This window comes from Mya arenaria, chromosome 6 (genome assembly GCF_026914265.1).
Source record: "Mya arenaria isolate MELC-2E11 chromosome 6, ASM2691426v1".
Taxonomy (NCBI): domain Eukaryota; kingdom Metazoa; phylum Mollusca; class Bivalvia; order Myida; family Myidae; genus Mya; species Mya arenaria.
The window spans coordinates 72,181,849-72,468,726 of NC_069127.1; the positions used below are offsets into that span (position 1 = coordinate 72,181,849).

Here is a 286,878-nt window from a genome sequence, read left to right on the forward strand (position 1 = left end):
GCATAAGTGCTTCCAGAGGCAAGATGACGCAAAGTCAATGCAAGCTTCAGACCGGTTTTAGGGAAGGCCTGTACCTAGTATAATGTTTGGACCCACCCTTTGTAGCAGCTCATCATACATCTCAGGGGGCATACGCAAGAAGTTTTTGAACGATATCTGGTCCTCATTTCTGAGTTCAACCATAAGCTGGTCATACAGGCCAAACTGACGTCGTCGTCCAATCCATGGTCTCAACCAGATTTGGCGTCTTATTCCCCTCCTCCTTCTTCCTTGTCTTCTATATCGTTGAGTATAATAAATTGTTAAATTTATAAGTTCGTAATGGTGTTGTAGAAGAGCTACCTCCATAGTCTCTCTGTCGATCTACATTTGACGAAGATGAGAAAGTGGAACCCTATATATATTTACAGCTCAACTGACCACTTTCATGCCATCGTATGAGATGCGTACTTGACATATGAGTAACGTACCTTAAGCGTCACTCTAGCGTATCAAGCTTATGTCTAGCGAATGATGAGCATATGCGTAACGTATATGCTATACGCTCGCATACGCTGAAAGTTTTTGAACATGTTCAAACAAAAAATTGGCCTCTGCGTTTAAGAACGCACACTGACGTATGTCAGCGTGCTTGTAGCGTTACCAACTTATGCCTAACATACCCCTAACGTATATCAGCGTGCTTGGAGCGTTACCAACTTATACCTAACATACCCCTAACGTATATCAGCGTGCTTGGAGCGTTACCAACCTATGCCTAACATACCCCTAACGTATATCAGCGTGCTTGGAGCGTTACCAACCTATGCCTAACATACCCCTAACGTATATCAGCGTGCTTGGAGCGTTACCAACTTATGCCTAACATACCCCTAACGTATATCAGCGTGCTTGGGGCGTTACCAACTTATGCCTAACATACCCCTAACGTATATCAGCGTGCTTGGGGCGATACCAACTTATGCCTAACATACCCCTAACGTATATCAGCGTGCTTGGAGCGTTACCAACTTATGCCTAACATACCCCTAACGTATATCAGCGTGCTTGGAGCGTTACCAACTTATGCCTAACATACCCCTAACGTATATCAGCGTGCTTGGAGCGTTACCAACCTATGCCTAACATACCCCTAACGTATATCAGCGTGCTTGGAACGTTACCAACTTATGCCTAACATACCCCTAACGTATATCAGCGTGCTTGGGGCGTTACCAACTTATGCCTAACATACCCCTAACGTATATCAGCGTGCTTGGGGCGTTACCAACTTATGCCTAACATACCCCTAACGTATATCAGCGTGCTTGGGGCGTTACCAACTTATGCCTAACATACCCCTAACGTATATCAGCGTGCTTGGAGCGTTACCAACTTATGCCTAACATACCCCTAACGTATATCAGCGTGCTTGGAGCGTTACCAACTTATACCTAACATACCCCTAACGTATATCAGCGTGCTTGGAGCGTTACCAACCTATGCCTAACATACCCCTAACGTATATCAGCGTGCTTGGAGCGTTACCAACCTATGCCTAACATACCCCTAACGTATATCAGCGTGCTTGGAGCGTTACCAACTTATGCCTAACATACCCCTAACGTATATCAGCGTGCTTGGAGCGTTACCAACTTATGCCTAACATACCCCTAACGTATATCAGCGTGCTTGGGGCGATACCAACTTATGCCTTACATACCCCTTACGTATATCAGCGTGCTTGGGGCGATACCAACTTATGCCTAACATACCCCTAACGTATGTCAGCGTGCTTGGAGCGATACCAACTTATGCCTAACATACCCCTAACGTATGTCAGCGTGCTTGGGGCGTTACCAACTTATGCCTAACATACCCCTAACGTATGTCAGCGTGCTTGGGGCGATACCAACTTATGCCTAACATACCCCTAACGTATGTCAGCGTGCTTGGAGCGATACCAACTTATGCCTAACATACCCCTAACGTATGTCAGCGTGCTTGGAGCGATACCAACTTATGCCTAACATACCCCTAACGTATATCAGCGTGCTTGGAGCGTTACCAACTTATGCCTAACATACCCCTAACGTATATCAGCGTGCTTGGAGCGTTACCAACTTATGCCTAACATACCCCTAACGTATATCAGCGTGCTTGGAGCGTTACCAACTTATGCCTAACATACCCCTAACGTATATCAGCGTGCTTGGAGCGTTACCAACCTATGCCTAACATACCCCTAACGTATATCAGCGTGCTTGGAGCGTTACCAACCTATGCCTAACATACCCCTCACGTATATCAGCGTGCTTGGAGCGTTACCAACCTATGCCTAACATACCCCTAACGTATATCAGCGTGCTTGGAGCGTTACCAACCTATGCCTAACATACCCCTAACGTATATCAGCGTGCTTGGGGCGATACCAACTTATGCCTAACATACCCTTAACGTATATCAGCGTGCTTGGGGCGATACCAACTTATGCCTAACATACCCCTAACGTATGTCAGCGTGCTTGGAGCGATACCAACTTATGCCTAACATACCCCTAACGTATGTCAGCGTGCTTGGAGCGATACCAACTTATGCCTAACATACCCCTAACGTATGTCAGCGTGCTTGGGGCGATACCAACTTATGCCTAACATACCCCTAACGTATATCAGCGTGCTTGGAGCGATACCAACTTATGCCTAACATACCCCTAACGTATATCAGCGTGCTTGGAGCGTTACCAACTTATGCCTAACATACCCCTAACGTATATCAGCGTGCTTGGAGCGTTACCAACTTATGCCTAACATACCCCTAACGTATATCAGCGTCTTTGGAGCGTTACCAACCTATGCCTAACATACCCCTAACGTATATCAGCGTCTTTGGAGCGTTACCAACTTATGCCTAACATACCCCTAACGTATATCAGCGTGCTTGGAACGTTACCAACTTATGCCTAACATACCCCTAACGTATATCAGCGTGCTTGGAGCGTTACCAACTTATGCCTAACATACCCCTAACGTATATCAGCGTGCTTGGAGCGTTACCAACTTATGCCTAACATACCCCTAACGTATATCAGCGTGCTTGGAGCGTTACCAACTTATGCCTAACATACCCCTAACGTATATCAGCGTGCTTGGAGCGTTACCAACCTATGCCTAACATACCCCTAACGTATATCAGCGTGCTTGGAGCGTTACCAACCTATGCCTAACATACCCCTAACGTATATCAGCGTGCTTGGAGCGTTACCAACCTATGCCTAACATACCCCTAACGTATATCAGCGTGCTTGGAGCGTTACCAACTTATGCCTAACATACCCCTAACGTATATCAGCGTGCTTGGAGCGTTACCAACTTATGCCTAACATACCCCTAACGTATATCAGCGTGCTTGGAGCGTTACCAACTTATGCCTAACATACCCCTAACGTATATCAGCGTGCTTGGAGCGTTACCAACTTATGCCTAACATACCCCTAACGTATATCAGCGTGCTTGGGGCGTTACCAACTTATGCCTAACATACCCCTAACGTATATCAGCGTGCTTGGGGCGTTACCAACTTATGCCTAACATACCCCTAACGTATATCAGCGTGCTTAGGGCGTTACCAACTTATGCCTAACATACCCCTAACGTATATCAGCGTGCTTGGAGCGTTACCAACTTATGCCTAACATACCCCTAACGTATATCAGCGTGCTTGGAGCGTTACCAACTTATGCCTAACATACCCCTAACGTATATCAGCGTGCTTGGGGCGATACCAACTTATGCCTAACATACCCCTAACGTATATCAGCGTGCTTGGAGCGTTAACAACTTATGCCTAACATACCCCTAACGTATATCAGCGTGCTTGGAGCGTTACCAACTTATGCCTAACATACCCCTAACGTATATCAGCGTGCTTGGAGCGTTACCAACTTATGCCTAACATACCCCTAACGTATATCAGCGTATGCGAGCGTATGAGCAATTGTTATCGTACGCTCACATACTTTAATGCCATACGCTATAGTGTGACTGCACCCTAAGTTTAAAATGACCAAAACATGCTTGTTAGACGTAAACAAATATTTATCCCGACCGACCCTAATTTGTTCCTTCCGACCCTACATTCATTGCAGTGTGGATTGTGTTCCACACTTTCCTAAAACATGTGCATTTTTTAGTAAACTAGTTAAAATTTGACCATTTTATACTTACCTTTTTACAATAGTGATACACCCTAATATAGATCGGTATGGTACAGAATCCCTGTTCTCAAAATAAAAAAGTAACGCCTACTAAATCACACTGTATACTTTTGTTTATTATTTTACAGTAAGAAATACTTAATTGTTTTGATAAGCACACTAACAAAATAGCATTTACATTCTCTGTTATGTTTTAAAAGAGCTGAGCTTATTCAATCAAAGAGGCTTATTCATTCAGTGTATATATATATAATTGCTCTCAACAATTATTTTCTCTCCATAATTGAATGACAAGTCATGGAAATAAATGCTTTAATAGTCATATATTTTAAGTTTTTAAAACAAAGGTTTGCATACTGAGCATTCAATACCAGCCAGAGAGGATGATCTGTTTATTCATTTATATTATAAATAAAATAAAATCTTCGTATTCACATGATTATCAATAAAATCAAACATCTGTGACTGACTTTTCTATTTATGCTTAGACCATTACGATTAAAAAAGTAGGGCATTTCATCCAAATAATTGAAGATTAGACATATAGATTAGATTATATACGAGTCCCTGACCGATTTTTAGCGATAATACTGTTTATAAACTATATATAGTGAAACCTATAACCTTTCGTAGTCTAGAGTATCACAGATGATATGAAGAAACGATAACGTTTAATTAAGTTTTTAGTATACTTAATTTATATGTTTAAACGGACGGGTACTAAAGAGATGACATCATCTAAGATAGGTTATCTTGGATAAAGTTTGTTGATGCAGGTGTAATTGATATTGTATATGTGTTATCAGCATTAGCATACACGCATTCTTCAGCGTTATTAATTAGCAATAGAAATACATTGGCGTAGTCAAGTTAATTCTGCCGGGGTTGATGGTGGGGTATAGTGGGTAAATGTCGGAGCGAGTTGAATGGAGGGGTGCGGGGGTGGTGGGGGTCATGACTTCACTTATTTGTAATGTCACACACCAATGCCCCCGACGTAAGACTGTTAAAATGACTGACACGAATGAGTTTGTAACGATAATGCACCAAATACTTGTTACTCAAAATATACTGATACATTCTCCTAAAAAGTAACTTTAAAATGCAAGCCCTAGTTATATCAGCTGAAAAGATCAGCTTAAAGCAGTTCAAATTGGCAGTTTTAGAATAGCATAAATTAATTGGTTTTCGCGTATAATAATTCATAATGAAACATGCATACTTTAGTTCCATATGAACTGTGTGCTCAAGCGAATCTGTAATTTATCGAAGAATAATAGTTTTTTGGACTCGATTTATTCTTTATCAGCAACAAACTATTTGGATATTTTTGGTGTATTGTCAAAAATAAAAAATACACCGTGGCTGATGTGTATATATACGCCTTTCCGATGCAAAAACATCCACTTGGCGGGGCGGGGCGAAAATGTGCCAACTATTCCATATGGTGTGGATAAAAAGCGCCAAGTGGTGGTAAATATTTCTATTTGAAAGTGACACGGCGAAGATGCATCAAGTGACACGGCTAAGATGCGTCAAGTGACACAGCGAAGATGCATCGAGTGACACGGCGAAGATGCATCAAGTGACACGGCGAAGATGCATCAAGTGACGCGGCGAAGATTCATCAAGTGACATGGCATAGATGCTTCAAGTGACACGGCGAAGATTCATAAAGTGACACGGCGAAGATGCATCAAGTGACACTGCGAAGATGCATCAAGTGACACGGCGGAGATGCGTCAAGTGACACGGCATATATGCATCAAGTGACACGGCGAAGATGCATCAAATGACACGGCGAAGATGCATCAAGTGACACAGCGAAGATGCATCAAGTGACACGGCGAAGATGCATCAAGTGACACGGCAAAGATGCATCAAATGACACGGCGAAGATGCATCAAGTGACACAGCGAAGATGCATCAAGTGACACGGAGAAGATGCATCAAGTGACACGGCAAAGATGCATCAAATGACACGGCGAAGATACATCACGTGACACGGCGAAGATGCATCAAGTTACACGGCAAAGATGCATCAAATGACGCGGCGAAGATGAATCACGTGACACGGCGAAGATGCATCAAATGACGCGGCGAAAATGCATCAAGTGACACGGCGAAGATGCGCAAAGTGACAAGTCATAGATGCATTAAGTGACACGGCGAAGATGCATCAAGTGACACGGCGAAGATGCATCAAATGACATGGCGAAGATGCATCAAGTGACACTGCGAAGATGCGTCAAGTGACACGGCATAGATGCATCAAGTGACACGCCGCAAAAGCGAAATTGGTCCCTTTAGCGTGGATGAAATATGACACGCCGCAAAGGCGAAATTGGTCCCTTTGACGTGGATGAAATGTGACACGCCGCAAAGCGAAATTGGTCCCTTTGGCTAGGATGAAATGTGACACGCCGCAAAAGCGAAATTGGTCCCTTTTGGCGTGGATGAAATGCGCCAAGAGGTGGGGGTATTTTTGGCATGTTCGACCCCACACTTGTACGACAAGGCGAAAGTACAAAATGGCAGAAATCACAACCCATCAAATGGGGATAAAATATTAAGAACTAAAATCGTATGCAAAACCAGATGTCAAATTACTCCTTTTGAACATAAAGAGGAAGGGGTATACAAGTTAAACGGGATGAAATATACAGTCTTCCAAGCCTATATTGTTTGATCTCATAACGGCAATTTTTGGGTTGGTCATTTGAAGAATACTATAGGGCGTTTTTGTTGATACCAAACCAGTTTCAGTTTTGGTTTCAATAGTTTCAGCAGCTACGAAACCGGTTTTGATAGTTTTGCTTGAAGTAACAAATGCATGGTTTTGTGTACATTTTCAACAACATAGCGGAGCTACTGTAGCTACTGAACGACACACTTACTAATGTAACCCTTTTCGTTTAGCTCATTTGCCCATTGTTAGGCATTGTTATAAAAAAAATGAGTTTAAACAAACGAGGTTGATCACAATCCGCCATGTTGTTTTCGAAGTAAACTAGTTTTTGGATGGAACAAACCGATGAAACCGCCTCCGGTAGGGGTTTCGGAAGTTTCAAAAACCGGTTTCGGTTTTCGTTAAAAAACGAATGAAACTGGTTTTGTTTTTGTTTGAAACTGTTACAACAAATACACAGTTCGTGAAACCGGTATAAAACCGAAACCAGTTTATTACCAACTAAAACGCTCCTAGAATAAGAAAAAAAAACAAAATGAACAGTCACTTTGAGAAGATGTTCTACCATGTACGGGTTTATATTCATGTCAGAAGTAGATGGATATGGACTACCGGAGTGACAAAAAGAGATGCAAAACTTATCCACAGATATATAATCATTTTTCGTAAACACGCAAATCCCTTTTCTAAAGCAACCCCGTCTTTACGTTCAAAAACAATATTGATAGTTTGGATCAAACATGTTTGTTTAATTGATTATTGAAACATTTTTTAAAAGGTAAGCCTCAATCAATCATATTGAATCATGAGGTACAAAATTCATAAGCGGTGCAAATATAGACTGTCCGCTTTTGGTGAGGCCAGAGTCTGCTCTTTCTGACCACGCAAAGTGATAGGATAGTAATAACATCGATAATTGAAATGTGTCATTGTTCAGGGCTGCCCTCTCCTCATCCCAAGTTTTCAGGTTTTCGGCGTCTTTACTCCCGAAGCTAGACATTAAACAATGTATTATTATATAATAACATTTGTTATCCACGCATTTCGGAGATAACATAAATGAACGACGAGGCCCGCGTGGATAGGCCAATGGAAAGGTGTCTGCCACATTGATTGGATCCATGGCCATACTTCACTATCCAATCCTTTGGTCCAGTGGCGTTTAAAATAAACTCACAGTTGTGCATCATCATCTCAACAGCCAACATAGTACACTCTCATAATCACTGTTAGTCTGTTTGATTGTGACAATTGAAAATTTATCGGCGATATTTTAATTGAATGAGTTCATAGTGAAGATATCTACAAAGTCCGCCGATGTTATGTAAACATTTAGTGGATCAACAATTTGAGTTCTCTCCAATTAAGCCAAACGCATGGATACAGGTACTTCTTTTCAATTTATTCTTCTTATAATGAACACATATTGAGTTTCTGTAAAAGTGAGTGGACGCTTTTTTTATGAGACAGATTTTTTTTACCATTGGCTAATGTTCTACTTGTTTTGTTTTTATAATTTCATATTAATGATAACTGGATATTATTATGAAGGGCGGTCCCATTGGCGATTTAAATCAACCATCCTTTGTATCTATTTTCAGTCCTACGAAAATGCCGATCCATGGTTTTCAAATCAGACGATACGAGAGCTACGTCGGAAGATGGTCTTACAGAACTAAACACGTCAACGGGACGCCAAAGAAGGACGTCACTCTCTGGCGAAACGACGTCCGAAGTCAACAACGTTACACGAATTCCGATAACGTCGCTTCTACGAACTCGTCGACGGACGAGGTCGGAAAAAAACGTTGAGGAGGAGGGACAGTGCTACAGCCGTCAACGTCGCGTTACGTTTGCGGACATAGATGAGCTGCACTCCAAGTTTGGTTCCCCGCTTACCTCCGTTGAAAACGGTATTGTTTTAGTGTGTAAATGTTGCTTATAAAACCGGCTTGAGGAAATTTTACCTTCGGACATATTAAAACGTCACATGAAAAATATACAATATGGTTATACGGTCCGGGATTTAGTTATAACCGTTGTAAAATAATTAATGTAAACACTTTGTTTACCCTGGTCAAGGTTATGTGTGCCAGTCCCGTCTGTGCCTCACGGGCTCCAGAACTGGTTCCTCTACATAGGAAACGGACAATATATTTAAAGGGGCCGTCACGGTCGAGTTAAAACGTTTGGCTGTGCTTATCAGTCATTGGAGTATGAAACAATATTTGCAATTAACAAAAATGATTCATTTGTAACAAATATAAATTTAAGCGTGCAGATGTTACTTTAATACTACTAACTATCTAAATTATTCATGAACATACTCTATCACTACAAATTGCGAGTACAAGATGCTTTGTTTTTCTTTCAGGGGGTAAGCCTGACTCTGGAATAAAACGTAACTGTGCTGAGATAATTCCAACCAATATCCGGGGACAAAACGTCGACGAGAACCAGAATGAAACAAGCCAAGAAGACAGCTTTTTGTGCCATGTAAATATCGTGCACAAACAAGATTGCGCCACAAAGCCCAGCGTAATTACAACATGCGAAACCGTCGGAATGACGTTTGGTAGAAAGGGTAAAGGCGTCGGTGAATTTCAGGACGCTACGGGATTGACGTTCGTCTCCGATGGGTGTGTACTGGTTACGGATATGGTGAACGGCCGGATACAGCGGTGTATGCGTGACGGCAAAACGGCCGTCATTTACGGCGGACTTGAGATCCGGGAACCGTGGTCCACGTGTATAACGCGTGACGGCGACATCGCGTTAACGTGCAGACGACGTCGAATTGTCCTGGTGATTTCTCAGGACGGCGAAATTAAATGGTCGTTCGGTGCTGGACTATTTCAGGCTCCTTCCGGGATATGTTCAGACGACGAGGGCAACTTTATTGTAACGGACGCGTTCTCAAACCGAGTGTCATTACATACAAAGGAAGGTCAGTTTGTGAAATACATCGGTAACCATAGTATTAAAGAGCAGCAATTCGCCTCACCAAGATACGTGTGTATTTCACGAAAGGGCGAAATTTTAGTGTCAGATTCAGGTCATCATTGTGTCAAGATATTTGACAAACAAGGGCACTACATTCGTTCAATCGGTAAATTCGGAAAACGTGACGGGGAATTGAAAACGCCGTACGGTGTATGCACGGACGATTTTGGTCACGTGATTGTAGCTGATCACTATAACAACCGCGTGTCAATGTTCACGCACGAGGGCGTGTTCGTATGCCACGTGGCGGATGAAGGTCATGGGGTCCTGCATCCCAAGGGGCTAGACCTTAGCCCGGACCTGACCCTTTTTGTGTCATCTGGTCATCTCAAGGCATGCGAGGTCAAGGTGTTTAAACTTAAACCGCACCGGATATCTATAGTCGCGCACGTGTGATACCTCTCCATTTTAGAAAACTGCATATGAATAAGCTCTATTATTCATATTACTGTATAAGTTGTCTTCATATTTGAGTTGTCAAGCATAGTGCACACTATCTTGAACTCATAAAAGGTGGGTCATGACTCAGATAGTATTGTGTTAAGTACCAAGTAAATATCCAATAATGAACTATGCCATTGATCAGAGATACTTTGTTAAGCTACGATGTAATAATAAATTAATTATAAGCTTCAAAATTGTGTTCATCGAATAAATGTCATTTTTTTGGACGTTCAAATTACGTACTTTGTCCAACGTGTAGGAATTCATCCTGCTTCGTCCGAAATATAGCCATTTATAGTACGTCACCCCACTGAGTAGTTTTTCATCGTACTTCACCCGCTGTGTAGTCATTCATCGTACTTCACCAACTGTGTAGTCATTCATCGTACTTCACCCACTGTGTAGTCATTCATCGTACTTCACCCAAAGTGTAGTCATTCATCGTACTTCACCCACTGTGTAGTCATTCATCGTACTTCATCCAAAGTGTAGTCATTCATCGTACTTTATCCACAGCATAGTCATTCATCGTACTTCACCCACTGTGTAGTCATTCATCGTACTTCACCCACTGTGTAGTCATTCATCGTACTTCACCCACTGTGTAGTCATTCATCGTACTTCATCCAAAGTGTAGTCATTCATCGAACTTCATCCAAAGTGTAGTCATTCATCGTACTTCACCCACTGTGTAGTCATTCATCGTACTTCACACACTGTGTAGTCATTCATCGTACTTCACCCAAAGTGAAGTCATTCATCGTACTTCACCCACTGTGTAGTCATTCATCGTACTTCACCCACTGTGTAGTCATTCATCGTACTTCACCCACTGTGTAGTCATTCATCGTACTTCACCCACTGTGTAGTCATTCATCGTACTTCACCCACAGTTTAGTCATTCATCGTACTTCACCCACTGTGTAGTCATTCATCGTACTTCACCCACTGTGTAGTCATTCATCGTACTTCACCCACTGAGTAGTCATTCATCGTACTTCACCCACTGTGTAGTCATTCATCGTACTTCACCCACTGAGTGGTCATTCATCGTACTTCATCCACTGTGTAGTCATTCATCGTACTTCACCCACTGTGTAGTCATTCATCGTACTTCATCCACTGTGTAGTCATTCATCGTACTTCATCCACTGTGTAGTCATTCATCGTACTTCATCCACTGTGTAGTCATTCATCGTACTTTATCCACTGTGTAGTCATTCATCGTACTTCATCCACTGTGTAGTCATTCATCGTTCTTCATCCAATGTGTAGTCATTCATCGTACTTCACCCACTGTGTAGTCATTCATCGTACTTCATCCACTGTGTAGTCATTCATCGTACTTCACACACTGTGTAGTCATTTATCGTACTTCATCCACTGTGTAGTCATTCATCGTACTTCACCCACTGTGTAGTCATTCATCGTACTTCACCCACTGTGTAGTCATTCATCGTACTTCATCCAAAGTGTAGTCATTCATCGTACTTCATCCAAAGTGTAGTCATTTATCGTACTTCACCCACTGTGTAGTCATTCATCGTACTTCACCCACTGTGTAGTCATTCATCGTACTTCACCCACTGTGTAGTCATTCATCGTACTTCACCCACTGTGTAGTCATTCATCATACTTCATCCAAAGTGTAGTCATTTATCGTACTTCATCCACTCTGTAGTCATTCATCGTACTTCACCCACTGTGTAGTCATTCATCGTACTTCACCCACTGTGTAGTCATTCATCGTACTTCACCCACTGTGTAGTCATTCATCGTACTTCACCCACTGTGTAGTCATTCATCGTACTTCACCCACTGTGTAGTCATTCATCGTACTTCACCCACTGTGTAGTCATTCATCGTACTTCACCCACTGTGTAGTCATTCATCGTACTTCATCCACTGTGTAGTCATTCATCGTACTTCACCCACTGAGTAGTCATTCATCGTACTTCATCTACTGTGTAGTCATTCATCGTACTTCACCCACTGTGTAGTCATTCATCGTACTTCATCCACTGTGTAGTCATTCATCGTACTTCGCCCACTGTGTAGTCATTCATCGTTCTTCGCCCACTGAGTAGTCATTTATCGTACTTCATCCACTGTGTAGTCATTCATCGTACTTCACCCACTGTGTAGTCATTCATCGTACTTCACCCACTGTGTAGTCATTTATCGTACTTCATCCACTGTGTAGTCATTCATCGTACTTCACCCACTGTGTAGTCGTTCATCGTACTTCACCCACTGTGTAGTCGTTCATCGTACTTCATCCAAAGTGCAGTCATCCATCGTACTTCATCCAAAGTGTAGTCATTTATCGTACTTTACCCACTGTGTAGTCATTCATCGTACTTCACCCACTGTGTAGTCATTTATCGTACTTCACCCACTGTGTAGTCATTCATCGTACTTCACCCACTGTGTAGTCATTCATCGTACTTCACCCAAAGTGTAGTCATTTATCGTACTTCACCCACTGTGTAGTCATTAATCGTACTTCACCCACTGTGTAGTCATTCATCGTACTTCACCCACTGTGTAGTCATTCATCGTACTTCACCCACTGTGTAGTCATTCATCGTACTTCATCCAAAGTGTAGTCATTTATCCTACTTCACCCACTGTGTAGTCATTTATCGTACTTCACCCACTGTGTAGTCATTTATCGTACTTCATCAAAAGTGTAGTCATTCATCGTACTTCATCCACTGTGTAGTCATTCATCGTACTTCATCCAAAGTGTAGTCATTCATCGTACTTCACCCACTGTGTAGTCATTCATCGCACTTAATCAACAGTGTAGTCATTCATCGTACTTCCTCAATAGTGAAGTCATTCATCATAATTCATCCACTGTGAAGTCATTCATCGTATCTCATCCAATGTGAAGTCATTCATCATATCTCATCCACTGTGAAGACATTCATCTTACTTCATCCAAAGTGTGGTCATTCATCGTACCTCATCCATAGTGAAGTCATTCATCGTACTTCATCCAAAGTTTAGTCATTCATCGTACTTCATCAAAAGTGTAGTCATTCATCGTACTTTATCCACAGCATAGTCATTCATCGTACTTCATCTACTGTGAAGTCATTCATCATACTTCATCCACTGTGAAGTCATTCATCGTATCTCATCCACTGTGAAGACATTCATCGTACTTCATACAAAGTGTGGTCATTCATCGTACCTCATCCATAGTGAAGTCATTCATCGTACTTCATCCAAAGTGTAGTCATTCATCGTACTTCATCAAAAGTGTAGTCATTCATCGTACTTTATCCACAGCGTAGTCATTCATCGTACTTCATCCACAGCGTAGTCATTCATCGTACCTCATACATAGTGAAGTCATTCATCGTACTTCATCCAAAGTGTAGTCATTCATCGTACTTCATCAATAGTGTAGTCATTCATCGTACTTAATCCAGTTTAGTGGGTTTTTTTTCGTACTTAATCCACAGTGTAGTGTTTGTTTTCGTACTTAATCCACAGTGTAGAGTTTCTTCGTACTTAATCCACAGTGTAGTGTGTTTTTTTTTCGTACTTAATCCACAGTGTAGTGTTTATTCGTACTTAATCCACATTTAAGTCATTTAAAGTACTTCGTCCTCTGAGGAATTCACTCTTTAGCACATCGGGTTCATTCATTTTTGTCATTTCACCATCTACTTTAACCAGTGTTAGAGGTAAAAATTAGGCGTGCCATTTCACCATCTACTTTAAACCAGTACCGAAGGTACAATTAAAGCGTGTCATTTCATCATCTACTATAAACCAGTACTGAAGGTACAATTCAAGCGTGTCATTTCATCATCTACTTTAAACCAGTGCTGACTGCTGGAGGTACAAAAAAAGCGTGTCATTTCACCATCTACTATAAACCAGTGCTGGCGGTACAGTTCAAGCATGTCGTTTCATCATCTACTTTAAACCAGTGCTGGGGGTACAGTTTAAGCGTGTCGTTTCATCATCTACTTTAAACCAGTGCTGGAGGTACAAATCAAGCGTGTCATTTCACCATCTACTTTAAACCAGTGCTGGAGGTACAAATTAGGCGTGTCATTTCACCATCTACAAATTAGGCGAATCATTTCACCATCTACTATAAACCAGTGCTGGAGGTACAATTCAAGCGTATCATTTCACAATCTACTTTCAACCAGTGCTGGATGTACAAATCAAGGGTGTCATTTCATCATCTACTTTAAACAAGTGCTGGAGGTACAAATTAGGCGTGTCATTTCACCATCTACAAATTAGGCGTGTCATTTCACCATCTACTATAAACCAGCGCTGGAGGTACAATTCAAGCATATCATTTCACAATCTACTTTAAACCAGTGCTGGAGGTACAAATCAAGCATGTCATTTCACCATCTACTTTAAACCAGTGCTGGAGGTACAAATCAAGCGTGTCATTTCACCATCTACTTTAAACCAGTGCTGGAGGTACAAATCAAGCGTGTCATTTCATCATCCTATTTAACCAGTCTTTGAGGTGTTGACAGTGTCCCATTTAATTGGGTTTGGTCAACGAATGAATCGAAACCTTGGTTGTAGTTTGTGCTTCCCAAACGTTGACCTTTCAGAATTTTTCATATACACACACTATAACCCAGTAATCTTTTGTCATAAAAATAAAACACACACAACTCCAGATGCATAATGTCAATTTATTGCAGGGAGCTCATGATAACATAGGAAATCTTAATGAAATGAACAAATGCATTTGAGACATAACATAGAGTATATATACGTATATTAAAAAAATCAAAATGGTTGAAACTTAGCTTATTTCAAACAACAAAAAAACAAACATGGTTTGTTAACATAATGGCACAACGTTGTTGGTGTATTCCTAATCTAGTCGATAGTTTTGTTACTGGTTAATATATAATAGTATACTAACACCAGTTGGAACTCATGATACGGAATGCACATGTCTCCTACATTGAAGACATACTGCATAAGGTTCAAATCACAATTATAATTCCACAATGACAAACTGACAGAAACATTTTGTGGAAACTCATCAACATAATAACCGAGTAGTATCTATAATCTATGAAGTAATATATAGGTCATACTATTTCATGAACTGGGCATGGCCTATATATAAGATCTGTGTAAACTGGATGAAAATGAAATTTGTTTCCTATGTTATCACAAATAATTCATTTTTGGCCCATAACCTATGAAAAATGTTCACCTAGTCAGGAGCAAACAATGTATATCTGTGTGATGGAAAAAGATTTTCAGAAAAAAATAATATAAGTTTTGATTTTGTGTGTAATAATTAAAGTTGCTAATTAACAAATAAGGTAATTAGCATGCATTTAAAAAAAAATCGCAACAGTACATGTATTAATAGTAAAAAATAATATTGCCTATAACAGAGATGATAAGTGCATATGGGTGAATATACTATGGTGAACGTTTTTCTTTCTGCAATAAAAATAAGCATAGGGTATAAATTCTCTCTGGTGCATTGACAATAAATATATAATTCCTAGATTCCTCTTGTGTAAAAGTAGCTTTATGGCCCTACATCAACCAAACAAGGGCATAGCATTTAGAGTGTTCTCAGCCTGGTAATTAAAAAAACCTAATAGGCAAAACCATTGCAATACAGTCTCTGAGGGCTATTCTATTCAAATCACCCCAGGATGAATTAGTGAACACCACATCTGTGAATGCCTTCAAGGCAGGTCTTGATAAACTTTGGAAAAACAAACGGTTTGATACTTCTGAAGTATATTAAGTCATACCGAAGGCGGAGAACTTACAGACGAAGCAGTTTAAAGGGATTTACTAGCCTTTTAGGGCTAAAGAAGTTCCCTAGACGACAAAAGGTAGACAAAAGGTAAGACAAAATGAAGAAATTTCCTTTTCGTTTTTTTTTGCTACAACAAGTGTAAACACTAACGAGGATTGGATCAATTTGAAAATGCTTTCAAGGGGTGGACTGTGTATTAAATCAGAAGTAGCTTTAAAACTGCTATTATTCTGAAATTATACACAAATATAATTTGTTCAATTACCCTCCGGTATAGGAATGGTCAAAGCCTTTTAACCTAAAACAAGGAATGCATTAATTGTACTTGTGTTACATTGATACGCTTGTAGTTTTGAAAAGAACATAAAATGTACACTGTAAGTTGTCTATATTAACCTTTGGTGTAATTTGCAAAACAAAAGACAACTCAATGTAAAACATGGTTTCAATAACCATATGACACAATTAACAATTCAATTTTGGCAACAAAGCACACATTCTTAGTCAGCTTTCTCATGGTAAATGTTTATAAAAAGGCAATTATGCCAAAATATTTGGTGATCAATAAATATACCTTATCAAAAATTAACAAGCTGATTGTACATATTTTGCTGACAATCCTTTGCCCAATTGCTCAAGCTTTTTGACAATCCTATGCCCGATTGTAGAGTTGATGTTGGCCCATTGCCCGTTCCACTTGTGTTGACATATTGAGGTGTACGTTAGCGCTTGTAACCAAATTCTTTGGCATCATCTTCCCGGAAATCACCATAGCGCCACAGGTTCACCTGAAATACAAGATACATCAAATGTACTGATAATATATTTATCATTCAAATTATTGTTGCAAACTGTCTGACACATAGTGATAGGGGTCTAGTGTTAAAGGTTTCCACCTCTCAGCCAAGACGTAATGGTTTTGTGCTCCACAAAGGTGATGTTAAAAACTGTATCATGAATTTTGAACCATTCTGTAGTCATGCAATTTTGAAACTATTTAAAGAAAAAAAGCAAGTTGGGAGACCTTATTAGAATGACCGCATGAACTAACAAATCAAAATCCATCGCAATCATAATCTAGGCTCAAATTGCAACGAAAAAAAGAGTTTAATAACTCCAAACACTGTTACAAAAACTAGAATTCAATGAATAGATGTGTTTCTTGTTGAAAGACCTCATCATCTATTGACAATGACAAATGTGAACAACAAGTCTGAAGACTCTACAATTAGTCAGTCAAAAGTTATTGATAAGAAACAAAATGTGATGCTGTTGAGGAAGACAGCCCCAGACAAAGTTATCTCTGCCATGCTTCGCAAGCACCAAAAATAGTTGTATAAAATCAAACAAAGATTTTTTCAGAATGAAAGGCCTGACAAATAAATTAATAAAGTGTTAAGGAATAACTTACCCTGTTTGCCTTGGCAGCGTCTTGAGCCTTGATGTACTCGGAAATGACCTTGGCAAACCGTTTCTCTTTCCTCTGCTCCACAAGAACAAGCCCCGCGTCAATAAGAATCTTGGCGACGTCTTCTTTTGTTTCTGGGTCAGAGAGGGAGACGAATTCTCCGCCCCCAATACGGTGTTCCACATTCATCTGTAGCTGTCGGTTCATCACATCATTGTAGAATGCATCCTGGGCGTCCATTTTGGCATCCTCCTAGAAGGGTTAACAAGTTTAGGGTAGAAAACAATTGATAATACCAGATGGAGAGAAGATCTTGGACATTTGCTAGGTTTGCCTTGTTTTGGAAGTTACATATCAAAAGCCTGCTGTGAAAACAAGTTAAGTGATTGTCATGTTTTATTTGTAGATCGAAGATGATCAAGCTTTAGGGTTGATAACATAACATATGCACACATTTTGAAAGAAAAAGGTTTAGTTAAAATGGTAAAATCATTCTATTGGTTTGTTACTTACTTTTTGCCTATTCTAAAAAATCTTGATGCTTTTGGAGATCATGTTATGTATAGAATACTTAAACATTGAAATAACAGAAAATATAGAACTTACATCACTAGGAAGTTGTACAAAGGCGAGTGTATATTCATTGGCTTGTGGTGATAGTAACGTGAAGTTGGAGGAAAGCTGTGCTAGCTGGCTTATATCTGTGGTCTCTCTCTGAAAACAAGAAAAAAGATATGGTCAAAAGACAGGATGTCTTAGATAGATACATAGCACTTGCAAAGCTCTGTGTAGAATATGTTGACACTGACATATGAGGATCAGATTTTTAGTCTTAAATATGCTGGTTAACATTTCTATAGTCATTAAAGAATGACAAATTTCTACTCCACTGACCAAGACCATCATGCGTACCAAGTTTGAGGATTTTACAGGAGATAATTAAAAAGTAATTGATCTGGAACAAGTTTTACAACGACGCCTATGGACAAAGTAAACCATATGAGTCAGCCATGCTTCCAGGTGACACAAAGGCAGACTCATGCACAGGTTTGGAAAGTTGAATTTACTTTGCAATTAAAAAGTGAACATTTATTTTCACCCTCATAACATCAACATGGATATATCTGTACATGGAACATGGATATATCTGTACATGGAACCTGGATATATCTGTACATGGAACATGGATATATCTGTACATGGAACCTGGATATATCTGTACATGGAACATGGATATATCTGTACATGGAACCTGGATATATCTGTACATAGAACATGGATATATCTGTACATGGAACATGGATATATCTGTACATGGAACATGGATATATCTGTACATGGAACATGTATATATCTGTACATGGAACATGGATATATCTGTACATGGAACATGGGTATATCTGTACATGGAACATGGATATATCTGTACATGGAACATGGATATATCTGTACATGGAACATGGATATATCTGTACATAGAACATGGATATATCTGTACATGGAACATTGATATATCTGTACATGGAACATGGATATATCTGTACATGGAACATGGATATATCTGTACATGGAACATGGATATATCTGTACATAGAACATGGATATATCTGTACATGGAACATTGATATATCTGTAGATGGAACATGGATATATCTGTACATGGAACATGGATATATCTGTAGATGGAACATGGATATATCTGTAGATGGAACATGGATATATCTGTACATGGAACATGGATATATCTGTACATGGAACATTGATATATCTGTAGATGGAACATGGATATATCTGTACATATAACATGGATATATCTGTACATGGAACATGGATATATCTGTACATGGAACATTGATATATCTGTAGATGGAACATGGATATATCTGTACATGGAACATGGATATATCTGTAGATGGAACATGGATATATCTGTACATGGAACATGGATATATCTGTAGATGGAACATGGATATATCTGTACATGGAACATTGATATATCTGTAGATGGAACATGGATATATCTGTACATGGAACATGGATATATCTGTACATGGAACATGGATATATCTGTACATGGAACATTGATATATCTGTAGATGGAACATGGATATATCTGTACATGGAACATGGATATATCTGTACATGGAACATGGATATATCTGTACATGGAACCTTTCAACAACTTATGTTTACACATCTTTGCCGTGTGATGGATGTGTAACATGTATTGATATTTAATGATTAAATCTAATAGCAGATATAGAGACACTTCTATTGAGTAAATGTACATACATTTCCGTAATCTACAAAGAGAACTGTCACTTTTGATCCTGCAATTTTTTCCACTTTGGCTCTGTACCTAAAAAAGAAGATAAACATATTTAATATATATATAAACTTATCATTAAGTGTTGCCTGATCTGAATGACCCCTTATATAAAACCTTGAACTTCAAGATAGCAGATTTAATCTAAAACATCCTCACAACGATGTGAATATTCATGAAAAGGTTTTCGAATAAACAACCTATGCCAGAACAAAGTCTGGAAAAAAGAGCCACTATTAATTAATAGTTTTTTTGGCATAATTTCCTGACCAACTCACAAATTAATAGTTTGTTTGGCATTTTCCTACCGACTCACAAAAAATGTGATGTGACTTGAAAGCGTGTTAACCTCTCTAATGGTGATTTTTTTGTTCATGTTCCATTACGGAATTATGGGTAGGGAAAACGTTAACCAAATCTTTTATTAACTGTGGCTTAACATGTGAGACCAATACATTCACACATATTCCAGCCAACATGAGAAAATAATCCCTCTCTGTCTGCCATGCTTCCCAGGAATAACCTACAAATAACTTGTACGTACCACTGTTTATCCTCGGAGAAGCGTGCTGCACATAAGTCTCCCTTCTTGGGTGTGTAGGCACCGGGGAGGGGCGGGTTGGCATCCATGTCCACTCTCAACTCCTCCATCAGTTGTTCTAGGCGTGGACCTGCATTCACAGGGAGGTAAGTAAAGCAGTCTGTATCATTGGAACGGTTTCAAATATTGGTTTCATTCATTTCATTTCATTTTAAGGGTCGCACAATATAGGTTGATTATTTTTTTATTTTTTTATTTTAATGCACTTACGGATATACATTATTATGTTTAACTCATATAACTTTAATGATCAAAACAAAAAGAACAGCTATGATTTAGATACAGATAAACAAATTAGCCTTTATGTTGTTGTTTTTTTAATTAATAGCCACTTGGCCATACATATCACAGTTAAAAAAGCGCAAAAATAATGCTTATTTTTTTTGTTTCGATCATTAAAGTCAAATGAGTTAATCAAAATAAATTAAATTTTGCCTTTGCATCAATATATATTGTGCATCTTTAAAAGATAAAACAATGTTTCAAATAAATATGTATATAGTGCACATACCATTGTCAACAACCTGTGCGTTAAACTTGAGGTCCTGTCCGACCTCTGTGACAACAACGGTCGTAAATGTGACCTTGCGCTCCTGAGGCTCTTCAACCTCCGTTACCACCTCTGGTTCCTTGTATTCCGCCCAAATCTGTAATATTCAAAGACCCTTACAATAATTGTTTTGACTTGATAACAAAACAACAATCATTACCACATCAATGTAAACTTTATGTCATTATAATGAACTACATGGAAAAGTTACTCTGCCCCATCCCCAAATTTTTAACATGCGTTAAATTATTTTCAATTTGCATGAATTCCCTATTCAAATTTTTAAAAAAAACCTTCTAGATACTGTTTACCAGCCATCAATTCTTATCACTTTAAAACCTTAATGTTTTCATGCTAAATTAAACCAAAATGGAAGGCTAGAAAATTTCCGCTTTTTGTAAACTAGTAATACAAATGGTGCATATAAAACTTTCAAGGCTTATCAGTGAAAAACAACTTCCATTTTACTTACATTAAGTTTTTTGGCCTTGGCAGCTTCCTCAGCCTTGAGCATCTGGTTATAAAAGGGGCTGCGCTCTGCCGTAAAGTGAACCTTTGCCAGTCCCTGCTCCACAAGGGCCAATGAGAGGTTAACTCCGTCCACAAAACACCATCCAATAAAGTTACCTCCCTTGTCTGTCGTCTCTACCTTTATGTCAACCTGTAAGGTAAAAACGATGTTGACTTCTCATATTACCTTTGGCTCATTGACAATACAAAATAATTTAATAAGATGGAAATTTTAACTCTACTTCATGTAAAATATTTATATTTAATATAAAGTATCAAGCCTATATTATTCACTTAATTTAAGCATTGTTAGCAAGGGCAGTAACTCTCACCTCTCTCTGTAGGCAGAGTTCCTTTGTAAACATAGTTGCCTCCTCCCCGAACGGTTCCCCAGGCATAGTTACTCCCCCTGCCCCTGGCCTCGGTCCACGGGGGCACTCGATTCCTGCAAAACATATGGTAGATGGTACTAGCATAGTTCAACATTGATAAATGAAGATTAAATAGAAATATAGCCATCAATAAGTTAATTATCAATCATCAAAAAAGATAATAAACATTCCTCCTTGTCTTGCAATTGTCAGCTTCACCCAATGAACAAGGCCTCACTGAGCCTATTGTAAATTGAGGAGTACTGTTGTCTATTTGAGTCTATATATTGTAGACTTAAACTCATGAGTACAGCCTAATAAATCATGAGATTGCATACATCATCTACTAACCACAACCTACTGGTACTTGAGACTTGCAATGTTATACTCGAACTGATAAGCACAGCCTACCTGAGACAAGGAATGTGATGAGGCATGTTTCCTTTGGCAGGAAGAGACGTAGACGCGACCCACTCGTCACATAGTCACACAGGGCCTCCAGTCGGTCGGCCTTTATCAAGAATGGCAGGAACTGACGTGCTTTCGTCACATCCTAAAAGAAAGAGTTGCATTATTGAACTTATGACAATTGACAAATAAATAAATTGGAGAGTGGTAACATACTCCGCACATTTTCAGAGCTTTCAATCAGTCTGCTTTGATCACTTTTGGGTGGAGCTTCGTTACATCCTTAAAAAGGGGCATTACAAAAAAGTGGCATTATAAAAGTAACAATACAAAGAAACAGTCTGAAACAGACCTTGGTCATATCCTGCAGGAAAATAGGGTAAAGGGTAATTTATCACAATGTGAAGAAACTGTTTCCATCCGTTTCAGATATTGAAAATTAATGCATATACTTTTATATAAGGTTTGTCTCCGTTTATGACCTACAGTGCTTGTCTTATACACTTATATCAGATTAGACCACTATTATGTCTTAACAATCAAGCTTATACAAGATTGCCACTCCACTCACCCCAGACACATCGGCAACCCTGTGTAGTGGAGAGTCCTTCTTCGAGTGCACTCCCACCCCCTTCTTCTTTGCGCGCTCCTCTCCAGCCAGCAGCATGTCATACTTGGATGAGCGCTGGTCGTCGTCCTGACGATATCTGATCACTGTTGCCAGACCTTTGCTGATAAGTGCTTCGGCTACATTGCTGAAAATCGAGGAATTTTCCTGTCAGATTCTGTTGATTTTTCCAAATATGTGTCAGGGAACTGGTACAGAATGAACACTATCTAGAATTTGATTTTCTATAAATCCTTCCCTTTAAGACCACATATGTAACACCATGTATGGAAACAAAGCATGCATACCTGTACCTACATTCCTTCATAAACTGATCCTACGGAATCAGATTGTTTAAAGGCTTGAGTTTCACACAAATCATTTCTTACTTTCAAAATGTGTTTTGAATTCAAATAGTTTTTTTTTATCATAAAGCACACTTACATTCCCCCAATGGTGACTGTACAGCAGGTTTTCTCTGGGAAGCCAGCGTTAGGTGGCTGGATGTAGTCCACCTCCACACTCACCTGCACACGGGATAACAGACAGGAAATAATAACTTGATTTCAATGTAACACTGTAAATATTTCACTGATTAGGACTCCTTTTTATAATTAATAATTATTATTTCATTTAAATGGAATTTTATTGACTATACTTGCCCCAAACCTGTAATTTCATCATGTCAAGGCAAAATGGATTTGGTTCCTTGTTTTCAATATAATTGTAAATGTGACATAGTGAATGGAATTGATTCAATACTGAATATCATTTTGATCATATTTAAATTAAATACCATGTATACAATTCAAATGGAATACTTTTCGGATTTATAACTGAATAGCTATGATAGCCTGCTAATCAGGCACAACACTGCTGGCACACTTATTTCGACACAGAAGCTTATTTTCACTGATGATTTCACATTTACCTTGCAGCAGCTGCCAAGATTCATACAGATTTAGATAAATATACTGAAAATGGTTGTACCAAATACTATAAGGTTTTGGGAATATTTAGTGCCCATCATTTTATCCATGACGCAATTAAGAAATATAATCTGACAATAATGTCCCATTTTACGATTTCTAGCCATTATTTTCAGCTCACCTTCTTGCCAATGAGTTTTTTTCTGAGAAACTCCCGAGCCTCAAACATGTAAGGGATGTCATAGAGTGGGCGTGTCACACGGACACTGGGTTTGCCTGTGTCTGCCTCTGCTACTGGTGGTCTGTGAAATTATCCAAGTTAAATTAATAAGTCTACACAGTAATTGTATAAAACCTAAGAATTTGTAAAAATGATTTAAGTATAACAAAGGAAAGCAAAACAATGGCTTGCACATCTGATAAACACCATTTTAACAATTGGTTTCTTCGAGTAACATTAATATTCTCAAGTTTTGAATATACAATAGAGTGTAACTGCAAACTACATGTATAATTAAGGACTTAACCCTTCTTCTCTTTAATCCCATTTTTTTTATCTTTTACAAGAGACATACATGAATGTCTGTTCCTGTTTTTTCCCCAGTTTAATCATACAGTAAATAAACTTTACAAATAGCCAGAGTGATGGGCTTTGCTATGATTGAGCGTAGTTTGTTGGTTCCATACCTGGGAGGTTTGATGCTGGCTAGGAAACATTTGCGGTACTTGCCATCAGCTGTCTTCACCACCAAGGCATCTCCATTTACACATTCTACCACCTAAATAGGAAACATGGTTATACTTCAATGAGTGTACGCACTATGCAAAGGCAGGTATCTATGTTCCTTTTAAATTTAAAGACTTTTAAGAACGTAATCAAATTTTTATAGATTATTATTATGTGGAGAAACAAGGCCACAAATAACATGAATTGGTTAATGGTGATTTACCAAAATAAAATAAGTCAAAAGCCCAATTCACCAAAAAGTCTCACTCTCTTATATAATCATAAATACAAATGTAAAATTTGTACAGCAAGGGTAATTTCAAATGAAGAACAAAAGATAAGTCAAAGTTTTAAAGGCATTATATATTACCTTTGTTTGGTCAATTCACTCAAGATCTTCTTAAACATGTCCTATTGCTATATATGCTTACATCATTTAAAGACTTTTAACCCTAAAGCCAGAATATATAAACATAACAAACCCCAATTAGACTTATCCCGTCTTGATTGGGGATGACTTATCCCGCCTTAATTGGAGATGACTTATCCGGCCTTGACTGGGGATGACTTATCCTGCCTTGATTGGGGATGACTTATCCTGCCTTGACTGTGGATGACTTATCCCGCCTTGACTGGGGATGACTTATCCCTCCTTGACTGGGGATGACTTATCCTGCCTTAATTGGGGATGACTTATCCCGCCTTAATTGGGGATGACTTATCCCGCCTTGACTGGGGATGACTTATCCCGCCTTAATTGGGGATGACCTATCCCATCTTGATTGGGAATGACTTATCCCATCTTGATTGGGGATGACTTATCCTGCCTTGATTGGGGATGACTCATCCCGCCTTAATTGGGGATGACTTATCCCATCTTATTTGGGGATGACTTATCCCGCCTTGATTGGGGATGACTTATCCCGCCTTGATTGGGATGACTTATCCCATCTTATTTGGGGATGACTTATCCCGCCTTGATTGGGGATGACTTATCCCGCCTTGATTGGGGATGACTTATCCCATCTTGATTAGGGATGACTTATCCCACCTTGATTGGGGATGACTTATCCCATCTTGATTGGGGATAGTGTTTTTTTGTGAATTTTGAGCACTAAGAACAAATAACCATGCCTACCTTTCCCTGAAAGGACTTGTCCTTGATGTCGATGGTGGGGCCAGATGATGGAGAATAGTCCTTCCAGATACGCTTCTTAGACTCCTTCGCTGTCCTGAAAACATGAATTGAACACTCAATATTGAGCTAAGTATAATTACATGAATGCAATCTTAACTGGATTGTGAAAATGGTTAATGGATCTGTTCACACTGTACCTGTTAATTATGACCAAACTTATATAAATAATAAAAGTAACAATCTAGACTTAAGAACTCACTTCTCAGCAGCTCGGAGGTTTTCTATTCCCTGAGTGACCACACCCATGCTCCAGTCAACACAGCGGGCAAACCCCTCCTTCAGTAGCAGCTCAGCAATGTTCCCGTTCTGTTACACATTTACAACAGTCAACATACAGTGATATAAAATTATCAAATCATAAGCACTTACTGATATCTCCATTAAGGTGACATATTGTGCTTACCATACATTTAGTCCTTCCATCCTACTCCAAACAATGCACAACATCAAAATAATTTCACAACATTTTACAATTCAGTGGTCGAAATTAGCACAAGTGCACAAGCCCTGCATTTGTAAAATGCTTTCATGGCTTGCTCAAAATCTGCATATTGTATAGCAGGGCTTGTTAAAAAAATGTAACCAAGCACTAGTGTAAGCATTCAGGCTTGGTAATCCAATAGTCGAATTTCGACGACTGTTATAATTTTATCTTTAATCATCATTATTCATAATGAAACAAAACTACATCTAAATGACATGAAAAAAGCCCAAAAGCCAATAGTTACATACTGGGTGGATAACTGAGCCGAGGATGTTCTGGTTGGACACGCCCTCCATCACAATTTTCACCTCACGCTGCAGGAGACGAGACTCTGTGTAAAACCGAGCCTCCTCCGCAAATGGCTCCACCTCCTGTACGCCGTTAGTGGTCTTGAACATTGGGCACTGAAAGTGGATGATAACATAACTTTACTAATTGAACACCAACTGTTTAAACCTTTATTATAAAACAGAACATATAATGCATGTGTTCAATAAGAAATGGAACAGCAAGTTATGTTTCATACCTTGATGCCTGACAGCATGATGGTGACATAGGCAAAGTCTGGCAACAGGAAGGCTCTCACTGTACATCCATCCCTTACATGCTCTATCACAGCTGAAATACAAAACATATTTATGAAGAGAACAACAACAACAAAAACCCTGAGCAAAACAAACCACTCAAATCAAACAGTTACTCTATCAGTGATACTTATTGCTATGACACTAACCATCAATTGGTTTTTGGTGGTACGAGTCGACAAACTGTCGTGGGTTGTCAATGGTCCATTTGATGTTTCTCAGGTACTTCTCGGGCTCTGTCACCACCTCCGGAGCCCATTTTCCCTTCCCTGCAGACTTTGCGGAATCCTCAAGGGCGATCAAACGTTGGGCTGTCTCACTGCAAGTTACAGGGGCTGCCTTTTAATAAACATCGCAAACAACACCGCACTGCATTAACGCATGATAAAAATGCAGAGGGCTTATACATCCCTTATCTACTCCTGAAAGATCAACCTGAATAACACTTTGTCCCATATTCATAAGTTGTTATTATAAAGTAAAAAAACTTTATAGCAAGGATTTCATTCAATGTTTATTCCCAGAAAAAGGTGTGTTATAATTCTCAAAAATATAACAGTCAGACATCAAGCAACAGGATCATGTCAGCCTGCTTGGAGGCAACCCCCAGGTCAGACCTTCTGAACCTTTCCCGACAGCATATTTCTTTCAAATATGCTGAGTTAGTTGGTCATGGAAATTTCATTCATAAAATATGGCAACGATGGGACATGACTTACTCTTCTGACCTCAGTCCCATACGTCTCAGTTCTACCAACCCTTCTGACACCAGGAGTTCTGTCATGCTCTCTTTGGCATCACCTGCAAAATACAAAGTTGAATTTGAGATTTTGTATATTTAAATGTATGTAATAAAATCTTAAAATTTGTTTTTCACCACAATTTGTTATAGACTTTACCAGAAGATTTTTTGATATTAGCATGATGTATGAATTCTTGAGAAACAGTAAAGCTATTCAATACATTGTGTGTTGGTCTTGCAATAAGAAATATGCGTTTAAATGTAGATTGCATTCAACTTAATTTTAACCATTTTTCAACAACATTTGTTTTTTAAGCAGTTTTTATTTATTAAACAAGCCTCAAAAATAGTATGCTGACATTCAGACTAAAGGTTCAACAATGTCTCACCTTTCTGAAGGTAGACACAGCCATATTCTCTGTTAGCTGCTGGTGTCTTGTACTCCACAGTAAAGATCACCTCTTTACCAATGATCTTGCTCCTCACAAACTCCCTGGCTTGCCAGGCACAGGCCTGAAATGGAAGACAAACATTCCCTTCATAAACACAAACACAAAATTATACAACACTCAGTTAAAAAATGTAGAAATAAGATGTCAATTATCAACAGAAATTCATGAATTTTCAATATTATTCTTGTTACAATTTTTTTTAACATGAAACATGAAATCCTTGTTATTATAAATTTTCATAATTTAAGTCTGTTACGATAACTGGTTGAGTTTTAATTTGTGTACAGAAGTGTTTACTTTTATAAAAATAAAAAATAAGATCAACAATTAACAGCAATTCATGAATTATCAGTAACATTCTTTTTACAAATATTTAAACATGAAATCTTGTTATTATAATAATGATAAATTATCATATTTTTAGTCTGTTACAGTAAAACTAAATGGTTGAGTTTTAACTAATGTACAGAAGTGTTTAATTTCAAATCAACATTGTGAGTTTTACAACTTGTAAAAGTTAAAAGAAATCATAAAAGACAAGCCGACCTCATCCTTAGTTTCGACAGATCCCTCAACATTGGGGTTGGCTCTTCTTGCGAGGCGAGGTGCGGTGATGTTGGAAAAACACAGTGTTCTTTCTGGTGGGGGACCTCCCCGGGGCTGGCCTCTAATTACTACTGCATCTCCAGACAGCACCTAATAGACAAGAAAATAATTTTATGCAAGTTAAAAGTTAACTGACTCTAAAATGGTCTATTCAGCAATTTGCAGATTAAAATGATGGACCCATGTTTAGCTTTGTATATAAAATTTATTATTCAAATCTACACCTGTGATTAAAAAACCTATCCGGATTAATGAGCCATAATAAACCACATTTAAATAATCAGGGCATTCATTTCTCACAGATGATATAAGAAATTTGCATGATAACCGAATTTTGAATAAACATATATAAATTTTGCTGAAACTTTCCAAATAAAATTTACTGTAAGTGAATGATTGTGTCATAATGACAATCATATGAACATTTTAAGCAATAACTAAATTTCCAGTGACAATTGTACACAAAAAATAATTATCTTTTGATGAAAAAAATCTTTCAAACAAGACAACCAAAATTTGGCAAAAATGTATACTATTTAAGGGGGACTTTGGGATGCATTTTAATTCATTTTCATGTATCTGGGGGTGTATTATCTAATTATTTGAACAGCTTTGAAGAATAACAACCAGTTCTTTAATAGAACATGAACTAAAATAATTATTATTTAGGACCTGTGCATATCCTTTTTCACTACTAAACATATGACAAATTTATGCTGTTGTCTGGTGCAAAAGAGTCTAATGAAATTTAAAAACCCATTCAGTGTGTGGGTGATGTTAGGAATGTATTTTTGGTTCACTTGGACACAAATACATAAAAATTATGCACAGGTACACAGAAAACAGTTCATATCTGTCAAACATAATGCTGCCAAAGAACTTCATACATATATCCCGGAACAACCTATTTTCGACCACAACCCCCCCCCCCCCCGAAAATAGGTTAAACACCTATATTTTGTGTCACTTCCGGTAAAAATAAGCTCCTTTTTATTAACCATTACAGTAGAACTGCCATGAAACTTCATTTGAATAAGAATGAGATTGATAGTGTTAAAAAAAACTTCAATTTTACTTGAAACAAGACCAATTGGTCATTTATACTTAATGCCAAATTAAAACCTTTATTTATAATGATTTCACTTGTAAATTACTTCTTTAAAATCGTGTTGTTTTTGTTTGCCAGATTTTACATATCTACCAGAGCCTAAAACCTATTCCTTATCGTTTTCTAAGTATACTACACAACATTAAAAGCACATCAAAATATGGTATATTGCTTACCGGTATTCTAAAATTAATAAAATTTATCTACAGGTAACTATCTTGAATTATAATTTGGCTCTCAGTTATCATAAAATTATACATATTGCAGCCTGGGCAGGTCATATGAGGCTCATTCAGAGTTTGGCCAGTGGTACCAGGGTTCATGATGGGTGCATTTATTATTTTATACCCATGTGAAAGCCATTGGAAGGGATGATGCATTCCTTTGCCCCTCTAATGGTGATAAGTAACTAAAAGTGACTGTATGGCAAATATGTAAACATTTAATTCCTTTTTAAAAAAATAAAATACTTTAAATAGTTAAAACAAGTTATAACTTATACAAATAACAATGAAAAATATTGTGCACAAACTTTTGATGTGAAGTACAGTTAAAGGTCATGGTCAAAAATAGTTTGTATTTAGGTAAAATACAACATAAGACAGCCGCCATTTGGATGCAAAATGTTAACAACAGACGAATGAAACAGATTTCATTTTTTTTTCAAAGATGAATGATTGCTTTAAATGGTACACACAAACATTTATCTTTTATTATCACTTATTTATAATTGAAATGTAAATAATCCTTAGGCGGTCGAAAACAGGTTGTTCCGGGATATATGAGCCACATCATGCGATTTTGGGCCTTCGGGTATAATTATTATAAATGAAATAATCATGAATAAAAAGTGCCATATATTGTGATTTTTTCTATGTTTATCAATTTCTTCCAAACTTCTTTCTTTTAAAGATTTGTCATTGGTGCATCATTTTCTCGACGATTTATGACCATTGGCTTACTCATGTTTCCTTAGCAACCATGTATTTCGTCCCAACATATTTTGACTGCATTAATATTTTGTGTTTAAAACGGCCAAATGTATTAAAAATACAATAATGATTTAGCATTTTTATCTTAATGTATGTTCCTAAAAGATTCTGTCTTAAGAAAATCATTTAAATTATAAGGTAGTAGTAATATTGATACGTTAATTTTGCACGCCATTTGAATAATGTGCTTTCGTAAGACGTCATGTGCATGACGTCAAATTTAGTATTCAAAATGCGCAATACATGGTCTCACTTATAAACAGGTATCTTACGCAATTTAAATGATATCATCATGAAATTTTCAGAATTTCTTCCTGAAATATCATTTAATTGAAATACCTTAAAACATAATAATAGCAAATATATGTCCGAAGGCCCAAAATCGTGCGATGCGGCTCATGTGTAAGAACATTTCATTCTGCTTGTTTTTTTCATGTGTGAGTAAATAATAAGTACAGGCTATAAACAGGTCACTTACCAGTAAAGATGGATTTGCACCATATCTCATTCAATTATAAACCATATCCAATAACCAATATTTAAAATATTTAATTTTAATGTGACCCATTGTTGAGAAACATATGGTTAACTTTTTTACGACTTCTAATTTTCTTAACTTTATGCTATATAGCCAGTACTTTGAATGAAACAATGAAATGATAAATTCAAAAAATATTGCTTAAACAACATAATGCTATAAGATTTAGAAACAATACCTGTTTTACAACCCCTTTATGATAAACCGGCGGAGTAGTCATCTTGTGTGTGTTCTCAGTTCATGTGGCAGTCAAAAAGGAAGTGAAGACGATAGCGTCACGTGACCTGTCAACGTGGACGTAAACAATGACTTGTATCTACAGTTAGCGGCAAAATTGACAGTGCTCCTTTACAGATAATAGAGATGATACTATAGATAATACATATAAGTCATAAAAACATCAATAGCATACTTATTGCGGCCGAAATATGAAGCCGAAAAAGTTGTTTACGTTTTGGCAGCCGGTAGAAGTAAGAGGTGAATAGCATTCGGAACTCCTCGGCCATTTTTATCGAAAACGTTGTTTTTGAAAAAAATGGCCGAGAAGCTCCGAATGGGGGAATAGCTGGAGAGACGCTTAACGGTATATACAGTATCGGCATCCGGTATCAGGCTAACGAACACATCCTTTTGCTGCTGTGCCGTTGCTGTTAATGATTATTATGATGCAGGCTGTGGATCACCAGAATGGTCACTTTCATCATTATATCGTTATTATTTTTAGTAGTGCTAGTAGTAGTAGTACTAGTATCAATAATAATGAGTGGTAGTGGTAGTGGAGGTGCTGATAGTGGTGGTGGTGGTGGTGGTGGAAGTGATGGTGGTAGGCAGTACTTAGCGGTTGCAGCACTGGCAGTAGTAGTTTTTGATATATTTCATTTTCTTTTGATATTTTCATGAATTCATGCATCTTTTAAACTTTTATGTTTAATAACAAATTTCATAACAACTTCCATGAAAATAGAATTTGAACAGTTCTTTTGTTTTTTTAATATATATAAATATAACATTCAAAATATAAACTAAAATAAAATCTCTGTTAAAAATCAGTAAGGGACAGAAAAATCTCGAGTCAATATTTTTAAGGCCCGAAATTGTAGGGCCGAAATGTATCAGGGGCTGATTTGGTAGTAGGCCGATTTGATTAGGTAGCGATTTGTATCGCTCCCATTTCATTGCTTGGGCTACCAGACAAATCGGCCCCTTAGTTAATCGGCCCCTATTTGAAACGGTAACATCTTCGACCCCTTACCAAATCGGCTCCACACGGTAGACATTTCGGCCCCTGATTACTAGTAGTCGTGCATTATGTAAATAACAGTACATTTTACATCAATATAAGATATATCACATATTGTATTTGCATGATATTTAGAGTCCTAATAAGTTATATCACAGAAAGTTTAACATGAAATACATAATACTAGATCTACTAAAACCAGAATTACTTCTGGTGTAAATGATAAAGCTATCTAATTTATTACCAAATAAAGTTTTAACATAATAAATGACATTGCACAGGATAACCCGTACAGATTTGCACAAGTACAAAAGCTTATTTCCAACGGGGTCCATGTCTAAGGTATTAAAGTTGGCATTAAATGATTTTGTGAACAGTATTATATAATATTATATCATATACTCAGATGAATTAAATTAATATATGACATTCATCACAAATAAACTACTATCAGTATCACATAATTGTATAATATACCACACAATTATACAAATAGTTAAGGAATATTGAAAAATTACCAAAGCAACTATATAAAAATTGTGCGTATTTGTAGAAAGCGCACTTATATTTATTTAATACATAAACATTATGAATACAAAAAGACAGACTTTTCAGACTTCTCCATCTCCTTTAAGAGGTGAGTTTTGACTAATTTCTTAAAAACATACTTTGACTCTGTGTCTTTGATGTTATTTGGAAGCATGTTCCAATCCCGTATACCATTATAATAAAAGGAAGCTGCTGTAAAACCACCATTATGTGGGACATAAAATTTTAAGTTGGATCTACTGCCATATGAGTGAACTTCGTTACATTTACGGAGACGTTTCGGCCCTTATTTTTTTATTTTTTTTAAATATTTAACGTTATATCAATATGTATTTTGTTAAGAATATTAATTAGATATCAATAAATTAATAATATTTTCTTTGTCCACGCAAACTGTTGGTGTTGTGGATGTGAACAAGACCTTCAAAGACGTGTGAATGAATTAGAATCTTAATTTTCTTAATAGGTTTTACAATTAATTAAAGGAAATTTATATATTTTTTTTCCATTGAAAGATCAGAATATAAACGTTTTGTTGTCCATTAATAAAAATTAATAAAACTCATCGTGTATATTTGCACTTTGGAAATTCTGTGTTAATAAATGCATAAAATGTTTCATGCCGAAATATTAGGAAAAAAACCCGATTCGCTGAGGACTATATAAAAACTTGTAGTGCATAATGAAAGTATATGTTTCAATCTGATGTCTAGCTTATTTGATATTGTTAAGACGTTTACCTGTTGAAAACTGATTTGTAAATATATTGCCAAAAATGTAAAACAGTTTTTTGCAAAGGCTTTGATATTAATGGTTTACTATTGATCCAAATATGGTCATTAATAATATGTTTGTAATGCTAATGTTCGGTATGGAAATGATTAATTTAAGTTCAACTCTGTGTTTTTAGAATTTAAAAATGAGAAATAATTTATATATTGTGTAAACTGTTCTATTATATTTCTCATTATATAGATGGTGTGATTTTCTTCGCGACGAACAGTCTTATCTATGGTGAATTGTCACATTCCAAAAAAAAAAAATGTCAGGCGTTGGAATTTGTGACACTTAAGACGTTTGCTACTTTCCTGACATGGTATTATCAACGGGCCGATTTGTTTCGCTCCCGACCGATTTGATTCGCTCTCATTGCTTTGAGGTACCGGCTCATCGGAAGCTGGGAAATACACGTATTAACATTGTGTACACACCGGTCTCAAAAATAGACAGTAAGACCGGTGTGTACACAATGCACGTATTAACGTATTAAAAAGGGAGCGAGATAAATCGGCCCCTTACCAAATTGGCCTACTACCAAATCGGCCCCTAAGATGTTTCGGCCCTGCCATTTCAGCCCCTTAATTAAGTTGACTCGAGACGTTTCGGCCCCTTACTGATTTTCAACAGAGACATTTCGGCCCCTTAATTTTATTTTATTTTTTTATCTTGAGTATAAAGGAAAACATTGTAATTTGTCTTACAATATATAAATGAGATATGTAAATAAGTTGTAAATTCACAAATAGACATGAAATAGTTCATGAAAAACATTGATATGATTGAAGTAAAAAAAAATAATTAAAATCTAAATAACTTTAAACCCTTATTTCTAATATAAAATGTTAGAAAATTTAAGAACGTTTGTTTGTTATTGGACCTTATAAACACGTTGTGCTATTTTATTGTATTGTTTATTGGAATTTTGTTAAAAATTGTTATGTCTGATTCGGATTTGTGTATTGAGTGTGATAAGGTTGTGAGGCCGCTGTAACATGCCATCACCTGCGATGTATGTGACCGATGGCAGCACCGAGTCTGCAATACAGATAGGTACTAGCAATATATGAACGTACAGAAATGTATAACACTTTCTAGGTATGACTATGTATGTAACACGGAGTATTCCCATAACTAATGTTATTTGGATTAAAATGCATGTGATGTCAAAGATATATCAAAGCTGTTGTCATTGACACTGGACTGGTTTTTATTTTGCTATCAAACCTGATTACACGCGTGTCTGACTTGTGATTATCAAAATTGAAAGACCCATATAGCGCTGTACATAGCTCGATTTTTATCAAGGTTGAATTACCCTTATCTCAAACTTTTAGATGCACTTGCTACACACGCATGCACGCACGCACGCACGCACGCACGCACGCACACACACACACACACACGCACGCACACACGCACTATATATATATATATATATATATATTGGTAGTGAGATATTCGGAACATGAGTGCAAGGATTTTCAATATGCCTTTACGTTTCAACCATCAATTCATTATGTACTTATTTGTGGTATACAATTGCCGTCTGTCTAAAAACACCTTTTAAGCCAGTATGGTTTTGCATACGTATTCAATAATAATATATTAAATGAAACGTACTTTTACGCTCTGAGTATTAGAAGATCATATAAGATTAATAATAGTTTTTTTTCATCCTCACCTGTTTTGAATATACATTATTGAATATATGATGTTTGATAGCTGCAGGTGTTGCAGAAACTGATCGAGATACTGGACGAGGCGCCCAAAGTCGAAAGATTTGTGATGGATTTTGAAGCAGGTAAGGATATAGCAGAATGACACAATAAAAATGCATCATGGTAAAATTAAATATCAGATGAAAGAGCTATTCACATACGTTGAGGACCAGTGGATGGAGAGCACCATCTGGAGCACCTCTGAGTGGTCCGTCTACCGACAGACGATAAGAACCAACAATGACACCGAAGGTAAATACGAAACTGTTGTAAATATTTATTTATTCTATTCCCCATATCATTTTCGGTTATTAGTATATCATTCACTAGCATTCTTCATGTATTTTTTTCGAACTTTAAATCATTCTTTTGCATGTTTTAGTTTAAATTGTTTTATGACTATGTAATTTCAGGCTGGCATCGCCGTTTGAACTATTCCACCGGTCGGTCAACGCTCCAGTTCTACGTATTGCTGAGAGAATCGAAGATGGTGAAGTTAACTCATCAACTTGTGTCGGGGGTAGCCCTTGGCCGTCAGCGTAAAAAACGTTACGCAGACATTGACGCCAGGATTATGGCTGAGTGGGACTCATATGACTCGCATGAGGTCACGTGCAAGGAGTTTTTGAGAAATGTTGATGCCATCTACGGCGGGCGACAGGTGCTTGAAACAGTTTTAGATAGTGGACTTGATATAAAACACATAATATTGATGGGAATGGGAATATGACCATTCTGGCCCAAAAATGACATTTTGAGATATTGTAACCTTTATGATGCCAAGTATTTCTAGAACAAAAATCCAAAGTTTCATGTCAAAATTCACAAAACCTAAAAATATATAGTACTTTTCGTAACAAGGGTGTAGAAATTGAAATGAACAAAATGTATGGTCTAATGTGTTTATTTAGAATGAATTATCCATGTCAGATAAGTATCATGTCAAGGACTATTTACATGTAACATGTAAGTTTTAGCATAGAAACAATAAGCACTCATAGTTTGATTACAAAAGTTTACGAAAAGTTCATAAGTGCATTTGGTTGCTATGGTAACTATTGATAATGCCATTTTCACTCATGTTCTAATCATTATACCTCTTGTAAATATTAGCAACACGCTTATGAATATTATTTTAAAGATTATTTCAAGATTTTTTTGAAGTACATGTATAAAGATTTATGTTTTAACTCGATTTATTTTTTATGAAAATAAATCTCATAATAAATGTCTATGTTCACATGTATATTTGTGTTCAAGTATAAATATATTTTTTTAAATCTAATTTTCATCAATTTATTTTATGCATATACTGTATAGCTTTATGTGAATAAACATATCTCATTATAAATTCTTTTCGAATGAAAATTGAAATTTTCTCCTTAAAATATATTTAGAAAAAAAATAAGGCCCGAAATGTCTCCGTAATCAGGGGCCGAAACGTCTACAGGATGGGGCGGATTTGGTAAGGGCCGATTTGTCTGGTAGGCTTAAAAATAAACAAAATTATGATTTAAAAACAACAACCCTTTTTATGCAGTTTGATAGTCAAACATCAACTCTCTTCTTTCTTTTAAATCCCTTTTAAAATAATATTTGTTTATTTTTAATTTTATCAATTTTAGTACCGCAGTTAAGTTTGAAAATGGCGGCGACTCAAGCTCCGAAAGCAAACAGAGGTTAGTTTTATAGATATCCATAAATATCTGATAGTTTTTTTGTATAAGTAAATCTGGTTTTTCAAAATAAATTTCATGACCTAATGCATAGATAGAACTTCTTGTGTTTCTCTGAAGTTTAATAAAGGTAAAGGCATAGAAAGTAGTTTGTTTGCATGTCTACACATGACAGTGATGGTGGGTGGGGAATGTTAAGATTTTTAGATAATAAATAATTTAAATTGTATATCCATATACTTTCATATTTTATTTGTATTTCAGGTCAAGTGCAGGTTATTGTATCCTTTTCAAAGTGATTTTGCAGCGCAAACATTCCCTGTCATAAGGTCAAGAGCAATATGTTTTTTGCTTGTTGATTTTCATTGAATATCTCTGCATCACTAACAAGTGAAACTCAAAACATTTAATACCTGAAAATCTCTCATCAAAGGTCAAACGTTTCAATTCTCTTGAAAATTTGTCTGATGATAAAGTAATAATATCCCCATTTGATGTCACAAACATCCATATTCTGTTGAGTGTTAGAATTCTTTTTGTCCACCAGTTAGGACACATTTTTTCAAGATAACTTTCTGATCAGTTAAGTTACTGATATTTTTATCAGGACAGCTAATTCTTTTTCAGCTAGAAACATCCAAAATTAGCTGATACTAAATAACATATATATATCTTTATTTTTAAATTTCCAAATTAGATTGTGTTTCTTCCAGTTCTGGTCTTTTGACTGGTGTGGTTGGAAATAGGCCTGTTTCCCAATCTCCCAATCAGAATTTTTTTATTTTTAACCAGGTTTTCACATAGTACTTGGTATAAAGGTAGAGTTTATGGAGACCTTTCATGAGATTGCATTTGGGGACCCTAGGGTCAAGGTCACTTACTAAAAATAGAAAAAACGGTTGAAACTGAATAACTTTAGTTAGGGTCCACATATCTTGACCAAACTTGGTATAATGGAAGAGTTTATGGATACTTTTCATGGGATTGTGTTTGGGTCCCTAGGGTCACGGTCACTGTTACTAAAAATAGAAAAACAGTTGAAACTGAATAATTTTAGAGGCTGAAGTTCTTCTGTCAATCATTGAAAACCTGGTTTCGTCGCATTGCGGCGTTTCTTGTTTATATATTTAAACTGTAACTTATTTTTGTCGTAAAGTAATATTTTGGGGAATGGGGGGAGGTGTGCACAAGCATTGTACAGAATTCATATGCATTACTACCAGATGCCAGGGTAAGCTTCTAGAAGATGAAAGGTCAGATATATATACCAGGGTGCCTTTTAGGAAAGTGTTAATAGTGGCGTGATTCGGTCTTGCCCTTTTTAGAAAAAAGTCCCATGCCCTTTGATAATTCTGTACAAATTAGATGTATTAATGGGATCAAGTACTAGTTTGACAGTAAAAGTTCTCTGATGTTTTCTGACAATTATGTATTCATGATATATTTTTGTATTTTTCTGTTCAAAATTTGAGTATTTCAAATAATTTCTAAGTAAATTTGATGCTTTCCATTAAAATATATTGCTGAGGAGGACATACTGGTTCTTTATAATCATGTCCTAACTTACCATTTCATGAAATCTGATATACCTTATTCTTGTTTGCTGCATATATAAACTATAAAAAGATGAACAGGTGAAGCTTTCTAATAAATGACATATCACAAATACCTGATTTTCAACAGTCACTTGATTTGTTATTTTAAAACTTTTGCAAGCAAAAGTCGTGAATGATAAAGATCTGCTCCTGTCTGAGATCTACTTCCTTACTGGTAAAGTGGTTTTAATAGTTGTTGAGTTATGCCTCTTTTTTATTGTAAAGTAACCAACATGTTGGCATTCACATATTATATTTAAATCTAGAATAAAATATTACATGCATACCTGCCCTCTAAAGTAAACAAGGACCATAGTTTTTATTGCTCTTTTCAAGGCAGAATTACATTTTTAAACTGCAACATCATTTATGCCTGTGGTTATTTTGTAAATTTTAATTAAGAAAAACATTGTAATGTTGATCAAAGATGTCAGATGGATTATAAGTTTTAATTAAGCTAAAATATATTGAGTAAAAAAAATATTTTTTTTAAAAGTTTTATGCAAGCAAGTGAATATCATATACAATTTTATGTAACATCTCTGCAACAAAGATTCAACCACTGTTTTAATGATAAATCTAGTTTCCCAAGTCTTCGATCACGATTTTCAACAAAAATCAATGATAAAGGAAAACCCTTTTCAAGTGAACAAGGAAGTTGCATTATTGGTTCCATTCTATATCACTTCTATGCATATTTGTACAAAATGTTTCCTTGACAGAATTTCAGCGCTCATCTCTTCCTTATGAAGTTCTTCTGTACTTAAATGGATGGTATTTTGGATTATTCTTCGTATGTGAAATACTGCTGTTTGCATACAAAGGTAACAAAGGTTTTTCTCAACTTGTAAGCATGATCATGGTAGTATTGACAAATAACATTAGAGTATCACATTTTTAGCTCATCTGAGCATGAAGTGCTCAAGGTGAGCTATTGTGACCGCCCTGTGTCCGTTGTCGTCGTCCGTTGTCAACAATTTGACTGTTGACACTAGAGGTCACAATTTGGGCACAATCTTAATGAAACTTGGTCAGAATGTTACCCTCAATAAAATCTTGGACGTGTTCGATATTAGGTCATCTGGGGTAAAAACTAGCTCACCAGGTCAAATTAAAGGAAAAGCTTGTTAACACTATAGAGGTCACATATATGACTGTATCTTCAGGAAACTTGGTCAGAATGTATATATTGATAAGCTCTAGGCCAAGTTCAAATCTTGGTCATGTGCGGTCAAAAACTAGGTCACCAGGTCAAATTTAAGGAAAAGCTTGTTAACAATCTAGAGTTCACATTTATTAATGTTTCTTCATGAAAGTTGGTCAGATATTTATATTAATAATCTCTAAGTCAAGTTTAAATCAGGGTCATGTGCGGTCAAAAACTAGGTCACCAGGTCAAATTTAAGGAAAAGCTTGTTAGCACTCTAGAGGTCACATTTATAACTGTATCTTCATGAAAGTTGGTCAGATATTTATATTAATAATCACTAAGTCAAGTTTGAATCCGGGTCATGTATGGTCAAAAACAAGGTCATTAGATCTAATCTTAGGAAAAGCATGTTTACACTCTTAGAGGCCACATTTATGACAATATGTTCATGGAACTTGATCAGAATGTTATTCTTGATGATCTTTATTGGATCAAGTGAGCGATACAGGGCCCAGGGCCCTCTTTTTCATATCAGAATGTTTTCATCATCATTTGCAATTTAATAATAATCTTTGGCATTTTTGTACCAGCTTAATATTATTTGTATCATATTTGTCAGCCTTGGAAAAAAACATTTAAAATAATTTGGTTTATTACAATGCCTAGTTATAGCAAAAATTGTGTTAAAAAATCTCAATGACTTTGATTATGTTTTAGTACACATAACAGATAAATATAATACTTATTATTATGGTGATCTATTTTTTTAGGGGAGAATTTTCCTTATGCCTCCGGAGTGCTGCCGGCAGAAATCATTCTGGTGTTTATCCTTGCTGGGATAGAAGCCCTTAGACTCTTCTTTGGTGAGAAACTTGTTAAGAAAGTGCCATATGTGACAAAAATATGGACATATTATTAAAGCTGCACTCTCACAGATTGGACGTTTTGACATTTTTTTTACTTTTTGTCTTGAAACGAGCCAATTATTGTGAAAATCCATGGAAACCAGTTATATAAGACTGCTGACAAAAAATAAGATTGCAGGTTTTTATAATTAATTTTAAAAAATTGATGTTTTACGCATATTTCTTAAACCGTTAGTAAACGGTTTAAGCCATAAAGCATTAATTTTCGAACGGCAATATGAAAATCTGCAATCAGATCTTTTGTCAACAATCATATATCATTGGTTTGCAGATATTTTCGCAAAAATTTGCACTTTCTAAGACAAAAAATAAAAAAGTTGTAAAAAATGGTAAATCTGTGAGAGTGCAGCTTTAATAAGCAAGCCATTGATAAGTGTTGGGTGATAATATGCATTGAAATATTTACATGTACTAGCATGTCTGTTGTCTACGACTGTGAACAATGCCATGTTTTTTTCTTACTTATGTCTGGGAACAAAAACAATTTTATTCCTACTCCCAGCTTATGTGTATATCCATGGAACAGAGATATTGAAATTGTAATTAAAATGTTTGTATTAATGTGTTTTAAGTAGTATGTTTCAAGGAGCAAATGACAAATGCACATTTCGGCCCATAATAAGATGTTTTAATGTAATCAAATATAAAACTGTTTTGAAAATGATATCAAGTTGGTAAGTTAAGCCTGGTAATTATATACTTACAGAATATACTGTTTTAACATAGCATCATATCAATTACAGCGAGAAAAGGTAACCTCACAGAGAAGATAATTGGTGTGATAGTCTCCATATTGCTCAGCGTTCCCGCTCTGCTTGGCGCGATTTTCTATTTGTACTGGCAGACGTATGTGACGCGGGCGGACGTTATTCTGGCGGCCATACAGCTGGCCTTCATTGGCCTCCAACTCGTGTTTGGTATCATCTCAATCATCACATTTGCAAGGTAGTCAATATTCCTAAACTTATTTAAAGTTAAGCTAAAACCGTAAGACCAAAAAATCTCCCTGAAAAAAATCCCCCCACCTTGGATTTTTTTCAACTCTAAAACAGAGAAATTGATAGAGATCTGATTTGTGTAAACATAGATAGCTTCCAGAGCCATCTGGTAAAAGGTGTTGATCAATTAAAAACATAAAGAACAAAGAAATGTGACAAAATGTCATTCTATTATCTAAGCATTCACAAATTGATTTGCTGTTTTGACTGGACAAAAAAACAAACTTTGTCAACCCTACACTTGTTTAGGCCTTATTTATGTGGCTTGAAAGTAAAACATAATTATGAACCTTTTCTCTTTTCTGCAGTTGTCAGTCTTAGCTCAATTTATTTATTGAAAAATTAAACCCTTTATTTATGTAATTATGTCTCCCCCAGAGAGGGGGAGACATATTGTTTTTGCCCTGTCCGTCAGTCCGGTAGTCCGTCAGTCCGTCCGTACGTCACACTTCGTTTCCGATCGATAACTGGAAAACCGCATGACCTAGGATCACCAAACTTGGTAGGGAGGTTGGTCGTGAGGTGTAGAGAATCCCTATTGTTTTTGGGGTCACTAGGTCAAAGGTCAAGGTCGCGGCGACCCCCAATATAAAAAACATTTCTGCTCAAAATCTTGAGAACGGTTTGACCTAGGTTCACCAAACTTGGTAGGGAGGTTGGTCATGAGGTGTAGAAGATCCCTATTGTTTTTGGGGTCACTAGGTCAAAGGTCAAGGTCGCGGCGACCCCCAATGTAAAAAACATTTCCGCTCAATATCTTGAGAATGGTTTGACCTAGGTTCACCAAACTTGGTAGGGAGGTTGATCATGAGGTTTAGAAAACTCCTATATTTTGGGGGGTCACAAGGTCAAAGGTCAACGTCGCTGTGACCTCTTATGTAAAAAAATATTTCCGTGCAATATCAGGAGAATGCTTTGATCTAGGTTCACCAAACTTTGAAGTGAGGTTGGTCATGATGTCTAGATGATCCCAATTGTTTTGGGGGTAACAAGGTCAATAGTCAAGGTCGTGGTGACCTTCCATGTAAAAATCATTTGCGTGTAATATCTTTATGTCTCCCCCATTCATGGGGAGACATATTGTTTTTGCCCTGTCCGTCAGTCAGTCCATCAGTCTGTCAGTCAGTCAGTCAGTACGTCACACTTCGTTTCCGCCCAATAACTATAGAACTCTTAGACCCAGGAACTTCATACTTGGTATGCTAGTTGGTCATGACTAGTAGATGACCCCTATTGAATTTGGGGTCACTAGGTCAAAGATCAGGGTCAACGTGACCTTGAGGTGAAGAAACGGTTTCCACTCAATAACTAAAGATCCTTTGGGTCCAGGAACTTCATACTTGGTATGCTAGTTGTTCATGACTATTAGATGACTCCTATTGATTTTGAGATCAAAAGGTCAAAGGTCAAGGTTACCTTCAGGTAAAAAATGTTATGTTGGCAGTGACCTTAAGCTTAAAAATGGTTTCTGCTCAATAACTAAAGAAAGCTTGTACCCAGGAACTTCATAGTTGTTCATGACTAGTAGATGACTCCTATTGATTTTGAGATCAGTAGGTCAATGGTCAAGGTCACCGTGACCTTGAGGTGAAGAAACTGTTTCGGCTCAATAACTAGAGATCGCTTGCAACCAGGAATTTAATACTTGGTATGCTAGTTGGTCATGACTAGAAGATGACCCATATTGATTTTGAGATCACTAGGTCAAAGGTCAAGGTTGCCATGACCTTGAAGTGAAGAAAAAGTTTCCGCTCAATAACTAAAGATCCTTTGGTTTCAGGAACTTCATACTTGGTAAGCTAGTTGTTCATGACTAGAAGATGACCCCTATTGATTTTCAGATCAAAAGGTCAAAGGTCAAGGTTACCTTCAGGTAAAAAATGATACGTTGGCGGTGACCTTAAGCTTAAAAATGGTTTCTGCTCAATAACTTTAGAACGCTTGTACCCAGGAACTTCATTCTTGGTACGCTAGTCGGTCATGACTAGTAGATGACCCCTATTGATTTTGAGATCAGTAGGTCAAAGGTCAAGGTTGCCATGACCTTGAGTTGAAGAAATGGTTACCGCTCAGTAACTAAAGAACACTTGCACCCAAGAACTTAATACTTGGTATGCAAGTTGGTTATGTAGATGATCCCTATTGATGTTGTGATCAGTAGGTACAAGGTCATGGTCACGATGACTGTGAGCTGAAAAATGGTTTCCGATCAATAATTGAATAACGCTTGCGCCCAGGAACTTCATACAATGCAAACTTCGTTTACATTTTCCATGATTAATCAACAACACTTTCTTCTCTTCACTATTTCATATAATCGAATAAACCAAACTTCACTGTTGGTTTGTCTCCAGTCCAAAGTTACAAATTTCATGTCCATCATTTATTTTTTCTCAGCTACGACCACACAATAGGGGAGACAAGCGCTTTTTCAAAAAAGCAATCTCTAGTTACTAATAAAGTATACTGGAATGTAGGTTTTTTGATAATTATGTAGTAAAACCACTTCCATAGGTACAAGTTAATTATACTGTGTTTATGTATTTATTCCAGAGCAACACCTTACTGATGTCTCTGGGACATGACTGAATATCTGATTAGATGTGGAACTTGCAGCAAAGGGAAGAAACTCCTCACAGCCAATCTCAGCAATTTTTTCATGCATACAGAGTTCCTTACCCTATTCATTTTAGAGAAAATAGCATAACATGGTACTATTCCCTAAACACTATGTATTAAAACTTGATATAAGCATTGTTCATTCTAGGTACGAGCATGACATTGTCAGTGTTGCTTTAGTCTTGATTTGTGAAGGTGAATAGATTCAAAGATGGATCAGCCATATAGAACGAATTGCAATGATTATTTGAACCAAAATTAAAACTATTAAGGCTGTATATTACTTTGAGATTCTACATAAATTTTCCTCGCATTGACTCCATTTGATCAAGTCTTACTTACAGTTTCTCAATCAATTTGCGATTTGAATAAAGTAAGTCATAACCATTTGGGGGAAGAGTATATGCGCCGATAATGGATTACTGTGGCCTTTAGTTTTAAAGAATAAAAGCTGAAACCAAATCAGATGAACATTTGAAGACTCTTTTGCATTTTTTAAATTTTTATTTTGGATTGGATATACTTGTAAATTACAAGTTGTGATGTACTTGTATTATTATTTTGTTAGTGATGGTGAAGTTTAATATCATGGAATTTATTGCTAGTAACTATACATGTAGATCTGAAATTATGTCAGTGCTTCTTATGGTTGTGTACAATTGTGTGACTATGATTGTATGTACTTTGGTGATTTAATGTACAAATAATTAATTGAAAATGAAACATTAACATATTTGACATTTGAATGGGATCTGTTAAAACAAGGATTTCTAATCGGACATGTAAGCATCTCGTAATGTACGTACAAATGAGTTTGTCATCAACTGTACAGGGAACCCTTTGACTTAAATACCGGTACCTGTAGTCATTTTATTTCATTGTATTCATGTGCAAGTTTATGTTTCATTGAGTGATATTTTATAAGAATAATGCATCATACATTTGGTGTTGTAGTGGATGTGACTGCAGTGCTACATCAGACAAAGTTATTTTGTGTTGATGTACACTTTTCAATGTGATATCTCCTTGCTAGTTATTTATTTTATAATTGAAGAATAAAATGTTATATTATGTAAAACTGTTTCTATTATTTCATCCGATTAACTTAGGTAACACTAATGAGTGTAAAATATACATTATTTTTTTTAAAGCAGTCGCGATCTTCATTCAGCTGTTTAAACTAGAGAGATGGACTGTTGTTATTAAAGCTGCACTGTCACAGATTGAACATTTTGACATATTTTTGTCTTGGAACGTGTCGATTTTTTGCGAAAATGCATGGAAACCAGTTATTTAAGACTGCTGACAAAAATATCGCAGGTTTTTATATTTGAGAAAAAAATGATGTTTTATACATATAACGGTTTAAGCCATAAAACATTAATTTTCGAACAGAAATATGAAAATCTGCGATCTGATCTTTTGTCAGCAATCTTTTATCATTGGTTTGCAGATATTTCTGCATAAATTTGCTCTTTCCAAGACAAAAAAAAAAAAAAAGTTGTAAAAATGGTAAATCTGTGAGAGTGCAGCTTTAAACCATGACACACATAGTACAGGATTCTAACTAGGAAAAGGCTAACACCATGTTTCACGTATTTCTATCTATCAGCTCCCTTGACATTAATCTAAACTAAATTAAGCTTGCACTTAACTGACAACAACAACAACGATGACGACGACAAAGACAGCAACAACACTTATAATAATAATAATTATCTGTGAGAGTGCAGCTTTAAAAGTGACCTTGACCTGAAATATATAAAGCTACCATGAGGCAGGTGTCATAACATTTAAGATATAGCAAATGTTTCATAACAGTGTTATCCAAATCCAATCATTTCTTACTCACTTCAGATCACTGAGCAGATGATATTTTCTAGTAACAGTGACCTTGACATTGTCCATTCCATTAAAAAAAGCTTTATGTTTCAAGTTCAGATGTTTGTATACCTTTAGAAAAAAGTTTATAATTGACTATATGCCAAAAAGGCTGGGTTGCCAGACTGAAATAGTTGACTGGATAGCATATCATATTAGATGCTGCAGTGCTTGATTAGGTCAGCTATTGGATTTACTTCCAGCTTGGAGCTTCTTGTTTTACTGTTAATCTACAAGAACAGATAAAGTGTAAAGCAGACTTAAACTGTATCATAATTAAAGGCCCATTAGCTACATTTATAAATGCTAAAAAATATGTATACATATTTTGGAATTTTTAAAAACATTGGTAAGAAATAAGAAGTTTTGAAACCAAATTAGTTATATATAAATATTAATGAAAATAAAAAGAGAAGTAGAGAAGAAAGTGTCAAGATAGCAGCAGGATTCGAAATGTAGACATCTGAGTATGCATACATGCCATATCCCGCACCAGAGGAAATAATCCCCCGCAATTCTGATACTGTATGCAGTCACTGGACATATCAACTGCACAATAAAGCAATACAGGGTTTCATCTGAATATTTTTCCTCCCTGATTGCATGTAACATTTAATCAAAGGCAGATTCGTTAACATTAAAATGAAAGTTGTGATCATTTAAAAGTTTCTGATAAAATTTGATACTGATGTTAGGTTTATTATAGATACTTTACACTAGTATTGACAGGTTTCGTTATCAAGCAATATTGAAGTTAAAAGCAGAGGCATAATCCAACAGGTTATTCGCTTTGTTATTTTACAGTATAAACAAATGAACACAGACCAGAGCCAATAAATGTCCATTAAATGGAAATCATGAATATTGGGTTACATCTGTATTAATATTGTATTCTTTAATAATTATATAGAATGAAAACTTGCAAAACAACATATAGCTGAAATAGATTTGTTAGCAAGAACATTTAGCTACTATTTCTGTAGATTTATCATGAATGACAAGGGAGGCAAATCCAGTAATTTAGATACATGATATTGTATTGCCTCCCTTGGTCACGTGATGCATCTAATTTTGTCCTTTCAATGCGCCATCTTAGTCGGTGGTATTTGACGAAAACCACCCCTTCTTGATAATTAACGGTGTTCTGTGCGAATGTATCAAAGTTAACGGGGTCAGTTGACCCTGGTGTTTATTCTTGGTAGCTGACAAAAGTTAAAATGGCTTCTAAAATGGGACAGAGTGTTATGGACCGCGTTACGGCGGCAAAACACACGATTGCTGGGCAGGGCCTGGCAAAAACTGTTTGCAAAGCAACCACTGAGGAGTTGATGGGACCAAAGCGGAAACATTTGGATTGTAAGTTTTACTTCCATTAGTTTTATCGTTATGCACATCTAGATATCATTGGCTTGTCATAGAAATCGTGCACCGTCGGCACTTGTTGCAACAGTATTGTTGTTGACATGTCATGTGTCAGAATCTGTGACAAAAACTAGGAGTAGGAGTCCCTGATTTCCACAAATGTTAATTTATCTTCAGGGTGGTACACTAGCAATGGTGTGATGTCGTGGGGTTTGCTATTCATCATTGGGTCGTGTTAAATAACCTCGTTCGGATAGTGAATTTCATTTAAAAAAATCCTAATTGTAGAGTTCTGATGAAAGACGCAATCAAAGTTTTTAGTTGAATGTAGCTTCAATGTTAGGACTGAGTAGCAATTGAAATGATCGACAAGATATTTTCTTACAATTATAAATGACCAATTTGCTATTTTCTAGAAATTGATAAAAAAGATGAAATCATTAAACATTATACTACTAAATTTTTGAAGGTTGCAATAATGCAATTAAAGGTAGACAGTGTGCAGACAATATTAGTGGACAATTATAACCAATGCACTTTTTGCAATATAAAGTAGATCTGTACCACATTTGATTTATAATTTAGTCACATTTGCGTTAATGGTAGACTACAAATATTAACTTCTCTTTTTTTTAATGGTGAAAAATATAACAACAAGAAATAGGAAATGATAGTTTTAGGTTTGATATTTTATCAATATGTGATGGATGAAAGAACGTTTGATACAATATATCAACCAAACAACATATACGGGTAATGCATTACTCAATATGATTCAAAAACTGGCTTATTGCGTGTAGGACAAATTTGACAGCTCTGTTTTAAGTTCAATGCTCTTAATGGTTGTATAACCCTTAGCGATGCCTATCCATATGGCGGTGGTCGAAATTAACACAAGCCCACAAGCCCTGCACTGGTAAAATGTCTTCCAGGCTTGCTCAAATTCTGGATTTTATTTAGCAGGGCTTGTTTAATAATTTGATGCCAATCAATAGTATAAGAATTCAGGCTTGTTCATCCAAAAGTCTTAATTTCAATGACTGATATGGTCCTGCAACTGTGGGACAAATTTAGTGGGATCAGAAGGAATGTTAGTTTAATGATCTTGTTAAATCAGTAGAAAAACAGGGGGTTTCAGGTTTGATCACGAGACTTGTGCCATACTGCTCTGAATCTGTGTGATTATTTTATGTTCACCTTAAAATTTCAACCCCCAAGTGATTTCTTCAAGTTTTCACTGATTAGGCAGTTACCCCAACATTTCCTGGGAACAATATTAAGATATCTGCTGTCTTGTGAAATTGTGTTCATCTCCTTTAATGGGTGTCTAGCCTTGGTCATTGTGCCTCTAAGCAGGATCTCTGTTAATGATTTAGCTTCTGGGCTTGTCTCTATAGTTTCCATTTTTTTATTCAACAAATAATTTGACTTCTTACGCTCATTGGCTTGATTATTTGCAAGAGTGTGTTTTTTTGGTTGTGGGAGAAATGGAAGTACATAAAGCTCACTTGTCCCTCTTGCTGACCACAGCAATGGCGGCTGGTAATCAAATCTAGAATGCCAGAGAAATGAGTGTCGGCCACTACGCAAACTGATGAATATGTAAATATTTTGCAATTGACAAGGAAACCTATTTACATTTATTAGTCCACTGAACTTTTACATTGGAGTTTATAAATTTAAAGTATAAGTCAAAGTTTCTTAATATTAGCATAAATATGTGTTATTTTGAAGTAAAATCTTATAAAACCTTGAAATGAAAACAATACTTTTAGTATTTTAGCAATGAATGGCAAATTTGTTTTTCAATATTGGTAGTACTTTTATTAAAGATTTGATTACTTCCTTGCATCGATTGAAGATTGTAGATCTATACGAGAGTAGTATAAATATTACTCCTGACGTTTATATCACTCCTGACGTTTTACAAACATTCATAATTTAGTCTGACGGTTGCAAATGTTGCATAGAAGATGTAATCTGAATCATTAAGTTCTGACATCAGTAATGCATTGTTTGTTAATGTATTGTTAGTGGTTATATATTTGACCCAAAGATATCACAGTTTTATCTTTTTTATACTTAAATATATATCGCAATAAATCACCACTGTAGATAAAAGATAGAAAATCCCAAAATACTGACATAAAGATGCTACAAATAGCAACAGTAGCTCTGATGTGATATATGTTAATTGAAATTGACGTCAGTTGAACTGATAGAGAAAGTTTGTAGAGAGATAGAGAGTCCTGGTTTGATATGATATCAGATATTATCAATTGTTACAATTAATCCAAGGTCACTGGAGTGAAAACTATATCCTCATTCCAGAACAACTTGAGTTAATTTCAGGATATTGTTAGAAAACAAAGTAATTAGTGAATCTTGTGGTCATTCATCTTACGACAATAACCTAAAATAAAGTTTATTCATATCATTGTTTGGTGTTCATTTGATTGAGTGTGTCAATGACCTTTTGCTTCATTGCTTCATATTCATTTCAATTTTTGGTATTCAATGGTTTGTATGGTACTGCTGGCAAAGCATGATACAATCCATCTCCTACTTCATTTCAAGGTTATTTCAGAATAATATTATATTGGCAAGGATTATTCTGTTGAGTAACCTTGCTTTCGACCTTAACATTACACAAGTCTGGTATCTTGGTGTCAAAACTCTGCATAGGGTGCACATAAATATTCCAGTCATAAAAGTTCCACTGGGAGACATTTAATGCAATAGTATTACGTTTGACAGCAGTTGTCATTTTAGTGAAGAATGCTGCTTCCTAAGATGTCAAATTTGAACTTGTTAACTGATACATGATTGCTTCAGTTGCCAGCTATTGATTTGGGGCAAATACTGAAGAGGCCTTCATGGAGACCTATAGTTTGAAACCATTGATCCACTCAGGAGTCATATGGGCTGATTTTGCAACTATATTGATTCCAAACTCTAGCCACAGTTCCATGAATGAATAGGGAACCACCTGTTTATTGTAGATATACAGTACACTTACTGGCGGAAGTCTTTGAATGGCCATTGGTTTGGCTTTAATGGTGTATTGACTTGAAATCTTTAGATGGTAGTGTTATAAACTTGTTTGTTTTTCTAAGAAAAAGAAGTCCTGGCCCCAATATTGAAACAATACTTAAGTCAGATCTCAAACTCAACTTATTTTACCATATAACAAGAAAAGTTATTAAAAATCATATATGTTTTTACACATTTTAAGAGCGTATTCTATCATAGAATATGTTGTTTTAAACCTTTGGTTACGATTCCTATGGAAATATATTTTACAGCCAAAATAGTGTTCGAGTAAAATCCATTGTTTTTTTAGAAATTACTCAAGTTTATTTTTTTTAGCCTATAATTATTTTGTCTTTGAAATATTGACGTTTTTGTTCATCAACACATTCCATTTATAATTACATTTTCAAAAAGTATAAAAGCATGCAAGATTTTGAATCATACTATGGTTTTATATGATGAGTTGAGTTTGAGATTGAGATTTGACTTAAGTATTTTTGTGATATTGGTGCCTGGTATTTTTTTACCTTGGTGTGGTTGTCAGTGCTCCGTCAGTGGCATCAGTTGCAAAAACTTCGACATAACTCAAAAAACGTCTTAAGGTCCCTTAGTAAATGAAATTTGCTTCACTTGTTACCAGACACAATACTACTAGTATGGCAAGGCCAATAAGTTTTGTGCTAACAGTGGTCATTTTATGCGCCCAGTTTGACTGAGAACGACAACATAGAGCGTTGGCAGCATTCTTGTTATGGTCCTTTTTTTCTACAAGTACTATGTTTGTTATATTTGTGAAGATTTAATTTTATGCAGAGCACATACGCATATTGCATAGTATGGTTTATGAACAGTATGCAGCCCATTTATATTTAAAAATGCTGACAAAGGTTTGGTCGTAATATCAGTTTCCTATTATGATAAACTGATTTTTATGTGATAACCAAATTAATACATCTTGGCTATATCTTGTCTCAATATCTGACATGTATCCAAAAGTACTCGGGCATTTAAATTGATACATTTTCAAATGACCATAATAACAGCACAACTGTGGCAAGAGGCAGCTTCCATAATTAACATGTTTCAGTTTGGTACCACTAACATTATTTTTGCCCAGGAACATTCTCCTGTGCAAAAATTCTCTGCTGTTTCCCTTGGAAAAACTACATTTCTGTTTCAGCTGAAAGGCATCCGGAATAATTAATTGAAAAGTATTAACTTCCTGACATCCTGTTTGAGATATTTCATCATTCAGATTTGATTAACTTAGATTTGTGTAATAGAGCTCAGTTACAGTTAGTGTAAAAAAAGCTTTATCATGATCTATATTTAATCCTTATTCAAGAATGAAAGTGATTAATAGCCTACATACAGTAACATATATGTAATTATATACAGCAGTATAATAAACTTAGTGCTTTGCTATTCAGGGACATTGTATAAATTGAGTTTAAAAAGTTAGTTAGGAAAGTAGACCTTTTCTCATTGTTGCCGGCATTTATAGGCTGAAAGTGTTCAGACTGAGTAGGATGAGAATATATTATTATTGCTTGTGTATTTCAGACCTTCTACAATGTACAAATGAGCCGAACGTATCCATCCCCCAGTTGGCAGACCTGCTCATTGAGAGAACTCAGCAGGCAAGCTGGGTGATAGTGTTCAAATCCCTGGTCACCATTCACAACCTCATGAACTATGGAAACGAGGTAATAAATAGGGTGTTTAAGTCATGTAGTAAAATTAAGTAAGGATTATATTAGTGTAATTCGATTGTATGCCACCTCTTTTGGAAAATAACATCCTATGACATTAGTGTGGCCGCACGTATGAAGGCATGACGAGTTTCTGTCTTCGTACCATCTCTTAGAGTTAGACTTACCTATCAGGATGACATTCATATTATTGTTGCTTTTTCTTGCAAACCTTTACTTTCGTATGTTTGTAACATTTTACATAAGATAAGCGATTTTCTACAATTCACCAACTTCATTTGTTAAGAAATTTGTATTTTGAGGTGATTGCATTTAACTATGTTATATATGTTTCTTCCCCAGAGATTCACCCAGTATTTGGCATCAAACAACTGCTCCTTCAACCTCGGAAGTTTTATTGACAAGCAGGGAGTACAGGGTATGTCTAAACCAGTTGCCATATTTGAGAATTAAGCTATTGTGGAAGAAAAACCATCTTGGTAATGTCATATGTGTTGCTGTGATGTCTTCATAGTAAGCTTAAGTAATTTTTAGTTCCTTCAACTGCCTTTTTCTTGTCCTTTAATATTATGCTGATTCCAATTAGAATAATTTGGGGTCTTTCGGCTTCTGAAGTCTTCTGAACTTTTGGTTATAACACTTTGAACCAAAAATATTGGGCTAGAAGTCACCATAAATTAAACTTATGTGCTAAGAAATGTTAGATAAACTATGCAGTTTTTCATTAATTTTGTATGACATTGTCAATTATGTTTTGCAGTGTAATCCAGACATTCAGTCTAGTGAAGTGTGTATAACATTTTGACTGTGTTTGCAGGTTATGACATGTCCACATTTATTCGTCGCTACGCGAACTACCTGAACGAGAAAGCAGTCTCATACAGATCAATGGCATTCGACTTCTGTAAAGTGAAACGAGGCAAGGATGATGGCCTCCTCAGAACAATGAACACAGAAAAGGTAGGTATGCAGGGTTAAAATTGAATGTTATAGTAGTTAGTCTGGAAATAACCAGTATACATCCAGTACAAGGTCACTGGCCTTTCACTCGAACATATTGAAAAACTCTAGATTAATGAGCAGTACAGATCAGTAGTAAAAATATTATATTTCTTAACTTCAAGCTGTTGTCTCATTCATATGAACATTAGTTCTTTAGTAGTCAGATAAGATTGTAACAAATTTATAAGATAAGTCAGATAAGTGTGTAGCCAATTAATAAAAGTGGTCAGATAAGTTTTAAACCAATTTATGAAAGTAGTCAGAAGTTTGTAACCAATTTATAAAAGTAGTCAGGTAAGTTTGTAACCAATTTATAAAAGAAGTAATAAGTTTATAACCAATTTGTAAAAGAAGTAATAAGTTTATAACCAATTTATAAAAGAAGTAATAAGTTTGTAACCAATTTATAAAAGAAGTAATAAGTTTGTAACCAATTTATAAAAGAAGTAATAAGTTTGTAACCAATTTATAAAAGAAGTAATAAGTTTGTAACCAATTTATAAAAGAAGCAAGATAAGTTTGTAACCAATTTATAAAAGAAGCAAGATAAGTTTGTAACCAATTTATAAAAGTAGTCAGATAAGTTTGCAACCAATTTATAAAAGAAGTCTGATAAGTTTGCAATCAATTTATAAAAGTAGTCGGATAAGTTTGTAACCAGTTTATGAAAGTAGTCAGATAAGTTTGTGACCAATTAATGAAAGTAGTCAGATAAGTTTGTGACCAATTAATGAAAGTAGTCTGATTAGATTGTAGCCATACTAGAGCTTTTATTGCTACATTGTAGATGCCATTTATAAGTCTCTTTCAAGCCTGAGTTTAAGCTGTTAAGAATCTTGGCTCTAGTAATATATATGCTGTTGTTCAGAGAGGACTTAATTAGGTCGTTACTTTATCAAAGGTATTTGATATAATATGTAATTGAATACTTCTTGTTGCCTTTTAACACTGAACAAAATGTTCAAGAGATAAAATTAATTCTTGCACGGTTCAGCTAAAATAATGATATTCAATTACCATACTAGTTTTATCAGCTACTGATAGCGGTATACACTGGTTTGCATTGAGGCCATTTGAAACTATCGTTCCTGTGTTTATAGTTTTTTTAAGCACATGTAAAAGGTTACTCTACATAGGCTTTTATGTCTTTAAATTGAAACTGAAACTGTTGTTTTCTCTCTTTTTCAGCTCCTGAAAGCATTACCCTCATTACAAAAGCTTATAGACTCCCTTTTAGAATTTGATGTAAGTATGAATGACTTGCACACTCAATGAACATGTATTTATAAGTAGTTATATAAAGGAGTTATTTTACTGTTACGTGGAATCCCACTTTTGATTTTATGTAAAGCTAGATGTACACGTGAATTGGTAAAGGTCTCCAACCCACAGATATGTGTGAATTCTGGATGCCCAGGGACCACATATCATAAATTAAGGTATTCAACCCACAAGTATGTGAGGTACAGATATCAGGGGACCCCATACAATAAATTAAGGTATCCAATCCACAAATAAGTAAATTATGGATGCCCAGGGACCCCATATAATAAATTAAGGTATCCAACCTTCGAAAGATTGCAAAATAAGTCATTTTATGGGACATTTCAGTGATAATAGAGTAGAGTGCCTCCGCTAGCTTCTTTGTGGGTCTGGTTCCTTAATACATACTGAGATAAGAGTGGCAGTTCTCTTTGAGTGTAGTTGTCCACCTCTTAGAGTGAGCTCTAAATGGATGTCGGTGCTGGATTTCACTCAGGGAAAGAAATTAATAGTGGTATATAAGTTGATATGTACCACTCGTAATTCCTTTCCTTGAGTGAAATCCAGCACTCCGGGAAAGAAAATAAGAGTGGTACATATCGGCTTACAACTGTATTTTTGACTAATTTGCAATGAATTGGTTAAACAAATATATAAAAGGGCCTTCATATTGATGCACATATTGTATGATTGCTTTTTGAATTGATAATTCTAAATAGTCACAAGTTACATCTATTTTGACATTGCATACAAAGCTATCAGCACAATTTGTGACTTTTGCTTAATGTTCTATTGAAATTCTTGGTTTTACAAGATTTTCTCATACGCTTGTTGATAAGGTGGCATCCATGTTCTTGATGTGATATAATTTCTTTCTAGAGAGAAGTAAATATATAAAAGATCAATATATTTCAATTGTAATGATGATGTTCCCTCATTTTCAGTGCACGAGCAATGAGTTGAGCAATGGCGTCATAAATGCAGCTTTTATGTTACAATTCAAAGATCTTATACGACTATTCGCCTGTTATAATGATGGCGTTATTAATTTATTAGGTGAGTAACTGACATGAGTTTGTTAGATTTGTCTGAGGTGTCCTGTTTAAACATAAAATATTCAACGGATAATGCAAAATGCTCAAACAATTCTTATCTTTTATAGGCTCGTTCATATTTGTAGCAAGGAAAGATGTTACAAGATAAAGTTGATATCTTTATCCTTATTTCAAGCTAATTAACTGTATAATTTTGAAGCGAAATAGAAATAAATGTACAGTGGAAACTCACTAAACCGGATCTCCACAAAACCGGAATCCTCGGGATACTGGACTTTTTTCAGAGTCCCGGTTTTCCCCTTCCATTTTCAATGTAAAATAATCCCTACAAAACCGGAACCTCGGAATTCCTGATACCGGACAAAAAATCGAGAAAATTTGTTAGATGTCAACGTTATTTTACCTTACAAAACCGGACGTACATGTATATTTGTTCAAACATGTCAAAATGATTTTGTGTATTAGGAATTCGCGAATCGCGTGTCACTTTGTTTTGACAGCCGGTGCGTCGTTAAATATTGCACCCGTGATGTTGTGTTAACTCGATAATCGACAATGATGATTGCGCTGTGGATTGACTGTCGCGCAATAATCAAACGATAGTCAAACTTGTGAAAAGAAAATTGATTGAAACATCAATTTGTTTGTTGCAGAAAATAAAGAAATAGAAACGGTTATTAAGTGATCATTTTGGAGGGTTGTTTTATCTAACGACTTCTATGATTGAATCAAATTAGAGGGGTGCGTTAATTATACTATCAAACATACTTAACAAGCATTAAATTACGCGAGTTGTTTTATTTTAAGACTTGGAAAAAAAGATGATTATAAAAACGCAGAAATGTTTAATTATGATTATCACTTTTGCATGTGCATTAATCATGTCTCAACCTCCGTCTAAACGTCAACTTCCCTTTAAAGGTTAACTCAGTTAATATTTTGAGTAAACTTACTCCGTACATCAAATCCTCACTAAACCGTAATCCTCACAAAACCAGAAATTTTGCCCAGTCCGGTCCTTGTCCGGTTTAGTGAGTTTCCACTATATAAGTACACATGTACTAGAATATGCTTGTGGTATTTTTGTTTCTTTTGTTTTTGGTACATACTGGTCTATTTTGGGTTTGCTTAAATTTTTATTTTCGATATAATTAACGAGCATAATCAACAACTATTGGCTTTTTTCAAAGAAGTACTCTGACTTTGGACAAGTATTATAGGTTTAGAATTTATAAATTTTTAATGAATGACTATTCGGTTATTTCAGAGAAGTATTTTGACATGAACAAGAAGCAGTGTAAAGAGGGGTTGGACCTGTACAAGAAGTTCCTGGTCCGGATGGACAAGGTGGCAGAGTTCCTGAAAGTAGCAGAGGTCGGTGTAATGTTATAATGCTTTGGTTTGGTGTCCAGTATAAATGGCTGCATCTTACTGTAGCAGCTTTTCAAATATACTTCCCAAGCTTGTCAAAATGAATATCAGTACTTGTTTTACCCAACAAATTTGCTGAACCATAATTCAACTAGCTAAATTAGCTTTCGTCACAATCAAGCTTAAAGACATTAGTACAAGCTATTCTGAATAGACTTGTGAATAAATACGGCTTGAATTCTTAAATAGCATGGCTTTAAAAACTATAAATAGCAAGCCTGACAAAGCTTAGGTTGACCATTGTCAAAGGCAGCCAAGATTCAAGCTCCACCAGGGTCATTTTCTCCAGTTCTCCCATAACTGACACCTGTACTGGTTCCTACCCAGGAAACCCATGTGATGGGATTTATATGAGCTTACAGCTGTCTTCCAATCAAGTAGATCATCAGAACTGAATTACCACAATTCACAACACAAAGTGCTCTTTCACAGTTAACAGATGCAGCAAGAGTTTGAAATGTTATCATGATATAGATGGTTAGAATTGAATTTGCATCTGTATATTTTATAAAAAAAAACTTATTGTGTAATGTTGAAAAATATCATGTTCTTTATCTAAAGTTTGCATCTAGTTACAAGAATATCAGTATGCTGTAATTCACATGCTGGTATTGGCTAATCTGTTCTTGTATAACCGTTTAATTCCTTACTTTCTCATTACAGAATGTTGGAATTGACAAGGGAGATATCCCAGACTTAGCAAAGGTAATAGCAGGTTGCATGATCCATTACGTATGTTCATCACATGAGCATCATTGAAAATTGCTTAATCGTCACTTTTCTGTACTGGGGTATAAGGTTAATGGTGTTCATGTCTAGTTGCCCTTAGGGATCTTTTTATGTACATCCACTGTATCACAATCATTCCTCAATCTTAAATATCCAAATTGTTCACTCATCCATGGCATGCTCATTATTTTAGTTATATTTTGTTAACAGTTTTCATTACACCTTTTTCGTAATGCACTCATTTTCTGTAAATATAGTTAAAATTTGTGTTCTTTACAATTGATTTCATTGGTTTGGTTCACATCATAAATCTTGTCTGTTGTTGTGGGTTTTTTTGAGAAAGAAAGTTTTGTTATAGTCTTGTATCAGACCATATTTTTACATTTTGTTATTACACAAATAAAGCAAGTCCCATCACTCTGGATATATATTTGAGTTATTTCCCTTGATTGGCTGTACACTATATACAAACAGACAATTATTCACGATGTTCTCTAAATGAAGAGTTTGGTGTATTTTGTTCTCTCCAGGGCTTGGTAGGCAAGGAAGACAATGTAAGTTCCCCAGCAATTATGTGTCAAACTGCACTCTTTAGCCCCCTCTTGCCTCTAAACTTGCTTAGTATTTGATTAGACAAAGGTACAGTGTGTGTATACCACGTGATAAATTACGTCATAAATGCTACTTAGGATGGCAAAATATTGCTTCGAATTAAGACTTAAAAGAAGGATATGTTTCCCATTTCTACACCATTTTAAATGAAACGTAGAGCAGTCAACGCCTTTGGAGCCAGAGTTTGATTGAGAATTTAAGCTTATTTTGGAAACAGGTTTGTCAAAGTATTTGAGGAAACTAATCACCATGTCGAACTCCGGTAATAAAACAAAGGCGGGCTCTATCAGCGGCATAGACTGCCCTTTGTTTTATTTGAAATGGTGAAGAAAAATAAGTTATCTTTGTTTTTAAGACTTCATTTGAAGCAAAATGTTGCCTCCCGACAAAGCATTTATGACATAATTTATCATGTGGTATACACACACTGGGTAAGCTGCCATTAAAGTTTTGAGACATTTTGAGTTTGAAGCAGAAGAAAAAGGAATTAAGATATTTGCAAAGCTTTGTCTGAAACAGTTCAACATTCAATTACTTTTATATGAATGTGCATGCTCCTGCAATAGTCCTTATGTTTAATAAGATACTAATATGCCATTATTGAATATATATATTTGCCTCTTACTAAATTGACAAATTAGCTCTCTCTTCTGTACACATCTGGTCTCTTCAGGTTTAAAGATAAACTTCTTCCTCAATTAATAAAATGGACAAAAAATGTTTATGGACAAAGCTTTGAAAAGGAATAAATCTGTTGCCTTCTCAATAACTGAAATAAACTATGCTCTTAATTTGCTTTTAGTTGAAATAGTGAAATACATGTTCAAAATAGTTTGCTTTCTAAACCTGGAGAGAACAGGATGCTGCCTTCGCTAGTGTTGTTATTATTTTGTATTTACCATTTGGTTAAAACGTCACATGTTAACAGTAACTTGATGTGTATATCGGACATTTTCCAAGGAAAAAAAATCAATTTTCACATTTCTTTTCCCAGAAGCAGTGCAATGTGAGGAAACTAAATGGTGTTCATGGGCTTACTAAAAAAAAATTATTTTTTTTGTATGTGATTGTAACAATAATGCTAAAAAGGACTTTGATTGTCAGACTTTCTCACCGGAGCCATTGACTAGTTTATAATGTGTTTTTTTGCATACACATATCTAATATCTATGCGGTCATCGTTTTTAGCATTGTTTGGAAATAATGATAAGGGCTATTCCATTTTAACATAACACTAATCCCAGGAAGGCAGAAAAATAACTTCTTTATGGCCTGTTTCCTGATAAAATTTTGCTACAAGTTCAAAAAATCTCAAGGGATGTTTTAATATGAAAGTGCATACCACAATTGGCTATTCTTTAAATGGAATAGCCCAAAGTAAAAAACCAAGCTGTACATTTTTTTCCGATATACCCATCAAAATTCTGTTAACATAAGATTATGACGTAAAATCATTTGGTTTGTCTACAGCTGTTTTGTTTAATCAACTAAAACTGTTGGCTTGATACAGTACTAACATTGAAGAGGGATTGTAATGTACACAAATTTGTCCTTCCGTTCATGTGAGCTGTCACTGATTTGAAGAAATAGAAATTGTTGATATCCATTGTTTACCTCAAGGTTAAATATAGCGTTGACACAATGTTCTATTGTTGTATTGTTTATGATAGTTTACAATTTAAGGAAAATATTATCTGGTGAACAATGGATAAACCTTTATCTGCCACAATTATATAAATAGTTTTAAGTACCTTTGTACTATTATGAAGCTTATTTCGGAAGGAAACTGTCTTGATTCATGGCCAAACTGTTTAACCACTCCCAATACAACTATCATACTAATGCATGTATGTATTACAGGCCCCTGCCAGTCTTCTGGATGCCCTGGAAGAGCACTTGCGCTCCCTGGATGGCAAGAAGGGAACCGCAACTGTTGCCCCACCTCCCAAGTATGTAAATACTTGTATATAAAGAATGTTCTCATGTTAAGTTATTTACCCATGTAAATTACAAATGCCCTTTATTATTAATTATGTTAAAGAGTTAATTTGAATATTATCACCACCTTTGACTATCCACCAAAAGTTGTTGATTTTAAGATATAAGCATTTATGTTAAAGTGACACTCATATTTAAAATCAATACATATGCATGTATAACAAACATAAATTTTGAGTGATAAACCTTCAACTTCTTACTAAATAATGCATTTAAGAAAATATTAATTACTGACAAGATTGTAACTGTGTATATGTAGGGACTATACACCAGATTGGCACCAAAAAAAGTTTTTTTCTGTAACGAATCTCAGGACAATTATCTAGTAGAATGTGTTACGCTTTGATATAATATATATATTTAATTGTAAAAAAAAGTACCAAAATGTAAAAAAAAATGTGTCTGAGACCGGGTTCGAACCTGTGTCGCCAAAATTGTAGACCCGCATCGCATCCACTGAGCTCCGACGGCTTACTCTAATCGGGTGACAAAATTAAGCTATACACCTACCTCGGTAATATCATGTGATAACACCGACTAGCCAATCTCGCATAAGGAATTAATTCTACCTGGTAGACATACCCAGTAATCTTTTTTAATGGAAAAATACAAAATAACTGCTAAACCTAAATAAATTGTAAACTATGTGGTACTTCAGTTAGTAAGTTTCAATGCATTGTACACATCGATGCCAAGTTTGTCAGTTTTCAACAATTTTTGTTTTTTTCGCTATTTTATCATACGGAGTACAGCTCCTTTAATAGCTGAAAATGTGCAAGTATTGAATGACTGCTGGGTCCTTAAAGATTTACAGTGATAAATACAGTATTTACAGTAGAAATACCGTGTTTTCTGCACCTTTCTTTCAAATTGAACATGGTATCCTTCATAAGAACCATTGTTTAGGAATTTGTCCTAAATAAATTACTTACCATCAGAAGCATACATGTGTGTTTTCGTAAAAATTGCATTTTTCTATGCGCATGTTTCAGACCAGCAGGGTTCAACACTGCGGTGAACTCTATGTCCTCTAACTCGGTGGTGAGCATTTCAGAGGAGGAGAAGAAAAAGATACTGGAGGAAGAGAGCAAACAACTACAGCAGCTCAAGGTAAATGGCAGAGGGGGGTGGGGGATAGGGGGTGGGGCAATGCTCCAGGTAGTCCAAAATGGGGGTCATCTCAGTTTGTGTACTCTTATCAAACATTAACACATATGCAAAAAAATGTTAAATGAAACAAACTACATTAGTTGACATGATTGGGTGGGGGAATAGAGAGAAAGTTGGGTCCAGCTGGGTCAAAATAGGGTCATCTAATTTTATAATCTCTATTCTGTTTTCAAATATTTACACATACTTAAGGTATTCTCAAGATAATGCCGAAATTCGAGGGGATGGGGTCTGCCTCTCAAATGTTTGAAAGCACTTTCCTGTTGAATTGTGCAAGATTCAAAAATGGGCAGTGTCTAGCAAATATTTGCGTCAGAGTAAACTAAGATATCTACATAAATTTCAACAATTTGAAAATTCAGATATTTAGCATTAATAAAAATTGAACACAAAGATATTTTGAGATTTCTATATAAGTGCCAAGTATAATAATTGTGCTCTTTTTTGAAGACCTACCTGAGCACTGTAATACAAAACTTTATAGGTTAGCAACATGTGGTGAGGTTGTCTGGGTTTTGCTTTCATTTGAGATAAGGGTGGAGTCTTAAGGAAATAATTTGAGATTGTAAATTTGAAAAGTACATGGCAGTGGTATGGTTATTATTGAATGCCGAAACTTGCATTCATATTTTTCTTCCTTGTTGCAAGTTGTGTGCTCTGTTCTCCAGTTTATTAAGCTAATTGTGGCAATGTAAGCTAAGTTAATGCTCCTTCTTTGCATGGCTTCAAAAACAGTTTTCTGCATTTTATCTGTTTTTTCTTAATAAAATTTTTACTATTTGATATGCAGTAGTTTATAGTGCTTGCAATGTTTATTAAACTTGAACTTAGTCTTTTAAAGTAGTTGCAACTGTATTTCTCTGTTGAGAATTACAAGATCCTATATATTTATGTATTTCGATACATGTATACAATTACATAATATACCTAGGGCACTGGTTAATCATAATGATTAATAAAACAACGCACTAACCCTAATGATTATTCAACGGAAATACTGAACTGAAAGCATACAAGTCTTCTAGTTCAGCCCAATGTTTTTCTCGAAACAAGAAATTTTCTCTTTGTATATAATTTAGCAGGAATAATGAAGAGTCTTGGAATTGATATGGACATTAATCTTGTCATTTTATGATCATTACATATTGACTGGTTTCCTGCACATTAAATTTTGCCATGTTATTATCTATAACTATTGACTGGTTTCCTGCAAAACTTGCCTTGTAATAATCTATACTTGCTGGCTGGTTTCCTGCAAAATTTGCCTTGTTATGATCTATACTTGTTGACTGCTTTCATACAAAACTTGCCATGAAATAATCAATAACAATTGACTGGTTTCCTGATTTTTTTGCCATATCATAATGTACATGTATAAGTATTGACTGATTTCATGCATATCTTGCATGTAATGATCCATAACTATTGACTGGTTTAATTCAATTCTTGCCATGTAATGATATGTACTTATTGACTGGTTTCTTGCCCTAATTTGCCATGTAATGATGCATAACTATTGACTGGTTTCCTGCACACTTGTAAAGGAGAGCCACTCAGAAGCCCCTGCTGTTGACCTGCTTTCTAACGAGCCTGATTTGCTCTCTGAAGCTTCTCCGGAGGTACCTAAGCTGTGTATTGAGTGTCTTACAGTATTACTTGTCATAGCACCTGATTGGCTGTCACAGTTATAGATTAGTTTTAGTTAGATTAGTTGGGTCTCATATAAAAAGGTTTGTTTCTAGTTACCCAACAAACCCTATTGTCACCAACTGAAATAATTATACCCCCACAAACGAAGTTTGAGGGGGTATATAGGAGTGAGCTTGTCGGTCGGTCTGTCTGTCTGTCGGTCGGTCTGTCGGTTTTCATGGTTTCCGGACGATAACTCATGAAAGGCTAGACAGATTTGAACAATTTTTGGTACACAGGTGTAACATCAGAAGATACAGGTCAAGTTCGATATTGGGGCTGGTGGGGCCAAGGTCAAGGTCACTGTTACTAAAAATAGAAAAACGGTTTCCGGACGATAACTCATGAAAGGCTTGACAGATTTGAACAATTTTTGGTACACAGGTGTAACATCAGAAGATACAGGTCAAGTTCGATATTGGGGCTGGTGGGGCCAAGAACAAGGTCATTGTTACTAAAAATAGAAAAACGGTTTCCGGACGATAACTTATGAAAGGCTTGACAGATTTGAACAATTTTTGGTACACAGGTGTTAACATCAGAAGATACAGGTCAAGTTCGATATTGGGGCTGGTGGGGCCAAGGTCAAGGTCACTGTTACTAAAAATAGAAAAACAGTTTCCGGACGATAACTCATGAAAGGCTAGACAGATTTGAACAATTTTTGGTATACAGGTGTAACATCAGAAGATACAGGTCAAGTTCGATATTGGGGCTGGTGGGGCCAAGGTCAAGGTCACTGTTACTAAAAATAGAAAAAACGGTTTCCGGACGATAACTCATGAAAGGCTGGACAGATTTGAACAATTTTTGGTACACAGGTGTAACATCAGAAGATACAGTTTGGTACACAGGTGTAACATCAGAAGATATAGGTCAAGTTCGATATTGGGGCTGGTGGGGCCAAGGTCAAGGTCACTGTTACTAAAAATAGAAAAACGGTTTCCGGACGATAACTCATGAAAGGCTTGACAGATTTGAACAATTTTTGGTACACAGGTGTAACATCAGAAGATACAGGTCAAGTTCGATATTGGGGCTGGTGGGGTCAAGGTCACTGTTACTAAAAATAGAAATATGGTTTCCGGACGATAAATCATGAAAGGCTTGACAGATTTGAACAATTTTTGGTACACAGGTGTAACATCAGAAGATACAGGTCAAGTTCGATATTGGGGCTGGTGGGGCCAAGGTCAAGGTCACTGTTACTAAAAGTAGAATAACGGTTTCCGGACGGTAACTCATGAAAGGCTAGTTTTTCTTGTCAGCAGTGTAACTTCTAAATTACTCAACAGATTGAAATAAAACAATACATGCAGTGTATGTGAAGATGCAGTGTGCATTAACCTTGGAGTTATGGCCTCTTTTCAAAGGAATGGTTTGCCATTCCTGTGTCCAGGCGGCATTTGGGGGTATTCGTCACTCCTGTGACAGCTCTAGTTTTATTGCCAAAGATAAATAAAAAATCCCTTGCAAAAAATGTGGTATCTAAATCTTTTTGTTCGAAAATGTGGTATCTGCTTATTTCACAACCAGACTTCTTTTCAGCACCAAATAGTGCTCTAAGTTCTGTGTTCCCTTTGACATGCTCTTTCACACTAATATAACATGCGATATAAAAAATACCTACCCACCCATATCTTTTTGGGCATGTAACCAGAAACAAACACTTTTTTTAGGCCTTTCGTACAGTTTATGATCATAATCTATGTACACTCCTTTTATATTATTGTGTTAACCAAATGTAAACAAAGACGAGTGTTTTCACCTACTTGCCAACTCTACAGGGAATATTTGTTTCCATGTTTCATGTGAAATAATAATACTTGCTGTAAATTAAAGGACCTTTGCATTCTTATGGTTATATAAAGATCAAACATGAAATAGATTATGATCGTAATGACACTGTCAGTTGGAAGTGATTTTAGAAAAATTGCTTTAAAATGCGGCTATCTTATAAATTAGCGTTAAGCAAAATATTGTAATATCCTTTTCAGGCACACTATTAAGTTACGATTTGTATCAGTCACCAAGAATAAAGGTTTCGAAAAATCAATTGCACGCTTGTTGAAAAGATAGCCCTTATGTGTTTTTTTGTAATTTTATGTGCGGAATAGATGGTTTTTAGAGTATTTCTTTCAGTTGATGATATCTGATGCACAGTATTTACAGTTATATTACCATATAATCGTCTGTATTGTGCCCTGTGTGTTTGTATGATATATAACCACAGTCTGGGTTGAGATTATCACATACCCATTCATCTTTCATAGCATGATGGATTTCAGCTCTGCCAATATGCTTTGGCTGTGTCTGAATATTGTAATGATTGTTGTCTGTAGTTGATATTTTGTTTTCCAATAGGCCAGTAACAACCCATTTTTGGTATGTATGAACTATTATCGTTCTGGCTGTCTTATAGGCCATGGTTGCTGACTACCATAGCTTTATTGTTTTCTTGCACAGGGATCTCTGATTGAAAGTCTTTAAATCAATAAACAAGAAGCTTACATATTACAAGAGAGAGTCTGAATGAAGCAAATTAACTCGACTCTAGTCTCCTAATAAACCACGTTCTGTTCACAATGTCTGTTACTCACTCATTAATCTTTCTCAGAAGATAATTGTGTTATTGGTGTTTGTAATAATATTTACAAAAAAATGTTAACAGGATCATTTCCATAATAATGAGTCGGGTTTGACAGTTGTATAATCTCACTTAGTATTGTAAACCTTTTTAATAACAGAATATATAACAAATCATTGAATCTATGTCATGTGGTGGAAATCTGGAAATGGAATGCTTTACGTAGGGTGTGGTGTAACGTGGAAGCAGGATATAACTGCATGTGATTGTATGGGCTGAAAGCATTTGAATTTTAGGATTTCATGGGCAAATGTTACTTTTATTTCAGAGCAAAGAGAATTGGGTACAAACAAATTCATATATTGAAGAGAATGATTTGGTTGGGTTGAAAATGTAAATAAGATTCATGGTAAAGTGAGCATAAAGGAAATAAAACGGAATTAGTCTGGCACATGTCTCTCCCAGAGTGCAGGGTTGCTACCTGCACCTCAGTTTGTACCAGTATGTGATTGTATGCACCAACTCATGATGATGCCAGTAAATAATGTCTTATTATAAACAAACAAAACATGAAGCGAGTGGGAGCCTTGCTTCACCGGGTCACTTGTCCGAGGTTGTTTGTTAGAGGATGTTTAAGTAATCCACTGGACTTCAAGACCATGTTCTATTAAATATAATGGTTACCTTAGGTTGAATAACAACCAACATCGTGTTAGTTGTTATACTCAGGAAGTCTTAAGGGAAAGAGAATTGTTAAATAATTAATGCAGCCTTTGTATACCAATTCCTTCCTGAAGTGAGTTCAGTTTGAAATCTTACTTCTTTAACAGTTCTTGTTATGCAGTTTTTATGTTCACTTTGTTCATGTTTTCCTTGAGGTGGGATACAATTCAGCTACGTCTTACTCATTCTGTCCAACACCTTCACGGTAACCATTGACCTTTTTCTTTTGTAACAAATAATTTATGTGCAGCGTAGTTGTAAATTAATTGTTTAACATGAACAGTTCACATAATCAACGGGATGACATACATTGTACTCAAATATATATATATCTATATATATATATCAACAAAACAACACAGAAATGATAACCATCAACACTGTTTATTGTATAGAGGTATTTGTTTCAGACTGCATTTCTTTGGAGGGTGTGTCTTAGTTGTTTGTACAACATATGATTCTTCCTTACTTATGTAAATCTGTTATGATATCATAACTTAATATAATTCTTCTGAACATTCTATTTTTAGGGTAAAATCATGTATTAAGATGATACCTGTATTTCAAAATTGTATGCTATATAATGTAAGTGTACAGGAGCTTGGAGTTATAAAATATAGATCTTTTGATAAGGAAAAATGGTTTCCCAAACTATTGAAAAAGTTTATAAATGAATACAGATACCAATAACTGCATGCTCTATTGGGCAAATGTGATATTCCCTCTATGTGGCCTGACAAGGCACTAAAATTTTACTTTGTTTAGCGCCATTTAAATCAAGTCTGTCTCAGAATTTTTTTACTGAAATAAAAGTCCACATTCATTTATGTATTTCATGATTCAATGGTTATTGCTATTCAATTCAAATCAGAGCGACTTTGCAAAGTGTCAATTGTTTATTTCATATTACCCATTAAAACCATTCCTTCAGCCTTCTAATGAAAAAGAAATGTATACACTATGAAGTTAAAATTTTTAAGACCATCTGAAATTTCCTTATCTCTCCAGGAGCAACGTCAGAAAGAGAGTGGGGCATCGGCTGGGCAGCCTTCAGGGGCAGGTAACCCATTTGCTTCACCCGCAACTTCTGCGCCTGCTGCCACCTCGCCCGCGAAACCCAGCGAAGACCTCCTTAACCTGGATGGTGAGATAAACTGTAGGCACATTTGGCTTGGTTTGTTTTCTTTTCTTTTTTAGATGGAAACTTGGGTATGTGAATATTGTGGAAGGAATTGAGTCCACGAGGTTTAATGTGGTTTGGATTTCATTGAATTTCAGTGTATTCCTATTTTTGTGTTTTGGTTATAACAAACCGCAAAATGAAAAGGGAAAACGCAACTTTCCCTTTTCAGCATGGTAACATTTTTATTCAACAGAAACCCTTTGTAATATCCTCAAAGCATTTCTGTAGGATTAGAAATATCTTTGGGAATATTACCAAACACTTCATAGTATAGTATTGAAGAGTTATAGTGTGGTTTTCAACATTTCTGGTAATATTCCCAAAAGTATCCATAGTATGCCAGGTTTTCTGGGAATATTACCAATTTGATCTTGAAAATTTGGTAACATTACCAAAACATTTTGAAAATATTTCCAAACACTTTGTAGAATAGTATTGAAAGTTGTGGTGGGGTTTTTAACATTTGTGGGAACATTCCCAAAATAATCCATACTATGCCAAGAGATTTTCTAAAATATTCTTCAACTATGAAAAGTCACAAATATTTGGTAATATTCCCAAAAAAATGATGAACATTTTCTGCTAGGAATCTGAATATAATGTCCAGGTTTTCTGGGAATATTACCAATTTGATCTTGAAAATTTGGTAACATTACCAAAACATTTTGAAAATAATTCCAAACACTTTGTAGTATAGTACTGAAAGTTGTGGTGGGGGTTTCAACATTTTTGGGAACATTCCCAACTTCAACATTTGTGGGAACATTCCCAAAATAATCAATACTATGCCGAGAGATTTTCTAAAATATTCTTCAACGATGAAAAGTCACAAATATTTGGTAATATTCCCCAAAATAAGTGATGAACATTTTCTGCTATTATTCTGAGTATAATGTTCAGGTTTTCTGGGAATATTTCCAATTTGATCTTGAAAAGTTGGTAACATTACCAAAACATTTTGAAAATATTGCCAAACACTTTGTAATATAGTATCCAAGAGTTATGGTGTGGTTTTCAACATTTCTGGTAATATTCCCAAAAGTATCCATAGTATGTTGAGAGGTTTTCTAAAATTAATAAAAACTAGGGGTTGTCACAAATATTTGGTAATTTTTCTGAATTATGAACATTTTCGGCTAACATTTAAAATTCGTCTTGGAAATAATGTCCAGGTTTTCTGGGAATATTACCAAAGTTAATCTTGAAATTTCTGGTAACATTACCAAAACCTTTCGGGAATATTTCCAAACATTTCAAAGTATAGTATTTAAAGTTATAGTGGGGGTTTTAACATTTTTGGGAACGTTCCCAAAACTATCGATATTATGCCGAGAAATTTTCAAAAATATTCTGCAACTATGAAAAGTCACAAATATTTGGTAATATTCCCAAAATAAATGATGAACATTTTCTGCTAGGATTCTAAATAAAATGTCCAGGTTTTCTGGGAATATTACCAATTTGATCGTGATATTTGGTAACATTACCAAAATTATTTGAGAATATTACCAGATGAACTAAAAACAAACTGATTCAACAAAAAGCCTTTGAAAACTCCACAAATAGTTTATGTAGGACCAAACAGTTCATAGTGTAGTATTGAAAACTGGGCCTTTTCAACATTTTTGAGAACATTCCCAAAATATTTCATATTATGCCGAGAGATTTTCTATATCATTCTTAAACTAGAGTTGTCACAAATATGTGGTAATATTCCCAAAATGAATTACGAACATTTTCCGTTATCGTTCTCAAATTCATCCTGAATACAATTATATTATCTTGAAATATTTGGAAACATTACCAAAACCTTTTTGGGCATATCAAAAGATGAATTGAAATAAAATAATCCAAAAGAAAAAGCTCCATGTGGGCTGCTGTAGGACATGAAACATTCTGGAAATATTACCAAAATCTTCATTGCATAGTATTAGAATTAACAGCAGGTTTTTCAGCATGTTTGTAATATTCCCAGAATAATCTAAAGTATGACTAAAATTGTTCTAAACATTTCTAAAACATGCAATATTCGCAAATGTTTGGTAATATTTCCAATAAAAATATAAACATTTTATAACAAGAGATGTTTGTCAAACATTAATCCCCACCACCCCCTGAGCGCCATGTTGTCAGGATTATTTGAACAATCGAAATATGCATGGACTTAAATGACAGCTGATTGGTCATTGCCATTGGATGACTTTAAGGCAGTTTAAAGATTATGACCATTCAAAGCGTGAGGATAGTAGACATAGTGTTCAATCGTGTTCAGATGATAACATATATTTGCAGATAAAATGTGTCCTATTAGAAGGGAATAAGTAAATACGACAACATTTTAATGGCGAATATGAGTTATGACCATGACGTTTGACTCTAATAAGTGTTGATTGATAGAAAGACATAGATTACATATTCCTTGTTGTTTAAACCTACTAGAATGTTATTTCAGTATTATAGGTATGTCTCTTGCAATTTTACAATTTTACAATAATTATTTTAAATACAAGTGTGGACTTTCGCATATTATGATTTAAAAAAAAACACAGAAAAGAACAGAACAGACGTTTATAAGTCATATACATCAGAACATCGTCTAAACACATACACTTAGGTTTTTGATATCAAATGCTTGTACATGGTTAGTGCTATGGTTAAAGACACAAATATGTTAACGTAAAGGCAGCATTATTAGAGGATGAACTAAATTAATAATAATAATTATTAGGAATAACATTACGAATACATACTGATTCTTTAACATAATCGCAGAGCTTAACCAGCTCACATTTATTGACAGAGTTAAATATATTTCTGGGAATATTACCAACTAAATCTTGAAAGGTTTGGTAACATAACCAAAACAATTCGGGGATGTTACCAGATGAAGTGAAATACAAATATGATTATTTGACAAACATACAAACAGCCAACAGACAAATAGAACTTAAGATGCAAAACTAGACATGCTGGTTTTACGACTCTTGCTAATTTACTGCCGGAGATACGTGTGACAAAATGTTTTGTGACAGCTGAATGAACCGACGAACAGACAGACAAGTGAAATCTATTTGCTTCTCAGACTGGGGCATTTAAATGAATAGCAGTATTGAACATTTTTCGGTTATAACACATATACAGTTTTAAACAATTTATTCACAACGTGAATGACAAACAACTAAGTGTATGTTATGAACTGTACATTTAAAGTATGCTTAAATAAAATAAGTCATCGAGAACATGATTAACATAATTGGTGAATGTTCCATCAGTAAACATGGAGCAGGTTCAATACTTTTTTATTGTTCTATGTTTCTTTCCATATCATTAAAATAAACCTAAAGTATCTGCTTAAAGTTATCTATTCAAGAAAATAATAATACTTCTATCATTCGTTCTCGTCATTTACAAGACATTTTCTTGATCGGAATACTTTATAGTATATGCTAAACAACCTATAGCAAACATTTAAAAGTGGATTTATATTTCCTACAAGGATGTCACTATATCAGACTCTGAGTCAGCTTATGCTGGACACAAATGTTGTTGTAAGAAGGGGTATTTCATACAATCAAATTATGAAAACAAAATTGAAAAAAATATAATAAACACAGAGTAGATGAGCCAAAGCATGATGGCCTTCGAACAGTTATCAAGTGACAATAAAGGGTATAAATGTAATATTTCATGAATACCAAAGACGGCACTTTCTCAAATATGTCAGGCTTTATGCACAGAGGAGTGGATAAATAAAAAAAAATCCATCACAGGAAGAACTTTAATAATGAGTTATGTAGGGTAAGAGCTTAGCATACTGGAATGGCTCTCGAGAGACCAAGACTAGATTCCCGACTTCGCCATTGACCGATTCTCTCTGTTCAAAAAATGAAACTTGAATTATTTACTTACTAAAATAAAATAGGCTTTAAGGCAAAGCAAAAGTATATAAAAAAAATAACTCAATCATAAAATGTACAAATATTTACAAAATGTAAACACAATGTAAGCTTACTGAAATACAAAAACAAGGTTTAAAAGATATGTACAGGCAAACTGTTATCTGATATTTATGATCATACCAAATATATGAGGTTTTGGATGTCTGAAGCTTGTTTGGAACAATACGAAGCTACGGACGGATTTATAAGTTGAATCTGAATTTCCGATAATTGTATTACGTTGTCTTTCTCACATCCTTCGAATTTTGCAATTAAAAATCGACGATTAATTTTCATTTTGTCCAAGGGATTCAAAATCACGCTCTGTTTATTTTTTACGTTGAGAGAACTTGTTAGTTTTCCGACTGGCCGACGGGCAAAGGTCATCATGTTTCACTCCATTTCTCCAATATACACACTCTGGTTTGTATATTCCACAACTGCCACCTGAAGACGAACCAAACATATAAGTATTTCCTAGATTTTATAGATGTGGTGTATTCTTAAAATTACAGTGTATACTACATATTGCCATTACAGCCAAAATCCAATTAATGATCATTTTAAGCTCAGTATATTTGTTATATAATGTCTTATACTTTAATAGACAAATGGTTTGTTATATAATGTTTCATACTTTAATAGACAAATGGCTTTTTATTTCTGTATTTATACTTGAACATACCGTCATATGGTCTGCTACTTCGGCTAAAGTTTCAGTTTCTGCTGTCTGAAAATATATTTTTGAATCCTGCTGTACTAAAATAACGATTAACTAAAATGTATTTTTACTGGAACTCTTTATGACAATAAAAAAGTACAGTTGAACACCGTTAATTGAAAATCGTAGGGACCCAAAAAATATTTCGGGATAACGATATTTCGGATTAACAACTTTCATAAAATTGACAGCGTTCGCGAATAATAGATGACTTGATATACTAAGTCGTGAAGATTGCAATTTCGGTTACACGTTACCAATATGATACATTCGGTTTGAGTGATATTTCGTATACAAAAATATTTGTTGATTTATTATGTACTAAATGACAAATATTTTTTTTTTTACTTCTTTATTAAAACATAAAACGTTTAAAACAAATTGACAGCACATGTATGCATTCGGAACATAGTACGGATTATTCGGTAGCGGGTTAAGTGAGCAATGCGTATTTTCGATTGATATTCATGTTGTGTTAACCAGAAATTATATACACACTACATCACCTAAATGAATTGCTAATTTTCTGACATCGATGATTGTAAAATACGCGTGCTCAATTTCATTCTTTAACAAGCGCTATTTGTGCTCCATTGTCACCCCAAGCCCATGCCCTAGTGTAATTGAAGTATGGTGTGAAAAACTATGACATGATAAGGTTCGAAATAAGAATTGATAAATAGGTGTGAAATACCAAATCGGGCCCGTAATTTTTACTTGGGAATAGCGATTAATTCGGACTAGCGATTTCGGATTAAAGATTAAAAATTTTGTTAAACAAAGTAGGAGTAAAATCGGGACCAAAAAAAATAATAGCGATCAATTCGGATAAACGGTGTTCGGAATAGCAGTGTTCAACTGTATTTCATACGGGTCTTTGTTTTATCTTTGCCCGAGGGCAAGATACTAATTTCCTGCATGGCCAAATTTTTGGATCTACTTATCTGAGGTAGGAGAAAAGTATGTCTATCAAATATTATCAGTCATATGTAATAAATGAATTCAGCCTAGTTTTAAGTTGTATTTCTTCAGACAAACAAACCTTATCGAATCTGGCATTGTTTGCTGATGTAACGATATTTTACCAAAATGCAAATTAGTTAGAAGAACTACATGAGTTATGAATGTTGACCCTTTGGTTTACTATGATTTATAATATACTTGTCAATCATCTTACACATATATCAACTTTAACACGTTTTCATGATGTAAGCTCATCTTTCTTAAACAGACGAGCTAAAACAAATGCAAGGAATATGGTCATAATAGGTACCCCATTTACTTCTAGGTTGATAAGATGCGGCATTTATGTATGTGGTTAGAGGCTGTGGACTTTGTTATTTAAGTTGAAGCTATAAACATGCACATATACATAATAATCATGAGAAATAACGAGCTTCATTGAATATAATTTATTTCCATGTAAAAAACGGTACCTTTGGTAGGGAAGCCCTTGCCCTTGCTGCTGTCTGTTCTGCCATTTTCACTCTTGAGCATTAGACTATCATTCTCTGCACACATTCTGTTTTGGTTTGCCTGAAATATATGTTCATGGCCTCAAAATTTGCCATATTTTTCTAAATCGACATAGGAAATATTGAATAAACATTTTAATAGTACAAAACATAATACTCTCTAAAAATGTGTATAGGCGTATATTCACAGAGAATTCATGTTCATTTTATGAATAATATTTATAGATAAGCATGTGTGCTTTCCTTTTTTATGTTCTTTATAAGGTTGTTCATATATAATGAAATACTTGTTACAAAATAGAGGGCCTATGCTTATTTATTTACACTACTTTAAAAGTTGAACACCGACAAGGTCTCTTAACAGAAATGGAAATATTACGATACAATAAAAAGACATGTCAATAATTAATCAAAATAGTTTAAAGCATTTACCATTTTAAGCATTTAAGATTTAACGGCATATTACCTGCATATCTGCAATCTGCCTGTCTTTATTTACCAGTTTTTCTTTCAAATTTTGAATATCCCCTTGTAACTGAAAAATAAACAATTACAATTAAACCCTTCTACTATTCAACAACATAATAATGTATGGAATTTCACATTTATCTCATGTAGTCTTCACGCGTGTGAAAAGAAATTGCTTGTTATATTTGTATTTACAACTTATTGTGTGTGATTTTCCCAGCAAATTAAAAACATTTAAAACATTACTATATGGGCAATCCGGGTACTATACCTCATTTATTTGCCGCGTTTTAGCGATGCACTTCTTTTCGAGGTGATTGATATCGGGATATATGTTGCATCTCGCATCCCTGAAATACAACAAAGTATGGCAGCTCGTAGTGATAATCTGGGCAAAGAGATTGTTCACAGGTGTGCCTAAAATATTATCATTCCTTGTAACACCATTTAACAATCCTCAAACCACGGATATTAATTTAGTTTTATACATCTAAATACAAAGAAATGGATGTTTGACATGGATTCATAGCAAACGCTACAGACGATCCATTTCAAAATCATGAAAGATTTAAATAAATTGAAATAGTGATGACTAAAGAACAACTAGACAAATATAACATTAAAAAACTTCAGAAAAGATACCTAGTTGCGCTAATTAAATAAACAGAACAACAACAGGAAGTCCAATTATGTAAAAAAATATTGCCAAAAAAGCTGCATGACAAATATACGAATTATTTGGTATTTGCCCGGCTTCCATGTGTCACTTTAAAAAGTCGTGATTAGGAAAGTGCAACTGTCACTTTTTTATAAGTATATGAGCCAGAGTCACAAAGCGTAACAGAAATGTAAACCACCTTGTGTCGTAATGCACCTGGGATTAAGGCTTAGGTTACTTTTACTATAAAAATGTTTTACTAATAAATAGTTAGACGACCTGAAGTAAGTTATAAGTTATTAAGAATGGGCGAAGTGAGCATACATTGAACAATTTTACCTTGAAATCTAACCATTTCAAGAACAGGGATCTGCTTTGCCTGAATCCTGGCTTCGTACCGGAAATAAACTGTTCTAACTTGCATTGAATGCTTTCATCATCTTCAAAGGAAACCTGTTTTGTGGAAAATTGTGAAAGATATTTATTTTAAACAAGATAAATATAATCATCACAACTAGTGCTTCTGAAAAGTTTTATATGATATTATTATTATAATTATTATTTTTAAAAAGGCGTTTATAAACTTTGCTAGGAAAATATGCGTGGCAAAACTTAGTTGCAAATTGCTCATATCAACTCATATAATACTTGATAAATGTTTAATTATAGCATTGCAATTTGTTGATAGAAAGATGATAATAAAAACTAATGTTGTTTGAAAAGCCAAACATAAATTATATGTTTTAAATTAGTAAAATGTGTAAGGAATGCAAATGTGGAACTTAGCGAAAATTGTTTGACAAAGGTATTTTTTACACTGTTTCATGAAGGCAGAAACTGTTTTAAAACTGTGCATCAGCTTTTACAAAGGGTTAAAGGCAATAACACCATAAGAATCATATCTTTTTACAAATAAACAAAAATATAGTAGTATTTACCTTAATGCAACCAATGCCGCCACAATGAAAATGCTTGATTACTCTTCCATTGAATTTTTGTTCTTTAGTTTGGAAGATATGACCATCAATACTCCACTTCATTGAAAATTCCATTTTACATGCATGCGCTTGCTCAGTGAACTTAGGAATGGAGAGGGCAGTGCGTATGCAAAATAAGACTTTCCCCTGCTAGCCACTGACACTGACGCGATGCAAGTTTGTTCAGCATAATGATGTATAACTAATTCTTGTGATCAGTTTGATAAGCATGGCATTGGGGTAATTTAAGATCTAGCACTCTGGTGGCTGGATAGTTAATGCCAAAATTTAATTGCCATCTACATCCCAGGGGCTTTGTGTCAAAGCCAACTGATTATGGTGCATTAAGTGCCTCGTTTTAGAAATGTTTTACCAATTTATATCATGGTGTAGTTAACTTGTGTGAAATATAAAGAATTATTTAAGGATAACAATGTCTGTTTAACCGTAAACCATTTAAACTTTCTGATATGATGACGTCTTCGAAAAGGTGTATTTGTGTATAACTCATGAGAGTTGAGCTAATCGTGTTTAAATTAAATAAATCAAATCAATCATCAATATTCCAAGTAAAACATATTTTTATCAATTTCATTAAAATTAAACATGATGCAAATATACTTCAAAATACTTAAATAGCGTTCGTATTCTCTCTCATTGTTCGTAATCAATTAATATATGAAGTTTTATTGAGTCGCTCAAAATTTTGTAATTTCACTCACACAAAAATCGAAATGGACAGATTGCCGGGGAGACGGCTATTATTATCTTACCAGTTTTCTATTTTCAGTAATATGTGCTTGTACATTGTTGCCGGCAAGTCAACCAGAACTTGACTTTACAAAGAGACGCATTTTTCAATCCTCAGACTGCAACTGAGTAGCATTTATCTGATAGAACGAAGTGAATGATTAAATAATTTAGGTGTTTATTATAGGTGTTATTGAGATTGGCAATTCAGTTAGCAAGTCGTTCATCCTCCATAAATCCCCCAACTTTGGTGAATCCTGCAGTAAGAACAAACAGCGGTCTGCATAGGACTGTAGTAATTATTTCAACTATCATAACTTTACTACTATATACCAGCATGGATAATCAAATCAGCCAGTCACTAGTTTAACAGCGCAATAAACTATGATAGAGCAGGTTTGGTGGGAACTGACCCCTACTAACAAATGTTAGACTCTTTCTTGGAAATTGATAACTGTAGTATAAAAGGATGGTTTCTTTTAATGCATGTTAATTTTCTTTCATTATTTTGTCTGCTGTTATCACCGCGTTTTCATCACCGTACTGTTGTGTTTTCATCATCGTACTGTCTTGTATTTATCATCGTACAGTCGTGTAATCATTATTGCACTATAGTGTTTTTATCATCGTACTATCGCGTTTTTATTGAAGTACAATTGTATTTCCATCATCGCACTGTCATGAAGTCATCATCGTATTGTCGTGTTATAATCATTGTTCTATTGTCTTCCGGTGCGCATGAGCATAGAAGATTTCCCCTCCATGTGCTAACATGTTGGTTTCAGGGGTGCGTGTCTTTGAAATATATCTTCAACCGAAGATCATTATCTTCATCACCATCATCATCATCATCATCATCATCATCATCATCATCATCATCATCATCATCATCATCATCATCATCATCATAAAAAAACAGCAACTACGCATTATAACCTCGTTAGCACCATTCACGTCATCATTGCATCATGATTTGCATAAATGTCGTTGTTGCCTAATTGCTACTATAAATATCATTATCTTAGTTGTGGTCATCACATAATCATTGTAATCATTGTTGTCATGTTGCGTCGTGATATGGTTATCATTATCTTAGTTGTCGTCATCGTCGTCGCATTGTGATTTGTATTATTGTAAAAATTGTCGCCAATGTGGCATTATCGTAACTATCATAATCAACATTCTCATAATCACAATACGCATAATAATAATAATAATAATAATAATAATAATAATAATAATAACAATAATCATCATCATCATCATCATCATCATCATCATCATCATCATCATCATCATCATCCGCATCATCATCATCATCATCATGTTGCACATTTGCACTTAATTTACATAGCATTCAATGTACCCCAAATAATAGTTCGGTTATCATAGATTTGATGTTCAATAATCATCATATTTACACCAAGTTTGCTACGGAGGGTCGGTTTCCCGGAAAAAACTTTTAGGTTGTGCTTGTGAAATATTATTTCAGATGTTTTTGTTCTAAAAATACAACGTATAAGACTGACATATTCGGGTTTCTATGGTTGCCTTGGTTCTCAAACACGTTAAATCCCGAATGGAATAGTTGTATTACATAATAGCAGCATGAGCAAGCAAATAGTCAGAATAGAGATCGCAAGAGTAGTAATAGTAGTGGAAGTTGTAGTAATAGAAGTGGTTGTGGTGCTGGTGGTGTTTGTAGTAGCAAGTAGAATTAAAAGTAGTTAGAGGTACTAGTAGGTGATGATGATGGTACTAGTAGTAGAAGTAGTAGTAGAAGTAGTAGTAGTAGTAGTAGCAGTAGTAGTAGTTGTTGTTGTAGTAGTAGTAGTAACAGTATCAGTAGCAGGAGCAGCAGCAACAGCAGCAGCAGCAGGTAGTAGTAGTAGTAGTAGTAGTAGTAGTAGTAGTAGTAGTAGTAGTAGTAGTAGTAGTAGTAGTAGTAGTAGTAGTAGCAGTAGCAGATCCAATAGCAGGAAGTGTTGTAGAAGTATTATTATTCATAAAAAGACAGGTGCTTTTATAAAGTAAATATGACGTTACGTCATTTTACTTCAGACTGTGCCATTTGCTTTAGGGCTGTGCTATCATTAGGTTTTTCAAACGAACGATGAGTTTACGAGACGTATCTTATACATCTGTATTATTTTCATCAAGTTTGACGCAATTATGATTGGAGATTTACAATGATGGTGATCGTATCCGATATTTTTTTCACATGATGGGCAAATTATTTTATGTGCATGCGCACCGTAAGGAGATAGTATGATGGTAAAAACAGAACAGAATGATGGTGAAAACGCGACAGTACGATTATTAAAACAAAACAATCAATGATGTAAATCCCACATACCCATGATGGAAACATGACAGTAAGAAAGTGAAAACATGACAGTACAATGACAAAAACATAACAGTAAGATGACAAAAAAGGCAGAAGTGCCATGCTGAAAACATGACATTCCGATGTTGAAAACATGACAGTACTATGGTGAAAACATGACAGTACATGACATTACCATGGTGGAAACATGACAGTACGATTGTGAAAACATGACATTACCATGACAAAAACCTGACAGTACATTAGTGAAATATGACAGTACGATGGCAAAAAAGGCAACAGTACCATGGTGAAAACATGGCATTACGATAGTGAAAACAAGACAGTACGATGGCATAAACATGACATAACCGTGATGAAAACTTGACAGTACGATGGTGAAAACAAGACAGAATGATGGCGAAAAGGCGCAGTCCCATGATGAAAAAAATACATTACGATGCTGAAACATAAAAGCAGGATGGTGAAAACATGACAGTACAATTGTGAAAACATGACAGTAAAATGGTGAAAAGGAGACAGTATGATGGTGAAAAAAGACAGAACGATGGCGAAAAGGCGACAGTCCTATGTAGAAAACATGACAGTACGATAAAACATGACAGTACGATGGTGAAAACATGACAGTACGATGGTGAAAACATGAGAGTACCATAATGGAAACATGATAGTACAATTGTGAAAACATGTAGTTACCATGACAAAAACCTGACAGTGCGTTAGTGAAAACATGACAGTAAGATGGCGAAAAAGGTAACAGTACCATGGTGAAAACATGGCATTACGATAGTGAAAATATGACAGTACGATGGCATAAACATGACATAACCATGGTGAAAACATGACAGAACGTTGGTGAAAATATGACAGTACGATGGCGAAAACATGACGGTACGATGATGAAAACAATAACAGTACGATGGTGAAAACTTGACAGTATAGTGGTGAAAACGCGACAGTACGATGGTGAAAACATGACGGTACGATGATGAAAACAATAACAGTACGATAGCGAAAAAATGACATTACAATGGTAAAAACGCGACAGTACTATGGTGAAAACAAGACAGAATGATTGGGAAAAGGCGCAGTCCCATGATGAAGAAAATAAATTACGATGGTGAAACATAAAAGCAGGATGGTGAAAACATGACTGTACAATTGTGAAAACATGACAGTAAAATGGTGAAAAGGCGACAGTATGATGGTGAAAAAAGACAGTACGATGGCGAAAAGGCGACAGTCCTATGTAGAAAACATGACAGTACGATAAAACATGACAGTACGATGGTGAAAACATGACAGTAAGATGGTGAAAACATGACAGTACCATGATGGAAACATGACAGTTCAATTGTGAAAACATGTAATTACCATGACAAAAATCTGACAGTGCGTTAGTGAAAACATGACAGTAAGATGGCAAAAACGGTAACAGTACCATGGTGAAAACATGGCATTACGATAGTGAAAATATGACAGACCATGGCATAAACATGACATAACCATGGTGAAAACATGACAGAACGTTGGTGAAAACATGACAGTACGATGGCGAAAACATGACGGTACGATGATGAAAACAATTACAGTACGATGGTGAAAACTTGACAGTATAGTGGTGAAAACGCGACAGTACGATGGTGAAAACATGACGGTACGATGATGAAAACAATAACAGTACGATAGCGAAAAAATGACATTACAATGGTAAAAACACAACAGTACTATGGTGAAAACAAGACAGAATGATTGCGAAAAGGCGCAGTCCCATGATGAAGAAAATACATTACGATGGTGAATTATAAAAGCAGGATGGTGAAAACATGACAGTACAATTGTGAAAACATGTAGTTACCATGACAAAAACCTGACAGTGCGTTAGTGAAAACATGAAAGTAAGATGGCAAAAAAGGTAACAGTACCATGGTGAAACAAGCATAACGATAGTGAAAATATGACAGTACGATGGCATAAACGTGACATAACCATGGTGAAAACATGACAGAACGTTGGGGAAAACATGACAGTACGATGGCGTAAACATTACGGTACGATGATGAAAACAATGACAGTAAAGTGGTAAAAACATGACAGTATAGTGGTGAAAACGCGACAGTACGATGGTGAAAACATGACGGTACAATGATGAAAACATTGACAGTACGATGGCGAAAATATGACATTACAATGGTAAAAACGCGACAGTAATATGGTGAGAAAAATACATTACGATGGTGAAACATAAAAGCAGGATGGTGAAAACCTGACAGTATGATGGTGTAAACATGACAGTAAAATGATTAAAAGGCGACAGTATGATGGTGAAAACAAGACAGTACGATGGCGAAAAGGCGACAGTCCCATGTAGAAAACATGACAGTACGAAGGTGAAAACATGACAGTAAAATGGTAAAAATGCAACAGTACAATGGTGAACACAAGACAGTAAGATGGCGAAAAGAAGACAGTCGAATGCTGAAAACATGACAGTACGAAGGTGAAAACATGACAGTACGATGGTGAAAACATGATAGTACGTTGATAAAAACAAGGCAGTATAATGGTGAAAACAAGACTGTACGATGGCGAAAAGGTGACAGTCTTATGCTGAACACATGACAGTACGAAGGTGAAAACATGAGAGTACGATGGTGAAAACAAAATAGTATAATGGCGAAAAGGCGACAGTGCCATGGTGAAAACATGACATTACAAGGTGAAAACATGATAGTGCGTTGGTGAAACATGACAGTACGATGGCAAAAAGGCGACAGTCCCATGATGACAGTACGGTGTTGAAAATGTGACAGTACGAAGGTGAAAACATGACAGTATGATGGTCAAAACGCGACAGTACGATGGTGAAAAGAGGACAGTACGATGTTCAAAACATAACAGTACGATGATGAAAACGCAACAATAAGAAGTTCTTAAAGTGTAAATGTGATGCTAAAAAAAGAAATGAATATAAAAAAGACACAATTTGTTGCATTGTTTTCTTAATCTGATTGGATTGATCTAAAACATATATAATAAAATTCTGAAACGAAAACTTGAAATTTTATGCTGCTGATTATTTATAGTTTACTTACGGTTACAAAATAATAGTAATGCATAGATTGTACCTAAAACATACGTTTGCTGCATTCAATAATACGGAGGTAACGTTCATTTACATAGACACTGCATACTTGTATATCAACGTAATGCACCAGTCAATTGTAACCACGCCCCAACCCCCCCCCCCCCCTCCTCCCAGGTCCGTGGATTAGCGGGGACTTTGACTTTTGGTCCAGCCATGATCCCCGTCCTTCGGGGAAAAACTAGTGGTAAAATCCTCGCAAAATTCCCCCGCACCCAAGTAAAGTTCTTATACACGTTAACATTGGTTCATCTACTTTAAACGCTGGTCCCTATGCTAATTTTGTACAATATTGAAATTATCTTGTCAGCGGCCTCCCGGGGAGCCAATTTATTATCTTGATAATGAATGGAAAACAACAGTTTCTTTAAGATATATATTTCTTCGATCATACTTATTGAAGAATTTATAAAAGTTGTTTATCTGCCAAGCTTTATTCTTACAGAAGAAGATTTGCAATGGAGCAAATCTAAAATGTTAACTGTTAGATAGTCAGTTAAGTTACCGTGTTTCTTTAGACGTCGTATAGACGCCTATTTCATGTGACTATAATATCGATTTTATTTCGGACTTTAATAGTATAATTGGAACAACCGTGTAGTTTAAAACATAGTACATAAATGTAATTAAAGTTCGTATGGCACTTTGTTTTATTGCAAAAGTCCCAATTTTATTATGTCTCTATTCTGTTTGCACTTAACCAAACATTTTTCGGCAAAAAATTAAAAGTCATGTTCTTACATATTTTCGTGTCAATATTTTGAACACCGTTGTTCGTTGCAATGTGACGTACCATTGCTAAAGTTGAATGCTCTTTGGACGTCCAAAGAGCATTCAACTTTAGCAATGGTACGTCACATTGCAACGAATCTGCTGATAACGATGGAAATAATAATGATAACAATAATATTGTTATCATTATTATTTCCATCGTTATCAGCAGATTCGTAATAGTTCTTGTCTTCAATATCATGTTCATTTTGTCATCACCGTTGTCATAATCCTTTTGATTGTTGTCGCAACCATTGACGACGTGGTCGTCTTTGTATTTATGTTTATCGTATATTCATGTCTATATGAATATAACAATGTCAAGATTAAGGTTATGTGTCTGGAACTCTACATTTTAACATCCATATAAAAAAGAACACGTACAGACAGAAGAAACATACGCACGGACATATGGACCGATGGACGAACAAACACGCACGCATACATATAACGTCCTGCATTATCAAGTTGCTATTAATGACCTTCAATGATTAATGCTTTATGATATTGAGCTGTACATAAATTAATTTCAAAAAATTGTGTTGCACATCAAAACGCGTTCGTATAACAATTATAATAATGATGTTAATACTTCCATTAGCTGTGTCTGTGATAAGTTACACGTGTAACATACACATATATCAATATCAATGTTCATGCTTTTAGTCTGAAACTATGAAAGGGAGCATACACCACAAATGGACGCGATCAGACGGATGAAAACAGTTTTATCCTGTTATTGCTTCGATTTAAAATCGACTTCTTTTTTGAAATTACAGACGGAAGGATTGAGTTCTCAATCAAATTCAAGTTCTTACATGTACAAGATATATTGTTTGATATTTACTTAGGTAGCGCCCATTCTAACAGTACCAGTATCAATGCTGTTGAATAAAGAGAAAACAAGTGCATATATAGAGGGAGATGAGTATAATGTACACGTATTGTTAAATAAAATTGTAGATGGTGCTTTTTAACTAAGTAGGGCTGATACAATATAGGGCATAACGAGTTCTGGTTATACACAGCTATAAACAGCTCGGGACTCGAACCCTCAACCCCCTGCTTGCAAGTCAGGTGCTTAACCACTATGAGCTACCTGAAGGGTTGGCATACTTCATATTAACAATAACCTGTGTTCAATTATACTGATAATAAAATATGTTACCTTTGACCATTCATATACATTTGACATTATGCAGTTGCAATGCGATCTGTATGAGACAAGAAATGGGGAAAAGGTTTTTGTTATCCATGCTTATTAGTCATTTGTTTCAGCTTTAGTCACTGTACTGTCAGCTTAGTCAAAAGCTAACATTATTATGATTGAATGTGTTGCCAGATATATATTTTTTCAGTCCAGAGCCTATTTTCATAAGTTTGGACTAGATTGACGCTAAAATCAGTCAATAGTAAAACCTTTGTTTTATTTTACCAGTTAAAACACCCAGTAACATTAGCTTGATGTCAGATATCACCCTTGTAATTGCAAAGCCCATTAGTGTCAAGATCAGTTCAATATTTGTCTTGAAATCCGCAACAGTTGTTCAAGTGCCTATAACTGCTCATCAGCAGGTCATAAAACGAAGCTTCAAGATTGAAGGAAAATGTCTAGAAATTAAGAAATTTGCGGAGGGATATAATTAACCAATAAGCAACAATCCAGAATGTGATTTATCAATATGACTACTAAAATGTGAAATAAAATTGATTTTGACTGAACTGTTTAGGATACACAACTTTGATAGTCTGCATAAATTTTGTTGAACTTTATCAGTTAATTGAAACTAATTCCCACAATATTTAGCTGAAATCAATAATGGATTATCTCGGAATATCTTTATAAAACATTTCTTTGGAAGATGTCATTGATGAAGAAACCAACACGTTAGGAATATCCCTTGAGGAAATGGAAACCTCTTTAAATGCTCAGGTACTTTACATGTTTTACTCAAATATTCTTATATAAATAACTCTACTTATGTAAAGCAGTTAACCTTTATGTCGTAAAGGCAGATTAAAAGCAATGTTTGTATTGAATACACCATGGAATTTATCTTAATGCTCAATTTAGATTAACATTATATTTTATAATGCAACGTAATTCCATTTACTAATATAACGATATTTGATCAAACTGTATTAAGTACATGAATATGTATGATGTATGCTTAACACAGTTAATGGTTTTTTAAGACTATTATAATTATTATAATATTTGACCTTTCAGGATTTGTCAAAGCATATCTTTGAGTTTGATGATGAATTTATCTTCAGCCTAAAGGTAAACTGTTATTTTTTTTTGTTATTTAATAAATGTATACTGCCAGTGACGTTTATAGTTTGTTTGAGTGATTGAGACTCTTAATGTGTGTATTTAGATCAACAATTTTGTTTACATTTTATACACAACTCAATGTCTGCCTACCTCTTCTGATTTCTTTATCAGATGGATGTCAAAAGTTGTATTGTTTCGGAGTATTCATTACCTGTTGTTATCTGTAGAAATCGAAAGGTCATACAGACTTTTACAAAACTTTTATTTGTATGCAATCGAACGGAACGGGTGTTTTTAGCTAATGGCATTATTTCAACTTTAAAATATTTAATTGTTTACTGCGCAATTTACTTTCACTTTTGGTTTTAAGTGTCTGCAGTATGATTGTTGTTTAAGGGTTATTGCTTTTGAACTTTAATAAACACAATAAACAAATCAGTTACACTGACGTTCTCAGACTCGTCATTTTTATTTATTTAAGTACGTCAAAGTTTCAAAAATTACAAAAGAACTATTTCAGTATAAATTCAAGCACATTTCGGCTTTTTATATTTCCAGCGCAGGAGTATGTTTTTGCAATTTGTATTTACTTTACGCATGCGATTTTCTTCGGTTAATCATATACATTAGTATCGGCGCAAAGGCGCTGTTTGATTATATGCACATGGAATTCATGTTAATGGAATGCGCATTATATAATTGTGATATTTTGTTCATTAATGCTCTATAGAGTTTTTATAATTCACCCAATACCGTGATTCAGAGGCATACTTGAAATTAAGAAATGGCTGAGTGTTTGATAATCATAACGATTTGTTCCTGTTTTTCCTGCATTATACCCGGCTAATTCGGTGCCAGACTATTAAGGTTTGAATCCCGGTAGGAAAATACGACTTTGATTTATACGGTCCCTTAATAAAGGCGGTTGGCCTACTTGTTTATGACCCGGGACTCAGTCATTGAGAGGGATAATTGATATAATCGATGGACATTTTCAGTTCAATCGATGTAAAATAGAAAAAAGAAATACTTAGTATCATGAAGCTTTTGTAGTGAAATTCAAAAACACATGATTCAGAAATATTTAGCTCGTATTTATTAAACAAGTATTGCATCCTTGAAAGAGCAATACGAGGAGTATTCTCCCACGTTACAAGCATAACAAGGTGCAGTTATTTATGTTATGCTGTTGATATGTTTTCCTATTGCCCTCTCAGGAATGCAATATTTTTTAATATGTAATTAAATGTGATTCTTCAATTCACAACGTGTATTACATTTACATTCATTAAATGTTATTTGCATGCATTTACTAAACGTGTAAAGGTATACTTTTTTCAATAATTATGTATATATGCACATTTATGAAACCATCATGTTATTACTATTTATTTAGTTATACATTTTTTATAACTGACGTGACTCTTTAAAGGATGTAGGAGCTAATGTTTGCACAATTAAAGCATTCCAGAGATTGACTTTTACAAGTTACACAATAACAAAATGGTTAACATAGGTTATCGGCCTCATGTGTCTGATACATACGGTGGAACATAACTGCCGTCAGATAATCTGTTAACGTCTGCGAGTTGTTCGTGTTAACCACTTAATTATGCGATAATTATCAAGCTATCTAGTTAATAGAAACTGTTCTCTGTAAGATAAATATCACAATACTAAAAACTGGCTTCAAAGTGCTCGGAACTGCCACCTTTTTCCCTTTTAGCAGCATAAACAGATTATCTAGTTATGGTTAGCGAATTCCACTTAATTAGGAACATAATTACCGGCAGATAACATTCGTGTTACGACATATTTATAAATGCATTTTGGCCTTTAGCTTCAACTGGTTATCTAGTAAGTGTTTATGAATTCCATTAAGTAAGTACATTCTAACTGGTTAACAAGATACGATTCATGTTACCAGTTATTGTTTTGATTATTCCATGGATCATTTTCAATGTGCCCATATCAAGCAGTCCTACAGTTTATGCCAGGTTTCTGGATGTTGGTCCATGTTCGAAGCCTCACTTCACAGCTAGGTGTTTATTATGCATGTAATTGAGATAACCAATTTCTGTCAGCAGGGGCCCATTAACCACTCTTCCCTGGTTAGTTTTGGGGTCAGAAGGATATTTATCAGAGAGCATCTTCAGTACGATTTCTGCACTAAAATTCACGATGACTATAGAAAAGCAATTTATATCATTTACTCTAGTTTTAAACTATTTATGAAAATGAAAAAAAAAAACATAATCATTGATTCCATAGCAAAGAAATGAAACAATGAAGTAAATAAAAATATATATTCAGTCTTATCGTTTGATTTAATTTCGAACGGACTAACTTTATACATGGGATTTTTATTTATACTTTTCATTAAGATAACGTTAGCTGTCTACTTACTACAAAAGTATCAATATCAACCCTATTATACCCAATGAAATGTACAATTGAATGAAATGGATATTTAGGTTTTATAAAACATAATAATTTATGTATTACATGTATATCTAACAGTGTCAATAATGCAGTTATAATGAAGTTTGTTATACATGGTTATATTTAAAGAATATGTTTTTCGCAATTTTCACAACAAATGAAAATTAATACTTTCTTTTGCTGCATTTTTGGAACAAGAAAAGAATACTGCAAACTTGATACATTGCATATTTTTCACTTTAGGATGATTACGCGTAATTCAACCGTATTAAATCATAGCAACATTATCCAATTGCTAACAGTCTCATAATTATAAAGTCTAAATTTTGTAAACTCTGAAGTCATCACTTGGATTGAGGTTCGTATGTTTTCAGGTGAAATACTTTGTTGATTAAATTATAATAACTCTGGTTTTACTAAGTGCAGTGGGAAACGTAACCCGAGATGCAAAACGTCCTTACCTAAATAACGCCCGAGGTTTCTGGACTTTAGGTAATATAACCGAGTTTTAAGTAACACAAGTTGGCATATTACCTACAGACGGAATCACAGACAGACGGACGACCAAGGGCAAATCTATATGCCCCACCCCCCATTTTATGGGGGCATAAGATGTAATATTAAAAGAAATGTAATATTTTAACCATTTGCCAAAAAATAAGGTCATATATTGATGTACTTAGATATTCTTATTACTTATAACACAGCTTACAACTTATTTTTTTGTAATCTGAGCACTATATTACCTTGATGTTGAAACTGAACTTTCATAGGTTTCTATTGATACATTGACATTGTGGTCTTTGCTAAAATGCATTTCAAAAAAACATCATTGCCCACTTTTCATGTGAATTATATAAGCCCTCTTTATGTTTGTGTATCTTAGTTTATGTAATTTTCTAGAAAATTCATATCCTAAAATATAGCTTTTGAAACAGCGATTAAAATCTTCTTTACTGACACAGTTAAATCAACGTTTGTTTTCTTTGTAAGATTTCTATTCATAATTTGCATTGTTGTGTGAGAACATTCTTCATTAGAAGAGTGATTAAACATTATACACACTTCATGGAAGCTTTCCATATATATATATATATATATATATATATATATATATATATATATATATATATATATATATATATATATATATATATATATCATATGAGAAATGATCACAACAAAGCAATACTGTATCTTAAACCACTATGTCCGGACTTTTGATATCATACCAGTATATTTGAACGTTATATGACTCCTTTTATTTTAATATAATATTTAAAATTATCCAACTTTTTCTGATCGTTTGCACTCCTACATGCACAGTTGATGTAAATTTTTAATCACAGCAGTCACTGATCTTTTATTACATGTTTCTGTAATACAATGTATGTAGAGCATTTTTCCAGAAATATATATTTTCTCCATATTATTTTCTCTTTGCGAAAAAGCAAAAATATGTGTATATTAAAGCATCTTATAATAGGGTAATAACTTATTAGTAATGCGTTTTGATAAGGGAGATGGAATTCGACTCAAGTCGCACGAGGCGCTTACTGACTGAAATCAATATCTTAAAACATCAACAAAAGTTGAATAAGACATTCCGGATCGACATGTTATTAATATATATATCAATGGTTTAAATCACTTAAAAGATACATGATTTCGTAATAAATGTTACATTCATGACAAACTTGTTTTATGACGTCATTCAAACATTGCACAATGATACTTGATGGACGTCAGTATAGTGGATTTTGGACTACCGTATATAATAATAATAATAATAATAATAATAATAATAATAATGATATACAAAATTTATACAAAATCATTCGGTAATAAAATTATTTTAATAATCAAGATAGCGAAAGTTGAAATACCAAGAAAAACCTCCTAACATAAAATGGCCCAAATCTCAAGAAAGAACAGCTATTACTCTCAAATTAATCAGACAAACAGCTCCCAGCAGGGAAAGGGTCAAGTGGTCAGTTTACATTATGTTAGATTAGTTCCACTGATAAGCCCGAGCATCAGCTTGATGCTCTGTAGCGGCATTAACTGTAGGATTGCAAGTGTTCATAACCTCGTGTATAGTGGTCAATAGGTTTATAAATATATGCCTTTGTGCGGTTAAACTGAAAACTAATTTTCTACAAGGGTTGGAATTTTAATATTTTAGTAAGTACCATTGGCATGTAGATTGCCGTTATCCTAAGGTAGTTGGCGAAAAATAAAAATTAGTCCATTGCGCTCTACAATTCAGAGAAATTGCCTCCCATTTACTCCTCATTTTGAGAAAAAGGCTAATCAGTCCATGAAATCACCATGAAATTGTACCTTTCAATTAATTACCACTTAGTGGGCCATCCTGCTGGACTGTTGAATGTGTGTATTCCCAGATGATCTTTGTTTTGACTGTTTTGACTGATACAGTGTTAAGCTTGTGGTGAGTTTTTGCATCAAAATGATCTTGAGAATGGGGTAAATATTTGCATACATAGAGAAATGGCCTACACTAATTGATAAATTAAAAGTTAAAACTGAAATCACAATGTTTTCTTTACAGTTCTTGAAATTGATAAAGGGACATCTAAGTCTTTTTTTTCGTATGATTTCTTTATCAGCCTAACTGGCGATAGCTTGTGTTCGGTCTTCAATTTTGTCATACGAGGTCGTATTTAAAATGAGTTGACTTGGGCGTGTGGGGATATTCATGACATTTAGTGATAGCTCTTATTATTAAAAATATATAATATCCCACAAATAGAGATCATTCTAAACTGTTTATGTAAGTATAATGGTATACAACAAAATTAATTCTTCAACTTAAGTTCAAGTTAACTGAATCATATGAAATTTAATGAACGACAAAAAAGTTAAAAATAAGCTGTACAGCTCGTTTAAAACATGTGCATTGGAATTGAATACCAGCTGGGCAGTCAGGAGTATTTATAAGACTGTGGCTTATGTGTTGCTTCAGATCATTATCACAGAAATGTTGATAAGCAGTGACCCTGTGTAACCTCTATTAGAATGATAAGTTTGGAAGGCACAAACTCTTGACATTATATTTAATTTTGCACATAAAGAAGTAAAACTGGAAAAAAGTCATGATACAATACTAAAATGACGGTTTAATTCAGGAGTCCGATGAACCATTTGGCTGTTGTTAGTCCAGAGGAACCCACACAGCCACTTCATACATCAACACCAAAGAAACCCATACATGTATGTATTCAACTGCCTGCAAAAATGGGAAAATTTGCTGCAGAAAACTGTCCTTTTTACAATTAAGTTACCCCATTAAGTCATGTATTATTTTTAAAATATAAAGAACAATAAACAAATAGATCATATTTATGCACCGTGTTAAATTTTCATTGCTTAAAAAAAACAGTTCATTGATATGTTATCAATTATAATTATTTTTCAGACAAGTAAAACAGGAAAAGGCAGACCAGTTCATATTTATGCACCGTGTTAAATTTTAATTGCTTGTAAAAAAGTTCATAGATAATGTTTTATCAATTATAATTATTTTTCAAACAAGTAAAACAGGAAAAGGCAGACCAGTTCGGAGGTTATTAAAGCTTAAGAAAACAGGGGAAGTGCAACGTCTACAGCCATGTAGGAGATGATGTTTTCATAGCAATGTATCCCAGAGCCAGATCATCAGGGCTAGAGAAAAAGTATAGACGAAGGATTTCAACTGTAGAGTTGACTGGAAGTTGGAAAAGTTTGAAGAATCCCCGAATTGTTTTGGTTATGTTACCAAACCTTTCAAGATTTAGTTGGTAATATTCCCAGAAATATATTTAACTCTGTCAATAAATGTGAGCTGGTTAAGCTCTGCGATTATGTTAAAGAATCAGTATGTATTCGTAATGTTATTTCTAATAATTATCATTATTATTATTAATTTAGTTCATCCTCTGATACTGCTGCCTTTACGTCAAAATATTTGTGTCTTTAACCATAGCACTAACCATGTACAAGCATTTGATATCAAAAACCTAAGTGTATGTGTTTAGACGATGTTCTGATGTATATGACTTATAAACGTCTGTTCTGTTCTTTTCTGTGTTTTTTTGTTTAAATCATAATATGCAAAAGTCCACACTTGTATTTAAAATAATTATTGTCAAACTGTAAAATTGCAAGAGACATACCTGTAATACTGAAATAACATTCTAGTAGGTTTAAACAACCAGGAATATGTAATCTATGTCTTTCTATCAATCAACACTTATTAGAGTCAAACGTCATGGTCATAACTCATATTCGCCATTAAAATGTTGTCGTATTTACTTATTCCCTTCTAAGAGGACACATTTTATATGCAAATATCTGTTATCATCTGAACACGATTGAACACTATGTCTACTATCCTCACACTTTGAATGGTCATAATCTTTAAACTGCCTTAAAGTCATCCAATGGCAATGACCAATCAGCTGTCATTTAAGTCCATGCATATTTCGATTGTTCAAATAATCCTGACAACATGGCGCTCAGTGGGTGGTGGGGATTAATGTTTGACAAACATCTCTTGTTATAAAATGTTTATATTTTTATTGGAAATATTACCAAACATTTGCGAATATTGCATGTTTTAGAAATGTTTAGAACAATTTTAGTCATACTTTAGATTATTCTGGGAATATTACAAACATGCTGAAAAACCTGCTGTTAATTTTAATACTATGCAATGAAGATTTTGGTAATATTTCCAGAATGTTTCATGTCCTACAGCAGCCCACGTGGAGCTTTTTCTTTTGGATTATTTTATTTCAATTCATCTTTTGATATGCCCAAAAAAGTTTTGGTAATGTTTCCAAATATTTCAAGATAATATAATTGTATTCAGGATGAATTTGAAAACGATAACGGAAAATGTTCGTAATTCATTTTGGGAATATTACCAAATATTTGTGACAATTCTAGTTTAAGAATGATATAGAAAATCTCTCGGCATAATATGGATTATTTTGGGAATGTTCTCAAAAATGTTGAAAAGCCCCAGTTTTCAATACTATACTATGAACTGTTTGGTCCTACATAAACTATTTGTGGAGTTTTCAAAGGCTTTTTGTTGAATTAGTTTGTTTTTAGTTCATCTGGTAATATTCTCAAATAATTTTGGTAATGTTACCAAATATCACGATCAAATTGGTAATATTCCCAGAAAACCTGGATATTTTATTCAGAATCCTAGCAGAAAATGTTCATCATTTATTTTGGGGAATATTACCAAATATTTGTGACTTTTTATCGTTGAAGAATATTTTAGAAAATCTCTCGGCATAGTATTGATTATTTTGGGAATGTTCCCACAAATGTTGAAGTTGGGAATGTTCCCAAAATGTTGAAACCCCCACCACAACTTTCAGTACTATACTACAAAGTGTTTGGAATTATTTTCAAAATGTTTTGGTAATGTTACCAAATTTTCAAGATCAAATTGGTAATATTCCCAGAAAACCTGGACATTATATTCAAATGTTCATCATTTTTTGGGGAATATTACCAAATATTTGTGACTTTTCATAGTCGAAGAATATTTTAGAAAATCTCTCGGCATAGTATGGATTATTTTGGGAATGTTCCCACAAATGTTAAAAACCCCACCACAACTTTCAATACTATTCTACAAAGTGTTTGGAAATATTTTCAAAATGTTTTGGTAATGTTACCAAATTTTCAAGATCAAATTGGTAATATTCCCAGAAAACCTGGACATTATATTCAGAATCCTAGCAGAAAATGTTCAACATTTTTTTGGGAATATTACCAAATATTTGCGACTTTTCATAGTTGAAGAATATTTTAGAAAATCTCTCGGCATAGTATCGATTATTTTGGGAATGTTCCCACAAATGTGTTTGGAAATATTTTCAAAATGTTTTGGTAATGTTACCAAATTTTCAAGATCAAATTGGTAATATTCCCAGAAAACCTGGCATACTATGGATACTTTTGGGAATATTACCAGAAATGTTGAAAACCACACTATAACTCTTCAATACTATACTATGAAGTGTTTGGTAATATTCCCAATGATATTTCTAATCCTACAGAAATGCTTTGAGGACATTACAAAGGGTTTCTGTTGAATAAAAATGTTACCATGCTGAAAAGGGAAAGTTGCGTTTTCCCTTTTCATTTTGCGGTTTGTTTTATCTGTGTATGTATCCACTTAACTCTCAACTGATTTATTGATGGCAGCTGTCTTTTAATCATGAGAAAGAGTAATATTTGCCTGATATTAAAATGAATTTAATACTTACACAAGAGCTAAAATGATTGATTCAGGGAGTACAACATATCACACCCAAGTTTCCAATTCTTAGAATTTTAATTTGCATTGCTTTATGCTTATCTTTTGTTTTAACCTAGAATAATTTAATATGCCAAAATGCATGACTTTACTAACATAGAAGTGCTTGGTCTAAAATAATTGCTGTTTAATTATCCCGGTAGAAAATTATCCCAGGTTACTGACAAAATAAACAAAAATGGTTTATTCCTTTGTTGTTGATTTAAGCCATACAGTTAAAGTTAAATTTGGATTTATTATATAAGCTTTCGAAGTGAAACAATACTGATGGTCATGATATAATCCAGTAGTTTAAAATGTTTTTGTTTTTTAAATTTTAAATGCAGTTATAATCAAATTTATGCCTTTATACCCGTTATTACTACAAAAAGGTCTTTCATTGATGTTAATCTACTTTTCATGTATTTAAACTATTTTAGACAACCCGTTTGTGGAGAACGTGAAGAATGTAATGCAGATGACATCCACAGCAAATGCGTTTGGAGCTCCGGGCTGGGGTGTACAGCCAATGGGTGGAACTAAAGGTACGTTGGATGAGGTATTGCTTGTTTAAATACTGTGAAATCATTAATGTTCGTGGGGCATTATTGTTCGTGGTTTTCGTGGGTTGGGTGATCCACGAATTCAAGATCCCACGAAATATAAACCCTTTATTCACTTTTAAAATTGCCTTGTTAAGTACATACTCTAGTATATTCTTTACAGAGGTCGCAGAATACAGTTTTAAAACCTGTCTCACTGTATAACTTACGATCATTATTCTGTTAATATATTACAACTGCCTTTAACAAATAATGAACCAAATCAATTAAATGTGTTTTATGCAGCAAATGACAGTTATAAGCACGTGTTTAAACGTGTGCTGCTCATGAAAATCTCCAAGTTTACAAGATGTGCGTGATGAGTGTCCAAACTCGATTTTTTTATTTAATAAAATAATTAATCGATTACTAGTATATTGAAGGTTACTAAGCACCGAACGTGACAATATACGCATCTTTTCGGTGTTTTCACAGTTTGCAAATTTCTTAATTGGCATTCAATGGCTTCCCCTATCTGTAAGATCTGTTTATGATCAGGGTACATCTTATTTTATTACCTTTATTCCCAATTAAATCGATAAGTGACATGGGTATATGCACTAATTGGCATGTCGTACCACATTAGCGAGTGGCATAAACCGAGTGACGTAGAAGACGGAAATCACGGACCAGCGCGTGGATATTATGCAGACGATCTAGGACGATCGCATCTTCGATTTTTATTTTTATTTTCAAAAATGAAAATCCACGAATTCAAGTACCCACGAAATTGTTTTTTTTCGGCAAACCACGAAATTTCATGCCCACGAACATTAATGATTTCACAGTAGTTGATCAGTTTCCTGTTGTCTTTTAACTCACTTACCAATTATAGGATTCCACTTTATTATTTTTTTAAGCTGCCAATGAAATCAAATACCTTTAAACCAGATTAGGTTAATAAATAATGCAATCAATGCCCGAAAATCAAACTCGCATAATGGTCCTGTTCTGGTTGGCTATCTGCTGTCACAAATGTAGTGTAGTTAGCTTACCTTAAACCATGGAAACAGTGTACAAGAAATATAAACAGTTTAAACAGAGGTTCTTTTATATTGAATAATTTGGGAACCGGCCACATGTATTTGGAAACAACATATTTTATGATTTAAAATTCTTTCTGAAGCAATGAATCATAGTCTTACAAATAGAAAAGGATACCAATTTATAGTTACGGTACCAAGAAAATCAGGGCTTAACAGAAGAGTCTTAGTCTCCTAAACATTGGCACGGAAACCATAGATATTTATGCCCCCCTTCGAAGAAGAGGGGTATATTGATTTGCACAGGCATGTCGGTATGTCGGTCGGTCGGTCGGTCCGTCCGTCGGTAGACCAAAGCTTGTCCGAGTGATAACTCAACAATTCCTAGACGTATGATCATCAAACTTCACATGAAGGTTGGGCCTGACCAGTAGATGACCCCTATTGATTTTGGGGATCATCGGGTCAAAGGTCAAGGTCACAGTGACCTTTAATGGTAAAATAATTTTAAAGCTTGTCCGAGTGATAACTCAACAATGCCTGCACCCATGGCCCTCAAACTTGACATGGAGGTTGGGCCTGACCAGGAGATGACCCCTATTGTTTTTGGGGGTCATCATACCAAAGGGCAAGGTCACAGTGACCTTGAATGGTAAAAGGTTGTCCGAGTGATAACGTGACAATGCCTGCACCCATGGCCCTCAAACTTGACTTGGAGGTTGGGCCTGAGCAGTAGATGACCCCTATTGTTTTTGGGGGTCATTGGGCCAAAGGTCAAGGTCACAGTGACCTTGAATGGTAAAAGGTTGTCTGATTGATAACTCAACAATGCCTGCACCCATGGCCCTCAAACTTGACTTGGAGAATTGGCCTGACCAGGAGATGACCCCTATGGTTTTTGGGGGTCATCTGGCCAAAGGTCAAGGTCACAGTGACCTGGAATGGTAAAAGGTTGTCCGAGTGATAACTCGACAATGCCTGCACCCATGGCCCTCAAACTTGACTTGGAGATTGGGCCTGGCCAGAAGATGGTCCCTATTGATTTAAGGGGTCATTGGGCCAAAGGTCAAGGTCACAGTGACCTGGAATGGTAAAAGGTTATCCGAGTGATAACTTGACAATGGCTGCACCCATGGCCCTCAAACTTGATTTGGAGGTTGAGCCCGGCCAGAAGATTGTCCCTATTAATTTTAGGGGTCATTGGGCCAAAGGTCAAGGTCACAGTGACCTTGAATGATAAAAAGTTGTCCAAGTGATAACTCAACAATGCCTGCACCCATGGCCCTCAAACTTGACATGGATGTTGGGCCCGACCAGTAGATGGCCCCTATTGATTTTAGGGGTCAAAGGTCAAGGTCACAGTGACCTTGAAAGCAAACTCGACAATTCTTGGACCTATGGTCATCAAACTTGACATGAAGGTTGGGCCTGCCCAGTAGATGACCCCAATCAACTTTGGGGGTCATCAGGCCAAGGTCAATGTCACAGTAACCTTTAACGCAAAAGAGTTAACAAATCTTCCCCCACTGATATCTCAACAATGCCTGAACCTATGATCATTAAACTTGACATGGATGTTAAGCCTGACCAGTAGATCACCCTTATTGATTTAGGATTCATAGAGCCAAAGGTCAAAGTCACAGTGATCTTGAATGGTAAAAGGTTGTCCGAGTGATAACTCAACAATGCCTGAACCCATGGCCTTCAAACTTAACTTGGAGTTGCATCTGACTTGTAGATGACCCCTTATGATTTAAGTGGTCATCGGGTCAAAGGTCAAGGTCACAGTGACCTTGAACAAAAAAAACTTGTCTTGTGATAACTTGACAATGCCTGCACCCATGGCCCTCAAACTTGACATTTAGGTTTCTGGTGACCAGCTGATGACTCTGGATTTTGAGTTCATAGAGTCATAGGTCATGACGGTCATAACACACTTTATCCTCACACTTTAATGGTCATAATCTTAAAACAGCAACAAATCAGCTGTCATTTCAGTCCATGCATATTTCATTCAATTGTCCATATAATCCTGACAACATGGTGCTCAGGGGGGGCATAATGTTTGACAAACATCTCTTGTTTAGCTTGAGAGACTGTCTAACTCTTGGTTCAGGCAAAAAGACAGTAACAATGAATTAGATCTTGGATCTGAAAGTACTCTAGTGTGTTTATGAAAACTGTTTTGAAGCTACTTAGTTTCAAATATTTGTTGTTGTTTTTTGACAAAGATTTTTTCTTAATGTGCTGGTCTCCTTAAATTTTGACTCAGACTCCCAAAATAGTAAGACATACTACTGAGCAAAATCAGATAATGTCTAACACTGATACTGTTGTTTAAAAGGTATGTTTCTCACATTTAAGGAGGATTCAATGATCCTGGCTTTGCTGCTTTCTCCAATGGCACAGGAGGACCAACCAGTAAGTAGCCAATCAGAATGCAGTAGGTGGTCTCATGGTGTGTAACATGGAATAGTCACATGGTATTGCTAGCTTTTGATTGGTTGTATCTTTACCTGCAACTTCCTGTACCATCTGTCTCATAACTGTGATGTGCTATTCTAATCTAACATTCTTTTGGTGGTTGGAAAATATCTATAGATCCATTTAATTAACCATGCCCATCTCTGATATCATACTTACAAAAATGGCACAGATGAATGACTGTTGATCTTAAGAATGTTTATTAGAATTCAATTTTATTATTAAAAAATACTTTTTGTGAAGTTTTTCATCTGGGTCAATAAAAAAGCTCTGCCCAATTGATTTCTACATTTATGTTTTGAAAATAAATAAAGGACCAATATTTGATGTACATAAAATAGAGTTAGAATTATCAAAACAATCACTGAAAAGACATTTGAAATTTAACAGTAGTAATTGGGCAGTGTTGTTCTATCTTCTAACAAATTGCCATGGTTACATGTATGTTTGGTTACTAGTGGCAACCCTGGACCTCTCTACTACCACGACCAGTGCTCTAAGCCCCTCGCCAACCACTGCTTCTACAGGTATACAAAGTTGTTGTTCCCCAAGTTTATAGCCCTGCCGGACACATAGTTCTGTTTTCATGTTTCTGACTTGGCTTTTAGAGAATGTGCCATTTCAATTCTTTGTCTATGTTCTACATAATCTCTCTCTGATTTCTTTAGCTTTAATATCTGTTAATATGTGAGTTTATTTCAATGAATAAGGAACTTTGACATACTGCTGTTTTAATGGTGTTTGTCAGCTTTGAACTGATATTTACAAAACATACTTTATTGGTTCTCACAGTCACCAAAACAGTGACTAGTCACTGAAACAGTGACATCAGCTATAGTTGCTGTTATAGTCATTGAAATTGTGTAAATATCTATTTTTGCTGCTTAAGTCACTGAACAAGTGACCTTTGACCCATATGAGGCCCTGGTTGGTCTGTCAGGCCCTGATCCCCCTGTGTATTCTGGATCCCCAGGGTATGGGCAGGGAGGGGAGGGGCTTGGTGGGGGCCTGTTCAGTACCACGCCCACTATTGAGGAGCCCATGCAAGGTTTGCTTCATGTGGACACTTTACAAGACAGTTCTGGGACCCATTTCAATAATGGATCTTAGTCGTAACTTCAAATTTATTATATATGAATATGATTTTTTTGTAATTCCGCAACTTTTGTGTTTTTAAGTTCATTTAACTCAAACATGTAGCAAAGTTATGAAATTTTCACATTAAGATAATTTGAATTGTATGAATAAAATCGACTGAGATCTGTATTGAAACGACCCCCTGGCTCTTTGCTGGTTAATTTGTGTAGTTTGTGAGACGGATAGAATTTAGATGTAGCACAAGGAAACATTCTCAAATCTTGTTAACGATAAATTATGTTAAAGCTATGTTCTTAAATGAAAGAAAAATCGTAAAAAACTGTCTTGTGAAGTGATTGTTAGCCGTTTTTTGGTTCTGTTTCTAATCTTTAAACTTTCGTTCTTTAGACATTAAAACACTCGTTAGCGTTAACTTATGGTTTGAATTAGACATGCAAATCTTTATTGATATGATGTACCGGTTTATATATTATATATGTATGTATCATTGCACCATTTTACTAGTATTTGAGATCTTTAAAAATTAACACTATTTGTTTTGTCTTGTGTTAATTTACTTTAGATTATAGTATTCAAATGAATGTAGTTGAATTGTATAGATAGTTATAGAAGGGACATATATTGATCTCTCTGAATATCAGACTTGCACAATGAAGTAAGAGATTTTTGAATAATCATGGTAAAAGTCTTTGCAAAGATAAGAAATAAATGACTTTTGAACTCATTTTCACTTTAATACAGTAGCACTGATACTTGTGTTTAACTGCAATAAAACCAAAAGTACATGTATATAATGCCATGTTATCGATAAGGATCCATTGGTAAATGGATGTAATGGTTTTTTAGTCTGTTGACCATTTTATTGTGTAGGATTTTAAGACTATGACGTTTGATATCAGGGCTTTCAAACATACATTTGCTTTATTGATTTATTGGGTATTTTGGATAAATTGCATTTCAAGAAGTTTTTCTAAAGAATTCATGATATCTCTAAAATATCTTTCGAAAGGTGTGTACAAGTAAGACCATGCATTGCACATTTTGTATGCTATACTATTCTGTCACACAAATGCCATTACGAAAGTATATTTACTTTACCGTAAATGACTGGGTATTAGACACACTTTTTTCACTCAGAATTTGATGTAAAAAAAATGCCTGCGTATAATATCCAGAAACAAATGGTCACAATCAGTTCTTTTAAGTGCCTTTCCTTACATAAAACGAATTAAAATGAAACACATTTTGCATTATCATTGTATGGTTTTAAAGATAACCATCGCCATTTTCACGAAAATATTTTTCGTCACTGTCAACAAACATGGTGGCCGAAATTGACAGACGTTTTAGACATATTTTCTATGCGTCCTTTAACCCAAAACATAGATTAAACGTTTTTTTTTCTAAGATTTTTCACGGATTTTTTTGTCCGCGTCTAATACCCGCTATCGTCTTATACCCAGTCATTTACGGTAAGTATATCTGGGGATATGTGCCTCATACCGTACTTTTTAAATGTTTTTCAGTATTGATAACTTATAAATGCATGAATAAAATCTGTAGGTCGTCAGAGCCCCGCCATACGGAGCATTAGCCCGGCAGTGCGCAGTTCAAGCCCAGCCATGGATGTGTTTTCTAGCGACCCCTTCCAGGGTGCCACAGGGGGACAGCAGGTGGCCCCTAACCTTGACCTTTTCCCTACCACTGGCCCCTTTGCAGCCTCGGATAGTGACACGACAGGTCCCTGATGTAGTCTCGGTGTTGTGCCTGGGTGCCATGTTGTCTTTTGCCTTTTTTTGCTTTTGATTTTATGATTATTTTTTCTATTTTTGTTTCAGAAATCAGCGATTTTTGTGGTGATTGGATATTTTTTGCAATAATTTCTTCAAAACACTTAGTTACTTGCGTGTTTATATTGGTTGACTTGTGAGCTGTGTTGATTGCAACTTCTTGGTATAATATACATGTAGTTGTTTTTGTTGAATATATCACTGCTTCTTCTGGGTATTTCAGAGTAATCTTATTACAAACTCGCTTTGTTTTATGCTTTTTTAACTTAAGTTCCCTGTATTGTATCACTGTGTTCTTTGGTCTTGCAGTCATCGAAGTTAGACTTCTGGATGTACAATCTCATATTCTTACACTACCTCTATTGCGCTACTGTTTGCAATAGCATGCAGAATATGACCAAGACAGGAAAGCATTTGATAATCGCAGGGCTTGCTAGCTTGTGATAATTTTGACATCTGCTGTCATGCAATATTTATCGGCAGCTGTATAACTATCAAACCATAATCAATTAATCATGTAATATTGCTGCTTTAAAACACATCATGTATATAACTATGTCCATGGTGTTTGAAACGCAAGAACAACCTTTGAGGACATTTGTTTGATGCTATTATAAGTGTTCTGTAGAACAGTTAAGTTGTTATGAATGCAGATACATCTCAAACAAAAACCATACATGCAAAAAAACTTCAGTTTATCTCATTTTTTGATAGTGCCATGAAACCACATATGGAATATATTCATAGAACTTGCAACAACCAACATGTTATCCTCACATAATAAAAAGCATTTGTTAATTTCTGTATTCTGTGTATCAGGTTTTGATGCATTTGGAGAGATCATGCAACCCTCATCTAAACAGTCACAAACCATGTCTAGTCAGCCCCAGTCCGCCCCCGTGTCAAGGGATCTGGACTCCAGCCTTGCGGCACTAGCAGGCAATATCGGCATCAATGGAGCCAGCAGTGTAAAAAAGTAGGTGGAGAACTGATCCATTCTTCTGATATTTACACTCCACAAAAACAGCATTTAAATGTATAATTGTTACTATAATGATTGATACTTACAATACAGACATTTCAGTGGATAATCCAGTTTACCTCTCATGTCAGCATGAATGATTAAGGCCTGCAATTGACATGCTTATTTTTCAAAGTGGCTACAATTCATGCCTATGAGCTTTAACATGGCTGTGAGAAGAAAACTATGGGCTCATTTGTTTTAATGAGCGAATGACAAAATATCGTAAGATCACAATTCGCAATTGGATACAAAGTGACTGTCAGAAATGAAATTCAAAAATGAGTGGTAAAATCTGTCAGAAAAAGTCTAGTGTAATATTTTCAATCTTTTTGTTTCAAAATTATCTCCTTACAACTATTGATAAAGAATGCAAGGAATTGATCATACCGCATGACCATTGATAAAATGGCCCCTATGTTCCTGCACCATGTCACCTGTAGGATGAAAATAAAGTTTAGCTACTAAAACATGGTCAATGCAACAGGTGCTCTACTCACTCTTTGTATCTTCTGAATACCAATTGAAGAAAACTGCTAAATTTTTTGGTTTGATTAAAGTTAGCTTTATTGTTTATTGATAGGCAAATATGTATCCTTAAAGAAATTATAACAAATCAAATGATACATTTGTGAGTTCACGACCATATATGTCTTACAGGACAGAGCACCAGTGGCAGCCTAAGGGCGAGCAGAGGAAGACTGGAGGGGCCAACTGGAACCCGGGCATGGCCCAGCCGGTCTCTACTTGGTCCCAGCCATCATTCACTACACAACAGGTACATACTCATGATGATAAAAGGGTAAAACTATTTGCCAATGGAGTGTTGACACGCAATGAATTTACCAGCAGTAAGTGGAACATTCACCTGCTAACAAAATATTTACATAACTTGATGCACCTATGGACCAACAATCTATGATTTATTAGTTATGTTAAATTGTATACATGAAGTATGCAGATAATCTGTTTGGGTCCTTTCATTTTTAATTTAGAGAACATACAGCTGATTTGCCTGGCCCCACTTATTGGGGGGGGGGGATATAGATTTGCCTTTGTCCATCTGTCCGTCCATCTGTCTGCGTAAGTATTAAGCAAACTTGTGTCATTCCAAACTCAAATCCATTTGACCTAGAGTATTGAAATTTTAGAGGAATGTTCTTGAGATGATGAATTTGTGCACCTGGGAATTCGTTTGCAGATGCACATAGTAAGGGGAGAGTTATGGCCCTCCAAAATGGCTGTTTCGAATTATGCTCGATGATGGTGGTAGTAACAGTTCTATTAACATGTTTTAAAAATGATTGACTAAATAAATTTCTATGGATTGAAATGAGTTAGAACTGGTGTGAACATTTCCTGTGTCACGAGGGGCAAGTGGGTGCATCCATTTCCTATGGACACAATTCTAGTGTTTTATCAGACACACTTGACTCTATCTTCTGTAGATACTAGTAGTGAATTACTACATGCAGAAAGAACACTAACAATGGTTCAACTGTATTGTGATCATATGGGATCTTATTCAGGTATAGATATGAAGAATTCTTTTATTATTTTAATCATACATGATGTCTTATACATGTATAAATATGAAGATTGCTTTTGTATTGTTATCATATCAGATGTCTAATACATGTATATCTGTCCCCAATTTCAGGTTCCAATGATGGCAGGATACGGTCAGCCTGGAATGCAGCCAATGATGGTAAATATTTGGACATAAAAGCCTAGGGACATTAGATGAAAAATAATCTAGCCCGTATACTCACACTGAAATAAGTCATCCAGGCATAGGTACAACGGACTAATTACTATCATTTATGATCTAAAATTGATTAAAATTGTCTGAGAAATGTATTTCCCAGTAACTATAATCCCTGTTTCGTGTTTTTACAGCAGCCTGGTATGGCGCCCATGGGAGGAATGCAAATGATGGGAATGGCCCCGATGTCTGGAGGGGTCCCCATGACCACGATGCCACAAATGGTAACAGCCTAGACACAATTAAGCACAGTTTTAGTACCCCCCTCGCAGTTCTAAACCATCACCACAATGCCACAAATAGCGTATTAATGTTAACAAATAGTAACAATGAAGGTTTTTGCTGTGTTTCAGGACAATGACACAAAGCAGTATATCTTGATACAAACAGTATTCTTACTTGCAATTTCTCTTCTGTTACAAAAATAAGATATCTAAACCATTCTATGATTAAACTTAATTTTCTTTTATGAAATGTTTGCATATACATGTTCCCTCATGCATTTATTATAAGCAATATTGTATGAGTAACAAAATAAATGTTATACACATTAATCTCAAGTCAAGTCAAGTCAACAGTTTATTGAGTAATTAAAGGCCACTGGCCCAAAATACATAATATACGAGAAAGGCAAGAGTTGTGTCAGGGTAATTAATCGATACAAGCAAAGTGTAAATAAAAATCATGATTACTTCCCCTTAACCATTAATGTTTAGGAGATGGTATACATAATAAGCTAGTGTTCGTAAATCTTCAGATTGATTTGTGTTTAATAACCTATAAAAATCTTCTAATTCAGTACCGTTAGAATACCAATTAAATAAATATTGTGTTCGTATATCATTAAAATTACAACATATAAAGAATGCATGGTATTCAAAGTCTAAAACAAAAATGTTAATATTATCTAAACAAAACCGACAAACGCGTTCTTCTCTTGGGATATTATGATGCCTACCAGTTTCAATGAACAATTTATGATTTGAACATCTAAATTTGCTAAAAGCTATTTTGTGTTTGTAAGGTATGTCTAAAGATAAATAACGTTCCACATTAAGCAAAGTTTTGTATTCTTTATAATGAAAACACCGACTGGAACTGTTAATAGAATCGTGCCAGTTTTGGTTGAAATAATCAATAATTCTCCGTTTAAAAACACTGATAAATATAGATATATCGCCAACATCTTGAGATATCCAGATATAACCGAAGTCATACATAAAAAGCATATGCTTAATATAAGTTGCCCAGCAAGTGCGTCCAACTTCATCCAACGACTTGAGCATTAAGTAACATTGTTTAGGGTATCTATCATTAGAAAGTTGTAATAATTTGCGATAATATCTAATACAATTAGAAAAATAATTTATACATAAAGGCAATCTTCCACATTCACCAAGAATCATACATGTATTAGTGCTTTTATTAACACCAATATGCTTCCTACAGAAATCGTTTTGTACATATTCAATCTTAGGACAGAATGTATAGCTCCAAATCTGGGACCCATAACATAGAATAGGTTTTATCATAGTGTCAAACATTTCAAACAGTTCTTTTGTTGGAAAATAACCAAAAGGTTTCTGGTAACGTTTAATAGCAAAGAGATCTGTGTATACTGTACCTCCACATTGTATTTGTAGATGGGTATGGGCCAGCCAATGTACATGGGTATGCGACCTGGTATGGCTCCTATGGGAATGCCCATGGCTCAGCCCCGACCTCCCATAACACAGACCCAGCCAAACGACCCATTTGGCGCCTTGTGAGACCAGCCATGCATGAATGTGTGATCTGTGTGTGATATTTGGTGAGTATGGAAGGGTTATCCTTGTTGTATAGTCCTGATTGAATGACATGAGCCATGAGAATGCAGGGATGTGATCTGTCTGCGGAATATTATTGGTTAGCCTGCTTGCAATGAGTGAGATATACTGGTCACAATGTGGGTTCCATGTATGTCCATCTGTCTGAACTGAACTTTGTCCGGGCCATATCTTGACCATGCATAATACGAATCTATGAAGGCTCAGCATGATTAGGTGGCAGGTCGGGCAAAGACCATGGGTTGTTTCTCAAAGGTCAAGATCACGCTTGGAAGTTAAAAGTTGAAATGATCCTTGTTCGGATCGGACTATATCTTGACCTTGCATTATAGGATTTTCAAAAAACTTGCCATGGAGGTTCACCATGATAAGGCAGCATGTTGCACCAAGATCTGTACCTCAAGCTTATTGGTCAAAGGTTTAAACAAACCTTGTCCAGACTATTTCTTGACCATGCATTAATATAGGATTTTCAGAAAACTTGCAATGAAAGTTCACCTTGATGAGGCAGTATATCGCGCACAAGAGCCAGATCTGTACCTCAAGGCCACAGTTAAAGGTTTAATGTTTAATTGAGTACTGTTGATAGGACAGGTCCTTCAACGGGTTCCCCATGTCGCCATTTGGTGTCTAGTTTTTTTAACTGATAAAAAAAGATAGCAGGTTGCTTTTGGTTGTTACTTATTTGTTGTGAGTTTTGACACTCCAGTTTGCTTCAAAGTGGAACTAAAAAGGCTTTTTATGCCCCCGAAGGTGGGCATATTAAAATCGCACCGTCCGTCCGTCCGTCCGTCCATCCGTCCGGCTCTATAACTTTCCCTTGTATAGACAGATTTTAAAATAACTTGCCACATGTGTTCCACATACCAAGACGACGTGTGGCGTGCAAAACTCGTGTCCCTACCTCAAAGGTCAAGGTCACACTTAGTGTTTATTCACAATGGAGTGCTGCATATAAGGACATAGAGTATAGGTTGTCGTGTCCGGGTTGTAACTTCTCTTGTATGGACAGATTTTAAAATAACTTGCCACATGTGTTCCACATACCAAGACGACGTGTCGCATGCAAGACCCGTGTCCCTACCTCAAAGGTCAAGGTCACACTTAGTGTTTATTAACAATGGAGTGCTGCATATAAGGACATAGAGTATAGGTTGTCGTGTCCGGGCTGTAACTTTCCCTTGTATGGACAGATTTTAAAATAACTTGCCAAATGTGTTCCACATTCCAAGACGACGTGTCGCGTGCAAGACCTGTGTCCCTACCTCAAAGGTCAAGGTCACACTTAGTGTTTATTCACAATGGAGTGCTGCATATAAGGACATAGAGTATAGGTTGTCGTGTCCGGGCTGTAACTTTCCCTTGTATGGACAGATTTTAAAATAACTTGCCAAATGTGTTCCACATACCAAGACGACGTGTCGCGTGCAAGACCTGTGTCCCTACCTCAAAGGTCAAGGTCACACTTAGTGTTTATTCACAATGGAGTGCTGCATATAAGGACATAGAGTATAGGTTGTTGTGTCCGGGCTGTAACTTTCCCTTGTATGGACAGATTTTAAAATAACTTGCCACATATGTTCGGCATACCAAGAGGACGTGTCGCGTGCAAGACCCGTGTCCCTACCTCTTAGGTCGAGGTCACACTTAGGTGTTTATTCACAATGGAATGCTGCATATAAGGACATAGAGTATAGGTTGTCGTGTCCGGGCTGTAACTTTCCCTTGTATGGACAGATTTTAAAATTACTTGCCACATGTGTTCAGCATACCAAGATGACGTGTTGCGTGCAATAACCGTGTCCCTACCTCCATGGTCAAGGTCACACTTAGGTGTTTATTCACAATGGAATGCTGCCTATAAGGACATAGAGTATAGGTTGTCGTGTCCGGGCTGTAACTTTCTCTTGTATGGACAGATTTTAAAATAACTTGCCACATGTGTTCCACATACCAAGACGACGTGTGGCGTACAAGACTTGTGTCCCTACCTCAAAGGTCAAGGTCACACTTAGTGTTTATTCACAATGGAGTGCTGCATATAAGGACATAGAGTATAGGTTGTCGTGTCCGGGCTGTAACTTTCTCTTGTATGGACAGATTTTAAAATAACTTGCCACATGTGTTCCACATACCAAGACGACGTGTCGCGTGCAAGACCCGTGTCCCTACCTCAAAGGTCAAGGTCACACTTAGTGTTTATTAACAATGGAGTGCTGCATATAAGGACATAGAGTATAGGTTGTCGTGTCCGGGCTGTAACTTTCCCTTGTATGGACAGATTTTAAAATAACTTGCCAAATGTGTTCCACATTCCAAGACGACGTGTCGCGTGCAAGACCTGTGTCCCTACCTCAAAGGTCAAGGTCACACTTAGTGTTTATTCACAATGGAGTGCTGCATATAAGGACATAGAGTATAGGTTGTCGTGTCCGGGCTGTAACTTTTCCTTGTATGGACAGATTTTAAAATAACTTGCCAAATGTGTTCCACATACCAAGACGACGTGTCGCGTGCAAGACCTGTGTCCCTACCTCAAAGGTCAAGGTCACACTTAGTGTTTATTCACAATGGAGTGCTGCATATAAGGACATAGAGTATAGGTTGTTGTGTCCGGGCTGTAACTTCTGCATATAAGGACATAGAGTATAGGTTGTCGTGTCCGGGCTGTAACTTTCCCTTGTATGGACAGATTTTAAAATTACTTGCCGCATGTGTTCAGCATACCAAGACGACGTGTCACGTGCAAGAACCGTGTCCCTACCTCCAAGGTCAAGGTCACACTTAGGTGTTTATTCACAATGGAATGCTGCATATAAGGACATAGAGTATAGGTTGTCGTGTCCGGGCTGTAACTTTCCCTTGTATGGACAGATTTTAAAATAACTTGCCAAATGTGTTCGGCATACCAAAACGACGCGTCATGTGCAAGAACCGTGTCCCAACCTTCAAGGTCAAGGTCACACTTAGGTGTTTATTCCCAATGGAATGCTGCATATAAGGACATAGAGTATAGGTTGTCGTGTCTGGGCTGTAACTTTCCCTTGTATGGACAGATTTTAAAATAACGTGCCACATGTGTTCAGCATACCAAGATGACGTGTTGCGTGCAATAACCGTGTCCCTACCTCCAAGGTCAAGGTCACACTTAGGTGTTTATTCACAATGGAATGCTGCCTATAAGGACATAGAGTATAGGTTGTGTCTGGGCTGTAACTTTCCCTTGTATGGACAGATTTTAAAATAACGTGCCACATGTGTTCAGCATACCAAGACGACGTGTTGCGTGCAATAACCGTGTCCCTACCTCCAAGGTCAAGGTCACACTTAGGTGTTTATTCACAATGGAATGCTGCCTATAAGGACATAGAGTATAGGTTGTCGTGTCCGGGCTGTAACTTTCCCTTGTATGGACAGATTTTAAAATAACTTGCCACATATGTTCGGCATACCAAGAGGACGTGTCGCGTGCAAGACCCGTGTCCCTACCTCTTAGGTCGAGGTCACACTTAGGTGTTTATTCACAATGGAATGCTGCATATAAGGACATAGAGTATAGGTTGTCGTGTCCGGGCTGTTACTTTCCCTTGTATGGACAGATTTTAAAATTACTTGCCACATGTGTTCAGCATACCAAGATGACGTGTCGCGTGCAAGACCCGTGTCCCTACCTCAAAGGTCAAGGTCACACTTAGGTGTTTATTCACAATGGAATGCTGCATATAAGGACATAGAGTATAGGTTGTCGTGTCCGGGCTGTAACTTTCCCTTGTATGGACAGATTATAAAATAACTTGGCACATGTGTTTGAATTACCAAGACGATGTGTCGGGTGCAAGACCCGTGTTCCTACCTCTAAGGTCAAGTTCACACTTAGTGTTTATTCACAATGGAATGCTGCATATAAGGACATAGAGTATAGGTTGTTGTGCCCGGGCTGTAACTTGCCCTTGTATGGACAGATTTTAAAATAACTTGCCACATGTGTTCCACGTACCAAGACGACGTGTCGCGTGCAAGACCCGTGTCTCTACCTCAAAGGTCAAGGTCACACTTAGTGTTTATTCACAATGGAGTGCTGCATATAAGGACATAGAGTTTAGGTTGTCGTGTCAGGGCTGTAACTTTCCCTTGTATGGACAGATTTTAAAATCACTTGCTACATGTGTTCCACATACCAAGACGACGTGTCGTGTGCAAGACCCATGTCCCTACCTCTAAGGTGAAAGATACACTTAGTGTTTATTCACAAGGGAATTCTGAATATAAGGACATAACAGTGTAGGTTGTCAAGTATGGGTGGTATTTTTTTATGTTCAGAAGCAATTAAAAATAACTTGCCATATGTATTTGACACGTAAAGGCAAGATCAACTTTTCATGTACTGACCTTGTTCGTAGGTCAATGTCACATTCGGGGGCATTCGTCACATACTGTGACAGCTCTTGTTAAAGGCTTTGAGGTTTCTAAAAGGCAAGTTTTGCTTCTGTGGTAGCGTGCTTCACCCTCTTCTACTTTTACTGGGGAGGTGGGGAGCCCAAACCCATTGCCAAAATTGTTTCAGACATTCAGGTGTGTGGTCAATCACATCCCTAGCATGTTATACTTGTGACTTTTTGCACTAATGGTGACTCGAGAACCAAGGGATGGTGAAGGAAATTGTCAAGTCCTTATTTTTTATGTATGAAATATTGCGATAACCTTAATATAGTTGTTTTGCAAATACTAACTTAAACCCTGGCCATAGCTAAAATATTGATGAAACTTAGTACATGTGTTGGAAGAGATAACAAGCACATGTGAAGCAAGGCCCGTAACTCTGGCTCTAACAATGGGTTATTCCAAATCAATATAAAAAAGAATAGATTTTACTTGGTCATCAATTAATAGAAATAAATTAAATATTTACATTGATATAACTGTTAATTTATCATACTGTAGGTTTAAAGAAATACACTTTGAAATAAATTGGTGTAAATTTGTGTTAAATTAATTTAAAAGAAAACAGTCTGTACCAAAAGCGAAAGCTAATATTATTACCTCTCTCCATGATATTTTCAGATGAATAATTCCAATGGGAGCTCAGGATGCAGCCATCATGCAGGCCAGGAGAGTGTTCATTATCAGATCAACCCCCTCCATACAACATAATCATCGTCCTACTATCAGCCATGTGCACACAAATGTTCGCTATACAACATTGTACTTCAATGTGCATAGAAATATTCAACATGCACGGTTATTGGGATGCATAGAAATCTGTAACATACAAAATCTTTATTCCTCTAGCATTGTGAGGTTGCAGGATACATTGTTGATATTGGATGTGCGTAGAACTGCACAACCTACAACCTTTGTACTTTATTACTGTTCATAGAACTGCACAACACGCATCATCTCTGTTCGGTAGCACGCACAGAAATATACAGCAACTGTTGCCAATCATCATCTCTGTTCGGTAGCACGCACAGAAATATACAGCAACTGTTGCCAATCATCATCTCTGTCCGGTAGCACGCACAGAAATATACAGCAACTGTTGCCAATCATCATTGTCGTTCGGTGTGCAAAAGAAACTCCATGTCGCTAGAAGCTGTGGTTCCAATATTGTCAATATTTATTATTATAGTGATATTAGTGTTCTGCACTTCCCAATTTTAGTGTGTTGACTGTTAAATCTGTACTTAAGTGTGTGAACTGTTGAATCTGTCCTCTGTTAATACATAGGTATGTAAACTGTCAACTCTAAACTGAAGTGTTTTAAGTTACAATGTGTTATATTCTGTAGCTTTGTGGGTTAGAGTGTTAGTATTAATTCAGTTACGCACATGTGAAACTTTTGACCTAAAATTTAGATGGGTAGTTTAGTAAAGGTCAGCAGGCGTTGCTGTATAGCCAGACATGGAATCTCGTGTTTCCATGTTTACCAGTGAATTAATTCAATAAATATTTCCTTAACTTAGGAATGATTTGCTATATTTCAGAAAAACACAACCTACCTTGTTATGAGGGCATTTTAAGTGCTGTAAAGTTTTCAAAATACTTACATATAATAATTACGAGTATGTGATAACATGATGGTTCGTTGTATGATGTGTGCATTCCCTTTATTTTAAATGTGCCATTTTGTTTCCATGAAATATAAACAAGAATTTGGTTGAATGTGCGATAAGTAAATGAAAGTTAGTTTGTTCTAATGTACAAAATTCTGACATTCCATGGGTGAATTTAGTTTCGTGAAATATTATACTCCTGATAATCCTTTGAGCATTTCATTTTCATATCTTACTGGAATTTGGTTATATACAATGTATTTATCTTACTAAATGTGTTTTGTTTTCCTATTTTACAAGTAGATGTTTGAGGTCATAATATGGAATCGTAATATTATTGTGTTACATTAAGTGACTTATAGCAAATACGTCACCTATTTCATAGTTACCCATAGGGTTCTCTGACTTTTGAAGATGAAAGGTATATTATAAAATATGAATGAATTCATTTTTGTGGTGGTTTGTGCAATCAAAAATGGCACTTTTTGTATCCTGTCATGTTCCTATTGTGTTTGTTGTAGAGCTTGAAAATATTACTAGAAATCTTACAAGCTCTTGTATCCTGCCCTGTCCGTGTCCACTGCATTGCTCTACACCTTCACATTACAACATTTTCAGTGTGCACATTTCATTTTAACCTCCCATTTGACTTAGTGTTTTTGCTAACCAATAATAAAGTCAAAGGTACTGACATCTTGTTAGACAATACTTGACAATTTTTGTTTTCATCTTTTTCACTCGTAAACATTATCTCTCTACAAAAGTCTTGTTTTCACCCATTTTGCATGCAAACACGGTCTGCTACTGTATTTATATATGGTCATATTAAGTGCTGTCATATTGTTAAAGGAATCCCACCCACAAATATGTGAATTTTAGGATGCCGGGTGATCACATCTGATATTGGAACCATTTGAATGGATTTTGCATGCAAAAAAAAATAATACTGAAAATGTAATAAAAAGGTGTTTTTTTGGCCTTCATAGATGCAAATTAGGTTATTTTATGTTCAAGTTCAACTCAGTTGAAATAAAGTGCAAATATTCCAACTGTTATAGCTCAATGTATAAGGTATTGTGCATTTGGTCATATTAGTGATAACCAAGCAAACACATTGTAAATGGTTCTTAAATAACCAGACAACAAAACTTAATGTAATGGTTTATAGGGTTGTCAGAGAATAAGCTTATTTTTGGATTGGATACCTTAAAAGACTTCAGTGTTTTTGTCAGATGTTCATACAATGTCCATCTTTGTCTATTTCTGTTTCATTGTGTATTTGTACATAAGAGGTCTTTTTCTATCAATATGTAGATATTAAGTTATATATATATATATACACAGGTTTTTCTTATTCATTTATTTTACTCGCATGCTGTTATAGACCTATTGCTGTAGAGTTTTGCTGTGTCATATGTGCATGTAACTGCTGGATAAAGACAATTTTATCATACATTTGTCTAGACAAAGATGTCAGTTATTCTTGGATGCACAACTCAACTGCAAGAAATTGAAAGTATGAAAAAATGCAGATTAATGCTATTTTTAATTGTAAGTTTATCTCATGTTTGCAAATGACATTTGTATATACAAATAACTTATGCACTCTTGGCTTCACATTTCCATTTCTGAAAAGCCAGTCAAATATTATATATGTGTATGTAAAATCAGAATGTATGAGACCGAGTTATTCACTTTGCATCTTCTAGTGAAGTGCTTGTTGATAACAATTCAAATTTTACATATCAAAGTATGATTAACTTTACAATTAGTGTTAAACTTTAATATCAAATCCTTAAAGTAACTCTAGGATTCAGACTTGTTGATCTAAATGACTTTATTCTTAATTCACTGACAGCTTAGTGCTTACCAATCAGGTCTTCTATAGCAGCATGTATATGTGACACAGAAATACAGTTGTCATGTGGTACCCTGTCTCTATCGTATATATGCTCTAGGCTTTTCATTGCTGCAGTCTTCGTACTATGTAACTGTTCAGAGGGGAGAACCATACTATGTCTTAGTTAAGCATAAAAGTATAATTTGTGGGGTTGATGCCAGAAAGTTTAAAGCCACATTAAAATATATATGGTTTTGGTATATTCTGGCATTAGCCCTACAAAGTATAATAAAGTTATTTTCTTGAAAAAAATATCAAGCAGCATCAATGGACAAACAAATGTTTGTGTGAAATTTTGGATTATGGCAGAAATCATTGTACTGTTAGAATTATTTATTTTGCTGAATTTATTTTAATTGAAAAGAAATGATTTTCAAATTTTAGTCTGATGTAACATGCTCATTCCAATAATACTGGTACTTCCATACTTTTGTGAAATCTTGAAGAATGCTACGACTCCATTTTTTCATCTTCAGTAAAAGCTGGCTTTTTGTCATTTTGGTGTTTCTCATTTATCAGGCTTTGGAAGTAATCATTTTGTAATCACTACTTATATGCAAAAACTTATTCTATACATTTGTCTTGTAATCCCTTTAAACTATTAAAGCTGTCTTAGCCTGGGGCTGGATTACAGAAGCATCTTGAGTTAAAATTGTAACTTTTCCTTAAATTCTATTTGGGAAGTGATTTATTCCACAGGTACAAAGTGTTTTGCTGAATGTTAATTCTGTAATTAAAATATTGAAGTTTTCAAATTGGAAATGTCATTTTAAAGCAATTGTTTATTTCAAGAAATATGAATGTTACACACATTTTGTTTTTAAATATTCTCAAAATGTTTCTGTTATAAAGCCCCTGTTGAGCCACATACAGGATCTTCCTTTGCCATAGACTTTGTGATTATGTAGGAAGGACATAGGACAGACAAAATAGCTTATAAATATTCTTTGATATTGAGTTGATGTCATTGCTTAAGGTCGATGACTTTCGTTGAGAAAATTTAATATTTTACTGATTCAGTTGTTATGATTGTTATTTAGCGCTATAATCATGTCACAAAATGTTGTGTACCATAGAAAATTAAATAAAATATATGTACAATGGTATGTCGTGTTGTTAATCGAGTGGACTGCTTATTAGAGGTAAACTAGCCAGGTTTTAAAAAGGGCAAGGAGCTGCTGTGGAGAACTGAAATGAGAATTTGGCAGAAAATGTTGGATACTGTGTTTATATGAAGTAGTTTGAGGTTTCAACTGCCATACCAGGTTTTCAAAAAGTGAAAGGACATCTTTCATTGGTTTGTGTTTGTGGCCTCAGTGTCAAGGTCATTTACTTTAAAACAGAAAAATGGTTGAAATTTTGGCCAAACATATTGTGACCAAAGGTATATAGGACCTGTCATGGGATTGTGTTCGGGGCCCCTTGGGTCAAGGTAACTCACAAATGGAAATAATGAATCTGAAAGTCCTTAGTTTGGGTTGTCAAATTGTGACCTAACTTCGTATACAGGGAGAGTTTAAGGGGACCTTTTATGGGATTGAATTAGGGACCGCTAGGTTCAATGTCACCGTTAATAAAATAGAAAAACAGTGAAAACTGAATATTTTTAGTGACAGTTGAACTCTGTTGGCTTGAACTCGCTTGACTCAAATTCATCTTTGGCTCAAACTGAATATAAAGGACCAATTTCTATCAACTGAAGGTAATCATTCCAACTTGGTTTGAGTTTTTTGAAGCTTGAGGTATTTTGGAAGTTCAAGCCAAAGGGGTACGACTGTATCGTAACTTAACCTTGTAACTGTTTGTTCAATAGAATCATGCTTTCTACTAAGTCATATTTTAAGGAAATATATACTGGTACTCTAACCAATCCAGGGCTATTGAAATGTAATATTGACCTAATGGTTGGTTCATCAGACTCGCAAGTAAAACTTTTGTGTATATTTTTCTTATTTTGTGGTATAGATGATTACCGGGTATTATTTATGATACAATATTTTAACCCTTAACTTCCATTCCTTAAATGTACTGCCTTTCGGCATTTTTTATTTCACGACCTCATGACATGTTTGAATGCTCTGTGCTGTGCCAGGTGGTTGTTAAAAACTGCACATAGAAAGGATTCCAATCAGTATTTTGGAATGAAATTTTTAATACTACCTCACAATATATTGCACGACATGCTGTATTTGTTCTATTGTTTAGATTATTAATAGATGGAAATAATTTGCCCCTGTCCATGAGCTATACCAACAACCTAGTACTAGTTATTTTTTTCTTGTTTTTAAACAATAAAAATTTGATAATCATAAGCACTCCATGTCAGGAAAGGCAGAAAGATGCTTCTAAAACAGCCAGGGTCATCACCTTTCTAAAATTATCTTGTGGAATCCCTCCTTTAGTAGATTTCTATAAAATGAATGTACACTTTGGCATCTACAGACCAGTTCAATGAGGTAATGTCACTAATGAGTGTTGATTAAATTTGAATAATTTGTAAAATTATGATTTAGGGAGAAGATTTACTGATTTTTTATTTAAGAACTCGAATGAATTTATCAGACAAAATCAGACGTAAATAGTTAATGAGATAATTCATAGTGCCAATATTAAGAAAGTTGCTTCCCCGGGCAATATATTTTGTATTTTTTTGAGAGTGCAATATGCAAGCCCTCCTTAATGAAACAACCGGACTTGTAAAAGCTGTTTGGATGAGAATGAAAAAAGTTCAGCCTGGCCTGTGGGATGTCCAATAGGTTTGTGCAGTTCAATTAAAATGCAGATGTACTGTGCAATGAAATAGCACATTAAAGACAGCCAAATTCCATCACAATGAATGCTTTCTTGGTAAATGAATAGACTGTTCTAAATATCCTATATGCTTTTGCTTTGTGAAAACAATCCATCACAGGAACCAAATATCGAAGTTCCACAAGATTTGGTAGTAATGTGCAGGTCAACAAAACTTGGTCCTGAACGCGAAATTAAAACAAAATTGATGAAAGATTTGGTAGACCAGTAGGTGTTGTGAGAATTATAATTAAGTTGATTTGTTGTGTGTTGTGTGTATGCATAAGAAGATGCCAAAGTTATTCAGTTTCAACCATTTTTCTCTTTAGTAACAGTGACCTTGACCCTAGGGCCCTATTCGCAATCCCATGAAAGGTCTCCATAAACTCTTCCTGTAGACCAAGTTTGGTCAAGATATGTCAACCCCAACTGAAATTATTCAGTTTCATAAGTGAGTTTGACGCTGCCGGCCGCCCGCCTGAACAACCACGTTCATCATTCTAATAACCAGGTTTCACTATAATGTGAAAACCTGGATAAAAATTATGACCAAGTTTCATGAGGATTGGGATTTTTTTTAATTAAGACTAAAATTTTAGCATTGACAACAAATTTACCATTCAGCTCACAATAAACAATTTGTATTATTTGTAAATGTTCAGTTCTATGATCCACCATTTATATATCTACCGGTATAAATATTTTAAATACAACAATCAAAGAACGCACAAACACACCTACAATTTTACCGTTCAGCTCACATTGAGCCATTTGTGTTATGTTTTTTCTGCTCAGTTTTATGTTCTACTGTTTATATATCTCTAAATAACTGAACACTCAAAGAACATCTTGTTTAACTTTGGCTTTAAAGCAATAATAATCCAATGCATATAATTATGATTAAATCCTAAAATATACACTCGTCAAGTTTTTTTTTGAAACAAAGTGTCAATAAATTTCGTCACAGATCTTGTCTTCTTTTTAGTGATGCTTTCTATTTCTATTAGTGAGTCAGTCTTTTGGGGAGCCTTTTGCACGTCAACATTCATTCTACTGTAAAACCTAAGAAAATTGAGAGTATTGTCTATATCGAGATTATATTCCTTGGCTAGAGCTACTGCAGAGTTTTTCTGCTGGTCTTCTAAATGTCTTTCCAAGATTGTATGAGCTTGAACCAAGGACATTTTCCCCTTTGGTATTTTTTTCACGTTGATGAAAGCGTCATCCGGGTCCTCAAAGTTTTTTCTGTTAGAGGGTAGGGGTCGGTCAGCAGAAGAACAAATCTGAAACAAGGTGAAAAAGGACTATGTAAAGAAATCTACCAAGATTTTATAACAATAAACAATAATATAATGATTTACACATCATGATTTTATTATTGACATGTCGGTCTACTATTATAGAATTAAGTATAGAATATTAAGCTTTCTTTTCAACTGTGTAGGGAAGTTTCCTTGTGCATGTATGGTATTCAATTACCATTCAACGCTAAGATCTATTAAAAAATTGTTTTTATTTATTTATTGACAATAGTTGGGTTGAAAAATAAACAAGCATTTTCAGTGAAAAGATATCCCCCGCCAACGATGGCTTGTTTGTGCTTGATGGCTTGTTTGTGCTTGAAGGTTAAAAAAAATCTCAGAAAGAATAAGATAAGCACATTGGTTTTACTGAGAAACGGCTGCAAACAATGATTTTTTAATAAATCAAGGGCAATAACTCTAAGGAAAATTGACCAATCCAAAAGAAAAATAGACAGGCATCATCACAGTATGTTGGTTCTTATTTATTCCAAGTGTCATGAAATTCTACCAGCTAGTTGCATAGAAAAGGCTGCAAACATGGATCTTTTAATAAATCAAGGGCAAATAACTCATATAGAAATTACACAATCCAAAATATAAATAAACAGGCATCATCGCAGTATGTTGGTTCATATTTATTTCAAGTTTCAAGAATTTCTACCAACTAGTAACTGAGAAATGGCTGTAAATGAGAGTTTTTCAAAATATCAAGGGCAATAACTCCAAGTACCGTACAATTGACCAATCAAAAAAAAAATGAACAGGCATCATCCCAGTATAGTAATTCATATTTATTTTAAGTTCCATGAAATTCTGCCAGCTAGTGACTGAGAAATGGCTGTGAATGTGCATTTTTAAAAAAATCAAGGGCAATAACTCCAAGGACAATTGACCAATCAAATTTTTTTTTGGACAGGCATCATTCCAGTATAGTGGTCCATATTTATTTTAAGTTTCATGAAATTATACCGGCTAGTTACTGAGAAAACGCAGGTGACGGACGGAAGGAAGGACGGACAGAAGGACGGACGGACGGACAACGCCATTTCAATATCCCCCTCCCTATTTCATAGGCGGGGGATAATAACTGAAATGAAATTGAACAAGTAATTCATTTAATAGGTAAGACTTATGTTTTACGATCATATTTTTTGCTGCATTTTTTGCTTGCAACACAACAACATTTATTCATTTCATTTAAATCTTGGGGACCATGTTTGGGTTTGGATCTTTTTTGAGTGATATCATTTTGCATTTTCTGAAAAGTATGTGCGGTAAATGAGTTGAATGAAACATCAATTTGCTGTGGCCAAACAAACTCTTAATTAACAAAATTTCTAACAAAACCCTTACATGTATATGAAATGAGTTATTTTCAATTTAATTAAACTATTTTCAATTTAATTAAACTACTATTTTAATGAGTATACGCAACTAAATCACAAATAAATTTACAAATAAATAGACAGGACTTGAAGAAATAACCAAAATTCAATATTTAAAAAATAAGTTACATAGATTGCCTTAAATAAGCCTATTGCTATTGTGAGCCATCTTGCTAACTTGCTGATATCTTAACAGTTGTAAATTCTGAAATTTTTAAGAAAAATAAATCAAAATTGTTGACTGACAGATGGACTGTCAGGGTGATAACTGAAGGGCCCTAAATATCTCTTTAAATAAATAAGACCAGGCTCTTGTTTAATTTCATGAAGTTTAGCAATAATAGCCAAGAACATATTCTTACTCTGGGCATGTCATATTCCATCTCCAGCTTTAGCTCGTTAACGCGGCCTATCAGCCTCGGGTCCTGCTTCTCTACCTCTTCTCGAACTTCAGGGTGGGCTGAAATAAAAATCAAGATACTTAAATACAATAGAAATACATTATTATACTTATTCGAATCTTATGTTTTGCAAGATTTTTTTATGAAAGAAAGTTACATCCTCAACAACTGACCTTGAATTTATATAAAATACCTTGTACTTGGGTTGGACTTGCTATCAAAAATTGTAAAAAATGCCTTTTAAAATACATAACCACTCAAGCTAACTTTTCTTTGATTTTAACTAGTATACAGAGTAAAATTTGAATATTTTCATCTCTGTAAAAAAATCCAATGTTGCATTTTAGCCACACAATTTCATTTCCATAGTTCTTACACATATTTTGACTTGTCTCATATGTTATGAATATCCATCTAGCCATAATGAATTACACTAATTACAAATTTAAATAATTGCAAGAGGAAATATTAATTGGTAGGAAAGTAACTCTTATGAAGAAAAGAGAAAATGGACAGAAATAATCTAAAATTTCAGGAATAACAACTCCCAAGAGTAATGATGATGACAAGTGCTATTGATAGCTGATATGACAAAGCTGACCTATTCAATCAACTAGATTCTAAGCTGTTGAGTTACGGTACCTATTTTTTTGTAAAATTAAAATATCCCTAACAGAAAATAACTAGAAGCGACGAAACCAGGTTTTTGTTATGGGCAATCAGAAATTATAGCCAAACCTTAAGTTTTTAACTTGCACTCAACAAATCAAGTACCTTGACCTTCTTCCCCACCCTCAAAAGCAAGTTCAATCTGCAGCTTCATATCAGCTATATTCACACTTAAATTCATCACTATCCATCAATTCTAACTAAGTTGTTGGGCAGAAACCATTTTTCTATTTTTAGGAACAGTGACCTTGACCCCACCTCCCAAGCTAGCTCTTCACATAAGCTACCTTCGCTCTAAGTTTCATCAATATCTATCAATGCTAACTTAAGTTATTGGGCAGAAACCATTTTTCTATTTTTAGTAACAGTGACCTTGACCCCACCTCCCTCAAAAGAAATTCCAAGCTTGCTCTTCACATAAGCTACTAGTACCTACACACAAAATTTCGTCAATATCTATCAATCCTAACTAAAGTTATTGGGCAGAAACCATTTTTCTTTTTTTAGTAACAGTGACCTTGACCTTAGCTCCACCCCTCTCAAAAGCAATCCCAAGCTAGCTCTGTACATAAGCTACCTACACACCAAGTTTTATCAATAGCTAGCTCTGTACATAAGCTACCTACACACCAAGTTTTATCAATATCTATCAATGCTAACTAAAGTTATTGAACAGAAACCAATGTTTGACGCCCGCCCAACGACAACCTCATTCTTATAACCCGGTTTTTGTTGCAAACCTGGTTAAAAATTCAACAACCTTGACTTAATTCATTTCACACTTTCTAATCTAATATTGTGTAAAAATAAGCACAAAACAAAAAATATTCCCACATAATAATACAAGTCACAGGGTAAGTGTCAGCCAACTGGCTAGTTTCAAGTTAAACTGTTAAGCATCTATATCAATATTATTCTTTTTTTTAAACTTCTAAACAAAGCGATCCCTGTGAATAAAGGAAGAAAAAAATTGTGCCAAAATTATATTGGCCAATCAAAACTTGTTTCAACCAAACGTAATAAGAAGCTCCAAAAATATAAAGACACAAGACAGAATCAGAGATTTGAGTCTGCGAGCCTGCACTGGTAATATGCTTTTTTCAGCTAGCTCAAATTCAGGATTAAATATAGCAGGGCTTGTTAAACATGTCGACAACAAGTTCTTTGATCAAAGCCCAATTTCGAAGACTGCTAACAAGGAAAGTAAGGATGGAAAATGTTCAAGTTATTTAAGGCCAACATAAGCTATATTGTCATAAAGCTTATTTTGAATTACGGACATTACGGACCATGGACATTACGGACCAGACAAAACGGACCATATTTTGGGACATTACGTACCATATCTGGGGACATTATGGACCATCTAGAGACACAAAACGGACAATGATTTATAATGTTATTAACATTTTTTTTAAATTAAAATATTCTCCCCATCGTCTTCATACTTTACTAAATATTGTTAACAATGTAGTGCAATAATAGTTATGAATTTAAATTGTTCTTTCTGGGATAAATAACCTCTAAGCAGTCCAACCTCTTTTGATATTGTTATTTATGCATGCATACACATGTATGTTTATTAATTTTCTCTTTCACTTATAATATATACTTAATATGCAATTAATTGATTAGAAATGTTTATGTCACGTGATACGTAATGTAAATTAAACTTATAATGTAACAAGAATCAATATGTTTACGTTATTTAAAAAAAAAATTGAATCCTTGTAAGAAAACAAACAAATATGACAATTCAAAGTTAATTTCAGAAAGCAATCGAGCAACTATAAGAAGACATAAATATATGCATTCACAAATGTACAATAGTTAAAACAAATGTAAGTAAAATAATAATCATGTCCCCTGATGTCCGCAAATATGGTACGTGATCAAGTTAAAACAACCTTTAAGTAAAATTGTAAAACATGGTCTGTAATGTCCCGAAATATGGTACGTTTTAATGTTAAAACGAACTGTGAGTTAAATTATAAATAACGGTCCGTAATGTCCCCAACTATGGTCCGTTATGTCTGGTCCATAATGTCCATGGTCTGTAATGTCCGTGACCCACTTATTTTCTTCCATGTCTGGCCTTTGTGTGATTTTTTTTTATTTATCAACTGCAATTGTCAAGAAACCAAAAAAAGCAGATACAATCAGGGACTGTAAATCTTTAACCAAGTTACTTAATAAAATAGAATGAAATATGACAGAACTATTAAATAATATAAATCCCATAATACATAATATAAATAAATTACTTAGAAGTTTAATAGATAATGAAGCGTCCGGTAAAGTCAAATAAATATTAAAATTGAACACCAGAACAACATCTTGAGATAGAGCCTACCGAAAACAGCGTAAATCAGGGAAAGCTGAAGATAGAAAGAGATTCCTTGACTTAAAGCATCTACTCAGAAAATCCATCGAAGTATCCTACCAAAGTTAACTTCAAGACATTCTCGACATTTCATTATAATGCATCTAAGGATCAAACCTACAAACCTAACACGAAAAAACTATTTACGCTTCTCAAGCATTCCAAACAAGATTCAGCCTCTGTTGCACCCTTACGTAAACAGAATTCGGTCCACCAGGACGACACAGCAAAAGCAACCGTCCTAAATGAGCAATTCCAATCAGTTTTTAGCCCAAAATCTCCCAATAGTCTCAGGTTCCTTTGTAACATGAAACGCCAAGACATCCCTAACACAGGCAAACCTCAAAATACAATGCCAGACATAACAGTCACAGCAAAGGGGATTGAGAAACTTCTATCAAACCTAAATCCCCAAAAAGCATCAGGCCCTGATCAGATGAAGCCTGTCATTCTGAAAAACCTTTCAACTTCACTATCACCAATTCTGAAACATCTCTTTCAAAAGTCTCTTGACTCTGGAATACTACCGCAAATTTGGAAGGATGCAAATGTGGCTCCTGTCTACAAAAAAGGGGAACGCTCAGACCTCGCTAACTTACTACAGGCCCATTTCCCTGACATGTATTCTGTGCAAACAACTAGAACACGGAGTCGCATCCTCTATTTCAAAACACCTCACTAAGCTCAATGCCTTTTATGAACTCCAACATGGCTTCTGGGAAAAACGCTCTTGCGAGTTCCAGCTCCTTATACTGGTAGATGATCTTGTCAAATCCCTCCATAACAAAAAGCAAACTGATCTAATTTTGCTTGACTTCAGCAAGGCTTTCTACAAAGTCAGTCACGAGAAACTTGCTCTCAAACTTTATGGCTATGGCATCAGAGGCCCTGCTCTAAAATGGATAAAGGGGTTTCTGGATAACAGACGTCAGACTGTTGTTGTCAATGGGTCCTCATCAGAACCCATACCTGTCTCATCTGGAGTCCCACAGGGATCTGTACTGGGGCCACTTCTCTTCTTAGTCTACATTAATGACCTTCCTCAGAATGTTCAATCCAAAGTCAGACTATTTGCTGATGATACTGCCATTTATTTATCTCTGTCAACAGCAGCACAATCAGAAAATCTCCAAAAAGATACATTTGAACATTGGAGTCATGAATGGGACATGGAATTTAACTCATTTAAGTGTCAAGTCGTTTACATAACAAGGGCCAAAAACCCAATTCCAACACAGTACACTCTTCACCATTGCTTACTAGAATCTGTATCCTCAGCAAAATATCTTGGTGTTGATCTGTCCTCAGATCTATCGTGAGACACACACATAAATCGCATCTCTAAGAAGGCAAACAACACGTTGGGCTTCCTGAGGAGGAACATTAAGGTACACTCTGAACCACTGAAATCTTCTGCCTACAAAGTTCTTGTCTGCCCACAGCTTGAATATTGCTCCACAGTTTGGTGTCCTTTCACTGATACCCACATATACCAACTTGAATCTGTCCAACGTAGGGCTGCCAGATGGGCAGAACATGACTATGGACAAACATCAAGTGTAACTAACATGTAGTCCATATAAACAGCCGCTTAAGAGTCTTTGACGATTTTTGTGTTGGCGACTCTACGTGTCCATACCCCACTTGTTGTTTTCCTAGCCAAGATCCCAGCGTCACTGCGTAAGATAAATATACTAATAGTGGCTAACCCAATATGGCAGTGAAAAGTTGACAGTAGCCGATCAGCGTCAGTTTTTCATGGAAAACTAAAGTTATAAGTAAAAGGTATTAACCAGTATATAATTAATGTGTCCCTTTTATGTGTTCTTTTAACAATTCAGTGTAGTTGTAGAATAATAGCTGAATATTTTTATATATTTTACATTGGTAAAAATAAATCAACTTGTGGCGTTATAGGGAACACAATAAATATCCAAATGTTAAAAAACGTTCCCTATACGTGCATTATTGTAGTTAAACTTACATGATGCAGCCTTAGAAGAATAGAACAAGCTGTCTCTTATGTACAAAATAACACATAACCTAATAGCAATACCTATCTCTGGCTACCTTACCCCACTGACAAGACCATCTTGACATTATCACAGCTCCTCTTACAGACTAATATCTGCCACCACCGACTACTACCTACCTACCTTTTGTCGTCTAGGGAACTTCTTTAGCCCTAAAAGGCTAGTAAATCCCTTTAAACTGCTTCGTCTGTAAGTTCTCCGCCTTCGGTATGACTTAATATACTTCAGAAGTATCAAACCGTTTGTTTTTCCAAAGTTTATCAAGACCTGCCTTGAAGGCATTCACAGATGTGGTGTTCACTAATTCATGTGGCAAATTATTCCAAGTTGAAACTATACGATTGCTGAAAGAATTTTGACGTAATGATTTCCTTGCTTTAGGTTTAAATAATTTCAAATTGTGTCCTCTGGTACCACTATTGTCAGCAAAGGTGAAAAATGTTGTCATACTAATGTCATCAATATTGTGTACTATTCTAAACACTTGAATCATGTCGAATCTTTTCCTTCTAAAGTCTAAAGATGGGAGGTTTAATTTTCGTAGGCGATCGTTGTAAGTCAATCCCCTCAAATCCGGAATTAATCTAGTTGCTCTTCTCTGAGCGTTTTCAATCATCTGTTTACACTTCTTTGTTATTGGGAAATATATCAGGTTTCCATAATCCAGATGCGATCTGACCAGTGATTTGTATAAGGTCAGGAATAGAGTATTGTCAATATGAGTAAACTTTCTTCTTATTACTACAAATTCTTTTTCTTATTACTACAAATTCTTTTTCTTGCCAAGAGCTGTCTTCCAATGGAACAACCTCCCACCCAACATAGTGGCCTGCCCTACCCTGGGGCAGTTCAATCAGGCTGTCTGCCAGATTGAACATGTATCGCCATGGCATAGGGATCTATCAAAACTATTTTTCCTTTATAAACTTTACCTGTACCTCCTTATTTAAATTTGTTTTTAAAAAGTACTGTTTCTTTCACAACTTTTACTAACATTCTTGCAGCTTGACGCACAAATGTCTAGGTCCCCAGTAGGGGTTTGACATTAATGGAAGATAGATAGAAGACTACTTTGAACCATACGGTTTATTTCTTTTAATTTGTTTGTTAAAAATGATTTCTTTCGGAATCTAAATACAAAGTTTGCTAGTCATTTACCTGTTGACTGCTTCTCAAACATTTTGTCGGTAGACTGATGTCTTGGAGCCGGTTTGGGCTCAGTCTTCTGTTTTTCTATGGCTTTCTGGGCTCTGCTTTCGAAATTGAAACTTTTAATAGGTCGCGCTACCTTTGAAGCTATTGACTTTGATGCTTGTCCTCCCATTTTGTTGCATAATTTCAGAGATTTCTGTCGAAGGGCAATGTGTTTGCCAATTTTACAAGTATTATTTTTTTGGTTTCAAAACATTCGGAGCTCCTCGGCCATTTTTTTTTCAAAAAATGTTTTTTTGTGTTTTTGTTTTCGATAAAATGGCCGAGGAGTTCCGAATGGTTTCAAAACTGGTTAAAATTACCGTAAAAACGGCAATATGAAGAACGGTCACTTTATTTTTTAGACTAATACCCTACATCACTTTTCTTAAACAAATGGAGAAAAAGATAATGAGATAAGCAGATTAATAATTTTAGAGCCAGCCACTTTTTAATTTCTTCCATGTCTGGCCTTTGAGTGATTTTTTAATTTATCTACTGCAATTTTCAAGAAACAGAAAACAACAGATAATTGTAAATCTTCAACCAAGTTACTTAATAAAATAGAATGAAATATGACAGAAATATTAAATAATTTAAATCCAATAATACATATAGTGAAACAAATATTGAAGTCTTTCTACATAAACGGCATCCATGCAAGAGTTGAAAAAAATGTACCCTCTAAATTACATAAATATAAAAAGAACTGCGTAACCGAAATATTAAACGATCTTTTAAAATAAAGCCAGACCATACAAACAGGCCAAGGAAACTGGATCATGGAGCAGGTTTAGACAATATTAAAAGGAATGCCAACGTACGCGAGTTGCACAGGGCTAACGCCTCGGTCCATATACACTTTCGGTGGCTTACTGGCCGGTCCTTATAATGTCATATGACCCTCAGTGGTGTGTTATATTTCTTAAATAACAAACATACATTTGACTGATAAATCTTTTACCACTTACTAAATAATGCAATTATTGAAAATATTAACTACTGATAACAATATTGTAACCGTGAAATTAATAGCAGAAAGCGCAAAAATATTAAATGATTGGTGAATGCTAAAATATTTACTATAGTCTCATAAGAGTAAAATACCGTGTTTTATGCTCATTTCTTTCAAATTAAACCCGATATCCTTCATAAGAACTATTGTTTTTGACATTTATTCATCCTTTTTGGAATAATAAAACAAAATTATCAATTGTAGTAAATCTGATCTGGGAGTAAGTGTGCATCTTTAAGAAGGCCTTTATTTTTTCATTCTATGTTTAATGAACCACCAGGATCCACTACTGTCGTAGATGGAGGGAAAACATTAAAACGAGAACAGCATGTTATATTTTTCGTCGAAGCAGGTGTTGCCTTTATATCGCACTTCAGGTTTCTTTGGTACTGCAGAAATTATGTTACAATATTTAAAAAGAAACGAGTAAAATCAGAGAAAAACAGTGATATTATAATTTGATTCACAATTGCCCTTTATTTTAAACGAGGTTGTTAGATATTCACCTTAAGCCTCACCCACTGAAACGCTAGTGTCTATTTCTATGACCTGTTGAACATTTTTATCTTTTAAATCACTTAAATGATACTGAACATTTTGCTAGGACAAGGGGGCCAGATACTTGAATTAAGCTTTATATAACACATTTAGAAGCTTCTCTTGACATTAGTTAAAACAATTTCGAGAATAATAGTCGGTTGATATTGTGAAAAAAATTGCACATTGGGTTATAATTTTAAAACTTTGTACACTTGCAGAAAATACGTATATGCTTGGAAATAGTTTAGAACCCATTCTAGATTCATCCAATATTGCTGCCAAAATTCAAAATGACCGCCATTACCATAATAATGATACAATATATAGCTTTGGTGCATCCTATAACCTGAATTAATGGGTTGTTTAGTGATATTTACTGATAATTAAGATATTGAAACTATTCAAAATGTTAAACAGATACTCATCGAAACAAGAAATTGTGTCGCCCTGCCAATCCAAATATCTTGAAAATGGTCAATTAACCGATTCTAACAGCAAATAACCATATACTTTCTATATTTCTGAAAACAATAAGTCTGTTTCATTTTTACGAGCAGTCCGCTAGTGCTCGGTTGACTCATAACACCAGCTCCTGGAGTCACAAGGCCCTTGACATTCTGTGAAATGGATCGCTGTTTCAACATGGTCTCGAGTGTTTATTTCCGTACAGGAGTCATATGTGGACGGGCGTTGTCATGGAAACCGTTGGGGAATCGCTGGTAGAGGTCCGGTGTATGTCATTAACCCTGAGAACCTCCTCTGGTGAATAAATTGATGCTCATGTCGACGAAATGTTAACAATTAACATCCAATAATGAATTGATTTGCAGTATTCCGGACGTTTTTGAACATAATAAGACTGTTTATTTCAATGTATATTGCTCTCGTCTCCGGTGTACCTTAAATTTACATGCTGCATCGATTACCTCAAATTCAAGGTCAAGGCCATTTCAAGTTCATGGAATAGATAGGCCACAAACATTGTTGCTAATGCATTTTGTGTGTATCCAATCTGGGATAACATAAATGTAAATTGAATATCTTTTTTATTTACATCAGCCTACCTTTTAAGAATCTCGAACATAATTTAGTAAACTACTGGTGTAATGGTTAGAGTAAGTACCCTCGCAGAATATAACCATTTTTTTATCCTAAGTGTCCACTAAATCAAATATGGCCAACACGTGGCATTGATTGGCTTTAGCTGGTCTTTATGGTTGCCAAAATGTGTAGAAATTTGGCACTGAAAAGGCCTAATGTGAAAAGCACAAGGCTTAAAATGAGCAAAATTGCCGCCAACATGTGGTCTAATGGGTACTGCATTTACTAAATAATAGCTGCGCATGAGCTTGTTGGCTTTGCATGGGCTGTATGGTTGCCAGAATGTGGAACATCTTGGAGTCTTAATTAGAGCTGCGTACTTGTTTCTTTGGCTGTAAAAAGCTTTATGGTTGCCAGAATTGTATTGCATATTTATCAGAAATGCACAGATTATTTTTTAGCTCTTAATGGTCGCCAGATTGTTATTGTTTACACAGTCTTCATTAGAGCTATACATAAATTTTTGGTTATGGTCTCAAAATGGGCTGTTTGGCAACCATCACATGTTTGGTACTGAGTATACTTAACTATAGCAGTACAAGGGTATGTTTTGCTCCAAATTGGACATATGGATGAAAATGTGTGTTTTTTTGCACCGCAAGCTTTTATTAGAAATGTACTGTTTGTTTTGCTCTGATTATGATTCATGGTTGCGAAACAGTGGTCAAATTGGCACTGGATCTACACATGTGTTTGTATTGCTCCTAATTTGCTTTATTGTAGTCAAAATTGAATTTTTTTAGAGAACTGGACTGACTTAAGTTAAAACCCATTGAGGTTTGTTTGTATATGCACGTCTTTACTGTTGTCACTAAAGGTTTCTGTGGTTAGAAATGTCGATTTTTATTTCTGCTCTGGTGCTTGCTTGACACATGATGGACTTAACTATAGATGCATTTGTGTTTAATTAGACTGATATGAATGTTGAAGATATTTTTACACTTCGTAAAAATTGCAGCAGAATTTGGATAAACTTGGTACTGAATTGACTAGAGAACCTATATATAATAAGATCAAGTACATTGTATAGCAAAACAAGTGTTATTTGGCACTTAATAGAGCTTAATAGGCTCTTTATTTTGGCACACTATGAACTGGCAACAAAACACAGTGGACTTGAGAACGTTCTATGGTAGCTGTATGGCAGACTTGGGTTGATGGAAGCCAAAACGAGTTTAAATGAGCTCTCTTGACGGAACTGCAATAGGGATTCAGAGGGCCGCTTGAGACCTTATTTGAAATTAGTAAATTATGAAATTCGAAGCACTCAGTGTACACGATTTGGCTATCTTCTATTTTTTTTTTTATTTTTTTTTATTTTTTTTTTTTTGGGGGGGGGGGCGGTGGGTGTGTGGTGTGTGTGTGGGGGGGGGGGGGTAGGTGCAGAGGTGGTTGGTTGGTATTGGAATAATTAAACATCCGGTTAGAAAACACTAGGTAAGTTTTAGAAGTGATGCTTGCGGCTGGATAGGATTAAAGGAAACTCACACAAATACTTTATATAAAGCTTGTTAAGCACCGTATGCTTTAAAGTAGGGATATTGTATCGTATGCTTGAATTTCAATGTTTGGGAAGAGATAACATGTAAATAAAACAGTTTAGTAAATTTACTTATGTTATGTCTTTTCAAATAAAAAGGAACAATCAAGAAGTAGCGCTGCAAATATTGGTCATATTCGCACTGTGACATTCAAATGATTTTGAACTTGGTTTTGAAATGCTTAAGTGCGTCATAAAACAGTTTTAATATTATAAGTTTCAAGTTTCAAGTTTTATTTATAATAAACCAGAAGGTCGTAGACCCATGAGGCATAAAGTGCACAATGGTGACAAATACAAATAATATGTTCCAATAGTTTATTTGAGTCTCATCAATACACCTGACAAAAACATAATAGATATAGCTTTTTAAAAAAATGAAGTTTTGCCCCTCATTACATGAGTTAAAGGAGACTATAGCATTAAACATACAATATAAATATATATACAACATTCAGGGTCGATATATTTTCAGCACACAGTATTGCACAAATGTAGAAACTTTAACCACTTAATTAAAATTAACTTTTAAGGATATTAACTTAGTTTTATAGAAATAATTGAAGTTTTAATACAGTATCGTTTTTTTTGGGGTTAAGTATATTTAATGCTTCCCCACATCAAATAATTGTATTATGCAAACAGATCTAGTGGTACGTAGCTTAATTATTAATGAATTTTGTATTGATATTGGTCTTGATCGATATTTTCCACAGTGGAAAGTACGGAATACCGCTAGGGCCATCGCCTATGAATGTGTTGATCTGAAACGCGATACTCGATAGTACGATGATGAAAACGCGAAATCACGAAACTACGACTTTCGCATTTTCACATCGTAATTTCGAGTTTTCATCATCATATTATAGCGTTTTCATCGTCGTACTGTCGTGTTTTCATCATCATACTATCGCGTTTTCAACATCGTACTGTCGTGTTTTCATCATCGTACTATCGCATTTTCATCATCGTACTGTCGTGTTTTCATCATCGTACTATCGCGTTTTCACCATCATACTGTCGCATTTTCATCATCGTACTGTCGCGTTTTCACCAACGTAGTTTCGTGATTTCGCGTTTTCATCATCGTACTATCGAGTATCGCGTTTCAGATCAACACATTCATATGCGATGTCCCTAACGGCATTCCGTAGGTAAGATAATCTTCATTCGCGGTTTAAAAGATATCTACTATGTTAGGCAGTCATTTTAACTATCAAGCCTATGTTGTTGGATACAATACAATGAAAAGAGAATAAGGATATAATGAACGTTGATCGAATTACAGCAGCGACACAATTTCTGGAAAAGAACAGTAAGATAATTATATTAAACTTAACATTTGTTATGTTTTTTTTATTTATTTATTTTATGCGGATATGATCATGATTCTTATTGAAATTATGTTTATCTGGTTTAGTTAAGTGGACTAATAGATTGGAATAACAGCAACAGCGACGACATAAATAACTTATTATTAACTACTAACTGTAAACAAATGAGTTCAAAACTGAAATGAATTACCTTCGTGGTCTGGCAATTTGTTCTTGTTAGGCTTAAAAAAAGTCTGTTTCGGGTAACCCGACCATACCTATAAAAATGCGCCGACCCTAACTATTTTTTTCCGTTTCTGAGCAAAAAAAACATTCGTTAGCGAATAGAGAGTTACAAAGGGCGGATAAATGCAGATTTTAATCAGAATTATTGTTTATATGATAAAACAAAGTCAGGCAATGACAGTAATGTAGGAAAGACTGCCATGTGCAAGAAAACACTCTGAACTTACGACAAATTTTGAGAAAAAAAATCTCTACCTACTCTACCTAGAAATTTTGGTAAGGTTACCCTAAACAATTTTTTTTTTGGCCTTATGATATGCGTTATATGTTTCCTTGTTTTGATATTATTCTTTGGATATAGTAACACATGAAATAGTCGCAGCAATTTATAAGAATCATCAACGCATAGCAATGTATAATAATTAATTCAGTCGAGCATTATACGTACGCAGATGACGTATTCTCTCTTTAAAGACAATTTGGGATTCCCGTGTTCGAAAATGGAAAAACCAATTCTTTAGTCAAACTGCGATCTAAAGCTACGTAAAACCATCGCAATTTAAAATAAGCATTCCTTTAATCATTTTTCATAATTGAAAGCATAATTCCTGCTAGTAATTTCCATATTTAACATCTATAATCCTTTTTTATGAAGTTCTCATTTACAAATATCAATTTCAGTCGCGTTAAGTGGAGTATCGTTAAGACTATCTGCGCATGTCATCTACTGGTTAAACCCAACTTTCATGTCAAGTTTGACAATAGGTCTAAGAATTGTGGAGTTATCACCCGGAAAAGCTTTTGTCTACTGGCAGACAGACGGACATATACCGGCCAACATTTGCGAAGCAATATACAGTACACTCAACGAGTTAGACCCTCTTTCCGTTTTCCTCCGCGGATTTTCGCTATCGCGGCCAACGCAACGAATTTATCGTCTGTCCGCGTTCCTCTGAGTTGGAATTTAAGGTCCTCAGAGGGTGATCAGTCGGCCGAAACGAACGCGGCGTTCCTCGGAGGGGTAACCTCCGCGAAACTCGGCGGACACTTGATAACAATCTACGCTAAAGTTATTTTTTTATTAAAGATTTCCATCGATAATGACGGCTTCAGTAAATTGCTATTATTCTCTGCCCGTTTTACATCAAGTTAGCTTACTTTAATAATGCAGTCGTATTTCACTATTTGCACATGCATCTTAAACATGTTTTTTTACTAATGACTGAATACATTGATAAACAAATTTCACCCAAAAAAGGCTAGGTTACTTATAACACTTTTTCGGAAAATCAGGAGGTCAAACACGTGTTCAAAGTTCACAGCGCATGGATGAAGCCTTCTTGCCTCGTTTTATGTGGAAAAATTCCCGAAAACGTCATAGCTATTTTTAACCACCAATAATAACAAGAGCTGTCACAGAGACAGCGCGCTCGACTATTACGCCGCTTTTTGGCGTATGGATTGAAAAGTTTTGGCGAAACATGCATGGATCACTGTTAGATTAGACTTCAATGCAATAAAAGATGTGCTGAGATATTTACATAAATTGAATGGAAAATATTTGAGGTGGTACGCAAACTATAACGTAAATTCTAAGTCGAAAAAGGGGCATAATTTTGTCAAAATGCTTGATAGAGTTACTTCCTTCTGTGTACAGGGTGGGGGCATGATGGTGAACAAGTGCGCAAAGTTTCAAAGCCAGATGTCAATGGACTTTGAAAATATTTGAGGTAGTACGCAAACTTTAACATAAATTCTAAGTTCAAAAAGGGGCGTAATTTTGTCAAAATGCTTGATAGAGTTACTTCCTCCTGTGTACAGGTTGGGGCATGATGGTGAACAAGCGTGCAAAGTTTCAAAGCCAGATGTCAATGGACTTTGAAAATATTTGAGGTAGTACGCAAACTTTAACATAAATTCTAAGTTCAAAAAGGGGCATAATTTTGTCAAAAGGCTTGATAGAGTTACTTCCTTCTGTGTACAGGGTGGGGGCATGATGGTGAACAAGTGCGCAAAGTTTCAAAGCCAGATGTCAATGGACTTTGAAAATATTTGAGGTAGTACGCAAACTTTAACATAAATTTTAAGTTCAAAAAGGGGCATAATTTTGTCAAAATGCTTGATAGAGTTACTTCCTCCTGTGTACAGGTTGGGGCATGATTGTGAACAAACGTGCAAAGTTTCAAAGCCAGATGTCAATAGACTTTGAATATATTTGAGGTGGTACGCAAACTTTAAAGTAAATTCTAATTAAAAAAGGGGGCATAATTTTCTCAAAATGATTGATAGAGTTACCTCCTCCTGTGTACAGGGTGGGGGCATGATGTTGAACAAGTGTGCAAAGTTTCAAAGCCATATGTCAATATTTAAGGTGGAACACAAACTCTTACAAAAACTTTAACATAAGTGGTTACGCCGACGCCGACACCGACGCCGACGCTTGGGTGACTAGGATAGCTCTCCCTTATTCTTCGAATAGTCGAGTTAAAAAGTATATTCTATATAATGTATTGATCACGCGTGAAATGTCGCCTGCTTTATGATGCAATACAATTACTGGCAATTTATCAATGATTCAATGTTTACTATCAACAAGTCAAGACAATATTCAATTGGCGTTTTCGGACACAAATACAAATTAAACGCTGGTAAGAATCTTGTACGATTCATAATGTACATAAAGCATAAAAAAATAACTTCTTAACAAGAGTGATTTCTTGCTTATCTGATTAGACACGGAGTTCCGCCGAGGGACGATTTCCAACGCTATCTTTCATATTAAACTCGGCGGTAAACCAGCCACTCGGAGGAACTCGGGGGGATTTTAAGCGAGGGCAACAGTTTTACCCTCGGACGAAGTCCGCGATCATCGACTTTATCCCTCGGAGTGAGCGAGGAAAGTGGGTCTAACTCATTGAGTGTACGGTACTCCTCTTCTTTAAAAGGGACATAATAAATATACATTGATTAAACATTATTGTTAATTATGCTAATTTACTTACACTACATACAACATTAAGTACCATTTTGATATTTTTGAATGCTCATTTGGGCATGTACACGGGTTTTGATCTGACGATGAACATGAAACTACATAGTGATACTCCCTCCTATCAATTCTACATTAAAATAACCACGAGAAAATAAGCATGTTTTCACTGCACTAGGAATAAATATGTCAACAAAATAAATGTCAAGTTATCCAAGATTAATTTCACACTGTTTTTTGATGATTTACGTGCATTCCTGACTGCAGGTTTTTCCCATTTTCCCACACAGTTATTTCATATTGGCCTTACAAGGTCAGATCTTGAGTTCGGTCTTAATCGCTAGACACTATCTCTTTATATCCACAGAAATCACACTGGTGCAAATTTCACTGCAACACCTGCCAAAAAAAAAGGATATTATATTCTAACTGAACTCTGCATCAATATTCAATTATTTATTATTGGAATAAGAAAATGTCTTTGTTTTATGGATTTATATAAATTACCGGTAATGCCTTATCTGATCATGCTGGACTCTTTTGACACTGATGGTTAAAACAAACAAGAGCTGTCGTAAGACAGCGCGCTCGACTACGCCGCTTTGACTTAGAAGTGAATACAATAACAATGTAATATAAGCAAGTTTGGTGTCTTTATATCAAACCGTACTAAAATTATTCGATACATAAGTTGACTTTGATGCTGCCCTCCCACCAGCTTACCCGAACAATGACGCAAGTCATTCAAATAACTTTATTTCCCATTATAAAAATGTGGTTAAGAATAAACAAATATGCCTTTCAAAAGAAATTAAAAAAAATCAAAAAATCAAGGGCCATAATTTGTATTTAGGGTTAAAATGGAATTATGTTTCTTGTTGTAAGATGGTCCTAAATAATTTTGAATTTTATTAACTGCATTGAATGAACGGTATAGAAGTTTTTTTAAATAAAAATCCCAACTTGCTCTTTACTTTTACTTGCCTAAAACTTTAACCTAAGTCAATCAGGGGCCATAACTTGTATTAAGGATAATATGGAGTTATGTAACCTCATTGGGTGATGGTCCTGAACAATTGTGTAAAGTATTAATTCAATTGAATGAAGGGTATATAAGTTATTAATAAATATCACAACCTGCCCTAAAACTTTAACTTAAGTTCCATAGTCAATTAGGGGCAATCATTTGTATAAAAGATAATATGGAGTTATCTAACCTCATTATGTGATGGCTCTGAACAACTGTGTGAAGTATTAGGTCAATTGAATGAATGGTATTAGAGTTTTAAGTGAAAATCCCAACTTGCCCTAAAACTTTAACCTGCCCTAAAACTTTAACCTAAGTCAATCAGGGGCCATAACTTGTATTAAGGATAATATGGAGTTATGTAACCTCATTGTGTGATGGTCCTGAACAACTGTGTGAAGTATTAAGTCAATTGAATGAAGAGTATAGAAGTAATTAATAAATATCCCGACCTGCCCAAAAACTTTAACCTAAGTTCCATAGTCAATCATGGGCCATACTCTGTGTAAAGAATAATATGGAGTTATCTAACCTCATCATGCGATGACCCTGAACAACTGTGTGAAGTATTAAGTCAATTGAATGAAGGGTATTGGACTTATAAGTGAAAATCCCAACTTGCCCTAAAACTTTAACCGGACGCAAACGCCGACGCCGGGCGAGTAGTATAGCCAACCTGTTCTTCGAATAGTCGAGCTAAAAATAGGCATATGATTTGGGTACAGATTAAACATCGTTTTTTCAATTTTATTTTCTCAAATATACATGTACATCATACATATATTCATAAAGTATACAAAAGTCGTGTTCCAAATTCAATCATGAAGAAAATATTTTATTTTTTTCTGTTTTTGGGTGTTAGTTAAGAAAGTAAGAAATGTTAGATAGAAGAAGGCAAGAAAGCAATGTGGATGAAATTTACATTCTTACATTGGTGTAAACTTGCGGTATTCAAGAATTAAGCTTGTTAAGTACTATGATCCATCTATCAAGAAACGTATGCAATTTATTTTTGGCCATAGCTATTATCTTTTCAGATTGCAGTCTCTTTGAAAAATATGGAACAAAAGCCCCGAAGATAGGCGTACTTCCTTCACACTTTGATTTAAAGATAAAGTATTTTGCAAGAAGTATCACGAAGTTAATTGCATATTCATAATTTTCCATTTAAAGACTTAAAGTGACCTCACTGTAATTTATTGTCGAAATATCAACCTCAAATATGCTTGTAAGAAAGCGTGTTATTTTGTTCCAGGATATTTGGGTGGAATGGCATTCCCAAAACATATGTTTGTTCGAATCTATATACATTGAGCAAAAATCACAAAGACTGCAAGAACTAATATTGTATCGATAAAGTTTACTATTATCAGGCAGTATTCTAAGAAGTAATTTGTACTGAAGTGCTCTAAATTTGGTATCAATGCAAAGTTTGAATGATTAGGAATAAATATTTTTCCAATTTAGATCATTTACGCTTAGTTCTGCCTTCCTTATTTCTTCTTTTCCATTTTGCACTGGTTTTGGTTTAAAATGAGTTTCTGGTATACCAGCTTGCCTACTTTAGTATTTTCAGTCACCTTATTTAAAAAACGTTGGTACATTGTAATTCATTTCCTCTAATTTTACTTTTGATTTCCAATTTTGAGGAATACACTTCAAAAGCGTGTAATATTTCATGTAATCATGTTGGTTAATATCGTATAGTCTGTGTAGATCCTCAAAATTGTAAAACTGTTTTTGTTGAAAGTTATTCAGATGCTCAATGTATTGTACACCTTTGCTGTACCAATTCTTACAGAAACATGTGTCATCGTTTTGTTGTCTAATGTAACTATTGTTCCAAATAATTTCTTTCGCTATAAAGTTTACTTCTTTTCTAAATGTTACACTTGCCCATGATTTAATTATATCAAGAAGAAATTTCGATTTTATTTCAAGCCTATCAATTTTATTTGGGTCTAGATTACGTTTGAAAATAAAATCTTTTCCAAATCTAACCATCATATTTTCATATATTTTTACCCATTTTGAGTCTTTTTGAAACAGCATTCGTTTAACCCAACTTGATTTTATTGCACATTCGAATTTTAATATGTCTAGCATTTTTAAACCTCCATTTTCATAACTTTGTCTAATCTGATTTCTTGAAACTTTATCAGGTTTATTGTCCCATAAATATTTAAACATTTTTTGTTTAATATCATTTAAAAATGTATATGAGGGTTATTCTAGTACTGTTAATGGGTACAATAACTTTGGAATTACAAACGTTTTTCAGAACTGTTATTTTTCCTAAAAGCGAAAGATTCCATTTTTTCCATTTTTCTAAACAGGCTTCGAATTCCAGCATTTTATCTTTGAAATTCAATTCATTTATGACTTTTGAATTGTTACTGAATATAATTCATAGTGCCCGCGCTGTGTTCATGTTACATTCGAAATTGCTGTCGCAGAATCTTGTTTTGTTATCTTTCAGTGATCCTAGCCTTAAAATTGAGCACTTTGATTTGTTTAGAGTTAATCCTGATATACTTCCATAATTATCTAAAGTTTTAATAAGAGTGTCGAAGGATTTTTAGATCCATCTAAAATGAAACTAGCATCGTCCGCAAATAGAGTTTGTTTTAGGTCAATATTGTTTACCTTTATACCTTTGATATTCTCATTTTTACTGATTTTAATAGACAATAGTTCGATGCAACAAATGAATAAATACGGGGAATGAGGGCATCTTTGTCTCACACCTTTACGTATATAAAAGAACTCGGATAAAAAAACACGTTATTCGTAACACAACCTTTGGCATCTGAATAAAATAGTTGAACCCATTTTATTATATCGTTGCCGAAATTGAACTTTTTAAGGCATTTTGTTAGGAAATTGTGATCGAGGCTATCAAAGGTTTTATTAAAATCAGAAAAGAATATCAAACCTTTATTATTTTCATTTGTAAAATCAATTACTTCTTGAAGAATTCTGACATTTTCTCAAATATATCTCCCCTTGATAAAACCTGTCTGATCACAACTTATAATCTTCTGCAAGAATGGTTTTACTCTATTGGCAATTGACTTTGAAGCTATTTTATAATCTATATTAAGAAGCGAAATTGGTCTCCAATTGTTTATTTGAGTTATATCTTTATCTTTTTTCGGAAGAAGGGTTATACTACTTTGTTTTTGCAATTCTGTCAAACTTTCAATTTCTAATGAATAATTTAAAGACTTAACTAAGTATTTTTTTATTTCGTTCCAGAAAGTTTTATAAAATTCCGCTGTCAGACCATCCGACTTTTGTTATTTTTGATTGCGTTTAAAGCGTTAAACCATTCATATTCAGTAAGATCTTCCTGCCTATGGTCTTCATTTGAAAGACAGTTATTCTCATTTTGAAAGAAGGAGGTATTTTCTGGATATTCTATATAGTCATCCTTCTTATTATGTGATTCATAAAATGATTTTTCATCAGCTAGAACTAGATTATTTTATCTGATACAAGATTGCCATTAATGTTTAGCTGGTTGATTGTTTTTTGTTGTGATCGTTTTTTTTCTCTAAATTTGCAAAATACTTAGTATTTTCTTCAAACCCTTCGATCCATTCGGCTTTTGATATAATTAATATCCCTTTTATTTTTTCTTCGTTAAGTTTGTTGAATTTTTCATTTTCTTTGTTTAATTTATCTAGATTTTCATTTGTTTGTGAACTATGAAGGTCGGTTTCCTATTCTGCAATATTTTTTCTTCTTCTTTTAAATCATTATTTCTTGCAAAGACTGAATATTTTATAGAATTGTCCCTGATTCTTCCTTTAATAACCTCCCAGAGTGTATTAGGGTTCGATTTTCCGTTACATTCTACAATATCAATAATTGATTGCCGAATTTTACTTATATAAATTCCATCTGTTAATGAATTGTTGATTTTGAAATAGCCTGGTCCGCGGTTATCTTGATCTTCATTTAAGGCTAATGTTACAATTGATTAATTATAAATGTGTTATTTTATCATTAGACAACAACATTTGGCAACAATTTCCCCAGTTAAAAGGCGCCTAAATAATGCTTACATTTGTATATCTGCAGCTTAATCATTTGCATTTCTTTTGCCTCGATCATTTAAGTCAAATGAGTTAGACATGATAATGCATTAAAATTAAAAATATTTTTGGGCATCAATCTATAGTGTAAGCCTTCAATCGTGAAATAAATTTCTTCTCAACAGATGCTAAATTTATAAAAAAAAATATAAACCAAGATTTTGATTATGACATACCTGCATAGTTAGTGGTCTCCATAACTGCTCAGAAATGATCTCTATAACAAACAAAGTGCTGGTGAATGGCCGGGGAATAGTGCTGCTCCAATTAATAGCGCAATTCTTCCTACAGGCGACCCAGCTCCCAAATATGGTTTCTGTCATGGCTGTTATACTAGTATGTACCACACCCTTTTCTACTTTCCAGAGAATGAATCCTCCAATCTAAATTACAAATTTAAACATATGCACATGTAATGTTGTTAAAAACAAACCATTTAGGTGCCACAAAACTACAAAATTTTAGGTGAGAATTGAGCCAAATGAAATCATTTTTTGTCATTTAAAGCAGCACTCTCACAGATTAACCGTTTTTACAAATTTTGTATTTTTTGTCTTGGAATGACGTATTTTTGGCGTAAATATCTGCAAACCAGTGATATAAAACTGCGGACAAAATATTAGATTGCAGACTTTCATATTTCAGGTCGAAAACTCATGTTTTATTGCTTAAAGCTTTACTAACGGTTTAAGAAAAATGCATAAAACATCAAATCTGGAACTTAAATATAAAAAAAATATTTGATTTATTTTCAGCAATCTTATATGAATAATTTACATGTATTTTTGAATAAATTGACTCATTCCAAGACAAAAAAATAATAAAGTTGTCAAAACATTCAAATTGTGACTAAGAGTGCTGCACTCTCAGTCACAGATTGAAGGTTTTGACAACTTTTTTTACTTTTTAATGAGAATTTTGGCATTGAACATCATCTTTTGACCGTATTAAAATAAGAAAACTAATATTTTCAGTTGTCTTTTTTGACTGAATTAATATAAGAAAACAGCTTTCCACTTTTTCCAGTTGTATGTTATGGCCAGTGTTCAGAAATCGCATAAAAATAATTCATTCCAAGACCAAGAAATGAAAAAAAAGTTGTTAAACGGTCAAACTGTGAGAGTGCATCTTAAACATTTAAAGTAATATGCATTATCAGCCAAGTGCAGACCTATTCGAATCCTGGCTTAACACAACCAGTTCATTCATCAGCTTTACTGATTCAAACCAGGCACATTTATATTGGTAGACTAGCATTTTACCATTCTGTGCTGGCCAATAAAGTTCTCAATTGAATAAGTATTCAAAATGTATATAGTTATATACAATTGTTCATTTTATTTCCCAACTCTGTTTCAACTGAACTTCCAAAATGAATGAGACATTTCAAAAATAATTAAAATATCTCAGCAAATACCTGCATTTATGTGTTTCTTGTGCAATCTGTCAGCTTTGGTAGGCTAAGGTTTCATTTTGTCCATCTCTATACTTATAATCTACTAGTCTGATGTATTGCCATCCGATTTTTAAGTCAGGTTAGGCAGCCATTCAAGCTTTGTTCCAGTTGATTGTATCAGATGATGTTAACAATACTAGCATTGTAGCTAGGCACTTCTCGATTTGAAAGTTTACAAAAGAACATGGCCGGTAATATTTAATATAAAAAAGATAATTGTCAACCCCTGGATGATGGGTTCTAAAGTAAACCTGTGAGAAAAGGTGCTACTGGTATGGTGCTTAAACCCACGACCATGTGAACACTTGCATGGAGATCTATTAAACTGAGCTAACCGGGTAACTGATTTTTAGGCAGTTCCCACCTTGGCTCTACAATTGACTGAGGCGTTATAAAGACAATAAATCAAACACTTGAAAACACTAGTCCAAATAATACTAACTTGACTGATCTTTTTAAAAATTTGAAATGGCCTATCCTTCACATACATTTTTTTTTGTACAAAAAGCGGGAAGTTAATCCAATCAGGATTCTAGGTTATAGCATCTTGCGACTATAAAATGTCATTAAAAGAAGAAATATTATCAGATAATGATATAAAATATGAGTTATGTACACACTAAAAATAAAATTAGACGAATTATTATGAGTTTGATGAGTGTTTTTCTTCATTTTATACCGTCAAAACATAATGATATAAACGGGTATACATGAAGAGCACCGCAAGGCTGCAGTGCATAGATTTACAACAATTGGAGCCTTTTGGCCATGGCCGAGTTGTTACGATTATATATATATAAGGTGACTGGTCTATCTCGAAGTTTACTTGAGATGATGGAGTTGTTATGCTAGGTAAAATGGTTGTGTTTAAATGCATTAAATGCTTGTTTTGTGAGAAAAGTCTAAAAGCACTTGCATGGTAAAAACTAAAATACAAATATAAACCTTAATATCTATTTCAAACATATAATACTTATCTAACTACAATTACAATATAGTTTAACCTCCACTCTGTTTTGCACAAATCTGATTAGACGTAAGGGATTGGAAGAATCCCAAATAACACATCTTTTCTTTTTTTAATATTGAAGCACATGTTCTTTTTTGATGGTTGAGATATTTCATGTTAAACAACAATTAAAAATGCAAAATAGTTTTAGTGAATAATCAAATCTGACTTGAAAGTAACATGGAGATGTTGTAGTGAAGGATTTGCCGTATCATTTTTTTTTAAATCGTGAAAAAGTCTGTCAATGTACAAATATTTGGACTAAGAGATTTAGATCACCTATGCAGGCCGTCAACCAAGTTTTAGTTTTTTTCTGTTACGAATCTCAGGACAATTATTTAAAAAAATATTTACTCTTTGATATCATAATTGTAAAAACAAGAGGCCCAAAATGGCCTATGCTCTACTGGCATGGCTCTTGTGGTAATTTTCAATCCAGAGCATGCAGGTATGAGGCAACAAATATATAGTTCACTTTTTGTGTTTGGGCATAATTTGAACAACCATAGGAGTGGACCACTAAATATAGCCTTATTCAAAATAGCATGGATCTGCATCGCTGTTTCAGACAAAAAGGTTTTTAACATTTCCCAATTTAAGTATACCAAACCCTTGAACCCTGGGTATGGTCAGTTATGACCCAAGGGACATACTTTGAACAAACATATACAAGCAATTGTGACTTTACAAGTAAACTTGACTAAAAATAGACTTATGTTGACTTGGCTAGAAATAGACTTAGCTAAAAATGACATATTTTTTTATACTTTCAAGACCCATAGTCTAAGCATGCATGAGCGGATCTGGCTGGTTTTCAAAAGGAACCAAGCTTTAATTGAAATCTAAATACTGTACAAGTTTCAATGAGATACAATCAAAACTGAAGACTGTATCATATTCACAAGCAATTGTTTACTGACGCAAATACATTTTTATACTTTCAAGGCCCATAATCTAGGCATGAATGGGCAAGAAATTGTTTACAGACGCACAGACGCACAAACATCATACACATTACCATCCAATAAGCTCTTCTGGCCTTTGACCTCTGGTTTCGAACCGGGGTCCCCAAAATTGCAGTCCAGTGTTGTATTCACTGTGCTAAGAAGGCTTATCCTTAACGGTTGGAATATTTCAGCTATATACCTAACTTGGTAATATCACGTGATAACATCGACTAGCCAATCACGCATAAGTAAAATATTCTACTAGGTAGACATACCTATTAATCTTTTTTAATGGAAAAATACCAAAAAACTGCGAAGTTTCAATGCATGTTAAACATCGATACCAAGTTTATGTCAGTTTTCGACAATTTTTTTTTTTTTGCTATTTCATCATACGGAGTACAGCTCCTTTTAACCTCTCCATCAAGGCAGACTATGCTGCAGCAACACAACTGCGGTCATCAAAGTGGACACCTTTAAGCTTTGATGTTTGGTATACTCTTCATCAAAGGTGTTCAAATGGATAACAATGTGTGTACAACAGCAATTCTGAATGGTGGTGATGGTTTAGAGGATAAAGAAAGTCTTAAACTGTAAATAAACAATATCTAACGGCAGTATTAATCCTTTGAATGATTTCAAATATATCCCAGCACCACTTTTTAAGAAAAATATAATAAAAAATCCAAAATATAGGAAATATAGGAGGTTTTGAAAAATATAGGAAATTTCGCAAAAATATAGGAAAATATAGGAATTGTTTGACGGCCTGTAGCCTATGATAATTCACATTTTTAAGCTACTGTTTCTCTTGACAATGATACCGGTGTTAATGTGTACATACCCGGCCTCTGCATCTATGAGCCAAGTATTTTGTTTGTAGCTTACGACGAAGTTATAATTTTCAGCCTGAATTGGTCTTTGTTTACATTTTCGCCGGGCGAACATTCTTCACTTGTTTAATATTACAGTCAGGGATTCTAAACTTTTGGAACCTCAATCGGTCCGGACCCGGCGACCCCCCTCCCCCCCCCCCCCCCCCCCCTCAAAAAAGAAAGACATGTTCAAAGTTCGGATTATATAGAAATGTCACACATTTTCGCGACGTCTTTTCTGTCAATATTTTTTCGCAATGTGGCAATTCGTAAGAGGGCTCTAGAGCCAGCATAGCCAATTCAGATAGTCATTGATACAAGCTCAATTCATATGAGATTCTCATCTAGTTCTGTGGAGTTTCTAACAAGAACGACTGCGATCGTAATTAACTGTGGCCTGCGGGAAGTGGGCAGACGACAAAAAGTGAAACAGTATTATGATTTATTTGCTTAATGCTTCTACAGTGGGTCAACATTCAACTGATAATCTTGAATAATAATATATATCTAGATTTATTTTGGGGGTTCAAGCTTTAAGTGTGATATCGACAGCGATTTTTTCATTACTGCGAATTAAAATGACTTAAGCGGGGCACTCAGCTGTCGCTGTTGATATCCTATATATGACTGACAAGGTTAATTAATTCGGATTTTTAATGCTCTCGTGGATTAACAATGACAAATGCATTTATCTTTAAAACCGTTTTTAACCAGTATTGGTTCTTTATTACAATTTAAATTTAACAGTTTGGTAATTAACAAACGTATATATCATGTAATGATCGACGACGAAATATATTTTGCCATGTGAAAATATAGACCGATTTTAACACTTAATCAGGATAGCTGCAAGCACATAATTAACACACAGTTTGTATAATTGTGTCTTCTGCGACCTACCACTACACGTGATTGGACCGATTGCAAGCGTGTGCTAATTATCAGATAGGCTATAGAGTGATCAGCGTAGCGGAAAAAGCAAGGCTCTAGAGTGATCAGCGTAGTGATGGTAACTAAGACACTTATATGACCTATTGGGGGTAGTTTTGAATGGTTGAATGACCCATGAATGTTTGTGTATAACAATTTCTACAACTTTTACTGACTTAGTCGTTTTGGACCGAAATTATAAAAAAATGAGAAAATTTCGGACCTGGCTTGGTCAAAATCGGTCCAGACCGGCAAATTTTTAGAACCCCTGATTACAGCATACTTATTTTGTCAAATCTCATTTATTATGTTTAAGGCAATGTATTATATGGCTGATATACATGTTCATGTTAATGTAAAATATAATTTTGGCTAGTTTAACTGATTTATAATGACTTTAATGACCCTTTGTCATCAAGCCACTGTGGATGCACCTTCGTGTCCGAAATCGATAACTTCCTGGCAGCTCATTTCTGGATTTAACATCTTTAGACGCATACATTGATGCCATTTTTGCTTCGACTGATGTTGAAGCAATAACACTAAATTCGGGTCGTTTTTTTGTAGAGGAATACTTTCGAAGTAACATTTAGTTTTATTTCCGCATAATCGACGCCATATTGTATGACTTTAAAAACTACACCCTATAGTACAGAATAACAATAGGCAGAAGGTTACACACCACCATTGTCATTTCCTCTATAATTCAATGTGAAATGATTATTTATTTTTAGACAACATTAAAAGGCATTTCGAGCGAATGCAGACTATGATAAACATATATATTCTTAAAGAACAAGCTTTAAATTACCTTTTAAGCCAATACAAGGGGGGGGGGGTTCAAATTATTCCTAAGAAAAATATCTCCACTTGAAAAACAATCTCTAAAAATTGCGTAATCCGCCATGACAGTTCTTCCAAAATGACCTTTCAACTATAGGGCAGCAGTTTATGCTTAAATCTCTATTCTAAATGACAAATCAAGCAATAATAGATACTCTAGGTATAAAAGTTTCAGGAATAATGATATTTTTGATTTACAGTGTATTGAGAATGTGAAAACATGTCTATCAGTCATAAAAAAACATTATGTTTTATTGAGAATTTTCCACACAACGGAAGTACATATGACGCAATGGTGACGTCATACCATAACGTTGACACACTAGACTGGCACCCTACGTTACTTTTTGGTAAAAAGCTGTTTGAAGAAAAGAGAATGAGGTTACCAGTCTATGACACACTGGGATAGTTATAATCCGAATAACTTACTCAAACAAATTCATTAGTTCGATTAATGCGTATGATTTATTTCTTAATAGCTTTCATTCATAAAATATGTTCTTTGCCGGGTCAGTCTTGAATGCCGGGATATGTGTGACGTCACACGGGATGCAAACGTGTGGCGTACATGTAGCTTACTATTGGTTGTAGGGTAAAATGACTTCGCATGTAAATGCTATATTTTCATTATTTTGTTCAATAAAACTCATCAAATTGCAAGTACAACTATACTTAGAGTAACATGCAATGTTTTGTCATAAAAATAACGCGTTAAATACACATAAGTAAGTACTTGACGCCCCACATTCACGTAAGTAGTTCTGTTGCTACGCATGTGGTGTGTATTAATATATTCATGTTCAATATGTCGTGTCAGGCGACTAGTCGCGTTTCTGAAAACCCGCTCTCTAAAGACTGTCGGCTTGCAGCCGATAGTCTAAACATATCCATGCTGAAGTCCCTATATGCAAATGTTAAGGCGTGTGTTAAAGATATGAATGATATATTATATTTTAAAAATTTATATATCTCTTGGAGTGAAACAAGGGGAACCTCTATCTCCTCTTTTATCTATTTTTGTTTTTAACGACATTCGAGAATCTTTAGATTTTGAAAATCTTACCAATACTGATATATCAAAGCTGTATCTATTTATAATACTGATTGGAGATGTTCACAACCGACCCTTAATGCCATTAAGCCTTGCTTGATGCAATACATAATACTCACGCAAGTTGGGTCTTAAAATTAATGTCGAAAAACTAAAATATGTAAAATTTGAAACAATTGAATCGTTTTGTTTTGTTCATAAATACTAAATAATGATGCTGTCGAAACAGTGGATAGGTTCTGTTATTGGGTATAAAATTCAATTTCAATGGGAGTTTTGTTAACGCAATTAATGTACTGAAGGTCAAGCCTTTTAGGCATATAATCACTTATATCAATTTTTGGGAGAGTTAAACTTGACGTTAACACGAAACTTCATTGTTTGACGCTACGATGCTCATATCCGTATGTATGGTTGTGAGCGTTGGGATATCTATGACATAAAATAAGTGGATAAATTCCAACTTAGATGTTGTAAACGCATTCGTGGGGATCGCTCTCAAACTTCTAATGCTGCTGTACTTGGGGCAATAGGACGATTTCCATTATCATTGTTTAATAAAATCAGGGCACTTAAATTTTGTTGCAAGATCAAATATTCGCCAACCTTTCTGAAAAACAATATATATTCTGAATAAGTTAATGATGTTAGTTTTGTTAACTGCAATGCTTAGTATAACTGCTCTAAATCTGAAAAGAATGCAAAGCATGTCGACATAAATATCATATATTCTTTTTTTTCACTATAAATTTTGCACAATATACATAAGAATATAAATTGCGTCAGCTGTTAGACAAATTTTTCAAAATCCAAATTGCGCAAGTAAAATAGCATCATCAGATTCACAAAATGACTCGATGGTCGTATTATTTTTTTTGTAAATACTTTTGAAACACAACAAACAAGTGTAACATAACATTTTAAATGAAGAGGAATAATAACACCTTATGTCCACATTCCTCGTAAAGCAACCGAACAATGAAATGCTATTGAATATATCACAAAAGTGATTTGGTAATATGTCAACACATTAATTAAAGTACTCGTTTAAAATACTATTTATTTGTCCATAAATTCTCAATATTCTTCACTATGTCGATAAGCTAAGTGAACATGCTTTGTATTTTCTATTCCCTTTGTTGAACAGACAATGGTAATTGAACCTCAGATGTACATATACCATGTCTTTTCTTTTCGCTCGTGTTGAAAAGGCAATGGAAAGGAAGCTCATATATCGTACCCTATTCTAATATGTCTCTATCGTGATTATTAAATAATAATTTACCAATTCCTTCCTTATGAGAAAATGTAATATTGTGTTAGCATACTGTTAGATAAACTATCGTCACTTATCCTCTCTTGCATACATTGAATATGTAATTATTTAGAATACAGGGCAATTTATGTAGATATAATATATGTAAAGTCAAGTTGTATACTAATATTTATGGAAATTAGATCCTGTAAGTCAAATCAATGTGTATGATAATGTTAATGTAACTGTACTTACTTGTTAAATAAGCATGTCTGCATTAATCGAAACTTAGACTATCTTACCTAAAAATGTGCTACTTTTTGATAATTAACCGAACAACAAAAAAGCGCTTTCTACGTATATGACGTAAACCATTCCTTTATGTAAACCTAATCTATTAATATTTATAGAATACTTACTTCCTTTTTTTAAGAAAAAAGATAATTTGTATCAATCATTATTGTTCATATGGATATCACTATATGTACTATTGATGTCAGAGGACTTGGTAATAAAGAAAAAAGAATGCCAATATTCCAATGGTTAAAAGGACGAAATTCGATTTTCTATCTTTAACAAGAAGTACATTTTCATGATAAATACAAAGATCAGTGGGAAAAAGAATGGAAAGGGCTCTGTTTTTAGTGGTGTATCGACAAACAATAAAAGGTGTTGGAATTCTTATACATCCAAACTATACTTGGTGAAATTAAAACGTATCAAAACAATACAGGAAGAATATTGAAAATTGAACTCTCAATCAACTCTAAAGAGTTTAGTATTATTAATATATACGGACCTAACACAGACGATATAAAAGTTTATAAAAATCTTCACGACATTATACATAATAACTTTGACGAACGTATAATAATAGGTGGCGATTTTAACACTACTATTGGTTTTAGACAAGAAGAACGGCAACCAAAATAGACGTCGGACGTTTATGAAAAGTATGAGTGAAACATTTAATTAAATTGACATATGGCGTATAAAACACACCGACAAAAACAATTAACATGACACTCAAACTCAAAACCAAGTTTACATTGTCGATAAGATTATTTTTAATATCGGATTTCATTCAAAATCTTTTTACTGATTGTCGTATATTTGATAGTTTACGACCTTGTTCAATCGAAAACAAAAGAGGACCATGATATTTTAAATAAAACAATAGCTTACTGTTCATGTCTGACTTTAAAGAAATAATTAAAAATATAATCACACATACTTTGAATACAAATGAAGACGCACTCCCAGAAACTTTAAAAAGTGACTCGAGCGAGGAAAGACACAACTTTTAAAGAATAGCCAAAACTATCATCATCCAATGACAAAGGATGTTGCTAAAAGTCAAGCCAATACATGGCCAATGAAATCGAGACGATTAATCCGGACGCAGGGGACGCTGGCCCTAAATATATCATTGTCTGGCTAAATCTAAATTATCAGTTAAGCCAGGCATTCTGTATACTTTACAATTTAAAGTTTCGCAAACATCTTTAGACTTAGTTATTGGTTATCAAGAAATATAATTCAACTGACTTATTGATAATAACAATTCTACACGCATTGTATACTATAATATAAAGTTTGACAACACTCTTTGAAAAGAGTAATAAATGTCATGAAATAATTCGGCTTAAGATTTGGCATCCCTTTAAGACAACACAGCCTAACTGATTATCAAATTTTCTGTTGTACTTCAAGCGCCAAATTGTATGTTTCTAGAGGACAAAATATTCTAAAATATGAAGCATGAAAAAACTAATGATATTTGGTAAAACGTCATTACACAAAAACGAAACATTATTTTACAGCATAACACTATTCCTCTCTCTTGTTTTTACTTTATTCCCGAGTTGTAAGACACGGGGAATGCACAACATATGTAAATATAAAAATGCCCAAAACACCACCATTTTGACTAATTGTGTTTATTATCTCTTATGGATTAATTTGAGCTTCTATGGTTTTTAACAAAAATGTTTACGAACAATTTCTGTTATGTCGAACATAAAGTGGCATTTTACCTACAGGTTTAATTAAAGCTGTCCAAAGAGCAAAGATGCATTTAAACATTACACGTGATATACATAATACATAATACACAAGTGTCTTTTGTAGATGCAACAGTCCAAAATATTTGTAAAGCAATAGTATTATCTGGTTCAATGGAATTAACAGATATCCATGTTTGGCATACAAATTGACTGAGTATAAAGAATGCATGATATGACGAATTCGTTTAGCTGCTAGAGGATCAACTCTAACAGTGGATCGTGCATTATTCTTTTGATAAGTTAATTTATTTTCCAAATGAAAATCATCCCAGTCAAATGATAAAATGGGTGTCCACAGTTCTTGAATTGAAATGCATTAAATGTTCTGTTGAAAATATATAGAATAATAGACACAAAGACACATGAAAATCCATTTTGTGAGCTCAAGAACAATTTGAGGTGATCTATTCCTGAGTCTTCATGTACATGTTTTAACTAACAGAACCGTCACAATCACAAATGACATAATCACAAAAGCTAAAATGTAATGATGTAAAGTGAAGCAAAGTTGTTCCCAAACATAATTTGATGGCGTGGGTGTGGTTTCAGGCTTATTATATATGAAAGAAGGTACAGTGGCAGTTTAAACTTTTTGTACACCTGTATTTCGTAGAACAGACACTAACATTATGTGTTTTCTAAGTTTAAGATATATTAAGATTAAAGCAATCAGACAAAAAGCAGCAATGGATGTCGTACAATGCAAGAGAATGTTATCTGTTGAGGGCCAGTTATCTTCAAGAATAATATTCCCCGTCAACAATGGATCGGTTAAAGATTGAAACGCCATGGCATCAGTTTTAGCCGACTGTACCATCTTTTCCGGAGGTGTGCCTTTCTGTCATCGGCAATTATATTTTGCATCGTATGATTATAGATGTTGAATTGAGGCACAATCACAGAGAATGGATTTTCAAATAAAGAATTACTATCAATATTTTGTAATTATGTATCATTAAACAATTGTTGGAGCAATGCTAAATTAACGGGATGCAACCTGCTAGTTGTGTTTTGATTACATGTAGATAATCTTTGAATAAGATAAATGGTATAGACTCTGAACATTCACATGGCACATGTTTAATACATAAGTTACAGCCTATAACAATTCTCTGGCCAGTTCAAATTCAACAATATCTATATACCACCATCGTTGTGAGAGATAATGGCAAAATCTCAGATGATAAATGGCTAAGGCCACAACAAATTGATCATTTGTTCTACAGATTTTGCCCCAAAAAAGTAGGAGCGAGCGAGCGAAAAAAAATTAAAATATTTATTTTTAAATTTAAGGCAATTCAGAGGCGAGCGCAAGGCGAAAAATTATTATTTTTTAATTTTTTATTTCTTACCAAATTTATCATGCAATATGTCAAGAAAAGCTTTTTAATTGCAAACATAGGTTCTTAGTTTAAATATAAATGAAAAGGTTTTGATTGTATCACATGAAAATCTGTCTCAATATATAACAAATGGCAATAAGATCCAGTGCTTTACTATTAACTTCAATTTAAACCTGGATATATTATAAAGACAACATTCCTCATAGTAACGTGCAATTATTCGAAGACCAATAAGAAAACTATTTTATTCATTCCGTAACTTACTATCACAAAAAAAAAACATTTCAGACTAGTAAGAGTAATTCATCATTTGAGCATTTCCAAATATTGGGTCAGGTCTATATTTGAACCTCTTGAAGCAAATGATAAAATTGTAGTGACTTGACATTGCAGAAGATCGCAAATGTAAATAACACAGAGAACATTTCTAAAAAATGACACTGCGGATTAAATTGCGGGACAACATAATTGAAGCAGTATTAAAAAAATCTGCAAATGTGGCACCGGTCATTATATTAGAGCAGGTGGTGGGATAAAGATGTTTCCCTTTCAAGACCTCGCCTTTACCACAAACCTATGGTTTATAGGTCCGTGCCTTGAACAAAAATTCATGACACCCTCCATAGCTTCAATGCCCGTAAGAAACAGGCCACTTTAATAACAGGCCACTTGACTACAAATCGATCAAAGAAAACAAGTGGATAAGAACAAAAAAATGAGAAAATTCAGTCAATTTACTTATAAAAGGTTTTATTTTCTGAATTTACTGATGTTATTTTTATACTGTACATGTACATGTATGTGTGATGCACTAGTCAATTGTAACCTCGGCCCCCAAGGTCCGGGGAATAGCGGGGACTTTGACTTTCGGTCCAGCCAACACCGGGTAAATCCACACGGCCCATTCCCCCGGCTATCTCCGGTATACCCCTGGTGCAATTTAGAATTTAAAATATAACTCACGAAAACATGTTCATTTGTTGTAAGTCGAGTGTCGGTGTATTTTAATATAAGTTTTGCACTCAAAATCTGATTTAGTTATTATTTAACACTATATTTTGTGTACAAAACAATGAATTACTTAAAACACACATAAATATTTATTGCCTTCGACGCTGTGAAACTGTTGTTGTTTACTGAAGACTATAATCCATTGACTTTGACACTGATTTTCAATTAAAAATGTGGATTTTACATTTACGAAAACTGAAAGTATCCTGCAAATTAATACCGGAAATAAATACAACGGTGCGTCCTGCAAAATATTCCCGATAAAAAAGACTGTCAACAAATATCGGCTGTTTTGCGGTTACCTGGACCTGATTTTGTCCTGACACGAGGAAAGTTTGCTCTCGGAGAATGTAAAGCATGGAAATACCTTCAAAAAAGGCGAAGTCGACCTTGCAGGTTTAAATTTTAAGAAAATAAACTTCAGAACATAGAGGAAATTCAGAAGTAAAAAAAATAAATAATATGCGCGGCCAAATAGTATGTGCGGGCGCAAAAAAAAGTTGTTTTTTTATTTTGTTTTCGTTTTTCGAATTTTAGGTGCGACAAATCCGACGAACAAATGATCAATTTGTTGTGGCCTAATCAAAAGTCTGAAGTTACAGTTTGCTTTTATCAGGCGTTTATCATCTTTGAATAAATCAGAAATACAAGTATCATATGTAATTAAGTACAGGGATTTATCGAACGTACACATCTTAGATTTGCCTGTTTTGCAGTTATTTAAATAAATCATATCAAAAGTGCCATAGTACTGTGAATCACTAGTAATTGCCAAAAGCTGTGGTAAGTCTAACAATTGATTTACATGATCTGAAGTATTATCAATAGGAACTGGAAGAGATATAATCTTAAACAGGGACAATGGCTAATTAAATGTAGTAATGTGGACTTTAACAGATATGAAAGGCGTTGAGCCTTTGCGTGTAAACATAGTGTCGACATTTATATAAACTTTATGAGGGTTTTTATAGACTAAGTTGTAGCCACTAAATTTATCATGCAACAATCACTGAATATCAAACAAAGTGGTTGCCATCACAGATGAAGAAACCAAATGAGGTAACAGTTTATCCTCAACTAAATCATAAATGCTATCAAGAAGTTCGTTAAGCAAATGTTTCCTAGACTTCTGAATATGTGTGGCAATTAAACACTCATTTTGAATGATATTTCCAAGTTACCGAAAGTCTCATATAATTGCGTTTGAATATGCTTCATTGCCATTTCATTCTCTTTCATTCTTTTCACAATATTCCCAATCCTACTGTCCATCGTGTGCATATATGGACTAAGATTTGTAACATGTTGCTGTATATTTACAGTAACACTTCATTCCTTAACGATGGTTGTTGTTTATCAATTTCACATTATTTCTGTATAAAGTACAATGGCATTTCCCATCGAAATCGCGTGCGTTTGTTCGAAAGTTCTGTCCTGTCATTGGGCGCAATAATACTGATTGCTTTCCTTCCGCGAAAGTTCACGTTACCTCACCCACCGCCACTGTCGTTTCATCCAAATTGAATGTTAACTTGAAAGAAATGACAGTGCACTTGCTGATTTTTCCAACACCGTATTTCATCATAATTCATACACCAACTGATTCGTCAAAATAACGCCCAAGGCCACAACAAATTGATCATTTGTTCTACGGATTTTGCCCAAAAAAAGTAGGAGCGAGCGAGCGAAAAAAAAAATACTTTTTTTTAAATTTAAGGCAATTCAGAGGCGAGCGCAAGGCGAAAAATAAAATAAAAATTAAAAAGTTTATTTCTTACTAAATTTATCATGCAATATGTCAAGAAATGCTTTTTAATTGCAAACATAGGTTCTTAGTTTAAATATAAATGAAAAGGTTTTGATTGTATCACATGAAAATCTGTCTCAATATATAACAAATGGCAATAAGATCCAGTGCTTTACTATTACTTAAGACACTGCCGATTAAATTGCGGGACAACACAATTGAAGCAGTATTAAACAAATCTGCAAATGTGGCACCGGTCATTATATAAGAGCAGGTGGTGGAATAAAGATGTTTCCCTTTCAAGACCTCGCCTTTACCACGAACCAATGGTTTATAGGTCCGTGCCTTGAAAAAAAAATCATGACACCCTCCATAGCTTCAATGCCCGTAAGAAACAGGCCACTTTAATAACAGGCCACTTTACTACAAATCGATCAAAGAAAACAAGTGGATAAGTACAAAGAATTGAAAAAATTAAAACAGTCATTTTACTTATAAAAGGTTTTATTTTCTGATTTTACTGATGTTATTTTTATACTGTACATGTATGTGTAATGTACTAGTCAATTGTAACCACGACCCCCAAGGTCCGGGGAATAGCGGGGACTTTGACTTTCGGTCCAGCCAACCCCGTGGGGGGGGGGCATGGTTACAATTGAATGGTGCATAAATACAGACTGTTTCTGAAACATTTACAAGTCCTTCTATTTTTATCAATTACGAGTATAAAACTGAGAAATGCATTTTAGAATTTAAAAAAATACTCACGAAAACATGTTCATTTGTTGTAAGTCGAGTGTCCGTGTATTTTAATATAAGTTTTGCACTCAAAATCTGATTTAGTTATTATTTAACACTAAATTTTGAGTACAAAACAATGAATTACTTAAAACACACATAAATAATTATTGCCTTCGACGCTGTGAAACTGTTGTTGTTTACTGAAGACTATAATCCATTGACTATGACACTGATTTTCAATTAAGAATGTGTATTTTACATTAACGAAAACTGAAAGTATGCAAATTAATACCGGAAATAGATAACAACGGTGCGTCCTGCAAAATATTCCCGACAAAAAAGAATGTCAACAAATATCGGCTGTTTTGCGGTTACCCGGACCTGATTTTGTCCTGACACGAGGAAAGTTTGCTCGCGGAGAATGTAAAGCATGGAAATACCTTCAAAAAAAGGCGAAGTCGACGTTGCAGGTTCAAATTTTAAGTAAAAAAACTTCAGAAAATAGAGGAAATTCAGAAGTAAAAAAAAATAAAAAAATATGCGCGGCCAAATAGTAGGTGCGGGCGCAAAAAAAAAAGTTTTTTTTTTTTTTTTTCGTTTTTCGAATTTTAGGTGCGGCAAATCCGACGAACAAATGATCAATTTGTTGTGGCCTAAATAACCAAAAAAGTACTCTGAAAAATACCCTTGTTCTTTTTGTTTTAATAAGAACATGTCATTGCATTTCCTGTGATACATTTTACAAATCCAAAATCAAGTTAAGTCTAAATACAGTTGCATATGATGTTAAACTGATTCAGGTAGATTTATATAAGTCGTTTACTTTTAACTAAAAGCAGGGTTATTTATTATTATGAATGATCGTCATATTAAAGTATGTTTTAATTATATAAGAAATTAGATTTATCCATATAATGTTTGTACTTAACGCGGATGAATAAATAGTATGTATTCCGACATTTTCCCAATGTCCATTAGAGGTTCAGTTGAAGATGGGGTTAAAATGGGTTTAAGGGCAATTATTTTGAACAATCTTTCTTATTATATTGAAAAAAGGAAAAAATATTTTTCGCTCTTCGCTTGCTTCGGTTTTTATGAAAACTGACAAAAAATTGTTTTTATTTTTTTTTCGCTCGCTCGCTCCAATTTTTTTGGGCAAAAATCCGAGGAACTAAACATTAATTTGGTGTGGCCTAAATAAAAAATATTTGTTAAATCGAAATAAGTAATGGGTCGATTTCAATTTAAATAAAATCTAAAACAATAAACCCTTCATTAAAGATGAATTCATACTCACAAATAAGATTTACCACAATTAATACTAATGTATAAATTTTAAAAAGGATGAATAAATGCAAAACACAATGAACTTTATAATTGATACCGAGTTAAATTTGAATGAAAGGTGAAAATAACACGGTATTTCTACCTTAAGAGACGAAAGTAGATCACAGTAAATAGTTTAGCACTCACTTATCATTTAACATTTTTGCCTTTTCAGCTATTAAATACACGGTTACAATCTTGTTATCAGTATTTAATATTTATATTGCATTATTCAGTAAGCAGTTAAATTCAAAATGTATGTTTGTTATACATGTGTATGTATTGATTTGTAATAAGGGTGTCACTTTAAGCATATTTCAATACGTATACTAAACATGAATTCATTTGATAGAAATAAATGAGTTATGAGGGGGATTTCACTTTGCACGTGGATTCCGTGAAATCCGAGTGATCGTAAACCCCGGAAACCGGCCTTGCTGCAATTGCCAATAAAGTCGAATTTTGATTTTACACCGTCAAATTTAATTTTTACATAGTATATCTTGTGATGCACAAGAAATGTAAGACCACTAGGCTCTACTGTTTTAAATAGAAAATGGGTGTGGATTTTTCAAAAAAGAACACAAATCAAGAACGACATCTTTTCCGAGAGTACAAAAATCGTTGAAAATAAAGGCATGGTATTTATGCCACAAGCTATAGTTTACTGACTTTACGGTCAGCTGTGAAAATAAACGGTATAAAAAGAGTAATCATAGCATGGTGTCGGAATTAAATCCCAGAAAAGGGCGTTGAAGTAGCTATGTGTCGCCTGCAAATACATAAATAATAAGTGAAATCCAATTGTTTTATCAAACACTACCCATACATAAATGACTTGTACAATGTAGACGAATTTAATACTGACTTCATCTAAAAGTGGTATTGTATTGTACATACATAATACATGTATGATATTATAAATAGCCATGACAGGCACACCGAATCAACGATGTCACAAAAAAAAGATTACTCTTATTTCCATTGTGGTTATTTGTTTTGCGGCATGGCATAGGGAGGCATTGCATATGAGCCCGGAAAATTAACATTTGTTTTAATGAAAATTTATAGTGTATTTTTTACGTGTTCCACGAACCGTCTACTCTAATAAGAATTTGTGTATTTAATATTATTGTTATGGTTTTAATATTGAATGTCTAAACTAAGCTTGTAAAGAATGAATTTTTATATTATCAATGGTTTATAAACTTGACACCCCTAGCCAATAATGTAAGTTATATATAATGGTTTCACCCATAGGGTTTGTTAAAATGGATCATTCCGTTTCGGTCACGTGATGTTAGGGTATATAACCAGTGAAATGAATAGAAATGGTCAGTAGTAGAGTGGCGGATCTGTGGTCTAGTACGTGGTAATACACTTGACTATCAATCCAGGGGTCGCAGGTTCGATTCACCGCCGCATCACTTAAAATACTAATTGTCTTCCGGGGGAGTAAAATGGGTTACATTCTGCCTGTGCACTATGCTCCAAAGACCTAAAATGACTAACAATCTTTTAACGGAGCATTAGCCGAATGGGCAAGGCCCGAGTGCGAGTATAAATAAGCTTACACACCACCGCAATGGTTAGTTCGTATCTCGACGCCGATGGGAGAACATCACGTTTATATATAGCGAAGTAACTTTGTGTACTTAACTATTGGGGACTAGGAAATTTAAAGTGGAGCTTTGCGCTACAGCTTCTTGTTTTCATGTTCGTACAAATTTGGGGTTCCTTTCTGGCCTCTTAGTAAGCCTGTGCCATTGCGATACAGACGGAACAGGTCAATGGTTTGATTCCCCGTACAAGCTATACATTTAGAGCTGTGGGTTTCACTGATATATTGTGAGATTGGTTAATAAGTGTATTGTATGCTGGTCTTGTAAGATAAAGCATAGGTGTTGTAGTGATTCTGTTTGTGCGTTCTTGGTTTGGGGAAAATTAAACATTGATTCTTGAACCTTACTTATTATGTCAAATAATTTTGTTTTGTAAGCAATCATTGTTAATCGCGTGTATATATAATTGATTTCATACTTAAGTTTTGGGACAAAGCAGTCAGAGAATAGGTTGGTAGTTTAATCAGTTGAGGTAGCGTGTCTGAGCTAGCTAGGGAAGAACCGTTACAAAATTATTGAGCGCACATCCACAGAAGGACCGTTACACCTTTACTGAAAATTTAGTTACATCAACCGAAATTGTAGCGCCGACATGTTTCAGGTGCCGAATTAGTTTTGGTTAAAACGTCCCCAAATTTTGGGTCGCCATTTTTTAATGAAAACCATTCTTGTACAGTAGTGGTTGTAAAGCAAGGTCTATTCGATTAGAGCTATAACTGTTAGTCTGGTGATTGGTGCTCATTGACACTCTACACATCAAGGTTTATGTAAGTCCATTTCATGATTTGAATGGACAGCATAAAGCAGTTTTCAGTTGGCACAGACACAAAAAATCCACTAGGGTTATATAATTTTCAAGAGAAACTTTCCCAAAAACACTTCGTCATGAAAACTGTAACAGACATAAATGTTGTACTTAATAAACGAACCGTAAGCATATCACTGCGTTCTGCGCAAAGAATAATCATTTTTACTTCGAAATGACACAACAATTTTACTGGTTATTCCAAATAGTAGCAGGAATCCGATTAAAAATATACACACTTTCGCCAAAATTTCGACAGACACAGGTCTTTTCGACTAATTCTACTGCTGTTATGAGCGCCTGAAACGATCATGATGGTATCATTGTATCATCGGGATTATTTCAGGCGCTCACAATTTCAATTTAGCTTTTCAGGTGTCCTTTTATGACAATAGAACATGGTTTTGCCAAATTGTAGTATGTATGAGGCTCTACCTGGTGTATTGAATTAAAGATAAACGACAGGCGAGGAAAAGAAAAAAAAGAAAACATCAAAAAGGCAGTATGAAGTGAAATTGAAAACATGTTATATATGTACAGCAGAGAATAAATAAAATTATCATGTGTCACATTTTGTGTAATATGTTTCAATAAAACATTTCTATATCAAATCATGTGTCATTTTAAGTATTAAAAATTACATGCATCATTTCTGGCTGGTAAATATTTTCGTGGGTATGTAAATTAAAAAGACAAGAGGTTGCTTGAATAGCTAGTTAATTCCAAAGGTAAATTTCCCAGACTGCTTATGACTTGGGACCTCCACATACACTGACACTTTTTAATATGTCGGCAGATTTTAACATTCTAGATATCTGTTTCACATAATGATAAATTTCGAAATGCTACTGAAACACAATCTTGAGCCACTTACATTTAATATTTGTTTGATAGATTTTCCTGTCAAATCCTTCCCGAAATAGCCTGTTGAGATGTTTAAAAACCTAGTGAAAAAGTGCTAATGTTAGAAATATCATATTTGCAAATTAAAAATAAAAATAATAATAAGGGGTACAATCTATGACCTTAGGTTTGAGAAGGGGCATATGTTACAATGTATCCCATCCAAAACAAGCTTCAATTGACGTCATATATGGATTGGGGATTTATTAGATTGGATGTTTTTGTCATTTTCAAAGAACTGGCTTCAGAGAAGCGGTTTTGGCAGTGTTGCAGGTTTTTATTGAATTATTCAAATTTGTTTATCAAATACTAAAGCTGTTTACAATTTTGATATTGATAACTGCAGCTCAAGCTGCTATTGTCAAGTCACACAGTGTATAATATAGGGGCCCCAAGAGGGTACTTACACCATTCTGATTTGCTAGTTACAGGTAATGTGAAGCAATTTCCAGCAAATCAATTTCACGGCTGCTTTTAAAGAGACTGTACACCAGATTGGCAACAAAAAAAGTTTTTCTTCTGTAACGAGCCCCAGGACAATTATTTAAGAGAATGTGTTACGCTTTGCTATCATAATTGTAAAAAGAGTACCAAAATGTAAAATAAATTGTGTCGGAGACCGGGTTCTAACCCGTGTCGCCAAAATTGCAGTCCAGCGTCGTATCCACTGAGCCACGACGGCTTACTTTTTCCGTATGACATAACTAAGCTATAGACCTAGGTCGGTAATATCACGTGATAACACCGACTAGACAATCGCGCACAAGGAATGAATTATACTAGTTAGTCATACCCAGTAATCTTTTTTAATGGAAAAAATATGAAAAAAACTGCTTAACTTAAATACATTGTAAACTATGTGGTACTTCAGTTAGTAAGTTTCAATACATTATACACATTAATACCAAGTTCATGTCAGTTTTCGACAATTTTCTTTTTTTTCTTGCAAATTGATAATCTGGTGCACAGTTGCTTTAAGTGGTTATTTTTTATCTTCTTTTTTTAATTGACTGATTATAAGGCTATAATAAGACAATCTTATTTAATTTTAAGCATTTACCAAAAATTTAAACCGTAAAATTTACAAATCAATCAATATTTTAATTTTTTTATGTCAAATTATTGATATATCACTTTCCATTTGAGTGAATTTTGGTGTGCAACTAGCAAGACAACATTGTTTGTAAACAATGATTATTGTTTGTATCAGTCATTTTAGGAAAACTTAAGCTACTATTAGATATATGCAAATAAGATGAACATGCATGCGCAGTTTGCTGCACGTGATGACCCCCCACTTGCAAGTTTAGGTACAAAATAACAAAAATAACATGAAACATTCCAGTGTTTTTTCTTCCGATGTTGGAAAAAGACATTTTGGGAAAGCTTTTCAATTATCTTTGAATGTGGAAATTATTAAAAATGAGTTTCTTTTCCCCTTTAGAAGACCTGAAAGAGCTAAAATATCAATCCTTGGGGTGTAAATATTTAGTGTAATAAATCATGACAGATAATAGTTCATACTGATCTCTGAATGTGATGAAAATCATTTATTTCTGAATTCAATTCAACAAATCAAAAATCCGCATTCCGTGCCAAAAAAGCTAAGATAAAAGCACAGCGGTATTGGCCCAAAATCGCGCAGCTTAAATGGAATGTTAAATAAAAATTACTAGTGTCTAGATATGAACTTCAGCTTTTGATATTCTAGTTACCATATAATTTGATTGCATTATCTTCTGATGAAGATCTAAATAAAGTACATGAAAAAGCAATTTGTCTCAAACTGCCTTGTGTCCTAAACCGCTTCTCAACCAGTATGATCCTTCTGTATTTGATGGAAACATTTTAGGAGAGAGGGAGGGGTGTACCCTAGCCTTTTGTACCCAATTACAAATGTGTAATAGTAGTCAAAAAGCTTGTCATTAATGTTCACCATGATGAAATGGTATGTCACACACAAGACCAAGGTCCGAATCACAAAGGTCAAGTTTAGGAGTCTAAGGTTGAACTGGTCAATGTCAAGGCTCTATCTTGACCATGCATTATAGAATTTTCAAAAAGATTGCCATGACGTTTCACCATAATGAGGTTAGGTGTTTTGCGCAAGACCCAGATCTGTATTTAAAGGTGAAGGTCACTCTGAGATGGAATGTTTAAATACTGATGATTGGACTGGTCCAGAATGTATCATGACCATGCATTATAGGATTTTCACAAAAAAAGGTTGACCATGATGAAGTGGAGTGTGGCAGAATCCATATATTGTAGAACTCTTGCATTTGTATGGAAGAGCATTATGTCTCTCTATCAAAGGTTCATTCAACGGGCTTGACATGTGGCATTTGGCATCTAGTGTATATGTTTAAATAATGTTTTTGCTTGTTTTTACAGCGACTGGAAAAAACGAAAATGGGGCAATCCTTTTCCCGTCGACGTAAAGCTAAATGGCATCCTAAATCGTTCAAAATAAAAAACTGCAAAAATGTGACCATACATGTTAATTCAAACAAGGGTAAAGAAAACTATCAGACACATGATTTCTGCACTACATGTCTAAATGGAAAAAGGAATAAAAGGCAAAATGTTAAGCACAAACACAGAAAGTGTGCACACAACAGTCAGTTTTCAATTTTGCAAGATGAAAACTTATATGATTATGATACTGATAAGTTTTCAACATCTGATTTGTCAGCAAAGGAATCACTCGACAATAACTTACAAGCAATACCAATACTACATCAAAGGAATGTTGAAAAAAGATCATTGCATCCAGTTCAGGTAAACACTGAAGACAAAATACAAATACAAGAAAAATCAAACTTGGTATTTGCAAATGAACCAAGTTTTTGTTTTGGCTCAGAAGATATATCTCTTACAACCTCAAGAGATTCTGGTTATAACGATAACTCATTGAACACTGATTTATATGGTATTCATTCAGATTATTATATTCAGAATCAAACAGAAGCTTCATTTATTGAGAGAAATAATGATAGGTCTGACATAAATAGTAGGCCATCATTTGGGAAAAAAGAGAATAGAGTTGAACACATTGATCAATATGAGGATAAGAATATGATTGAAGGCAAAATAGCTTGCAAAGAAAAATGCAGTAACCATGACAATCATAGCGTAAGCAAACAAGAAAGCAGTCCTCCTATTAAAAGAAGTTTGAGTAATTTGGAAAGCAAATCTCATGAAAATAACAACACATGTAAACAAGATGGCAAGACTCATGAAAATGGCAACGCGTGCAAACTAGAGAACAAGACCCATGAAAATGGCGAAGAATGTAAACAAGAAAGTAATACCAATGAAAATATTGATACATGGAAACCAGAAAGCATTACTCATGAAGATAGAAACACAGGGAGAACAGAAAGCAAGACTCATGAAAGAAGCAACACATGGAAATCAGGAAGCAGAACTCATGAAGATAGCAAAACATACAAACCTGAAAGCAAGACTCATGAAGATAGCAACGCATGCAAACCGGAAAGCAACACTCAAGAAGATAGGAATGCATGCAAACCGGAAAATAAGAATCGTGAAGATAGCAATGCGTGCCAACCGGAAAGCAAGATTCATGAAGGTAGCAATGCATGCAAACCAGAAAGCAAGATTCATGAAGATAGCAATGCATGCCAACCGGAAAGAAAGATTCAGAAAGGTAGCAATGCATGCCAACCAGAAAGCAAGATTCATGAAGATAGCAATGCATGCAAACCGGAAAGCAAAATTCATGAAGATAGCAATGCATTCAAACCGGAAAGCAATATTCATGAAGATAGCAATGCATGCCAACCGGAAAGCAAGAATCGTGAAGATAGCAATGCATGCAAACCGGAAAGCAAGACGCATGAAGATAGCAATGCATGCCAACCGGAAAGCAAGATTCATGAAGATAGCAATGCATACACACTAAATAGCAAGAATCGTGAAGATAGCAATGCATTCAAACCGGAAAGCAAGACTCATGAAGATAGCAATGCATGCCAACCGGAAAGCAAGATTCATGAAAATAGCAATGCATGCCAACCAGAAAGCAAGATTCATGAAGATAGCAATGCATGCCAACCAGAAAGCAAGACTCATGAAGATAGCAATGCATGCCAACCGGAAAGCAAGACTAATGAAGATAGCAATGCATACCTACTAGAAAGCAAGATTCATGAAGATAGCTATGCACGCCAACCAAAAAGCAAGATTCATGAAAATAGAAACACATGGAAATCAGAAAGCATTTCTCATGAAGATAATGACACTTTGAAATCAGGAAGCAAGGCTCAACGAATTAGCGATGATAATGATGATGAAAACAGAGCATACAAAACAGATGGAAATAAAACAGTGCATCAAAAAACTAGCTTCAAGGATAATAAGGGCAGAAGGCAAAAAACCTACTCCAAAAGGAAAAGAAAACATAATACTTGCTTATTTTCTCAGAGAAGTAGCCAATTGTCATGTGGACATGGGACAAATAAATTGCAGTCCTTGTCTTCAAGTTATTCTGAAAAAGCTGACCATGGAGTAAGTGTTCCTTCAGCACAATTGAAACAGTTTTGCAAAAATTGTAGGCACAATTTGTTGAATATGAATAAGATGTGTGATAATCATAAAGCTCAGAGAAATCCTTATCCAGAGGTTGACAATGCGAATACAGACAACAAGTTAATTAAGAGTAATTATGACTCGGGTTTACCAAGTTCAGAGGAGCATGATTCATGGTCAAGTTGGAAATCACAGCTAAATAAACTGTGCAAGCAAGAGTTAGACATGATTGTGCTAAAAGATATTGCAAGAAGAATGTATGTTGACCATTTTACAAGTTACCAAGTCTTAGGTTTGAGAACTTACTTTGACAGAGTTAACACAGGCATACCATTATCAGAAGAAGAGCAGCACCAATTTGAATGGTTGAGGTTCATTTCCTTTAACCATTATCAGGGCAATGGAAATGGCATTGTTTTGGCAAGAAATGGATTCTACCATCATCCAGAAGATGGGCCGAACTCGACAAGATGCTTTGCCTGTGGTTTTAAATATAACGAGTGGGATATGTTTGATAATGTTGATGAAATACATAGAAAACGGTCTCCAAACTGTCCCCTTCTCCATGGCAACATTGGTGAGGGCACTCGTCGGAATATCTCCATTGACTCTGACGATGTTCCCCGACGGAGACCAGTCCAGCAGCAAACTGCAGTGACCGCTGAACCCACTGGAAGAAATGTGCAGGACTCAGAACCTGTGAGGTCCACCTCATCATCATTATCATCATCAGCTGCTGCTGCAGCTACCTCCGGCGCTTCATCTGTATCCTCAGTTGCAGCTACCTCCACTGTATCATCTGCAGGCAGTTTCATTCACAGTCATCTCCCTTCTCAGTCCAGAAACCCAATAGCTACCTCACTGACGCGTGTAAGTGGACTGGGAAATTTTGGTCGTCCAGTTGCCACCACCACTCAGCCAGTTACCGTCCCCTCTTCAGCTAAACCCCAGTCTCTATTTAGTGCCCCGTCAACTTCAGCATCAGCAGTAGCTTCCTCTGCATCGGCATTTGGGGGTTTAGCTACCAGAGTAGCCGATACTCACATTAGCAGTGCAGAAGGAGACCAGCACAGTGTAAGTGTGGTATTTTTTCATTGATCTTTCTTTTTTCATTGATCTTTCAATTTTATCAGGGTCATAGTATTTACTTAATGATACAGTTTAAAGGTTATTTTATTGACTGATTGCTCATTATTAATTTCATTTACCAATTTTATCATTAAAAATTTAAATATCCAGAATTTGACCAAGTCTTGTTGCAGTAAACAATTGCATATAATTTTTTACCAAATCTCAGTTTTTGCTAGCATTTTGTCAATCCTGATGTCTAAGCAAATGTCAATCACTTTGGAATGTTAACCATTATTCAAGATTAAATGAAAGCAAGACCACAATATTAAATTCTTGTTGTTTTACAGGGCTTTACAAGAATGCAGCCAACCTCAGACCCGAACAACACAGACCGGATGTACAACTTGAACCCGACCACTCAGATACGTGGGATGGGGATGGTGGATGAACCGTACAATGAGATATCTGTACCACCACCTCAACAGGGCATTAGAGGTAAACCATAAATGATTTTTTTCTCTAGATATATAGGTTACTTAGTATTACTTATTTCCTGCCATATTGGTCAGCCAAACTTTTTGTTTGCTATCAATATCACCTTGCATCAATGAAACGCATTGGCTTAAGTTCTTTAAGAATTAAGGTTATTTTGCCATGTTTAAAGATTGTAGATAGTCCGTAAAGCCTAATTGTACTTTATTCAGTTCAATTGAAAAATACAAAAATATATATGCATTTGAATGATGATAGCTTGACGCTCTGCATGAATTAGTTTTGCCTTTATCAGTATTCTTTATTTCGTCTGGTGATTATTTCTTTTAATATGCTGACTTGACATTTTTTTAGACATATTGATTGCACTTGTTCCAGGAGTTTGTTCATTCCATTAGTGGCTGTATTTTAAAGAAAAGGAATTGAAACAAATATATTTTAATTCCAAGAATTGATCTAATGTTTGGTTATCCAACAGCAACGTTTAAATTATTTGTTGCTATTAAGTGTATCAAATAACACCTGAGCCATAAGTTATTGCATACAAATAGCACCTTTTATGATTGTCACATGTCACTTAATATGTTTGATCAAGGATCACAGTATGCTTTCATTCAACTGAAACCATTTCAGCAAAAAGGTTATTTCTAACTTTCTGCCGTTTAATCTTTCTTTTTCAGTATCTGGAAACCATCCTCCATCATCTTTATTTGGTGGTGGACCAGTCGGGGCAGGTGGTTTTACTACAGGTGAAATGTTTAAACTTGCCTATTCATTTAAATACATCTGGGAATATAGAACCTTTATCAGACACATATCTTTATTCATGAAATAAAAGTCAAACACAACTGTCCTTTTGTGTCCTATTTTTGGAGGCCACATAGGAAGATCTTATCCTCTGTTTGTATACTATTTTGAAGTTATTTACTCTGCTATTTAAGAAGGCATTGATGAATAACTTCAGAGTCTGCCTGTTTTATGTCATAGCTTTAAATGAGTCTGTATCTATGAATGATCATTTTGGCAATAATAACAAGTAAAAAGGTATATTTTACCAGAGTTACAGTTGTTTAAAAAAATACTCCAACATCAACAGCAAGAACAAAAAGCATTAGTGTGCCTTTAAATCTAAGATGTAATCTTATCTGATTTCATTTGCTTTTAAACTGCTTTAATGGGAAAGAAAAGTTGAAAAGTGAACAATGGACTGCCTCTTTTCCGTGAAATTGTCAAAAGAATTATGATAAATTGGTATTATATTCAATGTACCAGGAAGAAAAGTAATCATGTGTGTTTTTATTGTACCTATTAAGTATCATATTTACAGAGTTTCGACTTCATTTGTTATTGTTATAAGAATTTGAAAAGGAAAATATACATACTTTATTAAACATAAACGAACTGTAAGTCATATTAAAGTGACATGTTGACAAAGCCTCTAAAGGCAGACTATAAAGCTTGGTTGTATATTTGTGTTAAGTATTATCATGATACTTAAAGCCTTATCTCTGGAAAAATCTACATAAAGCTGATTTATTGACTTTAATTAAAGCTATGTTATGTTTCAACTGCCACAGATATGTAAGATAAATATATCTTATATCATAATTTAATTTTCAATTAAACAAAAGAACTATTTGACAGTCTTGAACATTAAATTCTATGAGCCTGCTGGACTCCAATGAGGGCAGAAGGGTGCTGTCCAAAAAAGACTGGTGCAGCAACCTTACATAACTCCTTAGCTATAATATAGAGAAGATCAGACAAGCAATGTTTCAGTTGCAAAATCACTATTGATACTCTATAACCTTCAATACAAAATTGAGAAAATTATGTCCAATTGTTGCACATTTAAATATTTAAAATGCGTACCTGAATAATAAAATGAATGTTTTCAATTTTTACAATTTTGCAAATGCTTCAAAATTACCAAAACCTTTTAAGATGACCATCTTTTTGATCATGGAGTATACCATTATTACAGGTCAGCCCCAGAGCATGCCAGTCAGTGGACATACTCAGGTCAGCGAACTGCGTAGCTCTTCTGTCCCACTCGTCCAAGGTTTATCAGGCTCCCCAGGGCTCACCCCTCACCAGAAGGCGAGACCACCCCCACCTTCCACACAGCAGGCACTATCCTACCAGCAGAGGGGCCAGGGACTAGGAGGAGGTTCTGGTCCAGAGGGTGCCCCACCTGACCGGGCTCGTGGTACAGGATTACCCGGTCTTGACCCAGATCTCACCGCCGGAATACACATTGTAAGCCCACGCCACCCAGACTATAACACCCTCACGTCTAGAATCAACTCTTTCAGTGGATGGCCTTCTCACCTTGATCAGAACCCCCGGATGATGGGAGAGGCCGGATTCTTCTATGTTGGTAGGGGTGAGACAATATTTTGTCTGTTTACAATCACTGATCTAACCTGTGAAATGAGTTATAAATCTTACTAATCTTTGGCACTAGCGGGAGTGATATAATTTACATAAGATACTTTATGAACTAAAACGAAAAACAGATTAAAGACTCTTCCAATATTAAATATTTCTATATTAACAATATTTTAAAAATCTATTTTGGGCCTGAGTGCTATTTTTATCACTAAGAATATAGCTGCAAATTGTGATTTTATTATTTTAATCTTGTAATGTAATTAATTGTTACATATATTAAGTCTATATGTTTAATTACTGATATTTACCTTTTCCAGGAGTGGCTGACTTTTGTCGATGTTATGCCTGTGGCGGAGGACTACGCAATTGGCAACCAGGTAGTTGCATCATGTTTGTGGCTTTTCTTTCCAAGAATTGATCTAATTTGCTTTGTTTCCAGACAGCTAATGCTTCAACATTACTGGGGTATTTCCATCTAGTTTTTTTTTTAGAAACAGTGACATTTTGGTTTCCCAACTGTGATGCTTGGATTATTTCTTATTTTGCTATTTGGTATTTTTATTAACATTCCAGCAGTGAGTCATTGCATTCAAATTACACTCTTTAACAAAATAATAGCATTTTTGGGGATTGATTACACCAATCATGGAAGGGGTCATTTATATTTCTTTTGCGCATACATTCCAAAATGAATTCTTGTGCATTATTCACTCTGTCAGTCTAGACTTGCCTGGCAACTAATTGATGTTTGCCATTTGAGAGGCAGGCAAGAGTTGTTTGTACCTGTTAACTTCACAACACTAAAACTTTTTTGTCACAAGTATAACAAAGGTAAGTTGTTTGGATTTGAACAAAATAAGATGGTATGTAGTTGTCATAGCCATGATAATTACCTCAATCATAATTAAATAAATTAATGATTGACGATAAATCAAAGTCAACTAAAAGCTCTTATACTTTACATGATAGTAGTACATATGTTCTATAAGGTACACGTAGGAATATACAGTAAATATATTCGGCTTTAATATTTTGTCTAATATTGACCCTTGAAATTATTGATCAAACTGAAAGAAATGAACATTAGCTTGCATAGTCTCTTTTTATTGAATAGAAATATTGTTCAGAAATTGAAGTTCTATTCATGGGGTTTATGTGAGATTGATTAAAACCAGACAGTGACAAGAAGTCACATAGAACTTGTTACATTCATGCCTTACATGTACACAACTCATGTCTAAGAGACAGACAGAGAACAAAGTTTCATAGGAAGTGTCAGTACAGCAAAAAGGATCTATTTTTTTCGTAAATGCATTGAAATTAAGTCTTAACTTTGCATTTACAAACCTGATATTTTGTTTGTTTAGCAAGCATTTAGTGATTTTATGACAATATTTATTTTACCAATGCAGTTAAGTTTAAATGTCATAGATAAGGATTATGAATTGGAGTTTTTAAAACTTGTAATTCATGCCCATTTGTTTGCCGTTCATGATATATTAAAAGAGATGAAGAGCAGACATTATAATGTTTCTCTCTGATGTTTTTTAAATCACATGTACAAATAATATTCTGGATCTACATGTTGGTCTTAAACTAGATAATGATATTGTGTTGATTATAGATGATATAAAGTTATAATAAAGAATACTTCAGTTGTACTAGATCTATCATACACTGTGTAAAATGTTATTAACCAAGCGAATTATGCTGGCCTTGTTAGTTGGTCATGGAATGTCATTGATGTTCGAAGGCCGAATGAAACAGCCTTAATAGACCACCAAACAGCTTTATAATATTGAAATACTTGCATAATTGCAGAATCTGACAAAATGTAGCATTCTGAATGGTTTAAAATTGCAGGAGATGACCCAGTTTTGGAGCATGCTCGACGGTTTCCACAGTGTGAATACATCATCAAGCTGAAGGGTCAAGCGTTCGTCACCGAGATTCAGAGACATGTCTCAAATTTGGTACTTTTTTATTTTTATTTAAAAAAAATATAGAGGCATTGTTCTAGTCATGCTGCTGTCTGAGGCAGCATCAGACTTAATGAAGTTCCTTTGGACATAATAACTCAAAAGTTATTTAAGATGGCATTAAGATTGCCATGACTGTGATTGAACCATTCAGGTGACATTTTATGATTTTTGCCCTGTCAATAAGAATTCAGTCAGATTTGTTATTTGAACATTTTATTATGATATATTTCAGTCGGCTTCAAACAGTACTCCAGCTGAAGCACCCAGGCTGTGTAAGTTGACCTGATCTCAGGTTCCCATACCATTTATTCTCACAGTGGGAAGAATTGTTCTATGAATTATGGATAATAAAGCTGATAATAACGATAAGGAAGTAATTCTATTATGATATGAGATAATGATGAATTTAGTTTCCCATAGCTATTCTGCATTCCTCATATTACCTTCAATGAATAATTGGAAATTTCTGAAAATTCAAAGCTAAATCATTTGTACATAAACAAGCTTTTAAAATTCAATACAAAGTTTTTAATTTTTAATTTGCATCGTAACTTAGCATAACAAAGGCAACACAAATGCACAACAAAGGCACTACAAATGCACAACAAAGGCACAACATAGGCACTACAAAGGAACAACATAGGCACAGCAAAGGCACTACAAAGGAACAACACTGGCACTACATAGGCACAACATAGGCACTACAAAGACACTACAAAGGAACAACATAGGCACTACATAGGCACAACATAGGCACTACAAAGGAACAACATAGGCACAGCAAAGGCAGTACAAAGGAACAACATAGGCACTACATAGGCACAACATAGGCACTCGAATGCACTTTATAGGCACAGCAAAGGCACTACAAAGGAACAACATAGGCACTACATAGGCACTACAAAGGAACAACATAGGCACAGCAAAGGCACTACAAAGGCACTACAAAGGAACAACATAGGCACTACATAGGCACAACATAGGCACTACAAAGGAACAACATAGGCACAGCAAAGGCACTACAAAGGAACAACATAGGCACTACATAGGCACAGAATAGGAACAACAAAGGCACTACAAAGGCACGACAAAGGCACTACAAATGCACAACAAAGGCACTACAGATGCACAACAAAGGCACTACAATTGTACAAAATAGGAACAACAAATGCACAACAAAGGCACAACAAATTCACAACAACGGCACTACAAATACACAACAAAGGCACTACAAATGCACATTAAAGGCACTACAAAGCACGACCAAGGCACTACAAATGCACAACATAGGAACTACAAATGCACAACAAATGCACAACATAGGTACAAAATAGGCACAACAAAGAACCAAATTGTATCATGTTAAAGTCATACATAAATCGTCTTGCATAGAGTGTAACTTGTTAGCAGAAGCAAGAATATACGTGTAAATTAACCCAAAAAATTGGAACAGGAGAATTCTATTTTCTTATTATCCATTTAGATATTATAATAGCATTGAGAGGTTTCTTTTAATAAATAAATTAATTATTTTTAATTAATTCTTTTCGGCAATAACAAAGCGTTTATTTCATCCATAAGGCCACAACAAATTGATCATTTGTTCTACAGATTTTGCCCAAAAAAAAGTAGGAGCGAGCGAGCGAAAAAAATTTTTTTTTTTTTTTAAATTTAAGGCAATTCAGAGGCGAGCACAAGGCGAAAAATTAAAAAAAATATATTTTTTTTATTTCTTACCAAATTTATCATGCAATATGTCAAGAAAAGCTTTTTAATTGCAAACATAGGTTCTTAGTTTAAATATAAATGAAAAGGTTTTGATTGTATCACATGAAAATCTGTCTCAATATATAACAAATGGCAATAAGATCCAGTGCTTTACTATTAACTTCAATTTAAACCTGGATATATTGTGAAGACAACATTCATCATAGTAACGTGCAATTATTCGAAGACCAATAAGAAAACTATTGTATTCATTCCGTAACTTACTATCACAAAAAAAAACATTTCAGACTAGTAAGAGTAATTCATCATTTGAGCATTTCCAAATATTGGGTCAGGTCTATATTTGAACCTCTTGAAGCAAATGATAAAATTGTAGTGACTTGACATTGCAGAAGATCGCAAATGTAAATAACACAGAGAACATTTCTAAAAAATGACACTGCTGATTAAATTGCGGGACAACATAATTGAAGCAGTATTAAAAAAATCTGCAAATGTGGCACCGGTCATTATATTAGAGCAGGTGGTGGGATAAAGATGTTTCCCTTTCAAGACCTCGCCTTTACCAAAAACCTGGTTTATAGGTCCGTGCCTTGAAAAAAAATTCATGACACCCTCCATAGCTTCAATGCCCGTAAGAAACAGGCCACTTTAATAACAGGCCACTTGACTACAAATCGATCAAAGAAAACAAGTGGATAAGAACAAAAAATTGAGAAAATTAAAACAGTCAATTTACTTATAAAAGGTTTTATTTTCTGTATTTACTGATGTTATTTTTATACTGTACATGTACATGTATGTGTAATGCACTAGTCAATTGTAACCTCGGCCCCCAAGGTCCGGGGAATAGCGGGGACTTTGACTTTCGGTCCAGCCAACCCCGGGTAAATCCACACGGCCCATTCCCCCGGCTATCTCCGGTATACCCCCGGTGCATTTTAGGATTTAAAATATAACTCACGAAAACATGTTCATTTGTTGTAAGTCGAGTGTCGGTGTATTTTAATATAAGTTTTGCACTCAAAATCTGATTTAGTTATTATTTAACACTATATTTTGTGTACAAAACAATGAATTACTTAAAACACACATAAATATTTATTGCCTTCGACGCTGTGAAACTGTTGTTGTTTACTGAAGACTATAATCCATTGACTTTGACACTGATTTTCAATTAAAAATGTGGATTTTACATTTACGAAAACTGAAAGTATCCTGCAAATTAATACCGGAAATAAATACAACGGTGCGTCCTGCAAAATATTCCCGATAAAAAAGACTGTCAACAAATATCGGCTGTTTTGCGGTTACCCGGACCTGATTTTGTCATGACACGAGGAAAGTTTGCTCTCGGAGAATGTAAAGCATGGAAATACCTTCAAAAAAGGCGAAGTCGACGTTGCAGGTTTAAATTTAAAAAAAACAACTTCAGAACATAGAGGAAATTCAGAAGTAAAAAAAATAAATAATATGCGCGGCCAAATAGTATGTGCGGGCGCCAAAAAAAGTTGTTTTTATTTATTTTTTCGTTTTTCGAATTTTAGGTGCGGCAAATCCGACGAACAAACGATCAATTTGTTGTGGCCTAAGGATACACGTTTTATCTTTTGTATTTTTCCCCCAAAATGACCTTGGTGACACCCTCTCCCTCTCTATTTTAGCCGACAACAACTCTCAAGACCCATTTGACTGTGAGACTGGGCGACAGCTAATGAGCAATGACTTCCCCCAGGCCCGGACACGACGCGCCATCAGGGCGCTCAGGATAACACATGGTAGGTTTGGGAAAAGTTATTTTACAATTACCAAAATAACAAATTGAGACTTTGTTTCCCTGTTCTTTTAAATAATTGTTAGAGGAACAATATGGTGCCAGTTATTGATCTCAAAAATTGTCTCAAGACTTCTATTTACTAGGGAAAAGAGTAATTTTGTTGCATACCTGCTTACATTGCATATTCTGTCTGATGTAAGAATCGAGATGGACCTTGCAATAAATATTAGATACAACCATTGTGCTGTATGTTATAGTTCTGTTCTAGTCAATGACACAACACAGACCATAGAATGCCTAAGATCAGTTAAACCTGGATGATGCAAAATTAAAGCATGGATGTGGTTAGTGGTATTGCTTCAGAACTTAGAATGAATTTGACCATCAGATTCATTGTCATAGCAATAGAATTGATGAGTTCCGCATCGACATAAAACAAAGGCTTTGGTGATGTTCAAAACTTGGTACTCATTTTGAAATTGACACATATAGGCAGACATCACCATTACTCTGGTTTTAAATAGAGCATTTCAACTGCCAATGAGTTTGAGTGAACTGTTTTATAGGTCGTGACCCGACACCTGTTGAAGTATTGGACTGGATGTTGGAGGATCATACTGACCATGAGCCAGGTACATTATATAGGAACAAATGATATTTGATCTGGGGCCATGACTGCAAACAAGGCTCAAGTCTGAGTCAGACACAGAAAAGCACTTGTAGTAAATGAAAGAAATCATTTTTTTCCCATTCAAGTGTAAAGGTAAGTAGTTGAGAAATTTAAATTAAAATGATGTTATTAAAAAAATTTAGTGGTCCGAAAATGGCTGTGTCAATTAATTTTTATTTTTATAAATCAATCATAATGCCAAAAGGTGAAATTTAATGTTATTTATTATCACCTCCACATTATGTCAGTATCGAGTAGGACCTCCATGATAGGCAGCAACTACATCAAGTCTATGCCTCATAGACTAACACAACCTGTGCACAAGGTTCATGGTAATGCGATTCCACTCTTTCTTAAGAGCAATTGTCAATTGTTTAACATTATGTTCTTTCGGATTGCAGTCATGTGCACGCCGTTAATGTATAGAAATCTCCTGGTAAGCACATGCCTTGTCTCGCTGTAGTATAGGCACTTAAACTGGATTAAATTATCTGGTCAATGTATCTTTGTACAGTCAGACGAAATGGTGCTCAGATTTGAATTTGTGATTTATTTCCGACCATAGAAATCTCACAACCTGCACCGTCACAATTGAAGTGCAATACGCAGTTATATGCGTGGCTTTCATTATGCAGCCTGTATACACACAGTCTTTCGTTCTACACTAAGGCACTACAAATGCCCAACAAAGGCACTACAAACGCACAACAAAGGCTCTACAAAAGCACGACCAGTCAAGACCTTTCATAAACATGGGCCTGGAAACAACATATGAATGTTATTATAATTTTGTCATAGTGTGCATCTATATGTTTTTTCCTGTTGGGATTACAGGTCGGCCCCAGAGCATGCCAGTCAGTGGACACACACAGGTCAGCGAACTGCGTAGCTCTTCTGTCCCACTTGTCCAAGGATTATCAACCTCCCCAGGGCTCACCCCTCACCAGGAGGCGAGACCACCCCCACCTTCCACACAGCAGGCACTATCCTACCAGCAGAGGGGCCAGGGACTAGGAGGAGGTTCTGGTCCAGAGGGTGCCCCACCTGACCGGGCTCGTGGTACAGGCTTACCCGGTCTTGACCCAGATTTCACCGCCGGAATACACATTGTAAGCCCACGCCACCCAGACTATAACACCCTCACGTCTAGAATCAACTCTTTCAGTGGATGGCCTTCTCACCTTGATCAGAACCCCCGGATGATGGGAGAGGCCGGATTCTTCTATGTTGGTACGGGTGAGACAATATTTTGTCTGTTTACAATCACTGATCTAACCTGTGAAATGAGTTATAAATCTTACTAAACTTTGGCACTAGCGGGAGTGATATGATTTACATAAGACACTTTATGAACTAAAACGAAAAAACAGATTAAAGACTCTTTCAATATTAAATATTTCTATATTAACAATATTTTAAAAATCTATTTTGGGCCTGAGTGCTATTTTTATCACTAAGAATATAGCTGCAAATTGAGATTTTATTATTTTAATCTTGTAATGTAATAAATTGTTACATATATTAAGTCTATATGTTTAATTACTGATATTTACCTTTTCCAGGAGTGGCTGACTTCTGTCGATGTTATGCCTGTGGTGGAGGACTACGCAATTGGCAACCAGGTAGTTGCATCATGTTTGTGGCTTTTCTTTCCAAGAATTGATCTAATTTGCTTTGTTTCCAGACAGCTAATGTTTCAACATTACTGGGGTATTTCCATCTAATTTTTTTTTAGAAACAGTGACATTTTGGTTTCCCAACTGTGATGCTTGGATTATTTCTTATTTTGCTATTTGGTATTTTTATTAACATTCCAGCAGTGAGTCATTGCATTCAAATTACACTCTTTAACAAAATAATAGCATTTTTGGGGATTGATTATACCAATCATGGAAGGGGTCATTTATATTTCTTTTGCGCATACATTCCAAAATGAATTCTTGTGCATTATTCACTCTGTCAGTCTAGACTTGCCTGGCAACTAATTGATGTTTGCCATTTGAGAGGCAGGTTTGTACCTGTTAACTTCACAACACTAAATTTTTTTTGTCACAAGTATAACAAAGGTAAGTTGTTTGAAAAAAATAAGATGGTATGTAGTTGTCATAGCCATGATAATTACCTCAATCATCGTTAATAAATTAATGATTGACGATAAATCAAAGTCAACTAAAAGCTCTTATACTTTACATGATAGTAGTACATATGTTCTATAAGGTACACGTAGGAATATACAGTAAATATATTCGGCTTTAATATTTTGTCAAATATTGACCCTTGAAATTATTGATCAAACTGAAAGAAATGAACATTAGCTTGCATGGACTCTTTTTATTGAATAGGAATATTGTTCAGAAATTGAAGTTCTATTCATGGGGTTTATGTGAGATTGATTAAAACCAGACAGTGACAAGAAGTCACATAGAACTTGTTACATTCATGCCTTACATGTACACAACTCATGTCTAAGAGGCAGACAGAGAATAAAGTTTCATAGGAAGTGTCAGTACAGCAAAGAGGATCTATTTTTTCGTAAATGCATTGAAATTAAGTCTTAACTTTGCATTTACAAACCTGATATTTTGTTTGTTTAGCAAGCATTTAGTGATTTTATGACAATATTTATTTTACCAATGCAGTTAAGTTTAAAATGTCATAGATAAGGATTATGAATTGGAGATTTTAAAACTTGTAATTCATGCCCATTTGTTTGCCGTTCATGATATATTAAAAGAGATGAAGAGCAGACATTATAATGTTTCTCTCTGATGTTTTTTAAATAACATGTACAAATAATATTCTGGATCTACATGTTGGTCTTAAACTAGATAATGATATTGTGTTGATTATAGATGATATAAAGTTATAATAAAGAATACTTCAGTTGTACTAGATCTATCATACACTGTGTAAAATGTTATTAACCAAGCAAATTATGCTGGTCTTGTTAGTTGGTCATGGAATGTCATTGATGTTCGAAGGCTTAATGCAACAGCCTTAATAGACCACCAAACAGCTTTATAATATTGAAATACTTGCATAATTGCAGAATCTGACAAAATGTAGCATTTTGAATGGTTTAAAATTGCAGGAGATGACCCAGTTTTGGAGCATGCTCGACGGTTTCCACAGTGTGAATACATCATCAAGCTGAAGGGTCAAGCGTTCGTCACCGAGATTCAGAGACATGTCTCAAATTTGGTACTTTTTTATTTTTATTTAAAAAAAATATAGAGGCATTGTTCTAGTCATGTTGCTGTCTGAGGCAGCATCAGACTTAATGAAGTTCCTTTGGACATAATAACTCAAAAGTTATTTTAGATGGCATTAAGATTGCCATGACTGTGATTGAACCATTCAGGGGACATTTTATGATTTTTTGGTAATATTTCAATATTTATTATAATGCACAAATTATTTGCCAGCAAAAATAACCACTTCCTCAGTGTGACGTTTGTTTTAAAGAATTTGCCCTGTCAATAAGAATTCAGTCAGATTTGTTATTTGAACATTTTATTATGATATATTTCAGTCGGCTTCAAACAGTACTCCAGCTGAAGCACCCAGGCTGTGTAAGTTGACCTGATCTCAGGTTCCCATACCATTTATTCTCACAGTGGGAAGAATTGTTCTATGAATTATGGATAATAAAGCTGATAATAACGATAAGGAAGTAATTCTATTATGATATGAGATAATGATGAATTTAGTTTCCCATAGCTATTCTGCATTCCTCATATTACCTTCAATGAATAATTGGAAATTTCTGAAAATTCAAAGCTAAATCATTTGTACATAAACAAGCTTTTAAAATTCAATACAAAGTTTTTAATTTTTAATTTGCATTGTAACTTGGCATAACAAAGGCAACACAAATGCACAACAAAGGCACTACAAATGCACAACAAAGGCACAACATAGGCACTACAAAGGAACAACATAGGCACAGCAAAGGCACTACAAAGGAACAACACTGGCACTACATAGGCACAACATAGGCACTACAAAGGCACTACAAAGTAACAACATAGGCACTACATAGGCACAACATAGGCACTACAAAGGAACAACATAGGCACAGCAAAGGCACTACAAAGGAACAACATAGGCACTACATAGGCACAACATAGGCACTCGAAGGCACTACATAGGCACAGCAAAGGCACTACAAAGGAACAACATAGGCACTACATAGGCACAACATAGGCACTACAAAGGAACAACATAGGCACAGCAAAGGCACTACAAAGGAACAACATAGGCACTACATAGGCACAACATAGGCACTACAAAGGAACAACATAGGCACAGCAAAGGCACTACAAAGGAACAACATAGGCATTACATAGGCACAAAATAGGAACAACAAAGGCACTACAAAGGCACGACAAAGGCACTGCAAATGCACAACAAAGGCACTACAGATGCACAACAAAGGCACTACAATTGTACAAAATAGGAACAAGAAATGCACAACAAAGGCACCACAAATTCACAACAACGGCACTACAAATGCACAACAAAGGAACTACAAATGCACATTAAAGGCACTACAAAGCACGACCAAAGCACTACAAATGCACAACATAGGAACTACAAATGCACAACAAATGCACAACATAGGTACAAAATAGGCTCAACAAAGAACCAAATTGTATCATGTAAAAGTCATACATAAATCGTCTTGCATAGAGTGTAACTTGTTAGCAGAAGCAAGAATATACGTGTACACTATAGACCACAATAAAATAGATAAATAGAATTAAGTATAAAATTAACCCCAAAAATTGCAACAGGAGAATTCTATTTTCTTATTATCCATTTAGATATTATAATAGCATTGAGAGGTTTCTTTTAATAAATAAATTAAGTATTGAAGAACATATTGCTTTTTGTTTTCGGCAATAACAAAGCGTTTATTTCATCCACAAGGATCCACGTTTAACTTTTGTATTTTTCCCCAAAAATGACATTGGTGACACCCTCTCCCTCTCTATTTTAGCCGAGAACAACTCTCAAGACCCACTTGACTGTGAGACTGGGCGACAGCTAATGAGCATGGGCTTCCCCCAGGCTCGAACACGACGCGCCATCAGGGCGCTCAGGATAACACACGGTAGGTTTGGGAAAAGTTATTTTAAAATTACCAAAATGACAAATTGAGACTTTGTTCCCCTGTTCTTTTAAATAATTGTTAGAGGAACAATATGGTGCCAGTTATTGATCTCAAAAATTGTCTCAAGACTTCTATTAACTAGGGAAAAGAGTTATTTTGTTGAATACCTGCTTACATTGCATATTCTGTCTGATGTAAGAATCGAGATGGACCTTGCAATAAATATTAGATACAACCATTGTGCTGTATGTTATAGTTCTGTTCTAGTCAATGACACAACACAGACCATAGAATGCCTAAGATCAGTTAAACCTGGATGATGCAAAATTAAAGCATGGATGTGGTTAGTGGTATTGCTTCAGAACTTAGAATGAATTTGACCATCAGATTCATTGTCATAGCAATAGAATTGATGAGTTCAGCATCGACATAAAACAAAGGCTTTGGTGATGTTCAAAACTTGGTACTCATTTTGAATTTGACACATATAGGCATACAGCACCATTACTCTGGTTTTAAATAGAGCATTTCCACTGCCAATGTGTTTGAGTGAACATAATATCTTACAGTAATTAAAATATTTTAAACTGTTAAAGGTCGTGACCCCACACCTGATGAAGTGTTGGACTGGATGTTGGAGGATCATACTGACTCTGAGACAGGTACGGTCTATAGGAACAAATGATATGTAATCTGGGGCCATGACTGCAAACAAGGCTCAAGTCTGAGTCAGACACAGAAAAGCACTTGAAGTACAGTATATTAAAATCTTTTTTCCCATTCATTTTGCAAGTATAAAGGTAAGAAGTTGAGCAATTTAAATTAAACTGATGTAATGAAAAACGCTTCAGTGGTGGCTGTATTTAATTTTTATTTGTTTTATAAGTTAGTCATAATGCCAATAGGTAAAATTTGGTGCTAATTATGATCACCTCCACATTATGTCAGTATCGAGTATGACCTCCAAGATTGGCAACAACTGCATCAAGTCATAGACCCACATAACTTGCACACAAGGTTCATGGGAATGCAGTCCCACACTTCCCGAAGAGCAATTGTTAATTCCTGAATGTTGCGTGGCTGCTGCGGAATGTGACGTAAACAACGACCTAGGACATCCCTCATGATTGTGTTCTATTGGGTTGCAGTCATGTGTGACAGATGGCCTCGGAGAAGTATCTACGCCGTTAATGTGTAGAAATCTTCTGGTAAGCACATGCATCGTCTTGCTGTAATATTGACCAAGGGCATTGACGTACCATAGGCACATATACTGGTTCAAACGATCTGGTCAATGTAACTGTGCAGTCAGACAATGAATTTGTGATTGATTTCTGCACATAGAAACCACACAACTTCCACCATAACAGTTACAGTGCGTTGCTTTCATGATGCGGCCTGTATACACACAGTCTTTTGTCCGCCTTGGAGAGACTAAACCGTGACTTATCACTAAATATCACAGAATGCCTTCAACAACCACAATTGTTGACCACCAATTGACGTTGAACTTGACGGTGATGTTCTGTGAGAATCATGCAGTGATACGTCCTCTTCGAGGGGAAAGTAAAAATGAAGATTTGAAGTTTTGCCTCGAGTCTGAAAGGGGAATCACAACAGGAATTCACCCTAAACCCTGACAGGAAGCTTGGAATGAAACTGCTCAACTAGTACCATTGAGATCGAGTCTTTCAAAAATTTGAGAGCTGCACTTACCTTGATCATCTGGATGCTTGCATCTGTTCATGATGGTCCTTGGGGCATTGAGTTGAGCGGCTAAGTGATCGAGATCAGTATATCATTACATAATGTCTGCAGACAAGATGATTGTTTCTGTCTGAGGTTTTCCATACTGAAAACAATTTCTCTATTTTGCATTTGGTTTGAATCTGTTGGAGGTAGGGTACACATTATCAATAATATCTGCTCTCGGTTGTTTTTATTAAGATATTATGTTTCAGGTTAAATCTAGATGTCATTTATCTGCTAGGTGATGATAATCATGTTACGATGATGTAGCATTGAGGAGCACTGATCTATCTGAGACAAATTTTAGAATTTTTAGAACATTGAGGAAGATAATCTAGAACAGAATTGGAATTGTAACAGTCAAATACAAATTGGTGTTGCTGAGATCCATTTTAGAAGGTCTCTGAAATGTTTACAAATATAAAGCATGAAATTTCAGAACAAGATTAGAAGGTCCTTGAAATACCGTAATGTGTTGCTGAGATGTATTTTAGAAGGTCTCTAAAATGCACAAATCCATTTTCATTTAGTTGTTGAATAGTTTTGTATTCAGCCCCGCAAAAGAAATTGAGGTGCCCTATAGTAATGGCCCTGTCTGTCTGTATGTCTGTCTTTCCATTTTTCTGTTCAAAGGTCTGTCCACACTTAAAACTCTTATAAAATATTAACTTCATATTTATACACTTGTTCACAGTAAAAATACACTCAATTATGACAGTAATGTAACTCCAACTTAAAAATTGTCAGATATGTGGCCTGACCTGTCTAATTTACCCAAGAAATTTATTCAAGAAAACACTACTTGAAAGGAATTGAATGAAATTTAAAGCATGAATATATGGAAATAGAACAAGAACCATAACTCTTTGATTCATTGTAATGAAATGATCTCCCGTGATTTGATAAATAAAAAAAGTGCAGTATGTTAAAGAGTAAATGAGAATTTAGTATAGATGAACAGAAAAATATATGTTTGACTTGTGCACATTTCAAGAACCGTCACTGTGTTGGCAATTATTCTTTAATTGCCTCCCTTTTGCATTGATGCTATCATTTGAAGGCCCAATCACTTCATAGGATGGTTCTTATGTGAATATTAATCAGACTCTGATGTTTATCATGATAATTTTGAGCCAGGTACCATTCAGATAGTATGTTGATAATAGCTAAATGCATGTAAAATTTTACTCCCATAAGACTTGTGTGAGCTGTCAACATGTGAAGTTATTTTTTAGTTTGGCTATGGATATGCATCCCATGTGCAGGAATAAATTAATGAAAGAAACATTTTCAAGCATTCTGAACGCCAATAGGGAGTGAAATTGAAATAAAATATAACCAGTTAAATAAACTATAACCAATTGAAAACATTGTATGTAACAGTTGAAGAGTACTTCTTGGACATGTTTTTTATTTTAAGATGCCTAGCCGTTCAGAAATGCCTCCAATTTCCATTTTAAATTTCGGGATGTAAGAACTTGACATTTTAGGTTTATTAAAAATTGATGTGTATACACTGCCGTCCTGGAGTCCCTGAGTATGCCTAGGTATGATCCTAAGCAGATGTGACTATGAATACATTTACATAGTGGTTAGAAGTTAATCACTTGGATATTTGTATATGGTGATAAAATATGGGTTATCTGTTGGACTTTGAGGGATTTGCGTCAATACCGTGATAAACATAATCAAGCATTGTATGTTATCTGATACAAGCCCTTTTGATACAATATTATAAAAGATATTATATCAGCAATTATCCAATAATGAGGCTGTATGTTACAATATATTATGTAATAATTTTGTTGCAAGATAATGGGACAATTACCGTGTGACATTATAGCAGATCATGTGTTGTCCTACTTAATTTTTTGTATGTCATTTATTTATGGCCATTATCATGTTTGTGTTTTATTACGCATTATTATACTTTGTTTGACAGCTGCATGATAATGGTATGGCATGCTATACATTATCATAGTATGTTCAATCACATATTTTGGTCTTGATGTCAATTTGCTTTGTAGTAATTTGCCATTTGGATATTTCAGAGGACTCAGAAAGTGCGACCCCATCCGCTATCTTGCAACCTACTAGCTCAATTACCCATTCTTCCACGACCACCACCACCACTACCTCCAACCTCACAACAGCCCCGACTGGTTCCATCAATGTCTCTGTCACTTCCTCTACCTCATACTTTAGTAGAGGAGCCAGTCAGGAGAATACAAAAAGGGAGGCTACTCCACCCACTGTTACCAATCAAAGGGAGATAAGTCCATCCGGTGGTAAAATAAGGGAGGCTAATACGGGTGAAGGGAAAGATTCGAGGATGGAGGATGATGTACGGGTGGGAAATTCTGATAAACAAGGTAAAGGGGTTACTCCAAATATGTTTTTTTAATTTTATGTTATGGTGCAATGCTACTTTCAACTCCAAAATATATATATATTAAATATTGTCATAGCCTTGACATTTTTGTAGTCAGCTCGAACAATATGGACACCTGTTGGCATTTGCTTTCGTGCTTTCATGTTTTTATAACCCGGCAAACAAAGTTCGAAGGGTTGGTGTATTGGAGTCACCAGTTGGTCGGTCAGTTAGCAATAAGTCTGTTAAGCGAACTACTTCCGAAGTTTTAGACATATTGTTCTGGTTCACATGATCATAAGTGCACAAATTACAAGTGCATTATACAATTTCCTTTAATTGCAGACTATCCTTACAAAAGTATTTAATTGAATATATCTGATTGGGACTGTTGATTGAATTCATTCCAAAGTTTATTATACGAAGTTTGAAGGGGGTATATTGGAGTCACCCTGTGGTCGGTTTGTCGGTCGGTCCGTTGCAATTTACCTTGTCCGGAGCATAACTTAAAAACTACTGGATGGAATTGGATTAAACTGCATACACTGGTAGAGCATAATGAGAGGAAGTGCAGTGTACAATAACCATAACTCTATTCTTGCCTATTACTGAGTTATTGCCCTTTGTTACTTTTTTTTGTCCGGAGTATAACTTGAAAAGTACTGGATGGAATTGGATTGGAACTTAATACAATGGTAAATCACAATGAGAGGAAGTGCAGTGTTCAAGAACAATAACTCTACTTAAGCTCACTACTGAGTTATTGCCATTTATTTGTTTTTTTTTGCTGTCATTTTTTTCCCAGACATTAACTTGCTAACTACTGGATGGAATTTATTAAAACTTAATACAATGGTAAAGCACAATGAGAGGAAGTGCAGTGAACAAGAACCATAACTCTATTTCAGCTAATTACAGAGTTACTGCACTTTGTTACTTTTTTCTTGTCCGAAGCATAACTTGAAAACTATTGGATGGAATTTAATAAAACTTCATACAGTGATAGATCATAATGAGAGGGAGTGCAGTGTACAGGAACCACAATTCTATTTCAGCTAATTACAGAGTTACTGCCCTTTGTTACTTATTCTTGTCCGGAGCATAACTTGAAAACTATTGGATGGAATTTAATAAAACTTCATACAGTGATAGATCATAATGAGAGGAAGTGAAGTGTACAGGAACTGCGATTCTATTTCAGCCAATTACAGAGTTACTGCCCTTTGTTACTTTTTCTTTTCCGGAGCATAACTTGAAAACTATTGGATGGAATTTAATAAAACTTCATACAGTGATAGATCATAATGAGAGGAAGTGCAGTGTACAGGAACTGCAATTCTATTTCAGCTTAATCTCAAAATCAGTTAATTCTGACATCACTGCCTTCAATTCAGTCATATAAGATCATTTGTCTAATTGCTTTAGTAACGCCGTTAGCTTTTAAACATTAATTTTCAAATGTAAATATGAAAAACTGTATTTTGATCCTTAGTCAGCAATCTATAATTGTTTTATTTCCAGTCATTAACACAAAAATTTGCTCATTTCTTGACAAACAATAAAAAGTTGTACAAACAGTAAATCTGTGAGAGTTCAGCTTTAAGAGGGTTCACATTCTTACACTTTGTACACATGATCAAGTGTTCTTGTGTCTTAAACATTATGTTTTCATCAATGTTTGCTTGAAACTCTGGAAAATACCTTGTTGTTGTTTTTTTAAAATTCAAGTCCTTCCCAACTCATATGTTTTCTTTGATCTTGTTGCAAATAGGATATAGATTCCTTGAAAATTTATAAAACTTATTGTTTTATGATTTTCATATTTAATATTTAAATTATTCTGCTTGAATAAATCAAAAGCGTCCTGTGTATAGGCTACACACTTGGTTAGTCATTACTTATTACAGCTTTAGTGAACAGTTGCATGTATCTAAAAATAATATAGTCCTTTTTATAAGAATGGCACTTTGCCAATTTCTGTCATATGACTTGAATAACAAATTGATATTGATCTCTGTTTACTCAATAAATGCCAATGACATCAATAGAAGGTATTTTAAAATAATAATTCTATTGGTTTACTTTATGTCTTGAAATATTCAATAAATGCCAATCTTATACATAATTATATTGTATGTCAATATATTGTATGTCATTACTGGTGTATTAACTATAAATAAGATCTTACATAAGTTGCTATTTAATACCAAAGAAAATGAAACAGTTGTTGGCAAGCTCTATAAATTCCATAACATGAAATTTGTATTAAATGGCAACAAATATAAGTTAATCATACGACGCATATGTCGCCAAAAATGAAGATTTTATACATCTTTTATTAATACATTTTTAATAAATATGGTGAAATGACGTTAATGTCAAGATGTATTACACAAGTGAAAAATATATATTATATAAAAAAAATAACGGTTTTATTACACTCGCACCAAGGAACGTCGAGTGATAATATGGTTAACCAATGCAATCAAACATATCAACAGTTTATTGGTTATCTATTTTCAGAGCCAAAGAATGGTGGTGGCAAGAAGAAAAAGAAAAAGAAGGGTAAGGGAGGTAAATCTAACCAGGAGGTGGAGCCAGGGTTCACAGAAGGGGCCAGTGGAGGACCAGAGGAGGAGGAAAATAATGGTTAGTCTTGGTTTCCTTTTACTTTTTGTGTCGCCTAGTCAGGCAACATTTAGGGGTTACTTTTGTCGGTAGTGGCGGTCGCGTCCTGTTTTCACTTGTCCGGGGCATATCGTAAACTGTAAACTATTAGTGGTATCAACTTGAAACTTCATATGGAGATAGATCTCATTGAGGCAAGTGCAATGCATAAGAAACGTAACTCTTGCCCTCATATTTTTAGAGTTAATGCCCTTTGATAATTTTCATGCTTAAAGTTTTGTCTGGGGCATATCTTGTAGAATATAAGAGTTGTCAACTTGAAACTTCATAGCTAGACAGATCTTATTGTGGGCAAATGCAGTGCACAAGAACTGTAACTCTTGCTTTCTAAGTTTTAGAGTAATTGCCCTTTGTTAATTTTCATACTCTTAAGTTTTGTCCGGGGCATATCTTAAAGAATATAAGAGGTATCAACTTGAAACTTCATAGCTAGATAGATCACATTGAGGGCAAGTGCAATGTGCAAGAAAGGTGCAGTGCACAATAACAGTAACTCTTGCTTTCAAAGTTTTAGAGTAATTGCACTTTGTTAGTTTTCATGCTTCAAGTTTTTTACTGGGCATATCTTGAAGAATATAAGAGGTATCAACTTGAAACTTTATAGCTAGATAGATCTCATTGAGGGCAAGTGCAGTGCACAAGAACAGTAACTCTTGCATCTTTATGTTTAGAGTCATTGCCCTTTGTTAAATTTCAAGCTTAAATTTTGTCAGGGGCATATATCGTAAACTTTAAGAGGTTTCAACCTAAAACTTAATAGGTAGATAGATCTCATTTGGGGCAAGTGCAGTGTACAAGAACTGTAACTCTTGCTTCAATATTTTAAGAGTTATTGCCCTTTGTTAATTTTCGTTGTTTATTTTGTCTGGCTGAATGTTCTTACCTTCAGTTCAAAACCACCTAGACTTGAAAAGTAAATGGCAACATCATTGCCTATAAATGAATAAAACGCCAATCTAACAGCTATAATCGCGACTGTAATAACTCGAGGAGTTCTAGTTAGACTGAATAAAATCATACATAATTAATTATATTGCTATATATACATCAAGTTAGTTATATAAGACCGTAATAGAATATAATTTATATATATATATATATATATTTTACAATTATGATTTCAAAGAGTAAAATATTTTATTAAATAATTGTCCTGAGATTTGTTGCAGAAAAAAACTTTTTTTGTGTAAAGTCCCTTTAAGAAAAGTAGAAGTATTTTAACTGAAGTGTAAGCTTTTAAAATATAACTTGACTTAAACAGTTTAGACTGCCTTAAAAATGCTTTTTTCATTATTATCTTGTCTGTTTATGGAAGAAAAAGAGTTCAGGTATTGTCATAGCCTTGGTCTTGTCAATGTCACCATTGTTGTGCAGAACTTTAATCAAAAACTGGTATACATGTGGCCAGAGAAAGAATGAATATGTATAGCATGGCTAATAACTCTGTTTGTGATTGCTCCACAGTGCTCTTGTTTTGTAGAACTTTTAGTAAATTCAAATTTGCTAGGTGAACGACAGGTGAACACCACACTGCTGCCCTGTGGGCACTTGGTCAGTTGTGACCGTTGCGCCAGTAGGCTTGCGAAATGTCCAATATGTCGAACTAAAATAAAAGGGTCTGTTAAAACCTTCATGACTTGATGATCAAAAAGCTTAAAAGGAACCATTAAGGAACCAATTAACGATTAATCAAGGTTAAGTAATGATTCGGTCGGGTTGGAAGATGAGGCAATGTGCTTTTCCCGTTCAAGATTTGAGGGAGGAGAGAAAAATATGCTGATAACCAAGATGGGGACTTTGTACAGGATAGTGTAAAGCAAGGATTGACATTTCCTTAATTGAGCTTGTAAAGGGCAGAAGAGATGCAACAGGCTAGCAATCAACAATGATTTCAGACGATAAAAATTGTTGATTATAGATGGGAATTGTTGAAATGAAAAAGTATTGAAGATTCATTTGTTGACATTGTCTTAAAATGAGCTAATGTTCAGGAGCATTATACACAGCATTTGCATCCATTAATATCAAAGAAACATAATTTACATAGAAATTAAAATCTAAAAACACTTTCACTAAAGTATTACCACCATGTATACTCCATGTAAATTTGCATAGACTTTATATTCAATCATAGATGTCAAGTTTGATTAGTATCGATATTTAGAATGAGATATGGACTGGGTATTTTATTTATAAGACTGAACTAGATGTCAACCATCTTAAACAGAACAAGATGTTTTGAATCACTGGATGAAAAAAGTAAAACCTATAGATGTTTGGAATGGGGTTTAATTTGTATATTGTACAATGATACTATATAAAAAAGGCAAGACAGCCAATTATGTAAAATGTCAGTGATTAAAGGAAAACACTTTTACCTTAACAGAATCAGGAAAATTCAGAAAGTATTCACATTTGATATACAAAATACCCCAAGAAATAAAAAAAAAATAAAAATAAAAAAAATACTCAACTTGTTAACTTCGTTGTCTAAGAAAAAGATTAGAAACATTAAAATACTATATATAACCATATGTCATTGAAAAAATGCAAAACGATACAAAAAACAACATACCTTACTCAATCTGTTGAATTGTTTTGTTGAGAAAATAGTATTGAAATATTTGTGCAAAACATTTATTATAATCTATATAAGACATGAAGGTGATGAATATAGGATATTCTGTTTTTAGCTCACCTGTCACGTTGTGACAAGGTGAGCTTTTGTGATCGCTCTTCGTCCGTCGTCCGTCCGTCCGTCCGTCCGTCCGTCCGTTCACAATTGCTTGTGAACACAATAGAGGTCACAATTTTGACCTAATCTTTATGAAACTTGGTCAGACTGATCATCTCTATAAAATCTAGGTCAAGTTCGATATTGGGTCATCTGGGGTCAAAAACTAGGTCACTAGGTCAATTAGTAGAAAAACCTTGTGAACACAATAGAGGTCACAATTTTAGCCTAATCTCAATGCAACTTGGTCAGAATGGTCATCTCTATAAAATCTAGGTCAAGTTCGATATTGGGTCATCCGCGGTCAATAATTAGGTCACTAGGTCAATTAGTAGAAAAACCTTGTGAACACAATAGAGGTCACAATTTTAGCCTAATCTCAATGCAACTTGGTCAGAATGATCATCTCTATAAAATGTAGGTCAAGTTCGATATTGGGTTATCCGCGGTCAACAACTAGGTCACTAGGTCAATTAGTACAAAAACCTTGTGAACACAATAGAGGTCACAATTTTAGCCTAATCTCAATGCAAGATGATCAGAATAATCATCTCTATAAAATCTAGGTCAAGTTCGATATTGGGTCATCCGCAGTCAATAACTAGGTCACTAGGTCAATTATTAGAAAAACCTTGTGAACACAACAGAGGTCACAATTTTGACCTAATCTTTATGAAACTTGGTCAGACTGATCATCTCTATGAAATCTAGGTCAAGTTCGATATTGGGTCATCTGGGGTCAAAAACTAGGTCAGTAGGTCAATTAGTAGAAATACCTTGTGAACACATTAGAGGTCACAATTTTAGCCTAATCTCAATGCAACTTGGTCAGAATGATCATCTCTATAAAATCTAGGTCAAGTTCGATATTGGGTCATCCGCGGTCAATAACTAGGTCACTAGGTCAATTAGTAGAAAAAACTTGTGAACACAATAGAGGTCACAATTTTAGCCTAATCTCAATGCAAATTGGTCAGAATGATCATCGCTATAAAATGTAGGTCCAGTTTGATATTGGGTCATTCACGGTCAATAACTAGGTCACTAGGTCAATTAGTACAAAAACCTTGTGAACACAATAGAGGTCACAATTTTAGCTTAATCTCAATGCAACTTGGTCAGAATGATCATTTCTATAAAATCTAGGTCAAGTTCGATATTGGGTCATCCGCGGTCAATAACTAGGTCACTAGGTCAATTAGTACAAAAACCTTGTGAACACAATAGAGGTCACAATTTTAGGCTAATCTTAATGCAACTTGGTCAGAATGATCATCTCTATAAAATCTGGGTCAAGTTCGATATTGGGTCATACGCAGTCAATAACTAGGTCACTAGGTCAATTATTAGAAAAACCTTGTGAACAAAATAGAGGTCACAATTTTAGCCTTATCTTAATGAAACTTGGTCAGAATGATCATCTTAACATAAGCTAGGTCAAATTCCATATTGGGTCAACCCAGGTCAAAAACTAGGTCACTAGGTCAATTAGTAGAAAAACCTTGTGAACACAATAGAGGTCACAATTTTAGCCTAATCTCAATGCAACTTGGTCAGAATGATCATCTCTATAAAATGTAGGTCAAGTTCGATATTGGGTCATCCGCGGTCAACAACTAGGTCACTAGGTCAATTATTAGAAAAACCTTGTGAACACAACAGAGGTCACAATTTTGACCTAATCTTTATGAAACTTGGTCAGACTGATCATCTCTATGAAATCTAGGTCAAGTTCGATATTGGGTCATTTGGGGTCAAAAACTAGGTCAGTAGGTCAATTAGTAGAAATACCTTGTGAACACATTAGAGGTCACAATTTTAGCCTAATCTCAATGCAACTTGGTCAGAATGATCATCTCTATAAAATTTAGGTCAAGTTCGATATTGGGTCATCCGCGGTCAATAACTAGGTCACTAGGTCAATTAGTAGAAAAAACTTGTGAACACAATAGAGGTCACAATTTTAGCCTAATCTCAATGCAACTTGGTCAGAATGATCATCGCTATAAAATGTAGGTCAAGTTTGATATTGGGTCATTCACGGTCAATAACTAGGTCACTAGGTCAATTGTGGTTTGCATAGACTTAGATATGGAAAACTTAACAAATCTTCTCCAAAACTAGAAGTCCTAGGGCTTTGATATTTGGCATGTATAATTACTTTATGGACATCTACCAAGATTGTTCTAATTATGCCTCTGGAGTGATAAGAGGCCCTGCCCGGGGGTCGCAAGTTTTACATAGGCTTATTTAGTGAAAACTTAAAGTCTTGTCTAAAACCACAAGGCCTAGCCATTTGATATATGGTATGTAGCTTTACCATGTGGTTCTCTACCGAGATTATTCAAATTATGCCCCTGAAGTGATAAGAGGCCCCACCTAGGGGGTCACAAGTTTTACATAGGCTTATATAAGGAAAGTGTTTAAAAATCTTCTTGTCTGAAAATGCAAGGCCTACGCATTCAATATTTGGTATGTATCATAACCAAGTGGTCCTCTACCAAGATTGTTCAATTTATGCCCCTGGGGAGAAGAGGCCCTATCCTGGGGGGAGTCACAAGTTTTGCATAGGCTTATATAGAACAAAAAACTTCTTGTCTAAACCAACAAGACATTGGCATTTTATATGTGGCATAACCTAGTGGCCCGCTACCAAGATTGTTCAATTTGTGCACCTGTGGTGAAAAGAGGCCTCACCCTGGGTGTCACAAGTTTTACATAGGCTTATATAGGAAAAAACTTTAAAATTTTCTTGTCTGAAGCCACAAGGACTAGGTCTTAAATATTTGGTTTGAAGCATTGCCTACTGATAGGGTCATGTGGGGTAAAAAACTAGGTCAGTGGGACAAATAAAAGAGTGGCCTCTAGGGGCCATACTTTTCATTGGATCTTTATGATAATAGGTCAGAATGTTCACTTTATTTAGCAAAGCTACAGGTGAGCGATACAGGGCCATCATGGCCCTCTTGTTGTAAGTAGCTATGGATGTTTAAACATGTATATATATCTAACTTAGATATTAATATCATGTTATTTTTGAAAGGAAGCTTTATGTATATGTATACGTTTAAAGGCAAATATTGTTGAAGCCTTTTCTCTTTCTTATTCTAGTTCACATGCACTGTAAATATCACACCTGTAAAACTTGCTGATGCTGTACATGTAAAAACATGGAAGTTCAATGCAAGAGTTATTTGCCTAATTATGATATAATATGATTTTTCATCAATGCTTTGTTTTTCTATTAATGAATACACAATTATATGTGTAGGGTTTGCAGATTTGTCATTTTAATGTGAACTTAAAAAAGTCAAGAAATAAGAAAAATCATAAAAACACCAAAAAATGTTATTTCAGTTATATTGAAATAAGAAAAAAAAATGTTCAGCATATTCATTCTTAAGTTTGGATGTATTTATAGAATATCTGGTTTACTGTATGTATGAATATCACCAATCATTGAATTTACCTTTTCTTGCCACATTGTTAATGTGATTGTATATGTTATTTGTCTTATTATAGGAATGGGATAAATAGTTTGTTTTCAATTAAAGTTAGTTTCTGTATTTAAATTGTCCCAAACTCATTTTGCATTTGTATATACATCATTTTCCTTAGTTCACTTTTAAATTATAGGGCATTATATATATATATATATATATATATATATATATATATATATATATATATATATATATATATATATATATATATATATATATATATATATATATATATATATATATATATATATATATATATATAACTAAATTACTAGTAATGCCATAAAGGTATCTTGATAATGATTATAGTTACTTTACTAGTTATAATTACTGTATTATATTATTGAAAAGAAAAATCAGAATAAAAAATAATTATACACCATTTCCCTCTCTATTATAGCTGAGAACAACTCTCAAGACCCACTTGACTGTGAGACTGGGCGACAGCTAATGAGCATGGGTTTCCCCCAGGCCCGGACACGACGCGCCATCAGGGCGCTCAGGAGAATCCACGGTAGGTTTGGAAAAAGTTATTTAAGAAATACTAAATTGACAGGTTGGGACTTTGTTCACCTGTTTAATAATTGTTAGACAAACAATTTGGTGCCAGATATTTATCTTAAAAATGGTCTGCAGACTTCTATTAACTAGGGAAATGAGTAATTTTGTTGCATAACTGCTTACATTGCATATTTTGTCTGATATATGAATGCAACTATTGCGCTGTATGCCATGCAATAGTACTGTTCCAGTCAATGACAGAACATAGCATGCGTAAGAGCCATTAAGACTGGATGATGCCAAATTGAAACATGGATCTGGATACTTGTATTGATTCAGAATCTAGAATGGAATTATGAGTCATCAGATTCGTCATTTCTTTGATCAGCAGATACATTGTCATAGCTATGGAATTGTTGAGTTCAGCATAACATTCAATAGAAGCTTTGGTGGTGGTCAAAACTTGGTACTCATTTTGAATTTGACACATATAGGCATACAGCACCATTACTCTGGTTTTAAATAGAGCATTTCCACTGCCAATGTGTTTGAGTGAACATAATATCCAACAGTAATTAAAATATTTTAAACTGTTAAAGGTCGTGACCCGACACCTGATGAAGTGTTGGACTGGATGTTGGAGGATCATACTGACCATGAGCCAGGTACATTTTATAGGAACAAATGATATGTAATCTGGGGCCATGACTGCAAACAAGGCTCAAGTCTGAGTCAGACACAGAAAAGCACTTGTAGTAAATGAAAGAAATCATTTTTTCCCATTCAAGTGTAAAGGTAAGTAGTTGAGAAATTTAAATTAAAATGATGTTATTAAAACACTTTAGTGGTCCGAAAATGGCTGTTTCAATTTATTTTTATTTTTATAAATCAATCATAATGCCAAAAGGTGAAATTTAATGTTATTTATTATCACCTCCACATTATGTCAGTATCGAGTAGGACCTCCATGATAGGCAGCAACTACATCAAGTCTATGCCTCATAGACTAACACAACCTGTGCACAAGGTTCATGGTAATGCGATTGCGTTTAAGAGCAATTGTCAATTGTTTAACATTGTGTTCTTTCGGATTGCAGTCATGTGCACGCCGTTAATGTATAGAAATCTCCTGGTAAGCACATGTCTCGCTGTAATATAGGCACTTAAACTGAATTAAATTATCTGGTCAATGTATCTTTGTACAGTCAGACGAAATGGTGCTCAGATTTGAATTTGTGATTTATTTCCGACCATAGAAATCTCACAACCTCCATCGTCACAATTAAAGTGCAATACGCAGTTACATGCGTGGCTTTCATTATGCAGCCTGTATACACACAGTCTTTCGTTCGCCTTAGAGAGACTAAATTATGATTTATCACTAAATATCACGGACTGCATTCGACGAGCACAATTGTTGACCACCAATTTGACGTCAAACTTGATGGTGATGTTTCGTGAGAATCATGCAGTGATATGGTGTCTTTGAGAGGAAAATTAAAATGAAATAAAGATTTGCAGTTTTGCCTCTTAAATCTAAAGATAGTAATCACAACAAAATGCACACTTAACTCTGACAGGAAGTATGGAATGAAACTGCTGGTCAATCCCTAACTCTTACCATTGAGATGGTGTCTTTCAAAAATTTGAGAGCTTCACTTATCTCAATCATCCGGATGCTTGTATATGTTCATGATGGTCCTTCAGGCATGAACCTGAGTGGCTTAGTGATGGAGGTTAGCATTTCATATCATAATGGCTGCAAACAAGATGTTTGTGTTTCCATATCAGAGTTTCCATACTGATAGGTTTTCAAATACTTTTTCTCTATTTTCAAAAGAAATTGCAGGTGCATAATGGTAATGGCCCTGTCCATCTGTCTGTACCTCTTTCCATTTATTCTGTTCATAGGTCTGTCCACATTTGTTGTGTCTTTTTTAAGGATAACTCCTATGAAATTTTAACAATCATATTTATACATTTTCTCACAGTAAAAATATACAAATCTTAGACAGTATCTTAACTCCAACTTAACTTGTCAGATATGCGGCCCGATGTGAACTTACATAAATTAAAGAAAACAGTACTTGACAATTTATCGAAAAGAATTCAATAAAATTTAGAGCATGAATAAATGAAAATCAGAACTTGTGTGTGGTACAAGAACCATAACTCTTAGATTCATTGTAATGAAATAATCTCCCTTGATCTTATTAAACAAAATTTCATAAATTATATGTTTGACTTGTGTACATTTCAAGAACCGTCACTGTGTTGGCAATTGTTCTTATATTGCCGCCTTTTGTATGGTAACCCCTCATAACCTTAAAATTGCTTTCACTTTCTCCCTCTGTCAAAGATGCTATCATTTGTAAGCCCTGTCACATCATGTGATGTTGTTGTTCATTAATCAGACTCTGATGTTTATCATGATAGTTTTGAGTCAGGTACCGTACAGATAGTATGTACTAAATAATTAGAAGTGTATGAGCAGGGGCATTGCTTAATGCATTTTAAATTTTACGGATGGAACGGATATGCATCCCATATGCAAGACTAAAGTAATGAAACAAACATGTTCAAGCATTCTGAACGCCAATAGGGGGTGAAATTGAAATGCAATATAACCAGTTAAAAACCTGAATGTATCAGCTGAAGAGCACTTCTTGGACACGTTTTGATTTTTGATTTCCTTGCTGTATTGTTCAGATATATACCCGCCCTTATCCTTCAATATCCATTTCTAATTTCGGGATATAAGAACTTGTCATTTTAGGGTTATCAAAATTAATGCAAATGCACTACCAGAAATATGCCTAGGTATGCCCCTAAAGTGTATGTGACTTTGAAAACATTTACATTGTGATTGTAATTTAATCACTAGGAGATTTGTATATGGTGATGCAATATGTGTTATCTGTTGGTCGGGAATGGCGTCAATACCATGATACATCTTAATAAAGCATTGTCTGTTATCTGATACAAGGAATAAAATAATTTTCATCAGCAATTAGCCAATAATGAGTTCGTATGTTACAATATATTATGTAATAATTTTGTTGCAAGATAATGGGACATTTACTATGTGACATTATATCAGATCATGTGTTGTCCTACTTAATTGTTTTTGTTATTTATTTATGTATGGTCATGTTTGTGATTTATTAAGCATTATTACACTTTGTTTGACAGCTGCATGATAATGTTATGGTAATGTACAAATTATTATATAATGTTCACATATTTTGCTCTTGATGTCAATTTGCTTTGTAGTAGTAATTTGCCATTTGGTTACTTCAGAGGACTCAGAAAGTGCGATCCCGGCCGTTACCTCACAACCTACTACATCGATCACCCATTCTTCCACGACCACCACCACCACTATCACAAAAAGGGAGGCTACTTCACCCACTTTTACCAATCAAAGGGAGATAAGTCCATCCGGTGGTAAAATAAGGGAGACTAATACGGGTGAAGGGAAAGATTCAAGGAGGGAGGATGATGTACGGGTGGGAAATTCTGATAAACATGGTAAAGGGGTTGCTCCAAATATTTATTTTTTTAATTCTATATTATGGAAATGTGCAATGCTATTTTCAACTCCAAAAGTATATGGAATATTGTCATAGCCTTGACATTTTCGTAGTAAGCTAGAACAATATAGACACCTGTTGGCATTTGCTTTTGCGTTTTTATAAACCATCAGTTTGAAGGGTTGGTGTATTGAGGTCACCAGTTGGTCGGTCAGTCAGCAATAAGGTTGTTGAGCGAATTACTTCCACAGTTTTAAACATTATTCTGGTACTAATGACCATTAAAAAGTGCTCAAATTACAAGTGCCTAACGCAATTTCCATTAATTTCCGTCTATTCGTACAAAACTATATAATTGAATATATATGAATAGGATTATTGAGCGAATATCTTCCATACTTTATAGGGGTAGCCTGAAACCTAATACCGATACTCATAATAACCATGAAGAGTAACATTGCATGATGCGTTTTTGGAGGTAATATATTTCAAGGATGTGCTCTAGGAAGTTGAACTTGAATTTATCACTTTCTCTTAGGCCAACTAAAAAAATAGGTCTGTTTCAGGTTACCCGACCGACCCTTTTTTTTCCCGCCGACCCTAACCTATTTTCCCCTGAAAAAATGTGATTTGGGTACGAAAAGCATTTCTTACGAAATGTATGTACGTAAAGTTGACAATATTAGAGTTGGATTTCTGAATGTATTTACCGTACTTCACCTTAGTTCGGACACCTTAAAATAATTAATTTATCTCTCCGAATTCATAGAAAATAACTATTTTTACATTTTACCTACATGTATTGTAAACCTGCCTTTTTTCTTCATGTCTGCATTTTACCACTTATCAATTTATCCGTAGTTATCAATGGTTGTTACGCCTATAAGTGTAACTCCTTCATCAAGTTAATTAAAATCCCATTCAGCACCATTTTATACATGCATTGAAATGAATAAACACCTTTTATCGGCTACAGATCAAACAGTCACATTGTGTGACGTCACATAACTCTCAGTTATACCCACGAGGATCTCATGGAGAGCATGGATATTGCTATGCAGGATTAATGTTTCTGAGTGGTGTTTTCGATTGTAACTTACGTATTGCATTTCTAACTTTAACTCATCACATTAAATAGTAACCTTACAACTCTTCAAAAACAAGGAATAATTTCATTGATACCAAAACAAGGTAAAGATATAGAAAGTTTATTGAACTGGAGACCTGTATGTTTATTAAACGTTGATTACAAATTAGCCACAAAGGCAATTGCAAACAGACTTAAAAAAGTTCTCCGAAACATAATACTAAATACTCATTCCGGTATTTAAAACCCCCCAGATATATTGGTGAAAATATCAGACTTATCCATGAGGTTATAAGGTTATAAATTTCTTGAACGTAAAAAATAACCATGGCTTGTTATTTTTTGCCGATTTCGAAAAGGCGTTTGATAGTAATAATCATGAGTTCATGGTACACTGTTTAAAACACTTGAATTTTGGTCCAACTGTTATAAAATGAGTTACAACTTTTTTTATTTTGATGTAACAAGCTTAATACTAAACAACGGTTACCTATCACCACCTGTTTTTATTCAACGAGGAGTAAGAAAGGGCTGTCCTTTGCCGTCGTTTCTTTTCATAATATGGATAAAATTATTAGCAAACTATATTGATCATAATCCAGACATCAAGGGACTAACAATCGACGGCAAAGAGATAAAGCCGACACTGTTTGCTGATGACGCAACATACATACAGGATGGGTCAAAGGAATCATTTACATATTTAGTCAATTATTTAATACGTTTTTCAGAAATATCAGATCTAAATCTTAATATTGCTAAATCCATTGTTCTTAGAGTTGGCAGTCTAAAAAGCACAACTTTGACATACTGCGACGAACTTCTTTTCCAATGGACATCTGCAAATGCAAAAACTTTAGAAACAGTATTCTCTATCTACAACACAGATATGTTTAACCTCAATTTCCTAAAGCAATGGGAACATAGAAAACTAACACTCCTAGGAAAAGTGACTGTAATAAAAACATTTGCACTACCAAAACTGATTATGCCTTTGTCTGCTCTGCCAAAACAACCAAATGAAATATTACAAGAAATTAAAAAGGAAATATTTAATTTCATATGGGATAAAAAAAACAGAAAAAAATCAAAAGAGATACATTAATTCAACCTATAATAAAAGGCGGTATAAAAGTTCCAAACATAGAGAGTTTGTCCTACTCACTAAAAGCTTGCTGGATAAGGCGTTATATTGACGAATCAAACACAAGTCTTTGGAAAGAATTCTATAGAAAAAGGTTCATAAAAATGGACGGAGTTTAATTTTTGAATGCAACTTGGACAACGCTTTAATAAAAAGAATTTAAAAAAATAAAACTTTTTTATTCGATATATTAAATGCATGGAAGCAAATTACAAAAACTGATCAGGAGTCTATAGAAAGAAATGTCATAATCTGGAATAACGAGTCCATTAAACTTAATAACGAAAGTCTATTTTATGAAGCTTGGTATGAAAGAGGGATTAAATTTATATGGCAACTATTTGATTTTCGGTCAAAAACATGGTATGATTTTGAAACATTTCAATCAATATATCAAGTAAATCAACACGACTATCTAAACTTTTTGTCCCTATACATAGCACTCCAAATGAAATAAAGATATACTTATCTACAGACAATTATCAAATCCCCACCAATCACTCAAAATCAATATTGTACAAATTAAAGTGTTGTAAAATACCTAATAAGTTTATATATGCAATGACTATCCCATCAGCTGACACATGTATATCAATTTAATAGAAGTGGGTACAAAAACTAGGTTTAAATGAAATAACAGATAAAGAGTGGGAAAATAGAGTGGGAAAATATAAATATGAACACGCACAGATGTTCCAATGACGCAAACATAAGAAGTTTTCAATATAAATATTTACAGAGAATCGTTCCTTGTAATGAATTCCTTTATAAATGTAAAATAAATAAAACAAGTTTGTGTGACTTTTGTCAATCCAATATTGAAACACTGGAACACCTTTTCTGGGAGTGCCCGAAAATACAACCGCTATGGAGTAGACTAAACCAATTCTTAAAAGATAATCATATTAATATAAATTTAACATTAAAAAATATCAGCTTCGGAATAGTCAGCAATGAAAAACACACAGCGATTACTAATTTCTTAATTGTGCTGATGAAATTCTACATCTTTGGTTCAAAGTATAGAAAAACAACGCCTCAATTTATCAGTATAGAAAATACATGATAATTAGACATAATATAGAGAAAGAAATTGCCTTGATAAATGATAAAATAAAGCAGCATGATTATAAATGGTTTTACATCCGTTCTAATATTAATCAGTCTTAATCATCACCTGCCCAAATCCCCCTTTTTGTGTTCATAATTCTCTTTTCTTATATAAATAAAACACAGAATAAACTATGATAAACTATGTTTTAAATATTTCATTTTTCTCATATTATTTAGTTATCCAATGATTATGAAAAAAATATTGTGAAATGCTCAAATGCCCTTTCTTGATAAATGTATAGCTAATAAGTTATCGAATATCCACCTAATCAATTATCATTTTCTTCAAGAAATGTACATATTGATGTCCTTCTGCACAACATATTACTGTAATATAAATTTGAAAAAAAGTGCCTAAATTATTTGTTTTCATCAGATTCTGCTTGAAATTATTGATAATATAGTGTTGTTGTTTTTTTAAAAGTTAAGTTCAACTAAACTGTGTATGCCTTTGATGTTAATAACATGTTTTTCAAAATCAGAACGTTATTGGTCCACTTGATGTTTTACTTTATTCACTAGATGCCAATCACACACACACATATATATATGATCTTTAATATATATATTAAAGATCAAATGCATTATGCACTTGGATATCTTTCCTTTAAGATAATTGTATACAATATCTTGTATGTCACTACTGGTGTATTAACTATATATAAGATCTTACATAAGTTGTTATTTAATACAAAAAACAAAATGAAACAGTCTTTGGCAAGCTCTATCAATTAACACATTTCATTAAACTTTGTTTTTTAAATGGCAACAAATGTAAGATAATTTCTATTACATGAAACATACGTTGCCAAAAGATTTTAAACAAAAATTGAAGTTTAATCAACGGGGTTAAACGACGTCACTGTCAAGTTATGTTATACCTGGGACCTATAAATAACGCTTTTATTACACTCCTAACAAAAAACGTCATATGAAAATATGGTGAATATATGTAATAAAGCATATATTCAGTTTATTCATTATCTATTTTCAGAGCCAAATAATGGTGGTGGTAAGAAGAAGAAGAAAAAGAAGGGTAAGGGAGGTAAATCTAGCCAGGAGGTTGGGCCAGGGACCACAGAAGGGGCCAGTGGAGGTCCAGAGGAGGAGGAAAATAATGGTAAGTCTTGGTTTCCCTTTACTTTTTGGACTGAAATAAAATGAGTGTAAACTTTTAACTGTTATTGGAAAGAAAAACATTTTAGGGTTGTCGAGGGGTTAAAAAAGAATTAAGCGATGACTGAGAAACTAAAGTTATTTTCTCGGTGGGATTCTTCGGTTTCGTATATTAAGGCTTTACATTTTATTCTTTCAGTATCTCAAAACAACCGTCCATCAGCTATGTTTGGTGGTGGACCAGTCTGGGCGGATGCTTTTACTGCAGGTGAGAGGCTTAATACATGTGCAAAAAGCTACAGAAACATGCCCAGTAGCAAAAAGTTTAAACATAAACCCGGTTTAGTAAGATTATGTAAACCAAAAACAACCGATCACAGTCTCTGTAAAACTGGAAATTACGACAACATTAAATGTAAGTGCGGGGCGACTTTTTACAGCTTCCACACGGCACTCACAAAACTGCTGTAAATATCAATATATATGCAAAAAGCTATAGAAACATGCTCAGTAGCAAAAAGTTTAAACATAAACCCGGTTTAGTAAGATTATGTAAACCAAAAACTACCGATCACAGTCTCTGTAAAACTGGAAATTATGACAACATTAAACCTGCTCCCATATTTGAATACACCTGATGTCATAAATCCTTTGTCATTGCTCTACAAGTACAGACAAATGTATTTGAAATGGATTGAGCTAAAATGTTAAAGCTTTTACATTGCTTAAGGCTGGTTATCAGCTTTATAAACTACATTGTCAAAAGTGCCAGATGTTGCCAGAAACGATATAAAATATATATATAATTTCTATAAGGTGTAGTTAAACGAGAATTAAATAACCTTTTAAACCTGTTTGTGCACTTATCATAGAAGTACAGAGAAAGGGTCAAGTTGTATAATTATGGGTAAGTCCATAAATTCGGGCTAGGTGTAAATAAGTTTATATGCCAGTTTTTTTGCCAGTTTTAAACGGCATATCTGTAAAAAAATATTGTGTTCAAAGTTTGTTCGAAAATTTACTTATCCGAACACTGAAAAATAAGCTTGTTTTCATGGTATTTTATTCATTTAATGGACACAACTCAATAGCATGGTTTGCAAAGCATTGATATCTCCCCCTATTGTATTTTCACTGTCTGTCTGTCAGACAGTCATGTTGTATGTCACATCGTTTCCACTCAATAACTATAGAATGCTAAGACCCAGAAACTTCATACCTTGTATCAAGGTAAGTCATGACCCGTACATGACCTCTATTAATTGTGATATCAGTAGGTCAAAGGTCAAGGTCGTGGTGACTTTGATGTAAAAAAGCCGTTTCCACTCAATAACTGAAGATCCATTGTGTCCAGGAACTTCATTTCTGCTCTGCCAGTTCAGGTCATGACTAGTAGATGGCCCATATTGATTTAGAGATTAAAAAGTCAAGGTCGCAGTACATTCAGTTGAAAAACAATATGTTGTTGGTAATCATAAGTAGAAAAACGGTAGCTGTCTTCAGAACGGTTGCACCCATGAACTTCATACTTATTTTACCAGTTTATCATGACTAGTTGATGACTTCTAACGATTTTGAGATCAGTGAACCAAGGTTTCGGTGAGCTTGAGTTGAAAAAACATTTTCCGCTCAAAAACTAAAGAACGCTTGGATCCAGGAAGTATATACTTGGTATGATAGTCGGGAATGATTTGTAGATGTCCACGTATTGCTATTGAGGTCATTCGATCAAGGTCGCAATGTCCTTTAGGTGAATAACGATTTGTTGGTCACAAGGGCTTTTTCAAAAAAGCAATTTCTAGTTGTAAACGGAACCAAAAATATATTGTGATTAATGTTCGTTATTACAACCATATCGAGTAAAGAACCATTTTTATTGGAACTTGCCCATTCGATAATATGTATTTTTTGTGATTTTTAAATCTAAGAGCTTTCGTTATCTCTTTTAACTTTTATTTCAGTATTTTGATTGAATAACAAGTTTAATTAATTAAGTGAATTGTAATTTTTTTTCCATGAAATTGTTATTTGGATGAAGCAAAATAAATAGGTTAAAGTTAAAAATATGCCCTTGTACAAAAATTACTATAAAAGATCTTTGAAGGAATTAAAAATTATTATTATGTGTTTCTTTTTTTGAAATAACAAGATATTTCCTGCAAAACCAGAACAAGAGAAAACTTAGATATGGCACAGAGTCATGATAGTAATTTACATTCAAGTCAAGTGACATGTTTATACATCCTCGTAAACTGTAAAGAACACAAAATGGAGTATGTGAAAAATGTCCCTATATATTGGTTAGTCCAGAGAAACATTTTGTTTCGATTCCATACCCTCCTGCACTGGCAGGACCCCAAAAGTAGGTCAAAATGGGAACACGAAGCCAAAATCTCAATAACATGCTTTTCAATAAGAAAATATAAAATCTGTCAATCACAATAATTTTTTAATGAGAATCTAAACAAAAAATTTTCTGGCCCTAAAACAATCAGAATTGTGTTCATATGAATTGAGAAAAATAATATCACAGGAAATGACAAACATCCTGATCTTTGTTCGTTTCCATTTAAGTCATTATAATTACTCAACAATGAAATAGGAATGAAAATCCATTAAGTACTGGTACCTGGTTTATGAAAATTGAACTAATTACTTTGCCGATCATTCAGTCAATGATATAGTACATCCTATTGTACATCCTCCATTCAGCTACTAACAATATAATGAATCTCCTATACTTAACTTGCAAGCAGCATATTCCTTCTAAAACATCATGCTTTTTACCAAAATGCGCCTAAAATGCAAAAAATAAATGTGCCTAAAATGCAGAAAAATGTGCTTAAAATGCAGAAAAATGGCCTTTAAACGCAGAAAAATGTACTTTAGCGCATTCATGCGCTTTAAGTACACGAGGATATAAGAGCAGAATAAATGCACATTTCTTGTTTTAAATTCACTTGGTAAGAAAAATACGATTTAAAAATGGCGCCAGTACCACTGCGTTTGATATAGATTGAATGCGCAATTAACCCACTTTTTCGAGAAGTGAAAATGCATGTATTATACAGCATTCAAAGCATGCATGACCATCAAAACATGACAGCATTTTTGATTGTTGTAAAAAACAATTCAAGTCAATGTTTGCAGCTGCCTTGTTTCGGTGTGTAAGCACTTTGAACTTGACATCATATCTCTTGATTACAGTACATTATTTTACTAAAAGGCTTATTTCTGCTTGATGCAGTTCTCAGTGTGTGTATACCACGTGATAAATTGCGTCATAAATGCTACGTAGGAAGGCAATATTTTGCTTCGATTGAAGACATTAAACAAAGATATTTCTTCACCATTTTAGATGAAACATAGTGCAGTCTTCGCTACTTACGGAGCTCCGCCTTCGGTCTTTTACCAGAGTTTGATTGAGATTTTAGTTTCTCCAAACACTTCGACAAACCTTTTCACAATACGGCCGTCTGACGGAGCACTGTCAATACATTATTTTGGAAACATGTTTGTCGAAGTGTTTGATGAAACTAACTGCCTTATCAAACTTCGGTAAAAAAACAAAGGCAGGGCTCTTTTAGTGGCATAGACTGCCCTTTGTTGTATTGAAAATGGTGAAGAATAAGAAAAGTTATCTTTGATTCAAGTCTTCATTTTAAGCAAACCTTGCCTTCCGACGTAGCATATATGACGTAATTCATCACGTGGTATACACACACTGGTTCTATAGTATTGTATTAATATTATGCTAATTTCAAAGTCAGAAACCTTAATAGGTTTTTAATTAGTACAACAAGTTGGCTAAACATTTGGCTACTGAGCTTGTTTCTGTAGTTTTTCATATAAATATTGAGTCTGAAATCTGAGTCAAGACCTGTCATAAAGATGGGCCTGTAACCACCATATGAATGTTATTATTCTTCTATGTTGGTAGGGGTGATCCTCGTGCCGAAAAAGCTACGCTAAAGCTTCGCAAAAGCGTCGCAAAACGCTGCTAAAAGCTTTGCAAAACGATGCGGTATTGGCCAGAAAAAGCGCAGCTTTTGCGAAGCTTTTAAGTTGTTCACTGAAAAAGCGCAGCTTTGCAAAAAAGCGCAGCTTTTGCGAAGCTCCTTCGTTTTAACCAGAAAAGCGCAGCTTTTGCGAAGCTTTGTGCGGTATTGGCCAAAAGAGCGCAGCTTTTGCGAAGCATTATGCCTAAAAAGTGCAGCTCTTCGCAAAAGCTGAGTTTTTTTGTTGGAAAAAGCGCAGCTATTGCGAAGAGCAGCACTTTTTGCTTGAAAAAAGCGCAGCTTTTGCGAAGCTTTAAGCGGTATTGGCCAAAAAAGCGCAGCTCTTCGCAAAAGCTGAGTTTTTTGTTTGAAAAAGCGCAGCTTTTGCGAAGCTTTGTGCGGTATACGCCAAAAAAGCGCAGCTCTTCGCAAAAGCTGCGTTTTTTGTTTGAAAAGGCGCAGCTTTTGCGAAGCTTTGTGCCTTTTGAGGGAAAAAACGTAGCTTTTGCGAAACACTGGGTTTTTACTAAAAAAAAATATTTTGCGAACCTTTGTGCAGTTTTAGCCAGAAACACCCGCAACTTTTGTGAAAAAAGCTTCAGGTTTTTCCTTAAAATGCAGCTTTTTTTAAAAGCCATATTTTCAGTATTTGCCCTCAAAACTGATGTCTCTCCCCCTAACAACTTCTGATGTTATTAAAATCTAAACAAAAAATAAATTTTAATAAAGATAGATCACATAATTCGTCACCTTAGTGCAATTATGTAATAACTGCATTTAAAAATAGAAGCAGATATTGAGTTCTTGCACTAAGGTGACGATATATAACAATCAAGTTTACTCTCATTACTTTTTTTGCAAAACTTCCCCAATAAAGAATTCAAAAAAATCATTATGACCTTTTATTGCTGTGTTAAAATGTGAAATTGTTGAATATCAATTTTTATTCACTGATACTTCAGTCCCTGAAAGCATATTCTAATTGTTTGAAATTAATATTTATGCTTAATTTTGTTTATTTTTGTTTAGATCTTCTAATTATTTACACCATTAGTTGGTGTAGAGGCAATTATAACAACCTTTCAGTATGATACCTAAATTGTAAACTATTTTTTTAAACTGTCAACTACATAGGAAAATGACTTTTTCATTGCCAAAATATTTTATACAAAATGAAAGTTTAATCAACGGGGTTAAACGACGTCATTGTTAAGTTATGTTACATCTGGGACCTATAAATAACGCTTTTATTAAACTCCTAACAAAAAACGTCATATGAAAATATGGTGAATATATGTAATCAAACATATCTTCAATTTATTCATTATCTATTTTCAGAGCCAAATAATGGTGGTGGTAAGAAGAAGAAGAAAAAGAAGGGTAAGGGAGGTAAATCCAGCCAGGAGGTGGGACCAGGGACCACAGAAGGGGCCAGTGGAGGACCAGAGGAGGAGGAAAATAATGGTAAGTTTTGGTTTCCTTTTACTTTTTGGACTGAAATAAAATGAGTGTAAACTTTTAACTGTAATTGGAAAGAAAAACATTTTAGGGTTATCGAGGGGTTAAAAAAGATTTAAACGATGGGTGAGAAACTAAAGTTATTTTCTCGGTGGGGTTCTTAACCGTTTTGTATATTAAGGCTCTACATTTTATTCTCAAAACAACCCTCCATCAGCTATGTTTGGTGGTGGACCAGCCGGGGCATGTGCTTTTACTGTTGGTGAGATGCTTAAACCTGCTCCCATATTTGAATACACCTTATGTCATAAATCCTTTGTCGTTGCTCTACCAGTTTAGGCAAATGTATTTAAAATAAATTGAACTAACATGTTAAAGTTTTTATATTGCTTAAGGCTGGTTATCAGCTTTATAAACTATATTGTCAAAAGTACCGGATGCTTCCAGAAACGATATAAAATTCAAAATATCCTTACTTAAAAGTGTATTTTGATGTGCTTAATTATGTCTGAATACATTATATATATAATTTATATAAGGTTTAGTTAAACGAGAATTTAAGTTTCCTTTTAAACCAGTGTGTGCACTTATCATAGAAGTACAGAGAAAGGGTAAAGTTGAATTATTATGGGTAAGTTCATAAATTTGGGCTAGGTGTAAATGAGTTTATATGTCAATTCCTTTGCCACTTTTAAACGGGATATCTGTAAGAAATATTGAGTTAAAAGTTTATTCGAAAAATTACTGATCCAAACAATGGACACAACCCATTTGCATGATTTGCATAGCTTTGGTATCTCCCCCTATTGTATTTTCCCTGTCTGTCTGTCACGGAGTTATGTTGAACGTCACTTCGTTTCCACTCAATAACTATAGAATGCTAAGACCCGGCAACTTCATACCTCGTTTCCAGGTTAGTAATGACCCGTACATGACCTCTATTAATTGTGATATCAGTAGGTCAAAGGTCAAGGTCGTGGTGAATTTGATGTGAAAAAAAGCCGTTTCCACTCAATAACTGAATATCCATTGTGTCCAGGAACTTCATTCCTGCTATGCCAGTTCAGGTCATGACTAGTAGATGGCCCATATTGATTTAGAGATTGATAAGTTAAAAGTCAAGGTCGCAGTAACATTCAGTTGAATCACAATATGTTGGTGGTAACATTAAGCAGAAAAAAAAACGGTTTTGCAGTCATCAGAACGGTTGCATCCATGAACTGCATGCTTTTTTGGTCTGTTGATCATGACTAGTAGATGACCAAGGTTTTAGTGAGATTGAGTGGAAGGAACATTTTCCACTCAAAAACTAAAGAACACTTGTACCCAGACCTTACACTTGGTATGCTAGTTGGGAATGATTTGTAGATGACCATTTATTATGACCCCCTTCGAAGAAGAGGGGTATATTGCTTTGCACAGGCATGTCGGTCGGTCGGTTGGTTGGTCCGTCGGTAGAGTGATAACTCAACAATTCCTAGACGTATGGTCATCAAACTTGACATGAAGGTTGGGCCTGATCAGTAAATGACCCCTATTGATTTTAGGGCTCATCAGGTCAAAGGTCAAGGTCACAGTGACCTTTAATGGTAAATGAATTTTAAAGCATGTCCGAGTGATAACAATACCTAGACCTATGGTCATCAAACTTGATATGAAAGTCGGGCCTGACCTGTCGATGACCCCTATTTTTTGGGGGGCCATCGGACCAAAGGTCAAGGTCACAGTGTCCTTTAATGTTAAAAGGTTGTCCGAGTGATAACTCGACAATGCCTGCACCCATGGCCCTCAAACTTGACTTTCAGATTGGGCCTGACCAGTAGATGACCGCTATTGTTTTAAGGGATCATCAGACCAAAGGTCAATGTCACAGTGACCTTGAATGGTCAAAGGTTGTTCGTGTGATAAATCGACAATGCCTGCACCCATGGCCCTCAAACTTGATTTTGAAGTTGGGCCTGACCAGTAGATGGCCCACAATGTTTTTGGGGGTCATTGGACCAAAGGTCAAGGTCACAATGACCTTGAATGATAAAAGGTTGTTCCAGTGATAAGATAACTCGACAATGCCTGCCTCCATGGCCCTCAAACTTGACTTGGAAGTTGGGCCTGACCAGTAGATGACCCATATTGTTTTAGGGGTCATTGGGCCAGAGGTCAAGGTCACAATGACCTTGAATGATAAAAGGTTGTCCCAGTGATAACTCGACAATGCCTGCACCCATGGCTCTCAAACTTGACTTGGGGGTTGGTCTTGACCAGTTGATGGCCCCTATTAATTTTAGGGGTCTTTGGCCAAAGGTCAAGGTCACAGTGACCTTAAATGGTAAAAGGTTGCTCATGTGATAACTGGACAATGCCAGCACCCATGTCCCTCAAACATGACTTGGAAGTTGGGCCTGACCAGTAGATGACCTATATTGTCCCCCAACTATGTAAGATCTAAATGTATTTATAATCATAGTATAATTTTCATTAAAACAAAAGAACTATTTGACAGTCTTAAACATTAACTTCTATGAAGGCAGAAGGGTTGACATGCTGGACTCTATGAAGGCAGAACGGTGCTATCAAAAAATGACTGTTGCAGGAACTTTCGATAACTCTTTAGCTAAAACCATAATAAAGAGAATATCGGACAAGCAATGTTTTAGTTGCACAACTAATATTGATATACTATAACCCCTTAATACAGCATCGAGAAAAGTATGTCCAAATCTTGGACACTTAAATATTTAAAATGCGTACCTGAACTATAAAATAAGTGATTTGAAATTTTACATTTTTGCAAATGCTTCACAATTATCAAAACCTTTTTCCAACTCCTCCAATGATGTTTATGGTCCACAGGGCTCCACCCTCAACAGCAGACCATTATACCCCTACCTTCCACACAGAATGCACCAGTCTACAAGCACAGTGCCCAGGGATTAGAAGGAGGTTCTGGCCCAGGGGGTGCCCCGCCTGACCGGGCTCGTGGTTCAGGCTTACCTGACCCAGATCTCAACGCAGGTATACACATTGTGAACCCACGCAAGCCAAACTATAACACCCTCCAGGCTATAATCAAGTCACCTTTATCACCTAAAATGATGGGGGAGGCCTGATTCTTATATATTGTTAAGAGGCGATATATTGTCAGTTAACAATCACTGCAGTACTGTGCTGTTGGGATTATTTCATGCTATTTGGTATTTTAAATAACATTCCAACATTGGGTTATTAAGTTCGAATTACACTTATAGACACAATCAGAGCATTTTTTGTGATTGATAACACTAATAATGGCAGAAGTCAATCATATTTCTTTTGTACATACTTTCCTAAATAAATAATTGCGCATTATTTACCATGTCAGTCTAGTCTTGCCTGGCAAATCATTAATCATTAATCATTAATGTTGCCATTTGAGAGGAAGGCAATAGTTGTGTTCTTTACAACACCTATCATAATTTTTCACAAGTATTTATCAACATTTGTTGAAGGGTTCTAACCATCAGTTTTTTAACTTTAATACTCCTAATGATTTGTCTCACTTTATTTTATTATATAAATGGAAATTGCATTTTACAAAGGCTAAACAGCATTTCTGTTTTCTGCATTGATGATATTGATTTCTCTGAAATGATTTATTATTTACCCAACATGATCTTGGTGACACCCTCTTTTGTAGCCGAGAACAACTCTCACGACCCACTTGACTGTGAGACTGTTGCATAACTGTTTACATTGCACTTTCTGTCTGTTAAAATAACGTAAATGGATCTTTCCACAAAGATAAGATGCAACCATTGCACTGTTAGCCATGCAATAGGTTTTGCTCAAGTTATTGACAAAGCATGCGTTAAAGCCGTTAAAACTGTATGATGTAAAAATACAGCATCGAACTGGATCCGGGTTTTGATTTTTAATCAAGAATGGTATTTTAAGTCATCTGATTCGTCGTTATTTGATCATTATTGCCATCCATAACTCGTCTCAGAAGTTCTGTTGAAGGTTATGCATGTTAGCACATATATTCATCTCTCAGCAACTATTTGATGAATTGCATTGAGACTTTATACAACAAAACACAACCACCCAGCGTACCTTTTTCATTAAGTGTGATAACTCTATTTCGAGTATGTATTTTTGTTTGGTTTTCCAAAAGCAACATTTAATAATGTGTTTGCTATTTGGTGTATAAAATAACACTTACCTAGAGTAATTGTGTTCAAATCACACCTTTAATGAGTGGCACATGACACTTAATATGTTTGACATGAGTTAAGGATTAGAGTGTGTTTGCATTCAAATGAAACTATTACTATTATTAATTATAAGCCTTTCAAATCATACTTTACAGAATCTCCGTACAACCGTCCGTCACCTATGATTGGTGGCGAGTCAGTCGGGGCATGTGCTGTTACTGCAGGTGAGAGTCTTTAACCTGCCTATATCTTTAAAAACACCTGGGAATGGAATAGAGAACCTCGATAAGTGCCCTACATGTACAGACACATATCTTTATTTGTTAGATAGATTTAAACATGCCATCTGTGTCATATTGTTATAGACAAAGTATGAAGATCCTATTTTCTGCTTGTATTCTATAATCAAGTCAGTTCCTTAATTATTTGAGAAAGCATTGATACATAACTTGAGTTGCTGCCTGTTATTTTTGAAATTGCCTTCATTGAGCCTGCATCTATAAATTATCATATTGACAATGACAAAGAGTAAGGTATATTGAACCAGAGTAACAGTTCTTTAAAGGGACAATATTACTACAAAATCAAGAACAAAATGCGTGTGCTTTAAATTTAAAAGTAATCTTAATATGATTTCATATACATTCTTATTGCTTCAAAAATGAGGAAAAGTAGTTGAAAAGTAAGCAATGAACTTCCTCTTTTCGTTCAGTTGTCAATACATTGATGATAAATTGTTTTATTGGTATTAAATTTAATATACCAGGAAGAAAAATGATCATGTGTGTTTTTATCAGACCTATTTAAGTGTCACATTTATACTTGTTCGACTTCATTTCTTAATAGTAATTTGAAGTGGAAAATATACTTTAACAAACATTGACAAACTATCAGTCATATTAAAGTGACATGTTGACAATGCCTCTAAAGTCAACACAGACTACGACGTTTTGATGTATAAACTTAATTCCATATCTCTTGAAAAAACACACTGTCTGCCATTTATTGACTCAAGACCATGGAATAAATCTTGCAAACAAATTCAGCGCTCCTAAGAGTCTGTCTCTTTACAGCTGTATTACATGTTTCAAAAGGAATATTTTACAAACACTAGACTCTTTTCCTTATCAGGCAGATATATCAGTTCAACAAATTTGCTTGTATGGTTTGATTTTTTGTTGCGGTATCAAGCCAGTGACAATAAGCAGATGTATAGCAAGAAAAATATTTATGGCTTAAATAACTGTCTAATTATGCCCCCGTAATACTGTTTGTGTTTGTGTTTGCTCTACGGCGCTTTTTTGTAAACCTTATTGTACGTTCAAATTTTGTACCATCCATTTAGCATTATACAATTTTTGTCAAATTAAACGCAGGAAACTGTTGAATTTGAGAAAAAGATTTAGGTAATTTAGGATATTGTTATAGAGTATTACATTATAATAAATTTCAAATTTAAAACAAGTTTTTTTTTATCATTTTCAGACGATGGAACACAGATACGACAAGAGAATGAAAAGCTTCTCAAAAAACTTAAATGCGGGATATGTATGGAACGACAGGTGGGCACTACACTACTGCCCTGTGGTCATTTGGTCACTTGTGACCGCTGCGCGAGTAGGCTTTCAAAATGTCCAATATGTCGGACAAAAATAAAAGGGTCCGTTAAGACTTTCATGACCTGATGTTGAAAGGCGCCAACTTCCCAAGGAGCTAGCCAGGATTTATTTTTCCAGTCAAGATAACTTTATTTCAACAGAAGCAGTACTTTTGTTTAAAAAAAGTAGTTTTACCAGACTTAAAATGATTGAGTTAAATTTTTAAAACCTTTGTCAGTGACAGCTGAGTATCCCCCCCCCCAACAAAAACGGCTGACATAAATGTTATAAACTACTGTCATTCAACAAATCAATATACCAATAGTCGCATTATAATTCAACAACATATATCAGCAAATAGTTGTACATCCCACTGAGTACTTTAACAACCTATCAACAAGTAACGAGGCGGAGGGAGATTCAGTATAACGGTTACACTATATTCACTATGTGTATTTGTGAAGTTATTCAAGATCAGTATAGGCATTTGGACTCATAGATGCGCAATTTGATTACACTGTGATGTCATCACTAATGAAGTCAATATCACTTATATGTCATTCGTATAGTACCTTGTGAAATAAAGTTTAAAAATATGTATGGCACTGTTTTCTCTTCAATGTGACGTTATTTTGAAGGCTAGAGATGATAGTTTGTAAAGCATTTTTCAACTGACTCGCAAAAAATACTCGCTTCCCGTTATTTTAAAGTTATTTTAGGCTCTCCGATGGTCATTTTTATACCACAGGCAAACACATTTTGAAGGGGTATATTGGAGTTACCCTGTGGTCAGTCAGTTGATCGGTCATTCAGTTGCAGTTCTCCTTGTACAGAGCATACTTTGAATAATACTGTATTGAACTTAATAAAACTTCAAACAAAGATGGAACATAATGAGAAGAAGTGAAGTGTACAGAAATCTTTACTCTGTTTAAGCTGATTGCAGAGTTATTGACCTTTGTAACTTATCCTTGTCCGGATCTTAACATGAAAACAACCACATGCAATCGAAACTTAAACAACCTTCATACAATGGTAAATCGCAATGATAAGAAGTGCAGTGAGCAAGAACCCAAACTCTAGTAATACAGTTAAAAATAAATTGCCATGTGCTTTATAAATAAAGGCGATGTATGCTTCAAAGTTTAAGCTCAAATTAAGAGTAAAGTCAATATGGACTGTTCCTTCTATGCACATAGATAAAGTTGGTCCTTTATTATGCACGGAGAGATGTAAGCACATTAAAGTCAATATTTCAGAAAAAAAATCATATATTGCATAGGAGCTTAATACAAGTGCTCACAACCATCCAACATATGTCATTAATCAAGTGAAATAACACCATCTTGAATATAATGCAAATTATGGCCTTTTATTATTCAACTTATGCATTCTGGTCAAGGTTTTACATGTGAACATACATAAGTTAACATCTCAGCAAATTCGTTATGTATAGCATGGATACTTTATACAACAGCACACAGAAATCGAATCTACTAGATAAACAAGTAAGATCACATTTTTGTGCATTTAGTGCAAATAATAGCCCTTTATTATTTGAGTCAATTTCTCATTAGGCCCTTTTGAATACGCTCTCGTGAATAATGTATGAGCTAACTCAGGCTTAGATGGGTAAGATGTAAACACAGCTGATAAGAAAACATAGTTAGCTATAGCTAGAGATGTAAGTCTCATTCCACAAATTGATTTCTCTTTTGTTGAGAGTTATATAAAAGTAAACAAGTTTTCATCATGTAATAAATCCATAAACAAAGGCAGTAAGAGCTATATTAATGATTTGAAAGGTAATACCATACGTTTTATTTATATTATTAAAGTACACGTACATTAACCTAAATTGCCATATTATGTATTCGTTCCTCCTACTATAAGTAAATAAACCGTATCTATAGTTTCTCTCGACCACTCATAATTGAAAGGCCAGCACATTGAGCCAATGATGCTTTAAATTATGTAGGTTTACTGTATATAGTAAGGTCTTAGGATATTGTAAAGCACAATATCAAGCTAGATGCATGTCTCCGAAACAAACAATTATATACAGTTGGCCACTAGGAGTAAAACTGACTTGTTGTCAAGATATCTGAACTTCTCTCACTTTCCCACATTATGCTAAATAAGTATGGTACCATCTAAACAAGTTGCAGAGAGTCAGCAAAATATCACAAGTCTCAACGAAAGAATGAAGAGCCATACACTGTGCAGATAGACCGATTTTTTTATGAATTTTGAAATATTTTTATGAAACAACAGAAATTATTTTCTTGTTCGATTGATTATGCATATATTAAGAGCATGTAATGTTCCATTCTGTATATTTGTGTTATCACCCAAGTTCGAGAGTCAGATGTGCGTTTCTCACATCCTATACCAGCAAGCATACAGTCTACCCTTTACCATGCCGTTAGAGAATCAAACCATGTTTTGCCAGCTCTTCAGATGTACACATTAACAGCCATTGTTCCATCCAATATTTTGGTTTAGTTCCATATGGAAGTGTTTTGAGATACCATCGAAGGCAAACTGATGAATATATAATGATCATATTAGACGGTGTAAATATGATGGCTGAAAAGTACAATCGCGTCTGACTTCAGCTGAAATCTTCAAATTAGAAGGTTTATATTTGCCTTTAAATGTAACTAGGCAGTCTAAAGGACGGTTATATATCCACCTCCACTTTTTAGAATATTTTGTTTTTCTCGCTACCACTGGTCAAGCGTGGGAACATAGGAAATACAAGTTGTTTGATCGGTAAACTAAATATTCTTGGATATATGAACATGTTACAAAAGGTAATATGTTATTCAGATTGTGTGTAGTATAGGTAAGATCAATGTCAAGGTTGTTTTGGCTAAAAATAAGGAGTCTTTGATTTGTAATATCGATGAAATAGCAAGCCTTAAGTATTTTCGATAGTCATACAATCATATTTGGTGACGTCATAACATTGTTTTACTTTTGAAGAGAAAACACATGTTATAAATATAGTATCACATATCACATTTGTATGCATTGTTTATTAAAAAAATTAACTTGTTGCACATAATAATAATAATGCTTGGCAGAGTGTGCGAAGTATTAATCTGTGGAAGCTTTCAATTAATAAACACTAAATGATGTACTCTGACTTATAAATATATCGTGTGACCTTGACCTTTGAGGTATGGATCCCGGTCAAGGACACTGCACATCAGCTCTATAAGGAAAACATTTGTACCAAGTTATATGGTAATTCATCAATGCATTAGTACGTAATAGCTCGGAAAAGAGCCTATGTACTCTGACCTTAATATGTCTCGTGTGACCTTGATCTTTGAGGTATGGATCCAGGTCAAGAGCACTGCACACCGTCTCAATGACGACAACATTTGTACCAATACTTATGTAAAAAACTATATTGTGATCTATCAATGCATAAGTAAGCGCTGTCACGAGTTAGTGTACTCTGATCTTTAAATGTCTCGTGTGACCTTGAACTTTGAGGTATGGACCCATGTCACGGTCACAGAACATCGTCTATATGAGGACGACATTTGTCAAATATGGTTATCACTCAATGCATAAGTAAGATATAGCGCTGACACGAGCATGTGTACTCTAACCTTTAAATGTCTCGCGTGACCATGACTTTTGAGGTATTGATCCAGGTCAAGGTCACAGAAGATCGTCACGATGAGGATAACATTTGTACCAAGCTATATGTTTATCCATCAATGCATAAGTAAGTTAGAGGCCTGACATGAAAAGTTGTGGAAAGACAGACATACAGAATGACGGACGGACGAAGTGGCTTCCTATAATCCCCTCGCCATTCCGTGGCGGGGAATTAATAAGCAAATTTGAAGAGCAAACAAGACTTCAAAATTAAAGTCGTCTTTGTATAGTGTACGAGAACATATAATTACTGACACAAAAGTAGGAATAATTTTAAAACGACAAAAAGATAATGAATGCTTAGTAAAACAGCTTAAGTCAAAACGACGAGTTGTAACTGACGCCATGAGAAGAGAAATTGCCAATGAACCAACAGCAGCTATTGCCTATTCAAAGGCAATGGGCGAACAAATAAATATGTACCCTTGTGGTTTTATCAACCCATGGGTACTATGGCTAACTGCAAGCCCAGATCGAAAGGTATATAATCGGACAAGATATCCCCCCTTTGGCCTGCTAGAAATAAAATGTCCTCAAGTGAGTAGAGTTTCATTATTGGACAATAGGCCTTCTAAAGTTTGATAAGAGACAGGCAACAACCCACATCTGGTTTGCTAAGCCTGCTTAGACAACGGCAATGAAACATCAAATAGATGAATTTCTGTTAACTCTTTCAATATGGGTACACAACTTTGTTCAGTTTCCTTATTTATTAGAGTTTGGTATTTCTTTTGTCTTCAACTTAAATTAAAAATGGTGGAATATTTAGGGTAACATGTTGCTCACTTAATATTTTCTTTAATGTTAAACCTTTGTCAGCCATAATATCATCGCCTGGCCCGAAAAGTTCGGAGAGTCCTGGCAACTCAGTAGTTTCTAGAACTGGCATACAGCCTTTCTACATAGGTGAAATAAATGTTGTAATCCCGTCTGGTGCAATACCTTTATTGTGTGAATAAACCTGTGAATAAAGTAAAAGTGAAGATGGCTGTTGCGTTTTTATTTCTGTGCAGTCAATAATAACTATTGTTTTAGAATACAGTTCGTTGAAACAGTCGGGCATATTTTCTTGTATTATGTCTTTTGGCAGCCATAAGAACTCTACTTATGTTTAATATTATGTTTAAGGATTGTTTTGACCATGTACATTTTTTTCTGCTGACTGCCTATTGGGTTATTGAACCGTTTTGCCAAATCTTGCTCTAACAAACATAACCATAACCTACAGAGAAACAAGATTAATTCATCAAAAAGAAGCATACTTCTTTTTCTACCAAAAATACTTAGTGCTTCAGATCCTTCATGATATTTACTCAGCATGTTGCTCGCAGAAGGCTCAATATATTTGAAAAGAGAAAGTAATATACTACTAAGTATATGTTGCAAAACCTGTGTAGACATTAATTAATCTTTTTTTTTTAAACCTGGGTACAAGAAATCGTTCATAAATTATTTGAATTTTTAAACTTACACATTATTCATTTTTTTGTTTTGAAATTGTTCTTTTCCTCTTCGTAAGCGACATGCAATGGTACAGCTGTTAAAAATTCATTGGTTGAGGGTTGTTCTTCAAATACGTCATTGCTGCTGCTCTTTTGTTTGCAAAGATAAAGTCATATGTTTAATATTATACTAATCTAAACTTAAAACTCTCATTTTAAGATTGCCTATATAAAACGTATTATATTTTTGAGAATACGTTGTTGAATTTCTGTCTGTTTTGTTGTTGTCTCGTGTGTCTGTCTGTTTTGATGTTGTCTCGTGTGGTGCTAGTATCTTCCTCTTAAGCTCTCTCCTCTTTGGCGTCTCCTTCCGCCAGTCAACAATACTGGGAATAACATCCGGGTTTAAAAGTCTTCTGTTTGGAGTCCAACCAGAATAATCATATTTTGTAAAGTGTTTTGAACAAACCACTGTTGTTTTAAATGTTTACCATATACCACAGATATAAACTTGAGTGTTGTTATAAGAACATAAACGCTACTGTATTCAATTAATTTTTCAAATCAAAATAAAAACTCACCAGAATCCATTTTAGAAATGAGAAGCTCTTTATTTTTAAAGCAAACAGTAATTGTAATCAAAGAACATCATACATGTTACTGTTTACTTGATAATACGATAATATGTATTAAAACATACAGGAAACATAGGCCCTACGTCTCTCCTGATTTTGGCAATCCAATGTGTACGTTTTCCTTCTACTGTTGGTATTTTATGAAAGTTCACATTAAAGTCTAATCTTCAACAAAAAGGCACCCAATTTGATATTTTATTGCCTTTTCCTACATTCAGATCACTGCTATGAGCTGTGGCAGCAATAGCTAGTATGGCTGGAATCTTTGTTGACATCTGACCCATCTAACTTTCGTTCTGATTATGGAATGAAAAGCATGAACCGTCACATACTCCCCCGCAAAACTGGAAATTGTTGAACACTACTACTATGAAGGGTTACTCCTATTTAGCACTGAGCATGCGATATGCTGCTTAACAGTACTGCCACTGCCACACCCCCACGGTGGGCGCCAGATGTCACAGGATGAGAATAATATGCAGACAGACTGAGGCTCGAACCCGGAAGCCCTGTCTTACAGAGCAAGTACTCTACCAACAGAGGTAGGGGACTGGTTACACAACTTTTCATAACCTGTATAGGTATTGTTACCGTGACATAGTGTTTGCCCCACACCGGACACGCTTTACATCTTTAGATTACTTGTATCAACAGTAAAGGGCAAGAATTTTAGAATTTATTTCAGAATACAATAGGCAATACGTCTATGCGTTCACAATCAATAAGATTCGTTAATGTTTATAACATAGTCAATGGTCACTCAATCTTCCAATCATACATTTACAAATTGATTTAAAAATCACAGTACCATAGAAAAACATAAACACAGCGAGAGGAATAAATAAATATTATCCGTAATAACTATAGTAGGCATTTCTCAACCAGAAAGCTTTGAATACAAACATAGATAATATTTTCTATTTACATTATTATGTTGAGAGGTGAATAATTCTATAAATTTGATCATATTAGGTCATTTGGAAGAAAAGATTAGCTAATATATATCGCTTTTATTTTTAATAATGTTTTCTTTATTTGATTCCAATGATAGTACAATGATGCTTTTTATTATGAAACTATGATTTTTTTGTTTTGGTGTTCTATTTATTTGGCGTTTACCTAGTGCCATTAAACCGGGTATATGTTAAACTGTTTGCTACTGAGCTTGTTTCCGTAGTTTTTCACATATGCACTTGCATAATAATATTGATCAATGTAAGCTTTTCAGAATCAGTATACAATATCAATTCAAGAACAAAATGATATTCACCTTCCAGTAAATCATATAAATGACTATTTTTTACGAATAAGGTATAGCAGCTGGTTTTTGCAATATACCAGTCTCTACCTGTAATCTGTGTGCAGACATCCTTAATCTTGAAAATGAAATTCTATACTTATCAATGTTAACATCCTTTAAATACGTTTTTATGTTGACATCTGCAAAAAATACGTTTTTATGTTGACATCTGCAAAAACAAACAGATTCTAGCTCTGGTAAACACTCTGGTTAATTCTAAGCTCCAACTTTGTATAAATATATCAGAAACTCTCTTTTAAAAACATTCAAGAATAAAGATATATCCCCAACGCCTTGGTTTAAACCTACATCATTGAATCCAAGCCGCTGTAATAACCCTCTGAACATATATATATACATGATATTTTATTTTGATTTATGTCTACTTCTAATAACATTTTATCATATACAATTCTGACATATTTTAAGTTTTGCAAATTTACTGTTTTAAGCCAATATACACATTTACAGAACGCTTACTAAACAATGAAGTCCTACCTACTTCACCATAAACAAAATTATTTTGAATTTGTTTTCTAACTCCTAATATTTTTTAACAAATTTTTAAATGTACTCTTTCTATTTGCTGACTATTAAAAAGACCCCATTCATCAGAGCCGTAACTTACAATCGGATATATAAGTTTATCAAACATATCTAATCTATGCTTCACAGACAACGTCGGAAATTTGGATTAGCACTGTCTAATTTTATATATACCATTCATAGCCTGTCCTGACAATGTTTCAAAAGTACTAGTAAATGAACCCCCTGGTATAAATACAATTCCAAGATATGTAAACTTGTCAACAATTTCTAATTCCTGGCCTTTATACCAAATTTTTAAATTCCTCCTTAATCTACCGCCTTTCCTTAATATCATAACATTTGTCTTTTGTGAGTTAACACTTAACTTCCATCTATCACAATATCTCTCGAGTAATAAAAGACCTTCTTGTAAACCAGCCTCTGATTCTGACAACAAAACAATATCATCAGCATACAATAATATAAATAGTTTAAACACGTCTAAATCTATACCCTGGTGGTTATTAGTCATGAAATACTCTTCAATATCATTTAAATGCATAAAAAACAAAAATGGAGATAAGTATTATCCTTAACGAACACCTAAAAACATGTAAAACTATCACTCAAAACATTTTCATATTTTACTCTAGAATTAACATTTCTGTATTTTGAACGTATAATGTCTATCATTTTACCTCTTACAACAAGTTTAATAAGTTTATACCATATAATATCCCGTACAACATAATCGAATACCTTGGTAAAGTCCACAAATGCAGTAAAAAACTCCTTATTTGTATGTATATAATAATTTTTAATACAATGTAAAACAAAAACATTATCAATAGTTCCCATTTTTTGCCTAAAGCTAACCTGAGCCTCATGATTATTTCCAGCCCAATCAGTTAGTCTATCATTCAAAACTTTAGTGAATAACTTTCCAAGGGTACTCCATAATACAATACCTCTATAATTACTTGCAACATTAAAATCTCCTTTTTATATAAAGGCACAATGAACTCTTCAGACCACTTTCAAGGAAATAACCAATGTCAAATAATAAACAATTTGCACGAAGAAGTACTAAATGCATCATTGTATGAGCCATACATGAAAAATACATTACTAAAACGGTCAAGGCCAACTGATTTAATGACGGTAAAGTTGGAATGTAGTTGGTAGTTGGTAGTTTGGGATTCGAATATTCAACTACCTACCAGTTGCCAGTCGGGGATTCAAATATTCAACTACCTGCTAGTTGCCAGTTTGGGATTCGAAAAATCAGAGTAATATGTTGATGTTGATATTAAGCTACTCGACTATTTCCAGTCGGTTATTCGTGAATATCCAACAACCAACCAGTTGGTAGTTGGGGATTCAGATTATGTCTAAATATATGGTTTTACAGGTCACATATGGAAAACAAACGCCAAATGTTTGTTTATCCATGTACGCATATGTTACTACGTAACACGCACTGTTTTAAATAACTTTTATTTGTATATTCGCCAGTTGGATATTCGACCATAACCAGTCGATTATTTGCGAATATTCAACTACTTACCAATCAAAAGTTGGGGATGGAGACTGGAAATGGTCGAATATTCGACTGGCGAATATACAACAGAAAGTTATCTAAAACAGCGTTTGCCTTAAAGATACATATGTGTAAATGCATAAACAAACATTTGGTGGTCGAATCTACATATGCGACCTCTAAAACCATATATATATATAGACATAATCTGAATCCCCAACTATTGACTGATTAGTAGTTGAATATTCGCGAATAATCGACTGGAAATGGTCGAATATCCGAATGGCGAATATACGTTTAAAGGTTATTCAAAACAGTGTTTGTCGCAAAGATACATATGTGTAGATGCATAAATAAACATTTGGCGTTTGATTTTTCCATATGTGACATGTAAAACCATATATATTGACATAATCTGAATCCCCAACTTCTGACTGGTTTGTAGTTGAATATTCGCAAATAATCGACTGGAAATGGTCGAACATTCGACACTAGTGACTGGTTAGAAGTTGAATATTCGCGAATAATCGACTGGAAATAGTCGAATATCCGACAGGCGAATAAACGAGTACAAGTTATTTAAAAACAGTGTTTGTCGCAAAGATACATATGTGTTCATGCATAAATAAACATTTGGCTGTCGAATTTTCCATAGGTGGCCTTTAAAACCATATATATATAGACATCATCTGAATCCCCAACTACTGACTGGTTAGTAGTTGAATATTCGCAAATAATCGATTGGAAATGGTCGAATATCCGAATGGCGAATATATGAATAAAAGTTATATAAAAAGCGTTTGTCACAATGATACATATGTGACCATAACTTAAGAGTCAAGAAACTTTAGGGGAATGTGAATGAGGATATGAAGTTGTGTACCTGGGATTTCCTTTACTGCTGCACCTAGTTACACACGAACTATTGTCCTTGAATTCGCAAAAAATGCATATCAGGACATGGGTTTCTGTGTTATGAAACATTAGGGGAGTGATAATAGAGTGAAGATGCTGTGCACCGGGGTTTAATTTCCCGCTGCACAGTAAAACCAGAGTTATGGCCCTTATTGTCTTCAAATTTCCATTTATTATATGCTGACATTGAATTTTGTTTACAATTTTTTGTGACATCAACATAATGTTATAACAATTATCAATGTAGGCAAAAAATAGACGGAAATAACATATTTTTCAGTCTATTGTTTTGACACTCTGACTAGTATCATTATGTTTTTCTCAACCTTTTAAATAAAGTAGACATTTATTTGGATTCAGGAATGCTATATTCAGATTGTATATGTCCTAAGAAAGACAGCTCCTGGAATAAAGAATGTTTTTGTTCAATCATCAGAAAACAATAACGTTTCAACATCTTCCCATTATCTTCTGAACATTGAATATACATGTTTGGAAAAAAATTGGTGTCATTGCTCAAAGCAGTGCCATGACTTTAAAAACGTGCAAATAATAATGAGTTATTGACTATAATTGAGTGTCTACTCCTATTTTCGATGAAAGAGTTTCATCAGTGAAATAACAACAGTGAAAATATCAAATTAATATTAATCACTGCAAAATATCAACTTTTAGAACTACTTTTAAATTCATGTAGTTAGATCCTCTTGATCAAAGCAAAAAACTTCACTTTGAACCAGAACATTTTATCAAAAAAAGTATTTAAAATTGAAAATGGTTACAGAAGTTAAAATAAAGATATATTTGGAAATTCACAACTTACCGTTTATTAGAAAAGTGATTATCCCGTTTTTCAAATGTTTTCTTGATCTTGAAGCTGGATGTTCGAATATTTGCTATCATATCAAACAGATTACAATTGAAACAATCTGCTCGAACATAAACTGAATGTTGATCATCGTTCAAATGTATTTTGAACTGTTTCTCGTTGATATACGTTATACGAACTCCCCGGAGAACTCACACACCACTTAAAAGATAAACATACATTGTTTACCCCACCAACACCTTGTCAACAACGTAGCGTGGTTTTCACTCTACTTTGACTGGAAAAGGACCTGTCCTCAAGCGAAACTGACTGGTCTGTTACAGGGAGATGACTGAATAACCATCTATCATAAAACACATTTAAAAATTAGAAAACTCTTTTATATCAAATGATTATCCGCATTTGATCATCGGCTATAAGTTTGCGTGAGGGGCATCCCACGGGTAGTAGCGTAAAAACTCTCTATTAAAAAAAGGGGGTAATTAAGAAAATAAATTAAAATACTAATACAACTCTGAAAATAAGCATAAAACTAAGGAAAAAAATCGTGATCATAAAAAAACTATATGTTCTCGAGTCTTTTTCTTGATATTAGTGATGTTCCCATGATCGATTATAATCGAAATTTGATTTGTTAGGCCTAAAATCGGGACAATCGATTATATTTGGTCATAATCGATTATCGACTCAACCAGCGTGTTGTATCTCTTTTTCTCTCTCGTTATTTGCGTTCAGTTAATTTCCACCATTTTTCTCCTTTGAGTTAATTTTTACATTCGGAAGTGTTCAGATGTTATTGTTAACAATCTGGTTGAAAGCAACATCAACTTAATGATGATACCTGTTGAAAACCAGATAGATAATTAAAATTGTTAACAGTAAAGTGTATCCAGTTTTATTTGATTTACACTAAACTTGGACAGTTGTTAGATATCCATAAGGCCTTTGTTTCTTTCGAAACACAAGACTGTTGTGGCGATGCCTATGAACAAACACGTTTATGAAGTGAACTATTAATATGTCCTGTTTCTCATACATTCATGCTCTTGATAGAAAATGAACATGACAGCAAAGCACAGGCCCCATGGGCCTCTTTTTAAACTGTTTGACTGTTCCTGTAAATAGCATAAAAATCTTTTCAGACTGTCAACAGGACATGAATGCTTCAAAAAGAAGGTTGTTGTTGTTGTTGTTGTTATTGTTGTTGTTGGCCAATGATGCTGAGCAGAACTTGGTACAGGTAAAATATGTTCCATTTTTATAGCCATACTTCAGGAAACAGTTTTAGTATTATTAAAATTGAATAAGATTTTTTTATCGTTGATATAGTGTATATTCAATGCAAACGAAATGTTGAAAACTTTTGTTGAAAACTTTTGTCAAAATAATTTAATGTGTTATTTTATAAACTATAACAAATCAATTGCTCTAATTATTAAGAAGTGGAATCTTCCTCGATTGGATGGTTTTTATTTGAGAAATTTACTGTTTTGTTTAAGTGAAAAATGATAATTACCCTATGTTAAGAGACTCTTAACTTTTTTTTTCATATTATTTATTATTTCGACAATTTCATACAATTTTTCAATGTACATTTTCTTTACTAAAATGCATATTTATTAGACTACTAGAGTAGAGGAACCATCATCCGCATTAAGGATAGGTTGGTGTGGAACAAACTTGGTCACGTGACCACAAATGCAAACGCTGGGGAATTTTTGACAGGAATCACTCAAAATCGGGTACGTTTTTATTGATGTTTTTGCTATACTCAAATGTCTATTACAGAGACATAGCGAAGAAAAGAATGCATTATTTTGTCTTTCTATCGATATGTTGGTCTATCTGCACACCTGTATGGTTTCTGATATCACTATGTCACTGATATCGATACAAATATTGTCCTGTAATGCAAATGTACGCACCCAATGTTAAGAAGTAACGGATTGTGTCCACTAGCCATCCAATCGTTACAAATATGCCGTCCAATTGTTCAATTTTGTGTCTTGTAAGCTGAAGGAATGTTCTGTTCGATGTAATATGAATAAAAATATTCTTTTGAAGATTTTCAATTTGGCAAACGCCATAAGGCATTATTATGTAAACGTACGAAGCCACACTAATATTACAAACGCACGCAGGCTAATCCAATTGTCGTCATATTGCTTGAAAAAAGGTTGAAGTAAAATCATACAATTTCGTCTTTACACCTTAAGTTATATTATCAGTACATGATAATGATAAAAAAAATCTTTAAGACATGCCATTTATTTGCCGCGTTTGGGGAAATTTTGGTTTGAAAACGTGGGGATTGACAGTGCATGAGCGCCGCCATGATAGTTTAGGAACATTCACAGCTCTACATCAAGGAGAGCATGACGCGGCATATGTAAACGTGTTCTTAATCAACAATTGTTTTATTATCTACAATATTTGAGAAATTATTTACCAGTTGCAAGATTAGGTACTCATTTCCAAGATAATTATCACCATTGTTCACAAAATATTTCTAACAAAATTCATTTCCTATGTATTTTTTCAAATTATATCCAGTGTTAAGAGTTGGCTGGTTGTTCGTATCCTTCTGATGGTAAGGCTGACTGACTTCGTTGAAAAAACACAACAACAGTATTACAACTTTGCATCCATTTTTTAAAATATGACTACTTCCATTATAATCTGTATGAAACAGTTTAAATTTAATTGCTAATTTATGCCAATTTCTGAATATAAATTGCAACATATGGTAAATGAATACCTGGTACACTTTTTTCATTAAACAGCTGATGTAAATTTTGATTTAAAGCATAAGGTAACATTAGTTAAAGTGTTAAAGTAAATAAAAACACAAAAAATAACACTAGGTAATTGATCAATGGTTCTAAATGTCTTTCACGAACTGAAGTAAAGTTTCGAATGCCTTTCGAAAACTAAAACTTCCAAATAGCCGAGTATAAGTATATATCCGAGTATTACAAGTTTTGAATATAAAAACAAATGCGGCTTAGTGGAATATTTTCAAATGTATAGAACGAAGAAGCACTAATCATTAGTTATAAAGTATATAGATAAAGCGTAACAGCATAAAACATATGCTATGACAAAGCTATCAAACTTTCCTAAAAAAACACAATTGCATCCGAAATTGTCATATAATTTTCTGTATCAGTTAAATATTAAATCAATGGTATTTAATTGATATATTGAACAAGTAAACTTACATTTATTTCTCATTCCCAGAATTAGCAGCATTTTCACCGGGGATGAGCAAAAAAAGTCACGTGACCACAAATGCAAACGTCAGTAGTATTTTGGCTCGATTGATCGTCAATCAAGGTAAGTTTCTTATCTAAATATTTGTTATACGCGAGAGTTCGTTCAAATGACATAGCCCAAAAAAGGAATGCATTGTTTTGTCTTTCGATCGGTGTATTGGTCACCATTCATGTCTGCATAGTTTCCGTGAACACTTCAATACAAAGTGTGTCCATGAATGCAAACGCATGTAGGTAGTGTTAAAATGTCACATATTTTGATAAATTTTATTCAAATGTTTGTTTTTCAGTTGTTCAATAATTGTTTTTATTTGCTTTATGAATACTTTGTGCCAAGCAATATGTACAAAATGCATTTTCTGAAGTTTTTCAAATTTGGCAAACGTACTTAGTCTACCTAAAATGGCAAACGCACGTAGGCATTTTATATTAAGGAGCAAACGAATATTTCGTTAGCCTTTAAAAACTGAAAATGTGTTCAAGATATTGAAGATATTTATCCGCTTTATTATTTAATATCCATCATAATGAAAGTTATATGAATTTATGATATGTAACAAACATTGACACGATATTATGCGGGAGTGTTGCGGGAAATATGAGTTCTCGAACAAAATCTCATCCAGCCATACCGGTGGTACACAGACTTAACTAACTTAACAATGCTTGTTAAATGTTTATCTCGAACATTTAAAACAGCTGTTGTAATGTCACATTTCAGGAACCACACGTTTGATACAAAGAGTCGGAGTACAGTACAGTACGGGACTGTTTTGATAAACAGAAATGCATTACAGAAGGGAACCATTGGTGTGTGCTGGGAGCGGGCCAGACGCAACGATTCTAAGATGCTTGTAACAGATCGCATGGGGATAAACATTTCATTTGAACATAATTTAAACATCTTTAATGAACCTTTTATTTAACCATTCTTCATGTTGTGATGATAATACTGCCATGATAATTGTTAATGACAGATATTGTGATAATGATAACCATAAAATGATATTGCGATGATACAATGACAATGTATGCTCTACCCGGAACAATGTTTATATCACCGAAAATACTCTTTGAACTGTATGTATAAGTGCTGTTTTACAGAAATAAAGACATTATAATGGAAATGGTCTTCATTTATTCTATAACTGTATATCTTAGATAAGTTTTATACATTGAATAAAATGATTGACAATAAAAGCGATCACAGATAATCGAATAAAATCAAAGATAATTAATCAAATAATATAACGATTAATTAATAAATAATACTTTTGTTATGATCTGCCTGAGATTCTACTTTCTTCCACATCAGATAAGTTGACCTAAACATTTGGCAAGGGCCAAGATAAAACAAGTACACGTATGGAATTCATATTTTTCAATCGTCATCACACAATTAGCTCCCTTGTCGTCTGTAGCATCATGGAAACATTGTCTCGTGGCAATTTTAAAAATCAAAATTGATTATTTCTCGCTTCAAATGGAGCAATAGAAAAGTTTTTGCGCTCCATTCAAGAAATAACGCTGTGCTCTTTTTAGAACTATACATATTTAATCATAACATAAACATAATTTGAATCACTTCACGCATATCCATAACAACCACGAATTATTACAAATCTATACGCGCATTATATTCACTACGCACAAAAGATTTCCAGGTTTTTCCAGGATCATCGCCGCTCGTGTAAGATATGTTCCAGGGGCGGATCCAGGAATCAACGTTAGAGGGGGCGTAGCTTAGGGGCGCAACCTTTTGACATGCACCCCTCCCTCTGAACCGAAAGTGTATGGCATAAACTGTTTGCATATGGATTGGGGGTTAAGCAATCAAGAAAAATTAACAATTTGTAGTTGGAAATGATGCATTATGGGCGTATTTTATTATTTTTTATCTCCTAAATTGACATAAAAAGTAAACTTTGACGATTTTAGAGGGGGCGCGCGCCGGATGCGCCCCCCTCTAAATCCGCTAGTGTGTTCATCCGACCACTCTCGCAGGGTGTTTTGCGGAAACACGGTAAATCCCGCTTCCGCAATACACCCTATGTTCGGGTTGGGATGAACCTTGCACTCTCGGTCATGAAAGATACTTATTTATTATAATGGTGTGTAGCCTTTGGGCACTTTCGCGTTGGGGAAACGTGGTTTCCAAATGTTTTTTGACGATTTCCACAGAATTGCGGCCCTTAAGTGTAAGAAATCCTATTTGTATCATTGTTATAATTATCGCGAATGAAATGGTTCGTCTCTCAGGGCGACTGGAATTATCCAAATACACTTTTATGAAGAAATAAAACAATAAAGTTTCCAAATTTATCAAACGATGTTTACGGCTCCATCGACAAAATATGAGTGCGCTTTGCACGAGGAAAATACCGCCACCAGCTGTGAACGAGGCGAACTACTTTAATAAATATAGAAAGTGAAAGCGAAAATGAAAGTGAAATTAGTATATGAATTAGTGGATGATAGGAATGACTGAAATGCCTGAAAGGAATGAAAGAATAGGAAAAATGATTATCACAAGAAAGATGGACTTGGAAGGTATGTGTACTGGATACATGTAGAGATATGACACTAACACAAACATATACAACAGGGCAAATTGACCCCGCGACATCCTTCCCCCCTTCGGGTAAATGGCGTCCCGACATTTCAAATTCAGTAGATAGTTTACTGTCCATAGTTACTAATATGAAAACAAATGCTGTCAGAGCATAAGTTTGTCTACTTAGGTTTACCTTAAATAGCAACTGCAAGCTAAATGAATACCTTAAGATTCCATACAGTAACTACTGCTACATTCTATACTGAAATGCACTGTTAAACACTAACTACAGATATACATACAAACTAAATAAACATAAAGAAAAAAACTGAAATAGGCCTATTTTCATGCAATACCAGACCCTGCCTTTATGGCGTAGTCTGAATTAGACATGTTAAATGTCTCAAACAGAATGATACACATTATGTTATCATATATTATACAACTGGCACAAAAGCTGTATAAAAACATATCACGGAACATTTTGTCAGAAAATTTTACCAAAATTTCTTCAAGTGTATTAAAAAAAATCTCAATCCGCACAAAAAAACCTCTTAATGTAAATGATGTGAATTCTTTGATGTTACTATTTTACTTCATTGTTAGTGTGACGGTAAATGGTGACTATGTGACCCACGTGTCACTGCATCGGAGCAGGGCGCTGAGTGATGCGTCTCGTCCTCCGCTGTGGTATCACATACCTTGGCGATGGCGTTGCCAAACTAGGTGTTACATCCGCATGTGTCATATCCGGTTAGTTATCGCATTGAAAGGCAGTATTAGCTACAGCTGCAGAAGGTGACAATGTACTCTGCGGTAACACTTGCTGAGCCTCACAAATACTGCCAGAACAATCTGTATCGTCGGCTACATAGATGCCAGACAGATCCCTTGAATCAAGGGAACGAAGAGGTGCAATGAGTGGAATGCCAGACAAAGGCAGGATAAGGTTCCAGGGAAGAGTTCGCGCCTCTAGCAAACTCTTTCCTCGCTCGAACGACGGGGATATCAGGGTTCGGCTGACTGATGACGACATACACGTCCCTGCACCACCGATCCGCAAGCATGTGGCGACCCCTGATACCAACCATCTTGACAAGAGCCTTATCGCCAACCGCTACCTTCGCTTCCCGTACTCTTGTATCGTAACATCTCTTGTGACGACGAGCTTGGCGTCGAGCCTCACGAGTCGCAGCTTTTTCGGCAAACCAAAGACGCTCCTGAATACCCTGAATAAAAGTGGACCTATCTAAAGAAGAAAAATCTGGCTCAATGCCCAAGAACGCATCTATTGCTATGTCTCCCGAACATCAAAATGTATGGCGTCATGCCGGTACTCTCATGCCAAGTAGCATTGTAAGCGTGTACCAATGTTGGTAAGTGGGCTTTCCAGTTCTGTTTCTTCTCATCATCGAGTGTCCCAATCATGTTCATAAGTGTTTGAAAATTATAATATCACTCTCAAAGTTGCGTCCCTGGTCACTATGTAGACGACTTGGGAACCCGTAATGTACAATAAACTGCTCAAATAGCGCTTTGGCAGTGGACCGAGCTGTTTCATTTCTCATTGGTATGGCATGCGCATACCGAGTGAAATGGTCTGTGATGACCAACACTTTCTCATATCCTCCTTTGGACATATATAAGGTAAGGAAGTGGATGCATACAAGCTCGAGAGGGTACGTGTTTTCCATGGAAACCAATTCTGCAGAGACCGTTTCTCTTGTCTTACGACAAATGCACCTCTCACAGAGCCTGATACGTCTTTCAACGAACGAGTCGTGACCTGGCCAAAGGAAACGAGATTTTATCAAAGAAAGTGTACGTTCCCTTCCCTGGTGACCTGCCTCATCATGTAGACCCGCAAATATAACATCGAAAAGACGTCTGGAACAACCAACTGGTCTACAGGATGACCATTTGACATACCATGACGTTAAACAAACCATCCCGAAAGAATAACATGTTCCGCTCCTTCAGCAACTTCCTGACTGAATCATCTTCTAAGGAAATCTGGCGCCGAGTCAGTCTAGAACTTGACTTCTTAATCCCTGCACCCTTCTGATAGCTCTATCCCGAGCCTGTTCAACCTTCCAATCGATATCAGCTAATGGAGTGCCAGGATCAACCTCGTCCGGAAACGTAACGTTCTCATCATTCCACGAAACACCAGGAAGACTGGAAAGAATATCTGCATCTATATTCTCCTTTCCTGAACGGTAGACAATATTGAAATGGAAGGCTGACAACGCCGCTAACCATCTGTGTGACAAAGCGTAAAGTTTCGCTGATTTGAACGCATAGGTCAAAGGGTTATTGTCGGTGCGAACGCAAAATTCATTACCATAAAGGTAATCCTAAAATTTGTCCACGACAGCCCATTTGAGTGACAAGAACTCAAGCTTATAAACCGGATTATTGCGTTCACTACCGCGTAACCCACGAGGAAAGTATGCGACGACCTTTTCGACCCCGTCAACTTTCTGATAAAGAACAGACCGACACTGCTTGCATCAATGTTGAGAATAAATGGCTTAGACAAGTCTGCATATGTAAGAACAGGAGCCGAACACTAACGATCGATAATGATCTCAAATACCTTCTGATAGATTTCACCCCACTCCAAAGGCTGACGTTCTCTGCTTTACTTCTTTTCCTTCGAGTCCCCAACAAGCAAATCGTTGAGTGGTTTGGCGAGATGGGCAAACTGGGGAATGAACCGTCTGTAATACCCCGCAAACCCGAGAAAACTCCTCAACTCCTTCATATTAGATGGAACCTTCCACCTCCTCAATACTTCAATCTTCTCAGGATCTGTCTGCACCCCATCCTCACTCACAACATGACCCAAGTACTTCACCTCTCGCTGAAAGAACTCGCACTTACTCCCTTTCAGCTTCAACGCGGCAGACTCCAAGCGCTGAAAGACAGATTCAAGACGTCTGAAATGACTATCAAGAGAATCACTAAATATGATTATATCATCTAAGTAGATGAGACACTCCTTCAAGTGCAGTTCTCCCATGCTACGTTCCATGAGCCGCTGAAATGTGGCTGGGGCGTTGGTTCAACCAAACGCCATCCTGTTACACTCAAAGAAGCCGAGAGGTTCCACAGAAAAAGCAGTCTTGGGGTTATCAGCCTCTTTCATGGAAACCTGCCAATAGCCGGAACGTAAGTAAAGCTTACTGAAATACTTGGAGCCAGCGAGAGCGTCAAGTGTCTCTTCAATACGTGAAAGAGCGTAAGCATCCTTAATGGTTTTCTATTAAGGCGCCGGAAGTCGATACAGAAACGCAAAGACATATCCTTCTTTCTAACGAGAACCACTTTGGAAGAGAAAGGAGATTTAGATTCTCGAATAGCTCCTGCATCGATCATCTCACGCAAATGCTCCCTTACCTCTTCAAACATCCCAGGTGGAATCCGTCTATATTACTCTTTGAATGGAGTCAAACCTATAAGGTTACTCTCATGCTCAACCAAAGACGTACAACCCAAGCCAATGATGTCTGTTGAAAACAAGTGTTTCCACCGAGAAAGAAAAGTGCTGGCCTGTTCCTGCTCACCATGTGTCAATGTACCGCTGGAGACACAACTGCCTAGCTCTTCAAGAGTCTCATCAGCGTTACGTGTTTTTGGAATGGAATCCTCCGAAGGATCAACCTTCCTAACAACATCGACCTCATGAAGAGAGCAAATGACAGACTTGTGAATGATAGGTAAAGTCTTAACAGAGAGGTTGCAAATTCTAACAGGAATCTTACTGAACGACGTGTTTGGATTAACCCGAACAACTCTGCGGCTAACACTCAATCCTTGTGACCGCTCGTCAGTGTCTGTCATGCCATCAGTAAAATATCCCACTCCTCTGACCAAACCGGTAACTGTCTTAGTCTCATTCGGCCGAATTATGATTGGTTTCTTTGAAAATGCCTTCACAGAAAGTGTGTTAACTGTTGTCAAGGAAGACAATACATCTTGCCATACAGAAGGCATATGCTGTTATTGTGAAGATGACTTGACATAGTTAAAAACATTGGTGCCTACCAGCATAGGAACACTGGATGAATAATCTGTATTAGGTATGATCAGAACCGGTACAGATACAGGAACAATATCCGGCGACGGAAATGTCATATCATTCCAACAGTTTAATGAAATATAAATAAGACGAAATGTCACCAAAATCGTCTTTCAATTTAAAACCGGATGTTTACATGTGTATGTAGTATATGGGTCTCTTTAGTAATCATTTATTATTGCAATATTTTTTTAGTTTCTGATTACTGATATTTTATTTTGAAAAAACAAGAACAGTATTATTTTGAGAGCGCTCTGAAAAATTAAAGAAGGTGTTGTGAAGGTTTTGAAGTTTATTAAATGAAATAAAATTTCATTTAATGAATTCAATTTTCAGTCTAATTTAAGTTTGCGAATCTGGTTATTTAATTATACAGTATACTGCACACACTTGGTCATCTTCATAGTGATACATATATTCATTGACATAATAGTTTTACATATTTATTTAGTGATAAACATTGTCAAACCATTTGCTAACATCAATAAATAACAAAGTGTTGATTTACAACACTTAAAATTCTCAATATTTTAGCCTTGTTAACGCTGTTAATTGATTTGGAAGTGAGAGCAAGCTAAAATAAAACGAACAGTGAAAATACCAAATTGAAACAGTGAAATTTTGATTTCTCTGCTGAATCTCTATAAGCCACAGCAAAGCATATAATAAAGGTTGAATAAAATGAGTGACTGTCTGATGAAAATGAATACTCGTAGCTTATTATGTCAGGAAGATGGAAACTGATGACGTAATCTCAAATTGATGTCACCACTAGTACCAAAATTATGCTCAGGGGTGTTACTCTTTACTTCATACAAAACGGTCAACGGATACCGCAGGAAATAGCGAATATTATTGCAATGATGTGCAAGTAATGATGGCACAATATAAAAATCTGAATAATTAAAAGCAAAAATAAACTGATAAGAAAATATACTTGCTTAAACAAAATACAAAAAATCTCTTTGAATTAAATTTAATGGCATCGTCCGTTTTTCTCACGCTGACACTTAAGGAATTTATAGTCAGTTTCAACTTGTCATAGAAATGATGCACTGAGTTTCATAGAATTGATTTTCATTAATGTGATCATAAATCACATGATAATTAGTATTATTTGATTTTTGAGACATTTATATAATATATCAGTTATGTTTATTAATAATGATTAATGACTAAATGATCTTGAATCTTTTTTCTTTTATCTTATTTGTAATCTATATATAAATGCTTGTACAATAAATTTTGTACCCCTCGACTTGCAGACTAAAATTGCAATCATGTATAATTTACTTTATGAAATTATTTTTAGTTTGTGCTTTTTATGTCAGCATTGTTTCTGTTTAAAGTGGAATGAAACATGATCTCTTCAGTTATTGTAAGCCATATTTAATAATGTTTTTATACTATTTTAAAACAAAGCTATCCCATTGTCGATGTCAAATTTAAGTGTCAGAAGTACTTACTCATCTAGTCACCATATTTAATTTTTACAGGAGCATAAAGTCAATGTATACATGGAGTGTAACTTTTATTTTCTATTTTCATTAAACTATAAATGGTCTTAAATTCAAAATCAAAGTTAATTCTTATGTAGATACCAATAACCAGAAGCAGCAATGTTAAACAGCATATAATAAACTAACGGCTCCAGGAAGTTCATTTAGTGATGTTTTCTTGACGGCACATTGGTCCTCCACTGGTAGCAATCTAAAGACAAGTGAAATTATTTTATAATCATTAACATTATATGCTGTCTGTGTAAATCAGCCTTGTGTCATATCTTTAATGGCTGATTAATGAATATTGGGCGCAGATATCAAAATAAGCCACGGGGGGGGGGGGGGTAACGTTGCTACCTAAGGGCCAATGTTTCTATAAATTTGAAAGGTAAGTTAACGAGAGCGTCGGCAAGACATGATGGCTTTCACAATAAACAAACCAGTTATAGATATTTTGCTTTCACTCAAATGACAGTATACTACTTTGTTTACTGGTAATTTACAGAAAAAAGAAACAACATCTTAATATTACCTCACTGCTCTTGGTGTCTTTAATCTGGTGCCTATAATACGTTCTAACATCAGACTGGCTCTGCTGGCTTTCGCTGATGTAAAGCCTTAATTGATTATTTATATTCATTATCACAATTATGCAATGGTTGTGTACAATTGAACATAAACGTGACATGTTAATCACAGAAATGTATATGTAACAGTAAATTTTAACGAACACAAAAAATCATACTTGAGCATGTTGTCTGACCACAGCTGTTGTTTTTATCAAATATACAGTATAATTTTACATTATCAAGGCACTTCACAGTATTTGGTTAGAATTCACCCCATTGAGTGCCTCTATATAAAACAAATCTGTAGAAATAGATTATAGACTGAGGTATTTTTCATAGAAAATGACGTCATAGCTGTCATTTATTGTTTAATGTTTAAAGCCGGTTAAATTTGATTGTAAATATTTATGTGCAAAATACTCAAAATATGTCTGTATTGGAATACATTTCTACACAGTAAGGTCGAGACCTGCAGCCAATTGTATAAACATATTTACCCAGGGTAATTTTCTGGTAACTTGTTGGTAATTGACTATATTAAAAAAGTTCGGGATTTTACCAGGCCATTTACCGCGGTAATATTTACGCTCCTCCCAGAGGTGGGTAAATTATTTACCGTGTGACTTACCGGAATCAAGATGGCTGACCTTATGAACGCTCTTCACCGACGCCCTCGACACTTTGGACGGGTTGACAGACAGTTTACGGACTTTGACAACGAAGAAGTACGTCGAAGATACAATTCTCGAACGACAACATCGACAGACTAGTGGACCTTTTGACTGACAGACTGAGACGTTCGACGCAACGAAACCATTCTTTGACTGTTCGACAGCAGGTTATGATAGCCCTGAGGTTTTACTCCTCAGGTGCTTTTCTACAGGTTATTGGAGACACTTTTAGTGTGGACATTGCGACAGTTTCGAGGCCAGTGACTGACGTGACGAACGCACTTTTCGATTTACGGGACAGGGCCATCAAATTCCTTACTGAAGCCGCCGACCTCCAAGCGGCAAAGTCGGCATTTTATGCTCGAAAAAATTTTCCCTCGGTCTTTCGGTGCATAAATGAAACGCATATCCATATCCAGTCTCGCTGCGTTGGATGAGGGTGCCTATGTAAATCGAAAACGAAGATATAGTATCAATGTTGAAGCTACTTGTGACCATAAAGGTTTGTTTATTTTTCTATAGTTATATGTAACCGTCGAATGAAAAAGGTAAGGTTGACGTTATATTCTATACACGCTCACGGTCTGACCATTGGAATCTATACAGCCTTAATTTTTTCCGTAAAGTAAACCATGAAACTGTTGACTGCGACCATTTCAACTAGTTCTATTTCCGGATAGCACTTTAAGCTCCCGCTTTAGTATAATAACTCTTTTAAGGGATTATTTCTTGGACTTCCAATATGTCGACATGGATAAAAAGCCTCAAGTCAATTTTGTAAGTGCTCCGTCACCATGATTTGTCGCTGTGGTACGAAAGGATTGGGATCAAGTATGCTAACAGTAAAAGATACATGATTTTACTTTGACGTTTGAAATATCAAAGACGAATATTTGAATGTTATTTTATGTATGTTTGGTTCATAATGGTACTTTGTCAAGTGTAAGACCCACAAACCTTCTTCAAAGTTGAAGTCACTATTGCTGTTGCAGTTAATTGTAACCACAACCCAGGTCTGGGGAATAGTGGGGACTTTGACTTTCGGTCCAGCCTATCCAAGGTAAAATTCCGCCCTGCACCGAAGAACTAATGGTAAAACCAAATCAAATGCTCCCACATCCCGGGAACCCTAGGTAAGGTCCATTCCAGCTATATTTTGCGCGAAGATAAAACCACACTATTCACCCGGCACTGCCAGGCCATCTGGAAGGTAAAAACATGGCCCATTTCCCTGACTACATGTATCCCTGGACTGGGTCGGGGCGTGGTTACAAATGACTGGTGCAAAACATTCTAAATGCAATGTCAGATTCTAATTGAGAGAATTGCTCCCATTTGTCCAAACTTTATTTTCATCAATTGTGGCAATGAAAGCAGATCAGATATCATGCATAGTTAAGATTTTCCTTTTCTTTTCTTTTTGTAATATATATTGAAGAATATCAAAGACTGTGGGAACTGAAAGGTTTTATACCAAGACTTACAGTCATAATACAAAGTTATCAAGTATTGCATTATTCAAATATAATTTCAGGTTATGCAGGTTGTTGAGAGCAATATGATGAGGGAAGGCAGGACAGAGTACCAGTCTTATAGTCTGATAATGTTAACAAGAAATGTTTCCCTGTGCCAAAAAAGGTTCGCTAAAGCTAAGCTAAAAGCTGAGCTAAAAGCACAGCTAAAAGCATAGCTAAAAGCATAGCTAAAAGCTTAGCTAAAAGCTTAGCGGTATTGGCCCGAAAAGCGCAGCTTTTTAAAAAAAACACAGCTGCTGCGCTTAAGCTATGCTTTTTTGCCAAAATAGCTTAGCTAATTTCTTAAAAAAGCTCAGCTCTTGGTGATATTGGGCAAAATAGCTAAGCTATTTTTATGAAAAGCACTGCTTAATGGCGGTATTGGCCCAAAAGCTAAGCTTTTTGTTGGAGCTGCGTTTTTTCTTTAATAGCTTAGCTTATTATGAAAAGCGCAGCATTATGGCGGTATTGGCCCAAAAGCTAAGCTTTTGTTGGAACTGAGCTTTTTCTCAAATAGCTAAGCTATTTTATGAGAAGCTCAGCTTTTTGGCGGTATTGGCCCAAAAGCTTAGCTTTTTCTAAAATAACTTAGCTTATTATGAAAAGCACAGCTTTATGGCAGAATTGGCCCAAAAGCTTAGCTTTTGGATGGAGCTGTGTTTTTTCTTCAAAATAGCTTAGCTAATTATGAAAAGCGCAGCTTTATGGCGGTTTTGGCCCAAAAGCTTAGCTTTATGATGAAGCTGCGCTTTTTTTAAAGGGTGAAGAAAAGGAGTGTATTTAAAGTGCGTTTTTTAACAAACAAAATACGCTTAAAACGAACTAAAATGCACTAATATATAATATTATATATATTGAACCATCAAAAAAAGAACACATTTGAATAAATACATACACATCTTGCTTTATTTAAATTTCCTAAACATAAGTTTGTGTTACATATATATTTTATTATTTCATATTTAATTTAACATGACACCTTGTAACTGGACATAATGCATTTTCAGTCAGACAAACAAGTTCATATTTGTCAAAGTTAGCAATAATAAAATAACCTTTTACTCTGTGGCAAAAATATGATAGAAAATCATGAAACTGTAAGCTACAAATTGGAAAATGACAGTATCAAGGATCTTTTGTTATTTTTTGTCAAATCTAGAAATTCCTGACAGCTCTGGAATAAAACAGGGTATCATATTTTAAATATGTAATGACTTTATTAGTACTTAACTTAAATTGATTGACCCAATTTGGCCAGTTTCCAATTACTGGTAAGCCATGTGGCAGATGGCAGTTTTATGCCCCCTCCAAAAATCAACACTGTAATCATTTGTATAGCTGTAAAGGTGCTAGTGGGCATATGTATGGAAACATAGCAATTTCAGCTTAATATGTTAATATGATATTAACATATATAAGGATGAAAACAAGTGCATCTTCATAGAGTTTTAAAACTACGTAAATCTACTATCTGGGACCAATAATCCTACATCCAGCTACAATCTACAGCAGCATTGTTATTTATCAAAATATGTGCACTTGATTGAAAGTTGACAAATAAAAGTCCCACAAGTAGTCAAGTGTCATAACAGTGAAATTAACAACTGAAATAAAGAATACATACCATGATCTGAGTGCTTTCACATGTCAGTTTATCACAAATCATCCAATAGTGGTATGTTATGTTTCTAATCATAGTTCACATTCACCTGATCTAATGATCATTGTTTTACTTCACTAATCCCTTTAATATTAATTTGTTTTAATTGGTGTAAATTCATTTATTAATTAAAACATCATCAGTATTATTTTCATGAAATCCCAACAAAATGGCTACCAGTAGCTATGATTTGAAATTGGCTCCCTAAATGCTGAGATTTAATTGGTCCTTGGTACAATCAGATAAGATCAGACTTATCATGCATGTTGTTTAATTGGAAAGGAAATGACAAAGAATTTGGTAGTGGCATTACAAGAAACTTAAGGAATAATAATTCTATAAATGTTGTTATTACATGCATTTGATTCTTGCCTATAAGTAAAATGTGTTCTTTTAATTACACAATAAATAAGAAATTATAATATATATTTGATTTTTAAAATAATCTTTCTTTTTATTTCATTATTTTATTTTATTTTGAAGGTATTTTGATCAATGATCAAATGCTTATTTACTTGTTGATTGATTGATTGATTGATTGATTGATTGATTGATTGATTGATTCATTGATTGATTCATTCATATTCTTGTATTTATGTGTGTATTTCATAAATGTTCACTTTATTACACAAAGATACTACTTTTTTACCTAAACTAAAAGATGCACTTCTTAGTAAAAAGATACACTTAAAATGCACTCTTTAATGACAGTAGATTGTCAATAAAACTAAAGATACACTTTTAAAAGGGATGCCATTAAAAAAGATGTATCTTCTGTTCCTGCCAAAATAGCTATGCCAAAACTACAGAAACTAGCTCTGAGTAGCAAAAAGTTTAAAACATAAACACAGTTTAATGGCACTGGTTAAATGCCAAAGACAGCCAAAAATTGTCTTATTTTAAATCGAATCAGCATGTACAGAGACAAAAAATAACTTCACATGGATTCAATTTTAGTTTAAAATAAAAAATCCAAAATAGATTAATCAGGACCTGACGAGATGGGACACATTTTCAAAACAATTTAAAATAATTTAGGAAAACGATATATTTTCAGACACCTGCGTTTTGAATAAAAAAAACACAACAAATATTTGGAATTTCTATTTAACTGTGTTATAAATAAATAATCAAATTTTGAAAAGTGAATTTCACAATATTAACCTTTGTTTTTCTCCAAAAGCTTAGTCTTTTGTTTGAAAAGCTTAGTCTTTTAAAGAAATACTGAGCCAACTTTAATTTTGGAAAAGACGCAGCTAGTATGAAAAAGACGCTGCTTTTCTAAGAGGCAATCTTTTACCTAGTCAAAAGACGCAGCTTTAGCTAAGCTTTGATTTAAAAAACGCATCTTCATAAACAAAAAGCGCAGCTTAGAAGAAAAAACTCAGCTTTTAGAGAAAAGAACATAGCTTTTGTGCAGCTCTTTTTTAAAAAGCGCAGCTTTGAAGAAAAAGCACAGCTTTTTAGAGAAAAAACTAGCTAAGCTAAAGCTGTGCTTTTTAGAAAGCTGAGTTTTTTTTTGGCACGGGACCTTCTTTTTTTAATCATGATTTTCCAATATGATATTATGTGTATTGTGATCCTAAAATTGGACCATTTTCTTAATTGGATTTTTAGGAATATTTAACTGCTTCAGACTTTGAAAAAATATGATGACAGTTAAGCAAACCACAAAGTATGTTTAAATATATTTTGCCTAATACTATCGTACAGGCCATCCATATAGCATACTTTTGTTGTAAAAAAAATCTTAATATTTGCACAATGGTGTTCGAGCGTTGGCGAGTAAGGATTTGCTTGCAGCGTTGAAGAACGATAATATGTATGTTGTATTTGTTTACTTCTATATATGTGAATACTGTGATAAACTTTAAATCTTGCCATGAAATAAGTATCATGCATTCCAATTTCAATTTGCCAGTATTACTTTATCAAAATCCTAAAAGATCCGCTACAACTAAACTTTGTGCAAAAATGCTTTTTATACATGTGAAATTCTTGTAATTTCCTGCTAACAGTATTTATTCCTGTATTGCATATAAACTGATAAATGCCCAAGATTGCCAAAAAATTGCTAACTGCTGATCTTTGATAAATGGGAATGCTTTTAATTTATATCTTTATTATTTATTTTTTCAGGCAAAGAACAGAAAGAAAGGTTCTCTTAACATAAAAAGTAAAGAAATAATGAAGTTCACAATACAGTTGACAATCTGGATGTATTTCCTTTGTTATTTGAACATGATTTATTTTAACTTACATAACAAGTATGCACTACAATAATGAATATCTATATTAATAGTAATGATATTCCATTAAACATGGATATGGAGAACATATTCTTTGACAGTGCAAGATAAGATAAATCCAGACATAGTCGGAGTCTTCAATTAACTTGGATGTGTTCCATTTGTTTCATCCACATACTTGAAATTTGTCTTGTAACTACATGTATTTTTATGATGTTAAGTGGTGAGTAATCAACCTTTATCATAACATTTTCTTATTTGGGGATAGTATGTATTTATTTTGACACTATGTGTACCTTCATTCTTTTCATTTTTCTGTACGAAACAAAACCAAATGTGTCATTTTAGTTTAACCATTTTAAACTGTATTTATTATACTCTTCATTGAATAGCCATTCGTATATTATCAAAAATTTTAACAAATTTAAATGTGTTGTTATTTTGATTACATTTTATCGGTGTCATAGGGTACATGTCCATTTATAGCCTTCAAGATAAAACAGATATATTCTTTGTTGTAAAATGTGTTCTTTATGCATAAACATATAGAGTGGCTACAGAGAACTCAACACTTAGCAATTTTCTTACAAAATATCTAAGGGTTTCCTTGCATGTGATTGCTACATTCAGTGTACCTCATGTTATATAATACAGTATATATGATCAATAAAACAGATTAAGAATCAAAGCTGTTGTTAAATACTTTTTAAAAGCTGTATTTGTACAAGACAATACTGAGACTGTATAGACACCAATGTTTGTCCCAACTTGAAGATGTATAGATTCCAATGATTGCCTTGAGTTGAGGCTGCTTAGATTCTAATGTTTATCTAAATTTGAGGCTGAATAGATTTCAATGATTGCCTTGAGTTGACGTTGTATAGTCTAATGTTTATCTAAAGTTGAAGCTGTATAGATTCGAATGTTTGCCTTCAGTTGAGGCTGTATAGATTTCAATGTTTGTCTTAAGCTGAGGCTGTATAGATTCCAATGTTTGTCGCTACCTTGAGGCTGCATAGATTCTAATGTTTATCTAAAGTTGAGGCTGTATAGATTCTTATGTTTGTCCCTTCTTAAAGCTGTATAGACTCAAATGTTTCCCCCCAACTGGAGGCTGTATAGATTCTAATGTTTATCTAAAGTTGAGGCTATATAGATTCTAATGTTTATCTAAAGTTGAGGCTGTATAGATTATAATGTTTATCTAAAGTTGAGGCTGTATAGATTCTACTGGTTGTCTTAAGTTGAGACTGTATAGATTCTGATGTTTGCTTTCAGTCGAGGCTGTATAGATTCCAATGTTTATCTTTAGTTGTTGAGACTGTATAGATTCTAATGTTTGCTTTCAGTTAAGGCTGTATAGATTCTAATGTTTGCTTTCAGTTAAGGCTGTATGGATTCCAATGTTTATCTTAAGTTCAGGCTGTATAGATTCTAATGTTTGCTTTCAGGTAAAGCTGTATAGATTCTAATGTTTATCTTAAGTTGAGGATGTATATATTCCAATGTTTGTCTTAAGCTGAGGCTGTATAGATTCTTATGTTTGCTTTCAGTAAAGGCTGTATAGATTCCAATGTTTATCTTAAGTTGAGGCTGTATAGATTCTAATGTTTGCTTTCAGTAAAGGCTGTATAGATTCCAATGTTTATCTTAAGTTGAGGCTGTATAGATTATAATGTTTGCTTTTAGTTGAGGCTGTATAGATTCCAATGTTGTCTTAAGCTGAGGCTGTATAGATTCAAATGTTTGCTTTCAGGTAAGGCTGTATAGATTCCAATGTTGTCTTAAGCTGAGGCTGTATAGATTCAAATGTTTATCTTCAGTTGAGGCTGTATAGCTAGATTACAATGTTTGCTTTCAGGTAAGGCTGTATAGATTTTAATGTATATCTTAAATTGAGTCTGTATAGATTCTAATGTTTGCTTTCAGTTAAGGCTATATAGATTCCAATGTTTATCTGAAGTTGAGGCTGTATAGATTCTTATGTTTGCTTTCAGTTAAGGCTGTATAGATTCTAATGTTTATCTTAAGTTGAGGCTGTATAGATTCCAATGCTTGTCTTAAGCTGAGGCTGTATAGATTCTAATGTTTGTCCTCAGTTGAGGCTGTATAGATTCCAATGTTTGTCTTCAGTTGAGGCTGTTTATATTCTAATGTTTGTCTTCAGTTGAGGCTGTATAACGTCCAATATTTGTCCAAATTTGAGGCTGTATTGAGTCCAAGATCTCTCAAATTTGAAACTGTTTACATTCCAAAATCTGTCTTAATATGAAGCTGTATGTAGTCCAATGTTAGTTCTACGTTGGAGTTAAGAGTCCATTGTATGTCCTATGGTGTAGCTGTATAGTGTCCAATGTCGATCAAACTTGGAAACACTGAGATATAATTGTTTATGTACCTGCAAAGTATTTATTTTATTTAAAATTGTCATCTTTTGTCTTAATTATTATCTGAAATCTAAAAAAAATGTGGATAAAGAATGTTTTATATATTTTACGACATTTCAATGGGGGTGTATAGATTCCAGTGGTCAGAACGTGAGCCTGTATAGAATATAACATCGACCCGTTACTATCGGTCGCTAGTTTGTGCTCACTTTATTTGGCAAACAGTCTTTACGAACGAAAACATGACGACCTTGACCATTGTATAAAACGGAAAACATGACTCGGTCGATTTACTATTCATTTTATTGTAGCAAGATGTATACAGTAAAAACTAAAGGAATGTTAGCTGCCAATATCATAGTACAGTACAGTATTTGTTATCATATTAATAATGTTATATATCGGGAGATAAGTTTATGTCTTCATTGACACGGTTTGTTGAAACATCAACACAACATAATCGACATAAATGTACAAATTGTAGCAGGCAGCAGTAACGTTGACAGGACCCACCCTATGGCCACCCCCCTCTGAAAAAAAATAGTAAAACAAAAACATTACTAAATAAAAATAATAGTAAAACTATTTTTTCAAGACAAAAAATGATTGGAACATGATCATTTATCATAAAAACATAATTATCAACCAAAAACTCCACTAATTTTGTTTTCCCCAATATTAACTATTATTATATAGTAAAGGTTGACATTTCAAGGCCCTCGTACGTAGGGTGGTGTTTTTGAAAAGCACGTAACTAACTTATTTTTCAACCAATTGTCTCCAAATAACTTTTCTGTATCACAGAACATAATAAAGTTTAGAAAATGTACTACTTCAATATGATTTTACCAACAAAATAGACATTTTTAGCCCAAACTTCTTGAAAACCCTAGGTAGACAATTCATAATTACCATCTAAATATGTGTTTTCATCATAAATTCTCTCGTTTCGTCAAGTAAAACTAATGAAAGTGCATGCAAACTGAAGCAAGATATAAAACAAATGGTTACATCTTACCCACTGTATAAATAATTCCCGATTCGCAACCAGGTAGGTATCCTGATATCCGTTTCCGAATATGAGTATTCGAATTCAGGACAGTTAAGGTCGAAAACAAATTGACATAATACTGACCTGGAAGCGATTTTGGAATTATTTTTGCATGTGAGTAGGTTGCTACCGTTTGTTTAATTGCCTCCGACCGCTCTCATGCCCTGTCATCTGTTACATTTGGCGAAAAGAGAATTATTCAGATGCTGATTATGATTGCCTACCTAGGGCTTCTCGAAGTTTGGGCTTTAACTGTGAATTCGTTGATGGTAATATATCGATGCTGTACATTTTCTAAAACTTAATTAAATTCTGGGAAGAATGCAAGAAATTTGGAGACAATTGGTTAAAAAATAAGTTAGTTGCATGCTTGACAAAAACACCACTGTCAGTTTGAGGGCCTTCACATGTCCACCTTTACTAAAATAATAGACAAATTTTGAAAAAAAGATTCATTGAATTTTTGGTTGATATTAAGTTTTTGTGATAAATGTTCATGTTTCAATCATTTTGGTAATGATAATAGAATTGATTTTTTTTTTGGGGGGGGGGGGGGGGGCGTTGCCATAGGTTGGGTCCTGTCCACGTAACTGCTGCCTATGAATTGTACATGAAGATCTATGTACACATATATTCAAGTTACATAGTTCGTTTATATACAATAAATTTGCAGTCTTATTTAATCTCACTGGATGTTTACAAATATTTTTACCTATTTTTTAATGACAAAGATGTTCTTGAGAAGGGGTAGTTGAGAACCGTCAAAATACTAAATAATTAGTATGCACAAGTCAAACTGTCAATTGTTACAACGCCCCCCCCCCCCCTCTCCCCCCCTCCAGGTCATGGGAGTATTGGGGACCCTGACTTTCAGTTCGGCCAATCCTGATAAAGTAAAATCTGTTCTGCACCGCTGGGCCACCCCGCTATCCCTTTTATTACCCCAGACCTGGGAGAGGCGGTGGTTACAATTGACTAGTCCATTATCCCCGGGTAAAATCTCCGCCCTGCGGGGATGAACTGATGGACAAATCCCCGACAAATGCCCCCGCACCTTAGGTAAGACAAATTCCCCGCTATATTTTGCGCGAAGACAAAACCACCGCATTCATCCGGCAATGTGGGGCAACCTGAAAGGTAAAAACACTGCCCATATCCCCGGCTATCCCCGATATACCCCAAGACCTGGGGGGGGGGGCGTGGTTATAATTGACTGGTGCATTACTAGTCCATTACTAGTGTTATTCTTACAACTGCTTTTCCTGTAAATAGTGCTCGATATTTGCTTAAGAAATTTAGGGAACAGGCTTCAGTGGCCTACCAAGGCATATGCTAATACAGCCATGTTTAAATCATTACAACTCACAAAATAAGAAAGCTTTTGAATAAATTTTGATTTTTTTTAACTGCAGGCAGAATCACAAGCATCAGTGCACGTTGGCCAGGGTCATGTCATGATGCCCATGTGTGGAGGACCTCCAGTATATGCCAACACATGGAAGAGAATCACCAAGGTATATACAAGTTTGTTTTTTTCATTAATTCAACTGAAGCCCCTTGTGTAATAGTTGCTTAGGATAAAACCTGGGGTTAGTTCTATTTTCTCTGATGTACTTAAGAAGCTATTTTTTAAATCAATGATAATATTCATTGGGCGAGAATAACTTTCATAATGTTGTTAATATTATTGCTTTTATGAAATCATTCATACTTTTCAGATTTTGAGAAAGGAATATTGCTAGGGGATAGTGGATACCCATGCAGGACATTTCTTCTTACACCATATGCCAATCCAGGTAAGTTGTTGAACCAATTATGTGTAAGAGATGTGTAGTATCTGTGGTAGTGTGGCTATGTTAATTGAAAGTCAATGAAGGGATTAGTCTGAATATTTTACAAACATATGCCCCAGGCTGAGAATTAAACATGGGCCACCTTGCATTTTGTCAAAACATCAAGGTCTTGCAAACTGCATTATCAACAACATTAATGATTTAAGTTCAATTGTATATTTTAATTAGCTAACCTCTGTTTATACATTCAGCCGTGGTTATTCTTTGTTGTACAATGAACAAGGCAAATGAAAATGAAATAAAAATTATCTCTCAAATTATGACTTAAATATTGACAGGGAATGCCAGTGAGGAAAGATTCATCAAGGCTCACGTCAAAACCAGAAACATCATTGACAGAGTTTTTGGAGTATGGAAAAGGAAGTTTCATGTTCTACACGGAGAGGTATATAAAAAAATTATATGCATAAGCAAGCATGTTAAGATGTTTTCTAATGCATAAGGGTATTCACTAATGGTGTTCTGGCAATCATCAAGTAAGCTTGTTAAGTTTTGCAGTTGTAAGTGACCTATCAAGATGATCATTGGGCAACCCTAGGCAAGAAGTCTAAATTGATGAAGGCTGATAAATGTAATTATGAACTAACATCATAGGGACACATACTGTGGTTTTCCAGTTCATCTGTTGTTCCACCTAGCAGACATTGGAAAGTACTGTTTTGGCTTTGTTTGGTTAAAGGCCTTGTTTAAGCCTTCTAGAAGTGCCCCCCCCAAAAAAAAATAAAAAAAAAAATAAAAAAATAAATAATAATAATAATAATAATAAATAAATAAATAAATAAATAAATAAATAAATAAATAAATAAATAAATAAATAAATAAATAAATAAATAAATAAATAAATAAATAAAAAACCTGTGTATTTGTACACAACCTCTGTTTATTGATCTTAATCTTATTGCCTAATTGGCTTATCAGATCTCCAATCTGAGTATCCTGCTGAGCAGTTTTGATGTTTTATAAAGGAAATGGATAATTGGCCCTGAGCCAATAAACGAATACACAGTAAATTGACCCCTACTGTGACACCAGCCCAATTAGCAGAAAATGCACAGTAGGGGATTATCATGGCAAACATTCCTTAAACTAGGATGTTCTATTATATAGTTTTAACAAAATAGACCGAGATAATTTTTAATTGATCTCTTTTCATATTCATCTAAGAAAGTCTTCATAACTTCAAGTCATTTAATAATAGAATACATACAAAAATTAGTTATTGCAATGTATTTCATTCATAATTCTTATTGCAGATTCGAATGAAGCCTGCAAAGGTCTGCAAAGTGATTGTTGCTTGTGCAGTCCTGTACAACCTTTCGATTCTTTGGAAGGAGCCATTTGAAGAAAGTGGTGAAGAAGATGACCAACCACTTACCCTGCCTTACAATGGACCGATGGATGGCAAGGGGGTCATATTTCACAGACATATTTCAGCTCATAAAATATATAATCATGATCAATGTTAATGGTCTTAAAGCTGCACTCTCACAGATTCACCATTTTTACAACTTATTTTTTGTCCTGGCAAGAGGAATTTTTTGCGTACTAGATATCATCTGCAAACTAGTGATAAAAGACTGCTGACAAAAAAATCAGATAGCAGATTTTCATATTCCGTTCGAAAATTAACGTTTTATAGATCAAACCATTACGGTTTATGAAAATTGAATTTAACATCAATATTTGAAATTAACTGTAAAAATCTGCGATCTAATTTTTTGTCCGCAATCTTTTACAACTGGTTTCGATGGACTTTGCAAAAATAGGCTCGTTCCTAGACAAAAAATAAAAATGTTGTCAAAACGTTCAATCTGAGAGAGTGCAGCTTTAAATTGACACTCTTACTCAGAATCGATGCATACACATGTATAACAGCCTTTAACTTGTAACTCAATGGTGCATTGATGGAAAATATTGTAACGACCTAAACAGTCGAGGCAAAACTTCCTTAAAAGTAAGGGAAGATGTTGAAATACAACGAACACCGAGTTGAACGTTTAACGGTTTATAGTGTATTCTTTAACTTTGAATCATGAATATCAAACACATGTGTAGTCAATAAATATCAGTTTAAGTTGCATGGGCTCTCTAGTTTTCTGTGTATTTGTCAACTATTAATTATCTTTTGTTAAAAAAACTTGTTATAAATATTAAAGTAATGTCAAAGTACTAGACTAAAAGATCAGATTTACGGGTGTTTTCTAACCCAAACGAGCTATTCGACATCAAAAAACCCAGCTCAAACATACGAGGGTAACCTTACCCAAAACGGGCTATCCGTCGTCAAAGATCAAGCTGCTGATCTCGAAAGGAACGCTGTTTATATAGAAAACGGGAGATGCCCACGTGATCAAAACTGACCAATGGCGGCCGGACCGGTCAAACGTCCAACCAATCAACGAAGGACCGGAGGACCGCTCTGACAGAACACAAGGACCGGTAGGGCGGTACTCACAGTGCCCACCGGGCGGTCCGGCAGCCATGACAGTTTGTTTACAATATTGAAATACAACTTCAAGACATAAAATCAAGCAGTAACGAAGTGGCTCAAAATATAAATGATTTTTATATGACAACTATTAATAAATAATGTTTATCTAATTACGAAGATGATTAAACAGTTATACTTATCAGTTCAAATACATTCAACACGTATATGTAAGGTGGGTGGAGAACCCCCCTTGTATGTACATAGCAACAGGAATTATATGATTGGATGGAATTTAAACAGGCATGACCTAAGGTAAGTGCAAATTTATAAAACATATCATAGTCTTTAAAATATCTCAGTATTGTATATTAGTTCCACAGAAAGATGGCAAGTACATGTCCAGGTAAGTAACCTGCATAATGACAGGGTCATTACAATATTAATAACTGATAACAAGATTGTATCCGTGTGTTTGATAGCAGAAAGTGCAAAAATATTAAGTTATTGGTGAATGCTAAAAGATTTACTGTGGTCTACTATAGTCCTTTACGCGTCTATGCTCATTTCTTTCAAATTAAACTCAGTATCCTTCAGAAGAACCATTGTTTTTTACATTTAAACATCCTTTTTGGAATATTAAAACAATATTTATAATCGTCCTTAATTGGTTTTGGGAGTAATAGTGCATATTTATCATATGTTCAAATAAAATATAGACTTTTATGGTAAAAATTCATCTTTGCCTTATACTTCTTTGACTGATCATCACAATGGTATGTTTATTCCAATTGTTGAATCTCTGTAAAGGACTGATTGATAATTAGGCAGAATGTTTTTACTCACATTTGCAGTGTATTATTGAATATTAACAATACTGTTGTTCTTAAAACAATTATGATTATCTAGATAAACAGGTTTCCTTTAGTAGTAAATTATACTTCTTTATCAACTTGTGATGAAATGAGTTCACTTTTTTAGCCTGATACCTAGTACTTAACAAAGAATAGGTAAAAAATAATAACCATTTATGATGTTCAAACAAAGTAGACAGGTTTCCTTTTTTAAATGATAAAACTGTGCTTCCATAAAACCTTGCCATTAAATTCATCTTGATGATATGATGGGTCATCTTGGATCAATTTAAAAAAAAAAAGAAACAGCTCCAATAGAAGTTTGTTGATAATATACATTTTAGAAATTCAATGATTCTTACAAATGCTATGTTTAAGGCCTAGCTTACGGAATGTTTGGCATGATAATCCCTGAGCCCAAGTTCCTCGAAACTGCTCAAGTCTCTTATAACAGGATTAAGCTAATCGCGCTATTTTTCCTTGTCTTTTATTTGTGTAATTTCAACTACGGTTTGTAGACTTTAGATAGGAATTACTGTTATGGTTACACAATAAACTATATTTTATGTACCAAAATCACATTTAAGTGTGTGTTTTTTTCTAATTGAAATAAGCGACTTAAGCCTGTTAAGCTTAAGAAGTTTCGGAAAATTGTGGTCTGCTGTGCATCTTCTGCTAATTGCACTGGTGTCAAAGTAGGGGCCAATTTCCTGTATATTGGTTTATTGGCATAGTGGCATTTAAGGTCCAGTATTATAATGAAATTCTTTGTACTTTAAAGTTGTTATCTTTGATTGCTTTACATTGTGCAACATAAATATACATGTGCCAAACAAAGTTTGGAGGGGGCGTAATGGAGTCACCCTGTGGTCAGTCAGTCGCATGAGAGAGTGCATTGTTTAATAATCATTTCTCTAATTTAGCTATAGATTCCTTGCCCTTTGTTTATTTTTTTTTATTTTCAAAATCTTTTCAAAACATTTACTTTCAAACCACTGGACATATTTTTTTTAAATTGTTTGACAACACACAACAAATCACAATAAGAGGAAGTGCGAAGTACAAGAACCATTATAGCTCTATTTCATCTTATTACAGACAAATTGCCTTCTAACTTTTGCCTTGTCAGGTTCGTTCATGAAATTTAATAATGAAACTTCATACATAGTTAAACTCAAATAGGGAAAGGACAGTGTGCACGAACCACTATTCTTTTGTTACCTTTTACAAAGACATTCCCCTTTATCAATATCTTTTTTATTTTTTTATTAAAATGATTGACTGCCATTTTATGTCAAGGTCAAGGTGTTTGTTGATAATAATTACTCTCTGTGATAGCTATAGTTTGTTTCGTTCTTTTACCAGTAGTGATTATAGTTTTTTGCTATGCAACAATAAATGAATTGGAGTCAAATATGTGTATTGTTATGAACCTTTTATCTCAAAATGATTTATCTAAAGGATGATGACATTATGCACACAGTTATGAAGGTTTATATCAAGCTTTATTTTTTAATGAAGCAATTTAACACAATGTTCTAAAACAGATAAATTCCTTTCAACAATTTAAAACATATTTATTCAAGTTAATAACATGACATTCACCAAACTGAACACTTGTATGCAAGAAATCCATCGAAGTTCATCTAAAGCGCACACTAAAATGAGATATTTCAATTAGTATGTTCAACTAAGCGGTAGTTAATATGTTTAAAAATGTTTGTGATGCACTTTAAATTTCCAAATAAACTGACAATTTACAAATATAAATTTCGAGGAAAAGTGTATTTATTGAAACTGTTTGTAGACTTGCCAGAAGATAAAAACAAGAGCTGTCAACAGACAGCGCACTCGACTATTCTCAGTGATTGACAATAGAAAAATTGATACAGTGACCTCCTCCCGTACAGAGGTTGAGATCATGATGGTGAACAAGTGTGCAAAGTTTCAAACCCATATGGACTTTTAAATTATCTGTAGTGGTACGCAAACTTTAACGTAAATTCTAAGTCGAAAAAGGGGAATAATTTTGTCAAAATGCTTGATAGAGTTACCTCCTCCCATGGTACAGGTTGGGGGCATGATGGTGAACAAGTGTGCAAAGTTTCAAAGCCATATGTCAATGGACTTTGAAAATATTTGAGGTGGTACACAAACTTTAACATAAGTGGTTACGCCGACGCCGACGCCGACGCTCGGGTGACTAGGATAGTTAAAAACTAACATTGACAGAGTGTTTAGAATAATATTACAATTGAAATAAAAAGAAAGTCATTTATGAGACATTCACGAAAAGTTCAGTATCAGAACATCGGCCAGTCTGGACAGTTTTTCAAAGCACTCCTTCTGTGCCTTCTAATTTACTGTTGGTTCAATGTAGTATGCCATCTGCAGCTCCTTCCATGTCTTGGCCTTTTCATTCCTTAACGAAGTATGATGAACAGTTGTTCATTTTTTTTATTTTGTCAATTACACTTTTATTAATGGGTCAATGAGAATTAAAAGTTGTGTTTATAAGCATATATTATATCAATATTTAGATTTAATCATAACATGTAACACTTTTTTATTGAGATTGCAATAATCATATGTGCATATATATCATTTATTTGGTGTTAGATTATGAAATTAATTAAGCAGCTTTCAATCATGTATCAATATCTTTCTTTGTATCTTTATAGTTCAACTGTCATAAAATCTTCCATATAGCAAACATGCCATTGCATTAAAATTAAGCAATATGAAGGAGGTTTAAGAAGTTTTAATATTTTAATGCCTAACCATTACTTTATAACACTGTATATGTGCCGGTTAGGTATACTACTATTTGTATCTGTTTGTGCTACTTACTGTGGGGTAACCCTTGTTGCAGACATGTTCTGACTTGCACTGGCACTGGCTCTGGCATAGGTTTCTGCTGCTATAATAACAAATATGCAAACAAATCAGAAATAACATCATTTTTTTAAATGAATAAATTATGTTATTAACTTGATCATTTTGGTTGTCTATTTAGAATTAAAACAAGGCTCCTAGAAGTGACTCACCTTGTTGCTTTGATGTTCCCAGGTCTTTGCATTTCAAAGCAGATTCAATGTCCTTTCCATCTGACAGCTGGAGAAGAAAAACGGAATGACAACTATTGAAATGAATAAAGTACACTGGAATAAACTCAAGAATTATATTTCAATCGTGACTTAAAAGTTTTCACTTCTGCAGCTGTAATAGGTTTGCAAATACTGATGTATTATAAAACGTACACACAAAGTGAAGTATTTGAAGATGCCACATATCATAAATATTTTTAATAAATTGTTCAGCAAAACTCATGTAGAAGTATTTAAAAGAACTTCCTACTTGATGCCTCTAGAATATTTTGAAACTACCAAAAGGCAAATTTATTTTTACTTCCATTCACAACTGATAATGAATTCCTTACTTGTAAAACTTTCCCACAGACAATATTCAGGATGGCTGCCTTCTTCCATTGTATCTTTGGCTAGTGCTAGAAATGGAAGAAAATATCTTCATGATAAAGTTAACAGTATTAAACTCAACCAAATAGCAAAGTATAACTGATGTTGCTAATGAGCCCATTCAATCACTCACAAACTTACATGGTCATTATATTCATGATACGATGAATATCAAAATTGAACTAAAATCATTTTATATTTAAAGAATTTATTAAATTAAAATAATTATTTTATAATCAATCTTAATAAATTAATATCACATGTACCCGTCTCACAAAGATCTGATCCAGTGATCCCAGAGAAGGGCGCCGAGTCTTTAAGCAGGTCTATTATAGCATAAGACTAAGTTGACATTTCTGGCAGAGCAGGTCCTCCGCCTGTCTTTCCAAGACTAGTCTGCTCTGCAGTGTAGTCTGTCTTTGCCTTTTTAGTCTACAAAGTATTCAAAACATTTCTTTCAAGAATAATTGTAAATTCATAACAATAGTTCTTGATTTTAACATGTAGTATTTCGGCTGCTAATCCTACTTTCTCTTTTCTGTAAACAAGGTAACTAGGAACGTCTAAATCAAATAACGATAAGTGGCAGCAATATGGTAAGGGGACATTACTGCCGCACAGTATAGTTGTTTGTAGCCTTATATATAACGTTTTTATATGAATGCTAGAATATGAATTTGAACAACTTTGTTCTTAAATTGTTGTATGGATTATTCGAGCATTTTCTTATATATTATCAGTCATTTTCAGTCTAAAACTAAAAAGTACAATGCCTTTAAATATTGATAGATGTGAGATATATTCATCAGGAATTTACAGTTAAACCATTACTGAGTTTAACAATGCATGGAACTTCGGATACAAAGTTCCGGACAACAAACCATATCAGGGTTTCAGGTTTTGTCTAATATACATAGCAAAAACAAATGTCATTGGATACGTCTGTTTAACGGTAAGAAATTTAATCTTCTTTATAGTTTTCTCATTCATCTACTCCGGGCATTATTACTGAAATTGTTATGAGTTTTCTTGAAATGATAGGAACCAATTTGTTTTACTTGACACCCTTTTAAAAGGTATTCACAACAATTCCAACCCCAACCCCATAAAACCAAAAACAATATTTACCAAATTCCTCCACTTTACCTTTACTTGAACAACTGTCCTTGGACCGTTGCCGACAGCATTCACGGCGTCAGCCACTTCGCCCCAGGTTTTGTCTACCTTTTTTTCCCATTTGCAGAGCTGTTATATTTTCGTATCAAATCAAACTTAATTTCCATTATGTCTTTTAAAACAGAAACTTTTACAAAGTCAGAAAATCTCGAATTGTCTAAATAGAGTATACTCTATTTAGACAATTCGAGATTTTCTGACTTTGTAAAAGTGCAGTAATTCATAGTTATTTATGCTAAATACTTGGTAGGAGTGACCCCTGTGATGAATCTGAAGAAAATAAATATATATTTTAGGTTATTTTAGTTTAAATGTCAATAAATTTTGTAAAGGTCAAAATTCCGCTCATTCGCACCAAATCACTGTGGCTTCCATAACTTTAATGTAAATATTTTTTATGTTTACTACACATTTAAGTCATGGCGTAACACCCATACCAGGTACCAAAGTCAACCAGAATCAATTGACTATGATGATCCAATTTAATGACTTTTCAATCACATGACCGTGATGACGACAATTGATTATAATTTTAGCATAGGTTTATTTAGTTGAAACCAATTGCACTTAGGGTAAAATAAATTTTAATGTATAAAAATAATTAATAGTTCCCAAATGTGTTATCTGTTAAATTTCAAATCATTCAAAATATAAAAATAATAGCAAAATAAACTTTACATTTGTGAGGCTAAATGGAGGTCAGGTGGGTATTTTCTGAAAATCTTGTTATCACGTGATTAAATTTTATCTCAACTATGACCTAATTAGGGAATGTTTATAATCGGTTTTATCATAAAGGTGAAACACCTATCTCGTAAGCTATTTTTGGTTATGAAAATGTGTTTGGGAATTACATTTTACTTCATTAAAATGATAATATAGTTATTTTGTCTGTACAATGCATACAAGTGAAATAACAGCGTGACATAAAAATGTCACGAATTCTGGTTGGGTTTGGATACGGCGTTCTATTCAGCGAACACGTCCCAAAAAGTAATATATAACGTGTTCGCTGAAGTTCTTTAGCTATAAAATTGTGAGATTGAACTCATTAAAATAACCCGGAAATCAGATAAAAAATATACATTGTAAAATTGTACCATCTTAATTGCATACATATAAAAAGAACTGCGTAACCAAAATATTAAAAGATCTTTAAAAAGAGACTATACAAACAGGCCAAGAAATTTGGACCACGGAGCAGGTATAGAAAATATAAAATAGATGCAAACGCGACATGCGCAGGGGTGAATGGGATCATGTAAACAAGATCATCCAAGAAAGTATTGATAAACATAACACAAAACCATTCTGAAAATATATAAGATAAAGAAACAAATTGGTCAAATCTCCTTTGAAAAAGAAAGGTAACTTGTATTCCGACGAGAAAGCCGACATCTGGATCAGTTCCAATCTGTTTCACTTAAGGCATTGAAGCAACTATACACCTAAACCTTTGAACACAACGCCTACCCAAACAACTCTTGATTACATCGAAAGGAGTAAAGAAACAAATATGAAACTATTAATATATCGAAAGCAAGCGGACCAGACAACTTATAACTAATATAGTATAAAATAATCGTGCAAATGCACTGTCAACAGGTCTGAGCATGATATTTCAACACTTTTTGAACAGTTGCGAGCTACCCCTGGATTGGAGAAATGCTAACATTATCCCTATGTTCAAGAAGACGCCAAACATACAACAGAAACATCTCGACCAATGAGCCTTTCATCTGTTACCTGCAAAATATAAGAACATATTATCTGTAGCCACCTATCAAAACACTTTGAACAACATACTATCTTGATATTACTTTACCATTGTTTTAGATCTGGATTATCTACATACCTTCCTAAATACATTTGAAAAAACAACTTCAATTGGGCATCGCTTTACTTGATTTTAGCAAGGCCTTTGATACTGCGCCCCATGATCGCCTACTGCAGAATATGTCGCATCACGAGATTGAAGATCACATCTTGGTGTGACTGTCAACCTTCTTGAAAGACCAGTCGATTGGTGTAGTTTTGGAAAGTGAACACTCAAGGAGCTTACATTAACAGATATAATATGGATGATCACAAGTAACAGTCATAGGACCTTTTGTGTATCTCTTCCATCCAAATTACCTACCATTGATCGAGCGTCAAATCACGTGTTCGACTCTTTGCAGATGTTTTTTTGCTGCACTAACAGATAAAGATCACTAGCCTTCAGAAAGATTTATATGAACAAGAAAAGGGGGCTTCCCTATTGGGCATGCAGTTCAATGCAAAAAGTGTTATATGCTTAGTGTCAAAAGTAAATCATCCCACTTTTATGAACTTGACACTTGAGTACAGGAACACGTGGACTCAAACCTTTACGTTGGATTACTATATAAAATGACTTAGTATGGTCGAACCACATAGCCACCATATGTTAAAAGGAAAATCTACTTCTGCTTTCCTTCGACGTAACTTGAAACAGTGTACCCTGGATTGCCGGAAAATCGCAATTATTACGCTCGTAAGATCTCAATTAGACAGCGAGTCAATTAGATGGGACCCGTACTTGAGAAAAGATATCGATACACTGGAATGATACAAATGCCTATAGGAGCACAGTGTACGCCTTGTTTTTAAATTGAAATCACATGGACGACAGTGCTGTGCGCGCATCTACAATCGAGGGCATCCCTCCGTAGATATATTCCAAAAATGGCCCTTATATAAACAGATCCAGAATTTAGCATTTTGCACGTCCAAAAATCATATCTCAAATATTTCAGCAAATTATAAGCTACATAACAGTGGTTTTGCATAGTTTGCAATAGATACGTTACACTGGTTTAAGTGTTGGAAGAGAGCCTTTATATTTTATATGAAGCAGATTTATAGTCCATTTTATAGCAATTTACACCAGGCTTCACACGATATGTTGATTGCACTAACATGCATGACAGCAACTAAAGCGAATAGGTTAAACCCGATTCAAGCTAAAAGCTGTGCTAAATTGGCTAATATTAACCAAAAATGATAAATGTCAAACATATAGATTGAAAAACGGATTTGTTACAGAACAGATACATTACAGAACAGATAATTTACAGAACAGATTCGTTAGGACAGGTACCTAGGTACAACAAATTCGTTATTGAATAGGTACGTTACAGAACAGATACTTTACAAAGTTGTTTCGTGAAAAGCTTAATGTTATATATTTACATGTAGTACGCAGATTTTAGTATGAACCGATGTTTTCCTTGTCAATTTTAATGTTTCATTCTTTTAGAGTGAAATTTCATTCCAATATAGACAGATTTACCATTTGGAACAAAAAATAAGACATTCCACAACATTGCCGCCAATGTTTAGTTTCATTGTGATATTTATTTTCAAACGATATGTATATGCCAATGTTGCTTAGGAGATTAATAAGATTTATTTAATGATACCAGTATTTTCGAATTAACGTTGATGGCATTTAACGATTGTAACGTATATGTTTCTGTCGTAACGTATCTTAGCTTTGCCATGATGTGCATTCAATATAAGAAAAATGTGTTTGTGACCAAGTTTTATATTTAGAATTTTCCAAAAAATCCAATAATGCATTGAAACAGCGATTTTTGGATGTATCAACTTAGTGTTACATCAATTTAGACCAAAACAGCATTGTAACGTGCGAGCCTAACAAGGCCAACAGATCCTTTCAGAAAAAAGCATGCTCGACCCTGAAGGGGTCCGCTGGTCTTTATATACACTAAATTATCTATCCTCACAGAGCCCGGGCTTTACTTATTTGCATATTACCAACCATACGTGCTATGAACTTACTTCCGTCTATAACTGAATGTTATACTTTGAATGCACATCCGCCGCCTACAGCGGACCGTTTCATTACTTTCCCCTCCTAGAAGATTTGTCCCGAGTCTTGGACTGGGAAACACATGGGCAAGGCAACTCCGGTTCGGCAATTGTCAATATCCCACCGCTGCTACCATTTGTAACGTGCGAGCCTAACAAGGCCAACAGATCCCTTCTTAGAAAAGCATGCTCGACTGGTCTTTATATACACTAAAGTCTCTATCCACACAGAGCCCGGGCTTTGCTAATTTGCAAATAACCAACCATACGTACTATGAACGTACTTCAGTCTATAACGGAATGTTATACGTTTAACGCACATCCGCCGCCTACAGCGGACCGTTACAGCATTAATACAGTTTAGATAATTTTATTTTCATGCATAAATTTCATAGACATACAATCAGATCAGTTAAATTGGCCATATATATTCCATAAAAAAGAGAATGATGCACCAAACTAAGCCTAACATTTGCAAACATATCATACATTTATATAGTACATGTCTTATATATAGAAAACAGATATGTTACTTCAGGTTTTTTGCCTGTGAATTTTGCGTTTTTTCAATATGATTATACCATCTTTAACCAGTCATATAAGTTTGCTTTCGATTATGGTCCGATTGAATAGAACTAAACGTTCAACGTGCTGATATATCGATGAAATGATTGACCGCCGATAGATAAGTTTATATTTTAAAGCGTTTCTTTCGTTATTGATCCTACACCGCCCATATCTACGGTATGGTTGTTTTTGTAATCAAAAGCAGATGTCTCCCCCTATGGTCCCCCCCCCCTAAACAGTTCATTGGAAATACATGTATAAGTGGCCAGAGCTTATAAATAACAGCGAGTACTAAACATTTAGGAAACATAAGAGAAGCATTAAAAAACTTATTTCAGACTATTGGACTCTTGTATATAATTTTATGCCGACATAAAAAAGTTCACTTCAAAATAATAATAAAACCTGTTTCGAAATATTGCGATTGGTTGGAAACAGAAAGTAACGCATTTTTAAAGGTTAGTGGGAATTTATATGTTTCCTTATTATAAGGAATTATTTTTAATAATTACGCAAATAAAAACGTTGCTTACGGTTGTGTTTACCCCCTGACAGTCAGTTTGTAAACCCCGTGCCTATCACGTGATCCCACACTTACATCACTATTGGAATTCTTACATATAATGCGCAAAAGTTATTTTTAGGGATGTCGTCATTTCACAAAGAACATGGGATTATGATATTGTATCTACTTAAAGCGTTTAAATAACTGTGATACTCAATAATACTTCAAGGACTCTGGGATAGGTCATATCTTTTGTCAAACGTGTGAACAGTCGAATGTCAGACGTATTATAGTCAACGATCAGGATCAGCTAGTAGCTTCTGTGCGTTTCCAGGGACTAACCACGATATTTAGATATCGACGGTAGGTTAGCCTTTCAAATTTCAGACTTTACTTATATAACATTCCTCTGAATAGTATATATACTCGAGCCAGGAGTGGAATGTACATTCTTGTTAAAGCTGCACTCTCACAGATTAAACGTTTCCACAATTTCCTTTTAACTCTTTTGTCTTAGAATGAGCTAATTTTTGCGTAACTATATGAAAAACAGTCATTTAAGACTGCTGACAAAAGATCAGCTCGCAGTTTTTATATTACCTTTCAAAAAATAATGTTCTATGGCTAAAAGTTATACTAAAGGTTTAAGAAAAATGAATAACATAAATATGAAAACCTTCGATCTGTTGTATTTTGTCAGCAGTCTCATATTACTGGTTTGCAAAAACATTGGCTCGTTCCAAGAGGAAAAAAGCTGTCAAAACGTTAAATTTGTACAGCTTTTAAGGAATTAGATCTTATTAACTACCCATAGAAAAAACACATACTACTCATTTAGCTACAGAACTAAATGTTTGGCCTTTCGTCTGTTGCTTTTTTGAAGATTGTCATAGCCTTGATACCGATGTCGTCGTCGTCGTGTAAAATCTTGACCCATAACTTAAAAACAATATATATAATTGTAGCAAGGCCCTAAAATCTGGCCTTTATCATTGTTAAGTTATATGCTCCCACATAGTTTAGAAAAACAATTGAAACACTTTCTATGACTTAAGAATCATTTAAACTATGAATCTCATTAGTATGTGTTCACATATTACTATTTACAATGTGCACATGTAGTAGAGCCCGTAACTCTGGATTTAATTTTTGTCGAGTTGTGCCCCTTGTTCGGCATGAAAAACACAAGAGACAAGTGCAGACACTAGCTAGGTGGCGCTTTTCATCAATTTTCTAAGAGTGAAGGTAAATACTTGGGCGATTTTAAAGACAAACACTAAGATTTTATTGTGTGCTATTTAAATATGGATTTTCTTTAAGTAATTTAAATCAACTTGTTTGTGAAGGAAATAGGGCGGCGATAAATTGCTGCTTTCCTTGTACCGGCAGCATCATACACAACATTGAATATTGAAATTCATGACGTTATAATATTATGAATAGGTCAATATATTCGAGTTATAATTTTTATATGAAAAAACCCGACTTATATTTCGTTCCGCCTTTTTCAGATGGCCACATGATTAACCGCAGTGTTTGTTAAATAGTTTTAAAGTTGGTTTTTGCTTAACATTAAAGGGGCTAGACACAAGAGGATACAATTGCAAGAAAAAAAGAAAATTGTCAAAAACTTACATAAAACTGACATCTTTGTGTACACCGCATTGAATCTTACATACTGATGTGTCATACGTATCTCTTACGACACATGCATCTTTCGCAATTTTTGCGCATTTTCCAATTTGAAATTTACAACGGTTGTCTACCACGTAAATCCCCGTAAGTTTAAAAATAGCGTCCGTATATATATATGTACTAAAAATAAATATGATTTAAAGTGGGAATCCGTTATGCGCTATTTTAAACGGGGAAACAGATGAGACAGCAACACGATTTTTGCGCTTATTATTTTATCCATATAAAGTGAGGTATCATCGGCCCTCTACTGGTTTCAAGCCCCTTTAAAGTTCGCTGTGTGTAACTTTTTTTGAAAACCCACTTTGCAATGGGGAAACTTGCTTTGGTTTTGGGGAACACACTTTGCTTGAGGGGGTTGGGACATTTCAGTCAACGATCCGTCTTTAGCATATATAAGTATCCACTAAAGAGCACAGTAGACCTGTAAGTTTATTTTGAAGATGTTATTTAGTCAAGGAATAAGTCGTCAGTCATTTATTAAAACATCATTGAATAATTTGAAAGTCTAAACAAAGAAATTTAAAGCTTATAAAAGTATAACTTTGCTCTGAAAGGTAGACCTATTTAAAACAAGTGCTGTAAATTTATGTTAATAATTTACATGATTTTTAAATCAAACTCAAAAAACAGTGAAACCTGTCCTGATAGTGTTTGTTGAAATAAAATAAATGCATCGCCAGTTGATAAAAGGATTTTGTTAGTCATAACGCGTTGTTGCTAGCGCAATTTAATTGGCCCGTTGAAGTAATGCAAACTGAACATGTATGGGTGTTTCTAGATTTTGAGAGGGGGGGGGGGTGCAACCTCTTCAGTAGTAAGTTCCATGTGATACGGTAAATTTATATGCCAAAGCGTTGATGATGGTAGTCGGTTTCTTCGATGTGTTGGCTGTAGATGCACTTTATTTGAAATGGGAAGGTTAAGTTTGGGCGGACTTTCCGCCACGATCAATCATTCCTTTAAAATCGTAAGTTCATTTGCAAACAGTGCAAACATAAACATCAATATCATATTACCCAGTTAAGTGTCGCCAAACTCTGTTCTAATGAAACATACTAACAGCATGTACATACTTCTATGATATACCCCTTCCCCAACCCGAAAAATACGCTTGTTCTGTTTTAACTGAATGTGTACTGATAACGTGTACTATACGTTTGCAATATACCTAGATACTTTTGTTTCAAAGTGTATTGTACACTTTGCACATATATTTCATGTGACACACCATAAATAGGTAAGTACAAAGAAAAAGAACAATATCATCTATCTTCTGATCAGGTCTAAAACTATAAATATATTTATACAAATTTATAATGATTTATAGTAAAATTGAGGTTTGTGCTAATTAGCCTGGAGGATTTCTAAAATAATCCAATATGATCTTATATAACTTCGCTTATCACTTTTAATATAGGGTAGCAGTGTTTGATAAAGTCATTCTATAACAATTGTTTTGTTCCATTGAACTATTGATTATGCCATACATAGCTAATCCCACAATCATCAAAAAACGTTTTTACATTATGCATCAACTTGAAATGAGTACCATCGTCATTTAAGTGGGTAAATCCTCTTTTATCTCGGAGAATATGTTTTAAAGAAATCTGTGTGTACGATTACAATAAGTGACAGGTCCACCTGATTTTCCAATACAAACTAAAGATTGCTTTACGAGCTTGCTCTGCTACATGTGTCTTAGCTAATGCAAATTGTCTTTTCGAGAACAATACTCCTCGACTTTTGAAATTATCAATGACTTATATTATACAATAATTAATTTCAGTGCACAATCACCTACACTACGTTAACAATTTGTTAAACTAATAGGTAAAACTGTAGTTTATTTTATACTGTTAAAAACACGTATGTATAACTCTTCATTTTACATAAAAATACAAATTGTAGGTCCTCACGTTATATAGACTAATAAGTTAAAGTCTTGTAAATGTCGGACGTTTACCACCTTTTCCGGGTTTGTATACGATATTTATACGTATTCACGTAGATAGTTGCTGTTCTAAAATGGAGAACGGCAAATTCCACTAGATCTTCTTTATATGGATGCATATCATTGTCTGTGTTTTTTATGTTTGCTCTGTGGTCAGTTCAAGTTTTCTGTCAGAAAAATAATGATGAAATTGGATTTTATTAAAGAGAAAACATTGAAGCAATATTAGATTTAATACTTTTCTAGCGTACAACATTAAAGGAAACTCGAAGCGGTCACCATTTATAGTTGTGAAACAGTGAAATAATTTTTATTTCACTGATATATCACTACAAATCACAGGAAAGCATTTGACATTGACTGGCATTTGCCACGGATCTTGTGTATTATCTGTTAGGTTACACTTCCTCAATTTACAATGACTGTGAAGTTATAACAACATTATATTGACCACTTTCTTTGGAATAATGTTACACGAGAGTGTGGTATTGTGTCGGGTTCGCTTCAATTGTGTGTTATATGACAACGAGTGTTTACAAATATCAATATGATTATAGATGATTGTCTGAGCAATAAAGAAATAACAATGTTATCTTTCACATGTGTAAATCATAGAGTTTCTTTTTAGGTGGTGAAATTCATTACGATCCTAAACTGAAACCAGTTTTTTCTTTGTTATGTGCCTAAAAATTATTTAATAAATGCAAATTTAACATCATTTTATCAACGTCATTTCTTACATGAGTTGTTGAAATTTTATACTAGTCCTGCTTGATTTGGCCGTGAGAGTGGGCTAAAATTTAAAAAAGAGTTTGAAATTCAGTGCACCAAGTACTACACGCTTTTAAGTTTCTTTACGTACTGCAAGGCTGCTTCTACTTTGCTGCTGCTACTACTATTACTGCTACCTCTTCAAATGTTAATAATAATAATAATAATAATAATAATAATAATAATAATAATAATAATAATAATAATAATAATAATGGTAAAAGTCATTCTAACAATGATAATAATACTAACTTTATTAGGCTCTCTTTCGTCATACATAAATGCATATGAAATACAACGCAAACATTGACTGATAACACTATAAAAACCCAATACCAATAGTTATTCGCTATGAAGACAACACTTATTATATTTGGACTTAAATATACATTGGCTTATCAACAGTTAGTTAATGCAAATATGCATCAAACTAATTGACTGACTTCATTTTTTACTTTTTTTGTCTAATGTTTTACTATGAGCGAAAGCATGAACTTAAATCATATTTTACAGTCATCAAGATATGTACAAACTGGAGAAATATGAATGATGAAATATATTTTTTAATCTGTGTAAAATGGCAGATGTTATCATCTGCCATTTTACAGACTCACTGAAAATATTCTTATTCTTGTTATATATGTTATACATGATGTATATTGTTAGTAAATGCATTCATATTTCCTAAACGCATATACTACACTTGTTGTTGAAAATTAACATTACTTATAAGTGACTCTCGAGTGGTATTAACAATAAATGGCATTGTCTTTATCATTTACTAAATTTACTATTATTAAAACCAAATTGTTGTTGTTTGACTCTTGTTTTGCTCCTATTCTGATGTATGGTTGTGAGGTTTGGGTAATATATGACTTGTAACAGGTAGATAAACTTCACCTCAGATAATGCAGCGATACTGGGTAAACTAGGATGTTTTCCACTATATTTGTTACAACGAACAAGTGAATTACGTTAGTTTTCCTTATTTAAATGTTAAGGATAGTAGGTCTTAATTTGTAAAGAATTTAAGAGATTCCCTTGGTTTTAGCTATGTTTGGTATAGTGACACTAGCCTTGCTTTGTATCATTAAGAAAGCCAGTATCTACAACAATGGACTGATACCATTGATTCGCAACCTGAGTTAGATAGCTACAAACAAAAAGACAACGGACACTTTGAGATTGATGTAAACATGAATGATAAATAAAGAATTGCATTATGGTCGTTACGAGTATGTTCGCATTCCCTTGAACGTTTGGATCGCAAATGTAAACTGTGTAATATTAATATGGTTGAATTTTAACACAACTTGATGATATTTTGTTCGTTTTACCCTGAATTACGTCTCCAATACAATATTTCGTGATAAAGAAATACATTTAATTAATTTATTTTTATAATGTCATATCAAAACAAAAAAATACTGTCAGATTATTGTCTTAATTTATTTACAATTCAATGATACAACATTATGTCAGCAGAAGTTCCTCGCAGTGTAATTGACGACGATATGTTTTATTTATTTTGTATTTGTCAAGAGTATATATTATGTGTCACCTTTGCATTTTGGTGTACATCTTATTATGTCACTTCCTTAAGAGGTAGGAGACATTTTGATGTTCTACTTAGCTGTCTGTCCGGATGCATTGATGGATGTTACGAAGTTTGTCTGCGCGAAATCACCAAAACTGCTGGAAGGATTTTGATTAAACTTAGACAAAAATGATACGTAATGAGTACCATTATATGTACGACGGCATGTTCTGCCTGGGCTATGGTTCAAACAGTTATAGACCTATTAAAGTGCACAGAGATATTAGTTTGTCTTCGCGAATTCTCCAAAACTGTCTGAGGAATTTCGATGAAATCTCACAGTAATTTTAAATACAAAGCCAAATAACGCATTAACATCAACTTCTATTGCGGTGTTCTAAAACAACTGTGAAAACTTAAAACGCTTCCTTCAGATGGACTGATTGACTGCCTGACTTATTTAAATCGAGGTTATAGCGGCGGTATTTTGCATGATATCTTTCTGTTAGGTTTTGATGAAAAAAAGGAAAGAACATCTTGTTAATCTCAACACTACGCACTTATAAGACTCACATTTATTAAACTTATTTCATTGTTCGACTTATGTGAGCATTGGATTCTTCTTATGCAGCTCTTTTTCTCCTTCCCTGAATAAAGTCAATTACATTTAATATTGGCTGCAGTTAAAAAATCAGTTAATATTCCTCAACTTTCTCGAAAGAGTTGAGCATTAGCGTCCTCATATTGTCTTCTTGTTGACACTGCGTAATTCTTAAAACCGTCTTCAGTGCGACAATCATGCTTCTTATATATAACGCGTTGTTCGCAAGATCTAGAAATAATTTCGTTTTGGCTTTAAGCCGTGTTTGCTCGAATAATATTTGACAGCATATGTATTAACAGTATTTTCTTTTCATTTTTATGTCGTTTGATCTCCTTGTTCGCACAATGATACATTCATAAAAAGACTGCACACGGCTCCGATTTGGCTTGGGTTTTTGAGTATGCAATTATAAATAAATTACTGTTGGGCAAATGAGAGATTAAGTACTCATTATCTGGTTTTCCAGTGAACACATGTTCGATTGCAAAGCGGTAATCTTATCATTTATTGATGAAGCTGTTCTAAATCATGTGTGATCTGTTTGTGGTGTTTATAAGTTTTGAGTTGTGTATATTGTTCAGTGTCTGTTGGGCCCTAGCCTTGTGCCAGTAAACAGGGTTTCTACTTAAAGGCCTAGTTTAAGCCTTCTATAAGTGACCCCCCATTCGGGGTATAGTACACAACCTCTGTGTATTGATTTTAATCTACTTGCATTGATCCCTATTATCAGATCTCCAATCTTAGTATCCTGCTGTGCAGTTTGGGAGTTTTCATTATGATACTGACCCCTAAATGGCCCTAAGCCAATAAACAGGAAATTGGCCCCTACTGTGACACCAGTGCAATTAGCAAAATATGCACAGCAGGGGATTATCATGCCAAAGATTCCTTAAACTAGGCATTCAAGGTTTTTGAATATTGGGCTTGTTCCTGTTGTTTAAGTTATTGTTTTTCTTTCTAAATTTATTTGTCTTAGCGAGTGATAACACCAAGTTCAGTCTATAACTGAGTAATTCTACCCTTATCGACTGAAACTAACTTTACGTTTATCTCTAACATAGTTATTTTCATAGCTGTCTATAACTAAAACTGTCCTGTGCATGGTGTTTTTGTCCGACTTTTCGTAACATGACTGTGTTGCTTGTACATCGTGTTTCTCTCGATCAGTGTCTGTTAGACCTTAGCCATGTCCCTTTAAAGAAAGTCTTTGTTTAAACAGTAAAACGGAATAATTTTGCAGTTAAAATTACATTTCAAAATCTATCACGCTTTTTATTCTGGTTCTGGAGTGACATCTTAATGTGTTAAATGACTAGTAAGCGAAGAAAGGGCAAATCGTTACCAGGGGATGCCAATTTCCAAATACCTGTAAAACAGCGAGAATCCAAACCAGTTCAAACAATTGCAGAGGCGTTGGCCGAGACAATCGCACCCAGTGGAGGAAATATGCAGTCGGTGCATCATACTGGTTAAGGCATATATCAATCAAGCTCGAACTATGTGTTATATCAAACTATGCCTTTTAATGTGTCCATTGGTATTTATTGGCCAATGTTATGAATAAACTGGACACAATGGAAAAAAACTGGCTCAACTAGATTCCATTCAATCTGGCGTAAATAACCTAACTGTCCGCATGGACAGCATAGATCACAAGATCAGTGACTTTGAGGGCAATATCCGTGACATAGAGATCAGTCGGGAATTCGATAGTAAAACAGTCTCGGATTTGTCAAAACAACACCAAGATCTAGATTCACTGGTGAAATGGCTGACAACATTAACATCTTTATTCACTGGTAAAAAAGATAAAACAAAAGAGATGCAAGACTTCAAATGTCGCAGACAACCTTCTGTTCCACAGAGAGACGAAAACTATGAGCATACAGTATTGAAACCCAGTAAGGAAAAACTTAACGTTGCATAATACTCAAATGGATCCAGCACGCCCATCGTATAGGCGCGTTCAACGCAGCAAAATCGCGGCCGATTGTCGCCGAATTCGCCTTCTATTCGGATCGCGAGCGGGTACGTCTGGCAGCCCGCCAAGTCAATGGCGGTTCAATCGACTTCTCTGAGCAGTTCCCGAGGGAGATCATGGATAATGGCCGGAAACTGATCCCAGTGATGCTCAAAGCACGTGAAGAGTCAGGGTGGATAAACTGTACCAACAGTTGTGTATAGCTTGATTGTAAATAATATATTGCAAAATTATTCATTTCGTTCTTTCATGCATACAGTATTTAACATTTATATTTGTTTTTGTATTTAATAATTATATTTGTTCTGTGTTTATAACGTTGAGCAAACATGAATGGTGACCAATACACCGATCTAACGACAAAACAATTCATTCTTTTTTGCGCTATGTCACTTTAACGAACTCTCGCGAATATAATCGAGAAGAAACTTACCTGGATTGACGATCAATCGAGCCAAAATACTACTAGCGTTTGCATTTGTGGTCACGTGACTTTTTTGTTCACCCCCGATGTATAAGCTTTTTTGAAAATGAAATATAATCAATTTTAATTTTTAATGTTTTTTTTGTACAGGGAAGTTACCGATGCGTGGAGTTAATACTGTATATCGACCGGTTTAGCACTGATTTCAATAAGTTGTATTAAAATAACGGCTTCGTGTAATTTAACTGTGGCTCGAAATTTGGAAATTAAATGTTAATTTATACAATAAATTGTGATGTGACCATGCTCGAGGGCATTTTTGACATTAGGACATCGATGCTGTAGATGACAGCTTAACTCAACAGGAATATGTTTCATTGTTTGGTCCAAAATGATGTTTCAAAGTCATTTTTGACCAAATACTAACAAAACAGCACTTGCGAACAAATGGCTCGTCACAAATATTAGCGATCAGTATATAATGGAACACTGGTCTAGATATACAAAAAAATAGGTAAGCCTAAAGTAAGTTGATTTTCTCTTTTCTTTTACAGCATAATCTGGGATGAATAAAACACCGCCCTAAGGCCACACCAAATTGATAACTTATTCATCGGATTTTTTCCAAAAAATAATGGGGCGAGCGAGCGAAATAATAATGAAAATATTTGTTTTGCATTTTGCAAAAAAGAGGAGCGAGCGAAGAGCGAACAAATATATATAGTCATTTAACTCACTTTTATTCACTTATTAACTAAACAATGATATTGTAAATAGTAAAAGGATAACATCCAGTGAAAGAATGATAACACTAAAAGATAATTCTAAACAGATATTAGTTTTGATATCAAACAAATGCTATTTGAGATCAAGCAAATGTATTTCTTAAAACTATTTCATAAATAATAGAACTTAAAACCAGTTTTCCAGTTTTTTAAACCTTTTTTAAAAGTTTTTTTTTCAAAATACCCTATGCATTGCTAAGTTAAAGCCTGGACACAAACACCAATGGTCACAGCCACCTGCCTGCCCAATGGCATATCCAAATCCATTTACTAGGTTTTCCACTTTCCCTTAGGAAAACATGGTTAAAAATAATTCTCTATTAAAATACATTGTCATATCTCATGCCATGGAAATGACTAAACAAGGTGACTTGATAAATAACTCACAAAATGAATATAGGCATTTGCAATCAAATATAAACTACAGCTATCATTCTTGCATTGACTACATGATTGGCCTTGGTAGTTCTGGAAGAGAATTTACAAAAAAACTACACTGTATTGTAAATTATTTCAACTGAAAATATGTCACAGAAAATTCCAGCCAGCGCCAGATTGATATTAGGCTTTTTCAGAATTTAACGCCTTTTCCTTTTTTAAACTAGCGGATTTTCCTTATTTTTTAGATATCTTGTTCAAATTTAGACAAGTAATTAAGAAAACTTAAACATATATATATATATATATATATATATATATATATATATATATATAAATATTGATTGTGTCAATTTTCATATAAAGAAAAACAATATTTCAAGAAAATACAAGAATATGCAATAGAAAAAACAAACAATCAGCATAAATATTTAACACTTGAATGACTTCCATATATAGTTTAAATATACACATGGACATCTAAAAAATCTACAAACATTTATTCGCAACACAAAGTGTGGTTAATACCTTTTTCCAATCACACAGTCTGACACGATTTTTTTTTATCCTTTTTGACAAATAATTACAAAATATACACAATCTGGCTTGTTTGATGTTTTTAGTGTGAATGGTAACACTCATGGGATTGCATGAAGCACATATGAATGTCAGTCAGATTAATTTTTAGCGTCATCCTACTGTCCACGAACATTGACTCATTGGTGACCAAGGTCTCCTACCCAAGCATGCTGTCGTTGCCTCATGGGGACAGGAATTTCATGATCCGCTGCGTCGGAGGAATCTGAAATTTTAATAAGCAATATAATACATAAATGTTCATTGTAGTATAATGTAGTATGCATTACTGAAACAATTTGATGATAACACAAGAAAGGTGGTGCTCGTTTCTTGACCAAACTTTATTTTTCTATTACTTTACATGCATTGCATATGAATTAAATAAACACTATACTCAGATCTGTAGCAAAATAAAATCAAACATCCATAAATCATAAAATGTATATATGTATTTTTGAAGGAAACAAATAATACAAAAACTACATCATATTTGCTATATTAACAGCAAAGAAGTTAAAATACACACCTGAAGTTTTTACCTGGACAGGTGTAGTAGGCATAGATGACAGATTGGAAACTGTCTTTACACTGTAAGGTTCATCCGAATACCCGTCAAACATGTCCGAACCAAATTCACTTTGGATAATCACTGTCATTCACGATAAAATTCAGCACTTCTTGTCCAGTGTATATACGTTTACTTTTAGCGGGAGCCAAATTCAAACAAACACATTTGTGCAAAATTTAATCAAATTTTAAATGGTGGAAGAATTGTCATTTGTTGACGTATTAATTTTCAAGATTTAGAAAGTGAACTGTTGCCAATTTAGTCTCGATCATCTAGACGCTTGTATCCGGGTCTATATCGTTCATTGAGTCTAATTAGAGCGGCTGCATGATTGAGCCGGTGCTTTGATAACTGTAAATATTGAAAAACGCGGGGGAAAAGGCTACATTCTACTAAACAAATTAGCGCTCGTAAGAAAAATATAACATTTTTTTAAGATGGTGCGGGCGCAAGTGAAGAAATAGGTGCGGGAAATCCCATGAACAAGTTATTAATTTGATGTGGCCTAACCTTAATAGTATTCTGAACATACCCTTATACCTTTCATTTCGGTAAACACGTGCCATTGCATTTAGAGTGATATATAAAAAAAGAAATTAAGTTAAAAGTGTGTATTGACTCCTAAATTGTTTGATGCTGCCTGTGTAAAAACATAATATTTTAAACATCCAAAATCAATCATAATAAAAGTCTAAACACCGTTGCAAATAATGTTAAAGTGATTCAGGTTGATAAGTTGTTTCACACCTTTTCCTAAAAGCAGGGTTATTTTTTATTATGAATGATCATCATACTTAAAGTATGTTATAATTATCATAGAAATTTGGTTTATCCATAATGGGCTAACTATAAAGGAAGGATGAAAAAAAAGTATATATTCGAGCATTTATCCATTGTCCAATGGAGATAAAGTTCGTGATTGAATTCAAATGGGTGAAAGGGCAATTGTATTGACCAATTTTTTTTCTTTATATTGACTATAAGAAAACAATCGCTCTTCACCCGCTTCGGGTTTGATGAATTCACAGAATCATTATCATCATTATCATCATCATCATCATCATCATCATCATCATCATCATCATCATCATCATCATCATCATCATCATTCCACCTTATCAACCAAAGTCAGTTAATTTTCGTCCATATGTGAGGTACCTGGGTATTGATACATATGACTTTTTTCAACTGTTAAAATAGAATCACCATCAAGTAATAAATTATTAAACATTCCCATGTTCTATAAAATGATTTCTTATAATATGTTCATTTTGAGAGGGTTAAATGGTGCCAGCTCTTTGTAGAGTATGGAGACAATATTATTGGAGCAAACTTTGCTGCCATTGGAAGTACTGTTCTTGCCAAAAGACTTGCTAAAGCCCCAAAAGTCCACCATTCTTTGATGGTGCACTATTTGCACCTTTGATATTTTTAAATAATACCATGGAAAATAAAAGGACAGTCTACATCAGTTTTATTTGTTTTTGATTTGTTTATGTTGTTTACGTGTGTGTCCGTTAACATAAATGGAAGGTTTCCGGCCAACTATTCATGTTTTAATCTAAGAGTCATTGGACTTTTTGGTTATATGTTTTTGCTAAAGATTGCTTTTGCCAATCCATTAAATGTATTGAATATAGTTCTTAAGTCATTATTTTATTATATCATTTACTCTTTTAAACTGTGACAAGTTCGTTTCCAGCTGTATCAATGCTGACCTTTTCTTCATGTCTGTTGCATTAGGTTTGTGTAATGTTTCTTTTTCTTAGATAATGATTTCATTATTATATCTCCTGTTGGCTTTAATTGTGTTGCTTGCTTTGTTTGCTTTGTTTATGACCCCAGTTTTTTCCATCGCCTTATTTACAACATATTTTCCCATCACCTGCCATTTTTGCTCCTTTTTTAAATGCTTGTTTTCCGGCTGTTTCTAGTGCCTTAAGGCTTTGATTTGTTTCATTTATATTTATAATGATAATATACTTTTATTGTACCAGTTATGTCAACAGCCTTATTGTTGGCTTTTCAATGTACAAATAATAGTTACCAGCTTCAAGTAATCCTGAAAGGGTATTGTCTCGTGTGTTTGTGCTGTTAGAGTAAATGTTTAAGCTTTTAGCCACCACTGCCACTGTTTTAAATCTGGTATTTGATAATCCACTAACATACACTTTTCTGTGGATTATCAAATACCAGATTTAAAACAGTGGCAGTGGTGGTTAAAAGCTTAAATTCTAACTCATAGTTGCTATCTCTTTAAATTTTAACCAAAAACCGCTGCAAATCGTCAATAAAGATTACGGGATTTAAGTAATTTTGGATACAATTTACCATGAGGTTTTCCAGCTGACCACAAAGAATATCCTCTAGTCTAAACGCTTATAATTGCTTTGCCATCAAGTTCATACTTCAAATTTAATGCAGAGTTCCCAAGCAGGAAGGTTAAACGTTTTATTTCAGTATTTTCCTGCTTTATTGTTTCTAAAACACCCGTTTGTAATGACTGTAAATTATTTTCTAAAGTGGTCACCTTTACTGCCTTTATCAACATCTCATTTCGGTACTACGGAGCTTATTTTGTTGTTCATCACCAGTACTGATCAATTCTGTCACCTCATCATAAGCTTTTACTTATTCGGCAACCGTGTGGGCTTTAACTAGCCTATCTATTTGTTTGTAAAGTCGCAATCATATCCGGCAACCTCATCCTCCTTGTCATAATCGTCCATAGGGTTGCGAATATGCTTGAACATTTAATTAATATCGACATGCGCAGATTTCTGAAAAGGCTGGCGTTAACATCCTCACCAAATTTAATCAATTTATTCAAAGCGCTGAAAGCGCTTAAAGACTGTCGGTGATGAAACTGAAGCAAGCAAACACTACCGCTAAGTCCTTTCAAATGAAATGTGATCAATCGAATTCATATATTTGATGAACTCTCTTTAAAGTAGATGAAAAAGGATAAATGTGATTATAATAAGCACAAATGTATCGTTCCTACATAATCATGTATCCAATGGCCTACCAAATTCCTAATTCAAGTTTCCTAAGTTTGAACAGCTTAAAATCAGTTTAATGCATATTCTTTATGTTTGAAATGCTTCAATATTTGCTTATAACAGTTTTAGTAAGCGATTACATGCCTTCATTTAGTTAAGGTCGGTTGAAGCCAATGTCTTTAAAATGCAAATACAATACAAACTACACGTAAGATTCAACCGACAGAATGAACATTACTTTAATATGATGCTCTTTCAAGTCTGAATATGCCTTCCAGAACTTCTATCAACAGATTCAACCTATCTACAAAATTTATTTTCTAGTTACACTTTCTTTGATTATAAAAGTGAAAATAAATCTGCATGGTGTTGTGGCGTCATAAAAGAAAGAAAAAGAAATAATGTCCTAAACTTGCAACATTTATTTTAATTTTTAGTGAGTATTGCAAAGAATGGTATTAAGGTTATACAGAACTTGAAGAAAATTATTTGGTCAATTTCATATTATTTACTTGCCGTCAGGTATATAATAACAAGAAACATAAGCAATTCAGTTATTTTACAACTGCAAAAATAAATGTAAAACCATTATCTTAGCACTCTTTTACAGCAATATGCAAGATTACTTATTAAGTTGGTTAGATAATAAAAAGAAACATAAGGTCCACAATATATTTTCTGACAGCAAATTTAATTTTGTCTTATAACTATAATCTTATCATGAAATGCAATATAAACTCTCTGCATTTTGTTAGTCAACTGTGGATAGTTTTGCTAAAATAAAAAGAAAATGTCTTGGTAATGGAACCATAACTACATTTTATAACCAACTTTGAGACTGCTCAAATTATTGTACTACTGAATACTAGGCATTTTGGCATTCTTCATTTTAATAACTTGGATAACATATAACTTCAAAATTGGTCCATTGCAAACTGGGATTAAAAAACTCCAGCCAATTCATTCCACTTTAAAAATATTTGCATTTATCAATTCTAAAAAATCCAACGTCAAAAAGTAAACTTACTTAACAGAGAGACATGTTCAACAAAACATGTGTTTGTTTGTCACCACTGCAATGGCGATTATTTTGTCCCTCCTTCATATATCTGCATCAACATAATGAGTTCCACAACTTAATAACATTAAATACCTTCCTAAAAGGTGAAGTTATGAGTGATCTAGTGGAACAATCCAAATTTCACTTTTGGCTCATGCAAGGGCCTTTAACTTGTTATTCTTTTTGCAGCGGCAAACAAAACTCCAGATGTACAACTTATAACCCCATTTACATTACCCCAAGCTTCCATGACTCTTTGTCATATACTATAGTTTTAGAATTTGAACCAGAAATGCCATTTTTTGCTAATCAAGATCCATAACACTCGTTAAATTAAAGGCAGCAAAAAAAAAGCCAAGTGCAAAATGAATACCCCATTAATATTGCCCTAAGGTTTTATGCATTTAGATAATAAAGTTTTGGATTGCTAAGCAACGTAAGTCCAGTAATGGCTTTAACTCCGGTTTAATTAAGTGCAGCAAACAAAACCCAAGCTGCATAATTGATAACCCCGTTGGCATTTCCCAAAGGTTTCATAACTTGAGGAAATATATTTTTCAGGTTTCGATTGACAGTCTAATAAATCAAACAGTTGCTAATTCAAGGGCAATAACTCTTGTTTTACTTATTGCACGAGGAAAAAACCCCTAGTTACAAACCTTTATCATTTAAATAACAATCCAACGAGATTTCTTGACTCTAGGTAAAATAGCCTTCGAGTTTTAAGAAACACAAAATTGTACAGAACGACACACATGCACATACAGGCAAGGGCAAATAAATATGCCTATTCAACCATTTTTTGAGGGTATACAATTACATTATAATAAATTGAAATTGATTAAATATGTTTTGTTTATTATGTTAATTACCTTACACATATTTTCAGATGCTCGTTTTGGCATGTACATAGGTTTTGATTAGACGATAAACATGAAAATACATACCACTACTATTGATGTTCCCTTCTTCATATTCAAATTAAAATAACCATGAAAAAATATGCATTCTTTCGCTGAATCTTGAATGAATGTCAAACGAAAGAAATTTTATTACATTATTCAAGTTATTCAAGATTATTTTCACGCTTTTCTTTAAATGATTCAAGGTCAGATCAGGAGTTGGCTCCTCATCGCAGGGCACTAACTCATTATCTCAACAGAAAAGATACTGGCGCAAATTTCACTTTAACACCTGCAAAAATGCATATTTATATTCTAACTTAGCTCTGCATCAATATTCAATTATTTTTATTGGATTTAGGAAATGTCTCATTTGACATTGATGATAAAGACAAAAAGTCATATGATTTGTGTACAGATTAAAAAATATTCATTATAAATGTGTTTTTTTAATTAATAGACAAGTGGCTATAATTTCCCCGGTTTAAAAAGTGCCAAAATAATGCTGACATTTGTATATGTAGCGTAACCATTTGCATTTATTTTGCTTTAATCATTTAAGTCAAATAAGTTAGACATAATAATGCACTAAAATTAGAAATATATTTTTGGGCATCAATCAATAGTTGCCTTCAATCTTGAAATAAATTTCTTCTCAACAGATGCTAAATTTAGAAAATAAAAATATAACAAGATTTTGATTATGACATACCTCTATAGTAAGTGGTCTTCATAACTGCTCATAAATGCCATATATGACAAACAAAGTGCTTATGTATTGCCGGGAACTGGTGCTGCTCGTACCAATAGCTGAATTCTTCCTACAAACAGACCAGCGCCTCATAATGGTTTCTGTCATGGCTGTGCTAACAGTATGTAAAACGCCTTTTCCTACATTCCAGACAGAAAATAAAGCTTCCAATCTGAATTACAAATTTGAAAACAAATTCATACATATGCACATGTAATGTTGTTAAAAAACATACCATTAAGGTGCCGCAAAACTATACAATTCTAGGTGAGAATTGAGCCCAATCAAAACATTTAAAGTCGTTTAAAGCTGCACTCTTACAGATTGATTGTTTTGATAACTTCTGTTTATTAGGGGCTTCGAAAAGGCCAATTCTTTACGTGAATGTCTGAAAACCGATGATATAAGACTGCTGACAAAAGATAAGATCTCTTTTTCATATTTACATTCGTAACTTACTTAAGGTTTTATGGCTAAAAGGATTACTAAGGCTTTAAGAATAATGATTTTTTGGCATATAACATCACTTTTTGACCGTATTTATATAAGAAAACACCGATCCCATCTTTTTCAGTTGTCATTCTTTTACTCGTATTAAAATAAGAAAACAGCATTCCATTTTGTTTTCAGTTGTCTGTGACCAATGTTTAGAAATTCACATCAAAAATAATTTATTCCAAGACCAAGAAATAAAACAAGTAGTCAAAAAAGTCAATCTGTGAGAGTCAGTTTAAACGTTTAAAGTGATATGCATTATCAGCCAATAGCGTACCTATTCACATCCTGTCTACACAACCAGTACATATATCAGCTTTACTGATTTGAACCAGGCACATTTATATTAGTAGACTATAATTTTACCAACTGTGCTGGGCTGTTTAAGTTCTCAATTTAAATTAGAATTAAAAAAATATATACCTTTGTTAACGTTTTCTTTGCCATCTTGGTTTCAACTGATCTTCCTCAGTGAATTACAAATATCAAAACATAGTTTCAATATCCCTGCAAATACGTGCATTCATGTGTTTCTTGTGCAATCTGTCAGCTTTGGTAGGCTCAGTTTTCATTTTGTCCATCCCCATCTTCTAGTCTGATGTAGATGTATTGCCATCCGATTTTTAAGTCAGGTCTGGCAGCCATTTAAGCTTTGTTCCAGTTGATTGTATCCGATGATGTAAACAATCCAAGTATTGTGCATCTAGGCACATCTCGATATGAAAGTTTACAAAAGAACATGACGTTTTTCTGCCATCTTGTTTTCAACTTATCTTCCTATGTGAATTACAAATATAAAAAAAATATTTTAATATCTCACCAAATACCTGCATTTATGTTTTTTTTGTGTGCAATCTGTCAGCTTTTGAAGGCTCGGGTATCATTTTGTCCATCCACATCCTATCTTCTAGTCTGATGTATTGCCATCCGATTTTTAAGTCAGGTCCGGCAGCCATTTAAGCTTTATTCCGGTTAAATCAGATGATGTAAGCAATCCCAGTATTTTGCACCTGAGCAAATGTCGATCTGAAAGTTTACAAAAGAACATGGCCTGTCATGTTTAGTAAATAATGATAATTGTCAACCCCTGGATGAGCATGGGTTCTAAGGTAAACCTGTAGAAAACGTGCTACTGTTATGGTGCTTGAACCCGCAACCATGGGAACACTTGCATGGTTATCTATCAAACTGAGCTAACTGGGTAACTGATTTTTACACAGTTCCCAGCTGGGCCAATTAAAAATACCTAATTTAACCTATTATCTTTCAAGAGGTCTGTTTAATTGTCCTGTGTGATACAGCTTAACACAGGATGTTGGCAACTCTAAACTGGGTTCAAATACTGTACATTTAAACTTTGTACGATGCACCTTGAGAGTTGTATGGTGTAAGTTATGCACCAGTCAATTGTAACCACGGCACACCCAGGTCCGGAGAATAGCAGGGACTTTGACTTTCGTTCAAGCCAATCCCAGATACAAATTGCTGGTAAAATCCCTGCCGAAAGACCTGCAACACCGGGACATCCTAGGTAAGGCCCATTCCCCGCTATTTCGGTAAAAACAAAACAACGGCCATTTACTCAGCACTGTGTGGCCACCTCGAAGGGAAAAACACGGCCCATTTTCCCCCGCTTTCCCCTGTATACCCATGAACCTTTTAGTCCAAACAATTTTACGTTGACATATTTGTTTACGATTTTGATATGGCAAACCCTTCACGTTCATTTTTTTGTACCAAAAGTGGGTAGTTAATCCGATCGGAATTCCGGGTTAAAGCATATTGCGTTTATAAAAGATCATTAAGAAAGAAATTTTACCAGGTAATGTTATTTTATATAAGTTCTGTACACAAAAAATAAATATCCAACACATTATTATGGTTTTTTTTTTTCATACAGTCAAAACATAGCGATATAAATATGAAGGGCACCTGCATGGCTGCCGTTCACAGTTTTACAACACTCTGAACCCCTCGCATTCGCAACTCCTCGGCCAGTTTTATCGAAAACAACCTCGGATGTATTTCGACGGTTTACATACTCAAAAAGTGGTACGTTTAAGTCCGCTGCAAGTAGATCGCGTAGTAATTTTATTAAGCAGTTGAACTTTACGAATTAACTTATTTATGTTTGCAATAATACACTTCACTCTCAATCAATTTAAACTTGGATCAATTAATACAATTCTAAAACACCACATTTAATTTAATTTATATAATTCAAAAAATTACGAACTACTACAACTGATGTACCGGCATACTACCGAATGAACCCCTCGGTCATGGCAGAGTTGTATCGGTTGTTACTGTATTTACAAGATCTATCTCGAAGCTTGCCGAAGATGGCCGAGTTGTTACGATTGGCATAATTGTTGTTTGTGTCAGTAAAGTTTCATTTTATTGGAAAGGTAAATCCTGTGTTTTCATTCATTTAATGCCTGCTTTGTGCAAAATACATTTGCACTTAAATGGTAAAATATGAATATAAACCTTTATTATGGTGTTCCTCAAGGATCTATCCTTGGACCTTTGCTCTTCCTTATATTCATTATTGTCAATGATATTAAGGCAAACATCCGCTTATTCGCAGATGACACCAGTCTTTACATTATTGTCGAAGATCCTGTATCTTCTGCAGCCGACCTTAACCATGACCTGTATCCAATATCATCTTGGTCGAACAAATGGCTAGTAGCTTTTAATCCATCCAAGACAGAATCTGTTCTCTTTTCTTGTGAACGTCAACAACAAAATCAACCCCCACTTTATCTCGACAATGTTCCCATATCTCAAATCAGCACACATAAACATCTTAGGGTAACCTTCTCTTCAGATGGCAAATGGCAATCTCACATATCTTCAAACATCAACAAGGAATGGTAGAGAATTGATATTCTTAGGACATTAAAGTTTGTAATTTCCCGTGCAGCCTTGGATAAAATGTATGTCACTTTTATAAGACCTTTACTCGAGTATGCCGTTGTTGTCTGGCAATTGTAGTAATGAATTAAAAACTGATATCAAAGCTGTCCAACACGAGGCGGCTAGAATTGTAACCGGTGCTACCAAACTTTGTAGTATTGAGCGGCTTATGGCTGACGTTATCTTGGATACACTGGCGGAAAGGAGACGCAAACATCGCCTCATTCTGTTCTTTAAAATGAAAAATGGTATTTCTCCAGAGTATCTTACAAATCTTATTCCTCAGCCGAGAGCTCAGCCATATGCCCTACGAAATCGCTCAGATGTTCCAGTCATCCCTTGTAACACTCAAGCCTATGCTACTTCATTTCTGCCCCTGACTATTCGCCAGTGGAATTCACTTTCTGAATATATCATACATAAACCTACTCTTAGTGAGTTTAAATCACCACTTAACACGAAACAAGAAACAAAGAAACCACAACTCCTGTATAATGTAGGAAACAGACACCATCAAGTTAATCACGCTCGTCTGCGATTAGGATGTAGCTCATTTAATTATGACCTTCACAGAAGAAATATTATTCCTTCTCCCCTTTGTGCTTGTGGTGCCGTTGAAACTGTGCCACATTATCTCACTGAGTGTCCTAGATATCAATTAATGCGTGACCGTTTTATCCATGATATACCTTGTGCTGCTACTAGAAAATCTTCTTTTCGGTAATGATCGCCTTATCCTTGATGCCAATTCAAGCTCGTTTTTTTTAAGTCCAGAGATTCAATGCAATAACAAAGCGTTTTGATGCCTAACAATCGACCCCATTGGTGTATCGATCGCTTTTCATCGGGACAGTGTGTGTGTGACAGAATATTTTTTGCGTTTTTTGTTTGTTTTTTTGTCTTTTTTTTATTTTTATTATTCCAAAACATTCAAGTAAAATGTAAAATATTGTTTGAACAGTTATTAAAATAATATCTTTCGTCATACTGTACACATCATACACTGACTTTTTATGCAATTCGTAACTGTACACTGCTACATGGAATGGAATCAGTATAAACAATTACATTGCTTGTTTTCCAATCCAGTTCATCATACTATTGCTGTACTGTTATTTTTGTATATATGAACTGAATAAAATATGTTCAAACTAAACCTTTATTATCTATGTCAAACATAGAATACTTGTCTAAATATAATTTCAATATTTTTCAAAGCTCCCGTTTATGCACCAACCCGTTTAGACGTTAGGAATTAAAAATTCCCGTTTAACACGTCTATTTTCTTTCAGACTAGGAGGGGGAGGGGGGTCGGAGCATTATAAAGACAACAAGAAAGACCATTGATGCAAAGCATCAAAGGGCTCCGTTTAATAGTTATATGCATTTGTTATGTTTAAAAACAATGAATAGTTACGGTCAACGAGCATATGATGATGCAAACAAACTCAGGGGAAAATGTTGTTTTCAGGGTGTAAGACGTATTACCTAATGTTTTAATCTCTAATCAGGACCTTACTGCATTGAGAAGTGTTTATTGGCTTTCATTAGCTTTGTAGTTAGAATTAACATGTGGTATGCATTTGTTATTTTGGTTAAAAAAATGAAAACGCGTTTATAAATGAAAAATAGAGATGTCACAGGAGTGACGAATACCCCAGAATGCCGCCTTGACAGGATTGGGAAACAATTTCTTTGAAGAAAGGCCATAACTTCGAGGTTATTGTACACTGCACTTCCACTCATAATGATTGTCCAAAGTATGTTGTATAATTAAAATCCATCATATTAATATAGAAGTGACGCTGCGAACAAGAAAGGGTAACGAAAGGCAATAACTCTGTGATAGTTACTGTTTAATGAAAATACAATTTAAACTTCTGTCAAAAATGGAAGGTACTAGAAAAAGAAGAAAGAAATTGTGCTTCTGGATGGAATCAAACCACTGCCTTGATTTTGTAGTTCTGTGCTTAACAACATAGAAGCTAAAGAATTAAAATTGAAGAGTTTCCAGTGGATATCATTAGGGATGTGCTACCTTAATATACATGATACGATTATGGTGCTTGAGCACTGCACTTACTCTCATTGCCATCTCTCTATGTACTTAATTTTATTTCAATCACATGAGTAGTTTTAATCATGGCACATTTGTAGTCCCGTGCTTAACAACATAGGCTAAAGCATTAAAATTGATAAGTTAAAAATATATTAATTTCTGTTTCATGAATATACAATATAAACTTCTGTAAAAAAAAGTTAGCTACTGAGTAAAATAGGAGAATTATTTTATTCGGCTAGCTGGAGTCGAACCGCTACCATGAAACTTTCAAAATGTTTGTAGTTGTCTGCTTAACAACATAGGCTAAAGCATATGTTTCATTACAGGCGTCTCAAGCAAGTGTGAACATCACGTGAACCAATCAAAGTGTAAGATTTATGAAGTTCCCGCGAAAACATCTTATCACATGACTTACTCGACCAATCATTTTGTGCGCACTGTGTAGTGTTCTAAAATTAAAACAACTCGGGGCAATCGTTATGAAATTTTACTAATGTCACCTTCAACACATTAACAAATAAAGTAAGGTGAACAATTAATTCCGATATCGATAAAATTAAAGAAAACAGCTTAGCTCATTATTTATCAATGCAGTAAACATAACAAAACGAAATAAAACATAATTATTCGCATTCACATGATAACCGGTCCACCCATTTTACATTTCCGGCACATGGGTACAGGTAACCAATCGAAAAACGTAAACGAATCGGGAACAGTTATTAAACCTTTTTCTCGTTTTCTGAAGAAAATGTTTTGAAGATAAATTAAAGACAATCTTTTTAACCATAAATAACATTATTAATCCCCAAGCAATGCCCATCCATTTGCATTTTTTAAATCATAATAAAATAACAATAAAACCCAACTGTCAGTCAAATTAAAAACCGCTCCTACCGCTAACTAAAAAATAGCACAAATGTTCTTTTTTGATACAGGTTGGGATGTTTCAGGTTTAATAAAAAAAAAAAGTTTAGTGCATCGCACAATAATCAACTGTGACTTGGAAGAAGTAACCTGTAGGTGTAGTACAATAGTTATTTTACCTTCGTGTCCGAAATCGATGACCTCCTGGAGCGCATTTCTGGATTGTCTTCATCAAAATTTATCGTGTTTAGACCCATAAATTGATGCTATTTTTGCTTCGACTGATGATGAAGCAATAACACTACATACGAGTTGTTTACTTTGTAGACGATGGTGTTTAATGTGAAGATCAATTTCATTTCCTCACAATCAATGGACGCTGCCATTATTGTATGATTTAAAAAAAAACTACACCCTATAGTACAGAATGACAATATCACATCGACATGCTGTGATTGTTTTATTCCGAATAATTATCTCAAACACATACTTCAAGTTTCGACATACTTATTGTTACACCACTTATAAACGATAGATTAAAACTGGTTCGATTGCTGCTGAATAAATTTCACTGGAAACCTAAAAGCTGTTTAACAAAATATTATATATAATATATAACCGCATTATAAGCCGCGTATGAAATATTTATAAATAGCTTTCATTCATAAAATATTCCCTTAACTGGGTCAGTCTTGAATGCCCGGATATGTGTGACGTCACACGGGTTGCAAACATATGGCGTAGCTAACAATTGGTTGAAGAGTAAAATGTCTTCGAATGCAAATGCGATATTTACATTCTTTCAATATAACTCATCAAGTAACAAGTACAACTAATACTATAAATAACACGTAAAGTTCTGTCATGAAACAAATGCAATAACCCGTTAAATACACATAAGCAAGTGCTTGCACCCCACATTCACGTAAGCAGTTCTGTTGCTACACAGGTGATGGGTATTGATATTTTCATGTTCAATGTGCCGTGTCGGGCGACTAATCGCGTTTCTGAAATACCGCTCTCTAAAAACTGGTTCTTCATTTTTTGTAGTTGCTTACTTGAATTACCTTTTATTTCAACTTCGTGCTTCTGAGTAAACTGATAATAGCATTCTATAGCGCCATTGACATTTGACAGTTTATCGATATTATATGTTTTCTCAATGATTGCCTTCAGTTTTCTTCCAACAGTGTTCATTTAAACACGTCGCCTTTTTTAAACATGTTTGTGCATTTCTGAACTTGCGAGAAATCACGACACCGGTGTCGCCTTTTGTGCATATCTGAACTTGCGAGAAAAAACGACACCTGTGTCGCTTTTTTAGTACATTAAAACTCGTATAGACACTTAAAAATTTTTAGAACAAAAGTTGCATGTGCATGGGAAATTGAAACGACATTTTGCTACTGTTTTTTGTCCAAACAGCAAAATGCACTGCACTTTACCCCTGCAAAATCGTTGACATTTCACGTCGTTTCAATTTCCCATGCACATGTAACTTTTGTTCTAAAATGAGTTTCTACTCGACGAGGTTACCAAAAGATGAGGAAAAATAAGGAGCAGGTTCATAACTTTATTTAAGCTTCCAGTTTATTCTAAAAACGGAGTAATAATTAAAAACTTACCTTTTTACGTCCAAGATGACCGTTTTTTGTTTACATTTCGAATGATAAGGTACAGGTCGATTACCCGCACTGTCATTCATTAAATGAAGTGTTAAGTCATTAAGTTTAACTGCTAAATTAAAATACTAGGCGATCTACTTGCAGTGGACTTAAACATACCGATTTCTTAGTATGTAAACCGTCCAAATACATCAATCCGAGGTTGTTTTCGATAAAAGTGGATGAGGAGTTCCGAATGTCGAGAAGGTTGTTTATTTGGGGGATCCGCTTTTACCCAGCTCTTAAAATGCATAAACTGTCCTGAGAATACCAAAGTACATATTACTTATACTGTTTTGCCGATTTTGGGACCGTCTGGGGTCTAGTCCCTTTAAAGTAAATTGTCTGTTTAGTTATCTTAGACGCCATCTTTGAATAATCACCATCGGATTCTTGTTTAAGAGGGTATATGCTACCAAAAAAGTGCATTTTTTCTACCGCCATGCAAGGTTAGGCTAAAATACCATTTTTGGCTGCCGGACTAAAACTAGAGTTTAATTTTGATCAATATTGGAATACAGTCTAAAAAACTTAGTTTTAGCCTACACTAAAAAAGAAATTATTACTGGATAAGTTGTTCAAGCAATCAACATATATACAAGACTAATTTTGATGCAAAACATCAAAGAGGTCGCGATTTTTGTTGAAACATGACTTAAACGAAGTTGATGCCGTTTACTAGCATACCAAGTTTGAAGTAACTGGATACAAGCATTCTTCAGTTATTGAAATATATCGGATTTTTATTTTTTGAATAGATGGTGAAAATAAGAAGAGATATAGGCTAAGATTATCAGGTAAGCTCTTTCATTAATAACATAGCAACTACATTGACTGTTTGAGTTTAATGCATTGAGGATATTGTCTTTTACAATATGCAGGAGCTGGCTATCCCAGATGATAAATATGATAAAGAAACTATTTAAAATATTTGCTAGTTCTTTAAATTAGAAAATGATATTTTTTGTTCAGTTACTGTAAATACTTATACAAATGTGGTTCTTTTCCCCGCAGGTTTCAAAAACAACCGTTGTCAATTCCAAAATATTTAAGACAGAGGATGTATTGGATGGACACCTTTAAAGACTAAGGCTACGAAAGAAACAGGTCCTAAGGTTTCTGACTGGATTGAGGAAACGACACCAATAATTTTGCTGACAGGAAAGCCCATTGCCACACCATAACCCAAAACTAAACGGTATATTTTTTATTAGTAAAAACAAACGGCGGTCTGTATAATATTTTGCAATTGTTTGCTTCTTTTATAAACACCAACTATTTTCTTCTTGTATCAAATTGTGAATTACAATCATGCACTTGGCATAACATTCAATACGTACTAGTATTCAAGAAACTGGGTATTTAATACTGCAACAAATTCTCTATCATTTCAGATTCAAATTGGATGACGATGATATTATGCAACATTGACATCAGATGTTCAGCCTGATGGAAGCAGGGAGGACATTCTCACAGCGACCTCTTTACATATCGATTCAAACATATTTTATTCAACGTATGTATATATATAATCATCGAAGTTCACATTGAATACAAATTAAACATTACATAATGATCAACATAGATATATAAATGACATGCTGAAATACTACTGACAAACTAATGAACTTATACACAGGATATTATTAATATTTAATATAATATGTATTTAATATTTCTAACATTTCATCAATGTGTAGGACCATCAGCTTTTATTCACTGTTCAATTATGGTCGTCAGGCTTAATAAAGTTATTTAAAAAGAACATGTCAACTTTGTTTTTCACATTTTCAAACAAATCTGTATGAAAGTATATGGTTTCAATGCCGTTTTCACACCAGACGAAAAAGTCATGTCCAAAACAAACTTCAGAGCTATGGCGCATTCACACATGAGCCAAGTTCATTTTCCTAAAATTCTACCTGAAATTAAAATAATGATATAGTGAGTCTATTGCTAAAGTAAAATTCAGATTTACCAATACACTTGTAATATAAATATCAAACATCTTTAGTGCTCAGTTGTTGTTTTAATATTTCTACATGTACACTTCAACTACCTTGCAATAATATGGACTTACAGACTTTCTTCTTGTTTTGTGACAACTTCCAGTTACCTTACGACTGAATGGCTAAACTAAAAGAAAGATATAATACATACGGTATTTAATGGTATGAGTATGTGAATTATTTACACAAACAAACAGCAGTTGCAAGACTCTAATGTTGGATTAATTGAAGGATAAATATCCTTAAAACTCAATTTGCAAGACACTCAACATCAATAAATCATCAGATAGATGGTTAATGGTCACTAATTAGCAATGGTATTTACTTTGAGATTAGAGCTTTATATCAATACATCTCAATACACATCTAGTTTCCCTAAGTATGATAAGATTTTCTAGTGAATGAAGTTCCATTATGTATACATGTTAAGGATTAAGAAATGTACTTACCTTTAAGACTATGTACAAATCACTCGCTGTAGAATTTGTA

The 286,878-nt window shown here is 34.7% G+C and overlaps 6 protein-coding genes, 1 long non-coding RNA gene and 1 pseudogene across 16 annotated transcripts; 5 read left to right on the forward strand and 3 right to left on the reverse strand.

Annotated features, from left to right (window-relative positions):
• The first annotated feature begins 8,159 nt into the window (after window positions 1-8,159).
• On the forward strand, window positions 8,160-10,467 carry LOC128239423 (tripartite motif-containing protein 3-like). Its single transcript, XM_052956045.1, has 3 exons — window positions 8,160-8,270; window positions 8,486-8,797; window positions 9,259-10,467. The coding sequence occupies exons 1-3, from the start codon at window positions 8,261-8,263 to the stop codon at window positions 10,281-10,283; spliced, it is 1,347 nt and encodes a 448-aa protein (XP_052812005.1). The 5' UTR covers window positions 8,160-8,260; the 3' UTR covers window positions 10,284-10,467.
• A 4,532-nt stretch (window positions 10,468-14,999) lies between these two features.
• Window positions 15,000-31,723, reverse strand: LOC128238469 (staphylococcal nuclease domain-containing protein 1-like). The gene is made up of 23 exons (XM_052954421.1): window positions 31,676-31,723; window positions 31,442-31,547; window positions 28,566-28,715; window positions 27,957-28,080; window positions 27,545-27,626; window positions 26,975-27,144; window positions 26,768-26,859; window positions 26,490-26,645; window positions 25,957-26,063; window positions 25,698-25,791; window positions 24,520-24,611; window positions 24,014-24,134; window positions 23,348-23,430; window positions 22,868-23,051; window positions 22,300-22,441; window positions 21,850-21,962; window positions 21,480-21,668; window positions 20,969-21,104; window positions 20,401-20,527; window positions 19,823-19,889; window positions 18,137-18,244; window positions 17,534-17,782; window positions 15,000-16,910 (listed from the first exon to the last, which is right to left on the reverse strand). The coding sequence occupies exons 2-23, from the start codon at window positions 31,481-31,483 to the stop codon at window positions 16,845-16,847; spliced, it is 2,694 nt and encodes an 897-aa protein (XP_052810381.1). The 5' UTR covers window positions 31,484-31,547; window positions 31,676-31,723; the 3' UTR covers window positions 15,000-16,844.
• Window positions 31,724-37,189: 5,466 nt separating this feature from the next.
• LOC128238572 (transmembrane protein 216-like) lies at window positions 37,190-45,592 on the forward strand. The gene is made up of 6 exons (XM_052954628.1): window positions 37,190-37,229; window positions 37,491-37,507; window positions 39,552-39,645; window positions 40,742-40,834; window positions 41,641-41,842; window positions 44,449-45,592. Exons 1-6 carry the CDS (start codon window positions 37,196-37,198, stop codon window positions 44,462-44,464), a joined length of 456 nt encoding a protein of 151 aa, XP_052810588.1. The 5' UTR covers window positions 37,190-37,195; the 3' UTR covers window positions 44,465-45,592.
• A 1,886-nt stretch (window positions 45,593-47,478) lies between these two features.
• On the forward strand, window positions 47,479-114,864 carry LOC128237068 (phosphatidylinositol-binding clathrin assembly protein LAP-like). Of its 8 annotated transcripts, none has more exons than XM_052952257.1 (23): window positions 47,479-47,751; window positions 52,354-52,496; window positions 52,845-52,920; window positions 53,320-53,462; window positions 54,693-54,749; window positions 55,712-55,823; window positions 57,090-57,196; window positions 57,917-57,958; window positions 58,513-58,536; window positions 60,455-60,543; window positions 61,585-61,702; window positions 65,816-65,836; window positions 67,770-67,917; window positions 94,677-94,781; window positions 98,186-98,242; window positions 98,764-98,832; window positions 100,967-101,143; window positions 102,013-102,169; window positions 102,875-102,992; window positions 103,875-103,922; window positions 104,114-104,203; window positions 105,623-105,789; window positions 110,867-114,864. In XM_052952257.1, the coding sequence occupies exons 1-22, from the start codon at window positions 47,613-47,615 to the stop codon at window positions 105,746-105,748; spliced, it is 2,166 nt and encodes a 721-aa protein (XP_052808217.1). In that variant the 5' UTR covers window positions 47,479-47,612; the 3' UTR covers window positions 105,749-105,789; window positions 110,867-114,864. The 8 variants fall into 8 exon arrangements, with proteins under 8 accessions (XP_052808217.1, XP_052808218.1, XP_052808222.1 ...); XM_052952258.1 differs by having other exon boundaries at window positions 67,770-67,905; XM_052952262.1 differs by lacking the exon at window positions 100,967-101,143.
• LOC128237069 (uncharacterized) lies at window positions 72,001-74,115 on the reverse strand. Its single transcript, XR_008261495.1, has 3 exons — window positions 74,040-74,115; window positions 72,568-72,612; window positions 72,001-72,329 (listed from the first exon to the last, which is right to left on the reverse strand). It is a non-coding gene; the product is annotated as an uncharacterized LOC128237069 (long non-coding RNA).
• Window positions 114,865-117,088: 2,224 nt separating the features above from the next.
• On the reverse strand, window positions 117,089-126,207 carry LOC128237041 (NADH dehydrogenase [ubiquinone] 1 alpha subcomplex assembly factor 4-like). Its single transcript, XM_052952225.1, has 3 exons — window positions 125,882-126,207; window positions 119,600-119,697; window positions 117,089-117,831 (listed from the first exon to the last, which is right to left on the reverse strand). The coding sequence occupies exons 1-3, from the start codon at window positions 126,045-126,047 to the stop codon at window positions 117,472-117,474; spliced, it is 624 nt and encodes a 207-aa protein (XP_052808185.1). The 5' UTR covers window positions 126,048-126,207; the 3' UTR covers window positions 117,089-117,471.
• A 5,084-nt stretch (window positions 126,208-131,291) lies between these two features.
• Window positions 131,292-212,973, forward strand: LOC128237116 (uncharacterized). Of its 3 annotated transcripts, none has more exons than XM_052952337.1 (27): window positions 131,292-131,425; window positions 162,110-165,343; window positions 165,688-165,835; window positions 166,513-166,581; window positions 167,817-168,218; window positions 168,544-168,603; window positions 170,090-170,199; window positions 170,441-170,480; window positions 173,601-173,714; window positions 174,280-174,345; window positions 175,218-175,619; window positions 175,946-176,005; window positions 177,475-177,584; window positions 177,916-177,955; window positions 179,386-179,499; window positions 180,096-180,161; window positions 183,300-183,620; window positions 186,143-186,268; window positions 192,945-193,058; window positions 193,645-193,710; window positions 196,346-196,576; window positions 200,917-201,042; window positions 201,238-201,306; window positions 206,375-206,500; window positions 209,345-209,506; window positions 210,840-210,908; window positions 212,170-212,973. In XM_052952337.1, the coding sequence occupies exons 2-27, from the start codon at window positions 162,128-162,130 to the stop codon at window positions 212,367-212,369; spliced, it is 6,627 nt and encodes a 2,208-aa protein (XP_052808297.1). In that variant the 5' UTR covers window positions 131,292-131,425; window positions 162,110-162,127; the 3' UTR covers window positions 212,370-212,973. The 3 variants fall into 3 exon arrangements, with proteins under 3 accessions (XP_052808297.1, XP_052808298.1, XP_052808299.1); XM_052952338.1 differs by having other exon boundaries at window positions 175,218-175,613; XM_052952339.1 differs by having other exon boundaries at window positions 167,817-168,212.
• Window positions 212,974-235,771: 22,798 nt separating this feature from the next.
• On the forward strand, window positions 235,772-268,124 carry LOC128238022 (putative nuclease HARBI1; annotated as a pseudogene).
• The last annotated feature ends 18,754 nt before the right edge of the window (window positions 268,125-286,878 follow it).

What these genes read in the sequence shown, in the direction of transcription:
- LOC128237041 (XM_052952225.1), bottom strand. Translation starts at nt 126,047, where the DNA reads ATGGGAGGACAAGCATCAAAGTCAATAGCTTCAAAGGTAGCGCGACCT. An exon ending in GTTTGAGAAGCAGTCAACAG is followed by an intron (nt 119,698 to 125,881) that starts GTAAATGACTAG and finishes TTTTTATTTCAG; the next exon opens with CCCACCCTGAAGTTCGAGAA. An exon ending in TGGAATATGACATGCCCAGA is followed by an intron (nt 117,832 to 119,599) that starts GTAAGAATATGT and finishes ACCTTGTTTCAG; the next exon opens with ATTTGTTCTTCTGCTGACCG.
- LOC128237116 (XM_052952337.1), top strand. Translation starts at nt 162,128, where the DNA reads ATGGGGCAATCCTTTTCCCGTCGACGTAAAGCTAAATGGCATCCTAAA. An exon ending in ATTCTTCTATGTTGGTACGG is followed by an intron (nt 175,620 to 175,945) that starts GTGAGACAATAT and finishes TACCTTTTCCAG; the next exon opens with GAGTGGCTGACTTCTGTCGA. An exon ending in AGAGGAGGAGGAAAATAATG is followed by an intron (nt 201,043 to 201,237) that starts GTAAGTCTTGGT and finishes TTATTCTTTCAG; the next exon opens with TATCTCAAAACAACCGTCCA.
- LOC128238572 (XM_052954628.1), top strand. Translation starts at nt 37,196, where the DNA reads ATGGCGGCGACTCAAGCTCCGAAAGCAAACAGAG. An exon ending in ACTGCTGTTTGCATACAAAG is followed by an intron (nt 39,646 to 40,741) that starts GTAACAAAGGTT and finishes CTATTTTTTTAG; the next exon opens with GGGAGAATTTTCCTTATGCC. An exon ending in AGCCCTTAGACTCTTCTTTG is followed by an intron (nt 40,835 to 41,640) that starts GTGAGAAACTTG and finishes TATCAATTACAG; the next exon opens with CGAGAAAAGGTAACCTCACA.
- LOC128238469 (XM_052954421.1), bottom strand. Translation starts at nt 31,483, where the DNA reads ATGACTACTCCGCCGGTTTATCATAAAGGGGTTGTAAAACAG. An exon ending in CTGTGTCTACCTTCAGAAAG is followed by an intron (nt 27,627 to 27,956) that starts GTGAGACATTGT and finishes TGTATTTTGCAG; the next exon opens with GTGATGCCAAAGAGAGCATG. An exon ending in TTCTCCGAGGATAAACAGTG is followed by an intron (nt 19,890 to 20,400) that starts GTACGTACAAGT and finishes CTTCTTTTTTAG; the next exon opens with GTACAGAGCCAAAGTGGAAA.
- LOC128237068 (XM_052952257.1), top strand. Translation starts at nt 47,613, where the DNA reads ATGGCTTCTAAAATGGGACAGAGTGTTATGGACCGCGTTACGGCGGCA. An exon ending in ACTGTTGCCCCACCTCCCAA is followed by an intron (nt 60,544 to 61,584) that starts GTATGTAAATAC and finishes CGCATGTTTCAG; the next exon opens with ACCAGCAGGGTTCAACACTG. An exon ending in CTCGGATAGTGACACGACAG is followed by an intron (nt 101,144 to 102,012) that starts GTCCCTGATGTA and finishes TCTGTGTATCAG; the next exon opens with GTTTTGATGCATTTGGAGAG.
- LOC128239423 (XM_052956045.1), top strand. An exon ending in GCTTACCTCCGTTGAAAACG is followed by an intron (nt 8,798 to 9,258) that starts GTATTGTTTTAG and finishes TTTTTCTTTCAG; the next exon opens with GGGGTAAGCCTGACTCTGGA.